This window comes from Anomaloglossus baeobatrachus, chromosome 5, assembly GCF_048569485.1.
Source record: "Anomaloglossus baeobatrachus isolate aAnoBae1 chromosome 5, aAnoBae1.hap1, whole genome shotgun sequence".
NCBI lineage: Eukaryota > Metazoa > Chordata > Amphibia > Anura > Aromobatidae > Anomaloglossus > Anomaloglossus baeobatrachus.
Window position 1 is genome coordinate 394,120,932 of NC_134357.1, and position 288,358 is coordinate 394,409,289.

At 45.6% G+C, this 288,358-nt stretch overlaps 1 long non-coding RNA gene across 1 annotated transcript; it reads left to right on the plus strand.

Moving 5' to 3' along the window:
- Positions 1–34,385: 34,385 nt before the first annotated feature.
- LOC142310191 (uncharacterized) lies at positions 34,386–208,738 on the plus strand. Its single transcript, XR_012754106.1, has 3 exons — positions 34,386–34,546; positions 204,052–204,128; positions 208,490–208,738. It is a non-coding gene; the product is annotated as an uncharacterized LOC142310191 (long non-coding RNA).
- Positions 208,739–288,358: the final 79,620 nt, after the last annotated feature.

The window sequence follows — 288,358 nt, forward strand, 5'->3', positions numbered from 1 at the left end:
AGGTGCTCCCAACAAGATTTTAGACAGTGTAGTGAAAATAATTTTCAGAAGAGTTGTCCAAGAGTCAAGAACCCTACGTGGAGACCTACAGAAAGACCAGGAATCAGTAGGTACAAATGTTTTAAAGTAAACAATAAGTAATCCACTCAACCTCCATGACTTGTAAGCATGCTCACCACACAATACTCCATTTCTGACCAAAAAGCACAACCTTTTCTTGCAGTAACAAAATAAAAAATGTACATATTGCTTCAAGATCCTTTCTTTATCATAATTTCTGTGCTGTTTCTGTCTACATTAAAGGGGTTGTTCGACATAACAAAAATGTTTGAGTTTAAGCTAATCTGTGCTGTATTGTCATATTAATCACCCCTACATTGTTATTTTTTGTTTTCTAACTTTTGTTCCTCTTGAATTATCCCTTTATTCTGTGCAGCTTCTTGTTTACATTCAACTCCAGCAAACATGACCACTTCCTGTGCAAAACCTCCCAGTCACAGCTGGCACCGCCCGGCCCCAGTGTCCAGCCCCACCCCAGTGTCCAGCCGCACCCTCTGCCCGCCCCCTGCACACACAGTCCCTGTCAGTATATTCTGCCCCAGCACTGACCTCTCATCACTACACGGCAGGACACTACACGGCAGATCACTACAGGGCAGGACACTGCAGGGCAGCACATTACAGGACACTACAGGACAGGACACTACAGGGCAGCACATTACAGGACAGGACACTACAGGGCAGCACATTACAGGACACTACAGGACAGGACACTACAGGGCAGCACATTACAGGACAGGACACTACAGGGCAGCACATTACAGGACACTACAGGACAGGACACTACAGGGAAGCACATTACAGGACACTACAGGGCAGATCACTACAGGGCAGCACATTACAGGACACTACAGGACAGGACACTACAGGGCAGCACATTACAGGACAGGACACTACAGGGCAGCACATTACAGGACACTACAGGACAGGACACTACAGGGCAGCACATTACAGGACACTACAGGACAGATCACTACAGGGCAGCACATTACAGGACACTACAGGACAGGACACTACAGGGCAGCACATTACAGGACACTACAGGACAGGACACTACAGGGCAGCACATTACAGGACACTACAGGACAGGACACTACAGGGCAGCACATTACAGGACACTACAGGACAGGACACTACAGGGCAGCACATTACAGGACACTACAGGGCAGATCACTACAGGGCAGCACATTACAGGACACTACAGGACAGGACACTACAGGGCAGCACATTACAGGACAGGACACTACAGGGCAGCACATTACAGGACACTACAGGGCAGCACATTACAGGACACTACAGGACAGATCACTACAGGGCAGCACATTACAGGACACTACAGGACAGGACATTACAGGGCAGCACATTACAGGACACTACAGGACAGGACACTACAGGGCAGCACATTACAGGACACTACAGGGCAGCACATTACAGGACAGGACACTACAGGGCAGCACATTACAGGACACTACAGGACAGGACACTACAGGGCAGCACATTACAGGACACTACAGGACAGGACACTACAGGGCAGCACATTACAGGACACTACAGGACAGATCACTACAGGGCAGCACATTACAGGACACTACAGGACAGGATACTACAGGGCAGCACATTACAGGACACTACAGGACAGGACACTACAGGGCAGCACATTACAGGACACTACAGGACAGGACACTACAGGGCAGCACATTACAGGACACTACAGGGCAGGACACTGCAGGGCAGCACATTACACGGCAGATCACTACAGGACACTACAGGGCAGGACACTACAGGGCAGGACACTACAGGACACTACAGGGCAGCACACTACAGGGCACTACACGGCAGATCACTACAGGACACTACAGGGCAGGACACTACAGGGCAGCACATTACAGGACACTACAGGGCAGCACATTACAGGACACTACAGGGCAGCACAGTACAGGACACTACAGGACAGGATACTACAGGGCAGCACATTACAGGGCAGGACACTGCAGGGCAGCGCACTACAGGACACTACAGGACAGGACACTACAGGGCAGCACACTACACGGCAAATCACTACAGGGCAGGACACTACAGGACACTACAGGGCAGGACACTACAGAGCAGCGCACTACACGGCAGCGCACTGCACTGCACGGCAGCGCACTGCAGGGCAGCGCACTACAGGGCAGCGCACTACAGGGCAGCGCACTACACTACAGCATTGCAAATAACAGCCCCACATCGGGCTCTGCACCCCACACCACATCAGGCTCTGCACCGCATACACACACATCGGGCTGTGCACCGCATACACAAACATACATACACACACATTGGGCTGTGCAACGCAACACACACACACACACACACACCCACATACTCACCCCTCCTCTGTCCCCGCCGCTCCTGCACGTTCGCACGCTGTCTGTGCTCTAGACATATCAGCACAGTGGTGACGTCACCGCTGTGCTGAAGAGAGCTCAGACAGCGTGCAAGATGAGAAGCAGCGCTGCGCTGCTTCTCATCAGCACTTTCAAATGTACCGCCATCGGTGATCTGTGATGCCGGTATATTTCAATGTGTGATCCTGAGCAGGGGACACCATGGCAGCCGCCGCCAGGCCCCGCCGCCAGGTCACAGACCCCCACAGCAGTGCAGGGGGAGGTGCGGGGGAATCTGTGGGAGGGTGCAGGGAAGGGGGCGGGGCTCATCGCACTGTACAGCCCAGCAGGGAGGCGACATGCTGTTTCCACATTTGCATGTCAACATGGCCCTGCCCATGTAGACATGAAATGACCGGAAGCAGCAAAATCGCGGCAGGAGCGGTCACATGACCGCTCTGAGCCGGGGGAGAGGGGCTGACAGCAGAGCAGGTAAGTGGTCTCTATCTACTTACCTGCCCCAATGTAGCCCAATAGGGAAATAATAAAAAAAAAGCAAATTAAGCCGGATAACTCCTTTAAGTCAGGATTGTGGTCCTTTCCTCAAGCACGTATATTTTAGGAGCAGTTGTGCTGTTTTTTCCTTCAGAAAAAGCATCTTCAAGTTCAAGCATGTTTAAAGTGTGCTCAACAACATTTAGAGAAGTCTAAGTAATACTGGGAAAATTTAGTCTGGTCAGATCAGTCCAAAATTGAACTGTTTGGATGTCATAATACACACCATGTTTGGAGGCCAGAAGCCACTGCATACCACACCAAAATCAAAATACCAACAGTGTAGTTTGAAAGTGGGCCAAAATCAGACCTGAACCATGCATATAATATCTATGGTTTGATTTCTTTGTCTGGGTTGATTGACTAGGTTGTTACCAACATCTGAGAAGAAATTCATGTCAATAACACCTTTAGAAACCTTTATGATTTAAGAATGTTTGTGTGGAGAAATGGACCAAAATTCCACCTGAACAATGCATGCGACTAGTTTCTTCATACTAAAGCCTTTGTTGGTGATGACAGCATCAAGTTACCTCCTGTATGAAATATTAAATACATTTCAGTAAGCATCTTCAATACTTTTTCCTGTGTCATTCCTCATTATTGCTCATAGCTTAATTTAGTTTATGGACATTTGTGGTTTCATTTCTTTGCTTTTGTGAATTGCTTTTGTTGTTACCAACATTTAAGGAGAAATTCATGTCAATAGCATCTTTAAAAATATATTTACTTCCAAAATTGGTGACGTTTTTAATACATATTTCACCCACTATATATTAAGAGAACATATTAAGAGAAGTTCTTAGCCTCTACTATGCACTAGAAGGTATTGAGCACTCATCATCTTTTTAGTATGTAGTACAAGCAGAGGGCCTCTTCAACAAGGTCTCTTTTTGCTTCTGAGAAATTGCATATCTACTCCATAACTTTCTTTGCTAAGTACCCCGGTTCAACTCTTATTCAATTGTATGGGAGCTGAGCTGCAGTTCTCAGCAGCGCCCCTTTCAGTGTGAATAGAGTTTTACCATTCCAGTTCCATTTACGGTTTACATGTCTGGTGCTAAAATCTACTGATCGGTTGACCGCAGGGTATTGGCATACCTCCCAACTTTTAAAGAAGGAAAAGAGGGACAAAGTTTGCGGTGCGCGTAGCGGCAAATATTTTAGGCCACGCCCCCTAACCACACCCATTTCACAGTCACGCCCATATCCACTCCCCATCCACACCCATTCAGCATGGACACGCAGGCAGCCGGCGGGCGTCCAGCATGGACACGCAGGCAGCCTGCGGGCCTCCAGCATGGACACGCAGGCAGCCGACGGGCCTCCAGCATGGACACGCAGGCAGCCGGCGGGCCTCCAGCATGGACACGCAGGCAGCCGGCGGGCCTCCAGCATGGACACGCAGGCAGCCGGCGGGCCTCCAGCACGGAGAGGCAGGCAGCCGGCAGGCCCCAAGCACGGAGACGCAGGCAGCCGGCGGGCTTCCAGCACAGAGACGCAGGCAGCCGGCGGACCTCCAGCACGGAGACGCAGGCAGCCACAGTGAGGCGGCTGGTCGCCCGCACAGTGAGGCGGCCGGTCGCCTTCACAGACAGGCGGCCGGCCGCCCGCCTTCACAGACAGGCGGCGGGCCGCCCGCACAGACAGGCGGCGGGGGGCGCCCGCACAGACAGGCGGCGGGAGGCACTCGCACAGACAGGCGGTGGGGGGCGCCCGCACAGACAGGCGGCGGGGGGCGCCCGCACAGACAGGCGGCGAGGGGCGCCCGCACAGAGAGGCGGCGGGGGGCGCCCGCACAGAGAGGCGGCCATCCGCCCGCAGAGATAGGCGGCCGTCCGCCCGCAGAGACAGGCGGCCGTCCCCCCGCACAGAGAGGCGGCCGGCCGCACGCACAGAGAGGCGGTCGGCCGCACGCACAGAGAGGCGGCCGGCCGCACGCACAGAGAGGCGGCCGGCCGCCCGCACAATGAGGCGGCCGGCCGCCCGCACAGTGAGATGGCCGGCTGCCCGCACAGACAGGCGGCGGGCCGCCCGCACAGAGAGGCGGCGGGCCGCCCGCAGAGACAGGCGGCCGTCCGCCCGCAGAGACAGGCGGCCGTCTGCCCGCACAGAGAGGCGGCCGGCCGCACGCACAGAGAGGCGGCCGGCGCCCGCAGAGACAGGCGGCCGTCCGCCCGCAGAGACAGGCGGCCGTCCGCCCGCACAGAGAGGCGGCCGGCCGACCGCACAGAGAGGCTCCGGCCGGGGGGTGGGGGGGAGGGAGGGGAATCAGCGCTGGGGAGATTCAGTTTACGTACCTTAGCAGCAGACAGAGACTAGTTTCGAGCAGCGCGCTCCTCTCTGTTATGCCACGTCACGTGTTAGGATGGTAGGAGGGAAAAGCAGGAAGGCGGGGAGAGAGTGGGTGGGCGGAGCCCGGGAGACGGCTGTCCCGCCCGTGGCAACGGGACCAACAATGCAAAGCGTGATAGTCCCGCTGTATCCGGGACGGTTAGGAGGTATGTGTTGGTCTCCCATCGCTACTGATGACCTATCCACCAGATGGGTCATAAATATCATACGGATGGACCACTCCTCTTAAGCTAAGTTTGCTCTGCACTTAGCTCTGTACTATGCTCTGCTGTTTGCTTCTCTCACCTCAGAGGCCATACACATTAAGCAAACACAGTGCAAACATGGCATGGAGGTATTCTTACAAGGCAGTACTACCGTTGTTAGGAATAAGCAGCATTGTAGAACTGAATGTGGGATGCCCCATCCGTGTGATAATCCTCCGAAGTAAACAAGATGTTATATTTTTACATAATAAATCCCAGCACATAATACTAGATAGACATAACCCTTGTGTGAAGAGAACAAACTTAAATAACACAAAGGGGGCCCTGCACACTTTACATCTTTATACTCCCCATTTGCTTTTAACTATTTGTGTTTTTAATCAGGATAATCTCGCGCACTCAGTTTATATGATAGCGAGTACTTCAGGTTGATGAGATAAAGAGCTGCAGGCCATAAAATGTGCAGTGATTACGGCAGAGCCAGACATATGCCCTGTACCGAAATGTAGTGTGCTGTCTCTTCAGCGGTCTTTCCACATAGTTTCTGCATGCTGTAATTCAAGTCTTACCATTTAGAATGCTTTATCTTTTGAGCTTCTGTCTGCGATTCCACCAAAATGCTTCAATGTACCACATTTTTTTAATTTCTTATCCTGTGACACAAAGAAAACCGTTCTGGGGATAAGCACTTAAAGACTGCTATAGCTACGATAAGCAGAAAAAGCCATACAATGTCTATAGGAAGAAAAGATTTTTGGAACCATTTAAGGCAGGAGTGGGGAACCTCCGGCCCGCGGGCCGCATGCGGCCTGCCATGACCCTTTATGTAGCCCCCGGGCTGATTCCCGGGGGAGGCAGTGCTCATGCTGTCACCGCGGTCTTGGGTCTTGCTGCCGCTGGCCCTTTAAATCCACACATTGCTGTTTGTGCTGCAATGTGTTCTCCCGTCGGCCAGTGCCAACGTGATCAGGACTTACTTTGTGGGCGGGTCCACAGCAGCCTCACAGCTTCCAGCGTTGTGTGTCCGCCCCCTGCCCTCCGGAGATCAGTGCCCGCCTTCTCCTTCTGATGCTGTGTGTCTGGCTCCTGCACTCCGATGATGTGAATGCAATGCTGCTGTGAGTCCAGCGCCGGCCCTCTGCTGCTTTGTGCCTCTCCACCCCAGTTCTGTAAACCCTCTCCCCCAGAGTTGCATGAATCTCTCAGTGCAGTGTGCCCCCCAATGTCCTGTGTGCACCCCTCCCCCAGTCCTGTGTGCAGCCCCCCATGTCCTGTGTGCACCCCCACACAATCCTGTGTGCAGCCCCCCAGTCCTATGCGCAGCCCATCACCCAGTCCTGTGTGCACACCCCAATCTTGTGTGCACCCCTCCCCCAGTCCTGTGTGCAGCCCCCCAATCCTGTGTGCAGCCCCTCAGTCCAGTGTGCAGCCCATCCCAAAAATCCTATGTGATGTGCATGCCCCCAGCCCCATGCCCCCAGTTAATTAATTGTTTCACCCAATATAGCAGGGTCATTTAAACATTGATAATTTTGTGCGGCCCCCGAATGTTGGTAGAAATTTCCAAATTGCCCCCGACAGAAAAAAGGTTCCCCACCCCTGATTTAAGGGGATAAAAGCCGAACCGTAAAATATTTCCTGTTTTAATCTAATATTGTTTCTAGGAAAAGCACATTGTATGAAATTACATGAGATCCACTAGAAAAGGTGTGTGTAAATATCTCCATGCTGTTGCGACTTTCTACATTGACATTTTAGAGTAAAATGGTTAAAGGGAACCTGTCAGGTGTAATATGCACCCAGAGCCATGAGCAGTTCTGGGTACATATTGCTAATCCCTACCTAACTGTCCCTGTATACACTAGCATAGATAAAGAGATCTTTAGAAAAAGTATTTCTAAAGATCGTATATTATATAAAGTATTTCTAAAGATCATATATTTTATGCTAATGAGCTCGGGAACTAGTCCCGAGGGCTTTTGCTCCCTTAGCTAGTCGATCCACATAGCATGCTATCCATGAAAACCTCTGATGCCACTCGTATGAGAAAATCAGTCGTGTGCACAAGCCCTTATTCTATATTTCTCATGTGTTTCACATTTGATCTCTACAAAAAATCTATAATTATTTTCTTTACTTAAGGACAAGCATGTATACAGCTATACCATTACTTTAATATGTTAAAACTGTTTCCTTAAGGCCCTGTGCGCACTAGGCGTTTTTACCCTCGAATTTTGCTGTGGAAATTTCTTGAGAAATGTTTGTAATCTTTCTGCAGACATTTCCCAGCAAAACCTATGGGAAAAAAAATAGCTGTGCGCACGCTGCGGTTTTTTCTCAAGAAAATTCTTTCTAAAGAATTTCTTGAGAAAATTTCTTGAGAAAATGTGCATGTCACTTCTTTTCCGCAGGTAACTGCGATATACGCCCGGTATTTCACTCCATTCACTGTAATGTAATCGCGAAATACCGGGGGTATACCGCAGGTAGCCAATGATGTGCGGTATACCCCCGGTATAGCCGCGATTTACCTGCGGTAATGTTCATCGCTGCCTGCGGTTTTGCAGGAAGTGATGTCATTATGACAGAAGAGGAAGCGGAGCAGAGTAAGCACCTCCAGGTGCCCGTGCAGTCTGTGTCCCGCTCCAGCCCCGCCGCTGCCTGCACTGCTGTGTGTCAGTGTCTGCCCGCAGTATCAGCTGCTTGTCACACTGCAGCGCAGGCAGACACTGACACACAGCAGTGCATGCAGCCGTGGGGATGCCGAGCGCTGCTGTCAGGAGGGACGAAGCGCTAGGATTGGCACGTCTAATGGATGCGCCACTTCTGGGGCGGCTGCGGCCTGATATTTTTAGGCTGGGGAGTGTCCAATAACAGTGGACCTCCCTAGTCTGAGAATACCAGACCACAGCTGTCCGCTTTACCTTGGTTGGTGATCCAATTGGGGGGGACCCCACGTTTTTTGTTTTAAATTATTTATTTAATGTAAAATAACAGCATGGGGTGTCTTCTGTTTTGGATTACCAGCCAAGGTAAAGCTACCAGCTGTGGTTTGCAGGCTGCAGCCGTCTGCTTTACCCTAGCTGGCTACAAAAGATGGGGGGACCTCACGTCGTTTTTTTTTTTTTAATTTATTTATTTATTTTATGGCTAAATACAAGGCTAGGTACCCTTTAGTGCCGCATGAAAGTCACTAAAGGGTGCCATCTTAGAATATGCAGGGGGGTAGGACATTATATATGTCTTTCTCATCTATCTATCTATTCATCTATCCATCTTTCCCTCTATCCATTATCTGTCTGTCTATCGATTATCTATCTATTATCTATATTATTTATTGCAGTTACAGCATAAAAAAACCGCAGGGACCAACCTGCGGAAAACCGCGGTAAAACCGCAGGAAAAACGCATGCGTATTTCCCGCGGTTTTTTACCGCAGGTGTGGTAATCTTCAACTCCCAGACGTTTCTCAAGAAATTTTCTTGAGAAAAATCACTTTTCTAGTGCGCACATAGCCTTAAAGAGTAACTGCTGTGCAATAGTACAAGCAATGACAATTATTTTTGTAATATAGCCTATTAAAGGGGTTGTCTACTTCAAACTACTGCTGCTCTCTTACTACCAGCTGATATCAGTTTTGTCCGAAGGAAGTGAAGGGGAAGCAATCCATTAGCGGCTATTGATTGGCTTCAGGGCTCATGTGATGTAACAATTTCATACATCACGGTCGACATCACTGAATTTCTGGCGATGAAATATATGGATGGTTTGAGTCCATCCAGAGCAGGAGCCATTCAGAGCAACTCACTTTACTGACTCATTGATGATGATTACCGTATTTTTCGCTTTATAAGACGCACCTGATTATAAGACGCACCTAGGTTTTAGAGGAGGAAAATTTAAACAAAAAGAATTGAGCTAAATAGTGTGCTAAAACATTTTAATAAAATTAAAAAAAACGTTATTTTAACAATTTAGACTCAACAGGAGGGTCTGTTATGGGGGGGATCTGTGGATGATGCACTGCTGTGGGGGACCTGTGGATGACGCACTGCTATGGGGGACCTGTGGATGACACTGCTATGGGGGACCTGTTGATGACACTGCTATGGGGGACCTGTGGATGACGCACTGCTATGGGGGACCTGTGGATGACGCACTGCTATGGGGGACCTGTGGATGACGCACTGCTATGGGGGACCTGTGGATGACGCACTATTATGGGGGAAATGTGGATGATGCATTGCTATGGGGGACCTGTGGATGACGCACTGTTATGGGGGACCTGAGGATGATGCACTATTATTGGGGACCTGTGGATGACACTGCTGTGGGGGATCTGTGGATAACGCACTGCTATGGGGGACCTGTGGATGACGCACTGCTATGGGGGACCTGTGGATGACGCACTATTATGGGGGACCTGTGGATGACGCACTATTATGGGGGACCTGTGGATGACGCACTATTATGGGGACCTGTGGATGACGCACTATTATGGGCGACCTGTGGATGACGCACTATTATGGGGGACCTGTGGATGACGCACTATTATGGGGTACCTGTGGATGATGCACTGTTATGTGGGATCCGTGGATGACACGGCTATGGGGGACCTGCATGATGCACTTTTATGGGGATCTGGGACTACCACCCCCCTCATCCTTAGGAATACACCCATGTACTGTATACCATACATGGCTGTATTCTGAAAGATGAGGGGGGTGGTAGTCACATTAACACTTTGGCCACTACATTAGTCCCTCCCTGGAGTGTTTACACTAAAGTACTACAGCCCCCATCATCCTTCAGAATACACCGATTGATACAGTATATTCTGAAGGCTGATGATGGGGGTTGTGTTCCCCTTCAGTGTTTTTTGCTCACCTATTAGGACCCTTCGTTCAACTGATAACATTTGTCAGGCTCAGATCACTGATTGGTGGAGGCAGCTCTGCAGAAGTTGTCTCCACCAATCAGCATCCAGCCCTAGCGAGGAGAGGGAGAATCGTTCTCTCTCTCCTCTTTCTTATGATAGTCTCCGGCTGCTGCGGAGATCTAAAATGGAGCCCGCGCATGCGCAGATCGCGATCTTTGAGAGCCGCGATCTCTATCTGCGCCTGCGTAGCCTCCGACGTGATGGACTTTAGGAAAATGGCTACGGAAGGCAGCCCATGCGCAGATGGAGATTTCGCTTCTCCGAGATCTCCATCTGCGCCTGCGTCACCTCCGCAGCCATTTTCTGGAAGTCGCGTTGGAGGCAGCGCAGGCGCAGATAAAGATTTCGGCTATGGTGACCGCCACCGCAGCCGATTGCCGGGGGATCCATGGCGGCCGCCACCGCAGCCGATTGCTGGGCGATCCATGGCTGCCGCCACCGCAGCCGATTGCCGGGGGATCCATGGCTGCCGCCACCGCAACCGATTGCCGCGGGATCCATGGTGGCCGCCTCCGCAGCCAATTGCCGGGGATCCATGGCGGCCGCACCAGCCTCCTGTGACTCGCTCCACCGCCGCATTACTGCCCGGTAAGTTACAGTCACTTTGTAAGACGCACCCCTATTTTCCCCACAATTTTGGGGGAAAAAAAGTGCGTCTTATAAAGCGAAAAATACGGTACATCCTTTAGATCCATATAACATTTGCTATCATTCACTGTATGCACACAGCTATATTACTTTATATATGCCCATCTGTAGACTTCACATTCCATACAGATGCTTTTTCTGAAAGAAAAAATGTGCCAGTTTCCATCAGATTCTGTATTACTATTATTTCTGTAGTACTAGTAATAGTACTATTACTATAACATATTGTGAATAGCATAGAACACCACTCAATGTGTCTAAAGCTCTATAGTATGCAACCATAGGAACTATGTGGGCTGCCTTAAAGATTTCAAATTACTTTCATAATGAATGAAATAAAAGTCATGCAAGTGCATCTCAATAAATTAAAATGTCATCAAAAAGTGAATTTATTTCAGTAATTCAATACAAAAAGGGAAATACATATGTTATATAGAGTCATTATAAACAGAGTGATCTATTTCAAGTGTTTATTTCTGTTAATATGGATGCTTATGGCTTACAGCCAATGACAACCCAAAAGTCATTACTTCAGAAAATTAGAATAATTACCACAAAACACCCGCAAAGGCCTCCTAAGCGTTTAAAATGGTCCATTAGTCTGGTTCAGTAGGCTACACAATCATGGGGAAGACTGATGACTTGACAGATATCCAGAAAGCAGTCATTGGCACACTCCACAAGGAGGGTAAGCCACAAAAGGTCATTACTAAAGAAACTGGCTGTTCACAGAATGCTGTATCCAAGCATATTAATGGAAAGTTGAATAGAAGGAAAAAGTGTGGTAGAAAAAGGTACACAAGCAACCGGGATAACCACAGCCTTGATAGGATTGTTAAGAAAAAAACATTTTAACATTTGGGGGAGATTTACAAGGAGTGGAATGCTGCTGGAGTCAGTGCTTCAAGAGCCACCACACACAGACGTGTCTAGGACATGGGCTATAACTGTCCCATTCCTTGTGTCAAGCCACTCATGACGAATAGACACTGCCAGAAGTGTCTTACGTGGGCCAAGGAGAAAAAGAACTGGACTGTTGCTCAGTGGTCCAAGGTGTTGTTTTCAGATGAAAGTAAATCTTGCATTTCATTTGGAAATCAAGGTCCCAGCGTCTGAAGGAAGAGTGGAGAGGCACACAATCCAAAGCTGCTTGAAGTCTGGTGTGAAGTTTCCACAATCAGTGATGGTTTGGGGAGCCATGTCATTTGCTGGTGTAGGTCCACTGTGTTTTATCAAGACCAAAGGCAATGCAACCATCTACCAGGAAATTTTAGAGCACTTCATGCTTCTCTCTGCTGACAAGCTTTTTGGAGATGGAAATTTAATTTTCCAGCAGGACTTGGCACCTGTCCACACTACCAAAAGTACCAATACCTGGTTTAATAACCACAGTATCACTGTGCTTGATTGGCCAGCAAACTCACCTGACCTAAACCCCATAGAGAATCTATGGGATATTGTCAAGAGGTAGATGAGAGACACCAGACCCAACAATGCAGATGAGCTGAAAGCTGCTATCAAAGCAACCGGGGCTTCCATAAAACCTCAGCACGGCCACAGGCTGATTGCCTCCATGCCACGCCGCATTGATGCAGTAATTCATGCAAAAGGAGCCTCGACCAAATATTGAGTGCATTTACTGTACATACTTTTCAGTAGGCCAACATTTCTGAGTTAAAAATATTTTTTTCAGTTGGTCTTATATAATATTCTAATTTTCCGAGATAATTAATTTGGGTTTTCATTGGCTGTAAGCCATAACCACTCTGTGTGTATGATTCTATATAATATATGTGTTTTCCTTTGAAAATTACTGAAATAAATTAACTTTTTTAGTCTAATTTATTGGGATGCATGTATAGTGGTATTTGAATATTTGTGAGCCTTTAAGAATTTTCTATATGTTTGCTTAAAGTTGACCTAAAATTACATCAGATCTTCACACAAGTGGAATCAAAGAAAAATAAAGACTCAAAAATATTATGGTGATATAAAAAAAAATGACGGCAAGTCGACCAGGCCCAGATGCAGCAAAACAGGCCGAAATTGTCGTACTACTGTCACAAAGTTTCACTGCAGTATTTCTCCCAAACATAGGGATCCTCATTTAAATGAAAAGGCTCAATTTTAACTTCATACATCTGCAAACATTATTCTTAAAGTCCCCTGGCTTGTCAAGGTAATCTTCAGCTAAGTGTAGATGGACAGCAATGTTTTTTTTTTGCAGAGCAGTAGCTTTCGCCTTGTAATCCTGTCATGTACATAATTGTTATTCAGTGTCCTTTTCTGATCTCATTAACACTAACATTAGCTACTGTGAGAGAAGCCTTTAGTTGTTTATAGGTTACCTTGGGTATCTTTGTACCCTCCCAGACTATGATACGCATTACTCTTGAACTGATGTTGGTCGATCACACCTGTGGACGGTAATGATAAGCTTCAGTTTCCTTCACGTACACACAATCTATCTAATTGTGAATTAATGGAGTTTAAAGTTTTTAAAAATACTTTTGTAACCTTTTCCAGCCTGATGAGTATCAACAACTCTTCATCTGAGATCCTCAGAAATCTCCTTTGCTATGCATGATTAACTTCCAGAAGCGTGTGTTGCGCAGGTCAGACTTTGATGGATCCTGTTTTTAAAGTAAAACAGGTCTTCTCCTTCAAATTATGTGTTAATTTTAAAGGTTCACATACTTTTACCACTCACAGGTATGTGATATTGGATATTTTTTTTCAATAAAAAAAAATACATCTGATATTTTTTGTTTATTTATTTGATTTTGATCCCTTTATCTATTTTTAGGGCTAGTATGAAATTTTGATGTAGTTTTAGGTCAACGTTATGTAGAAATATTGAAAAATTGTGAAAGGTTCACAAACCTTTAAGCACACCTGTATGTATGTATGTATGTATGTATTTTATGTAGCGAGAATATGGCTTCTGGCACCTGAATTATGCTCCTTTTGAATCAGAGATTTTTTTTCCTCGAAAACTGCCATTTTGGCAACCATGAAATGGTCTTCTTGGCAGCATGAAACCTGAGAACAATCTCTGAACAGCTCAGCTCTATTTCTCTGCTGAACTATAGACTTCTGCATCTGTCACTTTGTGTACTTTTCATGTATAGCTTTTTATAATTTTATTTTATATTTTTTGCCTCCTGTCTAATCACTTCCAGCATGCCTGCTTATATTTCTGATATTTGCTAACTTTCTATAACAGTTTAGAGCTTGTATTGACTTGTAGTTCTTTAACTGGAGACATTCTTCTCCAAAGTCTTAACTCCGGTACCAATTTGCCTTTATTCTTTTGAGCTTTTCAGAAATGTAATTCTCTAAAGGTTTCCTACTCTGCAAGTTCAATCTGTCACAAGCACTTGACAGGCCCCATGTTAAGACCATTTGCCCAACTGACTGGAAGAGGGGCTCTCTTACTCCCAGGCTGCTCAAACAAATGTATGGATGTAGTAAGCAAGACTTTTTCTTCCCATTAGGATAAAGCAATCTTCACATCTCCGATGATTTTGTTTTCCAGTCCCTCTAAGTAGAATATTATTTTGTGCTGCTCGCATAACCTTACTTTGTACTAAAGTTTTATAGGAAGATTGTATAATATTAATTACCAGTAGGACACTTGTACATCAAGTTTAGCACATTACATTCCTATATTTGTTAGGTGGCATGGTTTCGGACAGCGGTAACATGATATTAACATTAGGCATGCTGAATATGAATGTCTTTTGCATATTTGAGCTCGTCAAAGAAGCAATAAACCTCAAAATAAGTGCTAAAAGTAGATAGGAGGTAATCTGGTATCCTTAGTTTGCCAGTTTTCAGAAATTTCTGCACACTTTTAAAACGAACATTTCTAGAAATCCTGCAGGTCTCCAACTAATCTGTTGCATTTTCAACTGTGGATCAGCTATGGGCTAGGGTTTAGCCAAGTGGGCAGGGCTTAGCCATTTTTGTGCCACAATGCAGACAGGCTGAAGTGGGGAGGCTCCTGCTGTAGCCAGTTGTCTTAGGGATACTTTACACACTGTGACATCGCTAGCATCGGCTAGCGATGTCAAGTGCGATTGCAACTGCCCCTGTCGCACGGCTGATATGTGGTGATCGCTGCCGTAGTGAACATTATCGCTACGGCAGCGTCACACGCACATACCTGCTCTGCAACGTCGCTGTAACCAGCGAACCACCTCCTTTCTAAGGGGGCGGTTCATTCAGCGTCAGAGCGACGTCACAGCAGCGTCACTGAACCGCCGCCCAATAAAAAGGAGGGGAGGAGATGAGCGGCCAGAACATACCGCCCACCTCCTTCTTTCCTCCTTTTCCGGTGGACGCAGGTAAGGAGATGTTTGTCATTCCAGCGGCGTCACACATAGCGATGTGTGCTGGCGCAGGAACGACAAACAACATCGTACCTGCAGCAGCACCGATATTATGGAAATGAACAACGTGTCAACGAGCAACGATTTGTCACATTTTTGCGCTCAGGCACAAGGCAGTGAGGAGTCGGAAGGGGAAACATGACTGGTCATCTGTGATATATCAACTTTATATATATATATATATATATATATATATATACTATATACAGTCATATGAAAAAGTTTGTCCACCCCTATTAATGACACCAAAAAATTATGTGCAAGCCAAGTAGTAAAAGCATATAATTTTATTACATTAAATATCCAAAATATACAAACAATGGATCAGCCCAGAAGGACGGATGATATAATGGGAGGCATAGGGCACTTGTTATAGAGTACCGAATTATCCAAAAAACAGGTAATGCCTATTAAATTACGAGCAGTCAAATTGGCTACTGCCCCATAGAGTGATTATAATAATTACAAGTATATCTGTATACAAAAGATCTACGAGACTGCAACCAAAAGCAGCATAAATACATTGTATGAAAGGCAATTACCAATGGATCCGGGAGAGTAATAGTGTCACAGCCGCCCACCAACACACTGACGCGCGTTTCGCACCCCCAAGGTGCTTCGTCCAGGAGTGATCGGCAATAGGCATGTTGCCCTCTTTATAGGTATAAGGATCCTCGTAAACTTGAATCCGGTGTGCAGGGTCCTGATGTAATATCCGGAGTCCGCCCCGGTTTCCATAGTAATATATAAACAGACACTTGTTCGCCATGGGCTAATTCCGTAACGTCATTTCCGGATGTGTTTAGTCACATGAATCAAATCACTATAGAGACAGAAGTCACATCCGGAAGGGCGGAAGTACGTCACCCGCGTTTCCAAAGTATCCATAGTAACGCATGTGTACATCAGGTGAGGGTTTTCGAGGTACATACGTAATATCCGGAATACATCCCGGTCTCCATAGTGATATGTAAACGATCATAGATATGTGTCTAACAGAAGACACATACGTAACGTCATTTCCGGATATATTAGTAAATCAATACGAATCACCATAGAGACACAGGGTACATCCGAACAACACCCCAACCTCTATCCTGACAGTTACCGCACTGTACATTACACAGAAGCACAGAGAATAACATTCACCAATGTATCCTAAATTTGGAACCAAATACACATACATAAATACAAACAGATACACACGGTTTCCTATATATGAAAAAATATAATTAAACACCAAAAAGACTCGTTGCATTACATAATGTGCATAGAATGAAAATAAATAAATCACCCTACACAATAATAGATATATAATAATCTCCATCCATACCATCATTATCCTTAATATTTAAAAAATCACACAAATCACATATGAAAAAAACATAATATTAAACAATTCTAAGTTTGATGAAACATGCCAACGGCACCCGTCCGAAAAATTTTTTCTTCGGACGGATATCGGGACATGCTACTAATAATAGTGTAAAACATTCAATATTAGTATCATAAATCCAAATATGTATACTTGTGTAGAAAAATATATATATATTATTTAATTTTTATATAATCAACAAGAAGAAGAAAATATATAAAAAATAAAAATAGAAGAGCAAACACCCAGTGAAAACCAGAATGTGAGAAAAGAGAATGCAAAAATTGTGAACAATGACAAGGACAATACCTAAGAGACAAAAAAAGCACAAGTGATTAATATCAGACCAACATCATAAACACATTGGAATTAGTGTAAACCAATATATAGTGATTAATGAATAAATAAATAACAAGAATAAATATCCGTGTATACTAAATATAACAATGTGAATAATATAAAAATGTATATGAAAATCTACACTCATCTAAAAATACATCCAGATGCCTGCATAAAAATATATAGTAATACGATATTATCCCACAGTACATAACATCAAAAAATATATACCATACTATCTTCTAGGCAATGTATATACACAAAGACATCCAGAGCATAATAATATCTAACCCACCCTACAAAAGTTTAATCGACATCGGTAATACCCTAACAAGTGCCACATGCGACCACTAAGGAATATCATCGTACCAAAGCGTATGAGACATAATATGTACAAAAAAGAGAGGCGCAACCGGATAGCAATACATGCCGAGGACCCTAAAAAAAGAGAGACAACCGAAATCAGACACCACATCCAAAACAAGATAAAATATGATAAAAATACTCCAATAATTTTAAAAAAATTATATATAGAAATATATTTACAGAATTAAAAAGCCAGAAAAACCGCACTGAATATTTAATTAGGAAGAAAAGAAACAAAGCTATTATGGTCATTCAAACCATTAGGTGTGAGAGTGTTCAATTTGTAGATCCACATAGTCTCCCTTTGGGCCAGAAGTCTCTTCCAATTGCCACCCCTCACACCAATCAAAATCCTATCTATGCCCTTGGCTTGAAAAAGGGAGCTGTCACATCCATGTTTTAACTTAAAATGGCGTGGAATGGTTTTTAGTTTATTTATGTCCTCTTCTTGTTTGGCATTATCAATATCGAGCACATGCTCTCGAATGCGACGTCTTAGTTCACGAGACGTCATGCCCACATATGTAAGACCACAGGGGCATGTTGCCTGATAGACAACTGCTCTTGTTGTGCAGTTAATACTGTGTGTGATTTTATATGTTTTTTCATGATTAGAGTCCTCAAAGGTTTGGCTATTGCATATGTTTGGGCATGCTACGCATTTGCCACATGATGTGCAACCCCATTTCGGGCCTTTAACCCCAAAAATGGTGTTTGATGGTTTGTTATCATAGTGGCTCCTTACAAGTGTATCTCGGAGATTTTTTGATTTTCTGTATGTAATTGCTGGGTACTGATGTATATGGCCCGCAAGGGTTTTATCCCACAGTAAAATGGACCAGTGTTTATCCAAGATTTTTTTAAAATCATCACTCCGAGAGCTGAAATCCATTATACATCGTACCTTTGATGAATCATGCTGGTATTCATTCTTTTTCTTGTATTGAAGTAGATCCACCCTTTTCTTTACACTTGCACCTTCATATGCTTTGCAAATAGTTTTCTTGTTGTAGCCCCGGTCTCTAAAACGAGAGCATAGATCTTCAGCCTGTTTTTCGAAAAGAAAATTGCTAGAACAAATTCTTTTTGCTCGCAAGAACTGCCCCTTTGGGATATTTCTAATCAGATGTTTTGGATGCTGAGAGGTGGCATGTAGGACTGCGTTAGCTGATGTACTTTTCCTATAGAGGTCAGTTTGGATATAACCAAATTCATCAGTCTGAATTAAAATATCCAGAAATTCGATCTTTTTTTGGCTATAACTATATGTAAGCCGAATGTTGATGTTGTTTTTGTTGAGTTCTTGTATAAAGGCTTCCAATTCCTCAATTGACCCCTGCCATATCATCAGTACATCATCGATGTACCTACACCAAAAAAATCACTTTTTCACTCAGTATGGTGGCCTCTGTTTGAAAAATTCGTCGTTCCCACAGCCCCAGGAACAAATTAGCATATGAGGGTGCACAAGACGCCCCCATTGCTGTGCCCTGGAGCTGTAGGTAAAACATGCCCTTAAAAAGAAAAAAATTGTGGCTTAATATAAAACCCAGTGCCTTTATGAGAAAATTACAGAGGTGGGTATCTAGTCCACTTGACTTAAGGAAGAATTCTGTGGCTGTAATCCCATCCCTATGTCTAATAGACGTATAGAGTGACTCGACATCACATGTGACGAGCCACATATCATCTTCTATTTGTACCCCATCTAACTTACGGAGGGCGTCGGTGGTATCCCTAATATAAGAGGGGAGATTTTCCACCAGGGGTTTAAGATGGTAATCCACAAATCCACATAACGGTTCACAAAGGCTGTTAATGCCTGCAACAATAGGCCTCCCTGGTGGTGTGATTGGGTCTTTATGAATTTTCGGTAATAGGTATATACTTGCCACAGTTGGTTCCTTGATCCATAAACCATCCTTTTGTTTGTTTGATAAAACGCCATCCTCAATTGCCTCAAAAAGAAGGGAATCCAGCTCCTGTTGATATTTGGATAGAGGGTTGAAAGTTAATTTTTTATAACAAACATCATCTTTGAGTTGTTTAAACATCTCTTTCTCATACTGGCTTGTAGGCCAGATAACAACATTTCCCCCTTTGTCTGAGGGTTTAATGACCACCCCTTTAAGTTGCGAAAGTTCTTTTAAGGCCTGCCGTTCCTCTTGCTTCAAATTATCATTCTTGATAGATCTCGGAATCCTCTCCAAGTCTCTGGTTACTAGCTTAACAAAGAGTTCAATTTCGGGAAACAGGGAGATTGGGGGAAATTTTTTAGATTTGGGAAGTAAATGTTGAGGAAAATTACCTTTACTCCCTGTCTCAGATTCCTCTGCCAGTTCTTCTAAGACTTGTAAAGCTTCCCTTTCTGTAGTAGAGGAGAATGTATCATTTCTATCCTTAACAGAAAAAAACTTTTTAAAAGTCAGTTTTCTTGCAAATAATAGAATATCTTTGTAAGCCAGAAAATGATTAAACTCAGAAGAAGGAGAAAAAGACAGCCCTTTCTGTAACACAGCAATCTGATGAGATGTAAGTAAGATGTCAGACAAATTAATTACCTTCAGGGAATTATTGTTTGATGTGGATTCTCCATGGATAGAATGTTTGCGTTTCTGACCATATTGGAACCGAGTATTGTCTGCTGGTCCTGAATGGAAACGTTCCGTATGTAGTGAAGTAGTGCTCGAGGCGACACTAGAAGTGTCGCTCATAGCAGTATTAATTGTTTCCATCCGATTCTTATGGTTCCATCTAAACATCTTGCCTTGTTCTCTGTCCTGTGTGTCCCGTTGGAACTTTTTAGTCTTAGTTGTGGAGATTTGTTTCTCCCATTCATTTGAGCAGCTTTCCATTTCTTTATTGAAGGATTCTAATTCCTCTGTAGTACATTCATGCTGCAATTTTTTATGAATCTCATCAATTTCAACACTCAGGCCGTCCAAGGTCCTTCCATCAAGTTCAACCAGTAAGTTCATGAATGTTTTAGAGCATGTAGTGCATGCTGTCTCCCACTTCTTACGGAACTCATCATCACTGATTGTAAATGAGGGAAAGACCTGGACTCTGAGTCCACGTGGTACCAAGTCTTGACCAATATAGCTCTCAAGGGACACTTTATTCCACCAAAGCCTAGTGCGGCGATTTAGTAGTTTCTTAAAGTTCCTCTTCAGTGCGGATTTCTGGACTGAATCCTGTTCCTGGGCGTTACCATTGGAAAAAACATTTTTAATTTTTGCAGACCATGTAATTTCTCTGCTACGATAATCCATTTATATATGTGGAATTTCTGTAAAAACAGAAAAATAATCAATAACACCAACCAGACCACAGTATATATATATATATGGAGGCTTTATTGCACCAACCAAAATTATGACACCAAAAAATTATGTGCAAGCCAAGTAGTAAAAGCATATAATTTTATTACATTAAATATCCAAAATATACAAACAATGGATCAGCCCAGAAGGACGGATGATATAATGGGAGGCATAGGGCACTTGTTATAGAGTACCGAATTATCCAAAAAACAGGTAATGCCTATTAAATTACGAGCAGTCAAATTGGCTACTGCCCCATAGAGTGATTATAATAATTACAAGTATATCTGTATACAAAAGATCTACGAGACTGCAACCAAAAGCAGCATAAATACATTGTATGAAAGGCAATTACCAATGGATCCGGGAGAGTAATAGTGTCACAGCCGCCCACCAACACACTGACGCGCGTTTCGCACCCCCAAGGTGCTTCGTCCAGGAGTGATCGGCAATAGGCATGTTGCCCTCTTTATAGGTATAAGGATCCTCGTAAACTTGAATCCGGTGTGCAGGGTCCTGATGTAATATCCGGAGTCCGCCCCGGTTTCCATAGTAATATATAAACAGACACTTGTTCGCCATGGGCTAATTCCGTAACGTCATTTCCGGATGTGTTTAGTCACATGAATCAAATCACTATAGAGACAGAAGTCACATCCGGAAGGGCGGAAGTACGTCACCCGCGTTTCCAAAGTATCCATAGTAACGCATGTGTACATCAGGTGAGGGTTTTCGAGGTACATACGTAATATCCGGAATACATCCCGGTCTCCATAGTGATATGTAAACGATCATAGATATGTGTCTAACAGAAGACACATACGTAACGTCATTTCCGGATATATTAGTAAATCAATACGAATCACCATAGAGACACAGGGTACATCCGAACAACACCCCAACCTCTATCCTGACAGTTACCGCACTGTACATTACACAGAAGCACAGAGAATAACATTCACCAATGTATCCTAAATTTGGAACCAAATACACATACATAAATACAAACAGATACACACGGTTTCCTATATATGAAAAAATATAATTAAACACCAAAAAGACTCGTTGCATTACATAATGTGCATAGAATGAAAATAAATAAATCACCCTACACAATAATAGATATATAATAATCTCCATCCATACCATCATTATCCTTAATATTTAAAAAATCACACAATTCACATATGAAAAAAACATAATATTAAACAATTCTAAGTTTGATGAAACATGCCAACGGCACCCGTCCGAAAAATGTTTTCTTCGGACGGATATCGGGACATGCTACTAATAATAGTGTAAAACATTCAATATTAGTATCATAAATCCAAATATGTATACTTGTGTAGAAAAATATATATATATTATTTAATTTTTATATAATCAACAAGAAGAAGAAAATATATAAAAAATAAAAATAGAAGAGCAAACACCCAGTGAAAACCAGAATGTGAGAAAAGAGAATGCAAAAATTGTGAACAATGACAAGGACAATACCTAAGAGACAAAAAAAGCACAAGTGATTAATATCAGACCAACATCATAAACACATTGGAATTAGTGTAAACCAATATATAGTGATTAATGAATAAATAAATAACAAGAATAAATATCCGTGTATACTAAATATAACAATGTGAATAATATAAAAATGTATATGAAAATCTACACTCATCTAAAAATACATCCAGATGCCTGCATAAAAATATATAGTAATACGATATTATCCCACAGTACATAACATCAAAAAATATATACCATACTATCTTCTAGGCAATGTATATACACAAAGACATCCAGAGCATAATAATATCTAACCCACCCTACAAAAGTTTAATCGACATCGGTAATACCCTAACAAGTGCCACATGCGACCACTAAGGAATATCATCGTACCAAAGCGTATGAGACATAATATGTACAAAAAAGAGAGGCGCAACCGGATAGCAATACATGCCGAGGACCCTAAAAAAAGAGAGACAACCGAAATCAGACACCACATCCAAAACAAGATAAAATATGATAAAAATACTCCAATAATTTTAAAAAAATTATATATAGAAATATATTTACAGAATTAAAAAGCCAGAAAAACCGCACTGAATATTTAATTAGGAAGAAAAGAAACAAAGCTATTATGGTCATTCAAACCATTAGGTGTGAGAGTGTTCAATTTGTAGATCCACATAGTCTCCCTTTGGGCCAGAAGTCTCTTCCAATTGCCACCCCTCACACCAATCAAAATCCTATCTATGCCCTTGGCTTGAAAAAGGGAGCTGTCACATCCATGTTTTAACTTAAAATGGCGTGGAATGGTTTTTAGTTTATTTATGTCCTCTTCTTGTTTGGCATTATCAATATCGAGCACATGCTCTCGAATGCGACGTCTTAGTTCACGAGACGTCATGCCCACATATGTAAGACCACAGGGGCATGTTGCCTGATAGACAACTGCTCTTGTTGTGCAGTTAATACTGTGTGTGATTTTATATGTTTTTTCATGATTAGAGTCCTCAAAGGTTTGGCTATTGCATATGTTTGGGCATGCTACGCATTTGCCACATGATGTGCAACCCCATTTCGGGCCTTTAACCCCAAAAATGGTGTTTGATGGTTTGTTATCATAGTGGCTCCTTACAAGTGTATCTCGGAGATTTTTTGATTTTCTGTATGTAATTGCTGGGTACTGATGTATATGGCCCGCAAGGGTTTTATCCAACAGTAAAATGGACCAGTGTTTATCCAAGATTTTTTTAAAATCATCACTCCGAGAGCTGAAATCCATTATACATCGTACCTTTGATGAATCATGCTGGTATTCATTCTTTTTCTTGTATTGAAGTAGATCCACCCTTTTCTTTACACTTGCACCTTCATATGCTTTGCAAATAGTTTTCTTGTTGTAGCCCCGGTCTCTAAAACGAGAGCATAGATCTTCAGCCTGTTTTTCGAAAAGAAAATTGCTAGAACAAATTCTTTTTGCTCGCAAGAACTGCCCCTTTGTTAACCTTTTTTCTTTATAACAATTTGGGTTTTTGCAACAGCTATTTCGGTTTCATATATCTAATAACTGATGGACTGAGTAATATTTCTGGTTTGAAATGAGGTTTATTGTACTAACAGAAAATGTGCAATCCACATTTAAACAAAATTTGACCGGTGCAAAAGTATGGGCACCTCAACATAAAAGTGACATTAATATTTTGCAGATCCTCCTTTTGCAAAAATAACAGCCTCTAGTCGCTTCCTGTAGCTTTTAATGAGTTCCTGTATCCTGGATGAAGGTATATTTGACCATTCCTGTTTACAAAACAATTCCAGTTCAGTTAAGTTGGATGGTCGTCGAGCATGGACAGCACGCTTCAAATCTTCCCACAGATGTTCAATGATATTCAGGTCTGGGGACTGGGATGGCCATTCCAGAACCTTGTAATTGTTCCTCTGAATGAATGCCTGAGTATATTTGGAGCGGTGTTTTGGATCATTGTCTTGCTGAAATATCCATCCCCTGCGTAACTTCAACTTCGTCACTGATTCTTGCACATTATTGTCAAGAAACTGCTGATACGGAGTTGAATCCATGCGACCCTCAACTTTAACAAAATTCCCGGTGCCGGCATTGGCCACACAGCCCCAAAGCATGATGGAACCTAAACCAAATTTTACTGTGGGTAGCAAGTGCTTTTCTTGGAATGCCGTTTTTTTTGCCTCCATGCATAACGCCTTTTTGTATGACCAAACAACTCAATCTTTGTTTCATCAGTCCACAGGATCTTCTTCCAAAATGTAACTGGCTTGTCCAAATGTGCTTTTGCATACCTCAGGCGACTCTGTTTGTGGCGTGCTTGCAGAAACGTCTTCTTTCGCATCACTCTCCCATACAGCTTCTCCTTGTGCAAAGTGCGCTGTATTGTTGACCGATGCACATTGACACCATCTGCAGCAAGATGATGCTGCAGGTATTTGGAGGTGGTCTGTGGATTGTCCTTGACTGTTCTCACCATTCTTCTTCTCTGCCTTTCTGATATTTTTCTTGGCATGCCACTTCTGGGCTTAACAAGAACTGTACCTGTGTTCTTCCATTTCCTTACTATGTTTCTCACAGTGGAAATGACAGTTTAAATCTCTGAGACAACTTTTTGTATCCTTCCCCTGAACAACTATGTTGAATAATCTTTGTTTTCAGATCATTTGAGAGTTGTTTTGAGGAGCCCATGATGCCACTCTTCATAGGAGATTCAAATAGGAGAACAACTTGCAAGTGGCCACCTTAAATACCTTTTCTCATGATTGGATACACCTGCCTATGAAGTTCAAAGTTCAATGAGGTTACAAAACCAATTTAGTGCTTTAGTAAGTCACTAAAAAGTAGTTAGGAGTGTTCAAATCAAGAAATTGATAAGGGTGCCCATACTTTTGCACCGGTCAAATTTTGTTTGCACATTTTCTGTTAGTACAATAAACCACATTTCAATCCAGAAATATTACTGAGTCCATCAGTTATTAGATATATGAAACAGAAATAGCTGTTGCAAAAACCCAAATTGTTATAAAGAAAAAAGGTTAACATCAATAGGGGTGCCCAAACTTTTTCATATGACTGTATATGTATATATATATATATATATATATATATATATATATATATATATATATATATATATATCCTAGTATTATTTGCAGTTTATTGCAGGATAGGATTAAGATAAATAATAAAATTATGAACTAAAATTATGAGAGAAATTGCTGGGGTTTTTTTTTGTTTCTCTTTTCCGTTTGGTTTAAAGAGGTTGAACATTGCCTGTTGGTTAGAGATAAGCTATTCACAGATACCCAATATATCAGGACTAGTGATGGTCAAACCATAACTATAAGGTTTGGGGTTCGCACTACACAACAAGTCTCTGTGCATGAACTTCTCAGGGAAGTCCGTGTTGTTGTTTGGGTTCGGCTGCCCGGATTAAAATAATTAATAAAATGAAGAAAAATGAGGATTAAAGCAAGACAACTATACTTACCGAGTTTTCACGACCGCATCTGTCACGCTGTTTCTGGGTCCACTGGTTAAATCTTATGAATAGTCACTGCTTCTCCCCATCCACCCTCTGTGACAGTGTCTGTGATTGGTTGCAGTCAGACTTCACCCCCACTCTCTGTGTTGGTGTTTGTGATTGGTTGCCCTCACACTAGCTGGGTCCGCAAATGGAGTGTAAAAATAAAATAATTTGAAAAAACGGTGTGCAGTCCTCCCCGTTTTTGATACCCAGCCAAGATAAAGCAGACAGCTGAGGGCTCGTATTCTCATAGACCCCTAACCAATACTAATCCAGTACTGCCATGGCAGCTGTGATTATTTGACAAATCACAACTGTCATTAACCCCTTATTTTACCCTGATTGTCACTGCACCAAGGCAATCGGGAGGGGCCAGGTAAGCGCCATAATTGGCGCACTTAATGGATGCGCCAATTCTGAGGTGGCTGTGGTATGCTATTTTTAGGCTATGGAAGACCCAATAACTATGAACCTCCCGAGTCTGAGAATACCAGCCCCAAGATGTCTACTTTATCTTGGCTGGGAATCAAAATTGGGGAAGCACCCCATGCCTTTTTTTAAAATTAATTAAATAATTAAAAAAGCCATGTAAGGTCTCCCGTATTTTGATACACAGCCAAGATGAAGCACACAGCTGGGGGCTGCAGGCTCCAGTTGTCTGCTTTATCTGCGTTGGGTATCAAAATACAGAGGATCCTACACTATATTTTCAGTTATTTATATTATTTTTACATTTCACTTCGGGGACACAAACAGCTAGTGTGAGAGAAACCAATCACAGACAACAGCACAGAGGGTGGGGGGCGCAGTTTGACTGCAACCAATCACAGATGCTGTCATAAAGGGTGGGGAACCAGTGAATATTCATAAGATTTAATGAGCGGACCCGGAAGCAGTGTAACAGCCGCAAGCGTGGAAACTCGATAAGTATAATTGTCCTGCTTGCCCCTGTTCCACCTAATCTCTACCCACTCTGTGGAACTGGAAGAAAATGCCGTGAGAATGCCAAAAGTTGCAAACTTTTAGCACAGCCACCAATTGTACCAAAGTTATGCAACTTTTCAAAGCTTTTAATGCCATAATACTGGCATCTGTGATGAATCACGCCCAAAATGTCTAGGATCTGAATTTGGATCTTACTTTTAGGGGAAATCAAGCAGTACATGTTTCACTCCTTGTCATTGCCACCACAGGAGTAAATAAGTATTATACAATTCGCATTGGTAATGGTCTGTTCTGTGCTGGTAATATACTACTATCTTGAATGGAGGGGCTGTAGTAGCTTACTTTTTCCTGACAGGGTATTAAAAACTTTTTTTTGAAGGGGGTGAATGAGACAACTTGGTTTGGAGCCACATCAAAGTATTTTTATTTATTTCCTGTTGTTTACATAGAGCCAACATTTTCTGTACAGTGATTGTCAACACGTATATCAGTCACTGTCCCCAGTGGGGCTCACAATCTAGTTTTAGTTTTTGAGACCCTCTCCATGGTCAATTTTGTTTTAGACTTTTTAGAATGTATTTCACAGAATAAGAAACTCAAAGGAAACACTGGGGAAAAAAACCCAAATACATTGCATTGTGAACAATTTATTATCATATTAATATAGAAATTGTCCTATTAACAATCAGCAGTAATTTATACTCTACTGCCACCTGCAGCGACCATCCGCAGGACATAGGTGTATTTTACAGTAGTCTGTAGTCTGTGAATGGTCTCTCTGATGTGTTGATGGGCATCATCTTTGAGATCTTTAAGTACAGAATATAGACTGCTGTATATGGTGGCGGGCCCGCATAGGGCAGTAGTATAAAATTATATATCCCCACAGACCTATTATTAGAATTATTTGTTCTTTTGATTCCACTAAGATTTTATTTAGGAAACTGCTTACAATAAAACACCCTAATAATATGTATCCAAGTCAACACTATATGATATATTTATAAATGTATGTTACATATGCCTGACATCTCTATAGAGTTAATTTATCACCTGCTGTGTGATCTGAATGCCATTTAGATCTGACAGCTGCATAAATGCCTAGTGCTCCTCCTTTAGCTATTAATGCCTGTTCATTATATATAGATGAACCGCAGCACTGCATTAATTTCCTTTGCGCTGCTCCCCACCGGCAGGTGTTGTTATCCTGGCATGTCTAGACTATCGCAAATATCATGTTTCTAAAATAGTAAGGAACATAGGATCCGAGTTGCTGCATAAATACACAGGAATATAGGAAAACGTCAAGTGGTTTGCATCATAGGCAGACAACACACATATCATATGGCATGGAAAGACCACAGCAATGAAATACATTAGCTTTATTAAACAATATAGTCCAAGTAGATCACATAATTAGTAATGAATCTTATATTAATTGTCTGACTCGGTTAAAGATTAGAGCTGATCAGTGGCTAGGAGTTACTTGCTTTACTTGTCATTTACTTACAGAATTACATTTTTAATATCCAGTTCTAAAGGTTGCAGATTATGTAGATTCAAATATGTACTGTCAGCACTTGCTCACTTTCACTCTGAAGGTCAAAAATTACAAATGAGAAGAAACGATGCACAAATGATGAAATTATATGTTATAACAGCAAACATGTATATGATGTTATAAGGTTTGTCTGGTCTGGAAAGTATCAAACACACTATTAGGACTTTTGGAAACACCGTAAATCCTGCAAGGAAGAGTGTTTTGCTTTTTAGAAAAGGTAGTCAACCGAAACAAGATGGTACACGTACATTATATATAGGGGATATCTGGTCCGATAACAGGATTGTCACTGAAAGAGGAGGTTCTGTGGGAAGGTTCCACTATATTTATAACAAAGTTATGTCTACCTATTAAAATTTTTAAATGGCTCTAACCAGACTATGACCATTGACTGAAGTTTAGGGAAGCCCCACTCATGGACCCCACCATACAGCTTGTCCGCAATGTGGTTGCCCGACCTGGGGGAGAAAATCATTGGGAGGTGGATAAATGGGATCCTCTGTTGCTGACCTCACTACCAAAAAAGCAAAGATCATGCAAATGTCGGCGGACCATCCCGACAAGAGGACAGGGATAACTCCGCATCTGGCCTATTCTGGGGGGTGAACTGTTCTTAAGTAGGCCAGACGTATTGTTTCTTTGTTTTATAAATCAAGAGAAGTTGGCCATTGTTTGGCCTATTGTCTGTTAAATGTGGATTTCCTCAGTCCTTTTGACTACATAATTGGAGGAAAATCATGCAGTCAGATTAAACTAGCTACCAATGATAGAACAGCTATCTCCCACCAATGCTGTAAGACATAATGCCCTGAAATTAAAACTGAGGGGTGTAAAAGGGGCCTTGCTCCTGTCACCATCAACATTCATTCTACAGGACTTCAGCGGTTCTAGCTCGAGGATAACAGAACTGCTTCACTGCTCATTGCTGAGCCCACAAAATTGCTTGGAGAACCCAGGTTGGGGCAATTCGGTCTCCTGGCTACAAATCTTGCTATGCTCGGTCAGCTTTCTAAGCTCCTCTCAGTGGCTACCTGCTAAAAGTGAGGTGCTGCTGGCTGGGATAGTTGGCCGTGGAAGCCCCAAAGTCATAAAGATTCTAATCCATGACAAGTCAGCAGAAAGGTGAGTCTCAGTCGCTTCTACCATCTTGTGTTCCTATTGGGAATGTACGATATGTTTTTGTCTGATGTTGAACCAATAAAGTCTTACCAATGTGTGGTTATTTCACCCTGTGTTGTCTGAGTAGTGTTCTGCCCATGAGGAAGGAGTGAAGGTGTTCAGTGGGATCAGCCCTGGTCCATGCAGTATTCTGAAGACAGCCAGACCAGCAGATGAAAGTATCCACTGATCCGCATATCTCCACACATATCACTGATGGAAATTTTCTGATTTCATAGGGAAGTAAGCATGATATTTCTTTAATTTTCTGCACAACGTCTCTATGCCCCACCACTGCGTCTACGGTCCTCAACATTGCCCATTTCTTGATATCCTAATAGCTGAGAATTACAGGCAGATAATTGTCCATCAAATAATACCATCAGGGAGGTATCTTATTGGCTCCAAATGTATTCTTCATCAAGACAAGGACTCCAAACATATATCCAATGCCATTAAGAACTCTATTCAGCTCATTGGCGGACACAGACAGAAAATGGCCTCTGTGCAAGAACAGTATATAAGCCCTTTTCAGTCCAATAACTCATTAAAATTCACAATTCCACCTGTTTTGGAAGAAGAAATGGGACTCCCAACCTCTGGGTTGCACCAAAGCTATGTCCGCCACTGATTCAACTTACAGAAGAACAAGGATGAAGTGATATGACCACAAAATCTTGTTTATGGAGTACACAGTGTATGTTTTGTTTTAAACACTTTCTGCACCTATCCAGCAACGGGCATATCCTCAACAAAAATGTCTGTTGCCTAATATGCAACACAGTGTGCTAACATTTTTGCACACATTTCATAAAGTAAGCCAACTAACATTTGGTGTAAACTTTAGCTTTACAGTCTAAAGATGTGCCACATTTTCTAAACATTATGACCCAAAATTAGAAATCATTTTTAGACAGTCTAATGTAAGTTTACTGCCTAAGTATTTTAAATTATTGATAATTCTACTTCGGTTTGTTGATATATTCTAATCATAAGTCTACTATACCACATACTTCTATAATACCAATACTTCACGCACACATAGTTATGCAATACTATGTAAGACATTACTTATACAGACACCCACACATACATACGAGTATTAAGCCCTTGTAGCTGAAAACAGTTTTCGCATGTCTGTTTTTTATTCTTTTCAACCCTGTTTTCAAAAACCCATAACTTTTTATTTTCTGTCAATGTAGTCATTTAAGAGCTTGTTGTTTTTTTTAAAATTCTGGGATACATAAATATACAGTCATGACCAAAAGTATTTGCACCCTTGAAATTCTTCCAGAAAATGAAGTATTTCTCCCAGCAAATTATTGTAATTAAAAATGTTTTGGTTTACACATGTTTTATTTCCTTTACATGTATTGGAAGAACATAAATAAAGTAGAGGAAAAAAGGTAAATTGGAAATAATTTCACACAAACCCCAAAAAAAGGGACTGACAAAATTGTTGGCACCTTTCCAAAATTGTGGGCAAACAAATTTGTTTCAAGAATGTGATGCTCACTCAAACTCATCTGTGGCAAGTAACAGGTATGGGTAATATGAAAATCACATCTGAAACCAAATAAAAAGGGGATAAGTTGAGTCATTGTATTTTGCGTATGTGTGTGCTATACGAAGTTTGGAGAATATAAAGAAGAGAAGAGAACGGTCTAATGGCTTGAGAACTAAAATTGTTGAAAAATATCAACAATCTCAAGGTTACAAGTCCATCTAAAGAGATCTTGATGTTCCTTTGTTCATAGTGTGGAACATAATCAAGAAACTTACAACCCATGGCACTTTAGCTAACCTCTGTGGATGTGGACGGCAGAGAAAAATTGATGAAAGGTTGCAATGCGGACAGTTTGGAATGTGGATAACTAGCAAGTTCCAAAGAAATTCAAGCTGTCCGGCAACCCCAAGGTGCATCAGTGTCAGCACAAACTGCCTGTTAGCATTTAAATTAAATGAAACGCTATGGCAGGAGACCCAGGAGTACCAGACTGCTGATAGAGATTTTAAAAAAAGCTAGATTGCAGTTTGCTAAACTGTACTTGAGTAAGCCAAAATTCTTTTGGGAAGCGTCTTATGGACAGATGAGACCAAGATAGAGCTTCTTGGTAAAGCACATCATTCTATTGTTTACCGAAAATGGAATTGTTTACAATTGTTTACAATTAAAGAAATTGTTTACAAAGAAAATAACACTGTACCTTCAGTCAAATATGGTGGAGGTTCAAAGATGTTTTGGGTTGTTCTGTTGCCTCTGGCACTTGGTGCCTTCACTGTCTGCAAAGCATCCTGAAATCTGAAGACTTACAAAGGATTTGGGGTTGCAATGTAGTACCCAGTGTCAGAAAACTGGGTTTGCGTCCTAGATCATGAGTCTTCCAGCAAGACAATGATCACAAACATACTTTAAGAAAAACCCAGAAGTAGTTGGAAACAAAGCGCTGTAGAGTTCTGAAGTGACCAGCAATGATTCCAGATCTAAATCCCATTGAACATCTGTGGAGAGATATTAAAATTGCTGTTGGGAGAAGGCACCCTTCAGTTATGAAAGACCTGGAGCAGTTTGATGGTTGATTACAATTTTTTATTCCAAAGTTTTTCAACCAAATATTAAGTTGAGGTAGCCAATAATTTTGTCCAGCTCATTGTGTGGTTTTGTGTGAAATTATGTCCAATATGTCTTTTTTTTCTGTTTATTTTTTTTTTGTGTTGACATGTGTAATTGCAATAATTTTCTGATAGGCATACTTACATTTCTGAAACAATCTCAAGGGTGCCAACACTTTTAGCAATGACTGTATACACATTATGAAGTGTAATACATTTATGTCTTCAGAAAAAGATGTAATTTCACAATAGTTTTTCATGGCTTTTTCCTTAAAGGTATGAAAAACAAAACTTTATTATGCAAGTAAATACTTTCTGCAGCACACCCAGGAGATGGAACGGGAAGGCAGGACTTTCAGGGACCCTTAATCCTGTGCCCCTCAATAACAGGATTACCATTGGCTTCTGGATTAGCAAAAATCAAATTTTATTGAATTCTTTTTATTTGATAATTCTTAACTATTATTTCATTCTGTATGTCTCTCTATGTCTCTGTTATAGTATTAAACAATTTGACATGGTGTTTTACAGTTCTTTCACAGCTTGAAGCATATCTGACTACTCGATACCGTGTGATTTTGCATTTTATAGTAGGACCCCTTCGTTGCCGATCACTTGTCTACAAGCTGTAGTGGAGTATTGCATTAGTTTATTCATGAGCTATATGTAACAGCTGCAAGATTATAGATCTGCTGAAAGGCAAATTACTGATCTGTTTAACTATTAGCGCGCCATCTTGATCTTCTAATTGGTTGCTTTTCTTCTCCTCCTACCCCAATTATCTGAGGGTGCCAAAAGAGTTAATACTAAACTAGCAGGGAATGGGTAATATGGAACATACAATGTTAATAAAAGAAACAGGCTTTAGAGAAAGTCTTTGCCAGGCCAGAGAAACTTAGAGTATTCACAACACAGCCCTCTCCCTCCTGAATTGTGACCCATAGCATCTGTTTTGACTTTCAATGAAGTGTGTCCTACTCCCCTTCAACTCCTGCCTGCAGCCTGTCTTCCAGAGATGTTCCATTATTTAAGAGTTCGTATACCAGCTGTAATAATGCAATACCTCTGTATAACGTTATTAATATATAATATTGCGTATAAAGTAGTTGGCCAGAATATAAAAAGAAATCTAGAGAGTAAAGCAAGACACATTTCAAAGCATGACAAAACAAGACATAATTTGGTGGACAATGCTGTTTTCATTGAAAATCCACGGGTTGGTGCTTTTTAAAGACATTTCTCAGTTTTAATAGTTTATTTGTCGACTTTCCAAGTTTCTGTTTGTATTGAGCGTTGTTTTGTTTTGGACATAGTTTACAGGGCTTATTTATCAGAACTAGAGCAAAGAGTACTGAATGCGCAAGACACAGTTGTGTAAGACGCAGCTGTCTCCGCAGTCTAAGAGGAACATGACCATACCCTCATCTTCCTCCAGAGTGGTCCTGCAGATCACAGAGTAAAGACAATGCGTCTGCTATCAAGGAAGAGTTACTATCATATGACAGCCACTCCCTCCCATGACAAGGAACATAGGCAGTGCTGTTATTTCTATCCTGCACTTACAAACAGGAAGGTTCCTTATAATTGGAAATAGGTGACCATCAGATCTCAGTTATTGATGCATTAAATCATGCTCCACCTAAGACTCATACACTAAACCACTGGATACCATGAACGTGGACACCAAACTAATAGAAATCAACAAGAGGTGAGGTTGTCCATTGAACAGAAAATTAAGCCACTGTAATAAGGAGAACAGGATATCTACAAAATGGCAATCATCGTCCAGGACACTGAATTCGGAATTGGTATCAAGAAATCTAAAGAGCCAGGCATTGATTGGAGACCAGGACATTAGACAATTGGGAGCTGGTAACTAGAAAGCCGAAAAACTGTGAATCTGAGGCCATGACACTAGAAAACTGGGAACAGGTGACCAGAACACAAGCATTTTTGGTTTGTAGGCCAAGAGACCAGAATACCGGGAACTGATAACTAGGACACAAGTGATTCTGACTCATAGACCAGGATTCCAGAAAACTGAGAGCTGGTAAGCAGGACATATAGAACTTGGACTTGTATACCAGACCACTAGAAAATTGGAAATTGGTAACCAGGATGTCAGAGATCTGTAACTCATAGACCAGGCCACTGGAAAACTGGGAATTGGTAACCAGGATGTCAGAGATCTGGGACTCATAGACCAGAACACTAGAAAACTGGGAATTGGTAACCAGGATGTCAGAAATCTAGGACTCATAGACCAGGACACTAGAAAACTGGAAATTGGTAAGTAGGATTTGAACTACAAATTAGAGATGAGAACAAAATACCTTGTAAATCAGAGACCAAGATTCTAAAGAACTGGAAATTGTAAATTGGGACCAAAAACTGATGTGAATAAGAGAGATTTTGATATAATAGGCAGGACACAAACCATTAGACAAATTATAGAGATGTTTACCTGTCAATATTAGTATCGTGTAGGAATGTGAAAAAAAACAATAGAGGGATAACATAAATAAAGGTAATGATATATTTATAATAAACAAGATAATGTAGGAAAATTAAGAGATAAAGCATGCTGATAATGTTTGATGTGAGTGATCTGCGCTCCTGCCGGCTTATGGGGTCTCATACAGTCTGTTTTTCCACTTTTTGATTTAATCCATGAATACATTATGCGTGGTAAATTTCCAGTGGTATGTATAGATCTGTACTTTCAGATGCCCTGGAGCAATATGCTTAACTGCAAAGTAACCATAGCTAGAATACTGCTAAAAATAGGGATCATTGATCCTTGTGAGAAGTGTATCTGGCATGCCCACAGGCGTTATTTCAAACAAATGATATACCACGTACAGAATATCCATGAAAAGCTCTGTCTGTTCTCAGCAGATGAAAGAAACCGTGTTAGATTGTCAGGATTGTGCACAAACTACAAATATTTGAGAAACATAAGGGTGGAGGAAAGTTATTGTCAATCGAAAAATAATAACTGTTTTAAGGAAAATTTGGTGAAAATAAGCATTTAGAAATGGTGGGATAAGTAATTATTCAACACAACATGTTTCTCTGCTAATGAGAAAATAAACATGAGCAGATCGTTATTTGGTGAATCGAGTTTGAATCAAATTTCCTGAAATGTACAGTTTAACGCAAATTCAAACTTTCTTTGCACCACTAAACACACTGCTGAAGCATCAGAGCAGGTCATTTCTTTTTGTGTGGCTGTGCAGGCTTCCTCATAATGCCCTACAGCTATGACATCTAGCGAGTTATCATACCTTGTACAGTGGTGGTCAATACCTGAGCCATTACAGATCAGCAGTTCCCAGTGGAGCACAGTTTGTATGGCAGAGTCATTTTCTATCTCCACTGGGCAAGTTTCTCTCCTTTGTTGAGTGTAAGCTCTGATGGTCGTCACTTTCCTCTCTCCCCGTTTCCTCTTTGTCCTGTAGAGTGTAAGCTTATATGATCAGTGGGGTCTTATCTCTCTCACTTGTATTCTACAAGAGAGTAGCTCTTGTAGAATACGTAGTAAGCTCTTATAATCAGCTATTGAGATTTGCACAAATTTATTCACTGCAAATCACCGCTTCTAGGAAAATTTGGCAAAACTGTAGAATTTGAAACAGTCCTCATCTCTATGAGAAAATGTTGAGGAGTAAATGCAAAGCACTTTGACAGTATAAAAATAGTATATTGGTGGATTCTCCATCCTCTACCCAGGAGGCTGTATGTACAAGATGTTTTAATGGTAGGTCCCGTCACTGACTCAACTACAACTCTGGCTTTTGGGGAATTCAAGCTGGTCACCATCTTATTTATTTCCCATTATTTATAATCACATGTACTACACCATACATAGATTACTTAGAAGAATCTATAATTAATAAAGTACTCATAGAAATCGTAGAGCTGTACAGTAACTCTACTGAAATTTTCACAGAAAGGTTTTTTTATATATTTTTTTTTAACTACCATGATGAAAAAATGGCATCCCATATCAAGGATGTACGTCACAGCAATATGTACCTGTATTGTCAATCCTTGGCTCCATGGATTTTGTACTTTATTTAGACTGAAAACATATGGATTCCCAGATTAGAACAGATTTATACCATTGACCATTATCCTCATCCATTTCTAGATAGCCGTTTGAGACTTTACAAAAATGTAAATTCACCTTTATTAGTACATTCCCTTAATTTCAGATGAGATAAATGGACCCGTGGATATTCGGTTCAGCTGGACTTTAGATAAAAGTTCAGTTTGGGACCCGGACATGACCTGAACCCCAATGGACGTCACTAATTGGGCAGTTCGGGTTTCCGTCCACATGCAGCCAGCCATAAACAGAACACTCTGGGGGCAGGTGAGCGAGCTTTTCCATTTTTTTTTTTGGGTTCACACTACATTTGATAACGCTGTTGTTCCCCCAGTGCGAGCTGATCAAACCCTGCAAGCGGCTCACACTGGGATGAGCACCGAGAGTACCCCAGCACAGCGATGCTCATGTGAGTGGTCAGCATACAAAAAGAACCCAAACTCCAAACTCGAACTTTGATTTTTCAGTAAAGTTCGTGTTCAGTATGTACACCGAACTTTACTTTTCAGGTTCGCTCATTTCTAATTACAGACTTGTTGCCAGCATAGAGACAAATTATAGAGTTACCAATATTATTTTGAGCATTCTTTCAATTAACTGTTTACTTGATAATATGATGGAAAGTTGATTCCCTTTTCAAAGTGTCATAAGTTGTAAATAGTGAATTACATCATAACAGTTTCCTCTGAATGGCAAGATTTTCTTCTTAATAGAAATGCTGAATCCCAGATGATATTGCTTCATTAATGAGTAAATAAATTAACAAATGATTGTTATATCTTCTTTATAATAGAGAAATAACATCTCGGTGGAAATGTTAACCAACCAACATCCATATCTGAAAGAAATGTTTCCTAATGAAAAATGCTTCCAACTGTAAGAAAAAAAGAATCTGGAGTAAATATAAGCCTTCCAGTTGTTCTTTTCCCTTAAGTTTTTAAACACTGTGCACCAGTTTCTTAATGATATTTGTTTCGTCTCACTCTTATGGAGATATAATCTCATATATTGCGTCCTAGCTTTCATATGGATTATTGATGTATAATAGTTTCTGTAATAGTCATCTAGCAGTCTAAATCTACATTGTCATGCATTCACAAGTCTACTTGTTCCTCTAGCCTAAGGGGTACTTTGCATACTACGACATCGCAAGCTTATGCTTGCGATGTCGAGCGCGATAGTACCCGCCCCCGTCGCAGCAGCGATATCTTGTGATAGCTGCCATAGCGAACATTATTGCTACGGCAGCTTCACACGCAGTTACTTGCCCTGCGACATCGCTCTGGCCGGCGACCCACCTGCTTCCTAAGGGGGCGGGTCGTGCAGTGTCACAGCGACGTCACACGGCAGGCAGCCAATAGAAGCGGAGGGGCGGAGATGAGCGGGACATAAACATCCCGCCCACCTCCTTCCTGTCTCCTTCCTTTCGCATAGCCAGCATCAGCCATGGTGACGCAGTTAAGGTGATGTTCCTTGCTCCTGCGGCTTCTCACACAGCGATGTGTGCTGCCACAGGAACGAGGAACAACATCGTACCGTCGCTGCTGCGCAATTATGAAAATGTCGGACACTACACCAATGATACGATTACGACGCTTTTGCGCTCGTTAATCGTATCAAAAAACGCTTTACACACTACGATATCGACAGCGACGCCGGATGTGCGTCACTTTCGATTTGACCCCACCGACATCGCAGCTGCGATATTGTAGTGTCCAAAGTACCCCTTAAGGCCCCGTCACATACAGAGATAAATCTTTGGCAGATCTGTGGTTGCAGTGATATCATGGACATATTGTTCCATTTGTACACAGCCACAAACCTGGCACTGATTTCCACAATTTCACTGCAACCACAGATCTGCAGCAGATTTATCTCTGTGTGTGACAGGGCCATTAGTTAGAAATCTACCATATTTTTTGGATTATAAAATGCAGTTTTCCTCCCAAAAATTTGGAATGAAAATGAAGGGTGCATCTTATAATCCAAATGTAGTTAACTGGGGGGGGGGGGGGGGTAGAGAATGGTCACAGGAGGCAGGGGCAATGCTGCGGGCTGTTCGCTGTGCTGCGATTGCTGCTTTGTTGCTGCGGGTGCTGCTCTGTGCTGGTGCTCACTGTGGGCGGTGAGGCACGGGCCATCCTAAAGATGTCGGTGTTTGTTTTGCTATATTTTTAACACTAAGGTTCATCTCTTCTGTTAGAGAATGTTCCCCAGTGCAGTTCATATAGGCACAATACAGATTGGAGGTGAAGTTTTGGGTCACATCTTCTTCTTATAGGTCTTCTTCTGTTTGGTTTTCAATAAGGCCACATTTTCCATGGTTGGTCTCTCTGTTTTCGGTCTGAAGGTTGCTTGGCTTCTGACGGAAGTAGATCCATGCCCATGGTGGCGCCAATGATGCAACATTTCCAGATTTTGATCTAAAGGGAATACAAGCTCAAATAATACACAAAACACAATTTTATCCAGTCCATTATCCATATGCTAAAAGATTCACATCTAACTTGACAGCCTAAAAAGCTCACTATTTAACCAACCATATTGGTATATTGTGCTGTATTAATTAGCAGCATGGGTATGTAAATATATGACCAACCAAACAATAGCAAAAATAATTGCCCTTCCAATAGACTGAACACAGGGATTCTCCTGGTTTCTAGTCTCTCCTTTGTGAACATTTGGATGGCTCTGTATTGTTTATGAGCAGGAATGGCTTTTGTAATACTTATCTCTTTACATATCTCTGTACATTCTGTATTGGTGGCAATCTCCTCTGTGGTCTCAATATTACCCTTATCTTTTTCAATCTCCTCTGTGGTCTCAATATTACCCTTATCTTTTTCAATCTCCTCTGTGGTCTCAATATTACCCTTATCTTTTTCAATCTCCTCTGTGGTCTCAATATTACCGGCAATCTCCTCTGTGGTCTCAATATTACCGGCAATCTCCTCTGTGGTCTCAATATTACCCTTATCTTTTTCAATCTCCTCTGTGGTCTCAATATTACCCTTATCTTTTTCAATCTCCTCTGTGGTCTCAATATTACCCTTATCTTTTTCAATCTCCTCTGTGGTCTCAAAATTACCCTTATCTTTTTCAATCTCCTCTGTGGTCTCAATATTACCGGCAATCTCCTCTGTGGTCTCAATATTACCGGCAATCTCCTCTGTGGTCTCAATATTACCGGCAATCTCCTCTGTGGTCTCAATATTACCCTTATTAATTTCAATCTCCTCTGTGGTCTCAATATTACCCTTATCAATTTCCCCCCATCTATCTTCCATTTCAGATGGAGACATCTTGGTGGAAGATGATGACAACCTCTTCTGTTGGGCTTTGATTTCCTGCACCAAACATTTGACTTCAGCGTAAAGATCCAACACCCCCGGTGGTATAGGCTTTGCTGGTGACGATGAGAAAGTGGGCCCTCTTTCTCCCCGTGTCCTGCTTCGCCTGCGCTGTGGAGATTCAGAATCTCTTGCTGCACCCTTTTTATTATGTGAAACCCCTGACTTTTTATTGAGTCCTCTCCTTTGATACAATTTTCTCTTTTGATACAATTTCCACATCTCGTCAGTACTAATCCCATCTATTTTATCCCAGGGAACACCATCCTTTATCAGGGCCATAAACATATCTCTCCTGGTAACACGGGATCTACGATTTGTACTACTTTTGACGTTGTTACACTGTTCTTCAAAATTAAGCTGATCTCTCTGTTTGGGACCCCATTCTCCCAGACCCTCTAACTGTCGGATCGCCTCCAATGTATTGGAGATGGGTTTCCCAGTCTGATTTACCATTAATGCCATCATGACATGTTTATAAGCTGCAGGGGCATTTCTAATGATACAATTTCTAATAGAAACACTTACAACAACTTGCATGTAATTGTCATATGCACTTGCTGAAATAGCATTTTTCATAGCCTCCTCCTTCAATCTCCAAGCACAATCTTTCAATGTAAACCATGGTTTTTCATTAGGCGGCCAGTCCGCCTCAGATGGGTATTTATGCTGCAATGCCATAGCCACAACATCCATCATACTACACACCACATGTGGTCGCTGAACCATCAAGGAACAAAATGCTTCCTTCACTACAGGCTCATGGCTGAGTTGAACAAACTTTGGGCCATCCACAGCATCCAGCTGTACTCCATGAGCCCCTGTCTCCCATAATCTGACTATCCAAGCTATCAAAGGTTCATTTGACCTTTGTGAAAAACGATCAAGAAGCTGACTGCAATCCTCTACCATATTCCTGTTCTGTTTACCTCTAGCTGTTTCTACAACTTGTCTATGGTATATAGGATGAACACTTATTGGGATATGAGGAGGATCACTTTCCTTCTCCCCACTGACATGTTCATCCTCCTGTTCTGGGTCGGTGACGTTTTCAGAATCAGATGAGTTCTGTACGTCACCACTCCACTCATCTGAGTTCCCCTCTGACCCCGCTTTGGCTATGGCCAAAGCTACTTCCTTTCTATTCTCCTTCCCTCTCTTCTTTCTGTATTTATACTGCTCTATACATACAGCAGACTTGTCTGCATCATGCTGATATCCATCACATTGGTCCACTGACAACTTATTCTGACACTGTGCTGTAACCAATGCAGTCTGGACCTCACACAACTGTCTCTCCAATTCCTCAACTTTTGTTACTATACGTATCTTTTCCTCATGCTGTTTTCTATATGCAGACAACAGGATCCATCCACGCCTACCAACAGCACCCAATTCTTTACCTTTCTCCACTTTCACTTTCTGCAAGCATTCAACCACATCTACAGGTTCAGCATTTTTCAAACATTTGTCCCATGATTCACTCAAACCAACACTATGCGACCACTTGGTTGCCAAAATATCATAGGGACTCTGTTCCCAACCTGGAATCTCAATGCATTCACTCACAACCACTTTTTTCTTAAAAAGAGGCATATTTTACGCAATATCACACTAACAAAAATACTCAAAGCCTTCTGCGTATCCTGCCGACTACGCCAAATGTTTTGCTATATTTTTAACACTAAGGTTCAGATACGGCTTTAAAGAAGGCAATTAAGTAATTTTATTATAAAGGTTAATATGAAATACAAACTTAAAGGAAAAGTATGATATTGCGTACACTTTTGTATATTGAACATACAAAGGTTAAGTACAGTTAAATATACTTACAATCACCAAGGAGCTTTGGACACCATCTGCCTGGAACATTAAGAATCAGAAGCATGACATAGACAGAGGACTCCTGGAAATCCCAACACTGACCGGACATCTCGGTACAGGTAACACGAGCTTCTGTCTGTGCTATACTTCAGCTGATCTTAAATAGAGGTTTGTACAATAATTACAAGCCTTAAAGTTAATGTGTTGTAGTCTTATTGATCCATGTCCTTTGATGGCCAGTCATTGGGCATAGATGAACCAGAGATACACCAAACATCAGACAATGGGGTAATAAACCCACAGCATTCAAGTCTCCCAAGAATACACATCAGGTTTTTGAGCTAGGTAAATGGATATATTGTCTATCTGTGTATATAGCAAACACCTAAAACATCAGATTGTTGAACTAAAGTAAATCATAGTTTCAATTTCAATGGATAGCAAACACACAAAACCATCAGATATTTGATTGTAAGTAAATCATAAGGTTTCTGTTACAATGGTATATTGTCTCTGTATATTCAAGACAAACACACAGAAATCCTTAAATATATACAAGATTTTGTAACCATGTACACTTTGTCTGTCTGACTAATCAATATGTTCTAGTTTAACATAATGTATAGACTCAAAAAATAGCCATTTTTATATTTGCAATACAGTGTTGTAGACTACAAATAATGGCGCCCAGAGTCTGCGCATGCGCAGATGGAGCTCTCGGCTCAAGATCTCATCTGAGCACGTGCTGCCTCCAGCCCATTGATTTCCCACTAGTGCTCTTAAGGGAAATGGCGCCCGGAAGTAGCATGTGCGCAGATGAGATCTAGGCTTGTCATTGAGCCGATAACTCAATCTGTGCACACACTGACTTTAGGCACCATTTCTTTGAAGCCCCACCGCCGACAGTTTCTGGATGTTTTCTCTGCCTCACAGTGCCGCTGCCCGCAGCGAGCATCTGGGACACCCGCCGCACCGCCTGCAGCAATGCCCTACTCCACCACCGCCCCTGCCTCCTGTAACCCCATTCCACCATATTGACAAACATAATGGTCTTTTTCAGCCCAATATGTATCCCACAGAGACCAAATACTGTAAAAATGGACAATCATATTGTTAAATAAGGCTGATAGGTACTCCATTCTTCTTACTTCCTCAATCTGAGATGACGGTCACCCAGTGATGGAGGGTGGGACAATCTCCACCTATAAAATATCAAACATCTAGCGGTTGTTATTATATGCAGTAAAAGTTCTTTTATTTTATTGCGCAATTGAAATAATGGAACATAAATAAGTAAAATTTTGGGTCTAAGGATAACTAGAGGTTAGTAACTTTATAAATAAGGGAATTAACAGTCCCCCAGAAGCTATGTATATTGGGACAAATCCAAAATAAGTGTGGCTCGTTTGCTCCTATTTCCCCACATCAACAACTATCAGGAGTAGCCGAGTTAAGTTTGTGCAAGAAAGAGGGGGTATGGTACCTAAACATGAAGAGCTTATATGGGTTTTCTTTGTAAACACAACACAAAGACAATTTGGATGCATTATTCCATATCTGTTGCCGAGACTCTCCCCCAAGAAGTCCACAAACTTACTAATGTTAGCATGCTTCGGTTGATCTTGCTGAAAAGGTTTAGTCAGTATCCGGTAAATGCCTTTAGTAGAGAGACCAGCTCTACACAGTTTTTCAAAGAGACAAGGAAAACAGACCCCAAAGGAAGAAAAATGAGAGTGCATAAAATGCCTAATTTGTAAGTATCTGTAATGTGAGTTGGCTGGTAGGTTGTATATAGTGGATAAGCTATTAAAAGGCAATAATATCCTAGAATGAATATCTACAATATCAACAAAGCAAAAAAGATGTTTATCAAACCATTATATTAAGTATTTTTATTGATTCTGTAGTATAAAACATTACAAACATTTCAATAGTATCCCCTTCCCCCACACTTCTCCGTCATCAAGCCAAAGAAATAAAAACATTGCAAGTGCGTTTGGTACAAGAAAAGACAACATGCCATAGATAGTAATTAAGATTCATACATTAAAAATTACAATCAAGTCAAACGAGATATGAATTTCTCCACCCAGTTCTCCTTAAATACAGTATATATTAAATTTACATCTATAGCTTGAAGTTCTGACTCTATAATGAATATATAGCATTTGAACCACTGTTATTTTACCATGGTCAGCAGTACTTAAGGGGGTTATCCCAAGAACAAAGTACATTTTAGTAAATAGATCTTGGAATAACAATAAGTTCCACAATTGGATGTGTTAAAAAAATATTCCTTTGCTGTGATAATCTTATATATGTGATTTTGTGTAATGTCTGTGTCTGACTGTGCAGGAACATAAGCAAAAGGTATAAGCAAAAGATTATGCAGAATAGACAGCGTGAGATCGCAGCTGATTCTTTCTGTGAGGTAAAACATTTCCTTGTCTGTTTTTAATCATCTTTTACCTCACAGAAACCAGCAGCTGCAGTACGATGCTGTATATACATTTTATTGCTTAGGCCCCTTTCATATTGCGCTTTTAAGTTCAGTGGTCCCGTCGGGGCATCCCTCCGAACCGTCCCTCCCCATCCCGCAAAGCGTGTTTCGTACTACGTTCAGGTGTCCGCCTGCAGAAAACGTGTATGTGCAAAAATGGTGCAAGACAGAGCACACACTAACGGAGTCTGAGCCATTATAGTCAATGGCCCTGTCGGCGCATGCGTCCGAAACATGTTTAGCGGGGTGGGGGAGGGTTGTTTTGGACGGATTCCCAGACGGGACCACTGAACGTAAGTAAAAGCACAATGTGAAAGTAGCCTTACTCCCCTGCCCATGAGATGTGGTATGTTCAGAACATGTGCCTGCAGGGTCAGACACATCCATTACACAGTAAATAGGGGCACATTTATAAGATTTTCTCAGCACAGGAACATTTTTTTACATACAATTGTGCCACTTATTTTTATTCAAGATCTACTGTTAAAATGTATTTTGTTCCTGGGACAACCCCTTCAAGTCCTCAATATACCTCACAAAGGTGAGGGAGTTAAATTAACTGAATAGACTCTATTTATAGTTTCCAGTACCTCTTTTCCAGAAAGCTTCTAATTAATGACAGGGCTATATAAGTGGTTGTGCTTTATACTAAGGAAATTATGGATCTAGCCATGACTTGGCCGGACGTCCTGGCATATAATGAAGAGGGCAGAGAGGTGGTGTGTCCAATAACAGAAAGAACAGGACTTGATGGCGAGGTGACTATGGGTTAATTAAAAAAATAAAGTTCACCTCTCCGGCTGCCCCACTGCTTACTGTCTTGTCCTCTTCTTTTTGCCATTGTGCACTTCATCTCCAAGAATTCCAGCCGCATCCAGGCCCCAGAAGTCAGTGCACTGACATTGCGACCTTATGATGTGCAGTAGCCTTCGAGGCCTATACGTGTTAAAAAATCTTGGGCTAGAGTGAAGAGACCGGATATGTTGCACAACTGACAAAGGACAGTAGAGGACCGGATGGCAAGCTGCGGGGTGTCCAAAGAGGTGAGTATTAGTTAAAAAAGAACCTAATACTCAATTCTCTGGCTGCTCCCGCTACTCACCGTCTGATTATTTCCATCATTTTGTGCTTCATCTCCAAACTCCCAACTGTGTTGAGGCCCTGGAGATCACTGAGCATTTTGAGGTTTTGATGTTGATGACAAGACCTTATGATACATAGTAACTTCCAAGACCTGAACACAGATGGAAGTTTTGGACTATAGTGAAGAGGCCGGGGATGTGGTGCACAATGATGGAAAGAAGATGACTGGATGACGGACAGGAGCAGCCCTGTTACAACTTACATACATATCTAGCGGAACATATCAGGTTCATTACCTGGGCAGGGCCTGTACAAAATCAAACACAGTGTTATTGTTACTCACAGACTAGGGGAGAGTCCGGTGTGAGGCCAAACACACAACTTAACAGGGGAAAACACCCCGACAAACAAGGGGTACACCAGTGACACTTTAACAATGGTGGGCCCTAGCACTAGTGAGAGGAAAGATGGGCATCTCCACTTACCTGCCGCTGTACCCTGCACTCCTAGCCAGACCCTTAACAAGTTCTTCACCTGTCACTGAGTCGGAACCTGAAGACCTGAGATGACCCTACAACAGTGCCTGGCTAAGGAGTGGGCAGGTGGAGGATGCTAGTGTGACGCCCTGGACTAGCCAGGTAGTCACAGATAGTGCCTCACACAACACCAGTCCCACACAAGGTAACACCAGCCAAACCACATAAACCCTAGTCACCTCCCTCAGTGCTTGATGAACACACCAGGGGATGGAGCCAGGTAGTTGGCCACGCCCACCGAGGAGTTCTGAGGGCCTGAGGCAGGAAACACAGTCAGTTCAGTTAGATCAGTTTTGGAAGTCAGTTAAGTCAGTCAGTGGAGGAGGTCAGGCCTGTGGTTCAGGCCTGTGTCAGACTGACAGGTGTGAGGGTCGTAGCCCGCACACTTTGGCTAGGAGGCAGATGATGGACTAGCCTGCAGGAGCCGGGAAGACGGCTCGGTGGAACCGTGGTAGACCGGGACAGGGTAGTGGCCTGCCGGTACCGACCCGGGGAACCGACTGGAAACCGGAGCACACAGGGGGGTACTCAGACCCTGAAACGAGGTCCAGAATCCACTGGACTGAGTTAATTCACTGATTGCGGTCGGGACTATAGGTCCTTTCCCACCCAAGTCCCGACTGAAGACAACAGCCCACCGAGGGCGATAGAAAGCCACCGCACAGGCAGAGATCCCACGGGCCAGCGTCTGCGGGCAAACAGGCTTTCCCGACATACATACAGTCAGGGAGTGGACTCCCGTCGCTGAAGCACAGGCAGTCTACACATACAGTACATGGTGCAGGAGAAAGGCAAAGACCACCGAACCGGTTAGGGGACCAGACGCAGCCGGCTGCGGGCACCGACCACCATCAACTTTGTTTACCAGAGACTTGTGTGTGTCAATAACAGTGAGTACAACAATGCCCTGCACCGCCCAGCTACTTCTCCCCAACGGGTCCCGGGGCCATCATCCCTGCCCACGGAAGGGTTAACATCTTGCTGCATAACCATCTCCCCCGGGTGCTCCGTTACTGCAGCGGTGGTGTCTACACCTTCACCACATCCCGTGGGTGGCATCACGAACTCAAACACGGCTCCGACCGTACACCTACCTACCACCCCCCCTAAGTAGCGCCAGCATCCTTTCAGAGCGAAGTGACCCCGGGTCCGGAGGTGCTCGAGCCACCCACCAACGAGCCCGGATCCGAGCGGCTCGGCTGCAGCCAAGCGCGGGGCTGTACACACCGACTCCTCTGGCGTCACGAACAGGATACTTACCTAATCACTTACCTAGTGAAGTGCACCTTGAAGTTGAAGTCAGCGGTGACCTGCTGAAAATTTTCAGAATCCGGCATCTTTTGGCGCGAAGATTCCCGCCAGAGTCTTCTTCCCCGCAGAAAGGGCGCGAAAAGCCGAAGCCCCGCCCCCTGGGAACGCGGCCGTGCAGCAAAGCGCGCGGTCAGAAAGCGAAACTGCCCAGCAGAAAAAGGGAGTGCCGCAAAAGACCAAGGGGGAAGCGGGAAGAGCTGATGTAACCGCGGCTGATAAGTGCAGGGACGCCAGGACTCTGCAGAAACCTGTTCCTGGACACCAATGCGGCAGGATGTGTTGGAGTATCCAGAACCAAGTCCACTTCATGCTGGCGAAGTGGGCGTCGGAGATGAAAAGCATGGCGGCAGCCGTCCGGGCGCGCGAAGTGGAGATGATCTCGGAGGAGCGGGTAAGCAGTGACCCACGCCCCTATGTTCCCCAGGAACCGGCCGTCCCGGCTGAGGGGCCCGTTGTTACGTCACCGCCGGAGTCTGCTCTAGCGACTTCTGCTCCGATCGCCAGGCGACGCCGTGTTCCTGCCGTGGATGGTGCTGGTGATGGGAGAGAAGTCGATGCCAGCGGCACCAGTGGGTGCAGGCTCCGATCATCCACTGGGCTGGGTTAGCTTGGGATCTGCAGTACCGCTGGCTGACTGTGGGTGGCATGTGTCTTCCAGCTGAAGTTGCCAGCGTTCAGCTACAGCCAATGGGAAGACACCACACCCTTCTTATTTCCCCTCCTGTCACATGATCACTGCCAGATATAGTTCTGATTTTCCTGGCTCCTGTCCCTGTTCCGCAATTCCTGGTTTGACCCTGCCTGACTACTACTCTCATCGGACTGCAGCCTTCCACAGGTAGTGATCTCCAGGGTCCTGTGTAATTCCAAATCCCTGTATAGGGGTTAAAGGGTTTCATGGTTCTGGGGGTCCTACTTGGTGAGTGGCTTCCCTCTAGCCTCCCCTTTACAGCCCATCTGAGTCTGTGGATCCAGGCAGGCGTTACATTATATCTGGCCATCTAACCAGGAGAGAAAAAAAAAATGGATTCTCTCCATGCTGTGCAAAATCAGGTGCACACCCTTTCTGGGCTTGTACATGGACTCACACAGCAAGTGCAGGATCTCAGGTCTGCTCAGGTCCAAGCCCCCGCTGCAGTATCTACCTCAGCATGTCCAGAGTCCTGTCGACTGCAAGGGAGCAGATCACGTGGTAGAGTGCCTAGATCAGAGAGGCAATAGCTTCCAAGGCAGCAGCACCACCTGAGCGGGTATCCTGGAGTCCGCCCAGGTACTTCCTGCAGACCCTATGAGGTTAATGTTACCTGTCTCATTGTCTCACCAGTAGAGTTGAGCGCGGTTCGTGGTTCGTGGTTCTCCAGTTCTAGGCTCGAGTGATTTTGGGGCATGTTCTAGATCGAACTAGAACTCGAGCTTTTTGCAAAAGCTCGATAGTTCTAGAAACGTTCGAGAACGGTTCTAGCAGCCAAAAAACAGCTAAATCTTAGCTTGGTTTCTGCTGTAATAGTGTAAGTCACTCTGTGAATCAAACTATTATCACATTTCAGTGTATAGTGTGCGTGAACAGCGCCTTCAGATCACTGCTGTTTCTATAATGGCGATCGCCATTTTTTTTTTTTTTTTCTTGTCTTCCTTCCCTAAGCGCGCGCGTCTTGTGGGGCTGGCTAGCATGTCAGCCAATCACAGACACACACACACCTAAGTGGACTTTGAGGCAGAGAAGCAACGGCATGTGTGATAGGATCTGCATGTCACATGTCCCTGCATTATAAAACCGGACATTTTCTTCACGATCGCCATTATCTGCCTTCTGCGTCTTTGGTGTCAGACATCACTGTCGCAGTTCCGTCCTTTGTCCTATCGCCGATACAGCTGTATGCGCTGCATACACAGCGTTAGACAGCTTAGGGAGAGCACATTCTAGCAGTCCTTTTAAGGGCTCGTACCGGCAGGGTCAGAGAGCCATAGGTGACAGGTCCTGCAAACAGCAACAGCGTCTGTGTAGCCCAGGTCAGGGATTTCCTCCCTGCATTTCACCATTAGGAGGGAATAGAAAGGCAGGCTTCCATTCCTCTACCCAGAGCACCACAATCCTGCCACTGTACCCTCTTGTCCTCTGCACACTCCAACTCATTCTAAGTAAGCCATTATACTAGCAAACACTCAGTGTACCTAGTGGCATCCTATCTGTGGCTATTGGACTTTGCTATAGTCCCACTAGTGCAAAGACATTTGCAGAGCACATCTGCCTGCATTGCACACTCCAAGTTTTTTAAACTAAGCAATTTTACTAGCAAACACTCAGTGTACCTAGTGGCATCCTATACGTGGCTATTGGACTTTGCTATAGTCCCACTAGTGCAAAGACATTAGCAGAGCACATCTGCCTGCATTGCACACTCCAAGTTTTTTAAACTCAGCCATTATACTAGCAAACACTCTGTACCTAGTGGCATCCTATACGTGGCTATTGGACTTTGCTATAGTCCCACTAGGGCCAAGACATTTGCAGAGCGCATCTGCCTGCGTTGCACACTCCAACAAATTATAACGAAGCCATTATACTAGCAAACACTCAGTGTACCTAGTGGCATCCTATACGTGGCTATTGGACTTTGCTATAGTCCCACTAGTGCCAAGACATTTGCAGAGCACATCTGCCTGCATTGCACACTCCAAGTTTTTTAAACTAAGCAATTTTACTAGCAAACACTCAGTGTACCTAGTGGCATCCTATACGTGGCTATTGGACTTTGCTATAGTCCCACTAGTGCAAAGACATTAGCAGAGCACATCTGCCTGCATTGCACACTCCAAGTTTTTTAAACTCAGCCATTATACTAGCAAACACACAGTGTACCTAGTGGCATCCTATACGTGGCTATTGGACTTTGCTATAGTCCCACTAGTGCCAAGACATTTGCAGAGCGCATCTGCCTGCGTTGCACACTCCAACTAATTATAACGAAGCCATTATACTAGCAAACACTCAGTGTACCTAGTGGCATCCTATACGTGGCTATTGGACTTTGCTATAGTCCCACTAGTGCCAAGACATTTGCAGAGCGCATCTGCCTGCGTTGCACACTACAACAAATTATAACAAAGCCATTATACTAGCAAACACTCAGTGTACCTAGTGGCATCCTATACGTGGCTATTGGACTTTGCTATAGTCCCACTAGTGCCAAGACATTTGCAGAGCGCATCTGCCTGCGTTGCACACTCCAACTAATTATAACGAAGCCATTATACTAGCACACACTCAGTGTACCTAGTGGCATCCTATACGTGGCTATTGGACTTTGCTATAGTCCCACTAGGGCCAAGACATTTGCAGAGCACATCTGCCTGCATTGCACACTCCAAGTTTTTTAAACTAAGCAATTTTACTAGCAAACACTCAGTGTACCTAGTGGCATCCTATACGTGGCTATTGGACTTTGCTATAGTCCCACTAGTGCAAAGACATTAGCAGAGCACATCTGCCTGCATTGCACACTCCAAGTTTTTTAAACTCAGCCATTATACTAGCAAACACACAGTGTACCTAGTGGCATCCTATACGTGGCTATTGGACTTTGCTATAGTCCCACTAGTGCCAAGACATTTGCAGAGCGCATCTGCCTGCGTTGCACACTCCAACTAATTATAACGAAGCCATTATACTAGCAAACACTCAGTGTACCTAGTGGCATCCTATACGTGGCTATTGGACTTTGCTATAGTCCCACTAGTGCCAAGACATTTGCAGAGCGCATCTGCCTGCGTTGCACACTCCAACTAATTATAACGAAGCCATTATACTAGCACACACTCAGTGTACCTAGTGGCATCCTATACGTGGCTATTGGACTTTGCTATAGTCCCACTAGTGCCAAGACATTTGCAGAGCGCATCTGCCTGCGTTGCACACTACAACAAATTATAACGAAGCCATTATACTAGCAAACACTCAGTGTACCTAGTGGCATCCTATACGTGGCTATTGGACTTTGCTATAGTCCCACTAGTGCCAAGACATTTGCAGAGCGCATCTGCCTGCGTTGCACACTCCAACTAATTATAACGAAGCCATTATACTAGCACACACTCAGTGTACCTAGTGGCATCCTATACGTGGCTATTGGACTTTGCTATAGTCCCACTAGGGCCAAGACATTTGCAGAGCACATCTGCCTGCATTGCACACTCCAAGTTTTTTAAACTAAGCAATTTTACTAGCAAACACTCAGTGTACCTAGTGGCATCCTATACGTGGCTATTGGACTTTGCTATAGTCCCACTAGTGCAAAGACGTTAGCAGAGCACATCTGCCTGCATTGCACACTCCAAGTTTTTTAAACTCAGCCATTATACTAGCAAACACTCAGTGTACCTAGTGGCATCCTATACGTGGCTATTGGACTTTGCTATAGTCCCACTAGTGCCAAGACATTTGCAGAGCGCATCTGCCTGCGTTGCACACTCCAACAAATTATAACGAAGCCATTATACTAGCAAACACTCAGTGTACCTAGTGGCATCCTATACGTGGCTATTGGACTTTGCTATAGTCCCACTAGTGCCAAGACATTTGCAGAGCGCATCTGCCTGCGTTGCACACTCCAACTAATTATAACGAAGCCATTATACTAGCACACACTCAGTGTACCTAGTGGCATCCTATACGTGGCTATTGGACTTTGCTATAGTCCCACTAGTGCCAAGACATTTGCAGAGCGCATCTGCCTGCGTTGCACACTACAACAAATTATAACGAAGCCATTATACTAGCAAACACTCAGTGTACCTAGTGGCATCCTATACGTGGCTATTGGACTTTGCTATAGTCCCACTAGTGCCAAGACATTTGCAGAGCGCATCTGCCTGCGTTGCACACTACAACAAATTATAACGAAGCCATTATACTAGCAAACACTCAGTGTACCTAGTGGCATCCTATACGTGGCTATTGGACTTTGCTATAGTCCCACTAGTGCCAAGACATTTGCAGAGCGCATCTGCCTGCGTTGCACACTCCAACTAATTATAACGAAGCCATTATACTAGCAAACACTCAGTGTACCTAGTGGCATCCTATACGTGGCTATTGGACTTTGCTATAGTCCCACTAGTGCCAAGACATTTGCAGAGCGCATCTGCCTGCGTTGCACACTCCAACTAATTATAACGAAGCCATTATACTAGCACACACTCAGTGTACCTAGTGGCATCCTATACGTGGCTATTGGACTTTGCTATAGTCCCACTAGTGCCAAGACATTTGCAGAGCGCATCTGCCTGCGTTGCACACTACAACAAATTATAACGAAGCCATTATACTAGCAAACACTCAGTGTACCTAGTGGCATCCTATACGTGGCTATTGGACTTTGCTATAGTCCCACTAGTGCCAAGACATTTGCAGAGCGCATCTGCCTGCGTTGCACACTCCAACTAATTATAACGAAGCCATTATACTAGCACACACTCAGTGTACCTAGTGGCATCCTATACGTGGCTATTGGACTTTGCTATAGTCCCACTAGGGCCAAGACATTTGCAGAGCACATCTGCCTGCATTGCACACTCCAAGTTTTTTAAACTAAGCAATTTTACTAGCAAACACTCAGTGTACCTAGTGGCATCCTATACGTGGCTATTGGACTTTGCTATAGTCCCACTAGGGCCAAGACATTTGCAGAGCACATCTGCCTGCATTGCACACTCCAAGTTTTTTAAACTAAGCAATTTTACTAGCAAACACTCAGTGTACCTAGTGGCATCCTATACGTGGCTATTGGACTTTGCTATAGTCCCACTAGTGCAAAGACATTAGCAGAGCACATCTGCCTGCATTGCACACTCCAAGTTTTTTAAACTCAGCCATTATACTAGCAAACACTCAGTGTACCTAGTGGCATCCTATACGTGGCTATTGGACTTTGCTATAGTCCCACTAGTGCCAAGACATTTGCAGAGCGCATCTGCCTGCGTTGCACACTCCAACTAATTATAACGAAGCCATTATACTAGCAAACACTCAGTGTACCTAGTGGCATCCTATACGTGGCTATTGGACTTTGCTATAGTCCCACTAGTGCCAAGACATTTGCAGAGCGCATCTGCCTGCGTTGCACACTCCAACTAATTATAACGAAGCCATTATACTAGCACACACTCAGTGTACCTAGTGGCATCCTATACGTGGCTATTGGACTTTGCTATAGTCCCTCTAGTGCCAAGACATATGCAGAGCGCATCTGCCTGCGTTGCACACTCCAACTAATTATAACGAAGCCATTATACTAGCACACACTCAGTGTACCTAGTGGCATCCTATACGTGGCTATTGGACTTTGCTATAGTCCCTCTAGTGCCAAGACATTTGCAGAGCGCATCTGCCTGCGTTGCACACTCCAACTAATTATAACGAAGCCATTATACTAGCAAACACTCAGTGTACCTAGTGGCATCCTATACGTGGCTATTGGACTTTGCTATAGTCCCACTAGTGCAAAGACATTAGCAGAGCACATCTGCCTGCATTGCACACTCCAAGTTTTTTAAACTCAGCCATTATACTAGCAAACACACAGTGTACCTAGTGGCATCCTATACGTGGCTATTGGACTTTGCTATAGTCCCACTAGTGCCAAGACATTTGCAGAGCGCATCTGCCTGCGTTGCACACTCCAACTAATTATAACGAAGCCATTATACTAGCAAACACTCAGTGTACCTAGTGGCATCCTATACGTGGCTATTGGACTTTGCTATAGTCCCACTAGTGCCAAGACATTTGCAGAGCACATCTGCCTGCGTTGCACACTCCAACTAATTATAACGAAGCCATTATACTAGCAAACACTCAGTGTACCTAGTGGCATCCTATACGTGGCTATTGGACTTTGCTATAGTCCCACTAGTGCCAAGACATTTGCAGCACGTCTGCCTGCGTTGCACACTCCAACGAATTATAACTAAGTTACATTGTCAGGGATATTTATTCTTTATTATTCTGCTGTTAATAAAGCTAGACCACCACTGCAATCTTCACCACCTCTCAATTTTTACTACCACATTTTCAGTCCACAATCTTGTCGCAATCAACATGAGTGGCAAAATGACAGATGCTGGTGGAAAGGGGAAGAGGCGTGGTGGAAAAGGCAAAAAATGTTTTGTCAGTGGGGAAGGTGGCAAAGCTCCATTATCATCTGCTGAAGATAGACCATCTACTAGCAAAAGTAAGATGTCTACTACTTATTGTGGACAATCCGATGTGCTCCCTTTTTTACGGACACGAACAAGAGGAACAAAGGTAGATGATGGGCAAAAAAGGAAAATGCTTGAATGGATCTCAAGTGGTCCAACAAGTGCCCTCTCAGCCACTTCAAGTACCGCATCCAAAAAACACCATTCCTCTGAGTTGTCATCCCAATCACACTTGATTTCTCCCAGCTCTGAAGTCTCCATCAGCCCTGCACAGTATGGTGGAACTGAGATGGCTGAGTCTGCAGAGCTGTTCAGTCACACTATAGCCTGGGAATCAGAGGTCTGCTCCCAAGCTACAGTGAGTACAGAACAGGAAATGGTCTGCAGTGATGCCCAGAACCTTTGTGACTCAGATTCAGGCCGTGAGGACCAAGTTTCTGAGCATAATGTTGACCCTTTGTCACAAACTGTAACACCTGTGGTTATAGACAATGAGGAACATACTGATGAAGATGAGACGCAGATACCCGATTGGGATGACAACTTAAATATTCGGTCAGGGCAAGAAGAGGCTCGGTCTGAGGGGGAGGGGAGTGCAAACACAACAATTGATGATGACGTTCTAGATCCCACCTACTGTCAACCCCCAGTCAGGCACTCGAGGAGGTCAACAGAGGCGGTGGAGGAGGATGCAACCGACGACGAAGTTACCTTGCGCCTTCCTGGACAGAGTCGGAGCACTGGTAGCACGTCTACAACTGCATCCTCAGCCACCACTCTGCCTATGAGCATTATTCGGGGTGGATCAACAGGTCGCATGGCCTCTAAGCCTTGCCTAGCCTGGGCCTTTTTTCACATCGAAAAAGATCGCCCAACTCATGTGATATGTAACATTTGTCATGATTCTGTTAGTAGAGGTCAAAACCTCAGCAGTTTGACAACTTCTTCCATGAATCGTCACATGAATAAATATCATAAGTCCCGGTGGGAAGCTCACCGTGCTGCAATGCCGGCTAGCGGAGCGAACCATCCACCGCCCGCCCCTTCCAGTGCATCCGCGCGCTCTTCATCTTCTAGGACTGTGGGGACAGCTGTCACACCTGTTTTTCCACGCAAAACTTCCACCACTGTAACCGCAACAGGCAGTTTGCTTGTAAGGTCGTCAGTTGGTTTGGAAGGGGAAACAAGTGAGTGTGTACAGCTCTCTCAGACATCGATAGCACCAACGTTGGATGAAGGCAACATCATGTCTCCGCCTGCACTTTCCTCACAAACCTGCATTTTTCCAGGGACACCCTACTCAACACCGTCTACACACAGCAGCCAGATCTCTGTCCCTCAGATGTGGTCAAATAAAAGGCCACTTCCTCCGACCCATGACAAAGCTAAGAGGTTGACTCTATCCCTCTGTAAGCTGTTGGCTACCGAAATGCTGCCTTTCCGCCTAGTGGACACACAGGATTTTAGAGACCTTATGTCTGTCGCTGTGCCCCAGTACCAGATGCCTAGTCGCCACTACTTCTCTAAGAAAGGTGTGCCCGCGCTACACCAGCATGTCGCACACAACATCACCGCTTCCTTGAGAAACTCTGTGTGTGAACGGGTGCATTTCACCACCGATACTTGGACCAGTAAGCATGGACAGGGACGTTACATGTCGCTGACTGGGCACTGGGTAACTATGGTGATAGATGGTGAAGGGTCTGCTGCACAAGTCTTGCCGTCCCCACGACTTGTGTGTCAATCCTCTGTCTGTCCAAGTTCCGCCACAGCTTCTGCATCCTCCACCTCATCTGGGTCCTCCACCTCCGCCCCAAGCCTGCCTGGTCAGGCCACCAGCGTTCTCACTGCGCAGAAGGAATCACGCACGCCTCATTACTATGCTGGCAGCCGAGCGCAACGGCATCAGGCGGTCTTTAGCTTGACATGTCTTGGTAATAAGAGTCACACAGCTGAGGAGTTGTGGTCAGCTCTGCGGTCCGAGTTTAATAAATGGTTGTCTCCACTCAACCTGCAGCCTGGTAAGGCCGTGTGCGACAATGCTGCAAACCTGGGTGCGGCCCTTCGCCTGGGCAAGGTGACACACGTACCTTGTATGGCTCACGTGTTGAACCTTGTCGTGCAGCAATTTTTAACACACTATCCCGGCCTAGATGGCCTTCTGAACAGGGCACGAAAACTGTCTGCTCACTTCCGGCGTTCAAGCGCCGCAGCTGAGCGACTTGCATCGCTCCAGAAGTCTTTCGGCCTGCCGGTTCATCGCCTGAAATGCGATGTGGCGACACGCTGGAATTCAACTCTACACATGTTACAGCGACTGTGGCAGCACCGCAGAGCCCTGGTGCAATACGTCATGACGTATAGCCTGGGCCAACGAGATGCAGAGGTGGGGCAGATCACCCTGATGGAGTGGTCTCAGATCAAGGACCTATGCACCCTTCTGCACAGTTTCGACATGGCGACGAATATGTTTAGCTCTGACAATGCCATTATCAGCATGACGATTCCAGTCATTTACATGCTGGAGCACACGCTAAACACTATTCGGAGTCAGGGGGTGGGACAACATGAAGGGGAGGAACTACAGGAGGATTCATATGTGCAAGGGACAACAACATCACCAAGATCCAGACGTTCATCATCACCAACGCAGCAGGCATGGGACCATGGGGAACAGGGATCGACAAGGGCGCATAGTAGCAGGCGAAATGTTGAGCAAGGTGCAGGAGAACATGAAGAAATGGAGGACGAACTGTCCATGGACATGGAAGACTCAGCGGATGAGGGAGACCTTGGTCAAATTTCAGTTGAAAGAGGTTGGGGGGAGATGTCAGAGGAAGAAAGAACGGTTAGCACCTCTATGCCACAAACACAGCGTGGACTTGGTCCGCATGGCTGCGCAAGACACATGAGTGCCTTCTTGTTGCACTACCTCCAACATGACAGTCGTATTGTCAAAATTAGAAGTGATGATGACTACTGGATTGCCACACTATTAGATCCCCGGTACAAGTCCAAATTTTGTGACATAATTCCAGCCATAGAAAGGGACGCACGTATGCAGGAGTATCAGCAGAAGCTGTTACTCGATCTTAGCTCGGCTTTTCCACCAAACAACCGTGCAGGTGCAGGGAGGGAATCTCCCAGTTGTAACTTGACAAACATGGGACGGTCTCGTCATCTTCACCAGTCTACCCGTACCAGTAGGACCGTATCTGGTGCCGGTAACAGCAATTTTATGGAATCTTTTCATAATTTTTTTAGACCCTCTTTTGCAAGGCCACCAGAGACAACAAGTCTGACACATACTCAATGGCTGGAGAGGATGATACAGGAGTATCTCCAAATGAACATCGATGCCATGACTGTGCAACTGGAGCCTTGCTCCTTTTGGGCTTCAAACATAGAAAAATGGCCAGAGCTCTCCAGTTACGCCTTGGAGATTTTGTCGTGTCCAGCTGCCAGCGTTGTCTCTGAACGTGTATTCAGTGCTGCTGGGTGTGTGCTGACAGATAAGCGCACGCGTCTGTCCAGTGACAATGTGGACAGACTGACGTTCATCAAAATGAACAAGTCATGGATCCAGAAGGAATTTACTACCCCTGTGTCATCCTGGGGAGAGTAAATGCTTGTGGATTTGGAATGTGCTTGATGCAAATCAAAACATCCTGTTTGCAACTAGGGCCCAAGTGCTGCCACTGATGGGGTGGGTGTCTGTGTGGCCCAATTTTTGGAAAAAAGGGAGACTCCGCTTGGAGTAACCCTTGCTTGCTGTGTTTTTAAAAGAAGCCAAGATGAACAGAGCTGGGATCAGGAAAGACTTTGCTACCTACCCCGGTGTCATCCTGGGGACGGATAAGAATGGCGTATTTTTGAATGTGCTTGATGCAAATCTAGCTGTGAAGTGTACAACTGGGGCACAACTGCTGCCACTGAAGGGGTGGGTGTGTGTGGGCCCAATTTTTGGAAAAAAGGGAGACTCCGCTTGGAGTAACCCTTGCTTGCTGTGTTTTTAAAAGAAGCCAAGATGAACAGAGCTGGGATCAGGAAAGACTTTGCTACCTACCCCGGTGTCATCCTGGGGACGGATAAGAATGGCGTATTTTTGAATGTGCTTGATGCAAATCTAGCTGTGAAGTGTACAACTGGGGCACAACTGCTGCCACTGAAGGGGTGGGTGTGTGTGGGCCCAATTTTTGGAAAAAAGGGAGACTCCGCTTGGAGTAACCCTTGCTTGCTGTGTTTTTAAAAGAAGCCAAGATGAACAGAGCTGGGATCAGGAAAGACTTTGCTACCTACCCCGGTGTCATCCTGGGGACGGATAAGAATGGCGTATTTTTGAATGTGCTTGATGCAAATCTAGCTGTGAAGTGTACAACTGGGGCACAACTGCTGCCACTGAAGGGGTGGGTGTGTGTGGGCCCAATTTTTGGAAAAAAGGGAGACTCCGCTTGGAGTAACCCTTGCTTGCTGTGTTTTTAAAAGAAGCCAAGATGAACAGAGCTGGGATCAGGAAAGACTTTGCTACCTACCCCGGTGTCATCCTGGGGACGGATAAGAATGGCGTATTTTTGAATGTGCTTGATGCAAATCTAGCTGTGAAGTGTACAACTGGGGCACAACTGCTGCCACTGAAGGGGTGGGTGTGTGTGGGCCCAATTTTTGGAAAAAAGGGAGACTCCGCTTGGAGTAACCCTTGCTTGCTGTGTTTTTAAAAGAAGCCAAGATGAACAGAGCTGGGATCAGGAAAGACTTTGCTACCTACCCCGGTGTCATCCTGGGGACGGATAAGAATGGCGTATTTTTGAATGTGCTTGATGCAAATCAAAACATCCTGTTTGCAACTAGGGCCCAAGTGCTGCCACTGATGGGGTGGGTGTCTGTGTGGCCCAATTTTTGGAAAAAAAGGGAGACTCCGCTTGGAGTAACCCTTGCTTACATTGTTTTTAAAAGAAGCCAAGATGAACAAGTCATGGATCAGCAAAGACTTTATCTACGTACCCCGGTGTCATCCTGGGGGCGGATAAGAATGGCGTATTTTTGAATGTGCTTGATGCAAATCAAAACATCCTGTTTGCAACTAGGGCCCAAGTGCTGCCACTGATGGGGTGGGTGTCTGTGTGGCCCAATTTTTGGAAAAAAGGGAGACTCCGCTTGGAGTAACCCTTGCTTGCTGTGTTTTTAAAAGAAGCCAAGATGAACAGAGCTGGGATCAGGAAAGACTTTGCTACCTACCCCGGTGTCATCCTGGGGACGGATAAGAATGGCGTATTTTTGAATGTGCTTGATGCAAATCTAGCTGTGAAGTGTACAACTGGGGCACAACTGCTGCCACTGAAGGGGTGGGTGTGTGTGGGCCCAATTTTTGGAAAAAAGGGAGACTCCGCTTGGAGTAACCCTTGCTTGCTGTGTTTTTAAAAGAAGCCAAGATGAACAGAGCTGGGATCAGGAAAGACTTTGCTACCTACCCCGGTGTCATCCTGGGGACGGATAAGAATGGCGTATTTTTGAATGTGCTTGATGCAAATCAAAACATCCTGTTTGCAACTAGGGCCCAAGTGCTGCCACTGATGGGGTGGGTGTCTGTGTGGCCCAATTTTTGGAAAAAAAGGGAGACTCCGCTTGGAGTAACCCTTGCTTACATTGTTTTTAAAAGAAGCCAAGATGAACAAGTCATGGATCAGCAAAGACTTTATCTACGTACCCCGGTGTCATCCTGGGGACGGATAAGAATGGCGTATTTTTGAATGTGCTTGATGCAAATCAAAACATCCTGTTTGCAACTAGGGCCCAAGTGCTGCCACTGATGGGGTGGGTGTCTGTGTGGCCCAATTTTTGGAAAAAAGGGAGACTCCGCTTGGAGTAACCCTTGCTTGCTGTGTTTTTAAAAGAAGCCAAGATGAACAGAGCTGGGATCAGGAAAGACTTTGCTACCTACCCCGGTGTCATCCTGGGGACGGATAAGAATGGCGTATTTTTGAATGTGCTTGATGCAAATCTAGCTGTGAAGTGTACAACTGGGGCACAACTGCTGCCACTGAAGGGGTGGGTGTGTGTGGGCCCAATTTTTGGAAAAAAGGGAGACTCCGCTTGGAGTAACCCTTGCTTGCTGTGTTTTTAAAAGAAGCCAAGATGAACAGAGCTGGGATCAGGAAAGACTTTGCTACCTACCCCGGTGTCATCCTGGGGACGGATAAGAATGGCGTATTTTTGAATGTGCTTGATGCAAATCAAAACATCCTGTTTGCAACTAGGGCCCAAGTGCTGCCACTGATGGGGTGGGTGTCTGTGTGGCCCAATTTTTGGAAAAAAAGGGAGACTCCGCTTGGAGTAACCCTTGCTTACATTGTTTTTAAAAGAAGCCAAGATGAACAAGTCATGGATCAGCAAAGACTTTATCTACGTACCCCGGTGTCATCCTGGGGACGGATAAGAATGGCGTATTTTTGAATGTGCTTGATGCAAATCAAAACATCCTGTTTGCAACTAGGGCCCAAGTGCTGCCACTGATGGGGTGGGTGTCTGTGTGGCCCAATTTTTGGAAAAAAGGGAGACTCCGCTTGGAGTAACCCTTGCTTGCTGTGTTTTTAAAAGAAGCCAAGATGAACAGAGCTGGGATCAGGAAAGACTTTGCTACCTACCCCGGTGTCATCCTGGGGACGGATAAGAATGGCGTATTTTTGAATGTGCTTGATGCAAATCTAGCTGTGAAGTGTACAACTGGGGCACAACTGCTGCCACTGAAGGGGTGGGTGTGTGTGGGCCCAATTTTTGGAAAAAAGGGAGACTCCGCTTGGAGTAACCCTTGCTTGCTGTGTTTTTAAAAGAAGCCAAGATGAACAGAGCTGGGATCAGGAAAGACTTTGCTACCTACCCCGGTGTCATCCTGGGGACGGATAAGAATGGCGTATTTTTGAATGTGCTTGATGCAAATCAAAACATCCTGTTTGCAACTAGGGCCCAAGTGCTGCCACTGATGGGGTGGGTGTCTGTGTGGCCCAATTTTTGGAAAAAAAGGGAGACTCCGCTTGGAGTAACCCTTGCTTACATTGTTTTTAAAAGAAGCCAAGATGAACAAGTCATGGATCAGCAAAGACTTTATCTACGTACCCCGGTGTCATCCTGGGGACGGATAAGAATGGCGTATTTTTGAATGTGCTTGATGCAAATCAAAACATCCTGTTTGCAACTAGGGCCCAAGTGCTGCCACTGATGGGGTGGGTGTCTGTGTGGCCCAATTTTTGGAAAAAAGGGAGACTCCGCTTGGAGTAACCCTTGCTTGCTGTGTTTTTAAAAGAAGCCAAGATGAACAGAGCTGGGATCAGGAAAGACTTTGCTACCTACCCCGGTGTCATCCTGGGGACGGATAAGAATGGCGTATTTTTGAATGTGCTTGATGCAAATCTAGCTGTGAAGTGTACAACTGGGGCACAACTGCTGCCACTGAAGGGGTGGGTGTGTGTGGGCCCAATTTTTGAAAAAAAGGGAGACTCCGCTTGGAGTAACCCTTGCTTGCTGTGTTTTTAAAAGAAGCCAAGATGAACAGAGCTGGGATCAGGAAAGACTTTGCTACCTACCCCGGTGTCATCCTGGGGACGGATAAGAATGGCATATTTTTGAATGTGCTTGATGCAAATCAAAACATCCTGTTTGCAACTAGGGCCCAAGTGCTGCCACTGATGGGGTGGGTGTCTGTGTGGCCCAATTTTTGGAAAAAAAGGGAGACTCCGCTTGGAGTAACCCTTGCTTACATTGTTTTTAAAAGAAGCCAAGATGAACAAGTCATGGATCAGCAAAGACTTTGCTACCTACCCCGGTGTCATCCTGGGGACGGATAAGAATGGCGTATTTTTGAATGTGCTTGATGCAAATCAAAACATCCTGTTTGCAACTAGGGCCCAAGTGCTGCCACTGATGGGGTGGGTGTCTGTGTGGCCCAATTTTTGGAAAAAAAGGGAGACTCCGCTTGGAGTAACCCTTGCTTACATTGTTTTTAAAAGAAGCCAAGATGAACAAGTCATGGATCAGCAAAGACTTTATCTACGTACCCCGGTGTCATCCTGGGGACGGATAAGAATGGCGTATTTTTGAATGTGCTTGATGCAAATCAAAACATCCTGTTTGCAACTAGGGCCCAAGTGCTGCCACTGATGGGGTGGGTGTCTGTGTGGCCCAATTTTTGGAAAAAAGGGAGACTCCGCTTGGAGTAACCCTTGCTTGCTGTGTTTTTAAAAGAAGCCAAGATGAACAGAGCTGGGATCAGGAAAGACTTTGCTACCTACCCCGGTGTCATCCTGGGGACGGATAAGAATGGCGTATTTTTGAATGTGCTTGATGCAAATCAAAACATCCTGTTTGCAACTAGGGCCCAAGTGCTGCCACTGATGGGGTGGGTGTCTGTGTGGCCCAATTTTTGGAAAAAAGGGAGACTCCGCTTGGAGTAACCCTTGCTTGCTGTGTTTTTAAAAGAAGCCAAGATGAACAGAGCTGGGATCAGGAAAGACTTTGCTACCTACCCCGGTGTCATCCTGGGGACGGATAAGAATGGCGTATTTTTGAATGTGCTTGATGCAAATGTAGCTGTGAAGTGTACAACTGGGGCACAAGTGCTGCCACTGAAGGGGTGGGTGTGTGTGTGGCCCAATTTTTGGAAAAAAGGGAGACTCCGCTTGGAGTCACCTTGCGGTGTTTTACATGATTTTAGAAGGGCGTGCCATGCCTATATCTGTGTGTCCTCCTCTTTTTCCTTGTCCAGCTGTTTTGTTTTCGCATGAGTATATGTCCTTGTCACTTTCCAATGTGTTTGAGTTGTTTGTCACCTTTAGGACACCTTTGAGGGTGTTTTCTAGGTGTTTTTCTGTGTTTGTGATTGCCTGCCATTGTTTCCTATGCAGTTCGAGTTCGGTTCGTCGAACGTTCGACGAACCGAACTCGAACGGGAGGTCCGTTCGGCGAACCAACCTCGAGCCGAACCGCGACCGGTTCGCTCATCTCTACTCACCAGGGAAAATCTGTATGGCTGCAGGCCTTTGTTGATTGTGGCTCTGCTGCTAATTTTATAGACACTATTGTAGCAAAAGAGCTGGGTTTGACTTTGCTCAGGTTCAATGCACCTATTAGAATATCTACTATAGATAGTACACCTCTCACTCAGGGTGTGGTTACTTTTGTAACTCCAGAGATATCCATGCTTGTTGGTGCTCTGCATGTAGAATCTGTGTCATTTTTTGTTCTTGAGAATCTGATGTCAGCAGTGGTATTGGGCATGCCATGGCTGCGAAAACATAACACGGTCATAGACTGGCATCAGGGTGAGATTGGGCGCTGGAGCCCTGAGTGTCAGGAGACGTGCATATCTTTATCTGTGAACCTGACTAGAGCTGAACCTATCTTCATACCTTATGCATTCAGGGAATTTGCTGATGTGTTTTCTGTATCTGAATCTGAAAAATGACCTCCGCACAGAGATTATGACTGTCCTATAGATTTGGTCCCCAATTCCCGACTCCCCAAGGGTAAAATGTATAATCTTTCTGGTCTGGAGCGTCAGGCCATGAAAGATTATATAGCAGACAGTCTGCAGAGAGGGTTCATCAGACCATCCAGGTCACCAGTCGGCGCTGGATTCTTTTTTGTTGATAAGAAAGATGGTGGCCTCAGACCTTGTATTGACTACCGTGAACTGAATGCTATTACTGTAAAGAATCAGTACCCTCTGCCACTCATCCCCGATCTGTTTAACCAGCTCATAGGAGCCCGGTGGTTCACCAAGCTGGATCTCAGGGGTACATATAACCTCATCCGTATCAGAGAAGGGGATGAGTGGAAAACTGCATTTAATACTCCAGAGGGACACTATGAGTACCTAGTAATGCCTTTTGGATTAAGTAATGCGCCGGCTGTGTTCCAGAACTTTGTTAATGACATTTTCAGAGATATTTGTGGTCAATATGTGGTGGTCTATCTGGATGATATCCTGATTTATTCTCCTGATGCTACGTCACATGTCCAACATGTATGCACTGTACTCCAGAGACTCAGGGAGAATTCCATATTTGCTAAATATGAGAAATGTGTTTTTTTGAGGCAGAGGTTAATTTCCTGGGTTATATATTGTCTGCAGAAGGCTTCCGCATGGATCCCTCTAAGCTTCAACCGATTAAGGAGTGGGTGCAACCCAAGTCTCTAAAAGCCTTGCAGCATTTCCATGGATTCGCTAATTATTATCGCAAATTCATTAGAGATTTTTCCAAAATTGCCAAACCCCTCACCGATTTGACTAAAAAGGGGGCTGATGTGGTTAATTGGAAGCCAGAGACGATCCATGCCTTCCCAAAATTAAAAGGATGTTTCTCCTCAGACCCAATTCTGGTTCAGCCTGACCTTATGCGTCTGTTTATTGTGGAAGTCGATGCATCCGAGGTTGGAGTGGGAGCGGTGATCTCACAAGGTACTCCGTCTCTCACTCAGCTTCGTCCTTGTGCCTACTTTTCCCGCAAGTTTTCTCCCACAGAGAGAAATTATGACATTGGTAATCGTGAGCTGTTGGCAATTAAATGGGCCTTCGAGGAATGGCGCCACTTCCTCCAAGGCGCCAAGCATAAGGTCACAGTCATCACAGACCATAAGAACCTCACTTATCTGGAATCTGCTAAGAGACTCAATCCTAGGCAAGCTAGGTGGGCATTGTTCTTCTCCAGATTTGATTTTGTGGTAACATTCCGGCCCGGTACCAAGAACACCAGAGCTGATGCACTTTCCCGTAGCTTCTGTCCCTCTCAGTCCGAAGACTCTGAACCAGTGCAAATTTTAGCTAAAGGCATTATTATGTCATCGGTTTCCTTAGATTTGATAGAAGAGGTCCATAATACCCAAGACCAAGCTCCTGAAACCACCCCTGTCCATAAACTGTTTGTCGCCCCCTCACTGCGCCTACGGGTACTCCAGGAATCCCACAATTCTGTGCTGGCAGGTCACCCTGGTATCGGCAATACCCTCCAATTAGTAACCAGGAATTTTTGGTGGCCAACCGTAGTGAAAGATTGTAAGGAATATGTACTGGCTTGTGAAACTTGTGCTCGAGCAAAGACACCCCGTACCCGCCCTGCCGGATTTCTCCAGTCCCTACCTACTCCAGTAAGCCCTTGGACACATCTCTCCATGGACATCATCAATGACCTTCCACCCTCAGAAGGGAAGACTTGTATCTAGGTAGTAGTGGATAGATTCAGCAAACAGTGTCATTTTGTTCCTCTATCCGGATTACCCAATTCTGAAACTCTTAGCAAGTTGTTTATTAGGCATATTGTGCGGTTACACGGGGTTCCGGAAAATATTGTTTCTGACCGAGGAACACAGTTCGTCTTGAAATTCTGGAGGGCGTTTTGTAAAAAGATCCATATAGAGCTATCTTTTTCATCTGCCTACCACCCAGAGACCAATGGTCAGACCGAACGTTCCAATCAAACCCTTGAACAATATCTCCGGTGTTATGTGTCTGACCGTCAGTCTGACTGGGTGGAATATCTGCCGCTAGCTGAGTTCGCTATCAATAATCAGTATCAGGAATCCATCAAGACTACCCCCTTTTTCTGCAATTTAGGGTTGCATCCACGTTTTGGTTCTTTTTCTTCCGCTGTGGTGGATACTCCTGAGGCTGACTCAACTGTGGACAAATTAAAGGCTATCTGGTCTGAGGTGAAAGAGAACCTGAAGAAGGCAAAGGTTGGTCAAGCCTGCTCTGCTAATAAGAGACGTTCCAAGGGCCCTAGCCTTGGAGTTGGGGACAAGGTATGGTTATCCACACAGAATATTAAACTCAAGGTCCCTTCTGCTAAGCTGGGTCCGAGATTTATTGGACCTTACGAGATAATCGAGGTAATTAATCCCACAGCTTTCCGCCTGCAACTCCCCCCATCCTTCAAGATATCAAATGTGTTCCATAAGTCCCTCCTCAAGTTATATCGTGTCCCCATTCACCCAGTCAGTGACCCTCCTCCTCCTGTATTGGTGGAAGGTAACTTGGAGTATGAGGTATAGAGAATACTTGAGTCCCATATTGTCAGAGGGGCGGTAATGTATTTTGTGCATTGGAGGGGTTATGGCCCCGAGGAGAGGTCATGGGTCCCTGCGAGCGATGTTCATGCTAGGGGTCTGGTCCGACGGTTTCACCTCCAATTTCCTGGGAAGCCGGGTTTTGAGGGTCCGGAGGCCCCTCGTGGAGGGGGCGGTACTGTTACGTCACCGCCGGAGTCTGCTCCAGCGACTTCTGCTCCGATCGCCAGGCGACGCTGTGTTCCTGCCGTGGATGGTGCTGGTGATGGGAGAGAAGTTGATGCCAGCGGCACCAGTGGTCAGGCTCCGATCATCCACTGGGCTGGGTTAGCTTGGGATCTGCAGTACCGCTGGCTGACTGTGGGTGGCATGTGTATCCCAGCTGAAGTTGCCAGCGTTCAGCTACAGCAAATGGGAAGACACCACACCCTTCTTATTTCCCCTCCTGTCACATGATCACTGCCAGATATAGTTCTGATTTTCCTGGCTCCTGTTACGTCCTATTCTGTTGGTGATTCCTGTGTTGACTTCTGCGTGTTTTTGACTACCCTTCTGCCTACTGTTTTTGTACCTTGCTGCCCGACCCGGATCTGACCTCTGCTACGTTTGCTGACTACGTCACTGCCTGCCGATTCTGTCCCTGTTCCGCAATTCCTGGTTTGACCCTGCCTGACTACTACTCTCATCGGACTGCAGCCTTCCACAGGTAGTGATCTCCAGGGTCCTGTGTAATTCTAAATCCCTGTATAGGGGTTAAAGGGTTTCAGGGTTCTGGGGGTCCTACTTGGTGAGTGGCTTCCCTCTAGCCTCCCCTTTACAGCCCATCTGAGTCTGTGGATCCAGGCAGGCGTTACACCTGTCCTGCTCCCGGCCGCCACGCCGTTTCCCTCGTCGCCTGTGCCCGCAGCCAACGCCCCAACCGACCCGCTGCCCCAGTCCAAGGCAGCGAAGCCCGTACCATCTACGGGGGAGGACCCAGATGCTGGGCCCTCAGGCCTTACCGTCACCATCGCTCCGGCACCGCTGACGACATCCCATCCGGCCCCGGCAGTCCGCCCGGCCGCAACAGAGATGACGTTTGCCTCGGCAGTCCGCTCGGCCGCAACAGGGATGACGACAGCTCCGGCAGTCCGCCCGGCCGCATTGGAGGCGATCCTCGCCCAGAAGTCAACCGCAGCAGCGACGCTGGTCGCTCCCAGGTACCCAGTGCCGGCTGTGGAGCAGCCGGAGTGCCCCTGCAGAGGAGCAGGTCACTAAGCAGTGGGGCCCACGGCAGAATGTGAGTCCGGTCGTAGCCGTCGCTGGTGGCATCCGAGTGAGCCTGGCTCCTGGGCAGGAAGGGGAGCAGCTGCGCCAAGAAATTGCTGTTTAAAGAAGAAGAAAGTTAAAAGGTAGCGGTCCCCGGCTGCCATACTGCCCGTCCCCGTTGGGACTTTGTTAATTTTCCCGTTATTTACCCCGTTATATGTACAAGGCTGAGAACTTGCAGGCCACCCAATAACTTTTGGGCTTGTAAATAATACCGGACCACCCTTTCAGGTCCTGCAGCCCTGGGGAGGCTGGTTGGAGGAAGGGCCTGCGGCAGAGGAGGCCGAGGTCCCAACACCATAACAACCGGTGACTACCCTCCGGGTCAGGGGTCCCCTGGACGTGGGGCCTCTGAGAGACTGCTTGGTATGGAACTTTGTACCTGACCCGTTTGGGCAACACTCGGACCCGAATCCGATTCCTGCACTGGGGAAAAGGGGGGCTGACCTGTTTTTAGAGGCAGCATCAAGGTTCAGGTTTATTTGGGTGGGCAACTGAAAGGACCCGGTCCCGTCCTGTTCCCGGTTAATAAAAATATTTTTACATGTTTGCAACATTTAAGCCAAATGCCTCCCGTCAAGGGAAGAAACAGAAACCTTCATGATTGTAAATATGTTATTATACTTGTAATGTGTTATTTTTATCTTTTTCAGTTCAGAAAAATAAACGGTGGTGGTCGGACAGCCCGCGGACGGTCTGTAGTTAATCAAGGGGGAGTGTGATGCCCTGGACTAGCCAGGTAGTCACAGATAGCGCCCCACACAACACCAGTCCCACACAAGGTAACACCAGCCAAACAACATACACCCTAGTCACCTCCCTCAGTGTTTGATGAACACACCAGGGGGTGGAGCCAGGTGGTTGGCCACGCCCACTGATGAGTTCTGAGGGCCTGAGGCAGGAAACACAGTCAGTTCAGTTAGATCAGTTTTGGAAGTCAGTTAAGTCAGTGAGTGGAGGAGGTCAGGCCTGTGGTTCAGGCCTGTGTCAGACTGACAGGTGTGAGGGTCGTAGCCCGCACACCTTGGCTAGGAGGCAGACGGTGGCCTAGCCTGCAGGAGCCGGGAAGACGGCTCGGTGGAACCATGGTGGCCCGGGACAGGGTAGTGGCCCGCCGGTACCGACCCGGGGAACCGACTGGAAACCGGAGCACACAGGGAGGTACTCAGACCCTAAAACGAGGTCCAGAATCCACTAGACTGAGTTAATTCTCTGATTGCGGTCTGGACTATAGGTCCTTTCCCACCCAAGTCCCGACTGAAGACAGCAGCCCACCGTGGGGTATAGAAAGCCACCGCACAGGCAGAGTGATCCCACGGGCCAGCGTCTGCGGGCAAACGGGCTTTCCCGACATACATACAGCCGGGGAGCGGACTCCCGTCGCTGAAGCACAGGCAGTCTACACATACACTTCACCATGCAGGAGAATTGCAAAGACCACCGAATCGAGTGGGGGACCAGACACAGCCGGCTGCGGGCACCGACCACCATCAACTTTGTTTACCAGAGACTTGTGTGTGTCAATAACAGTGAGTACAACAGTGCCATCCGGCCGCGCACCGCCCAGCTACTTCTCCCCAACGGGTCCCAGGGCCATCATCCCTGCCCACGGAGGGATTAACATATTGCTGCATAACCATCTCCCCCGGGTGCCCCGTAACTGCAGCGGTGGTGTCTACACCTTCACCACATCCCGTGGGTTGCGTCACGAACTCAAACACGGCTCCGGCCGTACACCTACCTACCACACCCCTACGTAGCGCGAGCATCCTTTCAGAGCGAAATGACCCCGGGTCCGGAGGCGCTCGAGCCACCCACCAACGAGCCCAGATCCGAGTGGCTCGGCTGTAGCCGAGCGCGGGGTGGTACACTAGGTTCACCACTGCACTAAAACAGCACGCCGGGAAAGGAAGATAGACAAGAGGAAAACAACAACAGATTGCTGCAGTTAACACTAAGGGATACTCTGCACGTTGCGACATCGGTACTGCGAATCATCGGGGTCAAATCGAAAGTGACGCACATCTGGCGCCAGTAACGACGTCGCAACGTGTAAAGCCTAGATGCGCCGATAATCGATCGCAAAAGCGTCGTAAATCGGTAATCTGTGTAGTGTCGGTCATTTTGATAATGACGCAACAATAGGAGATATGATGTTGTTTGTCGCTCCTGCGGCAGCACACATCGCTGTGTGTGACACCGCAAGAGCGAGGAACATCTCCTTACCTGCCTCCACCGGCTATGCGGAAGGAAGGAGGTGGGCAGGATGTTTACGTCCCGCTCATCTCCACCCCTCCGCTTCTATTGGCCGCCTGCCATGTGACGTCACAGGGCAGGTAAGTGCGTGTGAAGCTGCAGTAGCGATAATGTTCGCTACGGCAGCTATCACAAGATATCGCATGTGCGACGGGGGCGAGTACTATCTCGCTCGGCATCGCTAGCATCGGCTAGCGATGTCACAGCGTGCAAAGTACTCCTAAGACTGCAGTCATCACAGCAACTTCAGCAGCAGTTAACAGCAGCTCCATCTGTCTCAGCAGTCAAATGACAATGAGAATAACCGGCACTCTATGCTGGTAGCAGAGGGCAATAGTAATAATAATAATATTACCCTCTGCTAGGGTATATAAAGGGAGTGGGAGTGGTCCCAAACTGGAAACACTTGGGATGGTAATAGGCCTGCTTGCTGTCAAGGAATACTGCCATTAACAACACAACTGCCAAAGGAAAGGAAAAAGATTTTTATATATGTATATACATATATGAGAAACGGGTTTGTGCCGCGCTAAAGAAACACTGTATCCAAGGAATTTACTTTAGATCTCTTTTTTATAACAAACGCGTTTCAGAGACATATACCGTCTCCTTCTTCAGGGAAAAGAGAAAATGTCATTTTCTCTTTTCCCTGAAGAAGGAGACGGTATATGTCTCTGAAACGCGTTTGTAATAAAAAAGAGATCTAAAGTAAATTCCTTGGATACAGTGTTTCTTTAGCGCGGCACAAACCCGTTTCTCATATATGTATATACATATATAAAAATCTTTATCACGATCATCACGGGGCCGCTGCTTGGAACCACGCTGACACTCACATGCTTTACAAGGGGTTGTGACTGGCACAACCGCATCAGGTGAGTGTTTTACTCGTGATTTTCTAAACGGTTTTTACCGGGTAAGACCCTATTTGCGCCTTTTGTTTCCTTATCTCTAGCAAAGGAAAGGAAAACACATTTAAATTGCAGAGTCTCACAGGGGAAAGTGAGACTCAGACCAAAAACCTGTCACTAAACTCTTATATCAGAGAGACGACTGTGACAGTTATACAGTACAGAAATCTGAGCTGTTAGAAATTTTCAGCTTCTGTATTACTGTATTTTTAGGTACTGTGCCACTGAGATTGAGGAATGACAAATTGCTCCTGTAATTGAGAGAATGCCTTAACTCCATCTACCAATAAAATGTGGGGTAGCCTAATTTCCACTTTGGCCTCGCCTCTCAAACCCCTTTATGTGAAACAAATTAGGGACATTGACATTTTCAAAGTGACTCCACATAGTTTCTGTAAATATTCACCTTACACCACACCTTACATAGTTCACCGTTTTTAAGACTGAAAAAAAGTACATCATGTTGAACTTTTAATTAACCCATTTTAAGGGGAACATTCTTTCTAGTTCCCTGTGTCAACGTCCCACTGGAGAATTCTATTATCCATAACCTTTAGTGAAAAGTATCAAGGCTCACTTTGAACTTGTTTAGTGAATCACCCATTACAATACCGAGATATTGATCCGATATCATCCACCTGATGAAGATATTACATTGATATCGAAACGCGTTGTGGTATGAATAAAAGAATTCAAGCAAGTAACCATCTGTCTCCTTCTTAGCGCTCGCCAGTGCAAATATTCAGCCTATTACAATATCGAGAGACAGAGAGTGCCATAATCTCACTGCTCTTACAGCAAAGAATCGCCAAAGAATCGTGTGATGATACAACCTTCCTGCTCTCTTGTGAAAATTACAGGTCTAGGTATAAATGTATCATCACAAAGTTTTCTGTACTGTTCATTCACATATCTTTGTTCTTTGTAATGTTATCGCTCCTAAGCCGTCTTTATTTACAAACTGAATAACCCCATGTTTGATACCTTGGTATTGCTGTCCCGCGTGCTTCCTATGCCATCTCCTCTGTGTAACCACACCCCCACCAGTGATTAGCAGCTTTCTGTCAATATGCAGCGAACATAGAAAGCTGACAATCAGGGGTCTGGGCGGGGTTATACAGAGCTCAGTATTCAGAGTACTGCTAGATGTGCAGCAGCGAAAACAGTGATCGTATCAAAATGACAGTATGCAGATCAGTATGTGACATATCATTGGAAAATGGTCTCTGCCCCTGCACCATGCTGCTCTAAGGTAACATAGCAAAAACCTGCAGACTGATTCCCTTTCATAACCTTGGTTAATCTTCTCTGCACCCACTCTAGTTCAGCTATGTCATTCTTGTACACTGGAGCCCAAATTCATACACAGTACTCTAAAAGGCAAAACTATGTTATTGTCATGAAATGCATACTATGATTTTATTTGCCTTGGAAGTAGCCTGGCACTGGCCATAAGCTTTTTAATAACCTTTTATGATGTACAGTATGACACAAAAGTGAGTATGCCCCTCACATTTTTGTAAATATTGCGTTATATCTTTTCATGGGACAAAACTAAAGAGATGACACTTTGATACAATTTAAAGTAGTCAGTGTATAACATACAGTACATAACAGTATACATTTTGTGTGCCCTCTAAATAACACAACACAGAGCCAGTAATGTCTAAATCGCTGGCAACAAAAGTGACTACACCCCTAAGTGAAAATGGTCAAATTATGCCCAAAGTGTCAATATCTTATGTGGCTTCCATTATTTTCAAGCATTGCCTTAACTCTCTTGGGCATGGAGTTGACTTGAGTTTCACAGGAATCACTGGCATCCTCTTCCACTCCTTCATGACAACATCACAGAGCTGGTGGATATTAGAGACCTTGCGCTCCTCTACCTTACGTTTGAGGATACTCCTTAGGCTACGTTCACACATCAGTTTTTTTTTCCATCAGGCACAATCCGGAAAAAAACGGATCCAGCGCCAGATCCGTTTTTTTAAACTGAGCATGCGCTAATTTATTGAAAAAAACAGATCCAGTAAAAAAAACAAACGAAACGGATGCAAAAACGAATGCGCCGGATCCGTTTTTTGACGGATCAGGTATACCAGATCCATCAAAAAAAAGGATCAGGCGCATCCGTTTTTCCATATTCTGCGCCGGATCCGTTGCACCAGGCACACGCCGGATTCTGCCTGATGCCAAAAAACTGATGTGTGAACGTAGCCTTAGATGCTTAATAGGATTTAGCTCAACAAGAAAAAATCATATCTATTTTTTAAAGAAAGAAGTATTCGTGTCTATAATGAATCAAAATTAATCTTTATTGAAATAGAACACAATAATCAAAACAATTCCCCACACAATAAAAGAGATACATGCAGAAAGAATTAATATTGTACATATATAGGACAAGCAGCATAATGTATATTACACGTAACCATGTCCTAAAAGAACATATAAAGTGACTAATGCCTGAATCTAAACAGAACTGCGGAAACAAGGTGTTCTACCAAAGCCTATTATAAATATAAAGTGCTGATGTGCATGTCAATTGCACATATCCCTTATGTAGAAAGGACTATATCGATGTAATAACCACTGCTCTAAAAAAGCGCCAAACACCTGTCACTACTGGTGTAGCTAATTAAATTACGTGCTACCACCTGGTAAGTATAAAAGACCAAAATGACAGTGTAAGTGTCACCTGATCATAGACACTATACCCACTCCAATGTATACCGCCAAAACAATTTCCAAAGTGTGCAACCATCCACACCTCCAATGTAATATAACTATGCGGTAACAATAAGGAATATCAATTACCTGGGTGGAAGAGTATTCACGTGCTGCCGTCCTATACCCCGACGTACGTTTCGCAACCCGGCTTCTACACAATATACATTTTCACATCTGTCTCCCCCATATAATGGGAACGATAATGACCTTCTTTATAGCCTTAAGAACCATAATAAATCACTGCTCAGTACAGGGATAATGCACACAGTGATGTCACATTACAGGGAAAACGCACACAGTGATGTCACATTACAGGGATAACGCACACAATGATGTCACAGTACAGGGATAATACACACAGTGATGTCACAGTACAGGGATAATACACAGTGATGTCACAGTACAGGGGTAATACACACAGTGATGTCACAGAACAGGGGTAATACACACAGTGATGTCACAGTACAGGGGTAATGCACACAGTGATGTCACAGTACAGGGCTAATGCACACAGTGATGTCCCAGTACAGGGCTAATGCACACAGTGATGTCCCAGTACAGGGCTAATGCACACAGTGATGTCCCAGTACAGGGCTAATGCACACAGTGATGTCACAGTAAAGGGATAATACACGCAGTGATGTCACAGTACAGGGATATTATACACAGTGATGTCACAGTACAGAGATAATACACACATGGCAGATCAAAGTATTATAGTGTGCCTGTGTGGGACCTCAATACCGGCTAGAGTGGATGACATAGGACGCATCATGCACCCCGGGCTTCAGAAGAAGGAAGACAAAGATGGCCGAAGCACTGGTACCGGAGAACAGAGACACCCATCCGACCGGTCTGCACCGCTCCACCCTTTAGGTGTGTATTAAAGTGTTTTTTTACATTCTACACAGCGGCCTGGGCTCTTGTATACAGGATGTTAGAATGCTGTATATGTTAGGGCCAGGTGGACGGGTAGACCCAGGAGGTGGATCCACTGGGCCGAACTCCTAGATGATGGTAAGGGGTCCGGTAGCTGGAGCACTATAGGCAGCAGAACAGTCCGTGCACAAGAGTATAACGGAGAAGTCCCTGGGACCACGGAGTCACTGATGGTAGTCCTGGTGACGGAGCTCAGGTTCGGAAGCCGAGAAGATGTCAGGCGGGGTCCGGAACCTTTGGAGCGAGATGACGGGTCACCGCAGGGATCCGAGATGGTACGGGCTGTCAGGATGGCAGATAGGCAGCGTTCGGGGTTCGGGATTCGGCAGGACCGGATGGCGAGGCAGGCTCGGCTCTAGAAGAGAGAGAGGTGAGTATCTCACAGGAACACAAGGAGACCTGACTCCTAGCTTGAGAAACACGAAGATCAGGCCCCGCCCACTTGGACATTAAACCCCTTTATACCCTGTACCTGTGTGCATCATTTCCTGTTAATGGACGCTGGCCCTTTAAGAAAGGGTCAATGACCGCGCGCGCGCCCTAATGTTCATGCGCGCGGCCCGAGTGCCAGAAGCCAGAGCAGGAAGCTGAGAATAGGAAGCAGCAAAGCCGGGCTGGGGCTGAGAAGCCGACGGGCGCCGGGAGCGGGGACCAGGACGCCGGGGACGCGCCGGCAATGGATGCTGGAGAGCGGGGAGCGGCGGTGACCGGACCGAGGAACCGGGAAGCGAGGCAGGGGAGCCGGGGAGCGTGACAGGTGAGCCGGGGAGCAGCGCAGGGGACCCGGGGAGCGTGACAGTACCCCCCCCACGCCCCCCTCCCCGCAACCGGGACAGGAAGGCACGGATCAGAGGAGTGCCCACATTCTCCCGGGGCTCCCAGGACCTATCCTCAGGACCATACCCTGCCCAGTCCACCAGGAAGAACTGTCGACCCCGTACGGTTTTCATGGCCACGATATCTCTTACCGCATAGACGTCGTCATCGGCAATAGGAGGAGGAGCCGAACTGGCAGCAGCGGAGAAGGGACCAAGGACAACCGGCTTGAGCAGGGAGACGTGGAATGAGTTGGGTATCCTCATCGTGGCCGGGAGCTGTAGCTTGTAGGAGACCTCATTGATCTTGTTGAGGACTTTAAACGGCCCGATGTAGCGAGGACCCAGCTTGTAGGATGGTATCTTCAATCGGACGTACTTGGAAGCAAGCCAGACTAGATCTCCAGGAGAGAAACATGGAGGGTCCAGACGTCTCTTGTCGGCGTGTCTCTTCATCCGCAGGGAAGCACGCCCAAGGGACGCCTTGACAGAGTCCCAAATGGTTGCAAAGTCACGGGCTACAGTATCAGCAGCAGGGACATCCGAAGAAGGGGATACAGGCAATGGGACGGAGGGCTGAAGTCCGTAAACGACATGGAAGGGAGAGCTGGAGGACGACTCACTGATGTGGTGGTTATGGGAGAATTCAGCCCAAGGAAGAAGCGTGGACCAGTCGTCGTGATGGGCGTTGACGTAGTGACGTAAGAAGGAGGTCAATATTTGATTGACCCTTTCCACTTGGCCATTAGACTGAGGATGGTAGGCAGAAGAAAAGTCCAGAGTCACTCCCAGATGTTTGCAGAGAGCCCTCCAGAAGCGGGAGGTGAACTGAGTTCCTCTGTCGGATACGATGTGTGATGGAAAGCCATGCAAGCGGAAGATGTGATGTATATAGGCGTCCGCGAGTTCCTGAGCAGAGGGCAGTCCTGCCATAGGGACGAAATGAGCCATTTTAGAGAACCGATCCACCACGACCCATATGACTGTGTGTCCGGAGGACAATGGCAAGTCCGTAATAAAGTCCATCGCTATGTGTTGCCACGGAACTGAGGGTATCGGCAGAGGCAGAAGACGGCCATATGGCAGGTGTTTGGGCGTCTTGTTCCTGGCACAAGAGGAGGAGGCAGAGACAAAAGCAGCGACGTCCGTGCGAAGGGATGGCCACCAGTAATGACGTACAATCGCACCCCATGTTCTCTTCTGACCAGCATGACCGGCTGTTTTCGAGGCATGTCCCCAGTGTAACACTTTTTGCCTGTCAGTCTCAGAGACATAGGTCTTCCCGGGCGGTATCTGGGCCAGGGTGACAGGGGCCACCGAAATGATTTTGCTAGGACAGATGATGGGTTGGGTAGTCTCCTCCTCCTGCTCCATGGGCATGAAAGACCTGGACAAGGCATCAGCGCGTACGTTCTTGTCCGCGGGTCGGAAATGGAGCTGGAAATCAAACCTGGCAAAGAACAAGGACCACCTGGCTTGCCGTGGGTTCAGTCGCTGAGCGGACCGCAGGTATTCCAGATTCTTGTGGTCCGTGTAAATAATCACGGGGTACACTGCTCCTTCCAGAAGGTAGCGCCATTCCTCCAGAGCCAGTTTGACTGCCAATAACTCTCGGTCACCGATGGTGTAGTTGCGTTCAGGTGCTGAGAAGCTCTTGGAGAAGAATCCGCAAGTCACCATCTTCCCGGAGGAGGACTTCTGCATGAGCACTGCTCCGGCTCCCGAGGAGGAGGCATCCACCTCCAAGGTGAACTGGCGGTTTAACTCCGGACGGTGGAGCACAGGAGAGGAGGCAAATGCCCGCTTCAGAGAGCCAAACGCGGCGTCGGCCGCAGGTGACCAGTCCTTTGGATTAGCCTCCTTCTTGGTCAAGGCGGAGAGAGGAGCAGTCAGAGCAGAGAAGTGAGGGATGAACTGACGGTAGTAGTTGGCGAACCCCAGGAAGCGTTGGATTGCCTTCAGTCCAGAAGGAGGAGGCCAGTTGAGAATGGAGGAGACCTTCTTTGGATCCATCTGCAGTCCGGTATCGGAGATGATGTAACCCAGAAAGGGGAGAGAAGACTGCTCAAAGACACACTTCTCGTACTTGGCGTACAGACGATTCTCTCTCAGTCTTTGTAGAACCAGCTGCACGTTCTCTCTGTGGATCTGGAGGTCCGGAGAGAAGACAAGGATATCATCCAGATACACCACCACACAGACGTAGAGAAGGTCCCGGAAAACGTCGTTCACCAATTCTTGAAAGACTGCTGGTGCGTTACACAGGCCGAAGGGCATCACGCAGTATTCATAGTGTCCATCGCGAGTATTGAACGCGGTCTTCCACTCGTCCCCAGAGCGGATGCGGACTAGGTTGTAGGCACCCCTTAGATCCAACTTAGTGAACACACGAGCTCCTCTAAGCCAGTCAAACAATTCGGGTATGAGCGGCAGAGGGTACTTGTTTTTCACGGTGATTTGATTCAATCCCCGGTAGTCTATACATGGGCGTAAGTCGCCTTCTTTCTTCTTCACGAAGAAGAAGCCTGCTCCAGCAGGAGAGGAGGATCTCCGAATGAATCCCCTTGCCAGGCTCTCTGTGATGTAAGTAGACATGGCCCTTGTTTCGGCTGGAGACAATGGATATATCCGTCCTCGAGGTGGTGTTGTTCCCGGGAGCAGGTCGATGGCACAATCGTAAGGACGATGTGGCGGAAGAACCTCAGATTCCTTCTTATCAAAGACGTCCGCGAAGGACCAATAGGCCGAGGGCAGTCCCGGTAGGTTCTCTGGAACCGGAGGTCGTCGGATGGGTTGTATGGTCTTCAGACATTTATCATGGCACGAAGAGCCCCATCGGGTGATTTCACCAGTGCCCCAGCTGACTGATGGTTCATGTGTCCGTAACCAGGGAAGTCCCAGCAAGATTTGATGGGACATGTGTGGGAGGACGTAGAGAGCGATGTTCTCGGTGTGCAGGGCACCGATATGCAGTTCGTCCGGCCTGGTGATCCAGGAGATGGTGTCAGAGAGGGGTCTCCCATCCACAGAGGCAATCACCAGGGGCTTGTCGAGTGGAGTAACCGGCACCTGGTACTTGTCCACCGTGGCCTGCTGGATGAAATTGCCTGCGGCCCCAGAATCGAGGTACGCCTCAGCCGTGAACCGCGTCTCTCCCGTTGTCACTTGCACAGTCCACGTAACCGGGTCTGAGAGAGTCCCAGCACCTAGGGTGGCCTCTCCTACCAACCCTAGGCTTTGGAGTTTCCCGGCCTCTCTGGACAGGAGCGTAGCAGGTGTGTGCCCTCTCCGCAGTAAAAGCAGAGGCCCTTGGCGAGCCGCTCGGCTCGACGTTGTTCAGACTGCCGCACTCGGTCGATCTGCATGGGCTCGTGGATGGGGGCCCCAGATGCCGATGACTGAAGTACGGAGGGCTTCTGTGGAGGAGAGGAATGCCGTACCGGACGTCTCTCACGGGACACTTCCTTGGATCGCTCCTGGAAGCGAATGTCCACTTGAGTCGCTAGGGCAATCAGGGCATCCAGGGGGGACGGTACGTCACGACCCGCCAGCTCATCTTTAATGCGCCCCGAGAGTCCTTCCCAGAAGGCGACGGTTAGGGCCTCGTTGTTCCACCCGAGTTCCGAAGCCAAGGTGCGAAACCGGATTGCGTATTGACCCACCGTCAGAGTCCCCTGACGTAACCGGAGAAGAGATGAAGCAGACGCGGAGGCGCGTCCGGGCTCGTCAAAGGTGCCACGGAATGCCTGCAGGAACTCCTGGATGTTCGTGGTCACAGGATCCCCCTTCTCCCACAAGGGGTTCATCCACGCCAGTGCCTCACCCTCTAGATGGGACATGATGAAGGTGACCTTGACTTGGTCGGAGGCAAACAAATGCGGCAGCTGCGTGAAATGGAGGGAGCATTGGTTTAAGAATCCCCTGCAGGTCTTGGGGTCTCCGGCGTACCGGGGTGGTGAGGCCAAACGAAGTCTGGAAGCATCCGAAGAAGTCGCCACGGGAGCTGGAGCCGTGGATTGACTAGTGGAAGCCCGGGATGCTGAAGACGTAACTGCCGCTTGTAGCGTGTTCAGGCGGGCGTCCACAGAAGACATGAATTGCAGCATGCGGGTCTGAGTCTCACGCTGGCGTTGGAGTTCCTCCTGTACTGCTGCTAGTGCTGCAGCGGGATCCATGGCCTGATCTTACTGTTAGGGCCAGGTGGACGGGCAGACCCAGGAGGTGGATCCACTGGGCCGAACTCCTAGATGATGGTAAGGGGTCCGGTAGCTGGAGCACTATAGGCAGCAGAACAGTCCGTGCACAAGAGTATAACGGAGAAGTCCCTGGGACCACGGAGTCACTGATGGTAGTCCTGGTGACGGAGCTCAGGTTCGGAAGCCGAGAAGATGTCAGGCGGGGTCCGGAACCTTTGGAGCGAGATGACGGGTCACCGCAGGGATCCGAGATGGTACGGGCTGTCAGGATGGCAGATAGGCAGCGTTCGGGGTTCGGGATTCGGCAGGACCGGATGGCGAGGCAGGCTCGGCTCTAGAAGAGAGAGAGGTGAGTATCTCACAGGAACACAAGGAGACCTGACTCCTAGCTTGAGAAACACGAAGATCAGGCCCCGCCCACTTGGACATTAAACCCCTTTATACCCTGTACCTGTGTGCATCATTTCCTGTTAATGGACGCTGGCCCTTTAAGAAAGGGTCAATGACCGCGCGCGCGCCCTAATGCGCATGCGCGCGGCCCGAGTGCCAGAAGCCAGAGCAGGAAGCTGAGAGGAGGAAGCAGCAGAGCCGGGCTGGGGCTGAGAAGCCGACGGGCGCCGGGAGCGGGGACCAGGACGCCGGGGATGCGCCGGCAATGGATGCTGGAGAGCGGGGAGCGGCGGTGACCGGACCGAGGAGCCGGGAAGTGAGGCAGGGGAGCCGGGGAGCGTGACAGGTGAGCCGGGGAACAGCGCAGGGGACCCGGGGAGCGTGACAGTATATAAGAGACCTCTGGTGGTGGCTGAAGCTTATAGTCACCAAATCTGATGACCAGTTCCCTTTAAAAGCATGAACAAATCCCAAATGACAACCTCTGCAAAAGTGTGATAACCTACTGTAATGCAATACCCATATACAGTTAGGCGGGCTTTGCACACTACGACATCGCAGGTGCGATGTCGGTGGTGTCAAATTGAAAATGACGTTCTTCCGGCATCGCATGCGACATCGTAGTGTGTAAAGGCTCGATGATACGATTAACGAGCGCAAAAGCGTCGTAATCGTATCATCGGTGCAGCGTCGGCGTAATCCATAGTTATGCTGACGCGACGGTCCGATGTTGTTCCTCGCTCCTGCGGCAGCACACATCGCTGTGTGTGAAGCCGTAGGAGCGAGGAACATCTCCTACCGGCGTCACCGCGGCTTCCGTAGAATATGCGGAAGGAAGGAGGTGGGCGGGTTGTTTACAATCCACTCATCTCCGCCCCTCCGCTCCGATTGGCCGCCTGCCGTGTGACGTCGCAGTGACGCCGCACGACCCGCCCCCTTAATAAGGAGGCGGGTCGCCGGCCAGAGCGACGGTCGCAGGGCAGGTGAGTGCATGTGAAGCTGGCGTAGCAATAATTTTCGCTATGCCAGCTTTCACAAGATATTGTACCGGCGACGGGGGCGGGGACTATCGCGTGCGACATCGCAGCATCGGCTTGCGATGTCGCAACGTGCAAAGCCCGCCTTAGTGCGCTTAACAATTCAATACATGGAATAAGTATGTGCAGTGCCACACAGCTAGCACAGAGACATACAGTACGTATAACTAAATTCAACTTATTCTGTAATAAACCGGATATTGCACTGCAGAAGGATTAGTATAGAAGAGAAGATAGTCAGATAGCCCTGAATAATGCTCTGTGCAACAGCGCATGGAGCGGACCCAATATATCAGATAAGACACTTATGATAACCCACTTTGATAATATGCTGATAAACAATAATCCACAATAACAATACATTGATTAAATATATGTAGTGCTACACAGCCAGTACAGAGTCATATGTATAGCTTCATTACAGGCTACTATAGCTCAATGCTAACATGTCAGGGCTCTGCAACAGAGCATGAAGCAGAGCCAATATACCAGCACTGTGCAACAGAACATGAAGCAGAGCCAATATACCAGCGCTGTGCAACAGAGCATGAAGCAGAGCCAATATACCAGCACTGTGAAACAGAGCATGAAGCAGAGCCAATATACCAGCGCTGTGCAACAGAGAATGAAGTAGAGCCAATATACCAGCACTGTGCAACAGAGCATGAAGCAGAGCCAATATACCAGCACTGTGCAACAGAGAATGAAGCAGAGACAATATACCAGCGCTGTGCAACAGAGCATGAAGCAGAGCCAATATACCAGTGTCGCGGGCGGAGGAGGGGACTCTGCGCTCACCCACTGCTTGGGTCCGGCTGCTGCTGCTGCTCGGTGGTGGCTCGAGCGGTGGGCCGGGTCCCGGGGACTCGAGCGGCGCTCCTCACCCGTGAGTGAAAGGGGATGGTTTGGTTTAGGGATATTGTCCGTGACGCCACCCACGGCTGTGGTGAGATTGGTGACACCACCGCTGCTCTGGACGGGGATCCCGGGAGCGATGACAGGGAACAGCTTGGATGTTGGTTCTCCCCTCCGTGGGTAGGGGGTTTGGTTGTCCCGGGGCCCGGTGAGGGTTAGGGAGGATGTCAGGCGGGTTACGGGGCCTGGTGAGGTGCAGGGTCGCGGGGGCAGCGCTGTGCCGCACGGCACGGTGGTACTCACTCAGCCAATGATGAATGCAAAGTCTCCGGTAAAACAAACGGCTGGATGGACGGGTCCCACAGACTGCTGCGGTAGCTCTCCCGGTAGGTTGGTGGTGACTGCCTTTCCCTGCACCTGTGTTGTGTTTACGGTTCCAATGGCTTCCCACCAGTAACCCGCTCCCCAGCTTGGATGGATGCTGAAGGAGCCCCTTTTGCCCGCAGGCTCTGGCCCTGGGAACTGTAGCCTTGGCGGTGACTGTGTTTCCCTTTACGGTTTGAGCTGTTGCCTTCAATCGGGTCTTGACTGCTGGGAAACCCCGGAGGTTCGCTTCGCTAACGGATTTGACCAGTTTTACGGCGACTCCTAGCCTGGTCGGGGTCCGTAAGCCCTGCCGAATGGTGCTGGCTTCTCTTTGCTCTCCGATCCGGTACCGTCGGGCCACCGCCCGTCCACGGTCCTTACGGTTCGCTCCAATCGGCCTCTCCTGCTTCCTGCTGCTTCCTGCTTCCTTTTCCCGCCTCCAGGACTGTGAACTCCTCAGTGTGCGGGACCAACCGCCTGGCCCACCCCCTGGTGTGGACATCAGCCCCTGGAGGAAGGCAACAAGAATTTTTGTGTTTGGCTTTGGTGTGCCTAGCCGAGGTGTGGGGTGTGCTGGTGTAGTTCTGTGACGACCTGGCTTGTCCAGTGCACCACATTCCCCCTTAGTAAAATGCAGACCGTTCGCGGGCTGCCCGTCCATCACCGGTTTTATTTTTGTTTAACTGCAAAAGAGTAAAAAAACGGTAAAACACATAAAAACAAGCATTTTTCAATCTTCCCACATCGGGAGGCACATACTTAAACGTTACCAAATATTTTTAATAACGGTTACGGCTTCCGCTCTTCTCCCACCCAAACAACCTGGCCCTGATGCTGCCCCTAAGAAGTGGGCAGCACCCCTTGCCCCAGTCCATCACCAGACTGCCCGAGCGGGTAAGATCTCTTTCAGGGGACCCACGTCCATGGGGAACCCCTGAACCCCCGGAGGATCGCCACCGGTTACGGTAGTGGCGAGCCTGGGCCATCCCTTTCCTCCAGGCCCATCCTCCCAAATCAGCCTCTCCGGAGGCGGTAACGGTATAAGCCAAAACACATTTTTATTTACATTCCACTAAGTTTGTGGTTGCCCTGCAAGTTCTCGGGCTTGTCCGTAAGCAGTTCTTTACGCAAGGATTGCAGACAGTTCCTACGGGGACAACAGTTGCCGGCAACGGCCGGTCTAATCACGGTTCAATCAGGTAAACTTCTTCGGTTGATTATTCTTCACTTATCATTCACAAACTTTTAAACTGTACTGGTGGTTCCAACGGGGACAACTTGCAGCGGAGCTCCACTGCCATCACTCTGACTCTTCTGCTGAGGTGGCCTCATCCTCTGCTGCTAACATTTCGAACATGCAGTGACAGGCCTGTTGGGAGAGGGGTACCCGGTATCCGTTTCCACCGGTGCGCGGGGTGTAGTAAACCACCGGCTCTCCCTCATAGCGGAGACGCTCACTAGTCTTCTCGAATTCAGAGGTGGGCTCGGCGCCAGGGCCGAAGTCATTATCTTCTGAAGTGGATGAGAGGAAGGCAGGGCACTACTCAGCAACAACCATAGACTTTTTGTAAAATCCAAGCATGCAGGCTGAATCACAGCTGATCCGGGGTGCACATATGCATAGAGTTCAGATTATATCCAATGTAGCAATGTAGAAAGAGGAAAAAACGGCACTCACCAGATCGTTGCTGTGCAGGTTGCAGCTTTATTTCAAGCGCAGAGGTTACATGTGCGGTGGGGGCTGGTGGGGAGGGAGAGGACGCCGGACACGTCAGACGACGGCCGTTTCGCACTTACACAGTGCTTCAGCTGAGACCAGCTGAAGCACTGTGTAAGTGCGAAACGGCCGTTGTCTGACGTGTCCGGCGTCCTCTCCCTCCCCACCAGCCCCCACCGCACATGTAACCTCTGCGCTTGAAATAAAGCTGCAACCTGCACAGCAACGATCTGGTGAGTGCCGTTTTTTCCTCTTTCTACATTGCTACATTGGTCATTATCTTCTGTCTCTGCGCCAGGCGGGTTGCCGCCAGCTGCCGCAGTCTCCAGGCCTCCGACATCCAGCACCTCAGATTCTACTGTGGTAGCACGGGGTAGCAGGTCAGGTTGGTCAACACTGAGGCGCCCCATGAGTAATGGCAGGGACGATATGAGGGCCGAGACTGGGCCGGGCCCCCCAGCCGCAGTGGCCGGTCCTGGTAGGACATGGGGACGTGGGTCACCCGTCGGCTCCATCACATCTGCTCCCATCCCATACATCGGGGCAGTCGCAACCAGCATTTCCACCTCATTGGTCCACTGCTCCATCATGAGGTATATCTGATTCTGCTGGCGTTGGTTGAATTCAATTACTCTGGCCTTCATCCACGCCACGGTCCCGGGCTCGGGCACAGCGCCTGGTGCTATCCTTGCCGGGGCCTCTGATACATCTTCGTTAAGGGGCCGCGGTCTCGGCGCCTCCCACAGGAGCGGTTCAGGGTGGCCCTGAGCGTCTGCAGCCGGTCGGTCCGCCGGGGCGGATTGGCAGGGTATCGCTACCGGTTGGACGGGTAGCGGGCATAGTGGCGGGGCGGCAGCGGCTAACCCGGGTAGCGGGGGAAGGGGCAGGGTGAGCGAGTGCAGGCCGGGCCCCTCAGCCGCAGTGGCCGATCCCTCAGGAACACAGGGGCATGGGTCTCTTACCCGCTCCTCCAAATCCACCTCCACCTCGCGTCTCCGCATAGCAGCCACCACGCCCGCCATGTCGGTCTCCCACTCCTCCAGGAGGAGCTGCATGCGGGCCTGCAGACGGTCACTCAGCGGGGCGGTCCGGTCCCTCACCCACGCCGCGGTGCCTGGCGCGGGGACTACGGGGTTGCTGGTGGGGCTGTGCATCTCGGCCATGGTGCTTTCCAGGAACCCAGTATCGCTGCAGAGTCCTGGCGTCCCTGCTCCTATAACCGCGGTCTACATGCGGCCAAACGCCATCCGTCCCCCTTAGTCTTTTTCTGGCTCCTCCTCTACGGGGGCAGGGTTTCGGTTTTCGCGCCTCCACTACTCGGGAAGACGCTCGAGCAAGGACTTTTCGCGCCCAAAATGGAGGCTTCTCAAGTTTTTCGGCCAGACACCTCCGGCGGTCACAAGGCGCACCTCTACCAGACGGCAGAGCGGTAAGATCCTGTTTGTGACGCCAAGTTGTCGCGGGCGGAGGAGGGGACGCTGCGCTCACCCACTGCTCGGGTCTGGCTGCTGCTGCTGCTCGGTGGTGGCTCGAGCGGTGGGCCGGATCCCGGGGACTCGAGCAGCGCTCCTCACCCGTGAGTGAAAGGGGGTGGTTTGGTTTAGGGATATTGTCCGTGATGCCACCCACGGCTGTGGTGAGATTGCTGACACCATCGCTGCTCTGGACGGGGATCCCGGGAGCGATGACAGGGAGCAGCTTGGATGTTGGTTCTCCCCTCCGTGGGTAGGGGGTTTGGTTGTCCCGGGGCCCAGTGAGGGTTAGGGAGGATGTCAGGCAAGTTACGGGGCCTGGTGAGGTGCAGGGTCGCGGGGGCAGCGCTGTGCCGCACGGCACGGTGGTACTTACTCAGCCAATGATGAATGCAAAGTCTCCGGTAAAACAAACGGCTGGATGGACGGGTCCCATAGACGGCTGCGGTAGCTCTCCCGGTAGGTTGGTGGTGACTGCCTTTCCCTGCACCTGTGTTGTGTTTACGGTTCCAATGGCTTCCCACTGGTAACCCGCTCCCCAGCTTGGATGAATGCTGAAGGAGCCCCTTTTGCCCGCAGGCTCTGGCCCTGGGAACTGTAGCCTTGGCGGTGACTGTGTTTCCCTTTACGGTTTGAGCTGTTGCCTTCAATTGGGTCTTGACTGCTGGGAAACCCCGGAGGTTCCCTTCGCTAACGGATTTGACCAGTGTTATGGCAACTCCTAGCCTGGTCGGGGTCCGTAAGCCCTGCCGAACAGTGCTGGCTTCTCTTTGCTCTCCGATCCGGTACTGTCGGGCCACCGCCCATCCACGGTCCTTACAGTTCGCTCCAATCGGCCTCTCCTGCAGACGGTCACCACCGTCTGCCAACCTTGCTGTACCGTCCGGGCCACACACCCGGACGCCGTCAGACTGCTCCTCTAGCACTTCACTTCACTAACTCCAAAACTGATCTGCTTCCTTTTCCCGCCTCCAGGACTGTGAACTCCTCAGTGGGCGGGACCAACCGCCTGGCCCACCCCCTGGTGTGGACATCAGCCCCTGGAGGAAGGCAACAAGGATTTTTGTGTTTGGCTTTGGTGTGCCTAGCCGGGTTGTGGGGTGTGCTGGTGTAATTCTGTGATGACCTGGCTTGTCCAGGGCGCCACACCAGCACTGTGCAACAGAGCATGAAGCAGAGCCAATATACCAGCGCTGTGCAACAGAGCATGAAGCAGAGCCAATATACCAGCGCTGTGCAACAGAGCATGAAGCAGAGCCAATATACCAGCACTGTGGAACAGAGCATGAAGCAGAGCCAATATACTAGCCCTGTGCAACAGAACATGAAGCAGAGCCAATATACCAGCACTGTGCAACAGAGAATGAAGCAGAGCCAATATACCAGCACTGTGCAACAGAGCATGAATCAGAGCCAATATACCAGATGTGGCACTCTAGAGGCATATCAGAGTAGGGGGAAGCCGCACGCAGCTATGGCAGCTATATATGGGGCTTCCCCCCTACTCTGATACCCCTCTGCCGTGCCACATCTGGTATATTGGCTCTGCTTCATGGTCTGTTACACAGCGCTGCACCTTGCATTTACTTATGACTTACTGATGGTTTCCCTTTTAGTACAGAGATATTACACACAGGGATGACACAGCACAGGGCAGTTTCTGTAGTGTTACAGGCAGACATCTGCACATTATATTCACCTGCTCCTGTGCAGAGAGAGATGTTAGTGGCTTCTGCCTCCACTTCCTGTGGCTCCTCCTGGCTGTGTTCCATTCCTCTCCTCTACTTTTTACGCCTGGTGCTTCTGCTCTGCTTTTTCTTGTTTGCTTAACTCTCTTTTTGCTCTGCTGCTTCTGCACTGTTTAGCTTTCCATATATGTTCAATCTCCCACGCTATACTGAACAAGTTCCACCCCCTCTCCTGATTGGCTGTTCTCCTCCTGGCAGCTCTCTCAGCTTTCTGACTGGAAGAAGACGCTGCCCGGCCACTCCCCCTCTACAGCAGAGGCTGCGCTGTGTGCAGTGCCTGCATCTCCGTGCTGCGGCCGCCTGGAGGTATTCAAACAGTGCGGGCTCCCAGATGCTTGGTGACCGTCCCAGGGAAGCCCGCCCGTGCTGCGATAAGGAAAGTGAAAGTTTACACACACAGCGGGCAGCCGCTGCGGGCCCTATCAGGTCACAGGCCTCGTAGAAGCCGCATGGCCTGCATCTATGGACGGTACGCCACTGGCTTCGGCCATATTTATGTAGAGCAATAATTATTCTTTTTTTCAGGTCCTCACAGAATTCTTTGCCATGAAGTGCCATGTTGAACATCCAGTGATCAGTATGAGATATTGTGTGAGCGATAACACCAAATTTAACACACCTGCTCCCCATTCACACCTAAGACCTTGTAACATTAATGAGTCACATGACACTGGGGAGGGAAAATAGCTGATTGGGCACAATTTGGCAATTTTCACTTAGGGGTGTTCTCACTTTTGTTGCCAGTGGTTTTGACATTAATTTCTGTGTGTTGAGTTATTTAGAGGGCACACCAAATTTACACTGTTATACAAGCTGTACACTGACTACTTTACATTGTATCAAAGTGTCAGATCTTCAGAGTTGTCCCTTGTAAAAGATATCATAAAATATTTACAAAAATGTGAGGGGTGTAATCACTTTTGTGATATTCTGTATCTTATAAATGTATTACATTAGAGCCTATTAGTGATAGATGCCTAACATCCATCATCCATAGGCTATAATGGCAATAGTTTAAAGCAACGGTGCACATTCTGTGACCCGCCACGCCATTCTGTGAGGCTCCCAACCATCTGGACACAAGAATACTTGTCTGTGTGTGGCTGCTCACATCTAGTTTCTGTGAAAAAGGAATGAAGCATAGGTTAAAGTAGCGTTTGTTGAGTCTTCCATATATCACAACAATGGGGTCTGTCAATCTCTGTTTGGCAGTCAAGAAGGGATGAACTGAGGTGGCCTATGTGATTTATGGGTGCTGTGAAATGTAACACTGTTACTTTAAAGGGTGTGCCAGTTGCTGCTCACTTCCACTTTGGATGATAGACATGTTGATGACATTATGACCTCACATACCCACTGAGCTGTGTGTCAAATCAGCAGGTGTCATGCACTTGTCCTGTTCATTAGAAAAAGACACATACACAATTCTCAATTATGGGGAATGTCTTTTATTCTAATGAACCAGACACATGCAGTATACCTGCCGATTGTACTCATGGCTCAGCAATTATATGGGGTCATAACATCTTTAGTAATGGTTACCTCCAATGAGAAAGAGAGTGGTGTTGGGATGCCCCTCTAACACTAATGATCTTCAATGGAAAAAGTAATTTACATGGATTGGTTACTTCTCTCTTGAGTTCTGATTTGGGAAAAAGGAGATCCCCATTCTCAGAATAGGTGGTCCTGAAAGAAGAATTGTCCTCTATTCTGCATTTAAAAGGGTTTCCCACAAACACATTTCATTTTAATTCATACACCTTGGAATAATAATAATTTCCATATTTGGATGTGTTTAAAAAAAATGTTCCTGTGCTGAGATAATCTTATATATCTGCTCCTGCTATGTACTGTGTAATGGAGGTGTCTGACCGTACAGGGACATGGCCTGATCATAATGTGGTGCCCAGACAAGCCAGGACGTCACAGCAACAACACACCCCACACCCCGGTTAGGCACATTAGTCACACACCAAATCCTTGTTGCCTCCCTCCAGGGGCTGATGTCCACACCAGGTGGGGTGGAGCCAGGCGGTTGGCCCCACCCACTGAGGAGTTCACAGTCCTGGAGGCAGGAAAAGGGAAGTCAGAACGGTGAGGGAAAGTGAAAAGAGAGGAGTGAAGTGGTAGTGGAGCAGACTGACCGTGTCCGGGTACGTGGCCCGGGCACCTAAGAGCAAGATTGGCAGACGGTGGTGACCGTCTGCAGGCGAGGCCGATTGACGCACAACCGTAAGGACTGGGGACGGGTGGTGGCCCGCCGGTACCGGACCGGGGAGCGAAGAGAAGCCAGCACCATTCGGCAGGGCCTACGGACCCCGACCAGGCTTGGAGACGCCGTTAAACCGGTCAAATCCGTCAGCGACGGGAACCTCCGGGGTTTCCCAGCAGCAAAGACCCAACTGAAGGCAACCGCTCAACCGTGAAGGGAAATACAGCTACCGCCACAGCTAGAGTTCCCAGGGCCAGAGCCTGCGAGCAAAAAGGGGCTCCTCTGGCGAATACACCACTGGGGAGCGGGCTACCGGTGGGAAGCCATCGGAGCCAACAACACAACACAGGTGCAGGGAGAGACAGTCACCGCCAACCTACCGGGAGTGACCATCGCAGCCGGCTGCGGGACCCGTCCATCCAGCCGTTTGTTTTACCAGAGACTTCATCTACATCATTGGCTGAGTGAGTACCATCGTGCCGTCTGGCACCGCGCTGCCGTCCCGCGACCCTGCACCTCACCAAACCCCGCCATCCACCTTCCAGTCACCATCATCGGGCCCCGGGACCACCAAATCCCCCTACCCACGGAGGGGAGAGATAAACATCTCGGCTGCTCCCTGTCATCGCTCCCGGGATACCCGTCCAGAGCAGTGGTGGTGTCCCAACCTCACCACAACCGTGGGTGGCGTCACGGACAACATCCCCAAACTAAACCATCCCCTTTTCACTCACGGGCGAGGATATTTCTATCAAGTGTAAATGCAAAAAGTCAGCACTCAACTAGATGAGCGGTAAAGTTGATTTATTAATACAATCCAAAAATGGCACATCATATTCACAGCAATGGATGTTGCTCTTACAATTGTGCTATCTACACCTTTCCATTTTGGTACATCCCTTTCGTCCTTGCAGTCGACCCTATTGTGATGAAGATTCAGAAGAAGACCGAATTGTCACCTTTTTTGGATTGTAATTAGAGTAGAGATGAAAGGAGCGGACTCATGGATGTTCAGGTTCTACAGGTTCAGACAGACTTTGACTTCTGTTCTGGACTTGGCCCGCACCTCATCAGAAGTCAGTGATTGGTCAGCTCGTCTTTCCGCCACATGCAGCCAGCCGTAAACAGATAATTTCCAGGGTAGGGCGTTTATTTTTCTGTGCACACTACATCTGATAACGCTGATTTTACCCCCAGTGCGCGCCATTCAAACACTGTAAGTAGCTCACACTGGGCTGAGCATCGAGCGTACCCAAACACAGAAATGCTCTCTTGAGTGGTTTGCAGACATAAAGCTCCTGAACTCCGAGCTTGAACACTGATTTTTTTGTAAAGTCTGTGTTTGGTATGAACACCGAACTTTAAAGTTTGGGTTCGCTCATCTCTAATTGTAATAAAGCAACTTTACCACTCATCTACTGTAGTTGAGTGCGGAGTTTTCGAATTAACACTTATAGACAGATTGGAACCCCACTCAGGCATCCTTAATGTGCCCGAAGTGCCGTACACTACTGATTACTATATATTTCTCGCCACAAGTCCTTCAGTAATTGTTTTCTCTTACAGCAGAGTGTCACATGTGCCCATTAAACAGCACCTTGAACTCCGCAGAATTATGACATTTAGCTTTAGCTGAATGATTGGAAATATCTGACTTTTAAAGCAGATAATCCCATTAAGGGATCTAAGAACTTGACAATGATGGTAGGAAATAAAATCCTATTATATTATACCAGCGGCAAGTTTTGTCTGAAAGAAGTAAAAGGTTCATTTTTCCTTCTTTTTTTCTCAAGGGATCCTTCTAACTTTTACAAGGCTGTAGAGCGCAGTGGGATGGGCCGTGAACTTTACAATCTGATCATACGTGTCACAGAGGTTCTATCACTATTTCATTAGGACATTTTGTCCTGTCTGTCCCGTCCTACTCTGAGGAGCAGACAGACATAACAAGGCTTAATAGGTTTTGAGGAGAGAGAACATATTATATTGCTTTGGGGCTGCTGTCCTTTGATATGTAAAATGTAATTCTTTCCACCTTATGGGTCTGTGTGCCTCCATTCAGAATTAACTTTTTTTAAAATAAAAAATAGGTTAATTCAAAACACACCCTAATGGGTTAATAAGGACTAGATTTTCTTTGATGTTCTATCTATGCGGATATCCTGCTTGTCACTGCAGCCACAGGTACAGAATGACTGATGAACCTTGATGAGTAAAGCCTGCTTTACACTTTACGATCCAGCATACGATATCGTATGCGATTGTAACCGCCCCCATCGTATGTGCGGCACGTTCAATTTGTTGAATGTGCCGCACATATGAGTAAGCCCCCGTCACACGTACTTACCCATCCATACGACCTCGATGTGGGCGGCGAACGTCCACTTCCTGGAGTGGGAGGGATGTTCAGCGTCACAGCGACGTCACACGGCAGCCGGCCAATAGAAGCGGAGGGGCAGAGCTGAGCGGGACGTAAACATCCCGCCCACCTACTTCCTTCCGCATTACCGGTCGGGAGCCGCAGGACGCAGGTAAGATCTGTTCATCGTTCTTGGAGTACCACACACTGCGATGTGTGCTACCCCTGGTACGATGAACAATCTGACGTTCAATTTATGAGGAATGAACGACGTGCGTGCGATGAACGTTTTACCGTTCAATCGCAATCGCACGTAGCTGTTACACACTGCAATGTACCTTACGATGCCGGATGTGCGTCACTTACGACGTGACCCCGCCGACACATTGTAAGATACATTGCAGCATGTAAAGCGGGCTTATCACATTTAGCTTAAAAAATAAAAATATGTTGTGAAAAAAGAATTATAATTCATATGTTCTAGTTCTAAAAACAGAGCTACAGATCGTTTGTTGCCATATACATGGCCACACGTTTATATTCCCACCGCCATGATCATAAAATGCCAGAGGAAAACTTAGCCAATAGGTACGTCTGGGCTCACTCACATAATAATAATAATAATAAAAAAAAAAATCTTTATTTCTATAGCGCCAACATATGCTGCAGCGCTTTACAATTCAGGAGGTTCATATACAAACAAGTAACAATTATGGAAAATACAATAATTAGACCAAAAAAGACAACCCTGCTTGTGAGAGCTTACAATCTACAATGAGGTGGGGGGAGACACAAGGTACAAGTGCTTATTTACAATGACAATTCAGCCATCTAAAAGAAATGGGGGATAGATGAAGGTTGCCTTTACCAGTCAGTCAAAACTTTGGGATTCTTTTGGGTGCGATGGAGTTTGATGGAGAGTTATGTTCTGAGAAGTTGTGGAGGGACTATGTGAATTTAAATGTGATAGGCCACCCTAAAAAGATGTGTTTTTAGGGAGTGTCTGGAACTAAGTTTTGATTTGTCCTAGCTTCTTAAGGTAGAGAATTCCAGAGGATTGGTGCAGCTCGGGAGAAGCCTTGGTACCGGGAGTGGGAGGTTCGGATTAGTGTGGATGTTAGTCGAACGTCATTTTCAGAGCATAGAGAACGGGTAGGGTTATAGACAGAGATGACGGTGGAGATGTAGGGGGGTGCCGCATTGTGGACAGCTTTGTGGGTGAGAACAACTAATTTGAATTGGATCCTGTGATATGTGGGCAGCCAGTGCAATGACATAATGGCACAGAGCAGAAGCATCCGAGTAACGGTTAGCCAGATAGGTGACCTGGCTGCTGCATTATTAATGATGGACTGTAAGGGAGAGAAAATCTAGTTAGGGGGAGATCAATTAATAGAGAGTTACAGTTGTCAAGGCAGGAGTGGATAAGGGCCACGGTGAGGGTTTTTGTAGTTTCCATGGTGAGAAAGGGGCAGATTCTAGAGATGTTCTTGAGGTGCAAGGACAGGAGCGGGCAAGAGATTGTAAATAGGAGGTGACGGAGAGATCTGTGTCGAGCATAACCCCCAGACAGCGAGCCTGCTGCCTAGGAGTTATCATGGTGCTGCACACAGAGGGAGATGTCAGGTTTAGGAAGTTTACAAGAGAGAGGGAATAGAAGTAGTTCAGTTTTGGAAAGGTTAACTTTCAGATAGAGAGCAGACATGATGTTGCAAACTGCAGACAGACAGTCACTGGTGTTCTGTAGTTCAGCGGAGGTCAGGTCAGGGGATGAGGTGTATAGTTGTGTCATCAGCATAAAAATGGTACTGAAAGCCAAATCTACTGATGATGTGTATAATTGGAGCAGTGTAAAGGGAGAAAAGAAGAGGCCCAAGAACTGAACCTTGAGGATCCCCAACAGTGAGAGGAAGAGGAGAAGATGTGGAGCCAACAAATGATACACTGAATGAGCAGCCAGAAAGATAGGAAGAGAACCAGGAGAGAGCAGTGTCCCTTTGGCTGATTGAATGGAGCATAGTGATAAGGAGATGGTGGTCAACAATGTTGAATCCTACAGAGAGGTAAAGTGTCACGCTTGTACAAAGGCTAATTAAGACGCAGTACAACGTAACCCCCACTAGGTGGCAGCAAAGTAGTGAAGGAGAGACAAAGAAACACTAACGGAAAGGCAGCTGAAGTATAGCAAAGTAACTTTAGCAATGTTAACAGGCGAATCACCAGGGGGCAAAAGAGTAGTCAAACAGTCAGGGTCTAGCCAGGAAAGTCGAGTCACTGCAAAGGGAGAATTAATATCAAAGTCAGAAAGCAGAACCGAGTGAGAAGCCGGGAGATCAGGTATGCAGAGGGAAACACAAACAACAGACAGGAGAGGGAAATCAGGGACCAGAACAGGCAGACAAATGGGGGAGGGTCAAAGTCAGGACACAGTAGCAGGGAGGCAGAACAGATAAGAAACACTCACCAGAGCCAGTATACAAGCTGCAAGGTAGAAATATCACTGGCACTGAGTCATAGGTAAAGAGGCAATATATAGCATCCTAGGATCCAGAACGAGGCAAGGGAAGTTAACCCCATGACATGACCAGGCCAGACTTGGGTGTAACCAGCAGCAGGAAAAAGCCGGCCTGGATCATGACATCAAGAAGAATAAGCGGAGAGTAGTCACCATTACGTTTTGCTGTCAGAAGGTCATTGGTCACTTTGACAGGGGCAGTTTCTGTTGAGTGTAGAAGAGAAGAGAGTGAGTGAAGAAGTAGTGGATGAGGTGGGAATAGGCCAGGCACTCCAAGAGTTTGGAAATAAAGGGGAGATTGGAGACTAGTCTATAGTCGTTTGTGCATGATGGGTCGAGGGAGGTTTTTTTAAAATAATGGAGTAATGATAGAGTGTTTGAGGGAGGAGGGAAAGATACCTGAAGAGAAAGAGATTGGGATGGGATCATACATGGGATCATAACATTGTACAGGATTGGTCTTAGATCCAGATCAGAAATCATTGCATGTTGAGTTTTTTGATCCTGGAATGAGCACCAGACCAGTGCACAACTTGTCATTAGTTATATCCTGCACATATATAAAATAATGAGCCTTTTATAACTGATGTATATGGAAAGTTAGCAGCCATTTTTGAAGAATACAACAGGTAAAATAAGTACTGAACACGTCACCAATTTTCTAAGTAAATATATTTTTAAAGGTGCTATTGACATGAATTTCTCACCAGATGTCGGTAACAACCCATGCAATGCACACAGGCAAAGAACTCAAACCATAGATGTCCATAAATTAAGTTATGCCTAATAATGAGAAATTACACAGGAAAAAAGTATTGAACACACTTACTGAAATTTAATTAATATTTCATGTAAAAGCTTTGTTGGCGATTAAAGCTCCTGTATGTAAAAACTAATCGCATGCATTGTTTTGTTGTGATTTTGGCCCATTCTTGCACACAAACACTCTTCAAACCCTGAAGGTTCTATGAACTCTGGGCTTTAGTTCCTTCCATACATTTTCTATTGTATTCAGGTCAGGTGATTGGCTGGGCCTTTCCAACAGCTTTATTTTCTTTCCCTGAAAACAATTGAGAGCTTCCTTGGCTTTGTGTTTGGGATCATTGTGTTGCTGAAATGTCCACTCTCATTTCATCTTCATCATCCTGGTAGATGGCAGTACATTTTTTTTATCAAGAATGTCTCGCTAAATTTGTCCATTCATCCTTCCTTCACTTATATGAAGTTTGCCAGTGCTGTATGCTGAAAGACAGCCCAACGCTATGACATTCCCACCTCCAAACTGTACTGTTGGTTTAGTGTTTTGGGGGTGATAAGCAGTGCCTTTTGGCCTCCAAACATGGTGTGTATTATGGCATCCAAAGAGTTCAATTGTAGTCTATTATGACCAGACTATATTCTCCTAGTATTTCACAGGCTTGTCTAAATGTTGTTAAGCAAATTATAAATTTGCTTTTGCAATGGAGTCTTGCATGGTGAGAGTGCATTCAGACCATGGAGGTTAAATGCATTACTTATTATTTTCTTTGAAACAATTGTACCTGTTGATGCCAGTGTTTTCTGTCGCTCTCCACAGATGGCCTTTGACTATTGGACAACTCTTCTGATAATTTTTTTCACTCCTTTGTCTGAAATCTTGTGGGGAGCACCTGGTAGTAGCCATTTTATGGTAGAATTATGTTCTTTTTATTTCTGGATATGGCCCCAACAGTGCTCAGTGGAACCTTCAGTAGTTTAGAAATTCTTCTGTAACCAATTCCATCATGGCTTTTTGCACATCTCCTTCTTCATGTGTTCAATACTTTTTTCCTGTGTCATTTCTCATTATTATAAATAATAAGCTCCCTTACCGTTTGGGCCCACACAGGTTGCACCAGCCACATACTCTTTAAATGCCCATGATAAGATACATTTTGAAGCTAAGGGGAAAAATGGTAATACAAGAGACACACCATATTCTAGTAATTTAAGGTACTCCAAAAATGTCTGTGTTTAATCCATGAATGTCTAAAATAGTGTAGTGTTGTTGATCCACTTTTGAATAGTTTTCCATCAAATGGGGGTTCAATATCTATAATTTAGTGGTGTGCTGTGGATAACCAGGATAAATATAATTTAATTTAGTATAACCTTTTGTAAGTGACCACTTGTATTCTGGACTAACAGTGGTCTTAACTGGGATTGCAGCACAATAATGGGGGTAACTGCCCTGTATCAAGCTTGCACTAGGATCGTGCCTACAAACTGCCATTGAACACGTGAGCACTGTGTAAGTAGATTATATGATTTTATTAATATAAGACCTGAAAGTATAATTTTACATGGATTTGTTGTCTCTATTTTTATTAGAGATAAGCAAAATGCATTCCTAATCAGGTCCAGGAGTATTACTGAATCCCCAGCTCTTCTACTGATTACTAGGCCCAGCGCAACACCATAACAGGCTCTTCGGATTCCATCTCGTAGAAAGCGGCACACAGAGGTTCGGTCCAGAGTACTGTTGTGGCTGCTGGCTCAGGGTCCTGCAAATTGATTAACTTATCTCTAATTTTTATTAGTTTTGTCGATTTAGTATAGAAAGGGAGCTGTAATCCATGCATTTGGCCCCTGTATACATTATACTAATGTCTGTTGAACCTGCCGATATTGACGGGTTTGGACAATGGTCTTATATGTATGAGGGTGCCAACCGACTGATGGTTGACAGAGATGTTTATTGCACGTGTCCGATTTTAGATTGTCAATTACATTATTCTTCCAGAGATAATCTGCCAGCCAATGTATCAGCCAGTGCCTTTTTCATAGAAAACACAGAACTCCTGTGTACGAGAGTTGGCTGAGATGGCAGTTGCCCAACTACTGCCTAATGTATATGGCCCGCTTTACTCCTGCAGACCCTGAATCAAAACTGGCCTATAAATTCCCACCTCTGTCTTTATTGTTATCCCTTGTCTGTACTGCCTGATTTGTGCTCTAGAGAAGAAGCAGGGCCAATAAAGTTCTTTTTCTAAAGAACTTAGCTAGTTTGAATGTATTCAAAATGGCAACTCGAGTTAAAGACAGATATATTTCTAAATTTTGTAATACTTGAAAGTCTAGCATATTATCCTACGGGCATATTTACAGGGGTCAGATTTGCCTATGGCAAATTTCATACATATTTACAAGGGGAGCTGCATCAAAAATTAGAGTCTGGGACTTGGATTTCTGCCAAGGATATTCAGTTTGATGTGCGGCGAATCCACACAAGGAATGAATGCGTCTCGTCTGAATGCAGACATTCTTTACAGAATCTGTAAAATTAAGTATTATGCTAACAATTTCATTTTATTACCATGATGCAGAATGAAATCAGCACAGATGTTTTTCGGCTCAGGTAAGTGGGGTTGTGGAAACCGCATTTAGTTGCGCTGGAGGCTGAATTAATACCGATTTTGTTGCAGAATATACGTAAAAATCCTCGTCTAATCCAGAATGTGTACACAGAGCTGTGAGGTGGAGAAGTGTCTCCCAGTCCTTACAATATACGGTACATAATGCCTTCTTGCAGGGGCGGACATATCATTGGTGCAATCTATGCAGTCGCACAGGGGCCCAAGAGGTCAGGGGCCCGCTACCACCTCCAGAGCAGATGCAAGCGTACATTATAATGGCCATTGGCCTGCCAAGGGCCCATATATTGTTCCTGCACAGGGTCCTTTTCAGTATTTGTCTGCCAGTGACTTAATGAATGTGCTTTCAGTTACTCTGGGTCAATTCTGAGCATCATTTGTTTTCACAGCACACAAGATCTACAGATCTTACTACAGATGTATTAAAAGACTAAACAAAATTCTGTTTTAGAAATATACATTTTAGTAAATGTTTTACTTGTTAGCTATACAGTAAGATCAATCAGAGGAGTGTCTGGTTGCCTTTAAATTGTGGAAACCAAAGGAATTCTATTAATCCACAAAAAAATACTTAAGGCCACTTTACACACAGAGATAAATCTGCGGCATATCTGTGGTTGCAGTGAAATTGTGGACAATCAGTGGCAGGTTTGTGGCTGTGTACAAATGGAACAATATGTCCATGATTTCACTGCAACCACAGACCTGCCAAACATTTATCTCTGTGTGTAAAGTGGCCTTAAAAGGCCAGGAACTAGAATGATCTACCTGGAAATGTTCTATGAAGGCTCTTTTTGCAACTTTTCATACCAAGCAAAAATGTAACCAAAAGCCACCTAATATGTCATTAAATGGACTCACAGAGGAAAGTTCATGTACATTCAGTTGTATCTCACTGCTCATCTTCCTGATCTTCCACACTCTAACCCCTATCTAAATAAATGAAGCAGTGGTCTTTGTTAGACCAATGTTAAATCTGGATATACTATCACGGGTAACAGACAGTCATGTGGTTTCTGGCAATAGAAGGTCACAGCGTTTGGCTACGTAAAATGCTCCCTGGCTTTCTATCAATCCTGCTGTTAGTATTCATTGTGTTAGGTAGCTTTTCTGCTGGATTCATCTCTCACTCTTTAGGAGTCAGCAGGAGCTCGCCTTCCAACCAGCTGATGATTATCAGTATTCTCTTGGTGCTTAAATACTCCCATCTTCCCAGGACTGATGGTATTATTCAGTTCATTCAAGCTATGGCTGCAAGCAGGTGGCTTGCTCACGTCTATAGTATTGTTGCTGAAATCTTGCTGAACTTCTGCCTGAGTCATCTGTGCATAAATAGTTCATGCATTTTCCCCCTGTGTGTCCTCCTTGTGTCTTCCTTTAGCATTTAGGTCATCCCACTCATTCCCTATTTAGAGGCAAGCACTAGGGATACCTAGGGTCAGGCATTTATCTAAGCACATAGGTGCGGAACCTATCTAGGGTGGTGAGGGACCCCAAGAACCAGCAGTAGGTTTGGTCAGGGGTCACCACCTCCCCCTTCCCTTGATGCAGGGGTCCCCCTTATTTAAATATTTTTTTTAAAAAAAGCACCATGCGATTCCTTTTATTTTGATTCACAGCTAAGTTAAGCGCGCAGCTGGGGACTGCAGCCTCTGGCCATATGCTTTATCTGTGCTGGGTATCATAATAAGAGGGGACACCAATTTTTTTTATTTAGATTTACACCACGACAGTGACTGCAGACAGTGTCTGTCATTGGTTGCAGTCAAACATGCTGTTACACAGGCTGGGGATGCTTCTGACTGCAACCAGAGATCTCCGAACTGCTGGTAAGCGGGGGAAGCAGTGAATATGGATGAGCTATAATGAGCGGCCCCGGAAGTAGAATGTGCAGCCTGGAAGCAGTTACAGCCGCGACGGAGACTGGTAAGTATAATGCACCTTCTCCAATCCCCCCTATCCCTTCTGTCACCATTTTTAAGCACCGGATTCTAGTGAGGAAAAAACATATATGGAGACCAGCGTCCGGCCAGATATCCGGGATCAATTCAGGACCAGAACTGGGTTTTTTTTACATCCGGTTAGACCTGCCGATCCGGATATCTGCAAATCCGCCCATCACTACTGGCTACATTGTATCAAAAGTGTTTGTACTTTCCCTTCAGCGGCTTTACCATTTTTTGGCGCCGCTCCCGTCCCGTGGCACCATTTTGTGCCCTTAGCTTCTCATCACAAGCGCCTAAAGTAACTCTTAAGGGTGCTTTACACGCTGCGACATCGCTAACGATATATATTGTCGGGGTCACGTCGTTAGTGACGCACATCCGGCGCCGTTAGTGACATCGCAGTGTGTGACACCAATGAGCAACGATCAACGAGCGCAAAAGCGTGAAAAATCGTTGCTCATTGACACGTCGTTCATTTCCTTAATATCGTTGCTGCTGCAGGTACAATGTTGTTCGTCGTTCCTGCAGCAGCGCACATCGCTTTGTGTGACACCGCAGGAACGACGAACATCTCCTTACCTGCGTCCACCGGCAATGAGGAAGGAAGGAGGTGGGCAGGATGTTACGTCCCGCTCATCTCCGCCCCTCCTCTGCTATTGGACGGCTGCCATGTGACATCGCTGTGACGCCGCACGAACCACCCCCTTAGAAAGGAGGCGGTTCGCCGGCCAGAGCGACGTCGCAGGGAAGGTAAGTCCGTGTGATGGGTGTTAGCGATGTTGTGCACCACGGGCAGTGATTTGCCCGTGTCGCACAACCGACGGGGGCGGGTACGCTCGCTAGCAATATCGGTACCGATATTGCAGCGTGTAAAGCGGTCTTTTGAGCCGGAACGAGGCTCCCATAGATTTGCATTGATTTGTGACCTCCTGCATGCTCCATGAAACACTGGAATTGCCGGCAGGTCACAAATCGCCGGAGAATGACCATTGCAATGCTGGAAAAAGATGAAGTTGGTAGCAGGTGAGTATAAAACAGGGGCAGGTGACTTACATTTAAAGCACCACTTCAGGGATGAAATTCAAAAAAACAAAAACAAAACGTTGGAGTGGTGCTTGAAATCTGTGCATGTGTACTGGGATATCCTTACTCCTCTCATCTTTCCAAATGGTATTATCATTCATTGAACACCTTCCTACCATCATTGCTCTATTGCTTGCTATTGGAAGCAGAAATTCATCCACAATAGAGAAACAAATCAGAACCCATACTGTGCAGAAATTACTGTGCCTGTTATCAAGTGGTGATTGACTCTACTCAAATATCAGCATATCTCTTCTAACTGACACAAAATCAATTAGGGATCCTTATTAGAAAAATAAAAATAGCTTTTTTTTTCTTGTGTTTTTTCATTCTGTTCACTTTCTAGTTCACTTTAACTTTGTAAGAGCCATGTTTCTGTCCTATAACTAAACTTCCAGTCTGTGAATGGATTTACTTTGATCTGAGATGTGCCAAAACACCTTTTGCTGGTGTGGATGTTTATGCTGGTTATCTTGTAACATCTTGGTATCACAGTTTCACTGCACACATGGCACAAGCTGCTGTTGATAGTAGATAAGGTAGGATCACATCACATCCCTTTTGGCATATGATTCTTGGAGCTCTCAGTGCCTTGGCTGACAATTTTTGGTAATAACATACTGTTCATGTAACTTGCTTTAAAAATGTTATTTTATGAAGACAACCCCTGTGTATATGTGTCACGCTCCCGGTTCCCGTGCGGTGCCCCCCGGTTCCCGTGCGGTTCTCCCCGGTACCCGTGCGGTGCCCTCCGGTCCCCGTGCAGCGTCCTCCGGTCCCCGTGCGGCGCTCCTCGCTTCCCGACGGCCCTCCCCGCTCACCACTCCGGTCCCCGCTCCTCCTTTCCATGGCTACCCTGCTCCCTCTCCCTCGCCGGCGTCCTCCATGCGTCCTCGTTCCAGGCGCCTCTCTGCATCGCAGGACACTCTGCCCAGCACTCCTGCTTCTTCAGCGACGCTGCCTTCCCTGGTCTCTGGCACTCGGGCCTCGCGCATGCGCATTAGGGCGCGCGCCCGGTCATTGACCTTCTCTTAAAGGGCCAGCGTCCTAAAACAGGATATTGGCTTACAGGTACAGGGTATAAGAGGATTCTTCTTCAAAGTGGGCGGGGCCTGTTCTACGTGTTTAGCAAGCTAGGAGTTCAGGTCCCCTTTTGCCTTGTCCGATATTAACCCTCGTTTGTCTGGCAGAGCCTGTCCTGTGACGCCAACCGGTTCTATCCTCGTCTGCTGCGGAACTCTTGTCGGTGACTCCACCATCTTCTTCAGTCTGGACCCAGCTCCGATCCCCAGCTCCACGTGGTGACCTCCGTTCTCTTGTCCAGCTGGATCCGGTTCCCGCCTGTCATCTTCATCCGACACCTGGACCGGAGCCTTGTTATCGGGACTACCACCTGGAGCCCTGTGACCTCAGGGACGTCTTCCTTCCTCTTTCCCGGGATGGACTGTTACTGTACAGCGAGGGCTTCGGCTACCATGCATTAAGGCCCTCTGGCGGGGTGACCGGACAGTCCCTGTATAGGGGTTAGCTCCGGGTTGCTTCGCTGGAGGAGTCCGGTGCACGGCCCAGAGGTTCCACCACCAGGATCTTACAGCATGCCTATTTAGACAAAAAGGATAACATACCGAGGAGGTCACCCACTCAACCGGAAACTTTGGTGAGCCACTTTGTACGAAGAATGACATAAGTTTGCCTGTTCTGACATGAGTTCTGTTTGTGACTGACATCACCAGTCATCACAGTGATAAACAGGGAGAGGCTGCTGCTCAAAGTCTATGGAGCCTCGTTCTGATGCTCCATAGCATTTGATTTACGTAATCAAGGAACTTCGTGGGAACTGGTGGACTACATCGGACTTGGGAACTTTGATGTCTAATAAATTGGTGAATTAGGGACAATGACTTGTTTTTATTTCTCTCGTTTTATGTTTTCAAATTTTCATTTCCTTGGACTACGGCAGACCTGCATGAGTTTGTTTTTTTTGTTTTTTTTTTTTTATAAAATAGTGAGCGGCAAAGTGTGGGGGAGTGTTATTTAAATAAACTTTTTTCTCTGTGTATTTTTTTCTTTTTACTTACCAGGTTAGTAGTGGGCATGTTTGATAGATGCCTCTGCATTACTAACACCAGGGCTTTCATGCCAGCTGACATTGCACAGCTGCCATCAATCCCAACTACCATTATCCCGTTTGCCAACACCGCAGGGCAATCAGGAAGAGTCGAGGGGAAGCACCAGAATTAGCGTATCTAATGTGGGCAGCTCCGGGATGAGATTAGGCTGGGAAAGGCCCAATAACCATGAACTTTCCCAGTCTGATAATATCAACCCCCAGCTGTCTGCTTTACCTTCGCTCGTTATCAAAAATGGGGGGGACCCTGCGTCATTTTTTTCTTTTAATTATTTATTTATTTGGTTATAGCTGTAATATCTATATAGATATCTATTTGTTAGCTATCTATCATCTATATATCTATTGCACATCTAACACATAAAAAACATTACATTTCTTGAATGTATTTAATTCTGGTACATGTCACACAAATGTCATCCCTGTGCTATATGTGTTTTTCCCGGACCCATAGACTTCTATTGACCCTTTTCATCCATGCTGTCGGAAAAAAAACAGACTTCTCCATACGGATCAAATAGGCACGCGTTTGATTCAAACGGACACACAGTTTGTGTGAAAACACGATGTGTAAAGATCAACAGAGATTTTAATGAGTATGTGTGTGAACATGTCTCCAGTACATGGAAAAAGGCACATCACATATACAGGAGATACTGTGAAGGGGCCTAAGGTGGATTGCCTCTATTATCATGGTGCTATGCAGCGGCCTACAGAGGCTCTATGTATAAAGCCCTGTATTGTGCTTGACCACTGTAACGCTACATTTACACTCCTTTTGTTTTCGCCATTTTGTTCTTTCTTTTTTTTTTCATTTAGCTTGGCAGTTCTAGGATGATTGTAAAAGAAATAAAGAAGAAATCAGCCATAAGAGGTATAGACAACTAAAAGTTACTATGGATTCCAGAGAAGACAATCAATAATTTAGGTGACATGAATCAAATTCTCTGGATATCATAGCTGTAGCTTCTCGCTGCCAAGCCAGTCTTCTGTTTATACATGTGTGTTACAATACACCAGGAGGAAATCTGTCGCTGAGGCAATATTTAGAATGCATCTCGCAGCAAGAATTTATTTTATTACATTTTTTTAGATTTGCAGAAATGAAACAGAAAAAAAAACAATATTATTGGAACCTCTAAACCTTAATATGGAGCTAAATGTATAACAAAATATTGACTCCTTTATCAGCTTTAAGATGTGTGATATGTGAGACCTGTTTTGTTTCATTTCATGTGTATACAGATAATGTGATATGAACATCACATGAATGGAAATGAATGATGCGTCTATATTATGGATCTGTTTTTTGTAGGCACCATCTACTTATAGAATCTAATCATAATATTTATTCATACAGTGGGGAAAAAAAGTATTTAGTCAGCCACCAATTGTGCAAGTTCTCCCCCACTTAAAAAGATGAGGTCGGCCTGTAATTGACATCATAGGTAGACCACAACTATGAGAGACAAAATGAGAAAACAAATCCAGAAAATCACCTTGTCTGATGTTGCAAGATTTTTTTTGCAAATTGTGGTGTAAAATAAGTATTTGGTCAATAACAAAAGTTCATCTCAATATTTTGTTATATATCCTTTGTTGGCAATGACAGAGGTCAAACGTTTTATGTAAGTCTTCATAAGGTTGGCACACACTGTTGGTGGTATGTTGGCCCATTCCTCCATGCAGATCTCCTCTAGAGCAGTGATGTTTTTGGCCTGCCGCTGGGCAACACGGACTTTCAACTCCCTCCAAAGGTTTTCTATGGGGTTGAGATCTGGAGACTGACTAAGCCACTCCAGGACCTTCATATGCTTCTCACAAAGAAACTCCTTTGATGCTCTGGCGGTGTTCTTTGGGTCATTATCATGTTGAAAGACCCAGCCATGTTTCATCTTCAATGCCCTTGCTGATGGAAGGAGGTCTGCACTCAAAATCTCATGATACATGACTCCATTCATTCTTTTATGTACATGAATGAGTCGTCATGGTCACTTTGCCGAGAAACATCTCCAAAGCATGATGTTGCCACCCCCATGCTTCACAGTAGGTATGGTGTTCTTTGGATACAACTCAGCATTCTGTCTCCTCCAAACACTACAAGTTGTGTTTCTACTAAACAGTTCTACTTTGGTTTCATCAGATCATATGACATTTTCCCAATACTTTTCTGGATAATCCAAATGCTCTCTAGCAAGCTTCAGATGGACCTGGACATGTACTGGCTTAAGCACGGGAACATGTCCGGCACTGCAGGATCTGAGTCCCTGGCAGCGTAGTGTGTTACTGATGGTAGCCTTTGTTACGATGGTCCTAGCTATATGTAGGTCATTCACTAGGTTCTCCTCTGTGGTTCTGGGGTTTTTGCTCACCATTCCTGTGACAATTTTGACCCCACGGGGTGAGCTCTTGTGTGGAGCCTCAGATCTAGGGAGATTATCACTGGTTTTGTGTGTCTTCCATTTTCTTATTATTGCTCCCACAGTTGATTTCAACACACCAAGCTGCTTGCCTATAGCAGATTCAGTCTTCCCAGCCTGGTTAAATGCTACAATTTTGATTCAGGTGTCCTTCACCATAGTGGAGTTTGAAGTGGGACTGTTTGAGGTTGTGGACAGGTGTCTTTTATACTGATAACAAGTTAAAATAGGTGCCATTACTACAAGTAATGAGTAGTGGATAGAGGAGCCTCTTAAAGAAAAAGTTACAGGTCTGTGAGAGCCATAAATCTTGCATGTTTTTAGATGACTAAATACTTATTTTCCACCATAATTTGCAAAACAAAAGTTGCCAAATTAGATCAGGTGATTTTCTAGATTTCTTTTCTCATTTTGTCTCTCATAGTTGTGGTCTACCTATGACGTCAGTTACAGGCCTCTCTCTTTTTAAGTGGGAGAACTTGCACAATTGGCGGCTGACTAAATATTTTTTTCCCCATTGTATTTATAGCGCCATTAATTTCACAGCGCTTTACATACATTATATGAAGAAATTAGAGCCATTATACAGATTTATTGTTTGCATTCCATACAAGCCTATTTTTGAATTTATATGAGTACCATAAAGAAAAGATCACCAATGTGCTAGACGTCAGCGGACTACTATAGGGGCCCATTTGTATTAAACGTAGTATTGTGTAATGAACTGCAGTAAGAAAAAATGGCTTAATTGACAACTTGGTCTCTTCAGAATAAAGTAAAGCGGGCTTTACACGCTGGGATCTCGCTAGCGAGATCGCAAGCGATCGTACCCGCCCCAGTGCGACACGGGCAAATCGCTGCCCGTCGCGCACAACCTCGCTTACCCCGTCACACGAACTTACCTGTCCTGCAACGTCGCTGTAGCCGGCGATCCGCCTCCTTTCTAAGGGGGCGGGTCGTGCGGCGTCACAGCGATGTCACACGGCAGCCGTCCAATAGAAGCGGAGGGGCGGAGATGAGCGGGACGTAAACATTCCGCCCACCTCCTTCCTTCCGTATTGCCGGCAGCCGCAGGTAAGGAGATGTTCCTCGGTCCTGCAGTGTCACACATAGCGATGTGTGCTGCCGCAGGAACGAGGAACAACATCGCTAATTAGAAGAGAACGATTTTTTGTTTTAGGACGACCTCTCCGTGGCAAACGATTTTGGCCGCTTTTGCGATCGTTTTAGGTCGCACATAAGTGTCACACACTGCGATATCGTTATGACGCCAGATGTGCGTCACAAACAACGCGACCCCGATGATAAATCATTAACGATATCGTAGCATGTAAAGCCTGCTTAACTTTCGCAAGAGAAAAGTTGTAAAGTGTCTGCGTGAATAAGAAATTGCTAGTGTTCGTGTAAATCGATTAGCTGGACTTGGTTTTACCGCCTCTTACCTGATGGCATTCCAGCAACTCTATTGATTAACTGGAGTGGTGCAACATCATCATTGCAGCAAGACACATATGTGACATTGCACCAATTTGGCTATCCAAAAGAAGTGCAGTGAATGCCGTTAGGCAGGGACGTAACGATCGCTGTCGCTGAGATCGCGACTGTGACCGGGCTCGGTGCCTGCCCAGCAGTGAAGCAGCCAGCTCCTCTCTAAGGCGGGCTTTACACGTTGCGACATCGCTACCAATATATCGTCGGGGTCACGTCGTTAGTGATGCACATCCGGCGCCGGTAGCGTCATTGCAATGTGTAAATCCTAGGTGCGACGATGAACGAGCTCAAAAGCGTAAAAAATCGCTGATCTGTGTCACGTCGTTCATTTCCATAATGTCGTTACTGCTGCAGATACGATGTTGTTTGTCGTTCCTGCAGCACCACACATCGCTGTGTGTGAAACCGCAGGAACAACAAACATCTCCTTACCTGCGTCCACCGGCAATGTGGAAGAAAGAAGGTGGGCGGGATGTTATGTCCCGCTCATCTCCGCCCCTCCACTTCTATTGGCCGGACACTTAGTGATGTTGCGGTGACGTCGCTGTGATGCCGAACGCACCTCCCCCTTGAAGGAGGGATTGTTTGGCGGTCACAGCGACGTCGCCGACCAGGTATGTGTGTGGGAAGCTGCCGTAGCGATAATGTTCGCTACGACAGCAAGCACCAGATATCGCATGTACGAAGGGGGCGGGTGCTATCGCGCTCGATATCGCTAGCAATTGCTAGCAATGTTGCAGTGTGTAAAGCCCGCCTAAGGCCTAAGCCACACGGCGAGAAAAACAGTGCGAGTGGAGTGCGATAAAACATCGCATTCCCCTCGGACCAATTCTAGCCTGTGTGTCAGCACACATGAGCGATTATTTTCTCAGCCCTAATCGGACTGAGAAAACAATTGCAGCATGCTGCGATTGTAAGCCGAGACTCAAGTGAATGGGGCGAGAGAAAAATCGCACTGCACTCGCGGTACATTGGTGTACCGCTAGTGCAGTGCGAGAATGGCAATAGCCGGCTATGCAGGAGAGAGGGAGAGAAATCCTTCCCTCCCCTCCTGAGTGCCGGCCCGCCCCCCGCAGCTGAGGTCTGCTCGCACGAACGGACCTCAGTTGCAAGGACACACGCATGACACTCGGCTCTGCTGTACTGCCAGCACGAGCCGAGTGTCATGCAAGTGGATCGCAGTAGTCCCTGTGTGGCCCCAGCCTAAGAGAGAGGAGTTGTGCTATTCAGTGGAAGATCACGCAACCGCTATGGGCCCGTGAGTCAGGTGGGCTTGATGCTAGTGGCAGTACCAGGCCCCCTTGGCCTGCAGGCCCCCCTCACCATTCATTGCACAAAGCATAAAGTAATGCTGTGCTCCATCCTTCATAATTCTCCCCCTGTGCCTGTGCTCGACGTCTCAATGCAGCAGAGCGTGGTGATGTCACTACTGCGCACTGCTGACTGAGCTGAGACAGAGCGGCGGGACACTGACCACAGCAACGGGAGAATGAGAAGAGGTGAGGACTTGTTTATTTATTTATTATTTTTTTTTTAATCAGTGACTACACAGTGGCCAGAGGCCTATGGGGATGCAGTAAATGGTATGTGAGCTACATAATATAATATGAAGACACCTTATACATGGACTATGGGGGTGCATTAAACGTTATGTCGGTTGCATAATATGATAAGAAGGACACCTTATGCATGAACTATGGGGGTACATTATAATACATGGAGGCCTATGGATTGCATTAATTAGTTTGGGGGCTGCATAATATAATATGATGGGCTATGGGGCTGGATTATAAAACATGGAAGACTATGGGGGTGCATTATAATACATGCAAGACTATGGGGCTGCATTATAATATATAGAGGCCTATGTGTGTACATTAAACAATATGTGGGCTGCATAATACAATATGAAGGACTATGGGGTACATTATAATATATGGAGAACGATGGGGTGCAGTATAATATATGGAGGACTATGGAGTGAATTATAATACATAGATGACAATGGGAGGTGCATTATAATAATTGGAGGGCTATCTTATACATGGAGGACTATGGGGTGCATTATAATATATGGAGGACTGTGGGGTGCAATATAATATATGGAAGACTATGGGGTGCATTATAATATATGGAGAACTTTGGGTCCAGTATAATATATGGAGGACTATGGGGTACTGTATAATTAATATATGGAGGACTATGAGGTGAAGTGTAATATATGGAGGACTATGGGATGCATTATAATATATGGAAGACTATGGGGTTCAGTATAATATATGGAGGACTATGGGGTGATCAAAAATAAGCTCAGCACCAAATGAGACAAATAGAGTTCATGAATGCTGCAAAAAGTGAATAATTGTATTCTGAATCGGCACCACAGAGAATAGCCTAAAGGCTACTTTACACACTGCGATATTGGTCCCGATATCGCTAGTGTGGGTACCCGCCCCCATCTGTTGCGCGACACGGGCAAATCGCTGCCCGTGTCGCACAACAGCCGTCACACATACTTACCTGTCCGGCGACGTCGCTGTGACGGGCGAACCGCCTCCTTTCTAAGGGGGCGGTCCGTGCGGCGTTACAGCGACGTCACTGAAGCGTCACTGAACCGCCGCCCAATAGCAGCGGAGGGGCGGAGCTGAGCGGGACGTAACATCCCGCCCACCTCCTTCCTTCCGCATAGCGGCCGGGAGGCAGGTAAGGAGAGCTTCCTCGTTCCTGCGGTGTCACACGCAGCGATGTGTGCTGCCGCAGGAATGAGGAACAACTTCGTTACTGCTGCAGTAACGATTTTTAAGAATGGACCCCCATGTCGCCGATTAGCGATTTTGCACGTTTTTGCAACGATGCAAAATCGCTTATCGGTGTCACACGCAACGGCATCGCTAATGCGGCCGGATGTGCGTCACAAATTCCGTGACCCCAACGACTCCGCATTAGCGATGTCGCAGCGTGTAAAGCCCGCTTAAGTCGACTTTTCGACCTGTTCAAGGTTTTTGTCAAGAATATCTGTGCGCAGGTCAAAAAAATCGACTTAGGATATTCTCTGTGGTGCCGATTCGGAATAAAATAATTCACTTTTTCAAGCTCTCATGAACTCTATTTGTCTCATTTGGTGCTGAGGCGATTTTTTATGACATTGAGGACTTAAGGGTGCTTTACACGCTGCGACATCACTAACGATATATTGTCGGGGTCACGTCATTAGTGACGCACATCCGGCGCCGTTAGTGACATCGCAGCATGAAAAATCGTTACTCGTTGACACGTCGTTCATTTCCTTAATATCGTTGCTGCTGCAGGTACGATGTCGTTCGTCGTTCCTGCGGCAGCACACATCACTATGTGTGACACCGCAGGAACGATGAACATCTCCTTACTTGCGTCCACCGGCAATGAGGAAGGAAGGAATGGGCGGCATGTTCCGGCCACTCATCTCCGCTCCTCCTCTGCTATTGGACGGCTGCCGTGTGACGTCGCTGTGACGCCGCACGAACCGCCCCTTTAGAAAGGAGGCGGTTCGCCGGCGACAGCGACATCACAGGGAAGGTAAGTCCGTGTGATGGGTGTTAGCGATGTTGTGCGCCACAGGCAACGATTTGCCCGTGACACACAACCGACGGGGCGGGTACGCTCGCTAGCGATATCGGTAACAATATCGCATGTAAAGTACCCTTTAGTCCTTTCCTCGAGCACAATAGCTACAGTGTGCTGGCTTTTCTTTGTATGGGACTATGGAGTGAATTATATTACATGGAGAACTATGGGTGCCGTATAATACATGGAGGACTATGAGAGGTACAGTCATATGAAAAAGTTTGGGCACCCCTATTAATGTTAACCTTTTTTCTTTATAACAAATTGGGTTTTTTCAACAGCTATTTCTGTTTCATATATCTAATAACTGATGGACTGAGTAATATTTCTGGATTGAAATAAGGTTTATTGTACTAACAGAAAATGTGCAATTCGCATTTAAACAAAATTTGACCGGTGCAAAAGTATGGGCACCCTTATCAATTTCTTGATTTGAACACTCCTAACTACTTTTTACTGACTGACTAAAGCACTAAATTGGTTTTGTAACCTCATTGAGCTTAGAACTTCATTGGTAGGTGTATCCAATCATGAGAAAAGGTATTTAAGGTGGCCACTTGCAAGTTGTTCTCCTATTTGAAACTCCTATGAAGAGTGGCATCAGGGCTCCTCAAAACAACTCTCAAATGATCTGAAAACAAAGATTATTCAACAAAGTTGTTCAGGGGAAGGATACAAAACGTTGTCTCAGAGATTTAAACTGTCAGTTGCCACTGTCAGGAACAAAGTAAGGAAATGGCAAACAACTCAATCTTTGTTTCATCAGTCCACAGGACCTTCTTCCAAAATGTAACTGGCTTGTCCAAATGTGATTTGCATACCTCAGGCGACCTGTTTGTGGCGTGCTTGCAGAAACGGTTTCTTTCGCATCACTCTCCCATACAGCTTCTCCTTGTGCAACGTGCACTGTATTGTTGACCGATGCACATTGACACCATCTGCAGCAAGATGAAGCTGCAGGTCTTTGGAGGTGGTCTATGGATTGTCCTTGACTGTTCTCACCATTCTTCTTCTCTGCCTTTCTGATATTTTTCTTGGCCTGCCACTTCTGGGCTTAACAAGAACTGTACCTGTGTTCTTCATACAAAAAAGCATTATGCATGGAGGCAAAAAAACACGGCATTCTAAGACAAGCACTTGCTACCCACTTAAAATTTGGTGGAGGTTCCATCATGCTTTGGGGCTGTGTGGCCAATGCCGGCACCGGAAATCTTGTTAAAGTTGAGGGTCGCATGGATTCAACTCAGTATCAGCAGATTCTTGACAATAATGTGCAAGAATCAGTGCCGAAGTTGAAGTTACGCAGGGGATGGGTATTTCAGCAAGACAATGATCCAAAACACTGCTCCAAATCTACTCATGATTTGAAGCGTGCTGTCCATGCTCGGTAACCATCAAACTTAACTGAACTGGAATTGTTTTGTAAACAGGAATGGTCAAATATACCTTCATCCAGGATCCAGGAACTCATTAAAAGCTACAGGAAGCGACTAGAGGCTGTTAATTTTTACAAAAGGAGGATCTACAAAATATTAATGCCACTTTTATGTTGAGGTACCCATACTTTTGCACCGGTCAAATTTTGTTTAACTGTAGATTGCACATTTTCTGTTAGTACAATAAACCTCATTTCAATCCAGAAATATTACTCAGTCCATCAGTTATTAGATATATGAAACAGAAATAGCTGTTGCAAAAATTTGTTATAAAGAAAAAAGGTTAACATTAATAGGGGTGCCCAAACTTTTTCATATGACTGTACATTATAATAATTAGAGGTCTACCTTATACATGGAGGACTATGGGGTGCATTATAATATATGGAGGACTATGGGGTGCATTATAATATATGGAGGACTATGGGGTGCATTATAATATATGGAGAACTATGGGGTGCAGTATAATATATGGAGGACTATGAGGTGCAGTATAATATATGGAGTACTATGGGGTAAATTATAATACATGGCGGACTAGGGAAGGTGCATTATAATAATTGGAGGACTATCTTATACATGGAAGACTATATGGGTTCATTATAATATATTAAGCATTACGTTGGACCCATTATACTATATGAAAGGCTATGTGGGGGCCATTATAGTATTTGGAGAGCTATATACGAGGGGGGACAAAGATAAAAGCATGGGATGGGAAAGTTTTGTGCTGTGGGAAAGAGGCTCTTTCTCTCAGCTTCCAGCTTTCCCATGCTCTGCTATACATGGTAAAGTTCATGGTAAAAATGGGTGCTGAGGGAAAGAGCTAGATGTCAGCGACACTATCCTATACCCTGAGTGTCAGCATAATTATCCCGTACCCCAAGTGTCGGCATCATTCCGTACCGCAAGCGCCGATGTACGTTGGGGGGGCCCAGGTCCAAACTTTGCACCAGAGCCCGTCAAACTCTAGTTACGCCACTGCCGTTAGGCAAGTGGAGTTTTTCGGGACTTCCGTTCTAAGACCATAGATTAATGACATGGTCAATGGACTTGCTGATTCAGCAAACCGATTCACACCAACTCTATAATTTACATTTTTAATTTGATAGAGTGTAGTACATTGTAGGATCCTTTTATCTCAAATTCGAAAAATGTTTTGAAACAGCAAAATGTAAAGAAAACAAGAACAAAATAATTTGGAAATCTGTTAACATATTTTATTCCGAGCTAACATAGAACAAATGATGGCAACAACACATCTTAAAAAAAGTTGGGACCAGGCCATGTCGACCATTGTGTAGCATCCACTCTTCTTTTTACCATGATCTGGGATGTGACGACACTGATTAATTCTTGTTTTTAACCTCTTCCCAATCGGGTGATTTTTCATTTGTGCTCTTTCATTATTTTCTCCCCTTCTTCCAAGAGTCGTAACTTTTTTATGTCAGCATAGCTGTATGAGGACGAATAAGTTGTACTTTTGACTGACACCATTTACTTTATCACTTGCTGCAATAGAAAGCAAGAAAAAAAAATTCCCTAGTCATTCTGTCACTGCAGATTGATGATTTGAGACAGTGCGCTATACATACACTGTCATGATTCCTCTGTATTACCAGGGTAGTGACTGCAAGTATGCAATTTAATTGTGGTCACAGGCCGACTAAAGTCTCAGTCGCCTGTGTCAGTAGCGCACAGAGACACAGTGAGAGAAGTGGATGAGAATCTAGTCAGCATTTGACCACTACTACCTCATCATTACTCTGGATTTAGCTTTTTAAAGCCTTCTAACCTCTACTCCCTTTATGAAGCAGCCAGAGGTAAACACAATAAAGATGGGCTCGCGGCTCATGGACCACTGCTGTGTACTTGCCAGCCAGCACCTGTTGAGGAGAGATGGTTTATTTCCAATGTCTGATCCTTTTGTTCTCCCTGGACATTAGTTGGAGAAGAGAGTGAACATGTAGAAAACAGTTATCTAATATAATGTATTAAAATCTACATCAAAAACTGCTTCAAAAGATATTGAAGACATGACGTGGTCCGTTGGCAGCTCAATGCACTTATCTGCATTATGGACGGATGCAGGAGCTATCTGACATTAAAAATAGCACAGGCTCATCTGCAAAGCAGACAAGACTACTGCATGCTGCGATTTATTTTCCACTAGCACATTGACTATCATTGGTCAGCGTGCTGTTCAAATACCATCTGTTGCACATGGCACACTGAACAAAAATGTTTGAGCATCTATCAATTTTATATTGAGCTTTTACATCAAATGGTAAACATTTATATTTAAGAATAATCTTGGTTTTTTTTCATAAAGATTCTGTTAATGACAAAAAAGTGACTTCTCACTGATTGTCGTATCGCAGCTCATTTTTTCACTGGCCAATAATTGTGAATTTTTACTCGATGGTAGAATACAGTGGGGAAAAAATTATTTAGTCAGTCACCTATTGTGCAAGTTCTCCCACTTGAAAAGAGAGAGGCCTGTAATTGACATCACAGGTAGACCACATCTATGAGAGACAAATTGAGAAAACAAATCCCAAAAATCCGGGATTTGCCGATTTGGCAACATTTTTTTTGCAAATTATGGTGGAAAATAAGTATTTAGCCATCTAAAAACATGCAAGATTTCTGGCCCTCACAGACCTGTAACTTTTTCTTTAAGAGACTCCACTGTCCTCCACTCATTACCTGTAGTAATGGCACCTGTTTGAACTTGTCATCAGTATAAAATACACCTGTCCACAACCTCAAACAATCACACTCCAAACATAACAATGGTGAAGACCAAAGAGCTGTCAAAGGACACCAGAAACAAAATTATAGCCCTGCACCAGGCTAGGAAGACTGAATCTGCAATAGGCAAGCAGCTTGGTGTGATGAAATCAACTGTAGGAGCAATAACAAGAAAATAGAAGACATACAAGACCACTGATAATCTCCCTCGATCTGAGGCTCCACGCAAGATCTCATCCCATGGGGTCAAAATGATCACAAGAACGGTGAGCAAAAATGCCAGAACCACACGGGAGGACCTAGTGAATGACCTGCAAAGAGCTGGAACCACCGTAACAAAGGCTACCATCAGTAAGACACTGTGCCACGAGGAACTCAAATCCTGCAGTGCCAGACGTGTTCCCCTGCTTAAGCCAGTACATGTCTGGGCCCGTCTGAAGTTTTCTAGTGAGCATTTGGATTATCCAAAAAAGTATTGGAAGAATGTCATATGGTCTGATCAAACCAAAGTAGAACTGTTTGGTAGAAACACAACTCGTCATGCTTGGAGGAGATAGAATGCTGAGTTGCATCCAAAGAACACCATGGGGGTAGCAATATCATGCTTTGGTTCTGTTTCTCTGCAAAGGGACGACTGATCCGTGTACATGAAAGAATGAATGGGGCCATGTATCGTGAGATTTTGAGAGCAAACCTCTTCCATCAGCAAAGGCATTGTAGATGAAACGTGGCTGGGTGTTTCAGCATGATAATGATCTTAAGCACACCGCCAGGGCAACAAAGGAGTGACTTCATAAAAAGCATATGAAGGTCCTGTAGTGGCCTAGCCAGTCTGCAGATCTCAACCCCATTGAATACCTTTGGAGGGAGTTGAAAGTTCGTGTTGCCCAGCAACAGGCCCAAAACATCACTGCTCTAGAGGAGATCTGCATGGAGGAATGGTCCAACATATAACCAACAGTGTGTGCCAAGCTTATGAAGACCTACAGAAAATGTATGACCTCTGTCATTGCCAACAAAGGATATATAGCAAAATATTGAGATGAACTTTTGTTATTGACCAAATACCTATTTTCCACCATAATTTGCAAAACAAAATCTTGCCAATTCAGACAAGGTGATTTTCTAGATTTGTTTTCTCATTTTGTCTCTCATAGTTGTGGTCTACCTATGATGTCAATTACAGGCCTCTCTTATCTTTTCAAGTGGGAGAACTTGCACCATTGGTGGCTGACTAAATTCTTTCTTTCCCCACTGTATGTACACATCCTAATATGCACTTAAGCATTTATATTTTTCAAACATATTGTTCCCTTTAACACCTCTATACACATTAGACCAGAGGTCTCAAATACGCGGCCACTGAGGCTGCTTGTTGCGGCCCGAGTGCCCGCAGACCCCGTGACGATCCCTTTACTATGCAGTGGGCCGGCGCTGACAGGGCTTCACTACAGTTGATGCATTTGCAGCATAGCACACGTACAGGAGCTCTCTGCACTATACTAGTGTCAAGCAGGTAACATCGCTGTATGACATCACCTGCTTGCCTGTGATTGGTAGAATGCAGAGAGCTCCTAAGTGCGTGCTGCGTTGTTAATGAATCAAGTGTGGTAAAGCTGCGCCGGTGCCGGCCCCCTGCGCTGGCCGCATTCATCACGGGGTCTACGGGTCTGCAGGCCACAACAAGCAGTTAAGAGAAAACAGAGAGAACGAAGGAAAGGTGAGAAGAATCTTTTTTTTTTTTTATGGTGTATGTCAAGAACAGCATAATAGGGAACTAGGATGAGGACTGAGGACATTACTGCTTGGGCACAATACTACAAGGATGGGCGCAATGCTGCAAGGATGGGCGCAATGCTACAAGGATGGGCACAATGCTACAAGGATGGGCACAATGCTACAGGGATGGGCACAATGCTGCAGGATGGGCTCAATGCAACAAGGATGGGCACAATGCTACTAGGATGGGCACAATGCTACAAAGATGGGCACAATGCTACAGGATGGGCACAATGCTGCAGGATGGACACAATGCTACAGGGATAGGCACAAAGATACATGGATGGGCACAATACTACAAGGATGGGGGCAATACTACAGGGATGGGCACAATGTTACAGGGCTGGGCACAATGGTACAGGATGGGCACAATGCTACAGGGATAGGCACAATGCTACAGGGATGGGCACAATACTACAAGGATGGGCACAATGCTACAGGGATGGGCACAATACTACAAGGATGGGCGCAATGGTACAGGGATGGGCACAATGCTACAGGATGTGCACAATGCTACAGGATGGGCACAGTGCTACAGGATGGGCACAATTCTGCAGGATGGACACAGTGCTACATATATGGGCACAATGCTACAGGGATGGACACAATGCTGCAGGATGGGCACAATACTACAAGAATGGGCACAATGCTACAAGGATGGGCACAATGCTAAAGGGATAGGCACAATGCTACAGGGATGGGTACAATGGTACAATCATGGGCACAATGCTGCAGGATGGGCACAATGCTACAAGAATGGGCACAATGCTACTGGGCACAAGGATGGGCACATTACTACTGGGCACAAAGATGGGCACATTACTACTGGGCACAATAAAGAGATAAAAATGTTTTTACCATTAAAAATGTTTTTTTTTACATATAAACGTAACAAAAAAGGGCAAGTTTGTTATAATAAACAAGCAAAAAATGTTCACAAAAAGCGATCAAAAGGTGTATAGAAGAAAATACATGGAATCTCTAAAATGTCACTTAACCCTGCAAAGAATGCGGCCCCCAAATAATTTTTTTATCTATGTGCAGCCCATACTCCCAACCGAGTTTGAGACCCCTGCATTAGACTAATGTCAGCTGAACCAGCTGATATCGACACATTCAACCGATGGTGTGATGTGTATGGAGGTGCTGGCTAACGATTAGTTTGGGTAGATGTCGATCGCGCATGTCCAATGAAGGACTACAAATCGCATTTTTCTTTTGAAGATAGGCTGCCGTCTGACATGATAAACCAGGGGCTTTCTCAGAAAGAACATGGCTGAACAAGCGCTCGTGAGTATGGGAGAGTTTGCTGAGTTGGCTGTTGGCTGGCATATAGTCCATAGTATCATTGTGCCGACAGCTATCTAATGTGTATGTCCAGCCTTAGAATGAGTTATAGAGAGTGGTTGAAGGGGAGATAAGAATGGATATCACTATGGACATATTGGGGCACTTTGCTGATAAATAGGCCCTAGACATTAGATACATTATGATGAATTCTGGTGATTTCAGCATGATTAGTCTATAGCCTAACATTTATAGCAGGGGTGGACAACCTTTTGGGAACTAGAGCCACATTGTCAGATCAAACCAACCCCATGAGCCAAAATATTACCAAAGTATTACTGTACATTTACTGCATATTGAAAGTATGTGCCATAAATATCTAATAGGTGCTGATTGTAATTATAGGGTTCCTACTAGTGAAGGGCAAACCCGGGATCATCGGTCCAACCGGATTTTTGAAAAAAAAAAAAACAGTTCACGCCCGAAATTAATCCCAGGTATCTGGACGGACACAGATCCTCATATCCCCATATAAATCTATGAGGACCCTAATCAGGCACTTTAAAATGGTGGTAGAAAAGATGGGATAAGAGCAGGTACATTATACTTACCAGTCTCCCTCGCAGCTGTAACACTACTTCTGGGGCCACTCATTAACCTCATGCATATGCACTGCCTTCCCCGCCCACCGGTAGTCCTGGAGTCTCTGATTGGTTGCAGTCAGACCGTGCCCGCAACCTGTGTGACAGCGTGTCTGCCTGTTTGCAATTACAGATGTTGTGTGTGTCTTAGCGTGGTTTAAAAATAAACAAATAAAAAAAATTGGAGTAGAGTCCCCCATATTATGTTACCCAGCACACATAAAGCATACGGCTACAGGCTGCAACTCCCAGCTGTCTGCTTATGTTGGCTGTGTATCAAAATAAGAGGGACCCCATGCGGCTTTTTTTTAAAATTATTTAAATAAATAATTTTTTAAAATGGTGTGCAGTCCCCCACAATTTTGATACCAGCCATGATAAAGCTGACATCTGGGGGCTGGTATTCTCAGGCTGGAGAAGCCCATGGCTATTACCCCCAAGCCTAAAAATTGCAGCCTGCAGCCACCCAGAATTGTTGCATCTATTAGATGCGACAATTCCATAACATTACCCGGCTCATCCAATTACCCTGGTGCAGTGGCAATCGGGGTAATAAAGAGTTAATGACAGCTCACAGCTGCCACTAAGCCCTAGATTAGTAATGGGAGGCATCTATGAGACCCCCATTACTAAACTGTAAGTGAAAAGAAATAAACACAAACACCAAAAAAATCCTTTATTTGAAATAAAATACAAAAAAACACCCTCTTTCACTCCTTTATTAAAGCAAACACACAGTTCCGACATAATCCACATAAGGTCCCATGACAATTCTGGTGGGTGGGGGAATGAGCTTAATGAGCGGCCCTGGAAGTAGCGTTACAGCCGCGGGAGACTGGTAAGTAAAGTATGCCTGCTCTATCCCTATTTTCTTTCTTTTTTCTTTTCTTTTTTTTTTATTACCAAGGTGGCTGGATCCGGATAACTACCTGGAGTTCCCTGATAACTCCAGGCCCGGGATCAGTCCATAAGTACTAGGTAACCAGCACGGATCCGGACTTTTACAATCCAGGTCCACCAATCACAAGTTCCTACCTATCAGGAAGGTGAGGTATCCTTCTCATGGGTTTGTAGTCCTGAAAGTAAGAGATCATGCAATCAACTTTCTTCATTGGAGTATATGCACTCAAGCATGTGTGACGCCCTGGACAAACCAGGTAGTCACAGATAGAGCCCCGCACAACACCAGTCCCCTCACTAGGTAACACCAGCCAACCACATAAAACCCTAGTCACCTCACTCTGGATGTGTGCTGGATGGACACACCAGGGGGTGGAACCAGGCAGTTGGCCACGCCCACCGAGGAGTTCAGAGAGCCTGAGGCAGGAAAACAGTTCAGTTCTTAAACAGTTCATAGAGAGTTGGTTCTGAGAGTGGAGTGGAGGAGGTCAGGCCTGTGTGACAGGCCTGTGACAGACTGACAGGTGCCAGGGTTGGAGCCAGGGCACCTTTGGCTAGGAGGCATACGGAGGCCTCTGCCTGCAGGAGCCGGGAAGACGGCTCGGTGGAACCGTGATGGACCGGGACAGGTCGTGGCCCGCCGGTACCGACCCGGGGAACCGATTCGGAAACAAGAGGGGGTACTCAGACCCAGAAACGAGGTCTAGAAACTACTGGACTGAGTTAATTAACTGATTGCGGTCTGGACTTTAGGTCCTTTCCCACCCAAAGTCCCTCATAGAAGACAACAGCCCAACGAGGGGGATAGAAAGCCACCACCAAGGCTCAGAGATCCCACGGGCCAGCATCTGCGGGCAAACGGGCTCTTCCGACATCCACAGTCCGGGGAGCGGACTCCTGACGCTGCAAGCGCAGGTAGTCCAACAATTCAAATAGGTGCAGGAGAAAGGCAGAGGCCACCAACCGGGTGGGGAAACCCGACTGCAGCCGGCTGCGAGCACCGACCACCATCATCTTGGTTTACCAGAGACTCGAGTGTTTCATTCTAATAGTGAGTACACCAGTGCCCTCCAGCCGCCCATCTCCCTGCACCGCCAAAACATTCCCAACGGGTCCCGGGGCCACCATCTCTGCCCACGGAGGGGTTAACAACTTGCTGCATACCATCTCCTCCGGGTGCCCCGTAACTGCAGCGGTGGTTTCCACCTTCACCACATCCCGTGGGTGGCGTCACAAACTTAAAACACGGCTCCGGCCGTACACCTACGTCCCCACACCGCCAACCCCTTTTTGGTCGGAGTGACCGCAGGACCCCCGGATCCGGAGACCCTCGAGCCACCCACTGAAGGTCCGGACCCGAGCGGCTCGGTTGCAGCCGAGCACGGGGCGGCACACATGGCCACTTCTTCACCTCATCTACTCCTTTCTCTGCTAGAGGAGTCAGCACTCACCCATTCTGCCAAAATATGGCTAGGACAGAAATGACCACACAGCCATTCATGCCATTCATAAAAACCTATCCCTACAGTGTTATGCATCTATGGTCTTCTCCATGACAGGCAAAATACATGTGACCAGACACAATGGTTGAGGGCCACATAGTAGGCTATTGCAAGATGCATGTGTGGCTTCAGGCGCCACAGGCTATTACACCACTTTTCAGGGGTAATATCTATCCCGGGTCAGGAGGGGGTTAACCTGCCGGTGCATTTACAGTACACACACAAACAACAGCAAGGTGCTTACTCACAGGGGGTTGGACTAGGGCAGACAGGGTAGCCAGCCATCACGAAACATGGGACTTCCCCAGTCGCTAGGATAACTACTGGGGCCGGGCACCACATGGGGTAGAAGTAGGAGCAACCAACATACTTAGAAGAGAACCTTCCTGGGCACAGATTGGGATAACACCTAGCACTGACAACTAGAGTTAGTGTTTTTCTCTCTTCGTGGGCCTGTGGCTTGGAGCAGGAGGCTCGGCCCAGATTCCGGATAGCTACAGAGGGACATTTCACTAACATACTTTCATGGGCACCAGCGGTGACTGCCAACAGATCCGGGGTCAGTTGGAGCCCATCGTGGCAGAGAGGATGGTACTCTGGGGCAGCGCCTGAACAACTTCTGAGTAAAAAGACTTGGAACTGCAGCCCCTGTCTCTGCCTCTCCTTTACCATCGCCCAGCGTTGCGGGGCCAACGGGGCCTACCACCACCCCCGCCAGCCTCCCCGGGGTAATCCCGCTCCGCTTGTGGGGAGCGACAAAATCCCGGCTGCATTTAACATCTGCCCCGGTGAGAGACCCTGCAGCGGCGGCCCCATCCCTGGCCGCGTACCACAGGTGGTGTCACGATCATCTAAAAAGACTTTCCTAACCGTCACTACCACTCCCATCCTCCATCCTGCCTCCCTATCACCCTCCAACCCTCCATTCTGTACGCCTCGGGACAACGGAACCGGGCCAGTCCACCCCATGATGACGAAGAGGATATGCACCATCGGCCTGGCAATGGGTAGGTTAAAACACCTGCCCTGTGGGGTGCTACACATGTGGCCCTCGGGCTGCAAGTTGTGCACCCCTTATTGGAAGGGACAGCTCAATTCAATTAGTGTTACAGAAACAAGAAAGACGTATGTTCAAGCATTCCCAAACTTTTGTTCTCGTAGAGATAAGCCCCTTACAGGGTGTCTGGCAGTCAGCTATCTGTGCTCAGTATTCTTGGTTATTGAAAAGGGGTATAAAGGTCTTGTCCCTTTGCACGAAATCTTCATCACTGAGAGCAGTTCAGTTTAAAAAAAAACCAAAGTGTGCTGCACCTACCATCCTTGGGTCCATCGCTGTGTCTCTGCCGCTTCTCCTGGTGTCTGGCACTACCTGCTGCGTAGACATCATGTTGCCTGCTCGGCAGCCAGTAAGTGAGTTCAGCGTCTTTGAGCAGCACATTCCGTCTACACTGGCAGAGCCACTGAGCTCACTGATTGATGGGTTGTGCACGTGATGTCAGAGCCACAGCCAATGCTAAACTACAAGACCATTAGCAGACACTCACTGGTGGACACAGGGACGATTTTATACCAATGCAACCGGGGACAAAGATATCCTAAGAGCTGACAATCTCTTAGGCTCTGTGCGCACTAGACCTTTTTACCCGCAGATTTACCCGCGGATTTGCCGCGGAAATTTCTTGAGAAATGTCTGCAATCTTTGTGCAGACATTTCCCAGCAATTTCTATGAAAAAAAAAAATAGCTGTGCGCACTTGTGCGGATTTTTCTCAAGAAATTTCCTTGAGAAGAATTTCTCGAGAAAATTTCTTGAGAAAATGAACATGTCCATTATTTCCGCAGGTACCCTGCGGATTTCGGCAGTACAGCCTGCAAAAATCCGCAGGGAACCACCCGCGGGAAAATCGCGGCAATTTCGCGGCTATTCCGCGGCTAATCCGCGGCAAATCCGCATGCGGATTTGGTGCGGATTTTTTCCGGAGGTCCGGAAATCTTTCACTCTCAGAAGTTTCTCAAGAAATTTTCTTGAGAAACTTCACATTTCTAGTGCGCACATAGCCTTAAATTGATTGTGACAGGGGCTTTTACGCACTGTTGCTGAAAACTGATGCAGTCCTGGGCTGTTGCAGTCATTTCACTGTTCCCCTTCACAGTCACTTGATTTCACACTCAAAAACCTAAAAATCTTGTGGTCATTATGATCTAGAGCAGTGGAAAAAAACTGCAGCATTTCAGAGTTGTGTCGGCTGGTTGCTGCTGCTGCTACTTGTGAATACCTCTATAAATTCGAGAAAAGAGCAGCAAACAAGCCGGAGCTTTTGTGCTGACAGACTTGGGTCTTCCATGTATTACATATAGTATTGTGATAATTTCACATGTATAATGCCTCTTGTATTATGTCAAAATTGCTTTTTTGTAATACATTATATATTCCCAACATGCGGAATAAAAAGAATTGTGCCTTTGGTTGTTAGAACTGAAAAACAGCAATGTTCCCATCAATAATACATTTAGGTTCAAATCTTCAAACTCTGGCTCTGTCCAAGGAAATTAGAGACAGTCAGGAAATACAATAGGGGCCTCTGACCTTCGGATGCCCTTAGGTATGAAACTCAAGGTTACACCGGTTATAAATGTGGCTGTGGATGAAGGCCTTGTGGAATAAGGTTCACAGATAGGAAGCAGAGACTGCGCAGGGCCAATAATTGAAAACACGTATCGGGAAGAAAGAGAAATAAAATCTTAAAGCAATTCCTAGGAACATACATGACGACAGAGTAGAGGAGAATACACGCTCAGCCGTTATCACAAGGGGAAGAAATGTAAGTGGAAAACCATAGCCGTGGGCTAGGAGCAGGATTTCAATAAGGCAAGATTTAAGGAGTGAGAGAAGAAGAGGTCATGTACAGAGGGGACTTTGTCAGGGAGCACATGTGAAGATAGCACAGAATGCCTGGTGACAGGGAACAGATGTCTGTATATGATCCACATAGCGGACCCTTATTGTGGTAACATTCAGGCGTCCTGTTCCAAATGTTGTGTGGTGTAAATGGTTAAATGCATTTTCCTATATAGACATTGGATTTTGGATAGCATGTTTTACTTGACTTTCTTGATTCATCCAGGCTTTGGTATCTAATCCTACATCTGTGCAGCTTCCGTATCAACGCTGCATAAAAATTATAGATCATTGGCCTCTAAGAAATGCTTTGCTGCCATCTTTCTTTGTGTTAACCCTTAGAGAGATTGTCTTGCTGTAGATAAGACCTGGGATCGATTTAGCCTATTGTATCCTATGTGCTTGTTTCTAGCATGAACGCCAGGTGCTGTCATAACACCCCTTAAATTATATCCAGCTTCTGCTGCCCGTATGGTAGATGTTGGCAGACAACCAGAGTACGCCGTACAATCTGCTTTCTGTGATGCGCTCACTAGAGAGCTGGGTACATTATAGCAGAATCTAGTTCAATTGATATGTTAAACAGGGTTAATAAAGCAATGTATATGCGGCTCTGCGGTTAGCGCGTCTGCAGAACCGGAATGCTGGATTGATATCATAATGTCTTTCTCTCTGGATATATTCATGGATGTGTTCTTGGGCCACATTCAAACACATAATTCACACCGATAATAAACAATATACCGTGAAGGTGAATGTGAATTCTGTTTTCTTGCTGACTTCATCTGATGCAATGATATACACAAGCCTGACCGTAGGGTAACCCTGCTGTTGTGGCACACAACAGGGCTAGAAGGGATGAAGCACCTTTTAGCTTTGGAGGCACTGACAATGCAGGACTGGATTTCAAACACCATGTACCTTTTGACGAAAGTTAAGGTACCAATAAGCAGTAATTCTTGAGAAGTGATCATATGGTGGAGATTATACCTCTTAGATTGTAAATCCAGGAGTATAATAAGAAGTAGTAGTTTGGTTTAAAGTTTTACTGATATTTCAAGTTAGGATGAGAGTATATCAAACCATAATAAGGTAGTAATACAATGGAGTGAATGAAATAAAATGAAGTAGGGATGTGTCTGGGATGTTGTCTTGAGAGAACGCAAGTGAGAGGAGCTCCCGGCCAAGTTAAGCCAAATGATAGCTTTCATATTAGAAATATCGGCCAGAATAACATACTAAATTGGTCCTCAAAGAGCTAAGACCCCGGCGTCAACAAGCACTCCAAGCACAATCTTGGCCCGTGTCAGAGATGGTTTCTGCTTCTCTAGCAGTAAAGGGCCCTGTTGCTGGTGTGGAGGCAGGAGAAGCCTCGTTTATTTTGGGAGCGGAGGTGGAGAATCCGGCTGAAGACTTGGACCCCGGCACCGAAAATGACCCTTCGCAGCCTTTATGTGAGAGGGAACTCTGCCCACTCTAGGCCTTCGTGTCGGCACAGAGATCAAATGGTGATAGTGCACATCCACCTTCAATTGATTTGAATGGGAGGTGGATGTGCAGTACCCAGCTACGATGAAGGAGCAGTTCAGGGAACTTAGTATTTCCGGCTCCCTGCTGCCTCCGCCAGCGCCAAGAACATCTGATCGGCAGTGGTGCGGGGTGTTGGACCCCGACCGATCAGACATTGATGACCTACTCTAAGGCGGGCTTTGCACACTACGACATCGCAGGTGCGATGTCGGTGGGGTCAAATTGAAAATGATGTACTTCCGGCATCGCATGCGACATCGTAGTGTGTAAAGGTTCGATGATACGATTAACGAGCGCAAAAGCGTCGTAATCGTATCATCGGTGCAGCGTCGGCGTAATCCATAATTACGCTGATGTGACGGTCTGATGTTGTTACTCGCTACTGCGGCAGCACACATTGCTGTGTGTGAAGTCGCAGGAGCGAGGAACATCTACCGGCGTCACCGCGGCTTCCGTAGGATATGCGGAAGGAAGGAGGTGGGCGGGATGTTTACATCCCGCTCATCTCCGCCCCTCCGCTTCTATTGGCCGCCTGCCGTGTGACGTCGCTGTGACGCCGCACGACCCGCCCCCTTAATAAGGAGGCGGGTCGCCGGACAGAGCGACATCCCAGGACAGGTGAGTCCATGTGAAGCTGCCGTAGCGATAATGTTCGCTACGGCAGCTATCACAAGGATATCGCAGCTGCGACGGGGGGAGGACTATCGCGCTCGGCATCGCAGCATCGGCTTGCGATGTCGCAGCGTGCAAAGTACCCCTAAGGGCGGCTTTGCACGTTGCAACATCGCACGTGCGATGTCGGTGGGGTCAAATCGAAAGTGACGCACATCCGGCGTCACTTTCGACATTGTAGTGTGTAAATTCTAGATGATACGATTAACGAGCGCAAAAGCGTCGTTATCGTATCATCGGTGTATTCTCCGACATTTCCATAATCCCGGTGCTGCGACAGGTACGATGATGTTCCTCGTTCCTGCGGCAGCACACATCGCTGGGTGTGAAGCCGCAGGAGTGAGGAACATCGCCTTACCTGCCGCCGGCGGCTATGCGGAAGGAAGGAGGTGGCGGGATGTTTACATCCTGCTCATCTCCGCCCCTCCGCTTCTATTGGCCGCCTGCCGTGTGACGTCGCTCTGACGTTGTACGATCCGCCACCTTAGGAAGGAGGCGGGACGCCGGTCAGAGCGACGTCGCACGCCAGGTGAGTGCATGTGAAGCTGCCGTAGCGATAATGTTCGCTACGGCAGCTATCACAAGATATCGCTGCTGCGACGGGGGCGGGGACTATCGCGTGCGACATCGCAGCATCAGCTTGCGATGTCGCAACGTGCAAAGCCCGCCTAAGAACTGGTCATCAATTTTAAGAATCTGGAAAGCAGGTTGGCTACCTCTCCATTTGTGGGCATCTTGAGGAAGGTGATTGCAACTGGAGGTAAGCTGAAAGACATGGCTATGTGTAAGGGTCAGCTCAGAACACACGGTGAGTAATACAGAGCGAGTGGGATGCGATAAATAATCGTACCAATATTACCCTATGGGGCAGCTCCCATGAGCGATTTTTTTTTCTCATCCCTAATCGGATCGAGAAAACAATCGCAGCATGCTGAGGATGGAATGTGATCCTGTTTCACTTGCACCCTTTCAAGTCTATGGGGGCGAGAGAAACATCGCATTGCAGTCGCGTTACACCAGTGTAACGCGAGTGCTGTGCGATCTCTCATCAGCTGACAACAGAGGAGATAGGAAGATAAATCCCTCCCTCTCCTCCACATTGTCAGCCCTCCCCTCCACAGCTGTGGTCTGATCACACGATCGGACCACACTCGCATGACACTTTGCTCCCGCTGTGCTGTGAATGAGAGCCGAGCGTCATGCAAGGACTCACACTAATCCCCATGTGGCCTCAGCCTAAGGTGTAAAAACTGCTTCTTTACACAAAACAAAAATTCTATGAAAAGGACAATAAAGCTCATTCCCTACTTTTGTAAAAAGCTGTACAATCTATATGATTCTCTGCCGTTGAACCTGAATTGTACTTCTTTGCTTATCAATACCTGTCCATTCTTAAACTACCAGTTCTCCCTCCAGAAGTGGTTAATTCTCCAATGAGGAGATTTCTGATACTTTTAAAGACCTCCATCTTGGTAAGTCCCTGGGACCTGACGATTTTACACACTTGTATTATAAAACATTCTCAAGAGGATTTAATCCCTGACATGTCAAAGTTATTTAATTTCTTTCTGATGGCTTCTCCCATACCTTATAATATGTTCCACTCTTACTTAATACTTGCCCCTGTAGATACATGAAAAGGTTTGACCGGGCCTCTCAGAACTCATCAATGATCCCTATTATTTATCAACCTTTATTACTAGTGATGAGTGAAGATAATAGCAGGGACTAAAACTTAAGTTTTAATAATCCAGATAAAATTATCAATATTACAAAAGTGCAGTAAAATTGCCAAATGGCTATAAATTGAAGTGGTCTCACCCAGATGTTCTCCAGGGACAAAAGGACACACCGATCCAGGGTTGATCAGAAGCGGAAAAGACCAGGGTAAAGCATTGGGAGATGGTAAGATATAAACCCTGTCGTGCCCCGTGCCAATGCTTCCGCCCTGACAAGGGCAGCGCCCAAATGAGCTGTCTGCCCCACAACCAAATAAAGAAGCGTTCTCCCAACGCGTTTCCCTCTAAGTGAAAAGAGTTCTTCAGGGGAGATTAAAGAACCACCTGAACAACCTGCAATGGCAGGGTTCAAGAGACTGATCAACCTGCAGTGGCAGGGATCAAAGGTACAGGCTATGTGTCCGAATGCAGGGTAGTGCATGGACATTAATGCCTAAAACCGCTATATACCCATTTGTTAATGATTATTACCTTCAGCCGTGCAGGGAAACCAGCCTGCACGATACTCCGTTCGTACTCACATTGCCGGCGTCTGAGGTCACTTCCGGTCATGTGACTAGCAGACTTCCGCGCTCCAGTCTGGAACGCATGAATAACCATTGGATGGGGGAGACATCAATCGATGAGGTCACATCCGGTTTTGCGAACCTCACTATTATAATCACCCAAGCTTCCCCATCCTATCGCTTTGTACAGGGGGCGTGTCGCTACCGTACAGGACAGACTCCCTGTACAATGTTCCAAAAGACTCTACTATTACTGTTAAACCCTCAGACAAAGGGGGGAATACAGTCTTGTTGAACACAAATGATTATCGGGACATCTGCTTAAATATATTGAAAGATACTAGCACCTATTGTAAGGTCTCTGGCAATCCTCTTATTGTTGCCAAAAAAACATTGAAGGATATACTTAATAATGCTGAATCTGATGGCCTGATAAGCAAGGAAGAACTAGCCTTTTTGATACCTGAATTTCCATTGATGTCTACCTTTTATATACTTCCCAAAGTACATAAGGGGGTAAACCCCCTTAGGGGGAGACCTATTGTCTCTGGGGTAGGTAATGTCACACAGAATGTTGGGATTTACATAGATAAAATCCTTAACCCATTCGTTACCTCACTACCCTCTTATGTACGGGACAGTTTAGATTTCATCAGTAGAATAGAGGATGTAGTGGTGGGACCCAATACATTTCTTGCCAGTATTGACGTGGAGACTTTATATTCTTCCATCCCACATCATTGGGGACTTGAGGCTGTGAAATTCTTCCTTGCTACTAGGGGGAAACATTTTGATGCCCACAGCAATCTGGTTCTATCCTTGTTGGACTTTGTCCTGCAAAATAATTTCTTTTTGTTTGATGGCTCCACCTACCACCAGTTCAGGGGCACGGCAATGGGGAGCCCTTGTGCTCCCTGCTACGCCAACTTGTTCCTGGGCTGGTGGGAGGACACCACTGTTTTTAATAATAATAATAATAATAATTTTATTCATTTATATAGCGCTATTAATTCCATAGCACTTTACATACATTGGCAACACTGTCCCCATTGGGGCTCACAATCTAGAGTCCCTATCTGTATGTCTTTGGAATGTGGGAGGAAACCGGAGTACCCGGAGGAAACCCACGCAAACACGGGGAGAACATACAAACTCCTTGCAGATGGTGCCCTTGGTGGGATTTGAACCCAGGACCCCAGTGCTGCAAGACTGCAGTGCTAGCTACTGAGCCACCGTGCCGCCCGTGTTTTTCAAGAGTCTATGATATCTTTCACTGACATGATTGACCTTTGGGTCCGGTTCATAGACGATGTTTTCCTCCTGTGGAAGGGGTCCCGTGAATTGTTCATTGAATTCGTGGGGAGGCTAAATTTGAACCCCTTAGGATTGGCTTTTACTTATGTCATCGATCCCATTAGCCTGCCTTTTCTGGATCTAATGGTGACGATTGGTACGGAGAGGCAGGCTAAGGACAACAATCTACAGGAAGCCTACTGCCACAAACTCGCTCCTCAGGTGGGAGAGTCACCATCCTCCTTCTCTCAAGCGGGGTATCCCTAAGGGACAATACCTCCGCTTGAGAAGGAATTGTTCTGATCAGAGCGAGTTTGTGGCGAGGGCTGCTGATTTGAGGTCTCGTTTTTTGCATAAGGGTTATCCAGATCGTATCCTTAAAGAGGCCTTCAAATACTCATTAAACCAGGACTGGAATAAGTTACTGACTCCGAAGCGGAAGTGTGATGATGAAACGGGTGTAGTCAGACTCATTACGACCTATACCAAGGGTGTCTCTGCTATCAGACAGATTTTGGATCGACATTGGGGGATCCTTGGTATGGATGTGGATATCGCTAATTACATCAAACCACAGCCAAGTATCACCTTTCGAAAAAATCGGTCATTGGGTGATCGATTGACTCATAGCCACTTTGTGCCGCCCAGTGAGGGAACCACGTGGATCCCCAACAGACCACATGGTTGCTTTAAATGTGGCTCATGTGTTGCCTGTAAAAATATTCAAACAGGCAAAAGGTACACTAGTACATCTACAGGTGAATCTCTGGATATTAGAGAGTTCATGAACTGTAAAACAAAGGGTGTTGTGTATCTGGCTACCTGTCATTGCGGTGTACAATATGTCGGTAAGACGACACGTGAGCTCCGGAGACGGGTAGGCGAGCACATGGGGGATATTAGAAACGATCGCGATACCCCCATTGCACGGCACATGAATGTACGCCACAGTCAGAACAAGGAGGCCATTTTTTTCATGGGCATTCTGAGAGTTAAACAATCCCCCAGAGGTGGTAATCTCGATCGTGTCCTATTACAAAAAGAGGTAAGGATGATTTTTCGCCTCAAGACATGCCACCCGGATGGCCTTAATGACCAGATCAATTATGGGTGCTTCATATAGCCTTTGTGTCTACAGTAGCCAACTGTTGTGTTTTTTCCTTGTCCAAATGGTAGTCTAGACCATTGACCAAGCTCTTTATTTAGCCCTCTTACCTGGCATCCACTTCATTATAGGGTTAATTGAGGTCCAGGTTGGGAGTGTTACTGGACCCTTGGTGTCTCTGGAATCGTTAGATTCAAGATGGTCCGATTTGGGAAAGATATTGATTTCTCCCTTTCTGGGTCTTTCCCCCCCTCCCCTTTTTTGCAGTATGAGTTGTGGATCACTGATCACAGTTTTGCTTTTCTTCATATACAAATGTGTTGATACCCTTCAACTTACCTTCTAGCCGTCATAGATATTGCCGTTTTTGCCGGTATCCCATATTTTAGATTGTTTGCCTGATGAGCAGACAATCTAATTCCCTATAATAATCGATAAGCTCATGAATAACCCTTGGTGCTCTATTAGCTGTTCATTAGTGCCTTGTATATATTTCAGTTATTACTCATTAATGAAATCAGAGGTTATTGTTTGGTTTTTCTACTAGCACTATTTTTGCGATATGTGGGTGGTATGAACTGTATATCAACAACGTACGTCACATGACCTGTGACGACACACCCCTATTGCAAGATGATTGGATGGGATATCTTATGTGACATACAACGGTGAGGTCTGCCAAACCAGATATGACCTCGTCTATTGACGTCTCCCATACCCAATTACTTTCTATGCGTTCCACATTGGAGCGCGGAAGTCTGTTAGTCACGTGACCATGAGTGATGTCAGATACCGGCAATTTGAGCATGAACGGAACATTGTACAGGGAGTCTGCCCTGTACGGTAGCGACACGCCCCCTGTACAAAGCGATAGGATGGGGAAGCTTGGGTGATTATAATAGTGAGGTTCGCAAAACCGGATGTGACCTCATCGATTGATGTCTCCCCCATCCAATGGTTATTCATGCGTTCCAGACTGGAGCGCGGAAGTCTGCTAGTCACATGACCGGAAGTGACCTCAGACGCCGGCAATGTGAGTACGAACGGAGTATCGTGCAGGCTGGTTTCCCTGCACGGCTGAAGGTAATAATCATTAACAAATAGGTATATAGCGGTTTCAGGCATTAATGTCCATGCACTACCCTGCATTCGGACACATAGCCGGTACCTTTGATCCCTGCCACTGCAGGTTGATCAGTCTCTTGAACCCTGCCATTGCAGGTTGTTCAGGTGGTTCTTTAATCTCCCCTGAAGAACTCTTTTCACTTAGAGGGAAACGCGTTGGGAGAACGCTTCTTTATTTGGTTGTGGGGCAGACAGCTCATTTGGGCGCTGCCCTTGTCAGGGCGGAAGCATTGGCACGGGGCACGACAGGGTTTATATCTTACCATCTCCCAATGCTTTACACTGGTCTTTTCCGCTTCTGATCAACCCTGGATCGGTGTGTCCTTTTGTCCCTGGAGAACATCTGGGTGAGACCACTTCAATTTATAGCCATTTGGCAATTTTACTGCACTTTTGTAATATTGATAATTTTATCTGGATTATTAAAAGTTAAGTTTTAGTCCCTGCTATTATCTTGTGTAAATTGGACTATTGGGCAATATCTACCTGCTTAGCAGGTTTTTGCTGTTATAGTGATGAGTGAATACTAAATATTTAGGTTCTGGTTATCTGTACCGAATACCTAGTACTATTCCAGTATTTGTCATGAATAACGAACCTAATGCAAGTACATTTTTCTTGAAGCTTTCACCGGATTCTCTGGATCTCCATTGACTTTAATTGGGTTCATTGTTCATGACAAATGCTGGAATAGTACTATGTATTCAGTACAAATAACCTAAACCCGAATATTCAGTGTTCGCTCATCACTATTTATATTACCTAATAGTTTAGAATATCTGATGGTTCACCCATGGATCTTGGCTGGTCTGGTTAGATTTGTTGACTTGGTTGATAGAGACTCGCTGCAAATTAATTCTATGGAATATGTCAAATCTAAATACTTCCTATCCTGAATTTTTACACTTGTTACAGGTTAAACACTTAGCCTTATCTGTTTTTGGTTCCATGAGTGTCTCATGTCCAACTGAGTTTAAAAAGTAGTGTCGGAAGGGTCCCTCCACTAAAGGGTTTATATCTGACATTTATAAGATAATAATTTACCAATGGTTCTTACAACAAAGCACTTCTGTATGTTCAACTGGAAGACTTTTGGGAGAAAACGGTCTCTTCAAACCTACCAGACTATATGGAATAAAACGGCTTAAACCTTAATATGCACTTTATACAAGGAGAATCAGTATAAGATTCTGATGTTCTGGTATCACACGCTTGAACTTTAATTTAATCCTCAATTTCCGATGTCTGCTGGCATTGTAGCTCCCAGTCGGGTACTCTGACCCACTTCTTCTGGTCCTGTTCCAGAATACTTGGGTTCTGGGACTCCCTTGATCCAGAGAGTGTTGATTGTCAAAAGTTCAGTTTGATCCCCTAATCTATCTCCTCAACATTACCCCTAAAGGGATGGATAAAACCTCTTCCAAATTGCTCCTTCATTTGATAACTGCTGCCAGATATCTTGTTTCATAGGGTTTGTGATATTCGCCGGATAGAATAAATGACGGGTATAGTATTATTTCTGGGCTCAACACACTATATAACTTTTATATATTCTTTACTACCCCTCTCTTCCCTTGTCTGTCTATATTCAGTGTTTATTATAAGGTTTAGGTTTTGTCTTAAGTTGATTAGGATGTAAAAAAAAAAAAGATATTATTCATTGAGCTGTCTGTAGCTGTACTATTCGAGACTGTCCGGAGATTGTTAATGTTTTCCCAATCTCGGTGGTAAATTATTGAGCTTTGGGATTTTAGGACTAGAATAATTGTACACCTTTGAGTATTTGATACCTGTCTCACGAACTGTATCTTAATATTTTTTATCATATATTGTTTCTCATTCTTATATAAATCTTAATAAAAATTACAGTTACAATAAAATAAAATAAATGAAGAATCCACAAATTAGTGGTTCAGTTTAGAGCAATACTTTATCCACAGGACAGTTGTTTTTTTAGGTCAGGTTTCACATGGTGATTTTCTTTCTTTTAAATCCTTTGGAAAACCTTATATCCTTTGAAACCTCCTTTCTTTCAAATTGGGAGCGTTTGTTGGGATAGCGTGGCCTTGGTTCAAAATGGCTGAATCCCTTTTCATGGCTCCAAAATATTAGGGCTTTGAATGCTACCTTATGAAACTGAAGGAATGTTCCTGCAGCTTTAATCTAATAAATGAGCCATTCCCGTGTACCTACTACAGTCCAGGGTGCAGTCTGGCTTAGGACCTCCTGGTCGCTGATGCCTTGTACAAGGAGTAGGTGCTGAAGTTATTGTGTATTATATTGTACAAAAAGAACATCGCTTTTGTGCTTGAAATATGGGCCTTGTTCCCTGAATGTAAATGTAGTCCTTTTATCCAAGTGGCCGTGTTTCTTAGCACTTCTTTATGGCAGTCTTCTTGAGGACCACGTCCAGTTTCAAGTTGGATAAAAGACTAGATATATTATATGCAGAAGGCCATAGCTCTGGAGCGAAGAGGCGCAGGAACAAAAGAAGAATTACATTTTATTCAGAAGGACAGCAGCATTTTCACCAGGCAAAAAAAAATATTAATATTTATGGCAAATGACACATCCTCTTTAATTAATACCTTTATGGAGTTTAGCTGTTATTCTGGTCATATGTTTAATGAATATATTTTAATCGTCCACCAACTGGGATAATTAAGCTTTTAATTTATGGGGAATGTTTTTTGTTTTTTTTTATAAGGTTTTTTCTTTTTTCATTATAGTTCTAACATTTTATTCAACTTTTTGTACACCCTTCCCCGGTCTCTCTAGAGGACATGACCATGCGATTTTCTGATTGCATTAATATATTGTAAAACTTCTGCAGGGTAATTTATTATGCCTGTCGTGTTACAATGGTAATAGCTTATTAAGGCCTAATTAACATTTATAGGTGGCAGACTTGGAAGGCTTTGTTAGGTTTCTGGATGCCATACTAACCCATTACTTTCCCAAAATGGCATTTTAGGGTGGAGGATGAGGTAAAGATAGCACTTTCTGTCTGTCAACTACTCTGCAGCATCTGAGGCTATAGATGCCTAGGCTCAAAGCTAGCCTAAGCCATTGCAGTGTGTCATTTGTTAATACAATCACTGTGTTTGTAAATGTACAGCATTTCACTTTAAAGTGTAGCTATCATTTTAATTTTTATTTCATAAATAAATAGTATACATGAAAATAAGAAACTGTGTAATATATCTTATCAGATTAAGTTGCTTCTTTCTCTGCCAATTGATGAGTCATTATCAAAATTCTCAATTCTGAGGTAAAATCTGTATTCTGTGAAGACTTTACCATTACTGAGATAGGAGATGGAAATTGTTAATATGATGACGGTCGGAGGGAGGAGCTAGAGGCAGAGCTCCGCCCCCTCCTTCCTCTTGTATCTACATAGAATCTCATCAGTAAGAAATGCCATCTCTTATCTCAGTAATGGTAAAGTCTTCACTGAGTATAGATTTTACCTCATGGAAGTCCATGTCTGAGTTCAAAGTGTGGATGCTGTTCGGATGCTGAATAAAGTTTGTTGAAAGGCTGCAGCACAGCCAATCAACAACCTTTCAGCATAGAGAACATACCTCAATACTGCTTTTATAAAATAAAGAAATGACGTGGGGTCCCCCCTAGTTTTGTTAATCAGCCAAGGCAAAGCAGACAACTGCAGGCTGTAGCCTTCAGCTGTCTGCTTTAGCTTGACTGGTTATCAAAAATAGAGGGAATCGCACACTGGTTTTTTTTTTAAATATTTATAAATAATTTTAAGAAAATTATGTGGGTCCCTCTATTTTTGATAACCAGTCAAGATAAAGCAGAAAGCTGGGGGCTGGTATTATCAGGCTGGGAAGCCTCATGGTTATTTGATCCTTCCCAGCCTAAAAATAGCAGCCTACATCCTCCCCAGCAGTGCCACATTCATTAGATGTGCCATTTCTGAATCTTTGCCCAGCTCTTCCCGATTACCCTGTTTTAGTGGCAATCTGGGTATTATTATTAGGGTTAATATCAGCTGTGAATTGACAGCTGGCATCAAGTCCAGGGGTTAGTAATGAAGAGGTGTCTATCAGACAACCCCATTACTATCCCGGTAACTGTAAAGTAAAACAAAAACACACACAGGATGAAATTGTTAATTTCAATATACTCCTCAATGCATCCTCGTTCACCAATTTAAAAAAAATCATTTTGCAACCAAAACGTTCGGGTCCTTATTGAATTTGTCAGATTTGGGGTTCGGGTGTAGTCTGGATACCGAAACAAACTTTTAACTAACGTTTGACCTAACCTGGTGAACAACAACATCCACTGGTCCACTCATCCCTCTTTGTTTGTTTTATAATACTTTATGAAATAGGGAAACTAGAACTGGCATCAGGAAGTTCACATCCTCATTAGTATCATCGGTCCCTCTGTATATCGTCCAGTGACCCCAGGTGGATATGGGAGCTTTTCTTCATATTATTACCCCTCTTACTAATCAGTGAATATATCTGCTTCCGTTATGTCACATTTTAGAGGCATGAATTTGAGCTGTTATACTTGTAATCAGGACATCTGTCAACAAATATTTCGAGACATCTGGATCACTGAGATTTTTTATCTATTTAGTTCTGGTTAATATGATGTGGAAGATGTATGCATAGGAATGTAAGCATTAGTGACATGTATGAACTCTACACATCTTGCACATTTAATTTCGGTTCTGTTTGGGTCAGACTTTTACTGACAAAACATGATTTATTTATTTTTTTGGAAAATGGTATTCTATAATGCAAATTTTAATGAAGCTGCCCATGAGTGTAAAATGCTTGGTGGCATTTTCAAGAGTCAGGTGTATTCTTCAGCAAATATAAGCTTATTAGATCATTATATGTTTTATTTTATAATTTAGCTGTTAGGTATTTTCCAAACACATGTCCTTGCAGCTAAAAAAGCACGTGTTTTGTTTTGTTTTTTATTTCACCACTGGAGTGATGTGTTAAATCTAAGTCCCCTGTGTTATACTTATCTGACACTGTCTTCATCCGTTTCCAGTGTTGCTCCAGTTGGTCTCCGTCGATTTCTGATCTGCGGGCAGCTCCAGTGTTTCAAAGAGCGCACTGGAGGTCACAGATTGTTACAACTCTATGGCAGCCTCATTCTGGCCTTTTTCTGGCTATCATAGACTTGCATTGAGCACTTGTGATGTAAAGGATGAAAACACTAGAGAGTAAAATTACATATGGGGGTATGGGACTAAGATTTAATGCACCTTTCCAGTGCTGAAAAAAACCTACTGAAGTGGTGCTTAAGGCCGCTTTACACGCTACGACATCGCTAAAGCAATGTCATTGGGGTCATGGATTTTGTGACGCACATCCAACCGCGTTAGCAATGCCGTTGCGTGTGACACCTATTAGCGATTTTGAATCGTTGCAAAAACGTTCAAAATCGCTAATCGGTGACATCCCCCCCTAATCTCGATTATCGTTGCTGCTACAGTTACGATGTAGTTCGTCGTTCCTGCGGCAGCACACATCGCTATGTGTGACACCGCAGGAACGAGGAAGTTCACCTTATCTGTGGCCGCCGGCAATGCAGAAGGAAGGAGGTGGGCGGGATGTTACGTCCCGCTCATTTCCGCCCCTCCGCTTTGATTGGGCGGCCGCTTAGTGACGTTGCTGTGACGCCGAACGAACCGCCCCCTTAGAAAGGAGGCGGTTCGCCGGTCACAGCGACGTCGCTATGCAGGTAAATAGTGTGACGGGGCCTGAGCGATTTGCCCGTGTCGCACAACCGATGGGGGTGGGTACGAACGCTAGCGATATCGGTACCGATATCGCAGCGTGTAAAGCGTCCTTTAGAGTGGTTGCTTATAAGTATTATATTCCTACTTATAGCCAGTCTGTTATACGATAATAAATAGTATAATAAAAGGTGTCTACTATACTTGCTATTACATTTTTGATCCAGGCATTTACTGCTGGCTTTGTTTAGGCTGCATTTAGACTAGGCCAGTATATTGTAGTGACGTAATGACTTGGAGATGCCTTGTTCATTTGATACTGAGAGCCACTATGGCCATTGAGATCTTATGCATAATCATACTGTCAGGAACGGACAGGGTTGGAGCAAAATTCTACTAATAAGTATACAAGACATTTTCTTACATATTTCTTACAGGCTTATACTATTAAGACATATTCACATCAATCAGTTTGACAGTTTTTTTCCTGTCTTTTCTTTCGTAAGGATCCACTCTTGACATTGGCATATGAAGAACCCCTAACTTCCCTGTGTGAATCTGGGGTTCTGTAATTTGTAAATGACATGTACCTAGTCCTTAGTGACTTTTCTAGATTGCATGGACTGCCTCTGTGAATGGTCGGGTGGCACGTTACAGTTACCACAAGAGAAGATAATTTAAATGCATAGTTGCTATCTTTACAGAGTGGTTCACAGGGAGATTTAACATGTTCAAAATTATATATATATATATATATATATATATATATATATATATATATATATATATATATATATATATATACAGTGCCTACAAGTAGTATTCAACCCCCTGCAGATTTAGCAGGTTTGATAAGATGCAAATAAGTTAAAGCCTGCAAACTTCAAACAAGAGCAGGATTTATTAACAGATGAATAAATCTTACAAACCAACAAGTTATGTTGCTCAGTTAAATTTTAATAAATTTTCAACATAAAAGTGTGGGTCAATTATTATTCAACCCTTAGGTTTAATATTTTGTGGAATAACCCTTGTTTGCAATTACAGCTAATAATCATCTTTTATAAGACCTGATCAGGCCGGCACAGGTCTCTGGAGTTATCTTGGCCCACTCCTCCATGCAGATCTTCTCCAAGTTATCTAGGTTCTTTGGGTGTCTCATGTGGACTTTAATCTTGAGCTCCTTCCACAAGTTTTCAATTGGGTTAAGGTCAGGAGACTGACTAGGCCACTGCAACACCTTGATTTTTTCCCTCTTGAACCAGGCCTTGGTTTTCTTTGCTGTGTGCTTTGGGTCGTTGTCTTGTTGGAAGATGAAATGACGACCCATCTTAAGATCCTTGATGGAGGAGCGGAGGTTCTTGGCCAAAATCTCCAGGTAGGCCGTGCTATCCATCTTCCCATGGATGCGGACCAGATGGCCAGGCCCCTTGGCTGAGAAACAGCCCCACAGCATGATGCTGCCACCACCATGCTTGACTGTAGGGATGGTATTCTTGGGGTCGTATGCAGTGCCATCCAATCTCCAAACGTCACGTGTGTGGTTGACACCAAAGATCTCGATCTTGGTCTCATCAGACCAGAGAACCTTGAACCAGTCTGTCTCAGAGTCCTCCAAGTGATCATGAGCAAACTGTAGACGAGCCTTGACATGACGCTTTGAAAGTAAAGGTACCTTACGGGCTCGTCTGGAACGGAGACCATTGCGGTGGAGTACGTTACTTATGGTATTGACTGAAACCAATGTCCCCACTGCCATGAGATCTTCCCGGAGCTCCTTCCTTGTTGTCCTTGGGTTAGCCTTGACTCTTCGGACAAGCCTGGCCTCGGCACAGGTGGAAACTTTCAAAGGCTGTCCAGGCCGTGGAAGGCTAACAGTAGTTCCATAAGCCTTCCACTTCCGGATGATGCTCCCAACAGTGGAGACAGGTAGGCCCAACTCCTTGGAAAGGGTTTTGTACCCCTTGCCAGCCTTGTGACCCTCCACGATCTTGTCTCTGAGGGCCTTGGAATGCTCCTTTGTCTTTCCCATGTTGACCAAGTATGAGTGCTGTTCACAAGTTTGGGGAGGGTCTTAATTAGTCAGAAAAGGCTGGAAAAAGAGATAATTAATCCAAACATGTGAAGCTCATTGTTCTTTGTGCCTGAAATACTTCTTAATACTTTAGGGGAACCAAACAGAATTCTTGTGGTTTGAGGGGTTGAATAATAAATGACCCTCTGAATAAACTTTTCACAATTTAAAAAAAAAAAATAAAAAAAGAAATAACATTCTTTTTTGCTGCAGTGCATTTCACACTTCCAGGCTGATCTACAGTCCAAATGTCACAATGCCAAGTTAATTCCGAATGTGTAAACCTGCTAAATCTGCAGGGGGTTGAATACTACTTGTAGGCACTGTATATATATATATATGTATATATATATATATATATATAAATATATATATATATATATCACCCAGATGTTTCTTTCCTAGCGCCCCAATAAGTGCTGTCCATAGTGTCCGTAACAGTGCCAATCAAAAAGTGCTCCCTTAAATAAGAATGCCATTAAGTCAATAGTTTCTTAGAACTAGACTAATGGGTGTTTTATTGTATTGGATAGCGCTTTACAACAGGAGATTGTACTTTCCTTTGTCTTATAAGAAAAAAAAAGCATTAAGTCAACTCTTGTATTGGTTCGTACTTTGTAATTCCTGCGGAGATGTAATTCTCCATCTGCTTACATAGTCCATTTAGTCTATGAAATGAACCTTATCTCCATTCCCCATGGAAGAACACTATGAATATGAATATTTTTGATCATTTGGCTACTCTTATCAGGTAAGCCGTATTAATTTGTCCAATCGTGTATGTTTCTTTTACAATACATGAAAAACAAAGCGATTTTCATCAATGTTTTGGATCAAATTTTGATCATTTTATCATTGTATGAGTTTTTGCCATCAGTTTTTCATTAGTTTTTATCTTATGTAGAAAAAAACTCCTGACTTCTTCTATAAGTTACTGAAAAATGGACAGCACTAGGATGTAACTAGGATGGCATCTGTGCGCTGCCCAAGGTTTCAATGGACCCATAGATTTTAAGGGGGTGTATGATCTATCACAAGGATAAAAAGTGGTACACTAAAAATACCGCCATGAACAACCCTCCAAGAGATAATGTGTACGTGTTCTGTTTGAAACAAATTGAGGTTTAGACTATGTGCGCACGTTGCGTAGTGTACATGTAGAAAATTCTGGCAGTGCATGTGAGTTTCAAAATGCATACAAAACGCTGTGTTTTGGATGCATTTTGAATGCAGAATGGTGCATTTTGACAGTGCATTCCCACTCGGCTCGATCGCCATTAAGCTGAGTGGGAACGCACTGTCTGTCTAGCTGGCTGCTAGACAGAGCCGTGCGATCAAAATGAACTCAGATGAACTTCCCCCGACTTCATTGTCGTCGCACGGCTCTGTTTGTGTGCTGCGGCCTGATTTGTGGTCACCAGTGAAGGACTCATCGGTGACCGCAAATCCCCTGAGTGACTGTAGTGAGCCGTGTGATCAGCGGTGCCGTCACTCAGGTTACCCGCGGCCAGCTGGAGTCCTCCGCCTGATCACCGCAAATCACCTGAGTGAGGGCACCGCTGATCGCGGGGCTCACTTCAGTCACTCGGGCGACTTGCTGTCACAGTTGGAGGACTTCAGCTATGGCTGCCCGCAGGTCACCTGAGTGACTGAAGTGAGCTGCGTGATCAGCGGTGCCGTCACTCAGGTTACCCGCGGCCACAGCTGTAGTCCTCCATCTGAGACAGTTGGAGTGTCAAGTGGTGGCCTTGGGTAACCTGAGTGACGTCATCGCTGACAGCGCGACTCACTTCAGTTGCTGCGTGGAGCTGACAGAGAGCGGTCGTGCTCTACGGCCGTTCCTGTCAGCTTCATGTAGAGCTGGATGTATCGTGGGACCTGGAGGGGTGTTTGGGGATTTTAATAAAGTGGTGAAAGAGGGTGATTTTTTTTGTCTTTTATTCCAAATAAAAGATTTTTTGGGTGTATGTGTTTATTTTCTTTAACTTACAGGTTAATCATGGGGGGTATCTCATAGACGCCTGCCATGATTAACCTAGGACTTACTGCCGGCTATGGGCTACCATTAACTCATTATTACCCCAATTGCCACCGCACCAGGGCAATTCGGGATGAGCCGGGTTAGAGTCCCGGGACTGTCGCATGTAATGGATGCGGCAATTCCAGGCGGCTGCTGGCTGATCTTTTTAGACTGGGGAGCTCCCCATACCATGAGGTTCCCCATCCTGAGAATACCAGCATTCAGCCGTGTGGCTTTACCTTGGCTGGTATCAAAATTGGGGGGGACCGCACGGCGGTTTTTTAAAATTATTTATTTATTTATTTTACTACACGATATAGACCCGTCCACCGGCAGCTGTGATTGGTTGCAGTGAGACAGCTGTCACTCAGCTTGGGGGCTCGTCTGAATGCAACTAATCATAGGCGCCTGTGGGCGGGGGAAGCATTGAATACGAGATGGAATAATAAGCGGCCGGCATTTTCAAAAGCAGGAGAAGCTGCCAGAGCAGTGTGACAGCTGTGCAGCGCTGCGCTGGTGATCAGTGAGTATGAAAGAGAGAGGGAGAGACCGACTGACCAACAGAGAGAGAGACCGACCGACCAACTGACAGAGAGAGAGAGTCTGTCATCGACAGAGAGAGAGAGACCGACATCGATTTCAATGGGTGGAAAATGTATCCAAAAAGTACAAAATAAATGACATGTTGCTTTTTTGAACGCAGCAATTCGGCCACAAATTTCAGCATGCAAATCGCTGCGTTCTAAAACGCAACGTGCACAATAAATTTGCACAATTTACTGTATATAGACTTTGCTGGGGACGCAAAACGCATGCGTTTACGCTGCAGTGCAAAGCGCTGCGTAAACGCATGGAAATGCGCAAAGTGCGCACATACAGTGCTGGCCAAAAGTATTGGCACCCCTGCAATTCTGTCAGATAATACTCCGTTTCTTCTTGAAAATGATTGCAATCACAAATTCTTTGGTATTATTATCTTCATTTATTTTGCTTTCAATGAAAAAACTCAAAGAGAATGAAACAAAAATCAAATCATTGATCATTTCACACACAACTCCAAAAATGGGCCAGACAAAAGTATTGGTACCCTTAGCCTAATACTTGGTTGCACAACCTTTAGCCAAAATAACTGCAAACAACCGCTTCCGGTAACCATCAATGAGTTTCTTACAATGCTCTGCTGGAATTTTAGACCATTCTTCTTTGGTAAACTGCTCCAGGTCCCTGAGATTTGAAGGGTGCCTTCTCCAAACTGCCATTTTGAGATCGCTCCATAGGTGTTCTATGGGATTCAGGTCTGGACTCATTGCTGGTCACTTTAGTAGTCTCCAGTGCTTTCTATCAAACCATTTTCAAGTGCTTTTTGAAGTGTGTTTTGGGTCATTGTCCTGCTTGAAGACCCATGACCTCTGAGTAAGACCCAGCTTTCTCACACTGGGCCCTACATTATGCTGCAAAATTTGTTAGTAGTCTTCAGACTTCATAATGCCATGCACACGGTCAAGCAGTCCAGTGCCAGAGGCAGCAAAGCAACCCCAAAACATCAGGGAACCTCCGCCATGTTTGACTGTAGTGACCATGTTCTTTTCTTTGAACGCCTCTTTTTTTTTCCTGTAAACTCTATGTTGATGGCTTTTCCCAAAAAGCTCTACTTTTGTCTCATCTGACCAGAGAACATTCTTCCAAAATGTTTTAGGCTTTCTCAGGTAAGTTTTGGCAAACTCCAGCCTGGCTTTTTTATGTCTCGGGGTAAGAAGTGGGGGCTTCCTGGGTATACTACCATACAGTCCCTTTTCATCCAGACACCGACGGATAGTACGGGTTGACACTGTTGTACCCGCGGACTGCAGGGCAGCTTGAACTTGTTTGGATGTTAAGGCCACTTTACACGCTGCGATATCGTGACCGATATTGCTAGCGTGGGTACCCGCCCCCATCGGTTGTGCATGACCCCAACGTCGCCCAGACCCGTCACACTACTTACCTGCCCTGCGACGTCGCTGTGACCGGCGAAACACCTCCTTTCTGAGGGGGCGGTTCGTTCAGTATCACAGTGACGTCACAGCTGCGTCACTGAACCGCCGCCCAATAGAAGCGGAGGGGCGGAGATGAGCGGGATGAACATTCCCGCCCACCTCCTTCCTTCCGCATTGCGGGCGGGAGGCAGGTAAGGAGATGTTCCTCGTTCCTGCGGTGTCACACATAGTGATGTGTGCTGCTGCAGGAACGAGGAACAACTTCATTACTGCTGCAGCAACGATATTTGAGAATGGACCCCCAAGCAACGAAGCCAAATCGCTCAAAGGTGTCACACGCAATGGCATCGCTAAAGCGTCCGGATGTGCGTCACAAATTCTGTGACCCCAACGAGATCGCTTGAGCGATGTTGCAGCGTGTAAAGCGGCCTTTAGTCGAGGTTCTTTATCCACCACCCGCGCAATCTTGCATTGAAATCTCTTGTCAATTTTTCTTTTCCTTCCACATCTAGGGAGGTTAGCCACAGTGCCATGGGTTTTAAACTTCTTGATGACACAGCGCACCATAGACACAGGAACTTTCAGGTCTTTTGAGATGGACTTGTAGCCTTGAGATTGCGCATGCTTCCTCACAATTTGGATTCTCAAGTCCTCAGACAGTTCTTGGGTCTTCTTTCTTTTCTCCATGCTCAATGTGGTACACACAAGGACACAGGACAAAGGTTGAGTCAACTTCAATCCATGTCATCTGGCTGCAAGTGTGATTTAGTTATTGCCAACACCTGTTAGGTGCCACAGGTAAGTTACAGGTGCTGTTAATTACACAAATTAGAGAGATGATCACACGATTTTTCAAACAGTGCCAATACTTTTGTCCACCACCTTTTTTATGTTTGGTGTGGAATTATATCCAATTTGGCTTTATGACAATTTTTTTTTTTTTTCATTGAAGACAAATTAAATGAAGATAATAATACCAAAGAATTTGTGATTGCAATCATTTTCAAGAAGAAACTGAGTATTATCTGACAGAATTGCAGGGGTGTCAATACTTTTGGCCAGCACAGTAGCGTTAGCGTCCGTATGTCCTTTTTTGACATCCATATGTCATTTATTTTTATACTTCAATAATTATTTGAAAATGATGCATCGCCGAATTAAGCTTCTTATTTTAATACTTGCAATGGATTCAATGCAAACTGAAGCAATGTGGATATTTTTTGGTGTGTTAACCCTTTCCTGACATTAGATGTGCCAATACATCCTACTTTCCACTGCATTCTCGCAAATGAACATACCAGTATGTCCTGACAATCGTGCAGGCACAGGAGCAGCATGGGGGATCGTCATCAACTAAGTGATAGCCAAGCTACGACTGTCACTGTCATGGCCGGTGCCCACACCGTCCCTGGCTGTCTAACCCTCTAAATGCCGTAATCAAATAGGAATTGCAGCATTTAAAAATTTGAGAAAGTTAGTCGACTCCCTAGATGAATTCAATGATTGCTATTTTTAATTTTATGAGATTCACTGCGTTTGACTCCATGGGTGTTTTCTAGAAACAAAATCGTCACTACACCCGATGTATTCCCAAAGGGGTGTACTTTCCAAAATGTGGTCAATTTAGGGAATTTCTACTGTTCTGGCACTGAGGGCCCCTGCAAATGAAGTCCTCAAGCTATTCTAGGAAAATCTGCATTCTAACACTCAAATGGCGCTAATTCCTTCCCGAAGCTTGCCAATCAGTTTTTTACAGTCACATGTGCGGTATTGCCAAGTTCAGGAGAAATTGTGTAACATGTTATGGGACCTTTTTTTTTTACCTATTCCCTTTGTGAAAATTGGAAATCTGGGGTTGAAACAACTTTTTAGTGGTAAGAATTATATTAGTTTCTGTTCGCCTAATAGTACAAGATTTTGTGATGTACCTGTGCTGTCAGTATGCTCACTATACCCTAGATGATTTAATTGTGGGGTGTACTTAGTAAAATGGGGTCACTTTTGGGGGCTCTGCTTTTCTTGCATTTCAGGAGCTCTACCAATTTAATATGGCACTCACAAACCATTCCAGTAAATTCTGAACTCCAATATGGTGCTCCTTCTTTTCTGAGCTTTGCACTGTGCCTCAAACATAGTTTTCGACCACGTATGTGGTATTGGCGAACTCAGGAGATATTCTGTAAAAAAAAAAATGTATGTTTTTTTTGGTGTTACCTTTTTTGAAAATTAAAACATTGGGGTCAAAGTAACATTTTAGTGGAAAAAAATGTTTGTTTGTTTTTTTTTATTTTCACAGCCCAATGTTATACAATTCCGGGAATCACATAAGGTGGAAAATTGCTCACTACACTGTAAGATGAATTCCTTGAGACGTGTAGTTTCCGAATAGTTGCACTTGTGAGGGTTTTTTGCTGTTTTGGCATTTCAGGTGATTTTCAAGTGCCGTACACAATCTATTCCAGACAACATGTTGCTCATTCCCTTACGAACTCTGCCATGTGCCCAAGCAGTGGTTTTCCATTACACATGAGGTTTTACTTAAAATAAATTGGACAACAAATTGTATGATGCATTTTCTCCTGTTACCTGTTGTAAAAATAAAAAATATTTTTGTGAGAAATTTTGAATTTATTTTTTATTTTCAAGGCCCAACGTTATAAATTCCTTGAGGGGGTCTAATTTCCTAATGGTGCTCACCACTCATCTAGATAAATTCCCTCTTGTGGTCAGTGCTGGCGGTGCAGTTGATTTGTGGAATGAAAGCCACACACCTGTGGAGGAATGGCAATCAGGTCTCTCAGATTGGGCTATATAGCTGAGTAGTTTTCTCCTGTTACTTGCCGGTGCTCAATAGATATACTATGTGTTAAGGACATCTGAAACCAGCCCTGCTCTCTACCAAAACTCCTCTGAGATAAGTTGGTCTTGTACCTCTGCTTATTGTTTACACTTTCTTGTTGTTTTTTCTGCTTTGATACTAATGCTTGATTCCTACTTTGCCTGTGTGCAGTTCCTGGTGGAATTGGATCATTCCCTGCTGGGAGTGTCTGTATACCCAGCTCCATGATTCTGCAATGTATTGTGTTTTGTCATGCTTGGTATTAATTCAGTCCCTCATCTATGTTAGTGTTTTTGGATGCCAGTAACATCAGAGTGCTGATATAGTGGGGGAGAGGCCGTTTGGTCTCAGGGTTTTTCTATATCAGACATGCTGGTATTTATTAGGGTTTTTACGGCTGTAGACAGTACTCCTTCCTATCCTTTCCTATAAAGATAGTTTAAGCCTCACCTTTGCTGAACCTTTTTTTCTAGCTTTGTATTGTGTTTTTCCTATATCACTGTAGTCTTTACATGTGGGGGGCTATCTATATCTTTGGGGATTGCTCCGAGGCATATTAGCTTTTCTTATATTTCTAACTGTAAGAATATTTAGTTCTCCGGCTGTGGCAAGACGACTAGGTCATCGTAGGCTTGTCCCATGGCTACTTCTAGTTGTGTGTCAGGCTTAGGTCTCTAGTCCATTAAGGTTCCAGCCACTCTAGTTACTTTTTGGGTTTACGCATTTTTTGATCCTCCTCAGTCCCTGAATCATAGCACCTTCCATTCCGAAGACGTGCCATGTGCCCAAACAGTACTTTTCTCCCACATATAGTGTATCTGTGTACTCAGGAGAAATTGCACATCAAATTCTTTGATGCATGTTCTTCTGTTGCCCTTATGAAAATAAAAAAAATTGAAGCAAAAACACTAAAACAACATTTGTGCAGGGAAAAATGTGATTTTTTTTTTTTGTATTATTTTCACTGCTTAATGTTATAAAATTCTGTGGAGTACCTGCGGGTTCAATGTGCTTACCACACGTCTCGATAAATTCCTTGAGGGGTGTAGTTTCCAAAATAGGGTCACATGTGGGGGATTGCCACTGTTTAGGCAAATCAGGGACTCTTTAAACGTGATATGGCATTCGTTAATAATCCCAGACAATTTTTTGTTCCCAAAGTCAAACTTTGATTCTTCCCTTCCGAGCCCTGCCATGCGCCCAAACAGTAGTTTTCCACCTCATATGGGGTATTGGTGTACTCAGGAAAATGCACAACAAATCGTATGGTACATTTTCTCCTGTTACACTTGTGAACATTCAAAATTTCGAGCTAAAGCATTTTTGGTGGAAAAATATGATTATTTTTTGGAGGGGCTCAGAATCACAAGGATCCGTTGAAATGTTCTATAGTTGTTACTGCATAAAATTACACTGGTCGTAGTTGTAAAATTTGGCCTCGTCAGTAAGGTGAAAACAGGGTTTGGCAGTAAGGGGTTACTTTTTTTGCTCACCCTTTGAAATCTATGGGTAAGTTTCATCCCAAAAAAAACAGATTAGACTACTGAGTGCTTCGATTTTATTTTCCACACAGACTTTCATTCCATGTGGAAAACGCTCATTGATTAACATTTGTCCTTGTGAGCTCCATTTTGCACACAAACCTAAAATATGTTTGCATGACTGTTCCCTTAATGTGAGAATCTTCGCTCATGTTAGAACACAGATGCTTCTATATCAGGAGTTGTCTGGGCTTGGGACAAAAGTCTGCAGTCACTCTAATCAAATCGTGACATCAGGTGCACACGCTGCCACCATTCCCTAGTATTCCCGATTCGCGCAGTCAGACACATGACCGCATGTATGTGATTTACATACAAGTTGGGTAAATGTAACAATTAGATTTATTTGGCTTAGCTCAGTTCTCTTTTATTGAGAAAAGTTGAACAAATCTCGTTAACAAATGTACAATAGAGCAGAAGACTAAAATAGAACTTTTAATATATCAATCATTAAAATATCGTTTGGACATAAAGTGCAGTGCAAAAGTATAAATAATAAATCAGCAAACATCTCACCCACTACTTCTCCACAAGTGGACCAGTCACAATTCATCAAATGGAAAAATCCAAGGTCGGAAGATAACTGGCAAAGATTGAGGGAATACCTAATAAGCTAGACCCTATTTGTGCTCCATGTAATACTTCCGCCCTACCAAGGGCAGCACCCAAGTATAAAGGTTGACCCCCAACTAAATATAGGCCCTCCCAACGCATTTCCTTCTCAGTCCAGAGAATTCATCAGTGGAGATGTGGATGAATTCTCTGGACTGAGAAGGAAATGCGTCGGGCGGGCCTATATTTAGTTGGGGGTCAACCTTTATTGGGTGCTGCCCTTGTTATGGTGGAAGTATTACATGGGGTATGACAGGGGTTTAGCTTATTAGGTATTTCCTCAATCTTTGTCAGCTATCTTCCGACCCTGGATCTTTCCATTTGATGAATTGTGACTGGTGAGAGCTATGCTGATTTATTATTACACTTTTGCACTAATTTTGAGCACTGCACTTTATGTCCAATGGATATTTTAATGATTGATATATTAAAAGTTATATTTTAGTCTTTTGCTCTATTGTACAACATATTTAGAACCATTTGGCAATTGTTTTGGTCCCTGCTAATTGGTTGGGTTTTGCTGCTATTTATCTCATTGACACATGACCACAATTATGCAAATCTCATACACGCACTTACTTGACCGCCAACTGACCCAGAATACCAGGGAATCGTGACAGTGTGCACACCACACAGAGTGGCTACAAACTTTTGCCCCAACTCTGGACAACCTCTTTCAGTGTAGTGGGGACATTTTTTTGAGCATGATAGCCCTTGTATCTGTTAAAATCATGACTTCCCCTTGTTCTCAATTTGATAAGATATTTCTATTTCTTCTGTTGGGAGAGTTTCACAATGTAGGTTAGCTGAATACATTGCATAGCCATCATATTAGCGATCCTATAGATTTATTAGAAGGATGTCCTTGACATGGAAGAATAAAGGGCTTCACCACTGAAGTTACCAGGCTTTTGTTGTTGTAGGACAGTTGCCTACACTTTCTTTGGCTGCGGTGGATAGACCCTTTGACATTCACCTTATACACACTCATTACTTGCATTAGAAAGGCTAATCCTCTTGCTTTCTAATGATCTCTGAAGTGGTCCCAGGCCTTGTTCATGTGTCAGCCTGCCTGCTCCTATGGACTGGTGTAATGTGACTTTGTGATCCCATTAATGTGAAGGGCAATGTTAGTAAGAGGATGGCCCTGACATAATTGGGTGATCCTATTAAGGTGTGTTGGGCAGTTGATGTCTATAGGAGAGTGATTCTTGACCTATAAGAACATGATCTCATTAAAGTATTTTGTTGTCTGCTGGCTCATGTGTGTAAGTAGGTGATCCTATTGATGTCTTTGGTGGCAGCTGCAGACGTGGGTGACTTATAGACATCTAGCTGCTGTGCAGGAACAGACCTTGCCTTGTATAATTAGACAAAGAAAACGCCAGTGAGTCGAAGACAGCAGAATTTATTCTATAGTCTGTCGATTAAGAAACTAATTTCAGCGTGAGATCGTTGAATTGAAGTCTATTAGGTTTTCAGAGTCCAGACTTTCTGGCTTGATCCAAAATAGTTCATATTGACTTGACTATTTATAGTGATACTGTACACATTCATTCCCTTGCTGTATATCCTGAATCTCTGTTCCATAAATCCACCAGTTATTGGAAATCAGGAGATGAAGGATTATTGTGTTTTGGGGGTATTAACTAACATACACAAGTGACGGCAGTACAGTTATTGGTCACTACTTGGGACCACTTTTTATTTGTACTAGTGTTTATATGTGGACACATTTAATAGCAGAATGCTTTTGTATATTGGTTAGCTGAATAGGTTTTTTTTAGCCTGGGATTTCCCTACACTCTTCCATTGTTAAAGCACCACTCCAGCATTTGTTTTTTATCCCACCACTGGAGTGATGCTTTAAATCTTGATGCTTGTCCCCTGTGAAATGTAAAGTGCTGAGGAATATGTTGGAACTATATAGATAAAAATTATTCTTATTACTCCTCTTCTTCTTCTTCTTATTATTATTATTATTATTAATACTACTACTACTGTTATTATTATTAAATCTAAGTCCCTTCCTCCTGTCTTACATTCACCTGCCACCATCCTTTTCTGTTATTGCCGTTGTTCCGCCAGGTTTCCAGCGATTTGTGACCTGCCGGAAGCTCCAGTGTTTTATGGAGCACACCAGAGGTTGTGGCTCAATACAAGTCTATGAGATCCTCGTTCTGGCTCTTGTAGACTTGTATTGAGTGCTTATGATGCAACTTATGACTTCCGGACATTCAGAAGTTACAGGCATAAGATGGTGCTGCAGGACCAGAGGATTAAAACCCCAGAAGTTGATTATAAGTCCATGGGCAAGGGACTTAAGGTCCCGTCACACGCAGCGATATCGCTAGCAAGCGTACCCACCCCCGTTGTTTGTACATCACGGGCAAATCGCTGCCTGTGGCACACAATATCGTTAGGAGCCGTCACACGGACTTACCTGCCTAGCGACGTCGCTGTGGCCGGCGAACCGCCTCCTTTCTAAGGGGGGCGGTTCGTGCGGCGTCACAGCGGCGTCACTAAGCCACCGCCCAATAGAAGCGGAGGGGCAGAGATGAGAGGCCGTAACATCCCGTCCATCTCCTTCCTTCCGCATTGCCGGCGGCCGTAGGTAAGCTGTAGTTCGTCATTCCCGCGGTGTCACACATAGCGATGTGTGCTGCCTCGGAAACGACGAACAACCTGTGACCTCAACAATGATTTTTTTGAATATGTACGATGTGTCAACGATGGACGATTTGGTGAGTATTTTCCATCGTTAACGGTCGCTCGTTGGTGTCACACGCAACGACGTCACTAACGATGCCGGATGTGTGTCACGGAATCCGTGACCCCGGCGATATATCGTTAGATACATCGCTGCGTGTAACAGGGCCTTTAGATTTAAAATACCACTTCTATGCTAAGAAAAAAATGCTGGCGTGGAGCTTTAGTTATAATATCTGCTGAGAAAATGAGTGCACACTGGTGGCGTAATGCTCCTAAACTCAGTTGGTAGCAATAATCAAGTATACCTTGAAAGAAAATAATCACAAACTCCCATTTTAACCATTTCATGACCATCATATGGAGATAAACGTTGGCACTTACTGGGCTATGTGCAGTGCCATCGTTTTTCTATGGTCAGAAGGAGATTGGGACCCCCTGAGACCCACAATTGCCAGGGTTCCAGTGCAGAATAGTAGTTCTAACCAGAGACATCATCGGGACCTGATTGGATCTGGTCCTGATGATATTAACCCTTTGTGATCTTCTACATGCTGTGATCATTAGCGATCGCGGCATATAGAAGTTTGTGAGAAGGAATGCACACCTTCTCACTCACCTCTGGCACCCCTGTGATATGATCACGGGGAAGCCGAGGGTTGTCATGGCAGCCATATACGGTGGCCTGTCAGACCTAGCCAGGAGTAGGGTCTGACATGCAATCTAACACCAGAGAATTCCTGGCCAGTCTCTTATAAGGTCAGGACAGACACACCTTGCTGCAGGTAAGTGAATTTACAACATAGAAACAGATATAATATGCAGAATTGCCTTGGTATTTGTACATTATTCCTAACTAGCAGCACACAGCAAGAAGAGGAAAGTACATCAGGTGGCTAGCCCAAAAAGAAAAGTAAGAAGTAAAAGCATCTACACACATTCATACAGAAGCTGTCAGATTAGGAAAAGTCATGTACAAGTACCAGGGTTACAAACATAAAAAGAAACACTTTCTACCTCCTCACATTCCTCCCACCTTAAGAGGAAGCTTGTCCTTCCTCGGGCTGTTTTCACTTCAGTACCATACCTGGATAAATGGTCGGCATTCTGGTGCTCCTTCCCTGATCGATATTTTATTTGAAACTTAAATGGCTGTAATGCTAAATACCATCTTGTAATTCTGGCATTTTTATCTTTCATAGTGTGAATCCAAGTAAGAGGATGATGATCTGTTATTAAAGTGAACTCCCGTCCCAATAAATAATACCGCAACGCTTCTAAAGCCCACTTAATGGCTAACCCTTCCTTCTCTATAGTGGCATATTTTTGTTCACGAGGAAACAATTTTCTACTTAAATAAAGGATAGGGTGTTCTTCACCATTAATCTCTTGGCTAAGGACTGCACCAAGTCCAACCTCTGATGCATCCGTTTGTACAATGAATGGGTTGTCAAAGTTTGGACTTTGCAAAACCGGCTCTCTACACAAGATTTCTTTTACTTGCCTAAAAGCGAGATCACATTCTTTTGTCCATACCACTTCCTCTTTCATGTTATTTTTAGTTAGGTCGGTTAGGGAAGCAACTTCCTCAGCGAATTCAGGGATAAAACGCCTGTAGTACCCAACAAGACCTAAGAAGGATCTGACTTCTTTCTTCGTGGTTGGGATCCCTGCAGATTGGATGGCTTGTACTTTGGTAATTTCTGGTCTTATTATACCATTACCCACAATAAATCTGAGGTACTTTGTTTCCTGAAATCCCAAAGCACATTTACGTGGATTAATGGTGAACCCAGCCTTCCCAATTTGCTCTACCACCTTTCCTAAGTGGTACAAATGGTCTCTCCATGATCTACTAAAGATAACCACATCATCTAAATAGGCAGCACTATACCCTGTATGATCTTTTAAGAGTAGGTCCATGGCTCTCTGAAAAGCAGCTGGAGCACCATGAAGACCAAATGGCATAGTCTTAAACTGATACAAACCACTAGGCATCGCAAAAGCAGTTTTTTCTTTTGACTTTTCTTCAAGGGGAATTTGCCAATAACCCTTACATAAATCTAGGGTAGAGATATAAACAGCTCCTCCCAATCTATCAATTAGATCGTCAATGCGAGGCATAGGGTAGCTGTCAAACTGGGATATAGCATTAATTTTACGAAAATCTATACAAAATCTTATTGTCCCATCTTTTTTCCCAACCATTACTACAGGTGAAGACCAAGGGCTTTGACGGTTCAATGACACCTAGTCTCAGCATTTCCTTGACTTCATTTTCTGCTATGCTTTTTAGTTTTTCTGGTATTCCTTAAGGTTTCTGTCTAACTGGAGCATGATTCCCTGTATTTATTTCATGACAAATGACAGATACACGCCCTGGCTGACTACCGAAAACATGTGAACTTGATCTAATAAGGTTTCTCAAGTCGAAATGTTGCTCTTCAGATAACTTTGGATTAAAGATTACATCTGACCACTTTGCAGAATTATTTAAGAAAGGATACATGTCCTCAGACATATCTTGTGAAGACTCTGGAAGAACAGTACAAGCAATGTTACGTTCTGCACTGCCCTTTGGTTCTGGTTCAAGCCATCGTTTCAATAAATTAACATGATAGACCTTAAGGCCCCGTCACACTAAGCAACATCGCTAGCAACATCGCTGCTAACGAACAACTTTTGTGACGTTGCTAGCGATGTTGCTGTGTGTGACATCCAGCAACAACCTGGCCCCTGCTGTGAGGTCGTTGGTTGTTGCTGAATGTCCTGGGCCATTTTTTAGTTGTTGCTGTCCTGCTGTGAAGCACAGATCGCTGTGTGTGACAGCGAGACAGCAACAACTAAATGTGCAGGCAGCAGGAGCCGGCTTCTGCAGAGGCTGGTAACCAATGTAAACATCGGGTAACCAAGAAGCCCTGTCCTTGGTTACCCGATATTTACCTTCGATACCAGCCTCCGCCGCTCTCACTGCCTGTGCTGCCGGCTCCTGCTCTGTGCACATGTAGCTAGCTGCAGGACACATCGGGTTAATTAACCTGATGTGTGCTGTAAGTAGGAGAGCAGGGAGCCAGCGCTAAGCATTGTGCGCTGCTCCCTGCTCTGTGCACATGTAGCTAGCTGCAGGACACATCGGGTTAATTAACCCCATGTGTGCTGTAAGTAGGAGAGCAGGGAGCCAGCGCTAAGCATTGTGCGCTGCTCCCTGCTCTGTGCACATTTAGCTGCAGCATACATCGGGTAATTAACCCGATGTGTGCTGTAACTAGGAGAGCAAGGAGCCAGCGCTCAGTGTGCGCTGCTCCCTGCTCTCTGCACGTGTAGCTCCGTGCAGTGGTAACCAAGGTAAATATCGGGTTGGTTACCGATATTTACCTTAGTTACCAAGCGCAGCATCTTCCACGCGGCGCTGGGGGCTGGTCACTGGTTGCTGGTGAGCTCACCAGCAACTCGTGTAGCCACGCTCCAGCGATCCCTGCCAGGTCAGGTTGCTGGTGGGATCGCTGGAGCGTCGGAGTGTGACAGCTCACCAGCAACCTCCTAGCAACTTACCAGCGATCCCTATCGTTGTTGGGATCGCTGGTAAGTTACTTAGTGTGACGGTACCTTTACTACTTGTTTTTTTATCTGGCATTTCAATTTCAAAGTCTACAGGTCCAGTTTGTCTAACAACCTTATAAGGAACCCTGCCACTTCGCCATCAATTTATTTTCGCTGCTAGGAAGTAAGAGGAGGACCTTATCCCCTACTTGAATGGATTTATTTCTGGCATGCTGATCATACCATTTCTTTTGATAGCATTTGGCTTTATGAACATTATCATGAGCTACCTTAGTCAGTTGCATTAGTTTATCTCTCATTTGTAACACATGTTCAACCACATTTTTCTGATGACCAGTTGTACCTTCCCATACTTCTCTGATAATATCCAAGAGTCCTCTGGGACACCTCCCATATAACAATTCAAATGGGCTAAACCCTGTTGATTCTTGTGGGATTTCACGGTAGGCAAATAACAAAAATGACAGCCATTTGTCCCACTGTTTTGGATCATTGTGTGCAAATTTCCTAAGCATATTCTTCAAGGTCTGATTATACCTTTCAGTCAACCCATCTGTTTGGGGATGATAAGGAGTCGTTTTGAGGGGCTGTATACCAAGAAGTTGATAAACCTCTGACATAAAAGAAGAGGTAAAGTTAGTACCTTGATCAGTCAGGATATGCTTAGGTAATCCCACCCTGCTAAACACTTTCAGAATTTCCTCTGCAACCCTTTTAGCAGTAACTGTTCGCATGGGAATGGCTTCCGGGTACTTTGTGCCATAGTCCACAATGGTAAGTATAAAACGATTACCTTTAGAGCTACTCTGTAATGGACCAATAACATCCATACCAACAGTATGAAATGGTTCATCGATTACTGGCAATGGTATAAGTTCCGCCTGAGGAGGGACAGAAGCAGTGTACTGGCATACTGCACAACTACGACAATATCTGGTTACTTCGTCATAAACTCCAGGCCAATAGAACCGATACAGAACTCTAGCTAAAGTTTTTTTGTAACCCAAATGACCTGCAATAGGGACGTCATGTGCTTATTTCAAGATTTCTGATCTAAACCTTTTTGGCACAACCAACTGTCGTACTTGTTCCCCAGTTTTTGGAGGAGTACATACTCTATACAAGATATCATTATCAATTGTGAAAAATGGTACAGCCGGCTGTCTGCTATGTTTCCCCACCAATGCACAATTTCTTGACCCTTGCTCATATAATGCATGCACATCAATGTCCTGTTTCTGCTCAAATGCAATGTCAGTGTCCCACAGTCCAACACGCTTATACTTGCCATCCTGATGCTTAGATGGTGATGGTTGCATAACGTCCTCATGAAACGGAAAGATTTCTTCCAAGGTTTCAGATTCCTCTTGAGTCTTTGCTTGCGCTCTAGTAGTAACAGCAGAGAAATGGGATTCTCCCATAATCAAGTCCTTGAAACCTGGAGAAGTTCTGCCAATGATCACCGGTACTTGCAGCTCAGGAACAACAACCGCTAAGGGTATGTGCGCACGTTGCTTTTTACCTGCTTTTTTGCTGCTTTTTCTTCTGCGCTGTTTAATGCCAAAATGGATGTGTTCTTCTATTCAAGCAAAGTCTATGGGAATTTGGGTTTCTTGTTCACACTATGTTGTTCAAAATGCTGCCTTTTTGTGGCAGAACTTTGGTCAAAAACTCAGCTTTGCAGTGCAAAACCCAAATGGCAAAAACAATTGACATGTTGCTTCTTTGAAAAGCTGAGTTTTTGACCAAAGTTCTGCTACAAAAAGGCAGCATTTTGAACAACATAGTGTGAACAAGAAACCCAAATTCCCATAGACTTTGCTTGAATAGAAGAACACATCCATTTTGGCATTAAACAGCGCAGAAGAAAAAGCAGCAAAAAAGCAGGTAAAAAGCAACGTGCGCACATACCCTGACATGGTAAAACAATTATTGTCCACTTGCAATGCAATCTTTGAAGAGGAATACCTTTTTGTATCCCCATGAACACAAGTAATAGGTATTCTAGGAGACTTTATCTCATGGGTTACCAAGGTTCCCTTAACCAGGCTGTTTACTTCCTGAATCCAGCAAAGCATCCACAGAATGTCGATTAACTAGCACTGGCCGGATAAAGTCACTGGAAGAATAAAATGATGTTGATCTCTGTGTTCTTCTTTGGACAAAATATTGGACTATATATTTGCAGTATGGCCGCTCTTATGACAGATATAACACATTTTGTCACTTCTGGCTGATTCCAATGGTGTCCTAGTGTCTGGGCTCCTCCCACCAAACAGTAATTTGGACGGTCTGAATGTTCTGTTGATATCTTTTTTTGCAAAAAGAAAGTCCTCTGCTAATGAAATAGCTTTGTCAGCACTTTTGGATCTATGTTTATTAACCCATGCATTAACATCAGCTGGAAGAATGTATAGAAACTGTTCAAGTATAATCTCTTCACCAACATCTTTAATGGATTTAGTGTCTGGCTTCATCCATTTCATATATAAGTCTTGCAGGCGGGTAAAGACCTCTCTTGGATTATCGGTGTAGCAATATTTGAGATCCCTGAACCTCTGTCTGTTTCCTCATCGATGTTATGACACATTAGAATCATTTCTTTCACCAAATCATAGTTCTTGGCATCCTGTGTATTCATGTGGCTATATGCAAGCTGGGCTTGTCCAGTAAGATATGGTGCTAGTCTCACCACCCATTGCTCCTTAGGCCACTGACAGGTGCTTGCGATTCTCTCAAACGTGGTTAAATATGCTTCAACATCATCTTGTGGAGTAATTTTTGTCATATGAGGGTCTTTCCAAGGCGACTCCATTGCCAGTGGAGCACGAGAAGGGGGAGATGCTCGCTGTTCCTGTTTTAGCGTCTGGAACAATTCCCTCCATCGTTCATCCTGACGTCGCAATTCCTCATGATGTCTCCTGGTTTCCTCTTCTTGTCTTCTGTCAGCTTGGACTTGCTGCAGAGCCAGCCATTTCATCAGCTCAGCAATGCTCTCAGGTAAAGTCCTTTCAAGTGGTTCAGCAGCACTGGAGTATTCTGCCTCATCCTCTCTTTGTGCTGTGTCCTTCACTTTAGGTCTGGCACCTAGACCTTCCATAGCCTTGGTTTTCTTTACCTCAGTTCGCTTTTCAGCTGGAGATCCTTTTGCTTTCACACGCCAGGAACGTGTCTTGTACATAACACCTTAGATTTGCACTGAGTACTTGGAGCATTACTCAAAAGAAATCCCACTTCTGACAGCATATGTGAAGCATGGGATGTTAAGAGTAGAGTTGAGCGCGGTTCGTGGTTCGTGGTTCTCCAGTTCTAGGCTCGAGTGATTTTTGGGCTGTTCGAGATCGAACTAGAACTCGAGCTTTTTGCTAAAAGCTCGATAGTTCTAGATACGTTCGAGAACGGTTCTAGCAGCAAAAAGCAGGGCTTTTTACAGCTACAGTGAGCAGGAGCCATCGCTGGCAGCCTGCCACAAGCTGGTAACCAAGATAAACATCGGGTATCCAAGCAAAGCGCTTTGGTTAGTAACCCGATGTTTATCTTAGTTACGTGCAGGAAGCCCACACTTTCCCGCTCAGCTCGCTCCACCCCCTCCTGCCCGCGGCATGTACACATACATACACATACACAAACACACACACACACACACACACATCCACCCCCCCCGCCTCCCCCGCTCGGCTTACCTGCGGTGATGAAGTCCCGCCATCCCGACCTCAGCGCTGTCACTGTCCTCCATGGCCGCCGCTTGTCACATCACCTATCGCTTCCGACCCGAGACTGACTCTGGCGGTGACGTCACGGGCCTCTCGCGATACTTGATGTGAAGGCGCCGGTCATTGACCTCAGTGACAGGGGCTGTCAGTGTGCTGGAGATCAGCGCAGGTAATGTACCTCACTGACAGCAGCACTTGTCACCCCCCTGCAGTGACCTGGGCTGACCCATTGATGTTAGCTCAGGTCACTGCTTTGCTCTCCCAGCCAATGGGGAACATCCTGCTCTTCATTGACTGGGACAGTGTGCATCGTCATGGCAACCCCTTGGATTACACCAGACCTGGATTTGTTTTTCAATCTAATAAATTGGTTAAAGAGGGAATGTTTTGGGGAGTGTTTTTTCAAATAAAAATGTGTTTGTCGTGTATTTTTTTTTTATTACTGACTGGGTTGGTGATGTCGGGTATCTGATAGACGCCTGACCTCACCAACCCCAGGGCTTGATGCCAGGTGACATTACACATCTGGTATTAACCCCAAATATTACCCCGTTTGCCACCGCACCAGGGCGCGGGATGAGCTGGGGCGAAGCACCAGGATTGGCGCATCTAATGGATGCGCCACTTCTGGGGCGGCTGCGGCCTGCTATTTTTAGGCTGGGGAGATTCCAATAGCCATGGACCTCCCTAGTCTGAGAATATCAGGCCCCAGCTGTCTGCTTTACCTTGGCTGGTGATCCAATTTTGGGGGACCCCTACGTGGTTTTTTTTTTAATTATTTATTTAATTTAAAATAACAGCGTGGGGTGCCCTCAGTTTTGGATTACCAGCCAAGGTGAGGTTGCCAGCTGTGGTCTGTAGGCTGCAGCCGTCTGCTTTACCCTAGCTGGCTACAAAACTAGGGGGAACCCTATGTCATTTTTTTTTCATTTTTTTGGCTAAATACAAAGCTAAGCACCCCTTAGTGCCACATGAAAGGTACCAAAGGGTGTTCCACTTTTTCTCCATTTTTTTCTCCACTTTCTCTCCACTTTTTCTCCACTTTTTCTCCATTTTTTTCTCCACTTATTCTCCACTTTTTCTCCTCTTATTCTCCACTTTTTCTCCACTTTTTCTCCACTTTTTCTCCTCTTATTCTCCACTTTTTCTCCACTTTTTCTCCATTTTTTTCTCCACTTTCTCCACTTTTTCTCCACTTTTTTCTCCACTTTTTCTCCTCTTATGCTCCACTTTTTCTCCTCTTAATCTCCACTTTTTCTCCACTTTTTCTCCACTTTTTCTCCACTTTTTTCTCCACTTTTTCTCCTCTTATGCTCCACTTTTTCTCCACTTTTTCTCCACTTTTTCTCCACTTTTTCTCCACTTTTTCTCCTCTTAATCTCCACTTTTTCTCCTCTTATGCTCCACTTTTTCTCCACTTTTTCTCCACTTTTTCTCCACTTTTTCTCCACTTTTTTCTCCACTTTTTCTCCTCTTATGCTCCACTTTTTCTCCACTTTTTCTCCACTTTTTCTCCACGTTTTCTCCACGTTTTCTCCACGTTTTCTCCACTTTTTTCTCCACTTTTTCTCCTCTTATGCTCCACTTTTTCTCCACTTTTTCTCCACTTTTTCTCCTCTTAATCTCCACTTTTTCTCCACTTTTTCTCCACTTTTTCTCCACTTTTTCTCCACTTTTTTCTCCACTTTTTCTCCACTTTTTCTCCTCTTATGCTCCACTTTTTCTCCACTTTTTCTCCACTTTTTCTCCTCTTATGCTCCACTTTTTCTCCACTTTTTCTCCACTTTTTCTCCTCTTATGCTCCACTTTTTCTCCACTTTTTCTCCACTTTTTTCTCCACTTTTTCTCCTCTTATGCTCCACTTTTTCTCCACTTTTTCTCCACTTTTTCTCCTCTTATGCTCCACTTTTTCTCCACTTTTTCTCCATTTTTTTCTCCACTTATTCTCCACTTTTTCTCCTCTTATTCTCCACTTTTTCTCCACTTTTTCTCCACTTTTTCTCCTCTTATTCTCCACTTTTTCTCCACTTTTTTCTCCACTTTTTCTCCTCTTATGCTCCACTTTTTCTCCTCTTAATCTCCACTTTTTCTCCACTTTTTCTCCACTTTTTCTCCTCTTATGCTCCACTTTTTCTCCACTTTTTCTCCACTTTTTCTCCACTTTTTCTCCTCTTAATCTCCACTTTTTCTCCTCTTATGCTCCACTTTTTCTCCACTTTTTCTCCACGTTTTCTCCACTTTTTTCTCCACTTTTTCTCCTCTTATGCTCCACTTTTTCTCCACTTTTTCTCCACTTTTTCTCCTCTTAATCTCCACTTTTTCTCCACTTTTTCTCCACTTTTTCTCCACTTTTTCTCCACTTTTTCTCCACTTTTTTCTCCACTTTTTCTCCACTTTTTCTCCTCTTATGCTCCACTTTTTCTCCACTTTTTCTCCACTTTTTCTCCACTTTTTCTCCACGTTTTCTCCACTTTTTTCTCCACTTTTTCTCCTCTTATGCTCCACTTTTTCTCCACTTTTTCTCCACTTTTTCTCCTCTTAATCTCCACTTTTTCTCCACTTTTTCTCCACTTTTTCTCCACTTTTTTCTCCACTTTTTCTCCACTTTTTCTCCTCTTATGCTCCACTTTTTCTCCACTTTTTCTCCACTTTTTCTCCACTTTTTCTCCTCTTATGCTCCACTTTTTCTCCACTTTTTCTCCACTTTTTCTCCTCTTATGCTCCACTTTTTCTCCACTTTTTCTCCACTTTTTTCTCCACTTTTTCTCCTCTTATGCTCCACTTTTTCTCTACTTTTTCTCCACTTTTTCTCCACTTTTTCTCCTCTTATGCTCCACTTTTTCTCCACTTTTTCTCCACTTTTTCTCCATTTTTTTCTCCACTTATTCTCCACTTTTTCTCCTCTTATTCTCCACTTTTTCTCCAGTTTTTCTCCACTTTTTATCCTCTTATTCTCCACTTTTTCTCCACTTTTTCTCCATTTTTTTCTCCACTTTCTCCACTTTTTCTCCACTTTTTTCTCCACTTTTTCTCCTCTTATGCTCCACTTTTTCTCCTCTTAATCTCCACTTTTTCTCCACTTTTTCTCCACTTTTTCTCCACTTTTTTCTCCACTTTTTCTCCTCTTATGCTCCACTTTTTCTCCACTTTTTCTCCACTTTTTCTCCACTTTTTCTCCTCTTAATCTCCACTTTTTCTCCTCTTATGCTCCACTTTTTCTCCACTTTTTCTCCACTTTTTCTCCACTTTTTCTCCACTTTTTCTCCTCTTATGCTCCACTTTTTCTCCACTTTTTCTCCTCTTAATCTCCACTTTTTCTCCTCTTATGCTCCACTTTTTCTCCACTTTTTCTCCACTTTTTCTCCTCTTATGCTCCACTTTTTCTCCGCTTTTTCTCCTCTTATGCTCCACTTTTTCTCCACTTTTTCTCCACTTTTTCTCCACTTATGCTCCACTTTTTCTCCACTTTTTCTCCACTTTTTTCTCCACTTTTTCTCCTCTTAATCTCCACTTTTTCTCCACTTTTTCTCCACTTTTTCTCCACTTTTTCTCCACTTTTTTCTCCACTTTTTCTCCACTTTTTCTCCTCTTATGTTCCACTTATTCTCCACTTTTTCTCCACTTTTTCTCTACTTTTTCTATGGTCGGTCTACCCATTAGCTCTGCCATGCATAGTGTAGCTCTACACCTACTGCACATGTTACTTTATGATTGACATCTCTTTCGTACCAGAGCTGTCTAAGTCTACTCTGACCCCATATTTGTCATTACTATATTGTCCTTGTACTGTATTATGACATTTGTATCATGTGTTTCATTTCTTGCTGTGTTGCAATTTTTTTGCTGCATCCCAATTGTACCTCTACATTGTTCGAGTTTATGTTATTGTTCTCTCACTCTTATGTGATACTGATTATTGTCATTTTTCATGATTACATGCAGATAAGTCCAATCTGACGAAGGCTCAGGCCGAAACGTCATTTGTAACTTGTTTTGGACAAAAACATATATGCTTATGAAAAAAAATTTTTCTTAATACGGACCAATAAAGAGTGATTTTGCATTACTATCCGTTGTGACTTACTGACTTAGTCTGGGAGATATAGAGTGCCGAGGTTACTCACTAATTTTATCTATTATTACCTCTGAGCACCTATATACCAGTGAGCAGAGCTTCCTCTACAGTAGTTCTCCTGATTAGGCATGCCCTTACCTCATGAGCAGGGCATTGCAGCTTTGGTAGCAACCATTACGACATGGACTCTGCTGCTGTGGACCCGGGGAGAGTGAGTGCAGATTCATTGCACCCACACTCCTCACATGAAGGGTCCGCACTCCTAGAAAATGGGGGATACGTTCCCTGAGTGTCTCCCCCCCATATTCTAGACGGTCCAGAGTCGTCGTGGGACCCCTTTATTTTTTTTCTTACAATAAATTGGTGAAAGAGGAAATGTTTTGGGGACTGTTTTTTCAAATAAATTTCTTTTGTCGATTTTTTGTTTTTGTTAGTACTGACAGTTTATGATGTTGGGTATCTAATAGACGCCATGACATCACAAACTGCTGGGCTTGATCTCAGGTGACTTTACAGCTAGTATCAACCCGATTTATTTCAAATCTGTTTTATTGATGAAACTGTTGTCAACATACAAACATATCATTTGTGCAATTACAATACATAAACATCATTTTCTCAATGCCGGGATAATATCCAGAAATTGTTACATTACTAAATTTCTTGGAATTCTTCAAATTATCTTTGTGCTATTACCATACAACCACTTGTAAATTATAGGTCAGAATTTTACTTCTTTTGACTTCCCGTATCCTAATATACTCATTCTCCTTGTGTGTCTATTGTCTTATGAATTATTGATAAATCTTTTCATATAAAAAATGAAACTAGAAAAATGCAGATTAATGTTCAGAAAAGAAAGAAAGAAGAGGAAAGATATAAGCATAAAGAAGAGGAAATTAGAGAAAAGGGGGGAGGGGGGGGGGGAAAGCAAGAAAAGAAAAGAAAAAAGGGGGGGAAGGAATGAGACTCCCCACCGTTTCTCAGCTCAAAAAGCTCGCCAAACTCTCCACAAACTCTGGGGACTCCATGAACATAATCCATGGTCTCCAAACTGTAGTAAATTTTTCTGTGTTCCCATTTAGTTCTGCTGTCAGCTCCTCCATTCTCTGGAGGTTTGTCATCTCCTCCAACCAATCCAGCACCGTAGGGCATCTAGTCTGTTTCCAAAATCGTGGGATAATCATACGGGCAGCCGCCAGGCAAAATCGCAACATGTCCCTTTTTTGTGTTTTAATAGCTCCTGGGAGCATAGAAAGAAGGGCAACCTGGGGGGATTTTTCTATTTCACCTCCGCTCATCTTTTTGTACAGGTAGAACACTGAGTCCCAAAAGGGTTGCAGCTTAGTACAGCTCCACCATATGTGTAGCATTGTACCTGTGTCTGTGCCACACCTCCAGCACACATCAGACACAGAGGGAAATATAGCATGTAATTTAGTCGGGTAATGGTACCACCTTGTGAGAATTTTATAACTTTTCTCTTGAGCGGCGCACGCCAAGGAAAGCTTGTGGGTCCACAGGTACGCTCTGCTCCAATCGTCCTCTGCAATATCCTCTCCCAGTTCCTCTCCCCACCTACAGACAAAGTGAGGTTTATCCACCCTATTTCTCTGGTTCAGCATTTTATAGATGAGTGAGATGCCATGTCCAGGTGATGACCCCTGTAAAAATATTTTCTCAAAAGGAGTAGGGGGTGTCCTCATCCTTCTCTCCCTGTCCTGGTACGAGAGGAAAGATTTCAACTGCATATATTCCATCCAGGAAATCTCTCTCCCTGTGGCCTGCATGGAAGTATAAGTTGGTAGGGTGTGTCCCTGGAGCACGTGACAAAAACGGGTATCATCCGCCCGAGTAAATCCCCCGAATCTATGGGAGTGGAGTCCTGGGGGGAACTTCTTATTACCGAATACGGGGGTAAGTGGGCCCTGCTCCTGAGAGAGAGATCCCTTTTTTATCTCTCCATCCCACATCCCCATCGCTGTCCGCGTGAACTCCATTCCTTTCGCTATCTGGATCCTACTTTCTTTCTCTAACCATGGAAGTAAATGTAAGGGAGTTCCCAGTACATCCTGTTCAATCACCACCCATTGTTTCGAATTACCATGAAAAATCAACCCGATTTATTACCCCGTTTGCCACTGCACCAGGGCACGGGATGAGCTGGGGTGAAGCGCCAGGATTGGCGCATCTAGTGGATGCGCCACGTCTGGGGTGCCTGCGGCCTGCTATTTTTAGGCTGTGAAGGCCCAATAACTATGGACCTTCCCACCCTGAGAATACCAGACCACAGCTGTCCGCTTTACCTTGGCTGGTGATCCAATTTGGGGGGTCCCCTACTTTTATTGTGTAATTATTAATATTTATAAAATAATTATAAAAAAGAGCCTGAGGGGACCTCCACATTGGATCCCCAACCACGGTAAAGCTGCCAGCTGTGGTTTTCAGGCTACAGCCGTCTGCTTTACCCTAGCTGGCTATCAAAAATGGGGGGACCCAACGTAATTTTTTTTTTTAACTATTTTTTAAATAGAAAAAATTAATGGGCTTCCCTGTATTTTGATTGCCAACCAAGGTAACGGCAGGCAGATGGGGGTGGCAACCCATAGCTGTCTGCTTTATCTGCGCTGAGAATCAAAAATACCGCGGAGCGCTACGTCATTTTTTTAAAGATTTATTTTTACAGCACTGTGATGTCCAGCAATCAAAATACAGGGAAGCCCATTTTATTTTTAGTTATTTAAATAAATAATTAAAAAAAATATATGTTAGCTCCCACTGCATTTTTTGTATTGCTAGCTAAGGGTAATCCAAGCAGCTACTGGCTGCTAACCCCCACTGCTTGGTGTTACCTTCACTGGCAATGGAAAATCCAGGGAAGCATTTTTTTTTTTTTTTGCCAAAAAGCTACAAAAAAAGGACGTGAGCTTCGCCATATTTTTGTATGCTAGCCAGGTATAGCAGGCAGGTGCTGGAAGAGTTGGATACAGCGCCAGAAGATGGCGCTTCTATGAAAATGCCATTTTCTGAGGTGGCTGCAGACTGCAATTCGCAGCAGTGGGGCCCAGAAAGCTCAGGCCAACCGGTGGTGCGGATTCCAATCCCAGCTGCCTAGTTGTACCTGGCTGGACACAAAAATGGGGCAAAGCCTACGTCATTTGTTTTCTAATTATTTCATGAAATTCATGAAATAATAAAAAAAGGGCTTCCCTTTATTTTTGGTTCCCAGCCGGGTACAAATAGGCAACTGGGGGTTGGGGGCAGCCGTACCTGCCTGCTGTACCTGGCTAGCATACAAAAATATGGCGAAGCCACATAATTTTTTCAGGGGGCAAAAAACTTCTGCATACAGTCCTGGATGGAGTATGCTGAGCCTTGTAGTTCTGCAGCTGCTGTCTGTCTGTATGGAGAAGAGCAGACAGCAGCTGCAGAACTACAAGGCTCAGCATACTCCATCCAGGACTGTATGCAGAAGTTTTTTGCCCACCAAAAAAATGACGTGGGCTTCGCCATATTTTTGTATGCTAGCCAGGTACAGCTGGCAGCCACGGGCTGCCTCCAACCCCCAGTTGCCTATTTGTACCCGGCTGGGAACCAAAAATATAGGGAAGCCCGTTTTTTTTAATTATTTCACTTATTTCATGAAATAATTAAAAAACAAATGACGTGGGCTTCGCCCTATTTTTGTGTCCAGCCGGGTACAACTAGGCAGCTGGGGATTGGAATCCGCAGCACAGGTTAGCCCGAGGTTTGTGGGCGCCTCTGCTGCGGATTTCAGTCCGCAGCCGTCCCAGAAAATGGCGCTCTCATAGAAGCGCCATCATCTGGCGCTGTATCCAACTCTTCCAACAGCCCTGGAGCCGGGTGGCTTGTTGGGTAATCATGAGTTAATACTGGCTTTGTTTTACCAGCCAGTATTAAGCCAGAGATTCTTAATGTCAGGCACGTTTGACCCGGCCATTAAGAATCTCCAATAAAGGGTTAAAAAAAGACACCACACAGAGAAAAAATACTTTAATAGAAATAAATACACAGACACATTAGAGACTCCATCTTTATTACCCCTGTCAGCCCTCCACGATCCTGCTCTTCTGTCTTCTTTCTTTCTAGTGTAGTAGTAGTGACGATTGTAGTGAGGGGCATCACTTGGGGCTGGGGAACCTCCATCCTAACTACAATGCTCACTACAATCGGGAAGCAGCGTGCAGCCTTCACTCCGTGAGTGATCACTGCTGGCTGCTAGCGGTAACGCTGACAGACGCGTTACCATAGCAACGGTGCTCCCGGAGCCGCGGTTAGCGGTGACGTCACCGCTAACTGCGTTGCTATGGCAACGGTGATCTCCGTTAATGACCGGCTGTGTCAGCCGGTCCCTAACGGAACGGGGAGTCGACCGTGTGCTAGAGCATGTCGCCGGTACACGGCGATACACATATGTGCACCGTGTACCGGAGAGATGCACTCGCAGGTCCTACATGACGTGTCATAGTCATGTGACCAGTCTGTAGCCAATGAGATAATAGCCACGTGACTGGTCACATGGCTATTTTGACGTCACGATAGGTCCTGCTTCTCTGCTGGCAGTGCAGGTCACCGGGAGGATTCAGCGATCATCGGATGGAATAGCGGCAGGAGACAGAGTGCAGAAGGGATCGCGAGGACCGGTAAGTGTTATGGCAATGTTTATTAACTGTTTGTGTACATTTATAATGCATTTTTATGTGTTTGTGATTGCCTCCCATTATAGCCTATACGTTCGAGTTCGGTTCGTCGAACGTTCGACGAACCGAACTCGAACGGGACCCCCGTTCGGCGAACCGGCCTCGAGCCGAACCGGGACCGGTTCGCTCATCTCTAGTTAAGAGTCCGTTAGATGCAAATATTTTTTCCAAAGGAGTTTATTTTAACACAAGAGTCTGGCTTCCTAACAAAAGAGGAATATCACCAGGCAAAAATAAATCCATATGCAGTTCACATTGGTCTGGTACATAGGCTGTTGCAGCTCCACAAAACAGAAACCATTATCCACACAGATTGCTGTTAATTGCAACCTTTTATACACATGGAAAACTCCCACAATCCCTTGCACCAGTCCCTATATAACACCAGAGAATTCCTGGCCAGTCTCTTATAAGGTCAGGACAGACACACCTTGCTGCAGGAAAGTGAATTTACAACATAGAAACAGATATAATATGCAGAATTGCCTTGGTATTTGTACATTATTCCTAAGGCTACTTTCACACATCCGGTTTGAGCTGTGCGGCTCAATCCGGCTGTGAAGCCTATGCAACGGATGCGGTGAAAACACCGCATCCTTTGCATAAGTTTTTTACATTCGGCCGGTCCGGTTTTTGCCGCTTGCGGCATGCTACTGAGCATGCGCAGTGGCAAAAACCGCATGCGGCGGCCGGATGCGGTTTTTGCCGCATCCGGCATCCATAGGGATGCATTGGGAAAAGCGCCGCAGCGGCCGGATGCGGCGCGATGCGTTTTTTTTTGCCGGAGCAAAAAACGTTGCAGGGAACGTTCTATCCGCCGCCGCATCGGCTAAATCTGCCGCATGCGGCAAAAACCGGACCGAACACAAGCCCCTGCGGCACAATACGGCACTAATGTAAGTCTATGCAAAAAAACCGCAACCGGCGTTACAAAAGCCGGTTGCGGTTTTTCTGCAGAACGCCGTATTGTGCCGCAGAGCAAAAATCCGGATGTGTGAAAGTAGCCTAACTAGCAGCACACAGCAAGAAGAGGAAAGTACATCAGGTGGCCAGCCCAAAAAGAAAAGTAAGAAGTAAAAGCATCTACACACATTCACACAGAAGCTGTCAGATTAGGAAAAGTCATGTACAAGTACCAGGGTTACAAACATAAAAAGAAACACTTTCTACCTCCTCACACAAAGTTGTGTACTATTGATTTATGAAATAAAAATTAAAATTACACTTTAAAAAGTGGTGGCCCTACATTATATTGGTAAAACCTAGTAAAAGATTCCCCTTAGTTAAAAGCTGCAAAATCTGTATTCAGCGAAGACAGAGATAGGAGATGGTAGTTGGTGCTTTATTTAAATCCTAAGAAGAGTGAGGAGGTAGGTGGGAGCTCTGCAATGACAAAATCTGTTTCACCGAAGACAGTTTTTACCTGTGAATTGAGAATTTTCAGAATAAATCATCAGTTCAGAGGGAGAAAAAAAAACACATTTCTCTGATAAATTACAAAGTTTCTTACTTTTACAATGATTACTCTTTAAATCATTTATTATGTGCAACTTTTTATAGAAAATCTGCCAGACCAAGATGTATTTCAGTAGACCTCCTTATGCCCCTGAAGTTACTATTTTGGCCTGTATGACCTGCCATACATTGTATCTTTTCTTCTGGAGTGTTTAAATGGGAGACTTTCTATAATAAGATAAATTACAAAGTTTCTTATATTTGCTTCTACTACAAATATAAGTGAGGTCTGTTAGAACAACATTAACCACTTAAAGCAGGGGTCTCAAACTCGGCTGGGTGTATGGGCCGCACAGAGGAAAAAAATAATTTGGGGGACCGCATTCTTTGCAGGACAAAGTGACATTTTTATTGGTACCATATATATATTTTTTTTACACACCTTTGGATCACTGGTTTTGAACATTTTTCACTTGTTTATTATTACAAACGTGCATAATCTTTGTTTAAATAAATATATATATATATATATATATATATATATATATATATAAAAACAAAAAACAACATTTTTGATGGTAAAAAAAATGTCGTGCCTTATTTTGATTTTTTTTAAAACATTTTATCCCTTACTGGTAACTAATAGTGTTACAATTAGCACCATATAGTAATTTTGGACAACATCTTTTAGTAATGTTCCCCATCTTGATGTAATTTGCCCATCCTTGTCCCCTTGTAGTATTGTGCCCCATCCTACTCCCTATCCTACAGTAATGTGCCCATCCTTGTCCCCATCTTGTACTAATGTGCCCATCCTTGTCCACATCCTGTAGTAATGTGCCTCATCCTTGTCCCCATCCTATAGTAATGTTCCCCATTTTTGTCCCCATCTTGTAGTAATGTGCCTCATCCTTGTCCCCATCTCATAGTAATGTCCCCATCCTATAGTAATGTGCCAGTCCTTGTCCCCATCCTATAGTAATGTCCTCAGCCTTATCCCCATACTATAGTAATGTCCCCATCCTATAGTAATGTCCCCATCCTATATTAATGTCCCCAGCCTTGTCCCTGTCCTGTAGTAATGTATCTATCATTGTCCCTATCCTATAGTAATGTCCCCATCCTATAGTAATGTCCCTATCCTATAGTAATGTGTCCATCCTTGTCCCCATCCTATAGTAATGTCCCTATCCAATAGTACTGTCCCCATCCTTGTTCCCATCCCATAGTAATGTGCCCACCTTGTCCCTATCCTATAGTAATGTCTCCATCCTATAGTAATGTCCACATCCTATAGTAATGTCCCCAGCCTTGTCCCTATCCCATAGTAATGTGCCCATCCTTGTCCCCATCCTATAGTAATGTCTACAGCCTTATCCCCATCCTATAGTAATGTCCCCATCCTATAGTAATGTCCCCAGCCTTGTCCCCATTCTGTAGTAATGTATCCATCCTTGTCCCCATCCTATAGTAATGTCCCCATCCTATAGTAATGTCCCCATCCTATAGTAATGTCCCCATCCTATAGTAATGTCCCCAGCCTTGTCCCCATCCCAGAGTAATGTGCCCACCTTGTCCCTATCCTATAGTAATGTCCCCAGCCTTGTCCCCATTCTATAGTAATGTGCGCACCTTGTCCCCATCCTATAGTAATGTGCCCATCCTGTAGTAATGTGTCCCATCCCCATGCAGGTCTTCTTATAGTAATGTGCCCTTTCCTGGTCCTCTGCTTGTAGCTATGTCCCATACTGGTCCCTTAATGTGCCGTTCTTCACATACACACACACACACAAGGAAAAACCCAAAACATTCTTCTCACCTGTGCCCCAGTTCCCTTGGCTGCCTTATCTCTGTTTCTTGCTGTCTGCAGGCCCGTGCCCCTATTGACTATCGCGACCGGTGCAGGGGCAGCAGCCACTGTTAGTACTTTGTCAGATGATTGTTTTGCCGGCGCTGTGCGCACAGAGTCAAGCTCTCTGTGCACAACGTTTCCAATGCAGCCGTAGCCATGCACCAATCAGAGGTAAGCAGCTGAGGTCAAGCAGTTTCCATTGGAGGAATAGTTGTGCACAGAGGGAACATCTGACATAAAGCGCAGACAGTGGCTGCGGCCCCTGCACCGCCCGCGATAGTCGATAGTCAACGGGGGCACGAGCCTGGGGCTGCACGAAACAGCCTGAGGGGCCGCATGCGGCTAGCAGGCCTCGTGTTTCAGACCTCTGACTTAAAGGAAACCTGTCAAATGCCAGACCAGTTTCAAACGCTATTACCTTCAGATTAGCCCCATATATGCAGGTTAATAGCATTTTTACATGTGACTGATCCCTTTTAAAGCTGCACTTACTATAAAAAAAACTTTTTTGCTGGGTCTAGAGCCTCATGTAGATGTGTTGTTTTTTTTTATAACAATCTTTATTTGATGTGAAACGATACATATCAAACAAAATATTACATTGCATAGGTGTCTGTAAATGTTACAATATGACACATAATTTTTCTTTTGTAGTGTCACAACAATATCCAATATGTGAACATTGCACTATCAATAAACGTTAACATAATAAGCTGCCATGTTTAGTCACTTAGCCTATGTGATGATCTATATCTTCAGTTTCCCTAATGTCCCTGCAATAGCTTCCAAACAATACCAGGATGTATGTTCGAAAATTTTGATGAATTGAGTAATTTCAGCTTGTGTAAAACTCTGCTCAATAAATGTCCTCCTCTTTTTAAAGAAACCTTTGGTAGACTTTTCTTTGTTTCCCCCGAATCTAGTTTGTCATGCATCATTAGTGTTTTTAGGGTCTCTACTATCGCTGTACTTCTTGGTGTCTGACATACCAGCCAGTTTCTGAGTAAACATTGCTTGATTACCAGAAGCACTACATGGATTATTTTGGGAATTTGGGCTCGCATTTCATCTGAATCTGAGTGCGTCTCTGTACAATGAAATAAGCAAGCTTGAGGGGTGACCAGTATGGCTACCTTCCAGATTCTAAATATGTACGCCATCGCTTCCTCCAAAACCCTCAGAACCTTTGGGCTTTCCCATATACAGTGAAACATTTTTGCCCTGTGAAGTCCAACTTTAGGGCAATGATCCAAGAAATGCGCTGGTAAGTTACTGTATGATATCTTGATGATATATTGAAGACATATATTGCGTTATGTATGATCTTATACTGCATTTCCCTCTACTGTTTGTTTACCATTGTTCTCTTAACGAGTTCCCATCTCTTCAGAATGTTATCAGAAATATCCGGGTCGTTAAGGATCATTTCACAAAATGTAAAAATTTGTTCCTTCCCAGAGTTCTGCTCTTGTTCTCTCAAATGATGATATATAGTCGATAGGGATTCATGTCCATTTCCCTTACCTATCAATATATTAAACTTTCCTTTCTTTTCAGGTTTCCCTACCTCCCTTATTACTGAGGTGTAGTAGCTCGTTATCTGTACTTACTCCGGGTAATGATGGTTTTCCAAAAATCTCCCCTCTTCTGTTTTCAGTGAATCACCCAATTTCCATATCCCTTTTTGTTTCTAACCAAGGAATAATTTGTTTTGGGACCCTTGTTTAAAGTTGGGGTCTTCCCACAACGGTATAAATTTTGACAGACAATAAGGCAGTCTATACAGCCTCCTTAATGCTCTTCAGGCCCCCAGATGTGATTTTTAATATATGCAATAAAATGGTACTATTATCTGTTTTGGATTCTAATATAATCAGTGTTTGGTCAGTGTGTCACTTTTGACCATCAGTGTTTCATCAGTGATTTTCACGTGTGGATAAATAAATACAAGGGTTCCTCAATAAATTAGAATATCATCAAAAAGTTAACTTATTTCAGTAATTCAATACAAAAAGGGAAACACATATATTATATAGAGTCATTATACACAGAGTGATTTATTTCAAGTGTTTATTTCTGTTAATGTGGATGATTATGGCTTAAAGATAATGTTGAGCGAGTTTCGAAATACTCGAATTCGCGATACTTGTAACGAGTACTGTCTAATACTCGTGTATGCATTCCGAATAATGTGTGCAATGCAAGTCAATGGGGAATACTTGCAATGTAACGAGTAACCCGAATGCCGTACTATTCGCTACTCGCACGAATTGTGCGGCATTCGGATTACTCGTTACATTGTGAGTATTCCCTATTGACTTGCATTGTACACACTATTCGGAATGCATGCGCGAGTATTAGACAGTACTCGTTACGAGTATCCTAGTATTTCGAAACTTGCTCATCATTGCATACAGCCAATGAAAACCCAAAAGTCATTATCTCAGAAAAGTTGAATATTTTATAAGACGAACTGAATTTTTTTTTACCTCAGAAATGTTGGCGTACTGAAAAGCATGTACAGTAACTGCACTCAGTACTTGGCCGGGGCTCCTTTTGCATGAATTACTGCATCAACGCGGCGTGGCATGGAGGCGATCAGCCTGTAGCAGTGCTGAGGTGTTATAGAAGCCCAGGTTGCTTTGATAGCAGCCTTCAGCTCGTCTGCACTGTTGGGTCTGGTGTCTGTCGTCATCTTCTTGACAATACCCTATAGATTCTTTATGGGGTTTAGGTTAAGCAAGTTTGCTGGCCAATCAAGCACAGTGATACTGTGTTTATTAAACCAGGTATTGGTAATTTTGGCAGTGTGGACAGGTGCCAAGTCCTGCTGGTAAATTAAATTTCCATCTCCAAAAAGCTTGTTGGCAGAGGGAAGCATGAAGTGCTCTAAAATATCCTGATAGACAGCTGCGCTGACTTTGGTCTTGATAAAACACAGTGGAGCTACACTAGCAGATGACATGGCTTCCCAAACCATCACTGATTGTGGAAACATCACACTAGAGCTCAAGCAGCTTGGATTGTGGCCTCTTCACTCTTCCTCCAGACTCTGGGACCTTGATTTCCAAATGAAATGCAAAAATTACTTTAATCTGAAAACAACACCTTGGACCACTGAGCAACAGTCCAGTTCTTTTTCTCCTTGGCCCAGGTAAGACACTTCTGGCATTGTTTATTGGTCATGAGTGGCTTGACACAAGGAATGTGACACTTGTAGCCCATGTCCTGGATACATCTGTGTGTGGTGGCTCTTATAGCACTGACTCCAGCAGCAGTCCACTCCTTGTGAATCTCCCTCAAATTCTTGAATGGCCGTTTCTTAACAATCCTTTCAAGGCTGCGGTTATCCTGTTTGCTTGAGCACCTTATTCTACCATACTTTTTCCTTCCACTCAAGTTTCCTTTACTATGCTTGTATACAGCACGCTGTGAACAGCCAGCTTGTTTAGCAATGACCTTTTGTGGCTTACCCTCCTTGTGGAGTGTATCAGTGACTGCCTTCTGGGCATCTGTCAAGTCAGCAGTCTTCCCCATGATTGTGCAGCCTACTGAACCAGACAAAAGAACCATTTTAAACATTTAGAAAGTCTTTGCAGGTGTTTTGTGTTAAGTATTCTAATTTTCTGAGATACTGACATTTGGGTTTTCATTGGCTGAAAGCCATAATCATCAATGTTAACAGAAATAAACACTTGAAATAGATCACTCTGTAATGACTCTATATAATGTGTTTTCTTTTTGTATTGAATTACGGAAATAAATTAGCTTTTGATGATATTCTAATTTTTTTAGATGCTATTGTACATACATACAGACTGCTCACTGATGTAATCCATCAGTGATTTTCACAGACGTATAGACTTGTATTGGCCTTTGTCATACATGATATCTTTAAAAAACACACGTCTCTATTATGATTTTTGCATGGAAACTCAGTGGTAGAAAAATACATAGACATGTGAACAGCCCCATAGACTATAATGGGTACATGATCTATCAGGGAAACGCGCAGTTAGAACACATACGTCAAACACGGACGTTTGAATGAGGCTTTATATTTTGAAGACAATTAGAGCTCTATCCCCACGAATAATCAAGCACGTACCACTATCTTACACTGAGAATACTTAATCAAAGATGTGTCTTTTCTACATATTTTTCCTGTGAAGTTTCTTTATTACTGTATTAGACAGGTAATGGCATTGTATATTTGGCAATCAGTATTATACTCTAGCATCACTTTTGACCATTATCATTATAGTGGATTTTATTCTTTCTTTCTTTATTCCATTCAAACTTAATAAAAACCCAACTGATAAAAAAACAAGCATTTGCCGGATTGCTATGTAACTATTGGTTAAGGAACCACTTATGGCCCTTGTATCCTCTACTAATTTTGGCAGCTGCAGATTGTCTACCTACAGTTCTAGGAAAGTTTTTCCATAGTAGAAGATGGTATCAAAGTCAAGACCGAATCAGTGTTATTAGGAAATTACTTTCCTAACAATTGCTCATTTAGCTGTTCTGATAACGTATTAGTGGCCCAAATATATTACTTAGTAGTAATGGACATGACCCATGGCCAGTGACAATTTTCCTCCGTTTTTTTGGATTTCTGACAACATATTTCCCTTGAGCAAGTGGATCGGGGGGGGGGGGGGGGGGGGCAATTCAATTTCCAAGGCACCACATGAGATACTGTGACTGTTGTGGAGGGTCAAACCAAACAGCCAAACTTATTGTTATTATTACTGCTTATTATTGTTTTATATGAACTTTTATCACTTAATATTGATCGGAATTACATCTTCTACTTGATGCTCCTGTTAATACATTTTATGGCAGGGCTTATTGTGGCATTTTCTTATCAATAGCCGTGAATCAAGATCATATAATCTGCTTTTTATAAAGTGTAGAAATCATTCTGCTCCTGGTATACAGCCATTGTAATTTGATAATCAGCTTCCAACACAAAATGATGTCCCCACAAAGCCCCTCACACAGTAGAATGTCAACACAAAGCCAACCACATTCATGCAGAATGATGTCACCTACACAGCCCCTGACACAATGATGTCCCCACACAGCTCCCTTTACACAGTATTATGTCACCCACACAGCCCCCTGAACATTATTATATCCCCCACACAGCCCCCTTGGAGAATGATGACCTTACACAGCCCCCTTGGAGAATGATGACCTTACACAGCCCCCTTGGAGAATGATGTTCCCTACACAGCCCACAGTGGGGGACATAATGGTATGCCCCAAGGGGCATATGTGGGGATATAATTCTGCAACCTATGGGGCATGTGTGGGGACTGAATGCTGGACACATGCTCTCTTTTTTTTGACAGTCAGCATCATTACAAGAAGATGCATGCAATCAGCCCTGCCAAACCTCCCTGACCAGACAAGCAACCTCAGCCTGAAATCTGGCTGAGTGTGCACTTACCCCCTGAATCATCTTCCTATCCATTTCTTAGCCCCAAGGTTTATTCACTATTTTCCACCAGCATTAACCCCCTTCCTCCCTGACCATCTTATCCTACACCTCTTCTATATCCCCCTTCTCATGACCCATGTATTAGCTCCCCCCTAGACTAAACCCTAACCTCCCCAAGGTGATATTAACACCTTTCACATGAAAGGGTTATTTATCCTTAACCCTTGTTGCCATATATATATCTCCCTGGTGTCTCTGCACTGCTATTAACCCATTAATCCCTATCTTGGGAAAGTTATTACTATCTGAAGTGGGCTGCTAGTGTGTGTGTGTGTGTGTGTGTGTGTGTGTGTGTGTGTGTGTGTGTGTGTGTGTATTAGGTAATGTGGGTGTAAATATTGTTAGGTAATTGTGGGTTTTATTGCGTGCTATTATATTCTACTACTGGATTTCAAATTAGTGTTGAAGTTAGTAGCGTAAAATAAACTGTAGACTTTTGGTGTGTATAATAAATATTATTTATGATTAGTACACAGTTTTATCTCACTTTAGTTGCAGTTCTTACTTGTACAAGTTCGTATAGTATAAAGAATAGGAAACGTTATGGTGTCATTTAATAATTTAATATTAATTATTATTAGTCAAAACAGACATTAATAATTAATATTGGAGCCTCCTTTTACAATTTTTCCCACTAAGGGGCATGTGTAGAGACATATTTATGCACCTAAGGGGCATGTGTGGTGACATAATATTTTGTGAGTGTAGCGCCTGGTCCCACCAGACTCCGTGGGGGGCGCGCTCCCTCACATTTGCCCGGTCCCAGCATGGCTCCTACTTGCACTCCCGGTCTTAGCCCCAGGCAGCGACGGCCTTCCTCTTACCGGTCCCATGGCTCTGCAGGCGCTGCCCCTGCTCCGGGTCCTGCTGTACGTCCTGCTCCCAGGCATGCTGCAGCCTCTTCCTGTCTCCTGTCCTTACACAGAACTGCAGTAAGTGACTCTAGGCTGCGCGCGAGGCCACGCCCCCTTTCTTAAAGCGGTATGCCCCGTTTTCTGGAAGTGACTTCAGAGGTCACCTGTTACCTAATGGGTATTTAGGTCCACCTCCCCCAGCAGCAGGCGCCCGAGCAACGCTTCCATTAGAGCCTTGCCAGTGTCCAGACCCGCTTGTGCTGTTATCTGTTTTCTGTTCTTTGATACCTGGTTCTAATCACTTGTCTCACCGTAGTGCCGTGGACATTATCTGTGCCGTACCTGCTGTGGACGTCACTGCTCATACCGACAGTGGACGTCACCGTGCCCTACCTGCCGTGGACATTATCTGTGCCGTACCTGCTGTGGACATCACCTGCTGTGAACATCTCCGGTGCAGTTTCCGTGTTCTGCCGGCTGTGGATGTCACAACCTTGCTACACCTGGCTCTACAGAGACTCCTACTACCGGTTCCTGGCTGCTGTGCATTTAGGCCTTCTGGGGAGGTGCCGCACAGTCCCTGTATAGGGGTTCGCTGCTGGTCGCCTTCTCAGGGGAGTCCGGTGCACGGTCCAGTGGGTCCACCACCGGACGCTCGCCACTCCTCGGTGAGCGTAACAGTGAGGAACATCATACTATGTGGGGACATCCAGTGTCGGGGTCTCTGTGGGAATATCTAAAGATCACTTTACACGTTGCGATTTATTGTGCGATCGCACCCGCCCCCATCGTTTGTGCATCATGGGCAATTTGTTGCCCGTGTCGCACAAAGTCGATAACTCCTGTCACACGTACTTACCTTCCAAACGACCTCGCTGTGGGCGGCGAACATCCTCTTCCTGAAGGGGGAGGGACGTTCGGCGTCACTGTGACGTCACACAGCGGCCGCCCAATAAAAGCGGAGGGCGGAGATGAGCGTGACGTAACATCCCGTCCACCTCCTTCCTTCCGCATTGCCGGCGGGACGCAGGTAAGCTGCAGTTCATCATTCCCGGGGTGTCACATGGAGCAATGTGTGCTGCCTCGGGAACAATGAACAACCTGCGTACAAAAGGACGTTCGATTTTTTGAAAATGAGCGACGTGTCAACAAGCAACGATAAGGTGAGTATTTTTGCTCTATCACAGTCGCTCGTAGCTGTCACACGCTATAATATGTCAAACGATGCCGGATGTGCGTCACAAATGACGTGACCCCGACGACATATCGTTAGATATATTGTAGTGTGTAACGGGCCCTTTACTCTGTGAGAAGCTGTCTGGGGACCTCATATTGCATGAGGGGTTGTGTGAGGACAAAATACTATGAGGGGGATTTTTTGTGAAATTATACTATGTGGGGAGCAATGTGGGGACATCATTCTACGTAGGGGGCATATAGCGCAGGGGTTCTGTGTGGGGGCATTATAATGCCTTGTGGGGCTTTTTCTGAGGATCGTACATGTGTGTACATTATACAATGTTGAGGGCATTATGAAGACATCATATTGTGTGAAGAGACATTATACTGTGTGATAGGGTATATGGGGACATCATACTGTGTGAGGGAACATCATACTGTGTGAGAGGGTTTGTGGGGATATCATACTGTGTGAGGGGACATCATACTGTGAGAGAGGGTTTGTGGGGACATCATACTGTATGAGGGGACATCATACTGTGAGAGGGCTTTTAGGGACATCATACTGTGTGAGGGGACATCATACTGTGTGAGGGGACATCATACTGTGTGAGGGGACATCATACTGTGTTAGGGGACATCATACTGTGTGAGAGGGTTTGTGGAGACATCATACTGTGTGAGGGGACATCATACTGTGTGAGAGGGTTTGTGGGGACATCATATTGTGTGTGGGAACATCATACTGTGTGAGGGGACATCATACTGTGTGAGGGGACATCATACTGTGTGAGGGGACATCATACTGTGTGAGGGGACATCAAACTGTGTGAGAGGGTTTGTGGGGACATCCTACTGTGTGAGGGGACATCATACTGTGTGATAGGGTTTTTGGGGACATCATACTGTGTGATAGGGTTTGTGGGGACATCATACTGTGTGAGGGGACATCATACTGTGTGAGGGGACATCATACTGTATGAGATGGTTTGTGGGGACATCATACTGTGTGAGGGGACATCATACTGTGTGAGGGGACATCATACTGTGTGATAGAGTTTGTGGGGACATCATACTGTGTGAGGGGACGTCATACTGTGTGAGGGGACATCATACTGTGTGAGAGGGTTTGTGGGGACATCATATTGTGTGAGGGAACATCATACTGTGTGAGGGGACATCATACTGTGTGAGGGGACATCAAACTGTGTGAGAGGGTTTGTGGGGACATCATACTGTGTGAGGGGACATCAAACTGTGTGAGAGGGTTTGTGGGGACATCCTACTGTGTGAGGGGACATCATACTCTGTGATAGGGTTTTTGGGGACATCATACTGTGTGATAGGGTTTGTGGGGACATCATACTGTGTGAGGGGACATCATACTGTGTGAGGGGACATCATACTGTATGAGATGGTTTGTGGGGACATCATACTGTGTGAGGGGACATCATACTGTGTGAGGGGACATCATACTGTGTGATAGAGTTTGTGGGGACATCATACTGTGTGAGGGGACGTCATACTGTGTGAGGGGACATCATACTGTGTGAGAGGGTTTGTGGGGACATCATATTGTGTGAGGGAACATCATACTGTGTGAGGGGACATCATACTGTGTGAGGGGACATCAAACTGTGTGAGAGGGTTTGTGGGGACATCATAATGTGTGAGGGGACATCATACTGTGTGATAGGGTTTGTGGGGACATCATACTGTGTGATAGGGTTTGTGGGGACATCATACTGTGTGAGGGGACATCATACTGTGTGAGGGGACATCATACTGTATGAGATGGTTTGTGGGGACATCATACTGTGTGAGGGGACATGTGATAGAGTTTGTGGGGACATTATACTGTGTGATAGAGTTTGTGGGGACATCATACTGTGTGATAGGGTTTGTGGGGACAGCATACTGTGTGAGGGGACATTATACTGTGTGATTGGGTTTGTGGGGACATCATAATGTGTGAGGGGACATCATACTGTGTGAGAGGGTTTGGGGGACATCATTCTGTATGTGAGGACTGTTGGGGCATCAAATTTTATAAAAAGCAGTAAATTATGTTTTTATTTGCTACTACAGTGAAGAATACATTTTAAATAAGCCATATTGTAATGTATTAACAATAGCAGTGAGTCATCATACTTAATTCTGTGCATTAACCACTTAATGACCCTCAATATGCCTTTGTACGGTGGCCATTAAGGGGCATTAATCCTCAGCACCTCTATTACACGGTGCTAAGATGAAAGTGTGAAGCGGCCGCCAACTGGGAAAAATCCTGTAGGTGACAGCTTTATATGACAACTAACACCCTGTAGCATTGTCCCCGACTACTTTTGAAACCGACCAGAGCTGATCAATCCCATAAATGTCAACCACGACAGCGGCATCTAAATGGTTAAAAGGGGGTTAAAAGACTCCCTTTAACTTTAACACCTGCAATCATAATCGCAGGTACCGATGGTTACCATGGTACCCCGAGATCTAACAGGCAAAGTCAGTGAAATACTGAAAGGTCTCAGGCACTGCAGTACAAGAGTACTTCGATGTATGAGATCAGAGACCAAAGTAAAAAATATTCTAGTCCCATAGTGAGGCTAAGTGGCTAAGTAAAAAAAAATTAAATAAAACCTGTCAAAAAGGAAAAAAAACATAAATAAAAAGTGTATACAAATCATAATAACCCGTTTCACCACTAATATAGCAGCTATTGTGTTAAAACAAAATTAACCAAAAAAACATACACATAATTGGTATTGCCACGTCCGAAAGGACCCAATCTATAAAGCAGTTATGTTATTTATTCCATATGGCAAACACCTTAAAATATAATGGCAAAAATGTAGTTATTTCATCATACTGATACACGAAATAATAATAAAAAACAATCAAACAGTTATATGTAAAAATAAATAGTGTAAATAAAAAGGCCAAATCATCCCGCAAACAACAAGCTCTAATATGGCTCAATCGACAAAAAAAAATAAAATGTTACAGCTCTCAGAGTATAGTTTTAGTGTATAAAAGTAGCAAATGCATAAAAAACACAATATAATGGTATGTGCCCACGATCAGGACTCACTGCGTCCTGGACACGGCGGGTCCTAACCTGCGGGGCCCCGAAACTCCTCCGCAAGTGAACGCAGGAGACCGCAGCTGCTCGTGTCCATGATCAGGGTTTAGTGTGCTGTGGTCTCTTTCTTATGATCGCCCTACGGAGGACGCTTGCGACTCCACAGCAAACAATTGATATGCTGCGGCTCGGAAAGTCGCTACGCAGGTTAGTGTTTGTTGTGGAAAAAACAAGCATAGTGGGCACCGTATATTAGAAATCCCATCCACTATGCTTGTACTGTACAACACAGCACTTTGGACGCAGCTGAAGCATGCTACATCCAAAATACTATTAAGAAAAAGGAGAACAAAAGAGTTTATCTTAGCAATAGACATTATTTTTATTTTTTTACAAGATTTTTTTTTCCTCTTATTTATCATATGTGAATTAGGACATACACAATAAAACAGATGACACACATATTCAAAAGGTATGAGAAGTGAAAAAAAGATTAAAACCTAGGAATACCAGAGAGCAAACTAAGGTGCATTAAGGTCATAATCACATGGTAGTCAACCATTAAGCGGGCTTTACACGCTACGAGACCGCTACAGCGATCTCGTTGGGGGTCACAGATTTTGTGACGCACATCCGGCCGCTGTAGCGATCTCGTTGTGTGTGACTCCAAGGAGCGATTTTGGATCGTTGCAAAAACGTCCAAAATCGCTTCTCGTTGACATGGGGGGGTCTATTCTCAAATATCGCTGCTGTCGCGTGGGCGAAGTTGTTCCTCGTTCCTGCGGCAGCACACATCGCTGTGTGTGACACCGAAGGAGCGAGGAACCTCATCTTACCTGCGCCCGCCCACAATGAGGAAGGAAGGAGGTGAGCGGGATGTTCGTTCCGCTCATCTCCGCCCCTCCACTTTGATTGGCCGGCTGCTTAGTGACGTCGCGGTGATGTCGCTGTGATGCCGAACGTCCCTCCCCCTTGAGGGAGGGATTGTTCGGCAGTCACAGCGCCGACGCCGACCAGGTAAGTGCGTGTGACGCTGCCATAGCGATAATGTTCGCTGCGGCAGCGATCACCAAATATCAGCATAACGATAGCGGCGGGTGCCATCACGCTCGCCATCGATAGCATCGGCTAGCGATGTCGCAGTGTGTAAAGCCCGCTTTAGTGTTGATATTTCAAGGGCCAAGATGTAATCAATAAAGTGCTACGTGCAACCAGTAGCAGCAATAGGGAAAACATTAAGGCGCTAGTCATCCTAAATAAGGTGCTACAGTGTGACATAGCAAATTCATAATAAACCAAAGCATATTTTACGTATCAAAGTGAGTCTCAGTTCAGATTGATGTAAACATTTCTCGCGATAATCAATTGAAATACTATGTCCCAAGAATGACAAAAGTATTTTAGGAGTGATACCTTATAGGCTAACCAAAATAATTATATTAGCAAGCTTTCAGAGCATCAAGGCTCCTTCTTCAGGCAAATTACAAGTGAATTACTGAGACAAAATCACAACATTTAAATGAATGTTACAACAGGACATGGGAAAAATGATGCCTCCTAAAGATAAGCTAAGGAAATCAAATTAATGTTTTTGTTAGAAATGCAGATGAGTTGGAAGTGGTCTGTTCGGATCACTTCTGAGGTTCTTCTGGTGGAGGTGTGAAGTGTGTCCATGTACCACAATATTACCTTGTATTGCACTCTCGAAAATAAGAAATAAATAAAGTGCTATGTGCAGAACAGTAGCAGCAATGAAAAGGTAAACACGACCGAGAAATGCAAAAAGAATGGCATAGATTTCCCTAATTAAAGTGCTGGAGTGTGATGTAGCAGCTCTATAAAGATAAATACAGTGGAACCAAATAAAGGTTGCTCATCCAAGTAATTCTAATGAATCGTTTGTTCCAAATGCTGGTAGGTCCTAGTAACATAAGTGTCCCCGCACATGGTTTCTTTAGGTTCTCTCTTCCCTCCCTGAAGAAACCATGTGCAGAGTACACTTAATCCCCGCAGGTGAAACATACGTTGGTGGGTACAGGGGGAACCTCGTCTACTAGGATCTACCAGCATTTGGAACAAACGATTCATGAACTCGAGTCACTTTGTGACCTCACCGGGTTTCCCTGCACCTAGGAGGGAATTCCGGTGACGTAGGTGCCCTTTTCTGTAAGGTGATCCGCAGTTCAGAAAACCTGGGTTGTCATGGTGATGACACAGGGTTACTATGGCAGCAATCGGGCAACTGTAATCACTTTCTAGGGACCTGATCGCTAGGGAGAGGTAAGAGATCCCTCTCCCTGCTTGCTGACTGCTGCAATCACACTGATCGCAGCATTCAGGGGGTTAAATTGCCGGGAGTCGTGCGGGCACCACTCTGTGCAGAGAGGTCCCAACTGTAACATTAGTCTGAGACCTGGCAGCGAGTGCGGGGGTACAGCGCCTGAACCTCCACAATTGCCATGACGAAAAAAGCAAAAAAAGGCATGAAATAAAGCAAATTTTTTCTAGTAGCTTTTTTCCTGCTAAGACATGCTTTTTTTGTGCTGAAAAAAAGCACCATGAGCACATAGCCTAAATTTGGTATTACTGTAACTGTTGAAGAGGAAAAGTTTTTTGACTCCAGCACCAACAGGACATTTTTTATTTATTTATTTTTTTAAATAGATCCTTAATTTCTCACATATTAAAAAAATTACAAGTCCAATACAGGTTAGCTTACGCATTTCGGACGTAGGGTTTGTCCTTACTCATAGGCATATTTTGATGTTAAAAAATTGTCCAGATATAGTTTCTGCCTTTGGAGATCAGAAAACAGACAGGAGGTAACCCAGTCACATTGAATTAGCCTTAGGTGAGTTCCTTCCATCACAGACCTAATTTTTCAGTGTCTTATTCAAATGCAAATGTTTTAGCTCATGACATGTGATTACACAAAACAAAAGAAATATATTATAAATATAAAACGTCAATATATCAACAAATATGTCTAAGTATAGGAATCCAAAAACAGCATAAATAGTCTTATTCTCTCGCAATGTATAGAATCAAACAAAGTTAATGGCGTATAGAGAATATTATATGATAAAAAAAATAATGCTATTATTCATAATCCCTTATATACCAATTGTCTTAATGTTAATATAATGGAAATCATTTCTGTAGTTTAGACCATAAGGAATACGAGTATTTAACTTTAGAATCCATTTGGCTTCTGTTTCAAGTAATTTTTTAAAACAATCCCCACCTGTCACAGGTTTGTCTACTTTCTCATTACCTATAATGGTCTAAACTACAAAAATGATTTGCATTATATTATTTAACATTAAGACAATTGGTATATATAGGATTCTGAATAATAGCAATTTTTTTTTTTTGGATCACATAATATTCTCTATACGCTATTAACTTTATTTGATTCTATACATTGCGAGAAAATAACGCTATTTATGCTATTTTTTGCTTACTATACTTAGACATATTTGTTGATATATTGATGTTTTATATTTATAATACAGTGGAACCTCGCTTAACGAGTAACCCACTTAACGAGAATTTCGCTTAACAAGCAAAGCTTTCTGTAAATTTGTAACCCAGTTTACGAGAAAGCTTTGCTGTGCGAGCAAAATCCTCACTTCACACACTTCCGGTTCCGTCCATCCATTCTGACCCGCACTTGCAGTCCACACAAACACACACAAACACGCACAAACACACATGCACGCACACACATACATTATTATGCTCACCTTAACTTCCATTCCACCGCCGGTCTCATGGTTCTTGTAGTTCCAGGGTACATCGCGACGTGCTCGCGGCGAACTACAAGTACCATGAGGCCGGCGGTGGAACGGAAGGTAAGGTGAGCATATAATATGTGTACCTTCTGTTTCATCGCCGGCCTCCTGGGTCCTGTAGTTCGCCGCTGCGCTCCACTCCAGGCTGTGCATCGGCATCCATAGCGACGAAGCATGAACTTCCTGTCACCGCTACTCAAAGGCAGCGCGCTGGCCAATCAGAGGCAAGCGGCTCTGTCTTTGACGTCAGCGCTCTGGCAGGAAGTTCCTCCCTCGTCGTTATGGTAACCCGATACACGGCCCGCACCGGAGAACAGCAAGTCCCAGGAGACCGGCCATGGAACGGAAGGTAAGGTGAGCATATAATATGTGCGTGTGTGTGCGGGCTTGTGTGGGTTTGTGTGAGTTTGTGTGTGTTTGTGTGCGTTTGTGCATGTGTGGAATGGCACAATAGGGGACCAGGATGGGACATTTAACTAGTTGTGGAACGAATTGTCTGCATTGCAATGATTTCCTATGGGAAATCTTGTTCTGCTGAACAAGTAACTTGGTTAACAAGCACAGTCCCAGAACGGATTGTTCTCGTTAAGCGAGGTTCCACTGTATATATCTTTTGTTTTGTGCAATCACATGTCATGAACTAAAACAAATCGCAACGCTTGCAATATGACACGAGAACCAATGGTGAAAGAAACAGGCACACTCACCTCTGTATAAAATAGTGATACTGTTCGGTAATGGGATTGCGAGTGTGCATGGATATTGGGCTTGATCATTAAAGTACACGGCCAGAACCCCACCCCCGGGTGTGGGTGGAGGCCGGCATGACTTTGGCAGGGGGGAGGTGACCAGTGGGGATGGGGTGGTGATATAGGGACCGTCGGGGTACATAAGGTTTATCTGGGTGGGGGATCTCTTGGCCCGCAGTTTCCCCTGGGGATTGTCTGGCCCACCCTCCCTTATTGAATGTTTTGCAGGGTCATGGTGGCTGTAGCGGTTGGGGTGGGTCCTCGAAGTTGGTGTAAATTGGATTGGGGTCCAGGGAGATGTGGATCTCATTAATTTCTTGGTTTGGTGGGTGGTTTGGTGATTTGGGTGGAATGCCGGCTATGGATTGTCGGGTCCCGCGTGTGGTGGTTTAACCTTTCCTCCTCCCCTTTTACATTGGTGCTCCCAAGTTGGTTGTTGCAGCTGGGAGTAAGTTGGTTCAGAGGGAAGGTAATGTTTGGGTATTGTTAATCACCAGATTTATGGACTTCAAGGACCACACCCCTATTAATGTTCATTTTGTTATTTATGTTTTAAATAAAGGCTGCTGTGGCCATTTCATCCAGCTTCATGTCTATGGTTATTTCGTAGTGGGTAAGTTACTAGGGTGGGGGAAGAGAGGTGAAGTAGGGGTCACCGAAACTCCACTATGCCAAAGTCAAGTGAAAACTGGCTCTGTCACTAAGGGGTTAAGTGATAAAAAATTATACAAAACAATAATAATAGAGTAGAAGTAAGTTTGGCCCTCCACAATAGACATGGTCTCTGATGTGGCCCGTTAGGAATATTAATTGCCGCGCCTGTGTTAATCAGATTGGATTATGGGGTGTCTGTAGCTCTGACTTGCTGTGATACTATACAGCTATTCGAGAAGCTCGATTTATGGTTTCTTAATACCCACTACTGCAGGAAGTGGAAAGGAAGCGTCTGTCATTACTGACAGGAAATTGGATAAGTTTAACTTTTTCTTCCATCTTTTAAAGTCATCAAAGACAACTACGAAAAAAACACACATTCTAGCACCTGTTTTATACGTGGTGTAAATGGATGTCCACTACAGGCAAATCTAGAGTACATGCTATAAATGTCTGATTGCTGCCGGCTGTACGGCTGTCATGCCACTGATTTTAAAATTGGGGGTGCATATTCTTGACTGGGACGTGGATAGTCAATCTCTGTTATTGGAGAAATGTAATCTGACACTTTTGGTTCTGGAGCAATAGCGAATTTGCATATGAGTTAATTTATTATTTCTTATTCTACGGAAAAAAGTACAATTGGTAAAATTTCGACCACAGGTTCCCCACATTACAAGACTAGATAAGAGTAACGGGTATTGCTCACTATATGGTGATGCGCCCACGGGCCTGGGGGTTGACTCGTCACCGGGCCAGTGTAAGGGGGGTTTGGGATGTCACAGCGGCCTGGCCCAGTTCCGTGACTCCGGCGGTGTCAATAAAGATGGAGGGGTTATTTACAGGGGAGAATAGAGTTTGTCTTTGTAACGCCACCTGTGGTTTGCGGCTAACATAGGAGCCGCCACTGCGGGAGGTATCCTCTGGGGCAAATGGTAGCGCAGCTCGGTTGGTGCAGCTCTCCACAGCCAGAGCTCAGGCCCCAGGGAGGTTGGGAGTAGTAGTCTTCTGCTGCTGTGCAGCTACGGCGAGGGTAGGGCGCGGGAAGGATGGGATGACAGAGGGGTTGCAATCAAGTTCTTTACTCACTGTAGTATCACTCCTCTGGAGTGTCGGACTCTGCTGTCATGGGCTCCAGCCGATCCCGGATAGCTCGGAAGTTAGAACCGGTGCTGCTTTGAGTCCTTCCTACTTGCACTGTGATGTGAGTCCCTGCGGCTTGAAGCTACGATGGGACCCGAGTCCTTGTATTGGCTCTATTCCTGTCCCATATGGCAGGCAGCATGAGACCTTTACTAGTGCCGCTCTTTTAGTAACGGCTCCTGGCTCTAGTATGCTGCTATACCCTGGGCACTTTGTGTGGGCCAGAAGACTTGAAATATTCTGCCCAACGGATTCTGCTGGCGGGACTAGCAGTACCCACTCAGCCTAGGGTTCCACACCCTGTTCTGTGCGCTCGGTCCTGAGGGAGCTATGGCGCAGCTCTCCCCTCAGCGACCGTCTTCTCTCCACTCCTCACTTGTTCCCCGTCACTGACTGTGTCTGTGTGTGTATCACCTTACCCCCCATTGTCTAGCTCCACCCCCTAGGTTGCTGAACTAGTGGGCAGGAGGTCCCATACATTGTGGTGGCCATCCCTGTACCCTACCCTAGCCCAGTCCCAGTGGGAGGGTGACTAACTGTGTGTTGTGTGGATTGTGGTGTTTACTGGCAATGACCTCTTCCGCACCCGGGATGAATACTGCACCTCAGTCGAGGTGCAGTACCCTGTGGTGACTGAAGCCTCAGGGGCGCTACAGTAGTACTGGGGCCTGTTTGTTGTTCTGATCCATGAGGGTCCCTAGATTCAGAAAACTCTTACAGTATGCTTTAAAAGAGTACTCTGGGGAGATAAGACAGTTTTTTAGTGCACATGCCTTCATAAACTATAAAGCTAACATCCATAGTGCTGTGTGTAATCATGAAAGTACAGTCGTACCCCGCAATATTGTGTTTCACTTACTGCGGCTTCACTGTATAGCGGATACTTTTTGTTTTATAAGACGCACTAGATTATAAGACACACCCTAAATTTAGAGAAAAAAAAGTTAAAAGAAAAATATGGAGTCCGTTTTATAATCCGGTGGTGTCTTACCAGGGGGTGTCAACAGTGGTGGAACGGGGTCACAGGAGGCAGGGGCGGTGGAGAAGCATGGCTATGCTGCGGGCGGTGCAGCAGGTGTCCCAGATGCTCACTGCGGGTGCTGGTAGGAACATCCAGACACTGTCAGCAGTTCGGGCTTTAAAAATATGGCATCCGTAGGTGGCGCGTGCGCAGATCGAGCTATCGGCTCAACGACGAACCAAGATCCCATGTGCGCGTGTGTCGCGGGGAGGGGGGTGACTACCCAAGGCGCTCTGATCCAGGGTCATGGCTGGGGCTCAAGTGGCAGCCGGATCCGGGGCTCGTGCAGCGGCCCGTCGCCCACAACAATAAAAAGGGGGGTATTTACAGGAGAATAGTTTGTCAGTGATGCCACCCGTGGGTTGCTGTGATGATTGGTGACACCGCCACTGCCTTGGCCTTGGTATGGGGGTGCCCGGGGCTGATGGAGTGGGGCAGCAAGGTGGAATCACCTCCACGGGTAGGGGAGGTGTAGTCCCGGGGCCCTGAGGATAATGAGAGAGCAGGGAGCAGTGTTTAGGAAGGAACCGGATGGTACCGGTGTACTCACTATGGTAATAAAACACACAAAGTCTGTATTGTAAACCAAGGCCGGATGCCGGGAGCCACTGGAGGGGTGTGCTTGGTCCCGCACACGGGCTGACAGGGCAGGGGTCCTTCCTCCTGCACTTGTAGTTTCTTGTGTGTTGACTTAATCCGCATAAAACAGGAGAAGTCCACTCCCTGTGTTTCTGTGTGTTGGGAGCACTTGCCCGCAAAAACTGACCCTTGGGATCTCTGGCGGACACCCTATCCCCCGCGTTGGGCTTCCGTTTCGCTCTCTGGACTACTCGTAGGATAAGATCTGGAACCTTGTCCCCTGCTGGCTAATTGGTAAGGTGCTTGAAGCGGTCCTCGCCCTGGGGTCCAGGTCCCCCGACTATGCACGGCCTCCGGAACGGATCCCCGCTGTCAGCACCGGCGGGCTAGAACCCTGCCCCGGTCCACTTTAGGTCTCCCGCGACCGGATCTCCGTTGCCTGTGGCCCTGCTCTGCCGTCTGCCACCTAGTCAGCTCAGGTAGTCCGGTAGTCCAGGGGCTTCAACCCCTGACTACCCTGTCACTCCACACTCCTCTCACTTCCTCTGTCCAGACTGATCTGCTGTGTTCCCTCCCCTGACACCTCAGGACCCCTAGGTGGGCGTCTCCATCCACCTGGCCCCGCCCACTGGTGTGCCCCTATTGTCCCAGTGGGGGTGACTAGGCTTTTGTGGCTGGTGTTACCTATGTGTGGTGTTGTGTTGGTATGCCAAGGAGGATGGAGGCCTGCACCTGGAAGATTTGTACAGTCTCTGTGACAACCTAGTTTTGCCAGGGCGTCACACATGCACCACCTCTGGGTGCCATTTTCCTTAAGTCTGCTGCCAGGAAATCAATGGGCCGGAGGCAAAACATGCACAGTTGAGATCTTAAGCCGAGAAATTAATCTGCGCACACGTCGACTCTGGGTGCCATTATTTGAACCCCGCACCGCCAACATTTTCAGTATGACCCCTGCCTTAACTTCTGCAGTGTACAGTCCATAGACCGCAGTATTGCCCCTGCCTCCTGTCACTATTCTTCTCCACCCCCCGGTTTGCTAGATTCTGCTTATGAGACGCAACTCTCATTTTCCTCCCAAATTTTACGGGAGGAAAAGTGCATCTTATAATCCAAAAAATATGGGTAAATAATAAAGTAAATATAACTCCGCTACTTTGCAGATATTCACCTATCGCGGGGGTCTCTAGAACGTAACTCCTGCTAGGTGAGGGATCATTGGTACATGCTATTGAATCTGATGCTGGATCTGCTCCACATCTCTTCAGTGATGTTATGTCACAGTTCAGGGGACCTCACTTGCTCCTGGTTTCTAGTAAGAGCCAGCCCCCTGATAATAGCTCCTCCAATTCAATCCAAGACCAGGAGTGTGGCCAGCCCCTGCCAAGCTACTACAGTCATTCTATCTGAGCTCTGCATGCCCTACTGTTCCCCTTATCTCGGAATCCATGCCTGCTTATTTCACAGCTTCTTTATGACAGTCATAGCTTCATCCATGCTTCTGGACATGTCATTAATAAGCTGCAAATTATTAATGCCAGCAGAGTTGTGCAACAACTACAAGGCCATTAATAATTAGCAACTAATTGACCATCCGCACTGGCCATGCAGCGACAGCTAGGCTGGTCTATACATTTAAAGCCAATCACAAGCCCGCTAAACTGACTACGCACAAGCACTTGTACTGCCCAGGTTTTTACTGAGCACATTGAGTAACAATCCACAGAAAAACTAATCTTACCAAACGATTCTTCTAACCACAAATAAGATTGGCATAAGCTTCAGGATCATTTTTTGACCAATCTTTTCTGCAAATTCAGTTAATCATTCCTGAGATGCCTTGCTGCACAGCCTTTCTTGGGTTGTTCCACTCCATTTTGATAGGGTTAAGATCAGCAGTCTGACTTGACCGCTCCAACACAAAATCTTATTTTAGTCATTCTTTATTTCATTTACTTGTGTGCTTTGGGTACATTGTGTGCATCTACTTGTCTTATGTGCATTGTCTTGTAGCATCACTTAGCATCACTTCAGCTTGAGGATATTGATGCTGCCTGTACATTCTACTGTCAAATATTTTCTCACATCTTTAAATCGATTGTTCCCTCAATGACTACAAAGCGTCCAGGTCCCAGACATGCCTCACAGTTCTTATGAGGTTTTAGTCTTGGTATTCATTTTGTTTTCAGCCTCTTGAGATAGGCTGTGAGTTGACAAAAAACTGATTGAGTCTCTAGGGTGGGCTATAGTGGACCACCATCAAGGTGACTAGAAAGATCTAGACAGGGAGGCATGTCTCTGCCTCCTTCCCCTTGTTATATTTTGTTTGATTCAAAGGTCTCTACCTTTGTGTGTAATAAAGGACAAATACACATCATTGCGTCAAATGTTGGGGTGCCCAGATAGAATACCACTTAAGGTATATGCAAAAAATAAATAAGGCATTCCCACAATAAGAATATATACAAAAAATAAATCTGTCACTCCCACAGTAAGGAAAGTGAAATAACTAGATTTATTGGTAACTCCAATCCATAAAATGTAGTGTTTCGGTCTTTGACAAAGACCTTCATCAGACCGATTTCCAAAGTGCAGTAGAGTCAGATGCAGCGCCATGCCGCTGAAAGGGATAAGAGCCCTGGTGAAAGGCGCTATTCCCCAGGGCTCTAATCCCTTTCACCTGTATGGCGCTGCGTCTGCCTCTACTGCACTCTGGGAAATCCGACTGATGAAGGTTTTAGTCAAAGACCAAAACATTACATTTTATAGATTGGAGTTACCAATAAATCTAGTTATTTCACTTTTCTTACTGTGGGAGTGCCAGATTTATTTTTTGTATATACCTTTGTGTGTATGCAGAGATACCTATTAATCACGTTGAGCAGGGTGGGTAAAAGTCAGCATGGACATGCCTCCGTGACTAGTCTTCTTATTTACCTCACCCCTAGCCCCCATTTTCAACTATGTATTTTCTGAACAGCTGCATGGTATCAAAGTAAAACATAGGTGTTTGTAACAAGGAAGTTGGTCTTTGTTTCATGCTACCTGTGAATAGTTTCATAGTTTGATCATTTTAAGGTTGAAAGTAGACTTAAGTCCATCAAGTTCAACCTATAGCCTAACATGTTGATCCAGAGAAAGGCAAAAATCCGATGGGGCAGTAAACTCCATATTAGGGGAATAATTCCTTCCCAACTCCACATACGGCAGTCAGGTTAGTTCCCTGAATCAACACCTAATCACAAAATCTAGTGCACATAACAGTAATGTTATATTTTTCAAGAAAGGCATCCAGGCCTCTCTTGAATTTTAGTAGTGAATCAACCACTACATCATGTGGCAGAGAGTACCATGATTTCATAGCTCTTACAGTAAAGAATCTGCATCTGTGATTGTGATTTAAACCTTCTTTCCTTTAGATGTATAGGAGGTACCCTTGTCCTAGTTGCAGTCCTAGATGTAAAAAGATCATTAGAAAAGTCTCTATACTGTCCCCTCATATATTTGTACATTGTAATAAGATTATCCCTAAGCAGCGGCGTAGCGGCCGCGGTCTCAGAGGTCGCCACTGCGACCGGGCCCCGGGGTGCAGGGGGCCGCTAGCCCCAGTCCCTGATCCAGATAGATCTGTCAGAGACTGACACACGCTGGTCAGTTGCCGGCATGCCAGCGTTGTAGGAGGAGGCCTTGCCGGGGGAGCGCAGGGTAGGTGAGTACCATGGCCACCATTCGCACAGGGCCCCTTCCAGCAAAAGCAGATGGGGTGCTGCAGTGAGCAGCAGTTCACTCTCACTTGCTGCTCCTGTGGTGCACAGACTCCAGCACGGGGCGCCCTCCCCTCCACTGTGTCCTGTCTGCTCCCGTCTTAACGACACAGAGAGGGGGGAGGGGCACCTGCACTGCGGTGGCCGGAGAATGAGAGGTGGAAGGGGCGCCTGCACTGCTGCGGCCGGAGAAGCTGCTTCTAACAACCCTCTAAACTCCAGGAGGCCAAGAAGGAGGTGAGTATAATGTGAATCATGTGTTATGTGCTGTCTGTATGTGTTATGCAATATGTAGCTGTCTGTCTGTGTATGCTGTCTGTCTGTGTATGCTGTCTGTCTGTGTATACTGTCTGTCTGTGTATACTGTCTGTCTGTCTATGTATACTGTCTGTCTGTGTATACTGTCTGTCCATCCTATCTGTCTGTCTGTACATCCATCCTGTCTGTCTGTACATCCATCCTGTCTGTCTGTACATCCATCCTGTCTGTCTGTACATCCATCCTGTCTGTCTGTACATCCATCCTGTCTGTCTATCCTATCTATCCATCTTATATATCTGTCTGTACATCTATCTATCTATACATCTGTAGCGCCCCACGGGGCAGGCGCATTTAACCTACTCGTTGCTGGGCCGTCGACTGTCATTGTCATGGGCGGCTTAGCCCGGCTACGTTGCCCCGAGGCGCACAGAAGATGGCTGGGGAAGGATGATGGGATAGTAGTGAGGTGAATGTCGTGATGCCACCTGTGCTATGCGGCCAGGGAATCGGCCACCGCTGCTGTCGCTGTCCTCCGGGGCGGATGGTGGTAGCAGCTATGGATGGTATCGCTCCCACAGGTGGAGTGGGCCCAGGGAAGGATGATAAGGAGAGGAGTAATGGCGGCGTGGAGTGGCAGTACCAGTAATAAAGAGTCAGAGTCTATGTGTCACGCTGGTCTCACTCCAGGGAGACTCGTCCGTATCAAACAGATGTTTTTTCCTTTTAGCACCTGAGGGGTTAATGCTTCTCTAGCAAGTCTGCTTGGCTGCATTCCCTCAGGTGCTGCAAATTACTAATTAGTCTGGGCCTTTAAGAAGTCCCAGAATCCTCCACACAGGGCTGGTTATTCAGATTCACTGGAGACAGCCTGTGTAGAAGGACGTGGTACTTTTCTTTCCCTCTGCTATTCTCCTGCAGATAAGGAGTCGTGTCTGCAGGGGTGTTGTTACCAATTGCAACTCCTGTTGTTATTTTTCTTTTGTTGTCATTATGTTGGTGCTGTCCCCTGGAGGTGTCTCAAGTAGTTGGTCTTTAGACCAGGGTCCTTGTAGGAGATAGGATCAGGTTGGAGGGTCATGCCTCGCTACCATTAAGCGTACCCGTGGCTTGAGGGCAACGCAGGGATAATAGCCTCCTTATCCCTGGGTAGCGCCCCACACGCGGTGACACTATGGCTGCAGTTCCAGGTTGTTTACTCACTTTTAGTGCTGTGCCGCTCACTCGGGTAATACCGGTCACTTGCTATGATGGGCTTCGTCGAATCTGAACCCGTTAGAGATCAGTCCGGTTGGGGTGTTCGGAGGGTTTCCTCCTTGTAACGCCTGTCTGTGGATCCCCTAGCTTGAAGCTAAGAGGGGACCCTGGGTTTCACGAGTAGTACTCTTGTCCCTATGTGCAGGTGCCGCGGTTCCGATATGGGGTCCGGCTTGATGTGAGACCCCATATCCTCTCTGGCACTGTCCTCTAGGGTGCTTTGTGGTAAGGGAAGCTTGAAACTTTCCCCGTCTAGGCAGATTCTGGAAAACCAACGTGGAGTATGATCTTCCCTAGGGTCCTGCCACCCTGTGTGGTGTCAATTCTGTGGGGAGCAGGTTCACTCTCCCCACGGCAATCGTGAACTTCTCCTCCTTCCACCGGAACACCTGTAAGATGCAACTGCTCCCTTGCTCTCCTGCTGGAGAAACCCTAAAGGCCCCGTCACACTAAGCAACATCGCTAGCAACATCGCTGCTAACGAACAACTTTTGTGACGTTGCTAGCGATGTTGCTGTGTGTGACATCCAGCAACAACCTGGCCCCTGCTGTGAGGTCGTTGGTTGTTGCTGAATGTCCTGGGCCATTTTTTAGTTGTTGCTGTCCCGCTGTGAAGCACAGATCGCTGTGTGTGACAGCGAGACAGCAACAACTAAATGTGCAGGCAGCAGGAGCCGGCTTCTGCGGAGGCTGGTAACCAATGTAAACATCGGGTAACCAAGAAGCCCTGTCCTTGGTTACCCGATATTTACCTTTGTTACCAGCCTCCGCCGCTCTCACTGTCAGTGCCGGCTCCTGCTGTGTGCACATGTAGCTGCAGGACACATCGGGTTAATTAACCCGATGTGTGCTGTAACTAGGAGAGCAGGGAGCCAGCGCTAAGCATTGTGCGCTGCTCCCTGCTCTGTGCACATGTAGCTACATGACACATCGGGTTAATTAACCCGATGTGTGCTGTAACTAGGAGAGCAGGGAGCCAGCGCTAAGCATTCTGCGCTGCTCCCTGCTCTGTGCACATTTAGCTGCAGCACACATTGGGTAATTAACCCCATGTGTGCTGTAACTAGGAGAGCAGGGAGCCAGCGCTCAGTGTGCGCTGCTCCCTGCTCTCTGCACGTGTAGCTGCGTGAGCTGGTAACCAAGGTAAATATCGGGTTAGTTTCCCGATATTTACCTTAGTTACCAAGCGCAGCATCTTCCACGCGGCGCTGGGGGCTGGTCACTGGTTGCTGGTGAGCTCACCAGCAACTCGTGTAGCCACGCTCCAGCGATCCCTGCCAGGTCAGGTTGCTGGTGGGATCGCTGGAGCGTCGCAGTGTGACATCTCACCAGCAACCTCCTAGCAACTTACCAGCGATCCCTATCGTTGTTGGGATCGCTGGTAAGTTGCTTAGTGTGACTGGACCTTAACTCTTGTTTTTGGCTCCTAACTTCCCCTGCTGGCTCCTCCTTTTCCCTCCCAGGTCCTAAGCTAGTGGGACTGGGGATCCTGTTGGAGGTCATCCTGTAAATGCCACTCTGTCGGCGACCCCTTTATTACCCAACTGTAGCCCAGTGCCCAGTGGGAACAGGGCAACATGGTGTGTATTTCAATGTGTAATGTAGTGAAACCGGGACAGACCTCCTCAGGATCCGAGTTTAGCATTACACCCAAAGTTGGGTACAATGCTCTGTGGAGACTGAAGCCTCATGGGTGCCACACATCCATCCTATCTATACAAAATTCCATATGCCTCATTATGAAAGTGAAGACAGTACAATCGTTTATTTTATTTTTTTACTGTGTGCAGCGCGGTGGGAGGCTATATACCAGGATGACACATCAGATTGCATACACTCACACATCAGATCACACTTACACATTAGATTGCATACACTCACACATCAGATCACACACACCACATATCGCTCATACAATCGCGCCAGCACACACTCACCACAGTGATACCACTTGCTGCCATCCAGCAGGTCCTAGAAGCTCCAGTGCACAGGTTCACATGATGCGTTCAACCTGCAGGTCCTGGAAGCTCCACTGCACATTGCACAGTGTCAGAGGTCCATAAGCCGCCCAGAATCAATCAATATCACTGGATGTGGTCAGTGTGTGTGTGATCTGATGTGTGTGTTCCACTGCAGGTCCTTGATGTGTTCCACTGCTCCCGGTCGGTGTCTGGTGAGTATGATCACTGGGTCTTCTTTCTTCTCTCTTTTGGGGGTGTCCTCTTTCCATAATGAAGTGTCCTGCAGTATCTTTAACTTTTTTAGCTGCATGGACACTTCATTATTAAACTGCAACTAGGGCTTATTTTCGGGGCATGTCTTATATTTAGGCCTTGCTGAAAACTCCTGCTAGGTCTTATTTTCGGGGGAGGTCTTATTTTCAGGGAAACTCTGTAATAACACCACTGTGCCCCTTACATGGTAAAATGCCTCCTTTGTGCCCTCTAAAAAAAAATATTAATGGTAGAAAATATTAATGCCCTGATCAAGTGCACTAAAAAGTGTCCACATTTTGCTCCTAGAAAGTAGTAATAATGCTCAATGTGCTCCTTTGATGGTTACAATACCCTGAGTGCCCCTATAACAGTAATGGTTCTTAAGTGCCTTCTTAACATTTAATAACTAGTGATGAGCGAGTATGCTTGTTACTACTCGGTACTCGCACGAGTATCACTGTACTCGGGCTACTCGGCGGGGACCGAGTAATCTCGCGATACTCGTGCTGTACTCGTGGTCTTCAACCCAGCATGTTGGCGCTCTTTTGAGAGCCAGCCCTCATGCAGGGATTGGCTGGCAGACCACTGCAATGCCACAGCCCTGTTAGGTGTGGAATTGCAGTGATTGGCCGGCCTGCACAGCGTGACCGAGCCTTTATACCGGCGGGCGCGCTGTGCTCTGCACACAGCCATCCAGACAGTCAGTGCAGGGAGAGTGTTGCTGCTTCAGGGAAAGGTTTGCGGCCCTTTATAGTTATTTCCGTAGCAGGGCTGCAAACAGTGTGACCAGAAGTCCTTCTCAGGACTATTGTAGTTGTATACAGGCAGGCAGGGTATAGCCAGGTCAGAGTACAGGAGCAGAGTCCTTCTCAGGACTATTGTTGCTGTATACAGGCAGGGCAGGCAGGGTATAGCCAGGTCGGAATACAGGCTAGTGACCAGAAGAGTCCTTCTCAGGACTATTGTAGCTGTATACAGGCAGGCAGGCAGGGTATATAGCCATTCCTAGTGGTGACCGTATACCAGCCTTCATCACCATATCTGGGGCTGGTGTACACAGTCTAAAACAGTCCTGATAGTGTCAGACTTCTCAGTAATTGTCGCTCCTAAAAACCTGTTAGGTTCTTAGTGCGTCCGTGCTTGCATTTAAAAACCGCACGTGTGTGCCTGTCGGTGGCAGCGTACAGGTGCACTTGTGCGCGTTTTGCACAAACTAGTATATAACGCACAAGTCTAGTGAATAATACACGTCAGTCAGCAGTGTCTGATAGTGTCAAACTTCTCAGTAATTGTCGCTCCTAAAAACCTGTTAGGTTCTTAGTGCGTCCGTGCTTGCATTTAAAAACCGCACGTGTGTGCCTGTCGGTGGCAGCGTACAGGTGCACTTGTGTGCGTTTTGCACAAACTGGGATATAACGCACAAGTGTAGTGAATAATACACGTCAGTCAGCAGTGTCTGATAGTGTCAAACTTCTCAGTAATTGTCGCTCCTAAAAACCTGTTAGGTTCTTAGTGCGTCCGTGCTTGCATTTAAAAACCGCACGTGTGTGCCTGTCGGTGGCAGCGTATAGTTGCACTTGTGTGCGTTTTGCACAAACTGGGATATAACGCACAAGTCTAGTGAATATAATACACGTCAGTCAGCAGTGTCTGATAGTGTAAAACTTCTCAGTAATTGTCGCTCCTAAAAACCTGTTAGGTTCTTAGTGCGTCCGTGCTTGCATTTAAAAACCGCACGTGTGTGCCTGTCGGTGGCAGCGTACAGGTGCACTTGTGTGCGTTTTGCACAAACTGGGATATAACGCACAAGTGTAGTGAATAATACACGTCAGTCAGCAGTGTCTGATAGTGTCAAACTTCTCAGTAATTGTCGCTCCTAAAAACCTGTTAGGTTCTTAGTGCGTCCGTGCTTGCATTTAAAAACCGCACGTGTGTGCCTGTCGGTGGCAGCGTACAGTTGCACTTGTGTGCGTTTTGCACAAACTGGGATATAACGCACAAGTGTAGTGAATAATACACGTCAGTCAGCAGTGTCTGATAGTGTCAAACTTCTCAGGAATTGTCGCTCCTAAAAACCTGTTAGGTTCTTAGTGCGTCCGTGCTTGCATTTAAAAACCGCACGTGTGTGCCTGTCGGTGGCAGCGTACAGTTGCACTTGTGTGCGTTTTGCACAAACTGGGATATAACGCACAAGTCTAGTGAATATAATACACGTCAGTCAGCAGTGTCTGATAGTGTAAAACTTCTCAGTAATTGTCGCTCCTAAAAACCTGTTAGGTTCTTAGTGCATCCGTGCTTGCATTTAAAAACCGCACGTGTGTGCCTGTCGGTGGCAGCGTACAGGTACACGTTTTGCACAAACTAGTATATAACGCACAAGTCTAGTGAATAATACACGTCAGTCAGCAGTGTCTGATAGTGTAAAACTTCTCAGTAATTGTCGCTCCTAAAAACCTGTTAGGTTCTTAGTGCGTCCATGCTTGCATTTAAAAACCGCACGTGTGTGCCTGTCGGTGGCAGCGTACAGGTGCACTTGTGTGCGTTTTGCACAAACTTGGATATAACGCATAAGTCTAGTGAATATAATACACGTCAGTCAGCAGTGTCTGATAGTGTCAAACTTCTCAGTAATTGTCGCTCCTAAAAACCTGTTAGGTTCTTAGTGCGTCCGTGCTTGCATTTAAAAACCGCACGTGTGTGCCTGTCGGTGGCAGCGTACAGGTGCACTTGTGTGCATTTTGCATAAACTTGGATATAACGCACAAGTCTAGTGAATACACGTCAGCACAGCATTGCAAAATGCGCAAGGGCGTTGGCAACGAACAAGGAAGTGGACGTGATGGTAGTGCAGGCAGAGGCCGAGGTCGTGGGCAAGCTCTAATTTCGCCACAACAAAGGGCCACATCTACTCGCTCGCACGTCCTGTCCCAAATTCTTGGGGACCGCAGCAGTACACCGCTCTTGAACCAAGACCAGTGTCAACAGGTTGTTAGTTGGATAGCGGATAATGCTTCCAGTCAGATTGGCACCACCACAAACACTCTGTCTTCCACACGGTCAAGTGTCAGTAGCCGTGATACTGCATCGCACATTTCAGAACCTGATCCTCCTTCCTACCACAAGGCTGAGTACACGTCCACGGACATTACTGATCCCACACTTGGACACTCGGAAGAGCTGTTCACGTTTCCATTCGCACATTCTGGCCTCTCGCCAGCTCCTGTTGAAGTGGGTCATGAGGAGATCGTATGTACTGATGCCCAAATATTTGAGCAGCCATGTTCTCACGAAGTTGGCAATGTGTCTCAACAAGGGGTGGACGATGATGAGACACAATTGTCAGGAAGTCAGGAGGAGGAGCAGGGTGTGGAAGAGGAAGACGACGTGGTGGATGATCCAGTAACTGACCCAACCTGGCAGGAGGATATGCAGAGTGAGGACAGCAGTGCACAGGGGGAGGGAGGCGTAGCATCCCAACAGGCAGTAAGAAGCAGGGTGGTGGCCCCAGGCAGAAGTCAGGCAACCGTTCCCCGGAACAACAACACGACACAAGGTGCCTGTACAATTGTTAGGTCTTCCCGAGTCTGGCAGTTTTTTAAGTTGGCTCCAGATGATTCTAAAAAGGCCATTTGCAACACCTGCCGTGCCAGCATCAGCAGGGGTACCAAAACTAGCAGCCTGACCACCACCAGCATGATCAGGCACATGTCAGCCAAGCACCCGACTTTGTGGGAGGTAGAACAGAGTCGAGGAGCAGTGCTTGCTGATGTCACTGCTACGTCTTCGCTTGTTGTGCATGCGAGCCAATCCCCTGTCCATGCTGCCTGCGAACAAGCCTCCTCCGGCCCTGCACCTGCAGTTGCCTACGCAGAAATAACACCATCATCAAGCACGTCCTTGTCCCAGCGTAGCGTTCAGTTATCCATTCAGCAAACCTTTGAACGCAGGCGCAAATACACTGCCAACGCCCCACATGCCACAGTTCTAAATGCTAACATTTCGCGACTGCTTGCGCTGGAAATGTTGCCTTTTAGGCTGGTGGAGACAGAAGCATTCCGCGACCTGATGGCGGCAGCTGTCCCACGTTACTCGGTCCCCAGCCGCCACTATTTCTCCCGGTGTGCCGTCCCCGCATTGCATAACCACATGTCACAAAACATCACACGTGCCCTGAACAACGCTGTTTCAGCCAAAGTCCACCTAACCACAGACACGTGGACAAGTGCTTGTGGGCAAGGCCGCTACATCTCGTTGACGGCACACTGGGTTAATATTGTGGAAGCTGGGACCCAGTCTGAGCGAGGGACGGAACACGTCCTTCCCACACCAAGGTTTGCAGGCCCTACCTCAGTCAGGGTTTCACCCACACTCTACAGCTCCGGAATGTCATGCTCCTCAGCCTCATCCTCCTCCTGAGCATCCTCATCCACTTTACCCTCCACACCAGTCCCAAGCTGGAAGCACTGCAGCACTGCCTCGGCGAAGCGGCAACAGGCTGTGCTGAAGCTAATCTGCATAGGTGACAAACCCCACAATGCAGAAGAGGTGTGGACAGCTCTGAAACAGCAGGCAGATCACTGGCTCACACCTCTGAACCTAAAGCCAGGAAAGGTCGTGTGTGACAATGGCCGGAACCTGGTAGCGGCTTTGAGGCGAGGCCAGCTGACACATGTTCCATGCGTGGCCCATGTGCTCAACCTCGTGGTTCAGCGGTTTCTAAAGTCTGATCTGCTGGTAAAAGTTCACCGCCTGTCTGCACATTTTCGAAAGTCACCTACTGCTTCAGCCGGCCTTGCCGGCTTTCAGCGCCGTTTGCATCTTCCGGCTCACAGACTGGTGTGTGATGTCCCCACGCGTTGGAATTCAACTCTGCACATGTTGGTCAGGATATGTGAGCAGAAGAGGGCAGTTGTTGAGTACCTGCATCACCTAAGCCGTCGGGAAATGGGTCAAACTCCACACATAACACCTGAGGAGTGGAGATGGATGTCCGACCTATGTACCATCCTCCAAAACTTTGAGGACTCCACCAAGATGGTGAGTGGTGATGACGCCATTATTAGCGTCACCATACCGCTTCTCTGCCTTCTAAACGGTCTCTGCTCAAAAACAAACATGATGCATTGCAGGCGGAGCGCGATGAGTTGGAGCAAGAAACAGTAGTGGGTGTGGGTGATAACACACAGCCGAGCCTCGTCTCATCACAACGTGCAGTGGAGGACTATGACGAGGAGGAGGATGAAGACATGGAGCAACTCTCCGGCCAAATTGAGGATATGACATGCACACCAGTCATATCCTCGGTTCAGCGTGGCTGGCCAGAGGACAGGGTAGATGAGGAGGAGGAGGAGGAGGAGGACAGCATGTTCAGTCATCGTGTTGGTCAGGATACTGAAGTACTCGCTGTTAAGAGTCTGGCGCACATGGCTGACTTTATGGTAAGCTGCCTGTCTCGTGACACTCGCGTTAAGAACATCTTGGCCGACAATCATTACTGGTTGGTAACACTGTTAGACCCACGCTACAAGGAGAACTTTATGTCTCTTATTCCCGAGGCGGAGAGGTCAGCCAAAATGCAGCAGTTCCGGAAGGCCATAGTCACGGAAGTAGGCAAAGCATTCCCCTCACAAAACGCTAGCGGCATAGGTCAGGAATCAGTGGATAACCAAGGCGTACAGCCGAGAGGGGCACAAGTCCAATCCGCCAGAGGTAGGGGAACAGTCTTTAAGATGTGGGACAGTTTTCTCAGCCCCTCACGTACCACAGCCCCTGAGGTGCGGGGTAGTGCCACAAGAAATCCTAAGTTTGCCCAGATGCTCAAGGAGTACCTTGCAGATCGAACAACTGTACTCCGACATTCCTCTGTGCCTTACAATTATTGGGTATCCAAGCTGGACACGTGGCATGAATTGGCTCTCTACGCCTTGGAAGTCCTGGCCTGCCCTGCCGCTAGCGTTTTGTCAGAGCGTGTTTTTAGTGCCGCAGGTGGAATCATTACAGATAAACGCACCCGCCTGTCAACTGAAAATGCTGACAGGCTGACTCTGATCAAGATGAACAAGGGTTGGATTGGGCCAGACTTCACCACACCACCAGCATATGAGAGCGGAATTTAAAGTTTGTAACTGGAATTTGCCATGTACCTCCACTCACCCATGGGTACACACTTCTGGACTTTGGATAATCGCTGGACTGCTCCTCCTTCTCCTCATGCGCCACCATGATGACCGTTACAATAGTTAGGCCGTTGTTGTTTCAGGTATATCCCCAGTGGTAAATTTTTTCGCCCATTCTTTCAGAATGGACATTACAACGACAGGAGACCCGCTCCTTTGCAATGGGAACAATGTTTTGAGGCCCTCATGCACATCTCTATCCAGGGACAATGTGGAGCCTCCCAATTTTTGGCTGCCCTGCCAAAGGGCTATACTACAATAGACCCACTTCCTTACAATGGGCACTTCTGGTTTACAGGCCATCATGCACGTCTCTATCCAGGGACAATGTGGAGCCTCCCAATTTCTGGCTGCCCTGCCTAAGGGCTATACTACAATAGACCCACTTCCTTACAATGGGCACTTCAGGTTTACAGGCCCTCATGCACGTCTGTATGCAGGGGCATTGGTGAACCTCACAATTTTGGACTGCCCTGGCAAAGGAAAATACTACAAAGACTCACTTCCTCAAAATGGGCACATTAGACTCAAGAGGCCTTCATGTACGTCTCTTCTCAGGGACATCGGAGTGCCACACAATGTTTTCACGTAAAATCTTTCATGTAATCTCCAAAAGTAACATACACCAGCTCTATCTCACTATTGGGTATGTGCCGTTAACATTTCCGCCATGAAAATTCATTTTGGTGTCATATTTGAAGGTTTTCTGGTGAGTCCGTAAAAATGGCGTAAAACGCGGACAAAATTGTTCACAGCTGTGACTTTTGAGTGATAAATGCTTCAAGGGGTCTTCCCCATGCTGTTGCCATGTCATTTGAGCACTCTTCTGAGACTTTTGTGACATTTTTAGGGTTTCTACATGCTGCCGGGGGGTCATTTCATAAAAATACTCGGGTCTCCCATAGGATAACATTGGGCTCGGTGCTCGGGCCGAGTACACGAGTATCTTGGGATGCTCGGCCCGAGCCTCGAGCACCCGAGCTTTTTAGTACTCACTCATCACTATTAATAACGTCTCCTAAGTCACCCCATATACACCCCCCTATACACAGTATGGTGCAACTACACCTCCCCTAGACAGTATGATGGGTCCACAGCTCCCCCAAAAACAATAGTACACACACTTTATAATGGCCACCACAGTAGCCGACACACTGATTGTCCCAACAGTAGTCCCCACATTGTATAATGGCTTCTACAGTAGTCTCCACACTGTATGAGAACCCCCAAAGTAGTCCCACAGTATATGACAGCCCCCCCACATTAGCTCCCATCCTGTATAAATGCCCCCTACACTGTATAAGTGCCCATTACACTGTATGACTGGGAAGGGGGATCTGCATTTCCTGTGGGTAAACTCACCCCAAACCATGTCTCCCCGAATATAAGCCTTCCCTTGAAAATAAGACCTAGTGCTTTTTTCGGGGCAAAAAAAAGTATAAGACAGTGTCTTATTTTCGGGGAAACACGGTATGTGGGGCAGTAAGAGAAGCACGTTTTTTGTGCCACACAGGTGGTGCAGTAATAAGGGCACATACAACAGCAGCGACTCAGTATTTGGGTATCAGGAGGATGAGGAGTTTGTGCAGGTTGGAAATAGATGGGACGAGGTCGAAAATGTGAGAAGTCAAATGTGTCTTTTTTTGTAATCTCTGCAGATGAGTTGTTCCTGGAAGAAGTTGTCAGTCTGGACCAGATGGGAAAAGTGAAAACTCCATCCAAAAGAACATCAGCTGTAAGTCGCCATCTATAACTGCACTGTGATCTTTTGTATATCCTGCAGCATTGATATCTACCACTGTATAGTCACCATACAGTGGTAATATCAATGTCATCTGCTGAGGTTCCACTATACCCGCGATTAGGTTGCGCTGCTGTAGTAATCATGGTTACCTGGTTAGGGGCCCACTCTGATGTTTCACCCCCCCCTGAGCTGAACCTTTAGCTACCTCTATATTCTAATCATGAATCATGGTATCTGTTAAAGAGGTCCACTTGGAATCTTTCCCCCAGGGCCCACAAAAACCTGGAGCCAGCCCTGCATCTGGCATTTGTCAGAGTTGCTAGATGGCCAGTCCGGCCCTGACTACAGCTCCTGTCATTGTGCCCCTTTGCTACTGCGCCAGACATTATGCCCTTTCTTCTCTGATACTGTTCCTGGCATTGTGCTCCTTGTTCCCCTGCTGCTCCGCCTGGCATTGTGAGCCTTGACCCTCTGCTACTGTGCCTCGCATTGTACCCCTTTGCTACTACGCATTGCATTGTGTCCCTCGCACCTCAGCTACTGCGCCTGGCGATGTGCCAGTCTTTCTCTACTTGCGCCTGGCAGGGTACCCCTCTGCTACTTGCGTATGGTAGGGTGTCCCCTGCCCCTGCGCTATTTGCGCCAGGCAGCATTCCCCTCACCCCTGTGCTCTGGTTTGGCAACTGGCAGCACGTCTCTGCTACTGTGCTGGGCAGCGTGGCCCTTGCCTCTCTGGGCCTGCACCTGACAACGTGCCCATCTGCTACTGCACCAGGCAGCATGCCTCTCTGCTGTCGCACCTAACAGCACACCACTCTGCTGCAGTGCCTGGCAGTATGCCCCTCACCTCTTTGCTATCGTACCTGGCAATGTGTCCCTCTGCTACTGTGCCTGGCTGTGAGCCTCTCTGCTGTCGCACCTGGCAGTGCGCCACTCTACTGCAGTGCCTGACAGCGCCCCCACCGCCCCTTTGCTCCATGCGCCTGGTTGCATGCCCCTTACCCCTCTCTCTTGTAGTGTGCCCATCTGCTGTGGTGCTTCTCGAACCCTTTCTGTTACTTGAGCTTGGCAATGGTCCCTTTTCCCTCTGCTGCTTGAGCCTGGCAGTGCAGCCCACACACCTCTGCCACTGCGACGTACCACAGGTCCAGGGCTGCATCTACAGAGTAGCTGCTGGCTGGAGTAGCAAGCTTGAGGCTAGAGTGGCTGAATCAACCCTAAATGAAAAAGCTGTCTACTGCGACTTTCTTGTTAGTATAAACACGATCAAAGACCGGAGGGAAAAATTCGATAGGTGCATTATATAACCCAAGAATATATTTCAAAGTAATTCCCCAAATATTGGATTAATTATCCGGAAAAACTCCATCTATACAATGCAAAAAATGTGTATGAACCACACACAAAGGAGTACTATTTCCATAAAATATAACAATCTTTATTGAAAAAAAGGACATACATATATAAATTTTAAAATATCATTATTCATCAATAAACAAGATGTTTAGAGGTATAAGGAGGACTTCTTACCAGCAATCACCCCCCACATAAGTGTGTGTGTGGATCCCAATCAATAAATGCAAACCTGCATAATCAATACTGGCAGCAATGACAGAAAGTCTGCTTCAATGGAAAGTGTATCATCCCTAATGGGCCAGATTAAGTCAAAAAACTGCTGCACATATATGTAGAAAAATGAAGCCTAAAGACTATCCCAGGGTAATCGCCCAACTCTATATGGCTATCAAAGTAGAGTTTATGAATGTATCAAGGCTTACCCATATACAGGACAGAAAAAAGGCAGGAGATCCAAACTGTGGGGGGAAGACAAGCAGCTCCCAGTCCTGAACGCGTATCGCTCTCGCTTCCTCAGCAGGCTGGAGGCGGGGGTGGAAGTGCGTTCATTCCCTGATCACAACGTTAAATACACCTGATCCATTCATTAGTCGGCCGGTGATGTGCGTACGTCATGTCGGCGCACGCGCAATGCACAGCCCCCGGTTGTTGTGGCAACATGATGCAGCTCTCCAGCCACAGTGCGCATGCCCGGGGAGAAATCTCCCGATGACGTCAATGCGCATGCGCATCGGGCATAAGGAGGCCGCAGAATGTGTACACCCGGGGGAGGCTGTCATAAAGCGCGCGCACGTACGGCGCACATCACCGTATAGTACAAAAGGGGATTTAAGCATATATACTTTCTTGTTAGGACTTGTTTGAGACTGTCGGCTCCAAAAGGCATCCTCAGACAGACCTGATACTAGCCCTATCCTACAGGTTCCAAAGAAATCTGGCCTTCACTTTTACACCCCTGTAGAGAGATAGAGACTTACCACAGGCAATGGATTGTATCTACAGAGTAGTTACTGCCCGGAGGAGCGAGCTTAAGGCCAGTGGTTGATTCAACAATAAGTTAAACATAGCAAACAAAAAGGCAACAGTATTTATCTGCCCAGGTCACAAACTGATGCACTAAAAGGATACAGCAGCCCTCCTTGATAAAGATGAAGGCAGCACAGGGGCAAAATACTGATGAGACAACAACTCACAACCTACCAATTCATGGAGGGGGTGATTGCTCAGTATTAAAATTGCACAGGCATTATGCTTGTATACGGGGCGCGTAATTTAGTGCACAGTGCGGCGCCTGCCTTACAGCCTATTAGTCAAGCCTCTACTATTAGATCAAACGGACTACCCAGCACTCTATCATTGCACTCCACTGGGACAGACACCCTACCCAGCCCTCTATCATTGAACTCCACCGGGAAAGACACCCTAGTTTACAAGACCAACATAGATGGGATTGGCTGTAATCGAGAATCATGTACATAAAAATATAAATAAATGAGGTATTGGTTAATATTTTGGCCAAAATACGCAAGCTCACAACCCAACGTCAAGGGTCTTCATTGTTTTGTGAGTCCCTATACTAAAATTATAAGCAAAGCCACAAAAAAAAAATCCAATAAGTTCAATATATCAAAAATGGGCAACAGTATTTACCTGCCCAGGTCACAGAATGTAATGCAGTAACCGGATGGAGCAGCCCTCCTTCATAAATATGGAGGTTACAAAGGTGCAAAACACTGAGACAACCACTCACAACCTGCTAAATCATTGAGGGGGCGATTGCTCAGTATTAACATTGCACACACAGAAAAGGCCTGAATAGGGGGCTTGTGACACACATGAAGTGCCCAGTGCCTGGCTTACAGCCTATTGGTGATGCCTATAGTATTAGATTAGGCGGGCTGCCCAGCACTCTATCAGTGCACCCCACAATCACAGACACCCAAGTTTACAAGGCCAATATAGATGGTCTTGGCTGCATCCTGCATAAAAAGAAATATAATGTGCAAAAATATATAATAAATTTGTGGCATGGGTCAATATATTGGCCAAAATATACAAGCTCGCAACCCACGTCAAGGGTCCTCATTATCTTGCGAGTCCCTACCTAAAATTAAATGTAAAGCCACAGAAAAAGGAATTAAAATTCCTAGAAAGTTCAATATAGCAAGAAAATAACCCTAAATCTTTCTGTGGCTTTGCTTTTAATTCACCCTTAAAGAGGTTTCCCCACGAATAAAGTTAACTTAATTGAACAGGATCACAGCTGATTCTTTTTGTGAGGTAAAACATTTCACTACTTGGTTTTCAAAAATCTTTTTCCTCAAGAGAATAATTTGTGATCCTGTGCTGTAATGTCTGCATACTTTTTTATAAGTCCTCCCCTGCCTAGGATTATGATCAGACCATGTCCCTGTACAGTCAAACACAGCCATTACACAGTACATAGCAGGGGCACATATATAAGATCATGTCACCACAGGAACATTGTTTTTAATTACATCCAATTCTGGAAATTATTATTCCAAGATCTATTGATTAAAACTTGTTAAAATTAAGTTTTCTCATGGGGAAAACCCCTTTAACTAACTAAAGCTCCCCCCCCTACATTTTGGGATCTGTCTAAGGATATCAGCTCAAAAAGGCTTCCTGGGATAGACTTGGAGAAAAACACTCCATTAATGCTGGTCCCAAAGAAACCCCGGCCTACAACCTTGAGCCTCAATACAAAGACAGTTTCATAGCTTTAAGGTTGAAAGACCTAAGTCCATCAACTTCATTCTAAAAGCTAGTGTGGTGATCCAGATGAAGGCAAAAACCCCATGAGACAGATGCTAATTGCCCCATATTGGGGGAAAAATTCCTTCCCGACTCCACATATGGCAATCAGACTAGTTCCCTGGATCAACGTCCCATAACAAAATCTAGTAACAATAACCTGCAATATTCTATTATTCACAAAAGGCACATATGCCATCCATGAACTTTTTTTCTTTCAGCCGGGGTGTCAGTGTTCCGGGATTTCCAGTTTGCTTCTGAAGGATCTTGCCCTTTGACATGGAGTTTTCTGTTCTGTTGCCTTACTTCCCGTTCATCTGTTTAAAAGCCCGCCTCTAAGCTTAGTCTAGTTGCTTGAGGATACTGCTTCCTGTCTACTCCTGCTCCGCTGCTCTCATTTCCTGGCTGTTATTTTGGATCCTGGTGAATCACCCGACACCGGCCCTGGACTCCATCTGGTCTCATCAAGCTGTACCCTCGCTGGTCCCGGACTCCATCTGCCGTCTCTGGTCGGTGCTTGTGTTCAGTCCCTTCCGGTCCAAATCCACCCTAGGACCCGCGTTCCACATCACGTACGGACATTTTTGGACGATAACCTGTTGCCCTTTCGTGTCCCAGCTGCTGCGCATTTAGGCCTTCTGTGGTGATCGCCAGACAGCCCCTGTATAGTGGTTCGCTCCTGGTGGCCTCCCTGGGGGAGTCCGGTGTGCGGTCCCGGGAATTCCCCCTTGCTCCAAACTTGGCAGGTATATACTGTGTTTATGTTCTCTTCTGTGTACATATTGTTGGTTGCATATTATAAAACTTCTTTGCACCAAGAACCCGTCTCTGGTTGTCATTGCCCTAACGCGATCGAAATCCTCAGTTCATACAATAGTATTACATGGGGTAGTAATGGAGGGGTCAGACACCTCTCCATTACTAACCCCCGGGGTTGATGCCAGCTCACACAGGTCTCATCAGCCCCAAAAGTATTAATCCGATTGCCACCACACAAGTGCAATCAGGAAAAGCTGTGAAAAGCGCCAGAATTGGTGCATCTACCACATGTGCCACTTCTGAAGTGGCTGGGGATTGCTATTTTTAGGCTGGGAAGGGCCAAATAACCATGGGCCTTCCCAGCCTGATAATACCAACCCCTGCTGTCTGCTTTGCCTTGGCTAGTTATAAACATAGAGGGGAGCCCTCTCCATTTTTTTTTTTTTAATTTTGTTCACAGCAGCATACAGGCATCTTCCTCATGCCATAAAGTTTGTTCATTGGTGAATCAAACTCAGACACAGACTTTTTTTTTAATAGTCTGTGTTTGAGTTCGAGCCCTGAACACCAGTGTCTGGTACGATCCCCGAACTTTACAGTTCGGGTAGGCTCATCTCCAATCATAACACAATATATTATAACTGACATGCAGACACTTAGCCAATATAATAAAACTTGTGAAATATTTTAATCCGGTACCTTGTAATTTAGTATAAGATATAACATATGTTGATAATAGCACTCAAGGGTAATTTAGTTCTGTACTTAAGACAATGTCTCCAACAACAGACAAGGAGAATGTACAAGACAAGATTATAAAAGTTCTCTCGCACTCCTAGACCTGAAGTGCTGAGATAGTCCAACGACACCGCCTCTTTATATCCAGAGACGTTCCCGTTCTTAAAATCAGGTATTCAGAGCACCACCGGCGCGGACTCTACTAACTCCACGGGGATCGTGACAAGGTCCCACTCGACCGCCACAGGTCAGACCCTGCGTCCACTTTTGAAACGTGGAGGTTTCAGTCACTCAGTGTTATTAATAGAAATTCACATATAATAATACCTATATAGGTATATAAGACAACAAGAAATATTATCTAAAGGGGATCAGGGGGCATGTACCTGGGGTATATTGTATAATACCCTATCAAATGACTGTTGACCACACCTGCTTGGAATCCCTTATACACAATCAGGATTTTATATGTAATCCATATACATTCACTCAAGTTTCCATTCAAGGAGACTCATTGTAACATAAAACAGATATTTTATGGCGTTTTAGTTTTAAAATTTTAAAAGACGAACAAATGGAAATGATATAATTACCAGGAGACAAAATCCAATAAAGTAGAGAAGGCAAAATCGAACAAGGTACCGGAATAAAATATATAAAAATTCATCTTCTTTTGGGTTCCTTAATTATTATTGTGTTTTCTTGGTTTACATAGGTGACATCACCCATTATAAGTCTGCAGGTTATATTATATATACACCTGTTGTACTGTAATAACAAGGGTACGTGTCCCCGATCAGGACCCGCTGCGTCCTGGACTCAGCGGGTCCTGACCTGCGGGGGCAGAGAGCCTCCTCTGTAGGAGACCGCAGCGGCCCGTGCCCACAATCAGGGTTCAGGGCACTGCGGTCTCTCGCTTATGTTCTCCCTACGGAGGACACTTGTGACTCCGCAGCAAACAATTGACATGCTGCGGCTTAGGAAAGCCACACTGCAGTACTATTTTTACTGCGAGACGTAGAGTGAGCACGGGATTTCCAGAAATCTCATCCACTGTGCTTGTACTGTACAACGCAGCGTTTTGAATGCAACTGACGTATGCTGCATCCAAAACGCTGCTAACCCTGATCGTTGATGCAGCCTAAGGGCTACTTTGCACACTGCGACATCGCAAGACTATGCTGCGATGTCGAGCGCGATAGTCCCCGCCCCCGTCGCAGTAGCGATATCTTGTGATTGCTGGCGTAGCGAACATTATAGCTATGCCAGCTTCACATGCACTCACCTGTCCTGCGACGTTGCTCTGGCCGGTAACCCGCCCCCTTAGGAAGGAGCGACACAGCGACGTCACACGGCAGGCGGCCAATAGCAGCGGAGGGGCGGAGATGAGCAGAATGTAAACATCCCACCCACCTCTGTCCTTCAACATTGCAGCCGGGACGCAGGTAGATGTTCCTCGCTCCTGCGGCTTCACACACAGCGATGTGTGCTGCCGCTGGAATGAGGAACAACATCATACCTGTCGCTGCACCGGCATTATGGAAATGTCGGACCCTGCACCGATGGTACGATAATGACGCTTTTGCGCTTGTTAATCGAATCAAAAAGGATTTGCACACTCTGATATCGACTGCGACACCGGATGTGCGTCACTTTCGATTTGACCCCACCGACATCACACCTGCGATGTCGTAGTGTGCAAAGCCGGCCTAAGAGTTCACTCCTCAAGCAGCTTGCACCAGAAATTTTACAAGGGGAACTATTTACTTTAAAAGGGATTTCCCGTCGTGGACAATCATTTTAATATATTTAATATAATAAAATATAATTTTTGTCTTAAAGGGGATGTCCAGGCTTGAAGTTAATGACAGACTTTTGAATCCTAAGAGGAACTGTGCTGTGCACTGAGGATTCGCCTGTGCTGGTAAAGGGCAGTCGTGACCACTAGTATGTGACTTACATACATGCGTTCAGGTGCAGACATCTAGAGCAACTGCAGACTATTACCTCAAGCCTGGAAAACCCCTTTAACAAACCTGAATTAAAATTCTGAAAAAATATTTACACATACATTTTTCACAAGACTTATAACCAGAAAGCTCATAAAAAAAATCGCTAATTGTTTTGCATATTTTACACTGAACCCTGTACATGAGTCTCCCAAGGAGCTGAAGATACAGGGAGAAGTCCCAAGAGACCCTGACTCCAGCGATGTGTCACTTACTGAGCGGTTTGCTGTCATTTTGATAAAATCAATGTTTTCTCTGCTGCAGATCTAGCAGTTATACAGAGCTCATGAATATGCTGGACTACCTGGCAGCACGCCAAATAGTCCTGTAATGATAATCTCCTGCTAATTACAGTGATTTTATCAAAACTACACTAAGCAGCCCAGTAAGTGAAACATCTCTGGAATCAGGATCTCTACCCATTCGTTATTCAGATCTGGGGGCAATAACCTCCTGACAGATTCTCTTTAAAAGATGAGTCAAATTAATTAAGAGGAAATTAATTTGGTGCATCTTACTCAAACAGGCGCTGCATGAAGGTTGGTATAGAAAAACACCAGCCTTGATTAAACGCCACCAAAGGGTTACATGACATTAGCAGATACAGAGCAGGGGAGTGGTATACATCACCAGGTTCACATCATGGTCCTGGGTCGTCCTCCATCGATTTTTTTCATTCTGATGAAAATGTAGCATTCTAATCCTGTTTCTCTCCAAAAAGGCAATAAGGGTGCAGGGCTCCACGGTGTATAATCCAAAGGCTCGTCCTTGTCTTTTGTCCTATATAAGAAAGTAATATTGTTGCAGGGCTCCAGGTTTATATTCCAAGAGCTCCACTTACTTCTTTCTGGCTGCCATAGTTCGGCTCTATCGTCCTGCCTCTATAGAAAAAAATGGCAAATGGCTGTAAAGCTCCCAGGAACGGTTTGTTTAGAGCCTTTGATCATTGTGACATCACAAAGTGATGACATAGGGGATCAGGAGAAAACTGTGGAAGAAACAAGCGCAGAAATAGGGTCTTATCTGATAGATAAGGGGATACACTAGTAGAGACAGGTACTCACCTGTTTCAGTTGTGACAGGCACAACTCCTATGCAAGCATATAGGTAGATCATGTAGCAGTGGTCAGCAGCAGCCCCGAAGCAAGAATAGCAGATAACAGGATGGCTGGGAGAAAACCGGGTTAAATGCTGCGCTAGAAAACCACGATTCCGATGGATAAAATAAATCCTTTCCTTTATTGGCACAAGTCAACGCGTTTCGAAGGCATATCCGCCTTCTTCATCAGGACAAGACAGTACAAGAAAAGAACAGCATAACATGTGCTGCAGCACAGTGTGAGATATAAAGCCTTGAACAGAATGAGTGAACACGTCATCAGGATTGACGTCAAAGAACCAGTGACTCATTGCCACGTGGAGCTTTTCAGAAAAAAGAGAAAATGGAGAAAGGAAAAAAAGAGGGGAGAAAGAAAAAAAGGAGACAAGGAAAAGAAAAAAAGGGTTTATGGTTGTGATTAGAGATAGGGTGTAACCAGTTGCACATGCTGAAGTGTTAGATGTATAAAAGTTCGATATAATCAGGATGAATAAAATAGTGGCACTGGAGGATTGACGTGAGCTATCGTGAAGAATGAAGAAAAGTATATATATGTGTATAAAATAAAAAGAATTTTTTGGAAAAACTTTTTTTTGGTGTGAATATATATAAATATAAATAAATATGAAAATAACATAATATGATATAAAAAAATATATATAAAAATATAATGATATGATATGATAAAAATGATATGATGTGATAAAAAATGATAAAAAAGATGTATAACTATTTAATTATACATATATGAATATACCTATGTGGAAAAAATTTTTTTTTTTTCATATTTCCTTCTTTGCATATATATAACAAGTGTAAATAAAAAGTGTATCTATAAAAAACGTGTATGGAGTGTAAAGAGTATTGATGCGAATGGACTAAGAAATGAAAAAATTCATATAAACTGGTAAATTAAATGTGTATAGAAAAAATTTTATAATCGTGTTCTCATCAATTACTTATAAAGAATAATGAACAAAAAAATTCTTTTTGTTTCATTGGAAGTGTAAGACAGTGTATTTGGAGAAGCAGACCCGCTGAAATAGTGGATGTGTGATACAGGGGTGAGGAGAGTTCAAGCCACACCGTGAGAAAAAATATATACTGGGAATGCGTAAGCAGGCACCGCTCAATGTGGTGGCATAGTCGTCCAGGATAGGGACGACTATGTCAAGGAAGCGCTAAGGATATTATCTGACCGCACCTACTACCATACAGTGGAATGGGTTGATTATGAACATGCTGTATCGGCATATAAAAACCTGATACAGAAGGCCATTGATAATAAATTATTTAATACATCTGAAAAAAAGTTCCTGCAGACTGAACATCATAATATAGCATTTTTTTATCATTTGCCTAAACTACACAAAAATCCTGATAATCCCCCAGGACGGCCCATAATATCAGGTATCAATTCATTAACAGCCAACTTAGCGGCATATGTTGACCAACTATTGCAACCGCAAGTCTTAAAGCTCAGCAGTCACATCAGGGACTCCTCACATCTTATAAGCATTATTAAGGATATCCCTTGGAAACGCTCTTATCTTTTTGTTACTATAGATGTAGCTTCTTTGTATTCCAATATTGATCATGATTTGGGTCTTTTCAGTTGTGCGCATTTTTTACAGAATGATGATAGAATCCCAGATGTGCAAAAAGATTTCCTCATTGAAGCCATGGGCTTCATATTGAGAAACAATTACTTTATTTTCTCTGAACACCTATACCACCAGAGAATTGGTACAGCGATGGGGTCAAAGGCAGCTTGCTCCTACGCAAACCTGTTTATGGGGCTCTTTGAATACCTCCATATACAAAATGGATATCATACCAAGGGCATAGTGGTCTACAAAAGATTCATTGATGACCTATTCCTTATATGGGACAATGAACTCAGTGACATTAATTCCTTTTTGGGCTCTTTGAAAAACAACCTATGGGGCTTGGAGTTTGCACCTGTCCTTCATGAGAATGCGATCAATTTTTTAGACCTGACTATCTATCATCATGATGGTAAAATATGCACTAAGACCTTTTTTAAGCAAGTTGATGCCAATAGTTACATCGACTTTGGCAGTGAGCATTACAGCAAATGGCTACGAAACATACCCCTAAACCAATACAAAAGGATTAGGAGGAACTGTACCTTGGAGTCAGATTTTAAAGCTCAGGTTGACACTCTTAAAAATCGTTTCCTGGAAAAGAAATATCCCAACCATCTACTAAGAAAAGCTTACAATACCACCATATTGCTGGAGCAGGAGGATCTTCTCGTTCCGAGGAAATCCCTCTCACCAGGCAAAATATCGGCTAGCTGTGTCCAACCAGATAACTCACTAGCCTTTAACTTCATCACCACCTTTAGTAGTGACAACTTTGATATCAAAAAAATTTTTTGCAGACATTGGAATATATTGTTGAATGACCCTATCCTTGGAAAGGTTTTACCTGCCCGGCCTGGAATCACTTTCAGGAGAGCCCCTACCATCAGGAACATCATAGCACCTAGCAGATTAAAAAAGACACAGAGTACCAAAACCAACACTTTTCCGTTGGGATCTTTTAAATGCAACACTAGGAATTGCCTATGTTGTAAGAGTATCCACCATAACAGGACATCCTTCTGTTCTTTCAGAGGAACTGAGGAATTTCCCATTAAGGACCATTTAACTTGCCAGTCTAATTTTGTTATCTATTTGATAGACTGTATCTGTGGTAAGCAATATGTTGGGAGGACTTGTCAACCTCTGCATTGCAGGTTAAACTCTCACAGGCATAATGTCAAAATAGGCTTCATGCTGCATGGTTTGTCAAGACATTGTGCCTTATTTCATGATAAAACAATGTCTTTTAAAATTACCCCTATTGAACAAATTCCATCAGATGCGTTAAATAGAATGGAATTGTTGAGCAAAAAGGAAACATACTGGATACATAAGCTTGGTACTCTAAAACCCCATGGCCTAAATGAGCTCATGGATCTTTTTTACTAATTATTAATTATTAATCTTTACAGTAAAAATATTTTTATATTATTTTTATATTTTTTATTATTATTATTGTTCAAAAATTTTTTATTAATATCTTGTCCATAAATATACATTTTTTTAAAAAAATTTTTTTATAAATAGCTAAATCTTTTGATACTTGCCATTGTTTTTAAGTATTAGCATGCAGTCCATTTTTATAGGCCAATATTCTATTTAATTTCGTTTTTTATATATGTATTTTTTATATATGTATATTTCATCAGCAGACTATCCTTTCAGTTTTATATTTCATTTAATTAGCTTGCATATAAACTGCACCATGATCATAGCTCCTAATCTTTATGTCCCAAACAGATGTTTTTAATATGTGTGTGTACATGGACATATGCATGTTGACTTGTTGGTATGTCCTTTCATTTGCAAAATCCTCCTTTTTAATGTACAATTTTTCCTCCTTTTTTCTCCGTGCTATTCTCTGTTTGGTTTATACAGACTTCTAATTGTGTAACGCGATCATAAGACATATATATACACATGTATTTCTCTCTCTTTATTATTTTGTCGAGAGCACACTTAATCGGCTCTTATTTCCTGCTCGCATCTTGCTTCCTTTCCTTGTTTTCATTAACATGAAACTATCTGCACTAATGTATCTGTTATATACAGTTGTTTCAAATTGTTCTTTCTGATCTTTCAGATTTTTTTATCCGTATGTCTCTTCCACGCATGCGCTTTTTACTTTTTCCCACGCTCTGTCCTAGTATCACCTCTGACAGTGGGTTCAAATAAGAATGAGCGGTGCCTGTTCACGCATGCTCAGTACATTTTTTTCCCACGATCTAGCTTGAACTCTTTTCACCCCTGCCTCACATACCTACTATTGTAGCACATTGAGCGGTGCCTGCTTACGCATTCCCAGTATATATTTTTTCTCACGGTGTGGCTTGAACTCTCCTCACCCCTGTATCACACATCCACTATTTCAGCGGGTCTGCTTCTCCAAATACACTGTCTTACACTTCCAATGAAACAAAAAGAATTTTTTTGTTCATTATTCTTTATAAGTAATTGATGAGAACACGATTATAAAATTTTTTCTATTCACATTTAATTTACCAGTTTATATGAATTTTTTCATTTCTTAGTCCATTCGCATCAATACTCTTTACACTCCATACACGTTTTTTATAGATACACTTTTTATTTACACTTGTTATATATATGCAAAGAAGGAAATATGAAAAAAAAAAAAAAATTTTCCACATAGGTATATTCATATATGTATAATTAAATAGTTATACATCCTTTTTATCATTTTTTATCACATCATATCATTTTTATCATATCATATTATATTTTTATATATATTTTTTTTATATCATATTATGTTATTTTCATATTTATTTATATTTATATATATTCACACCAAAAAAAAGTTTTTCCAAAAAATTCTTTTTATTTTATACACATATATATACTTTTCTTCATTCTTCACGATAGCTCACGTCAATCCTCCAGTGCCACTATTTTATTCATCCTGATTATATCGAACTTTTATACATCTAACACTTCAGCATGTGCAACTGGTTACACCCTATCTCTAATCACAACCATAAACCCTTTTTTTCTTTTCCTTGTCTCCTTTTTTTCTTTCTCCCCTCTTTTTTTCCTTTCTCCATTTTCTCTTTTTTCTGAAAAGCTCCACGTGGCAATGAGTCACTGGTTCTTTGACGTCAATCCTGATGACGTGTTCACTCATTCTGTTCAAGGCTTTATATCTCACACTGTGCTGCAGCACATGTTATGCTGTTCTTTTCTTGTACTGTCTTGTCCTGATGAAGAAGGCGGATATGCCTTCGAAACGCGTTGACTTGTGCCAATAAAGGAAAGGATTTATTTTATCCATCGGAATCGTGGTTTTCTAGCGCAGCATTTAACCCGGTTTTCTCCCAGCCATCCTGTTAAAGTGATGACATAGGCAAGCGGGCGGGGCACCTTTATGTAGTCATTGTGTGGGGTCATTATGACATAGGCAAGCGGGCGGGGCACCTTTATGTAGTCATTGTGTGGGGTCATTATGACATAGGCAAGCGGGCGGGGCACCTTTATGTAGTCATTGGGTGGGGTCATTATGACATAGGCAAGCAGGTGGGGCACCTTTAGTCATCGGGTGGGGTCAGATGCAATTTGCATATTCTATGAAGTTGGATGGAGTTTGCATATTTCATGATGCCATAAACCTCTGATGTCACTACAATGAGAACAGACATGAACATTCCATTTGCCGCCCGGCTGTCATCATCATCTGAACCATTAATGAATGCGGCGCACAGATGTCAGTGTTCAGTTTTCTTATCTAGTTACAAAGCAGAGGACTTAGTGCTATAAAAGCAAATGTGCGATCAATGATTCCCATGAAGTCACAGCCCTAGAGCCGGAGGATCAGCCACTAAGTATTCTGTGAAAGTTGAGTGACAGATGTTAAAGTAAAGAAAAACTCTGAATTTTTAGAAATCCGGGAGAGACCCTGGAGATGTAATGGGGGCCGCGTCTTGTGTTATACAGCCTTGTACGAAAAACATAAAATATATAAATGGTACGCTCCAATAAACTATATTATGGGTGTAGTGTCTCACAACAAGTCTCCTTTTGGTGATTTTGGTTCTGCGGTCATGCTTTGCACAGTACATCTCCTTTCTTATCCCATTATGTACAGCCACTTACTACAGTACATCACTTCTCTCAGCCCCATCCTGCAGTACATGGCTCCTCTCATCTATATACAGCCCCCTGCTCTTGTACATGGCTCCTCTCATCTATATACAGCCCCCTCCTCTAGTACATGGCTCCTCTCATCTATATACAGCCCCCTCCTCTAGTACATGGCTCCTCTCATCTATATACAGCCTCCTCCTCTAGTACATGGCTCCCCTGCCTAATCCTCCCCTTGTGCAGGACAGCGCCGCTATCTGTCCCTCTTCAGAGCAGTTGAGCCTGGCGCTGTGATATAGGAGGCTCCGCCACCTCCTGCGACATCATCATCGTTGTAGCCACGACCGAGCTCCTGCGCTGTTAGTTCACTTTGCAGTAGTAAAGATGGCGGAGCATATGGACATGACAGCGGGAAAAGTGAAGAAAATTTTCTCTATGATCTGCTTATAAATACAGAGTGGCCTCTGGACCCAATGAGCAGGTGAGTAGCTGATACCAGAGAGTTGTGATCAGTCAGCAGCTGTTCCCAGTGCAGACAACACATTGGTGGACCGGACAGGCATACCTCCCAACCGTCTCGGATTCTGTGGGACTGCCACGATTTTTCAGGTCTATCCCGCGGCTGACAGCTGATGTCCTGGCTCCTCCCCTCGGTGCAATGAATAAATTAAATTGAATTTTCATTGGCTCTGAATTATCAGGGCAGCTGGGACTCGAACCCGTGAACTGTGATGTGAGCGTATTGTTCCATAGGCAGCAGCTCTACCACTGAGCCACTACCTGCATTGGAAAGCAAAGATGGATGGATAGATGATAGAGGGATGGATGATAGAGGAATGGATGGATGGATGACAGAGGGATGGATGATAGAGGGATGGATGATAGAGGGATGGATGGATGACAGAGGGATGGATGACAGAGAGATGGATGATAGAGGGATGGATGATAGAGGGATGGATGATAGAGGGATGGATGATAGAGGGATGGATGACAGAGAGATGGATGATAGAGGGATGGATGACAGAGGGATGGATGATAGAGGGATGGATGATAGAGGGATGGATGGATGACAGAGGGATGGATGACAGAGAGATGGATGATAGAGGGATGGATGATAGAGGGATGGATGATAGAGGGATGGATGATAGAGGGATGGATGATAGAGGGATGGATGATAGAGGGATGGATGACCGAGGGATGGATGATAGAGGGATGGATGGATGATAGAGAGATGGATGATAGAGGGATGGATGATAGAGGGATGGATGGATGACAGAGGGATGGATGACAGAGGGATGGATGGATGATAGAGGGATGGATGATAGAGGGATGGATGGATGATAGAGGGATGGATGATAGAGGGATATATCGATACATGATAGATAGATAGACAGATGGATAGAGGGATAGATAGATAGATAAATACTGCATCTCTTTGTAGGTGGAGTCAGATTCATTTCTTCCCATAAAACTACTATAAAGAAATGAGGAAAAAAAATTCAAATACAATTTCTTTTTCTTTTATGTTCTCCACCTTGGATTCAAGCCGGCAATTTTCAAACATGTCCAGCAGCCTCCTAGACTTTCTACCTGATCTAAAGGCCCCGTCACACTAAGCAACATCGCTAGCAACATCGCTGCTAACGAACAACTTTTGTGACGTTGCTAGCGATGTTGCTGTGTGTGACATCCAGCAACAACCTGGCCCCTGCTGTGAGGTCGTTGGTTGTTGCTGAATGTCCTGGGCCATTTTTTAGTTGTTGCTGTCCCGCTGTGAAGCACACATCGCTGTGTGTGACAGCAAGACAGCAACAACTAAATGTGCAGGCAGCAGGAGCCGGCTTCTGCGGAGGCTGGTAACCAATGTAAACATCGGGTAACCAAGAAGCCCTGTCCTTGGTTACCCGATATTTACCTTTGTTACCAGCCTCCTCCACTCTCACTGTCAGTGCCGGCTCCTGCTCTGTGCACATGTAGCTGCAGTACACATCGGGTTAATTAACCCGATGTGTGCTGTAACTAGGAGAGCAAGGAGCCAACGCTAAGCATTGTGCGCTGCTCCCTGCTCTGTGCACATTTAGCTGCAGCACACATCGGGTTAATTAACCCGATGTGTGCTGTAACTAGGAGAGCAAGGAGCCAGCGCTCAGTGTGCGCTGCTCCCTGCACGTGTAGCTCCGTGCGGTGGTAACCAAGGTAAATATCGGGTTGGTTACCCGATATTTACCTTAGTTACCAAGCGCAGCATCTTCCACGCTGCGCTGGGGGCTTGTCACTGGTTGCTGGTGAGCTCACCAGCAACTTGTGTAGCGACGCTCCAGCGATCCCTGCCAGGTCAGGTTGCTGGTGGGATCGCTGGAGCGTCGCAGTGTGACATCTCACCAGCAACCTCCTAGCAACTTACCAGCGATCCCTATCGTTATTGGGATCGCTGGTAAGTTGCTTAGTGTGACTGGACCTTAAGCTGTTGAGCCACTGGGATTGATGAGGTCAGAGGTACGATTTTACATAAATGAACCTACAATGAAGCCCTGATTACACAGTAGATTACACAGGATACAGGGCTCCATTGTACAGAGCAGTGTCTCTGTTTTGTCTTCTAGAGGGAGAGGAAAAGAGGGGTTTTTTTTTCTTCTAATAAAATTACTAAAAATAATAAAAAAAAATAGAATAATGTAATTTTATTACACTTTTTATAAAATAATAAACATCACAAATCAGCAAATAACATGGACATATTTGGTGTCCCTGTAATTGTAACGACCCGAACAACACAGCGATCAGATTAATTATGGGGATTGGTAAATGGCGGAAAAAAATGGCGTAATTTATTATTTATCTTTATTAAAACCCATAAAAAATGTAATAAAAATGTATTGTTGAGGCCGTGTTCACACGTAGAGTAAATGCTGCATTTTTTCTGCAGGTGTCCATACTACGAGTGCAATAACATTCTTCTCTGATTATTGCGTGTTTGCGGTATTATTTATGCATTGTCCCTTTATTTGATACATGTTTGGGGCAGATGTGAATTCTTAAAATTATAAAGAAGAAAAACACCAAACCCGCAGAGTTTAGCGGCGTCTTTAGACACAGAGGCCGGAGATTACATGACATCTCATCCACTTTACTTGGACATTTAGTCCGTATTCACATGTAGTGTAAATGCTGCATTTTTTTTTCTCCTGTTTTGTTGCACATTTATTCTGCTGTATTTAATTGTCCAAGCAAAGTGGATGTGATTGCATGAGAAGACGCCGCTGAATTCTGCAGTTTTGTGGGGGATTTTCTCTGGAGGTTTCTATGTGGAGCTAAAAAAAATGCAGGAAAAAGCTTCTCTGTACAATAAAAACACAACGCAGATTCACATCTGAACCAAAAACGCATTAAATAAAGGAGAAAAGGCAGAAAAAATGCAGCAAAAATGGAAAAATCAGAGAAGATTGTTAGTGTAGTATAGCACAGACAGCGGCAGAAACAAAAAGAAACAGAATTTATGCAACGTGTGAACACGGCCTTATAGGCACAAATAAGCAACATGTCATACAATAACACATAGAAATATAAGAAAATTCTGGCTGCAATGACTATTAACGAACAGTCCGGGGCATCTGCTGAATGACCCATACTGCCAAATGGGTGTGGCTAGAGGTGGTGCTAGGGGCGTGGTCAAAAATTGCAGCGGCGTGCTGCACGCGCTGCATACTTTGTCTATCTTTCCTTTCTTCAAAAGTTGAGAGGTATGGGACAGGACATGTATCGATGAAATCACAGCAGTCTGGAAATTGTAGTTCCAAAGTTTTATAAGTCAACCTGTGCCCATAGGAAACATAGAAGTGCACACTTGGTATAGTGACTGCCTGCTACTGTGCCTTTCATTGTGCCCATCGCCCTCTGCAACTGCATATGGCCTTGTGCCCCTTTGCTTCTTGCGCCGCCTGACAGCATATTCCACTGCTACTTACGCATAGCAGGCCGCCCCTCTGCTAATGCGCCTGACAGCACATTCCAGTGCTACTTACGCGTAGCAGGCCGCCCCTCTGCTAATGCGCCTGACAATGTGTCCCTCATCCCTCTGCTACTTACACCTAGCAGCGCGCCCCTCAGCAACTGTTGCCTGGCAATGTGTCTTTTGCCCCTCTGCAACAATGCCTGGCATTGTGCCCCTCACCCCTCTGCAACTGCACCTGGCATTATTCCACTTGTCACTCTGCTACTGTGCCTGGCACTGGGACCGTTTCCCCTCTTGATATTTGCGCTTGGCAGTACGCCTCTTTGCTACTGCAATAGGCAAAGTCCCCCTTGCCCATCTGCTACTGCGCCTGGCGGCTTGCCTCCCATCCCTCTGCTGCGGTGCCTGGTAGCGCACCCCTCTGCTTTGGCACCTGGCGGCACATCCATCTGCTGGGGTGCCAGGCAGCGTGCCACTCTGCAGTGGCGCCTAGCAGTGTCCCCCCCCCAGCTGCAGCGCTCCCCCTGCTGCGGTGCCTGTCGCTCCTCACCCCTCTTTTACTATGCCTAGCAATGTGACCCTCTGCTGCAGCACCTGGAAACACGCCCCTCCGCTGTGGTGCATACTAGGTAAAAATATATATGCAAAAAGAAAACGGGTATATGCCGCGCTTAAGAACCACTGAGGCAGAACTGATATAAAAATTTCTTTTTTATTACAGCATTCCAACGCGTTTCAGAGACAAGGACCGTCTCCTTCTTCAGGGAAAAAGGAGACGGTCCTGAAGAAGGAGACGGTCCTTGTCTCTGAAACGCGTTGGAATGCTGTAATAAAAAAGAAATTTTTGTATCAGTTCTGCCTCAGTGGTTCTTAAGCGCGGCATATACCCGTTTTCTTTTTGCATATATATTTTTACCACGTTTTCACGGGGCCGCTGCTTAAACCATGCGGACACTCACATGCACTTTAAGGAGTTGTGACTGGCAGGTGAGTGTACCTACTTCTTTCTTATTACCCCATGGTTTACCGGGTAAGACCCTATTGCGCCTTTTGTTTCCCCACCTCTAGTGGTGCATACTAGAGCACTCCTCGCCCTCTGTTACTTTTGCTTGGCAGCACGCTCCTTGCCTCTCTGTTACTGTGCCTGCAGCATATCCCTCGCCCCTCTGTTACTAAGCCTAGCAAAATGCCCCCTCTGTTACTTCGCCTGGCAGCTTGCTCCTCATCCCTCTGCTACTGTGCCTGGTAACATGCACCTCTGCTACTGCACCTAGCAGCTTGCCCTTCTGATACTGCGCCTGGCACTCTCTGGCAGCACACCACTCTGCTGCAGTGCCTGGCAGCGCGCCCCTCTGCTACTGCGCCCAAATCCTTCTATGGCTTATTTTCAGGGTAGGTCTTATTTTCAGGGAAACAGAGTGGCTGTTGCCCGAATGACAGGTGCCAGTTATCTCTCCAGACTGTCCCACACACAGGATAACTTGCTCAATGGAACTGTCCTGTGTTTTATATGAGAAAGCTGCTTCCGAATAACTTTGGTGTTGGCTTATCTCATTGAGAACAAAAGAAACGGGAGTCCAAGATCAGACATACCAGATCCTTAATGCCTGCCATGACTAATCTAGGACTTAGTGGCTGCTATGGGCTGCCAGTAACTCTTTATTACCCCGATCGCCACCGCACCAGGGCAATCGAGACGAGCTGGGTAAAGTCCCTGGATTGTCACTTCTAATGGATGCGGCAATTCTGGACGGCTGCTGGCTGATATTTTTAGGCTGGGGGGCTCCCAGTAACGTGGGTCTCCCCAGCCTGAGAATACCAACCCCCCGATCTGAGGCTTTATCTTGGCTGGGTATCAAATTATGGGGAACTGCATACCTTTTTTTAAAATGATTTATTTTATTGTACAATATAGACCCACCCACCGGCGTCTGTGATTGGTTGTAGTCAGACAGCTAACACTCAAATCGTGTTTTGTTCATAGGCTACCTACCATGAATTATTTTTTGGATTTTATGTCTTGACTAGCTGTAGTACCCTGCGTTGCTCAGTAACTGTCTCTCTGTTTCTCTCCCTCTCTATCTGTCTGTATCTCTCTCTACTTCTCTAGGTCTGTCTGTCTCTCTCTAGCTCCCTGTCTGTCCCTTTCCCTGTCTGTCCCTTTCCCTGTCTGTCTCTTTCCCTGTCTGTCTCTTTCCCTGTCTGTCCCTTTCCCTGTCTGTCCCTTTCCCTGTCTGTCCCTTTCCCTGTCTGTCCCTTTCCCTGTCTGTCCCTTTCCCAGTTTGTCTCTTTCCCTGTCTGTCTCTGTGTGTCTGTCTCTTTGTCTGCCTGGTTGTCTGTCTTTCTCTGTCTGTCTGTCTATACCTGTATCTTTCCATGTCTGTCTCTTTCCCTCTCTGGCTCTTTCCCGGTTTGTCTTTGTCTGTCTCTCTGTCTATGTCTCTCTCTTTTCCTGTCTGTCTCTTTCCCTGTCTGTCTGTGTCTTTTTGTCTTTCTCTGTCTCTTTCCTTATTTGTCTCTGTCTCTTGTTCCCTGTCTGTCTCATTCCCTGTCTGTCTCAATCCCTGTCTGTCTCATTCCCTGTCCTTCTCGTTCCCTGTCTGTCTTTTTCCTTGTTTGTCTGTCTCTGTCCCTTTCTGCCTCATTCCTTTTCTGTCTCTTTCCCTGTCTGTCTCCCTGTCTGTTTCTCTCCCTGTCTGTCTGCCTCACTCCCTGTCTGTCTCTGTCTGTCTGTCTGTCTCTTTCCTTATCTGTTTCTGTCTGTCTCTTTCTGTCTGCCTCTCTATCTGTCTCTCCACCGATATCATATTACCTCACACATAAGCTTCTTATACTAAAGCTGGTGTCACACACAACGACAACGACGTCGCTGCTACGTCACCATATTCTGTGACGTAGCAGCGACCATAGATGATCGTTAGTAAGCTGTCAAACATGTTATATAAAGCAGCGACGGAGCAGCGATCATAGCGACGTCGACGGTCGTTGTGTGGTTTCAGACGTAGCGTAGTGTAGCGATCGTCGCTGCTGCGGTGTCAAACACAAGGATTATCAGCTTATCAGCATGGTGCAGCGGGATAGCAGCGATCAAAAAATGACCTGGAACATTCAGGAGCGAGCAACGATTTCGCAGCAGGGGTCTGATCGTTATGTGTCACACACAGCGACGTCGCTGTTGAGGTCGCTGCTACGTCACAGAATATGGTGACGTAGCAGCGACGTCGTTGTCGTTATGTGTGACACCAGCTTAAGAATGTCCTTTGTTTCCTATAGCACCCAATCACAGCTCCTATTAATGACCTGTAGCTTCCAGCGCTATTGACTTTAATGGAACCATTTTTTGGGGGGAGTAACTGTAAAGCGCGAGGTTAAATCTTCCCCTCAAAATATAGTCTGACATTCCCTGAGTTACATGAGGCGGCTGTGCGAAATTTTGTGATTGTAGATGCGACGGTGTGGATTTCTTTAGCGAACATAACACACACATACACACATACCTACATACGCTCAGCTTCAGGGGCGTAACGACTGTGGTCGCAGAGGTCGCCATTGCGACTGGGCCCGGCAGGTTAGGGGCCCATCCTGCAGAGCAACACAGTGACCGCAGGGAAAACAGCCACGTACTGGGTTGGTAGACCCAAAAAGATGGGGGATCACAGGTACATAATGGCTATGTACTAAGTGGTCTCTTAAGTTTTTAGAACGTCGTGCCGTCATCAGGGGATGGTCAGGAAGGAGATCCTTCAAGGTAGGGTCAGACTTCAATATGGGCCAGTATTTATTCAGTATAGACCGCATATTGTGCCATTCGTGGTTGTACGCAAAGATGAATCGAGCCTCTCCGGCCCCCGTGTCCACTCGACCGGATGGCTGCAAGAGCTCTCGTCGCTCAATATTCTTTGCCCGATTGTAACCCTTTTTGAGAACATGGTGGCATGCACCCTAGCAACTAGTATAGATGTTAAATCAGTAGCTCGGGCCTGGAAGTTCTCAGGTGTTGAACATATCCGCTTCATTCTGAGAAATTGCCTAACCGGGATGGCCTGGATAGTACTGGAAAGGTGTGAAGTAGAAGCATGAAGAAGGGAGTTGACCGAGGTGGGCTTCCTAAAAATGTCCGTTTGTAGTTGCCAACCACGGTCAACCCCAATCATAATGTCCAAAAAATCAATTTGCTGTAAATCATATTTAAAAGTAAGTTTGAGATTGAGTGAGTTCCGGTTTAAAACACCCATGAACTCAGAGAGCTGCTCCACTGTACCCTGCCACAAAATAAAACATCATCGATGTATCTTAACCAGCACTGCGCATGGGCAGCAGCTGGCACGCCCCCGTCGCCAAAAATGCTCCTCTCCCAGTAGCCGAGAAACAAATTAGCATACGAAGGCGCGCAGGCTGCGCCCATCGCAGTGCCCCATATCTGTAAATAAAACAGATTCCTAAAAATAAAAAAGTTATGTGTGAGGATAAAGTGGAGCAGCTCTACAATCAACTCACATAAATGGAAATCATGGTTGGTATTGCTCAGAAAGAAGTGGACTGCTTCCATGCCGTCATCATGGTTGATACTAGTGTAGAGGGATTCTATGTCAACCGTGACGAAGATTGTATCAGAATCCACAAAAATCCCGTCGACCCTATTCAGGACGTCCGTCGTATCCTTCACGTAGGATGACAGCGTCTCCACCAAGGGTTTAAGACAGTAATCGACAAAACGACAGATAGGGTAGCATAAACCATCTATGCTGGATACGTTAGAACGCCCTGGTGGGTTTTCGGGATTTTTGTGGATTTTGGGCAAAAGATAAATCGTGGTAATTTTAGGGAATACAACGAAGAGGCCGTCAAAAACCTTCTTCGTTATAATGCCTTCCTCAAAAGCTCCTTGCAAAATCCGGTAAAGTGAATCAGAAAAGAGGGTCAGAGGGCTCGAGTCAAGTCTACGATACGTGTTCTTGTCTCTAAGTTGGCGATGAGCCTCCCTTTCATATAAATTGTTTGGCCATATCACTATGTTTCCTCCCTTGTCTGCTGGCTTAATCTGTACATCATTATGAGATTGTAAATCCCTGAGTACTGTTCTTTGTTGTGAATTGAGATTGTCATATCTGCATCTAGTAGATAAGATCTTAAATTCTTCAGACACTAGCCTGGTAAAATTCTCAATCGATGAGCACAGCGACAAGGGAGGAAATTTCGTGGACCTGGGTAGAATTGAAGGAGGTAACCCACCTTGTTGGTCTGCCAATTGTTCAATTGTACATAGAGGCCTGGTGGGCTGGCTGCATTATGCACGGTGGCCTAGGGGGCTACATTATACATGGAGGTCTATGTGGATTCATTATACAACATGAAGGACACCTTATACATGGACTATAGGGGTGCATTATACATGGAAGAGTATGGGGCTGCATAATACAATATGAAGGTTTATGGGGCTGCATTATAATACATATAGGACTATATTATAATATATGGAGGACTATGGGGGCTACCTTATACATGGACTATGGGGGTGCATTATAAAACATGGAGGACTATGGGGGTGTATTATAATATATGGAGAACTATGGGGTGAATTTTAATACATTGAGAACTATTGGAAATGCATTATAATACATGGAGGACTATGGGGGTGAATTCTAATATATGAAGGGTTATGTGGTACCCGTTATACTATATGGAAGACTATGTGGGGCCATTATTGTATTTGGAGAACTATATACGAGGGGGACAAAGATACAAGCATGGGATGAGAAAGTTTTGTGCTGAGGGAAAAATTCTCTTTCCCTCAGCACCCAGCTTTCCCATGTATTGCTATACATCATCTCTCAGCACCCAGCTTTCCCATGCTATGATATGGTAAATCTGGGTGCTGAGGGAAAGATGTATAGCAGAGCATGGGGAAGCTGGGTGTCGAGGATAAGATGGATATCAGAACATAGGAAAGCTGGGTGCTGATAGAGGTATTTCCAGTCAGGGGAAACTAGGCTGCTGAAGGTAAGAGCCAAGTGTCAGTGTCATTATCCCGCACCCCAAGTGTCGGTTTATGTGGCTTGGGGGGGCCCAGTTCCAAACTTTGCACCGGGGCCCAGCAAACTCTAGTTATGCCACTGTCCCTAAGCCTTTGTTTTTCCAAACTGAATAACCCCAAGTTTAAAAACCTGTCTTGGTATTGCAGTCTACCCATTGCTTTAATAACCTTGGTTGTTCTTCTCTATACCCGCTGTAATTCAGTCATGTCCTTACTATACACCGGAGACTAAAATTGTACACACTATTCTTAGTGTGGGCGCATTAATAACTTGTATAGCAGTAAAATTATATTCTTCTCATGAGCAGCTATGCCTCTTTTCATGCAACCCAATATTTATTAACCTGGTAGCAGCTGCCTGATACTGGTCACTAAAGTTGAGTTTGCCATCCACACATACACCCAAGTCTTTTTAATTGACAGTTTTACAATTAAGTACATAATTATAAAATTAATTTCCTCTGCCCAAGTGCTTAACCTTACATTTAATCAAATTAAACATCAATTACCATTTCTCAGCCCAAGCCTGCAGCTTACATAAACCCTTCTATAACATTAAATTATCCTCCTTTGTATTAATTACCCTGCAGAGTTTAGTATCATCTACAAATATTGAAATTCTACTCTGAATGCCCCCTACAAGGTAATTACTTAATACGTTTAAAAGAAGAGGGCCCAATACTGACCCACATGGTACCACACTGTTAACTGTGACTCAGTTTGTGTGTTTTATTAATAAACACCCTTTGTTTCTTATCACTGAGTCAATTCTTAACCTAGTTACACAAATTTATCTATCACCCATGACAGCACCACGAGGGAGGGGATCCGCCTCTCAAGGACAGGAAACCTACAGGATAAAAAGGGGCAGCACCTCTTGTCACATCAGTTGGTTTCCTGTCCTTGAACGGGGAACCTCCAGGATGCGGCAATTCAAGAGAGCTCTTAGGGGGTGAAGCACTCCAGCATCCCAGCCCTGGCCGGTCAATACTGGCAGCGGCATGGGTCCTGCCACGGCCGGTTGAGGTGCTGAGGGAAGAACCACGGCAGACCCACGGGGGCCATGCATGTGAGCGTCATTATATTCCATCTTCAGAACCCCCCACGGGAGGAGGGTTGACAGCAAAGTGATCCTACCAGATAGCAGAGATTAGGACACACCACAACAACCCACAGGGTTTTTTTCTGTGGGTACCAATACCGCCCACGCGACAGCAACATGCAGCAACCACCATCTTACCCAGTAAGTCCGGTGGGCATGGGGTAAGGGGGGCGCTCCAGCGTGGCTGTCAGGGTTGATGTATGCATAGCTGTGGCGTGTAGCACGGCGCCATCTTGTGACTGGCCGGCTACTGCAGGCGTAATCATCTGCACATGCTCTAGAAAGGTGACGCACTTCTGACATAATTTCCCGGAAGTGGCGCCAGGACTATGGGTACCCGGAGGGTGGTTCACACCACAGGAACCATGGAGCGGACAGGTATGCCCCGGCTTAGCCCTCCAGCAGAATAGATGAGGAGCAGCAGCAGCCACCGTTGTTACCACCACAGCCATAGGCTGTCATTCAGAAGAGGCAGCAGAAAATCAGGCCTCAGCGTGGTCGGAGAGCAGTGTTCTGGATGAGGTGAGATACGCTCGGGAAGGAGGGACACCCGCTCTAGCCAACAGAGTCTGAAATCCAATAGATTGGACTGCAGGAAAGCCTTCAAAGGGAATTTGTCTGATGACATCACTCCTTCCAACCTGGTACTGCCTCTTTTTGCATCTGAGTGGTAAGTGATTTTTGTGAAAGTTCACTTTGTATAGAGGTCCTTTTATCTGTTTCCTTCAAGTTCAGGACAGACCCAAAAATGCCCCTCTATAAACCAGAGACAGGGAATGTGCTCTCTGTAAACAGGAGTATGTCTAGTACCTGTTCTAAAAAGCTTGGCCAGTGCATTCAACAGACTCAGATTAAACTTGAAGTTTGCCTCGGATCTGAGGTCCATAATTAGGGCTGATGTCAGGGACTCACTAGGATCCCTATCAAAATAGTCATGGACTTACGAAATGCAGACCTGCCTCTCCTGCCTATGAGGAATCAGACAGGTCCAAGTGAGAAGGTAAATCTTCAGAATCCGTTTCCCTTTCCATGTCACAGCAATTTAGGGGGTCATCAATGCTTCCTGATGGAGAACTCGGGGAAGCTGGTAGAAACGCTCAGTCCAATATGGACATTCCTGAAGAAAAATTCCCCCCTCCCAAAAAAAATGAAAATCAGGATTGTAATCTGGTCTGGTGTGATTTCATAAGTGAGATTTTTTAAGTGGGCAATCAGAAATATTCCAGAAATGTTCCAGAAGTGTCCAGAAGGTGAGCGTTACCTCTTTAACTGTGTCTGTCGCTTGCATTTTTTCCCCCTCATTTTCTCTTATTCCCATTTGTAAACCTTATTCTCACCGTGTTCACCTATGCCCTCACAGTCTTTGCTCCACTCCTCCTCACTCTCCTTCGCTATCCCCAAACCCCAGCACTCTCCAAACAAATATTTATCTCCCCAACCCACTTACCTCCCCAACTGGCCTCATCTGCTGACCTGCTCCTAAATCTCAGATCTCTCCTTATACTACGCAGACCATGCCGTCCACTCTCCTTCTCCCACCTGCTCTCCCTCTCTCTACTTCTCCTCACTGCTGGTGACATATCTCCCAATCCTGGACCCCCACAGATGGGACACTCCTCTTTATCACCCCCTTATTGCTCCCCACCTACTAGTAACTACCGCAACCTCTCCAATATAAAATCCATTCCCCTCTCACCCACTCCGCCGTTCCTTCTCTCTGGAGCGCTCTGGAATGCCCGTTCTGTCTGTAATAAACTGCACATCATTCACGATCTCTTTACCTCTAGCAATCTCTTTTTTCTGGGCCTCACCGAAACATGGCTGACACCCTCCAACACTGCCTCCCCTCCTGCACTGTGCTATGGTGGCTCCCACTTCACCCACACTCCTCGCCCTGGCAATAGACAGGGTGGAGGAGTGGGCCTCCTCCTTTCTAACAACTGCAGCTTCAACCCAATCCCACCTCTACCCTCCCTTGTCCTGCCTTCCATTGAAGTGCACTCTGTCCTCATCTATTCTCCCTCCAACCTCCAAGTGGCCGTCATATACAGACCCCGGGCCCAACCACTGCCTTTATCGACCAGTTCTCTGCCTGGCTTCTACACATTCTCTCTGCTGACATTCCCACTATCATCATGGGTGACTTCAACATCCCCACTGACACCCGCCAGTCAGCTGCTTCCAAACTCCTCTCCCTCGCTTCATCTTTTGGTCTAACTCAGTGGTCCGCCTCTGCCACCCATAAAGATGGACACACATTAGACCTTATCTTCACCTGTTTCTGCTCTCTATCTAACCTCACAACCTCCCCTCTCCCCTTATCTGACCACCATCTACTGACCTTTTCAGCTCTGTCCTCCTCACCTGCCCCCCTGTCCAGCACCTAGCACACCCCCGCAGAAACCTTGCAAACATCAACATACACACCCTTTCTGACTCTATCCTATCCCTGTCCTCGATATCTTCACTCCAAGAGACACAAACAGTGCCACCACTTTCTACAACACCACTCTCACATCAGCTATTGATTCAGTTGCTCCTCTTGTGCACGGCAGAGTGAGACGAATCAATAGACAGCCCTGGCACAACAGCCTCACTAAAAAGCTTCAGCAAGTGTCTAGGGCTGCAGAGCAGCGCTGGAAGAAAATGCACTCCCAGGAAGACTTCACCACATTCAAAAATGCAATTCACACAATTCGTTTGGCCCTTACCTCTGCTAAACAGGATAACTTCAGAGCTCTCATATCATCTTTAACACACAACCTCAAAAAGCTATTTAATACTTTTACCTCCCTCCTTCGCCCACCACTGCCCCCTCCAACCTCCCTCATCTCCACAGAAGAATTAGCCACACATTTCAAAGAAAAGATCGACCAAACCAGACAAGTCTTTTCTGCTCAACCACCACAACCCCTTCATATAACAGACCACTGACCCGCCACCATAAACTTCCTCCCCACCATCACCGTAGGAGAGCTTGCACATCTTCTCTCAAAAGCGCACCTCACCAACTGCGCACTTGACCCCATCCCATCCCACCTCCTCCCCAACCTCACCACTATCCTTATTCCTGCCTTAACCCATCTCTTTAACCTATCTTTAACAACTGGTACCTTCCCTTCTGCCTTTAAACATGCAACAGTCACACCCATCCTAAAGAAACCTTCCCTCGACCCAACCTCTACTACCAGCTATTGCCCCATATCACTACTCCCATTTGCCTCAAAACTCCTGGAACAGCACGTCCATGCTGAACTTTCCTCCCACCTCTCCTCTAACTCTCACTTTGACAACCTACAGTCCGGCTTCCGTCCACATTATTCCACTGAAACTGCCCTGACTAAAATCACAAATTACTTACTGCCAAAGCTAACAACCACGTCTCTATACTCCTACTTCTAGACCTAGCCTCAGCCTTTGACATTGTCGACCACTCCCTGCTACTACAGATCCTCTCTTCCCTTGGTGTCAGAGACCTCGCCCTCTCTTGGATCTCTTGACACCTCTCTAACCGCACTTTTAGTGTCTCCCACTCCTACACAACCTCTTCATCCCGCCATCTCTCCGTTGGCGTCCCTCAAGGCTTTGTCCTGGGACCCTTACTCTTTTCCATTTATACATTTGGCCTGGGACAACTCATAAAGTCCCAGTACCACCTATATGCTGATGCCACTCAGATCTACCTCTCTGGTCCAGATGTCACTTCTCTGTTGTCCAGAATCCCAGAGTGACTATCGGCTATATCTTCCTTCTTCTCCTCTCACTTCCTAAAGCTCAATGTGGCCAAAACTGAACTGATCATCTTTCCTCCATCTCACCTACACTCTCTACCTGACCTATTACAATAAATTACATCACGCTCTCCCCAGCACCCAAAGTTCGGTGGCACGGAGTGACTTTTGACTCTGCCTTGTCCTTCAGAGCACACATCCAATCCCTCACCACCTCCTGCTGTCTTCAACGCAAAAAAATTTCCAGAATCCGTCCTTTCCTCAATTCGCAATCTACAAAAATGCTAGTGCATGCTTCCATAATCTCCCGCCTCGACTACTGCAACATCCTCCTCTGTGGTCTCCCTGCTTACACGCTCGCCCCTCTCCAGTCCATCCTTAATTCTGCTGCCCGAATGATCCACCTCTCTCCTCAATACCACCTTGCTTCTCCTCTCTGCAAATCCCTCCATTGGCTCCCAATCTTCCATCGTATCTGTCACGCTTCCCGGTCCCCTGGTCCCGTCCCCCGGTCCCTGTGGCCCGCTCCCCGCTCCCCGGCGGCGTCCCCTGCTTACCACTCCGGTCCCGGCCTCCTCTTCCCCGTCTGCGGCCTTCATGCGTCCAGCTCCCCGCTCCCGGCGCTCCTCTGCGACGTGGGACTCCCAGCCGGGCGCTCCTGCTTCCTCCTCACCGCTTCCTGGACTGGCTTCTGGCACATGGGCCTCGCGCATGCACATTAGGGCGCGCGCGCAGTCATTGACCCTTTCTTAAAGGGCCAGCACCCAGAAACAGGATATTGCATAGACAGGTACAGGGTATATAAGGTTTCTCTTTCCTGGTGGGCGGGGCCTGTTCTACGTGTTTAGCAAGCTAGTGTTCAGGTCCCCTTGCTTTGCTCTGTGCTTTGCCTAGTATTAACCCTGTCCTGTCTCGTAGAGCCCATCCTGTCACGCCAGTCGCCACGAACCAAGTCCATCCCTGGAACCTGACGGTGACTTCGGCGGATGTCCCACCACCTCTACAGCTCCGCCAGTCTCCAGTCTCTGGCTCCGTTTCGGTGACCCATTCCATCGCTCAGCAGGTTCCGGATCCCGCCTGACCCTACAACCCGGCCTCGGACCCTGAGCCTCGTCACCCGGACTACCGTCCAGAACTCCGTGGGTTCAGCATCATCCACCTATCCTGCTTCTCTACGGACTGTCCAGCTACCTATAGTGCTCCGGCTGCCGTGCATCAGGACCCTCTGGCGGGGTGACCAGCTTGGCTGCCTTCTCAGGGGAATCGGTGTACGGTCCAGTACTTCCACCACCCGGACGTAACAGTATCCAATGTAAACTACTAACACTGACCTACAAAGCCATCCATAATCTGTCTCCTCCATATATCTCTGAACTAAGCTCTCGCTACACTTCAAAACGTAATCTCCGGTCCTCCCAAGATCTCCTTTTCTCCTCCTCTCTCATTCGCTCCTCATGCAACTGACTCCAAGACTTCTCTCAAGCATCCCCAGTCTTCTGGAACTCACTGCCTCAACACGTCAGACTAGCTACTACACTTGCAAACTTCAAACGGAACTTGAAAACTCATCTGTTCAGAAATGCCTATAACCTTCAATGACCCCACTGCCCCACCACCATGCGTAAGCTGCTGTCCCACCACCGTGCGTGAGCTGCCGCCCTACCACCATGCGTGAGCTGCCGCCCTACCACCGTGCGTGAGCTGCCGCCCTACCACCATGCGTGAGCTGCCGCCCCACCACCGTGCGTGATCTGCCGCCCCACCACCGTGCGTGATCTGCCACCCCACCACCGTGCGTGAGCTTCCGCCCCACCACCGTGCGTGAGCTTCCGCCCCACCACCGTGCGTGAGCTGCCGCCCCACCACCGTGCATGAGCTGCCGCCCCACCACTGTGCGTGAGCTGCCACCCCACCACCGTGCGGAGCTGCCGCACAACCTACACCCCACCTACTGTCTCCTCCCCAAAATCCTTTAGAATGTAAGCCTGCAAGGGCAGGGCCCTCTTCCCTCTGTACTAGTCTGTCTACTGTAATTTGTATATGTATTCTGTAACCCCCTTCTCATGTACAGAACCATGGAATCAATGGTGCTCTATAAATAAATAATAATAATACGTTTTAGTGGCCTGGAGCAGAGGAAACGACGCACCTTCCCAGTAACTGATAAGGTGCAGTCCCTCACTGCAAGGGGATGGAAGACGCAGGGCAAAAGAGGTTCCGTAAAAGTAAAATACCCCTTTGAGGAAGCAACCTGTTCCTTCTGGGACAGGGACCCAAAGCTGGATGTCGCTATTGCTAAGGCATCAAGCAAAGGTTCTCTGCCCTTGAGGATAGGGGGACTTTAATGGACCATTTTAAAGAAAAAGAAAAAAAAGAGCCTGGACATCATGTGTCCTGGCTAGGCGCCAGGATTGACAGCAAAGCGCAAAGCTGAGCAGCAGCTCTCTCAGCATAACCTGAATGGGAGACCACCAATGGTCCAGACTTCGCTTCTGGTTCAGAAACAACCTGACAACAAGTTTGCATCTCTGAATGGTCAAAAATGTCTAGAAACCTTCAGCTAGGGCTCTAAGACCAGCCATTACGGCTACCTGCACAACAAGGCCCCAGGTGGTATAGATTGACCAACTTAGGGATCAGGTTAAAGTAGGAGAGATTATTGTATCATCATCTCCTTTTATTACATCGGGCAACGGCGTTCTGTATTACAGATGCATCTGCAGACTCAAATATGCTGTTAGCTAAATCAGCAGCCTTATCTAGCGCAGCAAGAAGGGCCCTCTGGCTGAAGTGCTGGCTGGGGGATATCCAAACAAGATCAGGACTTTGCACTATCCAATGGCAAGAGGAATATCTGTTCGGCTTAATCCTGGATGATATTTTAGGAAAAGCAGGCAATAAGAAAGAAGGGGTTCTGAACACATAATTTTCAGCCTTTGAGAAGACCTTTCGGAAAATAAGTTTTGGCTGAAGGAACTTAGAGATCAGAGTTGTTGGTCTGATCAAAGGAAACCAGGGAAAGGATTTATTTTTAAGAGACCGTTTAAAGATAAGCAGTGGGTCACCCCAGTGACTCGACCCCCTCGGTTCGGGGAAGGAAAGTTTTCGCTTTCTTCCGTCCTCGGAGAGGATATCCTCAGTAGAGTTGAGCGCGGTTCGTGGTTCGTGGTTCTCCAGTTCGCGGCTCGAGTGATTTTTGGGCTGTTCGAGATCGAACTAGAACTCGAGCTTTTTGCTAAAAGCTCGATAGTTCTAGATACGTTCGAGAACGGTTCTAGCAGCAAAAAGCAGGGCTTTTTACAGCTACAGTGAGCAGGAGCCATCGCTGGCAGCCTGCCACAAGCTGGTAACCAAGATAAACATCGGGTATCCAAGCAAAGCGCTTTGGTTAGTAACCCGATGTTTATCTTAGTTACGTGCAGGAAGCCCACACTTTCCCGCTCAGCTCGCTCCACCCCCTCCTGCCCGCGGCATGTACACATACATACACATACACAAACACACACACACACACATCCACCCCCCCCCCCCGCCCGCCCGCCCGCCCGCCCGCCCGCTCGCTCGCTCGCTCGCTCGGCTTACCTGCGGTGATGAAGTCCCGCCATCCCGACCTCAGCGCTGTCACTGTCCTCCATGGCCGCCGCTTGTCACATCACCTATCGCTTCCGACCCGAGACTGACACTGGCGGTGACGTCACGGACCTCTCGCGATACTTGATGTGAAGGCGCCGGTCATTGACCTCAGTGACAGGGGCTGTCAGTGTGCTGGAGATCAGCGCAGGTAATGTACCTCACTGACAGCAGCACTTGTCATCCCCTGCAGTGACCTGGGCTGACCCATTGATGTTAGCTCAGGTCACTGCACTGCTCTCCCAGCCAATGGGGAACATCCTGCTCTTCATTGACTGGGACAGTGTGCATCGTCATGGCAACCCCTTGGATTTCACCAGACCTGGATTTGTTTTTCAATCTAATAAATTGGTTAAAGAGGGAATGTTTTGGGGAGTGTTTTTTCAAATAAAAATGTGTTTGTCGTGTATTTTTTTTTATTACTGACTGGGTTGGTGATGTCGGGTATCTGATAGACGCCTGACCTCACCAACCCCAATGCTTGATGCCAGGTGACATTACACATCTGGTATTAACCCCAAATATTACCCCGTTTGCCACCGCACCAGGGCGCGGGATGAGCTGGGGCGAAGCACCAGGATTGGCGCATCTAATGGATGCGCCACTTCTGGGGCGGCTGCGGCCTGCTATTTTTAGGCTGGGGAGATTCCAATAACCATGGACCTCCCTAGTCTGAGAATATCAGGCCCCAGCTGTCTGCTTTACCTTGGCTGGTGATCCAATTTTGGGGGACCCCTACGTGTTTTTTTTTTTTAATTATTTATTTAATTTAAAATAACAGCGTGGGGTGCCCTCAGTTTTGGATTACCAGCCAAGGTGAGGTTGCCAGCTGTGGTCTGCAGGCTGCAGCCGTCTGCTTTACCCTAGCTGGCTACAAAACTAGGGGGAACCCTATGTCATTTTTTTTTCATTTTTTTGGCTAAATACAAAGCTAAGCACCCCTTAGTGCCACATGAAAGGTACCAAAGGGTGTTCCACTTTTTCTCCATTTTTTTCTCCACTTTCTCTCCACTTTTTCTCCACTTTTTCTCCATTTTTTTCTCCACTTATTCTCCACTTTTTCTCCTCTTATTCTCCACTTTTTCTCCACTTTTTCTCCACTTTTTCTCCTCTTATTCTCCACTTTTTCTCCACTTTTTCTCCACTTTTTCTCCACTTTTTCTCCTCTTATGCTCCACTTTTTCTCCACTTTTTCTCCACTTTTTCTCCTCTTATGCTCCACTTTTTCTCCACTTTTTCTCCACTTTTTCTCCTCTTATGCTCCACTTTTTCTCCACTTTTTCTCCACTTTTTTCTCCACTTTTTCTCCTCTTATGCTCCACTTTTTCTCCACTTTTTCTCCACTTTTTCTCCACTTTTTCTCCTCTTATGCTCCACTTTTTCTCCACTTTTTCTCCATTTTTTTCTCCACTTATTCTCCACTTATTCTCCTCTTATTCTCCACTTTTTCTCCACTTTTTCTCCATTTTTTTCTCCACTTTCTCCACTTTTTCTCCACTTTTTTCTCCACTTTTTCTCCTCTTATGCTCCACTTTTTCTCCTCTTAATCTCCACTTTTTCTCCACTTTTTCTCCACTTTTTTCTCCACTTTTTCTCCTCTTATGCTCCACTTTTTCTCCACTTTTTCTCCACTTTTTCTCCACTTTTTCTCCACTTTTTCTCCTCTTAATCTCCACTTTTTCTCCTCTTATGCTCCACTTTTTCTCCACTTTTTCTCCACTTTTTCTCCACTTTTTCTCCACTTTTTCTCCTCTTAATCTCCACTTTTTCTCCTCTTATGCTCCACTTTTTCTCCACTTTTTCTCCACTTTTTCTCCACTTTTTCTCCTCTTATGCTCCACTTTTTCTCCACTTTTTCTCCACTTTTTCTCCTCTTATTCTCCACTTTTTCTCCACTTTTTCTCCACTTTTTCTCCACTTTTTCTCCATTTTTTTCTCCACTTTCTCCACTTTTTCTCCACTTTTTTCTCCACTTTTTCTCCTCTTATGCTCCACTTTTTCTCCACTTTTTCTCCACTTTTTCTCCTCTTAATCTCCACTTTTTCTCCACTTTTTCTCCACTTTTTCTCCTCTTAATCTCCACTTTTTCTCCACTTTTTCTCCACTTTTTCTCCACTTTTTTCTCCTCTTATGCTCCACTTTTTCTCCACTTTTTTCTCCACTTTTTCTCCACTTTTTCTCCTCTTATGCTCCACTTTTTCTCCACTTTTTCTCCACTTTTTCTCCTCTTATGCTCCACTTTTTCTCCACTTTTTCTCCACTTTTTTCTCCACTTTTTCTCCTCTTATGCTCCACTTTTTCTCCACTTTTTCTCCACTTTTTCTCCTCTTATGCTCCACTTTTTCTCCACTTTTTCTCCACTTTTTCTCCACTTTTTCTCCATTTTTTTTCTCCACTTATTCTCCACTTTTTCTCCTCTTATTCTCCACTTTTTCTCCACTTTTTCTCCACTTTTTCTCCTCTTATTCTCCACTTTTTCTCCACTTTTTCTCCACTTTTTCTCCATTTTTTTCTCCACTTTCTCCACTTTTTCTCCACTTTTTTCTCCACTTTTTCTCCTCTTATGCTCCACTTTTTCTCCTCTTAATCTCCACTTTTTCTCCACTTTTTCTCCACTTTTTCTCCACTTTTTTCTCCACTTTTTCTCCTCTTATGCTCCACTTTTTCTCCACTTTTTCTCCACTTTTTCTCCACTTTTTCTCCTCTTAATCTCCACTTTTTCTCCTCTTATGCTCCACTTTTTCTCCACTTTTTCTCCACTTTTTCTCCACTTTTTCTCCACTTTTTCTCCTCTTATGCTCCACTTTTTCTCCACTTTTTCTCCTCTTAATCTCCACTTTTTCTCCTCTTATGCTCCACTTTTTCTCCACTTTTTCTCCTCTTATGCTCCACTTTTTCTCCACTTTTTCTCCTCTTATGCTCCACTTTTTCTCCACTTTTTCTCCACTTTTTTCTCCACTTTTTCTCCTCTTATGCTCCACTTTTTCTCCACTTTTTCTCCACTTTTTCTCCACTTATGCTCCACTTTTTCTCCACTTTTTCTCCACTTTTTTCTCCACTTTTTCTCCTCTTAATCTCCACTTTTTCTCCACTTTTTCTCCACTTTTTCTCCACTTTTTCTCCACTTTTTTCTCCACTTTTTCTCCACTTTTTCTCCTCTTATGTTCCACTTATTCTCCACTTTTTCTCCACTTTTTCTCTACTTTTTCTATGGTCGGTCTACCCATTAGCTCTGCCATGCATAGTGTAGCTCTACACCTACTGCACATGTTACTTTATGATTGACATCTCTTTCGTACCAGAGCTGTCTAAGTCTACTCTGACCCCATATTTGTCATTACTATATTGTCCTTGTACTGTATTATGACATTTGTATCATGTGTTTCATTTCTTGCTGTGTTGCAATTTTTTTGCTGCATCCCAATTGTACCTCTACATTGTTCGAGTTTATGTTATTGTTCTCTCACTCTTATGTGATACTGATTATTGTCATTTTTCATGATTACATGCAGATAAGTCCAATCTGACGAAGGCTCAGGCCGAAACGTCATTTGTAACTTGTTTTGGACAAAAACATATATGCTTATGAAAAAAAAATTTTCTTAATACGGACCAATAAAGAGTGATTTTGCATTACTATCCGTTGTGACTTACTGACTTAGTCTGGGAGATATAGAGTGCCGAGGTTACTCACTAATTTTATCTATTATTACCTCTGAGCACCTATATACCAGTGAGCAGAGCTTCCTCTACAGTAGTTCTCCTGATTAGGCATGCCCTTACCTCATGAGCAGGGCATTGCAGCTTTGGTAGCAACCATTACGACATGGACTCTGCTGCTGTGGACCCGGGGAGAGTGAGTGCAGATTCATTGCACCCACACTCCTCACATGAAGGGTCCGCACTCCTAGAAAATGGGGGATACGTTCCCTGAGTGTCTCCCCCCCATATTCTAGACGGTCCAGAGTCGTCGTGGGACCCCTTTATTTTTTTTCTTACAATAAATTGGTGAAAGAGGAAATGTTTTGGGGACTGTTTTTTCAAATAAATTTCTTTTGTCGATTTTTTGTTTTTGTTAGTACTGACAGTTTATGATGTTGGGTATCTAATAGACGCCATGACATCACAAACTGCTGGGCTTGATCTCAGGTGACTTTACAGCTAGTATCAACCCGATTTATTACCCCGTTTGCCACTGCACCAGGGCACGGGATGAGCTGGGGTGAAGCGCCAGGATTGGCGCATCTAGTGGATGCGCCACGTCTGGGGTGCCTGCGGCCTGCTATTTTTAGGCTGTGAAGGCCCAATAACTATGGACCTTCCCACCCTGAGAATACCAGACCACAGCTGTCCGCTTTACCTTGGCTGGTGATCCAATTTGGGGGGTCCCCTACTTTTATTGTGTAATTATTAATATTTATAAAATAATTATAAAAAAGAGCCTGAGGGGACCTCCACATTGGATCCCCAACCACGGTAAAGCTGCCAGCTGTGGTTTTCAGGCTACAGCCGTCTGCTTTACCCTAGCTGGCTATCAAAAATGGGGGGACCCAACGTAATTTTTTTTTTTTTTTAACTATTTTTTAAATAGAAAAAATTAATGGGCTTCCCTGTATTTTGATTGCCAACCAAGGTAACGGCAGGCAGATGGGGGTGGCAACCCATAGCTGTCTGCTTTATCTGCGCTGAGAATCAAAAATACCGCGGAGCGCTACGTCATTTTTTTAAAGATTTATTTTTACAGCACTGTGATGTCCAGCAATCAAAATACAGGGAAGCCCATTTTATTTTTAGTTATTTAAATAAATAATTAAAAAAAATATATGTTAGCTCCCACTGCATTTTTTGTATTGCTAGCTAAGGGTAATCCAAGCAGCTACTGGCTGCTAACCCCCACTGCTTGGTGTTACCTTCACTGGCAATGGAAAATCCAGGGAAGCATTTTTTTTTTTTTTGCCAAAAAGCTACAAAAAAAGGACGTGAGCTTCGCCATATTTTTGTATGCTAGCCAGGTATAGCAGGCAGGTGCTGGAAGAGTTGGATACAGCGCCAGAAGATGGCGCTTCTATGAAAATGCCATTTTCTGAGGTGGCTGCAGACTGCAATTCGCAGCAGTGGGGCCCAGAAAGCTCAGGCCAACCGGTGGTGCGGATTCCAATCCCAGCTGCCTAGTTGTACCTGGCTGGACACAAAAATGGGGCAAAGCCTACGTCATTTGTTTTCTAATTATTTCATGAAATTCATGAAATAATAAAAAAAGGGCTTCCCTTTATTTTTGGTTCCCAGCCGGGTACAAATAGGCAACTGGGGGTTGGGGGCAGCCGTACCTGCCTGCTGTACCTGGCTAGCATACAAAAATATGGCGAAGCCACATAATTTTTTCAGGGGGCAAAAAACTTCTGCATACAGTCCTGGATGGAGTATGCTGAGCCTTGTAGTTCTGCAGCTGCTGTCTGTCTGTATGGAGAAGAGCAGACAGCAGCTGCAGAACTACAAGGCTCAGCATACTCCATCCAGGACTGCATGCAGAAGTTTTTTGCCCACCAAAAAAATGACGTGGGCTTCGCCATATTTTTGTATGCTAGCCAGGTACAGCTGGCAGCCACGGGCTGCCTCCAACCCCCAGTTGCCTATTTGTACCCGGCTGGGAACCAAAAATATAGGGAAGCACGTTTTTTTTTAATTATTTCACTTATTTCATGAAATAATTAAAAAACAAATGACGTGGGCTTCGCCCTATTTTTGTGTCCAGCCGGGTACAACTAGGCAGCTGGGGATTGGAATCCGCAGCACAGGTTAGCCCGAGGTTTGTGGGCGCCTCTGCTGCGGATTTCAGTCCGCAGCCGTCCCAGAAAATGGCGCTCTCATAGAAGCGCCATCATCTGGCGCTGTATCCAACTCTTCCAACAGCCCTGGAGCCGGGTGGCTTGTTGGGTAATCATGAGTTAATACTGGCTTTGTTTAACCAGCCAGTATTAAGCCAGCGATTCTTAATGTCAGGCACGTTTGACCCGGCCATTAAGAATCTCCAATAAAGGGTTAAAAAAAGACACCACACAGAGAAAAAATACTTTAATAGAAATAAATACACAGACACATTAGAGACTCCATCTTTATTACCCCCTGTCAGCCCTCCACGATCCTGCTCTTCTGTCTTCTTTCTTTCTAGTGTAGTAGTAGTGACGATTGTAGTGAGGGGCATCACTTGGGGCTGGGGAACCTCCATCCTAACTACAATGCTCACTACAATCGGGAAGCAGCGTGCAGCCTTCACTCCGTGAGTGATCACTGCTGGCTGCTAGCGGTAACAGCGGTAACGCTGACAGACGCGTTACCATAGCAACGGTGCTCCCGGAGCCGCGGTTAGCGGTGACGTCACCGCTAACTGCGTTGCTATGGCAACGGTGATCTCCGTTAATGACCGGCTGTGTCAGCCGGTCCCTAACGGAACGGGGAGTCGACCGTGTGCTAGAGCATGTCGCCGGTACACGGCGATACACATATGTGCACCGTGTACCGGAGAGATGCACTCGCAGGTCCTACATGACGTGTCATAGTCATGTGACCAGTCTGTAGCCAATGAGATAATAGCCACGTGACTGGTCACATGGCTATTTTGACGTCACGATAGGTCCTGCTTCTCTGCTGGCAGTGCAGGTCACCGGGAGGATTCAGCGATCATCGGATGGAATAGCGGCAGGAGACAGAGTGCAGAAGGGATCGCGAGGACCGGTAAGTGTTATGGCAATGTTTATTAACTGTTTGTGTACATTTATAATGCATTTTTATGTGTTTGTGATTGCCTCCCATTATAGCCTATACGTTCGAGTTCGGTTCGTCGAACGTTCGACGAACCGAACTCGAACAGGACCCCCGTTCGGCGAACCGGCCTCGAGCCGAACCGGGACCGGTTCGCTCATCTCTAATCCTCAGACTCATGGACCTGAACCCTTTTGCAATCTAGCCTCAGATTCCATTCCAAAGGTTCGCACAATAATAAACCTGAAAACCCTCAATACTTAGAAAGTTTCAAATGGAGTCAGTGAGATCCACGGTGAAATATTTATTTCCAGGTTGTCACATGGCAGTAGTAGATCTGAAGGATGTGTATTTTCATGTCCCAATAAGCATCAAGTTTCAGAAATTCCCCAGGGTAGCCCTGTATATGGAAGGGAAGATCAGATATTTCCTGTATACAGCTCTTGCGCTGGTCTTCACAAGAAAATCGGAAGTGACAGCTCATCTAAAGGCCCCGTCACACTAAACAACATCGCTAGCAACATCGCTGCTAACGAACAACTTTTGTGACGTTGCTAGCGATGTTGCTGTGTGTGACATCCAGCAACAACCCGGCCCCTGCTGTGAGGTCGTTGGTTGTTGCTGAATGTCCTGGGCCATTTTTTAGTTGTTGCTGTCCCGCTGTGCAGCACAGATCGCTGTTTGTGACAGCGAGACAGCAACAACTAAATGTGCAGGCAGCAGGAGCCGGCTTCTGCGGAGGCTGGTAACCACAGTAAACATCGGGTAACCAAGAAGCCCTGTCCTTGGTTACCCAATATTTACCTTTGTTACCAGCCTCCGCTGCTCTCACGGTCAGTGCCGGCTCCTGCTCTGTGCACATGTAGCTGCAGGACACATCGGGTTAATTAACCCGATGTGTGCTGTAGCTAGGAGAGCAGGGAGCCAGCGCTAAGCATTGTGCGCTGCTCCCTGCTCTGTGCACATTTAGCTGTAACTAGGAGAGCAGGGAGCCAGCGCTCAGTGTGCGCTGCTCCCTGTTCTCTGCACGTGTAGCTCCGTGCGCTGGTAACCAAGGTAAATATCGGGTTGGTTACCCGATATTTACCTTAGTTACCAAGCGCAGCATCTTCCACGCGGCGCTGGGGGCTGGTCACTGGTTGCTGGTGAGCTCACCAGCAACTCATGTAGCGACGCTCCAGCGATCCCTGCCAGGTCAGGTTGCTGGTGGGATCGCTGGAGCGTCGCAGTGTGACATCTCACCAGCAACCTCCTAGCAACTTACCAGCGATCCCTATCGTTGTTGGGATCGCTGGTAAGTTGCTTAGTGTGACTGGACCTTAAGGAGAAGAAAGGGCTCCAAGATCCCGTATCTAGATGACTTGCTGGTTATCGGCAGATCTGTCTGACATTCTGCCGAACTTCTGTAGGAGGGTTTTTAGATTCAAGAGCTCAAGACTGTCAACTTCCAGAATCCAAACTAAAGAATCTCCAGGTGCAAGTGGCACAGGCAATAAAAATCCCGGGATAACACCTTAGAGAGACAATGTCACTCCTGGCCTCCCTTACATCCATCATCTACACAGTTCTTTGGGCCCAGGCATATACCAGAGTCTTTTAGTGCAACCTCCTGAAGAATCAGGCAATTCTCGGAGGTCATCCGGACGAGTACTTTACTTTCCAGCCCAACGCAGTGGATTCCCTGCATTAGTGGCTAAATCCAGAGGACTTACGAAGAGGCATGCATTGAATGACCCGAGTATTAAAGGTGCTTGTGTGGCGCCCCTGAGGCTCAGTCGCCACAGGGTATTGTATCTGACTTAAAGTGTAATGCTTGGACTTGGGTGATGAAGGAGTTAACCACTGGTGTTTGTTTCACTACACAAAACATCTAGCTATGAGTCACCACTTACACAGCAAGCTGGACAGTCTTGGGAATTCCAGGTTACCCGGGCAACAGCCACTAAGAGTCATCCCAAGGGTAGGGGCACTGAGTGAGCATGAGAAACACAAACAGTATTGACTGGAGAACAGTCTGAGACAGCGAAGAGAGAACAGATTCCCTGGGGGGAGTGCTACAGCCAGCTCCCCTCAGGTAAACCACCCGGGATGTATGCTTATGAGCCATCTTGGGGAAGGAGGAGAGAGTGCCAGAACATCATGGGACTTGTAGTACCATGGCTACTATAGAGAGTGCTTCACAGAACTTCCATAGCTATGACCGGACAGACTGGAAGAGGGCGAGAGACAGAGGCGAACAGTGGAGATGTGTGAGACAGAGGAGACATGGCAGCTGGGAGCTTAGTGTCAGCGCAGTCGGTGTGCAGAACCCTCGGTTGAGGTCACCTTCACGGACTCTAACAAATGTGCAGGGAATAGGGATTTCATGTCCCATCGACCACCACCCACTTTGTTTATTACACAGTGACATATAGGATCCGGGGTCGGGTTTATAGCCAGGCCCCACGGATAGGTCACCTGCATATGAAACGGGACACTTAACACGGACAGCGGAGTCCCCAAATTTCTTCAGGCCTCTGGGAGCCGCAAGTCAGCGCAAGGAGAAAGGTCTCACACATTTCCACAGACACCGATGATTGCCTCTGATACACCCAGGACCGGCTGGAGTCCATCCATGGCGGCGGAAAGCGGCACCTCCGGGGACCTTTAAGAACTGTGAGTAAATGGAACTTTGAACCGCAGTCCTGATGTTTTCCTTGTCATTGCCGGCGCCACCGCGCCGCGCTTCGGCGCCATCAGCCGTCCCCATCGCCCTCATCCTCTCTGGGGCTCGCTCCACCTGTGGGGAGCTGGACTATCTGGGCTGCGTTAACATCAGCCCTGGAGGAGAGAAACAACTCGCAGCGGCGGCCAATTCCTGGCCACGCACCACGGATGGCGCTGCAAAGCATCCCCCATTCCCATCCAACACCACTCCTTTGAGAGGAAAAGTTGCAAGAAGCATCCGCGGCGGAGGAGGCTAGGACCCTCGTCACCGTTGCAACCGGTGACATGCTACCCAGGGACCCTTCACCCTCCCTCCATCCCCCTTTACACTAGATACCCTTTCGATTGTCTTTTACATGTAGCTGACGGGGCCACAGAGCCGAGTCAGGCCAGTCACAGTAACCTCACAAAACCACTGGCCCGGTGACAAGTAACCCTTGAGGCCATGTGGGGCGCTACACTTGCCACCTAAGCAAGTCGGCAAGTTTGGGGGACCCATTTTCAAGGCAGTGAGTGTGGTCTGGAAGAGAGACTCATATTTCCTTAAACACCAGGGAATTGCTTTCAGCAGAACCAGCAGTGGGTCAGTTCCTGCTCTCCCTAACTGGTCATCACGCAAAAGTCCTTTTTGACAATCAAGCAACAGTAGTATATCTCTATCACCAGGAGGGGGTTCTCTGTCCTAATCACTGATGGAAATAGTGGGCAGAGTTAGATCTAGCAGAGCATTATTCATAATCCATATCAGCAGTTCATATACAAGGGAAAGAGAACTGTACGGTGGACCTTCTCAGTTGCAGCAAATTGAGGCATGGAGAATGGGCCTTAAATCAGTTCATTTTCAATCAAATACCAGATTTTGGGGTGTCCAGGATATTAGATCTTTTTTGCAACCTGCAAAAACAGGAACGTTCACTGATTATGTTATCTAAATCCAAGGGATCTACTTACACGGTGGATGCCCTGCTGATCAAATGGAATTTTAGCCTTGATTACGCTTTTCCTCCCATAGCCCTCATTCCAGCAGTTCTGAAGACAATACGGGAGGACAGGGCAGAAGTGATCCTGATAGCACAGTTCTGGCCGAATAGACTGTGGTTCTCTTGGCTAAACAAAATGTCGATCTCCAGGCTATGGGTTCTGCAGGAACAACCAAGTCTTCTTATTCAGGGTCATTCAGGGTCCAGCTCCTCACCCCCTGACAGGCAGGCGGCATCTAACAGGGTGGTTTTTGAAAGGTCACTTCTAAGTAACGGAGAGTTCTCTCCTTGTCGATTCACTACTCTTATGCAGTGCAAGAAGCAAATTACGACTAAAATCTACAGCAGAACTGGGATGAACTTCTTGTCATCTACAGGGACAAATCCAAATGTCCCAGCGCCAATTGCGTTGATCTTGGAGTTCCTCCAGAAGGGGTCTGGACAGAGTCTGTCGGTTAACCCACTAAAGGTTCAGGTGTCGGCCCTAGCCGCCCTGTATAATTTTGACCTAGTGGAAGATCACTGGATTCCCGATTGACTAGGGCATACTCTAGAGATAGACCTAAGTGCGGTCTGTCCTTTCCACCATCGGATCTTATTCTCATCCTCTCAGCCTTGACGAAGCCCTGTTTGAACCTTTAGAGTCCATATCTCTTAAGAGACTATTCTCGGAAGCAATTTTTTTCTAAAAGTCTTAACATTAGCATGTAAGGGTTAGTGAAATCCAAGCCCTATCTTTAGTTCCTTCCTTTACTCAGGTTCTTGAGAATAGAGTGGTCCTGGGACCTGACCCAGCTTTCTTTCTGAAGGTAGTTTCAAACTTTCATAGGTCTCAAGAATTTGTTTTTCCATACTGTATGGTAATCTGAAAGATCAAGGGACGAAGGGTGGAATTGCCTGGATATTAGATGTGACCTTATAGCATATCTCTGTCACTAGTACCTGGAGAAGGGACTGGTCCCTGTTTGTTCTGTTCAGGGTAATAGGAAAGGGCTCTAAGCCTCCAGATCTACCTTGGCTAGGTGGATCATAGAAGCTATTTCTATCGCCTACTCAGCCATTGGTAGAGAGATGCCTGCAGGCCTGAAAGCTCACTTCGCAAGAGCAACGGCATCTTTCTGGGCTGAAGGTTTGGAAGTCAATATCAAGCAGATCTGTTTGGTGACCACAAGGTCTTCACCTTCCACTTTCTATAAACACTATAGATTGGATTTATCATTACTGGCCTCACCTTGAAGAAGGGTTCTGCAAGCTGTGGTCCCTCCCTAGGTTCTCCTGTCTTTGTAATTCTCTTGTGGTGCAGTCATGGGTGATGGAAAAATATGTAGTTACTTACCGGTAATGTGTTTTTTCTGAACCCATGACAGCACCCTTGCGTTCCCTCCCTGCACGTGGATGTGTTAGTAGTACTTTGGTTTTTCACTTCCCTTCACATGGCTATCTGTTGGTGGTGGTTTGGTGTTATAACAAAGCTCTTTTCATGCTCTGTAACCAACTGATGTGGAGAGAGGTGCCGCCCCTTTTTATCCTGTAGGTTTCCTGTCCTTGAATGGCGACTCCCCTCTATTGTGGTGCTGTCATGGGTTCAGAAAATACACATTACTGGTAAGTAATTACATATTTACCCCTGTCCCCATTATTCTCATTTTATGTACCAACGTGTAGTATGGTACATAAAATGCCTTTGAGAAGTCTATATAGACAACATCCACGGCATCAAGCCTAAAACCCTGAATGAAATCCTACTACTAATACTGTGGTTATTATTATCCTAATGCAGTTATTATTATTCATAAACAACCATAACACACAGCAAATAAGATAACTTTGCTGGATTTTGTAGTAAATCACTAGTCAGACACTTCCTAAGCATCTAGGACTGCTGGATATATCGGCAAATGATGCGTGCAGAGCTCAGTAAGGTGGCATTTTGCAGCTGACATTGTGATTTTGTCCACTCCAATTGTTTTCAATTATTATTATCATTATTATTATTATCTTGAGTAATCTAATATTTCTACTCTGTTAAAATTAAAATAATGATTTCAGGAAGAGATATGTTACATTTCATGGTTTCATGGTATAATTTATATATACTTTATATATATATATATATATATATATATATATATATTTCTTGGTGTATATTTTTCTTTGCTATGTCTGGGAATAGTAATGTTCTATATATTATCTCTTTATTTTATTTTATATTATTCCTTGTAACATCATAGTTTTCACTGTGTGTTAAAGAAGTGTTTTCGCACATGTGTATCAATTGGTTTTTAATTGTGGTTTCTTGATTGTGATTGGGTCTCATGTTTGTTAATTCATGCTATGAGTAAGGGCACACCACCAGAAAAACGCGTCAGTTGTCATGTCTGATTTTCTCGTATTTATAATATAAATATACTGCTGCTATGTTAATAATATTTTGCTTATTATTACTAGCATTTTTCTGTATACTTACTTGCCAGTATTTGTCGTATATAATATTAATGGCTGATATAGCCTAGTAGAATTATCTAGATAATGTTCCTATTTCCTCTAAAATATTGGTTGACATACCAGTCATGTTGCACTGCCTGGTCCTGCCTCTTGTAACACTTCTTCTGATGCAATATTTTGATTGCCTCTTGTTGCATCCCCCCAAAAAAATGTAACCAAAAGCGATCAAAATATATCTACCCCAAAACAGTAGAAATAAAAACTAGAGTTCACCTGGAAAAAAAAAAAACCTAGAACACACACATCAGTCAATGAAAAAAGCTATTAAAAAAATACATTTTTGTAATTATTTTATGGTAGTTTTATAGCAACAAAAAAAATCAGACTTTTTCTTCACTTTTAGAATGCAGGGATATAGAGATACACAGCTATGTACAGATGTATCTCTATGTACATGTATAATCTGCTTCTGGATTCCATGCCTGCAATACAGGTGAAGATTACCAAATCCTCCTATATGTCCTAGCCTGGGCAGTGGCACATTGGTAGAGCTGCTTCCTATGGACATAGAAGCTCCCGGGTTTGAGTCCCAGAGAGGCCAGATGAGAGGAGAATTGTTCATTTAATTTATGCATTGCAGAGAGTTGCTGGGCACGCCCCCATAGGAGGAGGAGCTACAGCCCAGTGAGGGAGAGGTAAGAGGAAGACGAGACAATAGGACTAAGCACTCAAATCGGGACAGTCCCGCTAAATACCGGTCAGATGGCTGTTATGCGATAAGCTAGAGGCAGGATGATACTGTCAGCGGAGGTGCTAGATGTGACAGTGTGGTGGGAGTGCTTCATGCAACAATACTGAATAGGATATTGTGGAAACTCTTGATTTTGGTATACTGCCTCAGTATGATTTCTGTGAAAAACTTTGATTGACATTATACCAGTAATGGGTCTCAGGACGTCACTATTGTGAGGAGGGGGTGGGAATTGGATGTGGCTCGCAACCCCCTTTCAGAGCTGAATGTGGCTCTCGAGGTCAGAAACATTGGGGCCACTGGTGTAGAGTACTATACTTTGACAATCTTTTCTCATGCTGACTAGAGGGTCTCTTGCTGTTATTTGTGGTATTGCACCTGGCATTACTTTCTGTACAGCCTTGAATAGCTATACTATTTCTTCCTGTGTGCCAGACATTATTTAGCATCCGGAGGAAGAAGACACTTATATCCAGACTGTAGTGTGTGGACACATACATTACAATAGTGTAACAAATACCATGTGGAAAACTATACAACTCTTCAATTGTCCCTATAGCTACAATATAGGTTTTACATGGCTAAATTTATGGCAGTCATTGAAAAATACTACTCCAAAAAATTATTAAAATCTAATTATATAGTTTTGCAAACTCTACTTGTTCTAAGACTGGTGTGTGTCATCTTACTTTCTCTTAGTGCTGCAATGTAAAACATACACATTATTTACATAGAATGCATAATACCTTGCAACAATTGAAAATAGGTGCATTGCGTTCCTTCCTAGATTGGCAGCCCAAACTGCTTCCTACAGGCACCTCTTTAAGTGCTGAGTTTGAGAAGTAGCAGATCATTGGCAGCAGAATCAGTATACTGTAAGTGGAAGTCTAAGGGTACCTTCACACTTTAGCGATGCAGCAGCGATCCGACCAGCGATCTGACCTGGTCAGGATCGCTGCTGCATCGCTACATGGTCGCTGGTGAGCTGTCAAACAGGCAGATCTCACCAGCGACCAGTGACCAGCCCTCAGCCAGCAGCGACGTGCAAGCGACGCTGCGCTTGCACGGAGCCGGCGTCTGGAAGCTGCGGACACTGGTAACTAAGGTAAACATCGGGTATGGTTACCCGATGTTTACATTGGTTACCAGCGCACACCGCTTAGCTTAGCGCTGGCTCCTTGCTCTCCTAGCTACAGTACACATCGGGTTAATTTACCCGATGTGTAATGCAGCTACATGTGCAGAGAGCAGGGAGCCGTGCACACTGCTTAGCGCTGGCTCCTTGCTCTCCTAGCTACAGTACACATCGGGTTAATTAACCCGATGTGTAATGCAGCTACATGTGCAGAGAGCAGGGCGCCGCGCACACTGCTTAGCGCTGGCTCCTTGCTCTCCTAGCTACAGTACACATTGGGTTAATTAACCCGATGTGTACAGCAGCTACATGTGCAGAGAGCCGGAGCCGGCAGCACAGGCAGCGTGAGAGCTGCGGAGGCTGGTAACTAAGGTAAATATCGGGTAACCACCTTGGTTACCCGATGTTTATCTTGGTTACAGCTTACCGCAGCTGCCAGACGCCGGCTCCTGCTCCCTGCTCGCTTCATTTCGTCGCTCTCTCGCTGTCACACACAGCGATCTCTGTGTCACAGTGGGAGAGCGCCTTTGAAGAAAACGAACCAGGGCTGTGTGTAACGAGCAGCGATCTCGCAGCAGGGGCCACATCGCTGCTCAGTGTCACACACAGCGAGATCGCTAATGAGGTCATTGCTGCATCACAAAAAGCGTGACTCAGCAGCGATCTCTGCAGCGAGCTCGCTGTGTGTGAAGCACTCCTAACAGCGACTGGGGCAATCACTACTGTGTTTAAGTGGTTGCAGGGTGTCAATCATACAGTATATCATTTTGGCCCAGGATACAAAGCTGCAGACTCTCACCACTATCTTTGTACTCCCATTGCTGAACTTTACAGGAGATTGTATTATTTTATACCGCAATACTCTTAGCTCATGTTTCCTCCTTCAGGATTTGATGATGATATAGTCATGGATACCATGCTTAAATCTACATGAAAGCCCTAAGATTCTACATCTAATGTAATAGCACAGTCTTGTATCTGGTATTATACATGTGTGTAATCACTGGCAGACAGGTAACAAAGTTAAGTATATAGTACTTCTCTTGGACCAGTGTTGGGCACTTGTCCATCAGACTAAAATTTGTCAGCCAGCCCTGATCTGCTTTATTACTACTCTCCTATTAACACTGCTCTCAAGCAGTGTGGAGCTTGGTGTATGAGACCTATGAGGAGGAATTTGATAGTTGATGTTATCCTGTAGTTCACCGGAAGCCAGAGACTGACCACTTCTCTACATGCAATGAGAAGTCTGGTGGACAGAATGTGTAAAAATTACAAAAATGCCTATAATTTAAGGGTTTAACCCTTTCCCTGTCAGCAACTTATCTCATAGCCCTTGTAGGGAAACACAATTAAGTCCATCCTCATGCTTACATATGAATTAATGATTTTAGAGAAGCAATTATTGCTGCCCATCAATCTGGGAAGGGTTATAAAGAGAAATATGTTTTCTGATGCTTCTGAACTTGTCCTGTCCACGTGTCCTGGGTCTGCCTTGGCTCCGTGCCCACGAGCCTGCACTGGACTCGATATCTGGAGAGGTGCTCCATTGGGGCAGAATTGCCATAAGAGATGTCTGATCTCTGAAGCCTCAGTGATACCACCCTGGAAGCCAATGCCGTCTACCTTTCAGGGTCCAAGAATAGGTCTGTCAAGCAGAAGCCATCTGCCCTACCCCTATCACCGCCCATTCCTACAGTTTCCAAAAACATCTTGCTGGAGAAGAAACTTCCTCCAGGCCTGTTGAAGAGTGAGCATAAGGGGGGAGGGTATTGTAGCACCATCGTCCCTGCACTACCCTGCCTCTCTTTATCAGGGATATTGACTTAGTCACCGCCATGGCAGGGCTGCATCCTGACTCGCACTCCCACGTCCATCCACATGTGCTCCTACTTCCTCCTCCTTCTGGGGCCTGTGCACGCAGCACAGGTCCCCCAGTAGTGCGCTTAAAGCGCACACACACCAGTCCTCTTAAAGGGCCGGTGTGCCATTTCCCAGAAGTGCCCTTAAGCCTATGGCTAAGAGGCATTAGGTACTTATTAAGGCATCCTCCCATTAGAGTAGGTGTCAGTGTAACGTCCTTAATCAGTCATCTGTCTGCTATCTAGTTTTCAGGTCCCAGGCTCCTGTCCCGTTACCTATTCCTGAGTCCGCCTTCCCATACCTATCTGTCTCTACCATGCCCACCATACCTATCCATACCCGCCTTCCTGTCTGCCTTAACCATCCCGCCTGTTTCCGCCTACACATGTGTCTGTACCTGAGTCCGTCTCCTGTTCTTGAGATCAGCTGCCACAGTCCCAGTCACTGCTGTGGGAATGGCACCTGGCGTCTGCTTCTCGACAGGTGCTTAGTTATGCTTTCCCACTGAAGGGTATGCCTGGGTTCCCCCTGTGGTCCAGTGTGTCCAATCTTGCTGGCTGCCTCAACACCAAAGAGCGTTACAGTGGGTAAAGTTTGCCAAGTTGCATCTAAACAAAACACAAGACTTCTGGTATCATTTCCTTTGCAGCCACATGACCTTGGCACTTTACAGTCATGGTGTCAACCATGAATTCCTTTGTACGAGGGGCGATCCAAAAGTAATGATAATTGGTTATTTCTATTGCACTCAGAAATTAAAATAAAATGTTTTCTTCTCTCTTAGGTACCCACTAGTCCAGGAAAAAAAAAATCACTTAAATAGGCCACGATTCCTGGGAGCTACATTCATTTGAATATGAACTGCCGAGGAGTAAACATCAAAATGGAAAAAAACGAGCTCAGAGCTCTCATCAAATACCTCTGCTTGAAAAAAATGACTACCAAAGACATACACAGCGACTTGGTCGAAACATTGGGGGACTCTTCTCCTCCATATTCCACAGTTGCACGCTGGGCCAAGGAATTTAAGCTGGGAAGAACATCGACGGAAGGTGAACATCGTGAAGGACGCCCATCCACGTCCCTCAATGAAGAAAACGTGAAAAAAGTTGAAGAAGTTGTATTGGCAGATCGAAGAGTGACTATCAGGCATGTAGCTGAGGTCACAGGGATCTCATATGGCAGTATTCAAAGAATCCTTGCAAAAAATTGCATATGAGAAAGGTCTCCGCGCGTTGGGTGCCAAAAATGTTAACCGACGAGCAAAAGAAGAAACGAGTTGACATTTCAATAGCAAATCTCGAAAAGTTCCAAGCAGACAAGGAGACTTTTTTGTCACGTTTTTTGACCATGGACGAGACCCGGATCCACCACTTTGATCACGAAACTAAACAACAATCGATGACATGGAAACGAGCCGACGAACCGACGCCGAAGAAATTCAAAGTGTCAAGCTCAGCAAGGAAGGTTATGGAGTCCGTTTTTTGGGACGCTGAAGTAATTATTATGGTGGACTATTTGGAGAAGGGAGCCACTATTACGGGCTCCTACTACGCAGAACAAATAAGAAGATTGCGGGAGGCTATCAAGGAGAAAAGGCGCGGCAAACTGCGGGCTGGAGTGCTGTTTCACCAAGATAACGCGCCGGCTCACAAAGCTGCAGTTGCCATGGCAACCATTCAAGAAGCGGGCTTTGAACTGGTGGAACACCCCCCCTATTCGCTAGATCTAGCCCCCAGTGACTTCTTTCTCTTTCCTCGCCTCAAGGAACACCTCCGGGGCAAGAAATTTGACGACAATAGCGATGTGATAACCGCTGTTGGGGATAGTATCATAGTATCATAGTTTTTAAGGTTGAAGGGAGACTCTAAGTCCATCTAGTTCAACCCGTAGGCTAACATGTTGATCCAGAGGAAGGCAAAAAAAACCCAATGTGGCAAACAAGTTCCAATGGGGAAAAAATTTCCTTCCTGACTCCATATCCGGCAATCAGACTAGTTCCCTGGATCAATACCCAGTCATAAAATCTAATATACATAACTGGTAATATTAAATTTTTCAAGAAAGGCATCCAGGCTCTGCTTAAATGTTAGTAGTGAATCACTCATTACAACATCATGCGGCAGAGAGTTCCATAGTCTCACTGCTCGTACAGTAAAGAATCCTCGTCTGTGATTATGATTAAACCTTCTTTCCTCAAGACGTAGCGGATGCCCCCGTGTTCCAGTCGCAGGCCTAGGTGTAAAAATATCTTTGGAAAGGTCTCTGTACTGTCCCCTCATATATTTATACATTGTGATTAGATCCCCCCTAAGCCTTCGTTTTTCCAAACTAAATAACCCCAAGTTTAATAACCTGTCTTGGTATTGCAGCCCACCCATTCCTCTAATAATCTTGGTGGCTCTTCTCTGCACCCTCTCCAGTTCAGCTATGTCCTTCTTATATATCGGTGACCAGGGTCAAGATCAAGAATTTTTTTCGACGGGAATTCTAAGTTTAGAAAAGAGATGGACTAAATGTATAGATTTGTTAGGAGACTATGTAGAAAAATAATGGGGTTTTTTTTTAATATATTCATTGTGTTTATTATTGATTATCATTACTTGTGGATCGCCCCTCGTATATCATAGTATTCTAGAGTGAAATATAAGGCCATCTATTTAAAAGCCAAAACTTGGCCAAAACTGGATCATGGAAAAGGTCACTGATTCCAAACATACCAGTAAAGATTTAAAAGCAAAGAAAAATGGTTTAGCAATGGCCCAATCAAACACAAGACTTCAACTTAATTGAAATGCTGTGTTGGGACCTTAAGAGAACTGTGCATAAATGAATGCCCACAAACCAAAATGAACTTTAGCAAACTTGTACAGAATCCAAAATGATGTGAGGGTTTGAAAGTCAGGTAAAAATATGATTAGTTCAAGATATTGCTGCAAAAAGGTGATTATTCAAGCTAATGATTTATGATTTATTCAAGCTAATGATGCATTTTGACCTAGTTTTTGTAAAATAAGTTTATAAACAAATACTCAACATTGAGATTCCAACATCAAGAAGGAAAAGTTGGGTAATTATGAAAATCAGTAATGTTAATTATATGCAATTGATGAAAAAATGGTAACTTCAAAATATCTCGATTTATTAAGAATTTAGTATGAGCGTCACATCCACAAGAATACATGTATTTTATATTTTATATATATATAATAATGTATTTTATATATATTATATTACATTCTGGGCGGCTGCTGACTGATATTGTTACTCTGGGGGGCTCCCCATAACGTGGCGCTCCTCATCCTGAGAATACCAGCCTTCAGCCGTATGGCTTTATCTGGCTGGTATTAAATTTGGGGGGAACCGCACGCCGTTTTTTTTAATTATTTATTTATTTCTATACTCCATAGTTACACGCCCACCGGCTGCTGTGATTGGGTGCAGTGAGACACCTGTCACTCAGCGTGGGGGCGTGTCTCACTGCAACCAATCATAGGTGCCTGTGGGCGGGGAAAGTAGGGAATACGAAATTGTTTAATGAGCGGCCGGCTTTTTCAAAATAGTAAAAGCCGCCGCAGCAGTGTGAATGCCGTGCAGCGCCGCGCCGGGGATCGGTGAGTATGAGAGAGGAGGGGAAAATGACCGACAGACTGTGAGAGAGGGACAGACAGACAGAGAGACCGAGAGGGAGAGACCGACTGACAGAGAATAGTGATTGACAGATATTGTGACACATCACTCGTTTCCAGTGTTTTAAGTCCCCTTTACACACTGAAACTTTCTAGCGATCATGCTGCACAGCGGGAAACAAAGGACCAAAGAATGGTCCTGAACGATTTGTAGCGATCAGCAACTTCACAGCAGGGGCAGGTCGCTGATGTGTTTCACACACTGCAATGTCGCTGGGGAGGTCGCTATTACGTCACAAAACCGGTGACGTTACAGCGATGTCGTTTGCGATGTTGCAGTGTGTAAAGCCACCTTAAGTCAGTAAACAATGACTACACAGACCAACATAAACTGTTTGCATGACATTGATTTAATTCCACCACTGTCAAGGGCTAACATGGTGCAGAACAAGATGACAATGGGGGCTAGAATGATGGTCTGTCCTCTTGAGTGATGAGTTCAGCTTTTGTTTCAGATGCAATGATAGCCTGAGATTGGAGAAATGCAACACCATGAGCAGACCTTCATGGAGGAACACTACAGTGTACCAGGAGTAATTTTTTTTCAATATTACAATACCAGGTTGCATGTGCAAGTGTGAGCAGCATCCCTTGACTTTTCTTCCATCAATCACATCTGGAACATCATTGGGTGGCAATGGTAAAAGCAGCTAAGGGGTATAATATGTTTAGATATGTCTGTTACTTTTGGTTTACCTAATTTTTTCTTTGCACCTTCCCCTTGATTCGTAAAGAGATACGTGATACCCTTGATGGCTGTTTAGGAAGCAAAGGTCTGGGTGTTCATCTTAGACATCTAGTTAGGGTTGTTTCAGTCAGTGCATGGCCTTTTAGGGACTTCACAGCTGAGACCTCTAGTCTGTAGAAGAACCGAGCGGGTCAGGTGCAGTATTTTTGAGCTTAACCTTAATTTACTTTATTTTCCACTAGTGCACTTTAGTGCCCATGCCATTATCACCAGCTCATCCCATTTTTCATGTGTGCTGAGACATCACTATGTACACTGTGAACACCTTGGCCGCGCAATTGCAATCCCTAACTTTGGAGGTGGCTGGGATTAAACAATAACAACATGCAGTCGCCATCGCTGCAGAGGTTTCCTCCCATCCAAAGGTTGTCTACAAACCTAAGGTAAAATTGCCAGACTGTTTCAAAGGGGACCAAAGTACCGTAAGTTTTTCATTGTTTCCTCTTCGCGTAAACTGTATTTTCACATCTGTACAGTGTCTTCTGGAGGGGAGGTTGAACGTGTAGGCATTATTATATCTTTGCTTCGTGGAAATCCTCATGTTTGGGTGTTTTCTTTGCCAGACAATTCTCCAATGATTACCTCTGTTGATGCTTTCTTTTATGCATGGAGTCTCATTTATGACTACCCCTATAAGGGTGTAGTTTCTGTGTCAGGTTGATTCAGTGTAATCATAAAGTGGAGGATTATTGCCCCCAGTTCAGACTGGCAGTGGAAACCTCCTGGAATTATCCAGCTTTCCATAGTCAGTTTTGTCTGGGACTTTCTAGTAAGATAAGAGACATGATGGTTTATGGTTCCTTCCCATGTTCACTGGAGGAGGCAATGTCACTGGCTATTCATTTAGACAGACTTCTTTGGATTAGGAAACATTTTATGGTGCATCATTGACTCTTTTCTCTCATTCTGTAGACACAGATGTGTAATGCACACTGGCCGAGCACGGGATTAGTGGATCGCTGGCCTGGAGGAACGAACTAGAACAGCTTCACTATTTCACTAGAGGTAGCCAACAGAGAACAGCCCCATGGGATCAGCAGGCTGGTGCCACAGATATGGACACAGACAGTCTCTGATAGCAGAAACAGCAACAGCAGACGTGTTGTGGATTTGGACGGGATGGATGCAGTAGCAGAGACCGGTATGGATAATTGTAGCAGAAGCGGCTGGTAACGTAGGAACGGCCGGCATGTATACTTGAAGGAGCAGCAGATATCATGGAAGTGGCTGCCATAGATAGTTACAGTAGCAGCAGCGGACTTGTCATGCACTGAAACACAGGAATCAGCAACAGTACACAGCACAGTAACAGCAGTGAAAGCACAGAAAGGGACCTGAGCACAAGCAACGTATAGAACTCATTGCCCAGACTCCTTTCTTAAGGGGAAGGTGCCTTACACACCTGATGCCTCTCAGCCATATCTGTGCATACACCCTACAGGCACTCCCGGATGGCCTGTGCAGCGTGCGCAGGCCCCAGGAGTCATCAGTAGAAACCAGGGACAGAGCAGTCACTGCTGGGCAGCCAGGACAGTGAGCATGGGGCAGGACAGCGCAGGGACACAGGAACGGGCATTACAATACGTAAATTAGGGCCTGCCAAGAGTCGAAGGAGGGAACTGAACTGTGAAACTCTGCTCATTTTTGGCTCACTGGTTAGCACTGCAGTCTTGCAGCGCTGGGGGCCTGGGTTCAAATCCCACCAAGTACAACATTTGTAAGGAGTACTCCCCGTGTTTTTGTGGGTTTCCTCCGGGTTCTCTGGTTTCCTCCCACATTCCAAAAACATACAGATAGGGAATTTAGATTGGAAACACTGTCCCCATTGAGGCTCACAATGTATGTAAAGCGCTGTGGAATTAATAGCGCTATATAAATGAATAAATATTCTTATTCTTATTATTATTGACATTTGATTAAGGTCTGGAGAGATGCTGAAAAAGTCTTATGGTAACTTGTGACCGGACCAAGAGAACTGCGAACTGCAGACATAGGAGGGCTTCTATCTTTAGCATAGGAGAATTTGGTTGGTTATCCTCAAAAAATCTACACCTCAAAGTACCATGTAAGAAATTTGCTCCCAACTTTGTTGGTTTGTATAAGGTAATTAAAATCCTTAATCCTGTGACTGTCAAACTCCAACTCCCGGTGACATGGAAGATAAATAATTCCTTCCATTCATCTCTCCTTAAAAGGTTTGAGGGCATGCCTGATTCTTGGGGCATAATTGAGGTGCATTTAGAGGAGGATCAGGAGTATGAGGTGGAGAGTACTGGATGCCAGTCGCGTCAGATGCCGGTTGCATTATCTTCCTAAATGGAGGCGTTATGGTACGTAGGATAACTCCTGGATTAATGTAGGAAGATCTGCATAATGATCATTTGGCAAAAGAGTTTTATCAGCCAAGTTGGCGGATGGGTATTTCGGAGGGCCCAGTGGCCCCTCAGAGAAGGGGGGGGCTGTCATGCCTCAAATTTGATCCAGCGTTCTGCTGTGCTCCAGTCCATTTCCCTCTCCTCTGAACCACAGTCAGGCTAAGTCACTGTCCTAGTTTTGAACACTTTGTGTTCATTGCCTTTCTGCCAACAAGTGTTTCCAATGCTGTAATTTAGTCTACCCTATCACCCAGCGGGTGAAACTATTTTGACACTTCCATGGGAATGCATTTCCCACTAGTGATGTGTCTGAAGTGGATCCTGCTTGGAATACAGCCTGTCTGCCAAGTGTTTTCCTGGCAGACTATTACTTTGATTTAACTTATTTTTTACTCTGCACCTTCCCCCGGATTCTTAGGCCGATTTTCAGACGTCCGTGTTTAATCAGGTACAAGCCACACGCATGGGTATTGTCATACGTGTGTCACATCTGTGTTTGCATAAATGTGACATCAGTGTGACACGTACTGGAGAAAAAAATCTCTTTTAAATAAAAAAAAAAATCTATATTCACCTTCATTCAGCGCTATTTTCTTCGGCTCTGCTCTCTCCTGCTTCTGACCCCCGCTAATTATGCTCATTGAATATTCATTGCACCTGGAAGCAGGAGCATCGCCGGGAACAGCATCACGGGTGACAGGTGAGTGTCCAGCAAGCAGCATGTGTGCAGTGATGTCCAGGAGGTCATCTGAGTTCCCAAGGAACTCTGATGCCCTCCTGATGACACCCCTGTGACACCCGCACTACAGCGGTGTCACGACGGTGACTTCACGAGTTCATCAGAATCCAATGGGAACTCTGATGACCTCCTGTACGTCACTGCACACATACTGCTTGCTGGATACTCACCTGTCTCCAGCGATGCTGTCCCCGATACTGTTCCCGTCACTGTCCCCGGCAATGCTCCTGCTTCCAGGTCCGAGGAGCAGTGAATATTCAATGAGCATAATTATCGGGGGCCAGAAGCAGGAGACAGCAGAGCCGAAGACAGCAGCGCTGGATGCAGGTGAATATAGAAAATCTTTTTATATCAAAGACACGCGTTTTCTCCGGTACGTATCACACTGATGTCACATGGATCACATCATTGTGAGATCGGTATGACACCCGTGATGCCGGAGAATAAACGGACATGTCTCCGTGAGTACGTGCAGGGCCACACGTTCCGTGTGAAAACACGGACATGTGTTTGACTCCAGAGAATAACATGGATACGTGTGGCATTCGTGTTAAAAATGAATGTCACACATACCTGAAACACGGACATCTGAAACCGGCCTAACCGTACATTATACTGTCAATGACCGCTTAGGAAGCAAATGTCCAAGTGGTCATTGTACACATCCAGATATGGTTATTTCAGTAGTTTTGAGTAAAACCTTAGTTTAGTTTTTTTTTCCATGTGTGCATAACAATGTAATTGTCAATACACTGGTTGCCTATCTGCTACAGCGTCCAATATAAACTTATAACTAGAGATGGACGATCCCGCAGATGTTCAGGTTTGGCAGGTCTGGCCGTACTGAAAGAAAAAAAAGTCATATTTGGTACCGGACTTGAACCCAAACTTAAGTCTGGATCCCACACCCCATATAAACCTATGGAAACCCAAACTTGTATTCTGTAAAATGGGGGTATTAAGGGCTAGGGGGCTGCAAAAGGAAGCAAAATGGGGATTAAAGCAGGACAGTTAAACTTTCCGAGTCTCAGCGCAGCTGTCACACTACTTCTGGCTCCGCTATTTAAATCTCATGCATAGTCACTGCTTCCCCCACTCACCCTCTGTGACAGCGTCTGTGATTGGTTGACCTCACACTAGCTGTCTGGGTCCCCAGAGTGGAGGGTAAAAATAAATAAATAATTGGAAAAAATGGCTTAGGATATCCCATATTTTGATACCAGTGCACTCAAAGCAGAAAGCTGAAGGCTGCAGCCCACAGCTGTGTGCGTTATCTTGACTTTGTATCAAAATACAAGAGACCTCACGTGGCTTCTTTTTTAAAATAATTTTACAAAATAATTTTATACAAAAAGGCGTAAGGGTCCCCCCCCATTTGTATACCCAGCCAAGATACAGCAGACAGCTGGGGTCTGATATTCTCAGGCCGATGAGGCCCATGGTTATTGGGCCGCCCAGTCTAAATTATCAGCCTGCAACCACCCCCAGAATTAGAGGCGCCAATCTTGGTGCCTACCTCACTCCTCCCCATTGCCCTGATGCGGTGGCAATCAAGGTAATATAAAGGGTTATTTACAGCTGTGATTTGTCATAAAATTAAAGCTAACACCAAACCCTTGATTAGTAATGGGTAGGGGTTAATGAGACCCCCCAGTAGTAATCATAAAAAATAAACACAGAATTAAGAGAAAAATCCTTTATTTAAACTAAATAAATAAAAAACACCCCTTCAAGCGTGACATCCACAGACATGATCGTCCCACGACGATCCCGCCTCTGCTACATCTACGGTCGCAGTGCACAGTCACATTAGAAACTGTGACTGAGCACTGCAGCATCGGGGAGACACTGATGGAGCCACAGCCGTGAGCGGTTATGTCAGTGAATTCACCTGAGGTCACAGCTGGCAACTCCCATGGTACCTCAGCTGTGATCTCAAGAGGACTCAATCAACTCATCTCAGGTGAACTCTATGAGCTCACCTGAGGTGAACTCAAGTCTGGATTATCGGTTTAGGCTACGTGCGCACATTTAGTATTTTATTGTAGAAAATCTGCATCTCGTGGCAGAAAAACGCACCAAAAACGTGATGTGGTTTTGATGCATTTTTCTGCTAGGAGATACAGATTTGGTGCAGAAATATGTTGCAGAAATCTGCACCAAATTTGCATCTCTTGATAGGAAAAAAATACTCACCAAAACCTCATTGTGTTTTTTGGTGCAGAAATGTTTGCAAAACATTTCTGCACAAAATCTCCTGTCAGAAAATCGCGTCAAAACCACATCGCATGTTTTAGTGAGTTTTTCTGCCAGGAGATGCAGATTTGGTACAGATTTCTGCAACAAATTTCTGCACCAAATCTGCATGACCAGGAAGAAAACTGCATCGAAACTGCATCATCACGTGTTTGGTGCGTTTTTGTATAGAAGATGCAGATTTTCTGCAACCAAATACTCAACGTGCACACATCGCTGTGGCTCCATCAGTGTGTTCAGTGACCGCAGTCCATCAGTGTGTTCTGTGGCTGCAGTTATCGGTCACATTTTCTAGACTGCTGAGACCCTGAACCCCCCAACCAACACGTCCCATGTCCAATTAAACACACCGACACCAATGTAACCAAAATATAAAACTTTATTGGAGAGCTTTATCAAAAAACACTCATACTCTCATCTTTTTTGTGGAGGTAGGTCGGTCACAGCAAAGATAACCATAACTATTAGCAACTTCCAAAACGAAGCGTTGTGCCAGGCCGGACTCCCGGCGCACTTCAGCTTAACAAACATACCAGTTTTGGATAAATACCGCTGTGACTTGTAAAATTCACAAACATTAGGGAGGGAGGGTGGGACAGCTTGATCCGGTTCTCACGCAGTGAGGAGAGGCCGGAATCAGGAAGAGAGGGACTTTATATATGGGAAAGAACTATGGAACTCTGGGAACGATCCCATTGGGCCAAATCTATAAGGGGAGAGGCAAAATCTATAAGGGGAGGGTGTGTTAAATCGGACATGGGAAGAATGCTTAACCCTGTACTGCCTGGGCACAGCAGTCAGGGTGCATCCAGTTAATTACTGACATGCCCTATAGACTGCTGAGACCCTGAACCCCCCAACCAACACGTCCCATGTCCAATTAAACACACCGACACCAATGTAACCAAAATATAAAACTTTATTGGAGAGCTTTATCAAAAAACACTCATACTCTCATCTTTTTTGTGGAGGTAGGTCGGTCACAGCAAAGATAACCATAACTATTAGCAACTTCCAAAACGAAGCGTTGTGCCAGGCCGGACTCCCGGCGCACTTCAGCTTAACAAACATACCAGTTTTGGATAAATACCGCCACGGAGGAGCAAAGACTTTAGACTGCGCTCCGACCCCCACCCATCAAACACAGCGCTTGCTCTATGCCGTCTTGTAAGCCAGACAAGAATATGTCTAAGCCAATTTCGTTCAAATGAACGCCATCCGTAATCATGAGGGGTGAATTGTCCCCTTCTAATTGCCGATGTCGAACCACAATTCCTGCTTTAAAACGCACTACCTCAGGGAGAACCTGAGGCCAGATCAGACCTCTAATTCCTCTCCAGTTGACCTCAAAGCCACGGAATCCAAGGGCCCGTCCGCCAGGTCGATTCTCAGCTCGCTGTCCAGCCCAGAAAATATAGGAATGGCCGAGCAGCCAAATCACCGGTTTAGCAGCGCCTAAAAGTAAAAAACCGTTAGCGTGGGAACAGCAACTGGCATTTAACTGACAACCTGCAAAGGAAATTATCAATGAAGCAGTAGTTCCGGTCTGATATAGCGCGCAAAACAAGCCGAACGCCAGCGGCCAATCCGCTGAATAACTTCGTTGGGCAATCCTGCCCGGGCTGCCTCCGTTGCAGCCCCCATCCTAAAAGAATGAGTGCCAAACTCCAATGGAGAAAAACCCAAGGACCTGAGGCATTTCCGAAAAACTGACAGGAACTGGAATCTCGTCATAGGGGAACCATCTTCATGAACTAGGAAGGAAAATTCCCCATGGCGGACCGCCATATAATTATGAACTAATCTAACGGGGCACACCGGTCCGGATATGGAAAATAAGGGAATCCAGCAGCCTTTTCCGGATTGGTCAGTCTTGGATTTACGTATGCGAATACGTAAACCCACATTAGTCAAAATAACATCGTCATGCCAGAGGCCACCATGGGTGCCTTTAGAAGAAGACACCAACTCACCGATGCGTAATGCACCAAAAAAGGCCAACGCGAAAGAGGCGGAGAAGAGGGCAGACTCGAAAGGAGAAGGGCAGACGGCAGGTATGCCGTCAATGATGCGAGACAGGAGGCTAAAGGAAACTGGCCTCCTGCTCTCTTTGCTAGGTCGCCCTCTGCTCCATCCCTTGACTGCCTGCCGCACTATAAAAAATTTGGTAACATCCGACCATCCCCGTAGCTTAAAATGAAAGGCGAGGCCGGACAACCGGTTCCTAGCAACCGCGCTGGACAAACCATTGTTATACATATTCATCAGGTATTGGCAAGTTGCTTCCAACCTGGAACTTTCAGATGTCGCGATCGGGTGGCCCGCAGCAAAAACTAACCATTCGGCCCATGCCTTACCGTAAGAACGCCATGTCACCGGGGCCACGGAGGATGTCACCAATGGCATCAACTGCAGTTCAGCAGGTCCCACATGCTGGATGGGCACGAGATTCCCTCTGCTTGAGCTTGAGGGTAAAGGTGTCGGAATTTCTGAAAGTCAAAACAGGACAAGGAATCAGCTATCATGTTGCACGTATCCGGAACATAGCGAGCTTTTAACCAAATGTTGAGCTCCAAACATTTAAAAACCAAAAATCTCAGCAGCTTGATAACCGGCAGGGAAGACGAAGTCAGGTGATTAATCGCGTGGGCCACACTCGAGTTATCCGAGTAAAATAAAATTCGCCTATTTTGAATAGCAGGGCCCCACATAGCCACAGCTGCCACAATGGGGAACAACTCAAGAAGCGTTATATCGGAAATGAAACCGTTGGTATGCCAGGAGGAAGGCCAACGCTCCGCGCACCATTGGTCTTTAAAGATAACGCCAAAACCCAACGACCCAGATGTTTCAGAAAACAGTGGTAGCTCTGTATTGGACACGAAACTATCTTGAAAACAAGTGCGACCGTTGTACCTGGAAAGAAATTCTTCCCACACGGCCAAATCCTCACGCAAGCGGGAGGTAATCCGGATACGATGATGGGGGAGCCGAACACCTGTTGTAGCCAGTGAGAGCCTGCGGGAAAAAATTCTGCCCATTGGCATAACCCGACAGGCAAATACTAAGAGGCCCAGCAACGATTGCATCTGACGTAGTGTCACACTCCGTACAGCGCCGAACCCCTTTATCATGGACAGCAGCCTCGAAACCTTGTCATCTGGGAGCCGGAAGACCATTACGTTCGAATCGATCTCGGTACCTAGAAAAGATAGGACTGGAGAAGGACCGATAGTTTTGTCCTCAGACAACGGAACGCCAAATCTGGCCATGAGTGTGCAGAACGTATCCAATAAGACTTGACAACGGGAGGAGCCTTGAGGGCCCACAAACAGGAAGTCGTCAAGATAATGAATGACAGATTGGGAACGGGATTCAACCTTAACCGCCCACTCTAAAAACGAACTGAATAATTCAAAATAGGAACATGAGATTGAGCATCCCATAGGAAGGCAGGTGTCAAAGTAGTAATAGCCATCTACGAAGCAACCGAGTAAATGGTAACAATCCGGGTGGACCGGCAGGAGGCGGAAAGCCGACTCAATATCTGACTTGGCCATGAGCGCGCCCTGACCCGCCTTCCTGACTAACTCGACGGCTCTGTCGAAAGATACATAAGTCACCGACGCCTCACACTCGAGTATACCATCATTAACGGAAGAACCTCTAGGGTGAGATAGGTGGTGTATCAAACGGAATTTTCCAGGCTCTTTTTTTGGTATGACTCCGAGGGGGGACACCCGCAAGTTGGAAAATGGTGGTGAACGGAAAGGGCCTTCGATTCTGCCTTTAGTTAACTCAGTGTTAAGCTTGTCTAGCAGGACGTCATGGAATTCATAAGCGGACTTAAGATTCTGAGCAAAAAGAGGGAGTCTGGTAAAGTTGAAGGGGATGAAGAACCCGAAACTGAATCCAAAGCGCAACTGCGCGGCAGCCTCTTTATTGGGGTAACGGTCGAGCCACGGCCCCATCGCGGCTACGCTCACTGGGGTCTTTTTGGTCGGACGGAGTTGACGACGATTTAGCTGGCAATTTTGGAGAAGGTCTGGAGCACTTGACTGCGGCATGTGTGCCTCCGCAATTGGAGCATTCATGTTTATATCTGCAGAGACCGAAGAATCGACAGTGACCCTCATTGAACAACCAGCACGTGCCGGGTCTACGCACGGCCACTGAACTGGAACCGGCGGAGTTGCCAGAGGCCGCAGACGGAAAGGGGGTTTTTGGCGTCATCATGAAACGCAACCATGAGTCCGTAGCTTTTACTCCCCAACCTAAATGGGGTTGGAGTGCTAAACGGCGCCGAAAGTCTTCATCATAGCGCCACCAGGCCGAGCCGCCATGCGCTTTGAAAGAGTTATAAATTGAATCGGCATATATAAAGAGCTCAGAACAACGTTCGGGGTGCTTTTGACCCATAACGCAACCCATGACAAAAAAGGCTTGCAGCCAATTGTTAATTGTTTTTGCGACTCTGGGTTTCCTCTCAAAAGGCCGCTCAGCGGACCGCCGCTCTTTATCAATCGTAAATTGTTCAGTGGATACCAGAGACCAAATGTCAATGTAGTCATTGGCCCATATTTTATTAGTAGTCTCGGCATCAAGGTGCGAACCCAAGGGGGAAATACCACAAAAAAACGTGTCCCTATGTATATCCGCACGGGGAGGGGGGTTGGGTCTCTTTTCCGGTTGCTGACCAAGTAATAACGGGTTAACTAATATCTTATTACCCGGGGTATTAATATGTGCTAGCAGTGTTTGTAATGACATAGCCGTTTTATCAGGCCCTGCCCCAGCCCCCGAATAATTGTACTCACCGACAGCAGGAGGGTCTGTAGGATTAAGCGGTATCTGTGGAGCAGCTGAAACGTGTGCCTGGTCTATATATGTCTCGGCGTCCCTCTGGCGGCTGGTTCTGTGTCGAGAGGGCCTACCAGACACTCCAGACTCATCAGACGACTCCGCCGTGGTTGAAGGCGAACGCCATCTTGAGGACCGCGAACGATGACGTCGGCGAGAGGACCTGGACCGGCGCGTAGCATAGCCGGTATGTCGATCCTGATCCCTATCGTAGCGACGACGCCTATAAGGGCTTCGAGAATGCGAAGAGGCTGAGGAGGCAGCAGAGCGGTTACCGCGCCCACGGCGTCGCCGACCGTGGGCCGTGCTTCCAGCACCCGCTGCGTAATCCACCCAGGGGGCAGATTGAGTAGGAGGGGGCTGGGGTACGTTCTGCACTGTGGGAGGCAAGGCCATCATTGCTTGTGCTGCAGTCGGCAAAACCATCGCCGCAGGCGCTGCAGGAGGCAAAGCCATCACCGCAGGCGCTGCAGGAGGCAAAGCCATCGCCGCAGGCGCTGCAGGAGGCAAAGCCATCGCCGCAGGCGCTGCAGGGGGCCAAGGCATCACCGCAGGTGCTGCAGGAGGAGGCAAAGCCATCACTGCAGATGCTGCAGGAGGCCAAGCCATCACTGCAGTCATAGCAGGATGACCAGTCATCCCCCCTTGATTGTTGATGATTTGTGGCATTGTTTGGGGTGCTACATTTGTGGCTTCTGCCACAGATCCCACCCTGCATACTTCTGATGCATTGCAGGGTGTGAGGGAATGATAAGTAACTGCCATCGGGGGCATAGATTGTGCAGCACACTCCTCTGCTGAGGAGGAGGAGGAGCTGCTGCGACTATTATGGCCTCCCCTAGCAGAGGGAATCGGCCGTACAGGAGGTGGAGGAGGTGCAGAGCTCTGCAGCGTGTTGGGGACAGCAGACGGAGGCAGAGCAGGGAGCGATGATGTTAAAGATGGCAGCGCCGCTTTGCCTGCAGGACAGGTAAGGCTTGCGGCCGCTGCATGCGTTGGAGCTGGGCGGGTGGGCGGGGCTTCGCATGAGGGACGTGAACGCGCGCGTCCTGAGCGCGGGGCGCGCACACGCCCCCCGCGCCTGCGCAGAGACGATCCTGCAGAGGGGCTCAGACGCTCCGGAGGGCGGATTGCACGGGCAGGCCGCCTGCCGACCGGTTGATGTGTCTGTGCCTCAGGAGGGGGGGAGCGCTGCTCACCAAGAATTGCAGCAAGCCATGCGTCCCCTTCCCTCCTGATCCTGTCCCTGACAGCGTCACCTAGCATGTCAGTCATCTCTCACCAGCTTGATCCGGTTCTCACGCAGTGAGGAGAGGCCGGAATCAGGAAGAGAGGGACTTTATATATGGGAAAGAACTATGGAACTCTGGGAACGATCCCATTGGGCCAAATCTATAAGGGGAGAGGCAAAATCTATAAGGGGAGGGTGTGTTAAATCGGACATGGGAAGAATGCTTAACCCTGTACTGCCTGGGCACAGCAGTCAGGGTGCATCCAGTTAATTACTGACATGCCCTATAATATGAACGTGCACTGTGACCTCAGATGTAGCAGAGCCGGGATCATCATGGGACGTCACTGTCTGCGGATTACGTCAGACCTGCAGGGATGTTTTGGGGTTAATAAATATATTAATAAAGGATTTTTCTCTGTGTTTTCTGTTTATTTATTTTTACTTACACTGTTAATAATGACGGTTTAATGGTTCTGAATCGCGGTGCTCTGCTCTCCTGCAGAGTTGATGCTCTGTTTTGTATTGTGCTCCTGTGGACGAGTTGTTCCTGGCCTAAGGTCCTGCACTGGTGTTGGGAGGAGCCTGTTTTCAGGAAAGCCACCAGTTGTAGTTCCTGCTCTGCAGTGAGTGATCTGGCTCCCATGAGTGCTTCATTCTGATCTTGTCTTGAAACCCTGTACCTTTGTGACCCTTCTCTGTCCATGCCCCTGACTCTGACATTTTCCCCTGGCTTCTGACTCCCGACTCGTATCTTGACCTCGGCTCTGCTTTCTCCCTGTATACCTTACGTGACTTCCTGGCTTCTGACCCCTGGCTCGTACACTGACTTTGGTTCCGTTTTCTCACTATATATCTTATGTGACTTCCTGGCCTCTGACCTCCAGCTTGTACTCTGACCTTGGCTCTGCTTTCTCCGTGTTTACCTTACGTTACTTTCTGGCTTTTGACCTTCGGCTCATACCCTGACCTCAGCTACACTTTCTTCCCTGTGTATCATATGTGACTTCCTGGCTCTGACCTTCGGCTTGTTTGACTACCACTCCACTAGTTGCATCTAGTGACAGCTAGTGGTTGATCATCACAGATGGGGTCTCATAGATCCCCTACCCATTATTAACCTCAGGCTTGAAGACAGCTGTGATTTTTTTGACAAAGCACAACTGTCATTAACCCCTTATATTACCTCAATTGCCTCCACTCTAGGGCAATCAGGATGAGCAGGATAAAGAGCCAGGATTGGTGCATCTAATGGATGTGCCAATTCTGGGGTGCGTGCGGGCTGCTATTTTTAGGATAGGGTTGGTCCCAATAACCATGAGCCTCCCTAGTCTGAGACTACCAGCCCCCCAGCTGTCTGCTTTATCTTGGCTGGGTATCCAAATTGGGGGCAAACGTACGCCATTTTGTAAAATTATTTATTTAAGTAATTTTAAAAAGCCACATGGGGTCCCTCATATTTTGATATACAGCCAAGATAGTGCACACAGCTGTGGGGGTTTCCATCCATCTGCTTTATCTGCACTGGGTATGAAAATACAGGGGACCACATACTATTTTTTCCAATTATTTATTTTTCCACTCCATTTTGGGATTCTGGCAGCCTGACTGCAACCAATCACAGATGCTGTCATCAGAGAGGGTGGGTAGGGAAAGCAGTGAATATTCATAAGATTTAATGAGCGTATCCAGAAGCAGTGTGCCGCAAGGAGACTTGGTAAGTATAATTGTTCTGCTTTAATCCCTGTTTTGCCTCCTTTTTTTTTTTTTATCCTAGCGACTTAACCCAAACAGTAACACAGATTTCCCTGAGAAGTTCCTATTTAGCGTCCGTGCACGGACACTAGATGTCCGATCCAGACCCCGAACTTAATAGTTCGGGTTCGCCCATCACTACTTATAACTCTCACCCACAAAGCCCCCCACAGTTCTACACCACCCTATATCTCCTACATCATGTTTAGGGCACTTTACACGCTGCGATATCAGTACCGATATCGCTAGCGTGCGTACCCGCCCCCGTTGGTTGTGCGTCACGGGCAAATCGCTGCCCGTGTCGCACAACGTCGCTTACACCCGTCACACGGACTTACCTGCCTAGCGACATTGCTGTTGCTTGCGACCCGCCTCCATTCTAAGGGGGTGGTTCGTTCGGCGTCACAGCGACGTCACTATGCGATGCCCAATAGAAGCGGAGGGGCGGAGATGAGCGAAACTAACATCCCGCCCATCTCCTTCCTTCCTCATTACCGGCGGCCGCAGGTGCAATGTTGTTCCTCAATCCTGCGGTGTCACACATAGCGATGTGTGCTGCCGCAGGAACGACAAATGACAAACAACTACTGACCAGACAACGGTAAATGGTAAGTGAACGACCTCTCACAGACAAACGATTTTTGTCTCTTTTGTGATCGTTTAAGGTCGCTCATAGGTCTCACATGCTGCGATGTCGCTAACGACGCCGGATGTGCATCACAAACACCGTGACCCCGACGATATATCGTTAGCGATGTTGCAGCGTGTAAATGGCCCTTTAGTCTATAACCCTACCTGTGCCCTCCACTCTATTGATGACATAAGAGTAACATCCTCAATAATCCAAGCATCCCACTCCCATCTCCAAGAATTCTCATGAGCTGTGCCAATTTTATGGAATGCACTACCCAGGACAATTCATTACGAATACTCAGTTTTATGAGTGCCCTAAAAATACATTGTTTTAGACTGGCCTATCACCTCACTTGTCTAACTATTTCTGTTGTGCCTTACAACATTTTCTTTGAAATCTGGTCCCTCATAACATCTGTTTACACACCCTCTATGCTCTTAATAGCACTCTGTATCTGTACTTTGTACACGTACTGGCTGGTGACCAGCTCATGCAGCATTATTTAAATACCTTATTTATTTTATTGATTGCCAGACCATACAATACCAGCATTTTTTACTATTTACCCTTTGTGCCTCCCCTAATTCCTCATAGATTGTAAGCTTGCGAACCAGGGCCCTCAATCCTCTTGATATCTGTTGAATTGTGTTAATCTGTATTGTCTGTATATTTCCCCTCTGAATTTAGAGTACTGCGGAATATGTTGTTGCTATAAAAATAAAATTATTATATTATATTATAGATACTTCATGGGGCCAAAATTGTCCCATTAGCTTTACCTATGCATTAAGACATTATTAGATACTAGAAGGTGGCCCAATTCTAACGCATCGGGTATTCTAGAATTTACGTATTGTGTAGTTAATGTATGATTGTTATATATATATATTGTGTGTAGTTACCAAGTGTTTGTGTAGGGCGCTGTAAATGTTCTGGGTGTTGTCTGGGTGGGGGGTGTGTGAGAGCGGTGTTGTATGTGTGTTGCGTTGTTTGGGGAGCGCTGTGTGTCTGCAGCGTTCTGTGTGTGTTGTTCTGTGTGTGATGCGTGGTTTGTGTGGGTGTGGAGTGCGTGTGTGTGTTTTGGGGGGAGGTATGTTTTGTGCAGTGTGTGTGTTGCGCGGTATGTGCGTATATTTATGTATGCCGCGGTGTTTGTGTGTTGGGTGTTGTGTGTGTGCGGCGTTGTCTGTGTGTGTGTGGGTGTCTGTGTAGGGCGGTGTTTGTGGTTCCCAGTGTGTGTGTGGTGTGTTGTGCGGTGCGCGTGTGGCGGTGTGTGTGTGTTTTGGGGGGAGGTGTGCACCCCCATCGTGCTCCATCCCCCATGCTGCGCACCCCCCATCGTGCTCCTTCCCGCATGCTGCGCATCCCCATCGTGCTCCATCCCCCATGCTGCGCACCCCCCATCGTACTCCATCCCCGATGCTGCGCACCCCCATCGTGCTCCATCCCCCATGCTGCGCACCCCCCATTGTGCTCCATCCCCCATGCTGCGCACCCCCCCATCGTGCTCCATCCCCCATGCTGCGCACCCCCTATTGTACTCCATCCCCCATGCTGCGCACCCCCCATCATGCTCCATCCCCCATGTTGCGCACCCCCCATCGTGCTCCATCCGACATGCTGCGCACCCCCCATCGTGCTCCATCCGACATGCTATGCACCCCCCATCGTGCTCCATCCCCCATGCTGCGCACCCCCCATCGTGCTCCATCCCCCATGCTGCACACCCCCCATCGTGCTCCATCCTCCATGCTGCACACCCCCCATTGTGCTCCATCCTCCATGCTGCGCACCCCTCATCGTGCTCCATCCCCCATGCTGCGCACCCCTCATCGTGTTCCATCCCCCATGCTGCGCACCTCCCATCGTGTTCCATCCCCCATGCTTCGCACCCCCCATCGTGCTCCATCCCCCATGCTGCGCACCCCCTATCGTACTCCAACCCCCATGCTGCGCACCCCCCATCGTGCTCCATCCTACATGCTGCACACCCCTCATCGTGCTCCATCCTCCATGCTGCACACACCCCATCGTGCTCCATCCCCCATGCTGGGGCCGCCGGGGGCGGGTCCAAGCGTGGCAACGTGTGCCAGGGGTGGGGCTGAGCGGGCGAGGCGTCAGCGTATGCCGGCTCCCTGCACATGTGTACCGGGAGCCGGTGTACGCTGGTAACCATGATACACATCGGGTAACTAAGGGAAGCGCTTCCTATAGTTACGCAATGTGTATCATGGTTACCAGCGTAGACCGGCTCGGTCACGATCCCAGCGGGGCCAAGCGTGCCAACGTGTGGCGGGGCTGAGCATGCGAGGCATCAGCGTATGCCGGCTCCCTGCACATGTGTACCGGGAACCGGTGTACACTGGAGCGGGGCTGAGCGGGCGAGGCGTCACCGTATGTCGGCTCCCTGCACATGTGTACCGGGAGCCGGTGTACGCTGGAGCGGGGCTGAGCGGGCGAGGTGTCAGCATATGCCGGCTCCCTGCACATGTGTACTGGGAGCGGGTGTACGCTGGAGCGGGTGATGCGTGCGGAGGGCCGGGGCGAGCGGCTAATCCATGCGGGGGGCGGGGCCAGACCAAGGCGAGCGGCCAATCCGTGGGGGGGGGGCCAGGCCGAGCCCAGCAGCCAATCCGACAGTTGTCACTCTAACGACACTGTCACGGTGACACAATTTTGGAGCAAGACAGACAGACAGACAGACAGACAGAATAAGGCAATTATATATATAGATTGGCCTCACTGTACAGTGGTAGCTGAAGTTTGGTTTACTGAAAAGACCTTTTAGCATTGCAGAGAAATGCCATCTTGCATGTACTGCAGTCATGTGCAGGAATGAGGTTTGTGTTACTAATTCACTTGAATCAATTGACCTTAAAAAATTCTTGTCAGTTGATAGGATTGGCTCGTGGGATTTCTATTGCTCGGACTTGCTTTGATTCTTAAGAGGATTGTTAGAAATGATACTAATAAGAAAAGCTCAAATTCTTGTTTTTTTTTTTACCGTCTATTAAATACCCACTGCGTGCTACAGGAAGTAGAAAGGAAGTGACCGTCATTACTGACGGGAATTTGGATTAACCTAACCTTTTCTTCCATCTTTTAAAATAATTAAGACAACTATAAGAAAGACAAGTAGAGAAAAACAAAGCACCCTCCGCCTTTACATATCTCACATATCTACATGAAAAACAACCCCGCAGTAGTAGCCTCCACCACCAAACTTTACAGTTGGCACAGTGCAGTCACATAATGTATTACTGGCATTCTCTCAACACAGACCTATCCATCCATCCATCCTGTTACCAGATACAGAAGTGTTATTCGTCTCTCCACAGAACATGTTTCCAGAGCCCAGGGGCTGCATGGTTTATACTTCTTTAGCTGACACTTTTGCCAATGTGATTGCTGATGTAAGACGCATCCAGTTTCTCAGCCATAAAAACCCATGCCATAAAGCTTGTAGTACAGTTTTTATGCTGATGTTAACGGTCACTTTGTGACTGAGCTATTGTTTCCTAAAAGCGTCCACTTTTCAGTAATACCCCTATCAGTTGATCGTGGAATATTTAGGAGGGAAGAAATATCGTGAACTGCCTGGTTACACCGGTGACGTCCTATTACAGGACCGTGCTGGTGTCAGTGAGTTCTTTAGAACAACCCATTTTTTCATAAATGTCTGCGTGAGTACATGAGGAATAACACTATCTCAGGCTATTATATGACTTGCAGACTGCATTTTCACCAGTTTTGCCCTCTGCATATACTATCGCTTAATTTAAAATGGACTCTGAGCTAGTGGGAGGAAATTAGCTGCTATGATGTTTTCCCAAAGTACAGCACACAGAAAGGGATTCTTGTTCTTCAATCCTCAGTTAGCACATATAGACAAGCAGCAGTAAGATGTTGGAAATTATACACTTGTATACATGTTAGCTCTGAGGTGAGGTAAAAGACTTGTTAGAAGGCTCATCATTATCTTTCTGTCTTCCTCTGCTTATTTTATCAGTATGCACTTCAGTCTTCCTCTGCTACTCTCCATAGAGTATAATAGGAAGAGTAAACTGTTATCTTATGTCAGTCTGGACAGGCGCAAACGCATTTAAGCTGGGTCGTTTTTTTTCTCCAGTTGATGAATAGTTCAGCGAGGGAGGTATAAGTGTCTCATAAGTGGGAAAGTAGGCATATTTAGACTAATAAGATATATTTAAAAGTTTCTTCTACTAACCTGAACTATTGATTTGTTCAAGTTTTTTTGACTGTACAGTTCTAACTAAAGGTCAGGCCGTTGCCTTGTTTATTCCAAAACATAAATCCTCTTTCTTCATCTGATCTACTTGTTAGAGTTGAGCGATGTTCGAGGTTCGCCAATATCATGTTTGAGTGATTTTGGGGGGTGTTCGAGAGGCTCGACAAACTCGAGCTTTTTGCTAAAAGCTCGACAGTTTGAGGTACGTTCGAGAACGGGTCGAGCACCAAAAAGCCAAGCTAGTTACTAGCTGGCTTTTCACAGTAATAGTGTGAATCATGCTATTATCAAAATTCAGCTTATAGTGCGCGGGGGGGGGCGGGGTTTAGATCAGTGCTGTTGCTGAGTGCTGATAGAATGCCGATTGTCATTTTTTTTTTCCCTAACCGCGCGTACAGTGGGGCGGGCCAGGCTGTCAGCAAATCAGAGACACACACTGCACAGTGGATTTTTGCTAGACAAGCAAGGGCTTGTGTCATAGGCTGTGCATGTCACATGTCTTTGCTCTATAAGATCCGGCCATTTTCCCCATCGCCGCCATTATCTGTCTGCTGCGTGTGGGTGACAGTCACTGCTCCCACTGCTACTGCTGCTGTGTGCGCTATAGAGATACAGTGCAATCTATACAGCCCTTTAGGGATTAGGGACTACTGGTTATTTCAACCCTTTTCAGGGCTGATTTACAGGCGTTCATAGCCATAGCTGCTAGGCAGGTCCGTGCAAACGCTGTGCTGGGCTTTGCTGTCCTGCTACCTACAGCACCCGTGCATTCTACCCACCTGGCCATTTTTTGCCAAGCTATTTTATTTCCCAAAGAGCTGACACTTTTGTGGCATCCTAAACGTGTCTGGAATACTAAGTTAGTGTTCCTTTGCTGTCCACTGACCCACAGCACCCCTGCATTCTACCCACCTGGCCATTTTTTTGCCACACTATTTTATTACCCCAAAGAGCTGACACTTTTTGTGCCATCCTAAAAGTGTCTGGAATACTAAGTTAGTGTTCCTTTGCTGTCCACTGACCCACAGCACCCGGGCATTGTACCCACCTGTTCATTTTTGCCACGCTATTTTATTTGCCCAAAGAGCTGACACTTTTTGTGCCATCCTAAAAGTGTCTGGAATACTAAGTTAGTGTTCCGTTTCTGTCCACTGACCCAAAGAACCTGTGCATGCTACACACCTGTCCATTTTTGCTACGCAATTCTAATTGCAAACTGTGCTGCCACTGTTAGGGGCATACTAAAATTGACCGGGATACTCAGTGTTGGTTTGTCAGCTGTCAATAAAGCTAGACTACCTCTGCATTGTACACACCTGTCAATTTTTAGCAACGAAATTCTAATTGCAAACTGTGCTGCCACTGTTAGGGGCATACTAAAATTGACTGGGATTGTCAGTGTTGGTTCTTCAGCTGTCTATAAAGCTAGACCACCTCTGCATTGTACACACCTGACCATTTTTGCTACGCAATTCTAATTGCAAACTGTGCTGCCACTGTTAGGGGCATACTAAAATTGACCGGGATACTTTGTGTTGGTTCTTCAGCTGTCAAGAAAGCTAGACCACCTCTGCAATCTACACCACCTCTCCATTTTTTCTACCACATTTTAAGTGTCCAATCTTGTTGCTAACACAATGAGTGGCAAAAGGACAGATGCTGGTGGAAAGGGGAACAGTCGTGTTGGAAAAGGAAAAAAAGTTTGTGTCCGTGGGATAGGTGGGAAAGCTACATTAACATCTGCTGAAGAAAGGCCATCTTTCCAGCAAAAGTAAGATGTCTACTACTTTCCATGGCCAATCTGATGTGCTCCCTTTTTTACGGAACCGAACAACTGTAAAAAAGGTAGATGATGCACCAAAAAAGAACATGCTTGAATGGATCGCAAGTGCTCCAACAAGTGGCCTCTCCTCCACCTCAACTTCAACATCCAAAAAACAACAGTCCTCTGAGTTGTCACCCCAATCGCACTTGTTTTCTCCGAGCTCTCAAGTCTCCACCCGCTATGCAGAGTATGGTGTAACAGAGATGGCTGAGTCTTTAGAGCTGTTCAGTCACACTATACCCTGGGAATCGGAGGTCTGCTACCAAGCTACAGTGAGTACAGACCAGGAAATGGTCTGCAGTGATGGCCAGAAGCTTTGTGAGTCTGATTCAGGGCCTGATGACCAAGTTTCTGAGCATAATGTACACCCTCATTCCCAAACTGTAATACCTGTTGGTGGAGACAATGAGGAACATACTGATGACGATGAGACGCAGATACCTGTTTGGGATGACAACTTAACTATTCAGTCAGGGCAGGAAGAGGTTAGGTCTGAGGGTGAGGGGAGTGCAAACACAACGCTTGATGATGAAGTTCTAGATCCCACTTACTGTCAACCCACATTCACGCACTCGAGGAGGTCAGCAGACGCGGTGGAGGAGGATGCGACTGATGACGAAGTTACCTTGCGCCTTCCTGGACAGAGTCAGAGTACTGGAAGCATGTCAACAACTGCATCCTCAGCCACAACTCTGCCTCTGAGCACAAGTCGGGGTGGCTCTGCAGGTCGCATGGGCTCTAAGCCTTGCCTAGCCTGGTCCTTTTTTGACCTCGCAAAGGATCTCCCAAATCATGTGATATGTAAGATTTGTCACCAATCTGTAAGTACAGGCCAAAAGCTCACTAGTTTGACAACTTCTTCCATGAATCGTCACATAAATAACGAGCATAAGTCCCAGTGGGAAGCTTACTGTGCTACAATGCGGCCTAGCGGAGCGGGCCAACCACCGTCTGCCCCTTCAAGCGCACTCCTCTTCCTCTATGACTGTGGGGACAGCTGTCACACATGTTTTTCCACGCAGACCTTCCACCTCTTTAACCGCAACAGGCAGTTTGCTTGGCAGGTCGTCAGTTGTCTTGGAAGGGGAAACAAGTGCTGGTGTAGAGCTCTCTCAGACATCAAGAGCACCAACTTTGGATGAAGGCAACATCATGTCTCCGCCTGCACTTTCCTCACAGTCCTGCAGTTTTCCAGGGAGACCCTACTCAACACCGTCTCCACACAGCAGCCAGATCTCGGTCCCTCAGATGTGGACAAATAAAAGGCCATTTCCTCCAAGCCATGACAAAGCTAAGAGGTTGACTTTCACCCTCTGTAAGCTCTTGGCTACCGAAATGCTGCCTTTCCGCCTGGTGGACACAGAGTATTTTCAAGACCTTATGTCAGTCGCAGTGCCCCAGTACCAGATGGCAAGTCGACACTACTTCTCCAAGAAAGGTGTGCCTGCGCTACACCAGCATGTCGCACACAACATCACCGCTTCCTTGAGAAACTCTGTGTGTGACAGGGTGCATTTCACCACCAATACTTGGACCAGTAAGCATGGACAGGGGCATTACATGTCGCTGACTGGGCACTGGGTAACTATGGTGAGAGATGGAGAAGGGTCTGCTGAACAAGTCTTGTCGTCCCCACGACTTGTGCGTCAATCCTCTTTATGTAGAAGTTCCTCCACTGCTTCTGCCTCTTCAACCTCGTCTGGGTCCTCCACCTCCGCCCCAAGCCTGCCTGGTCAGGCCACCCGCGTTGTAACTGCGCACAAGGAATCCCGCACACCTCCTTACTATGCTGGCAGCAGAGCTCAACGGCATCAGGCGGTCTTTACGTTGAAATGTCTGGGAAATAAGAGTCACACAGCTGAGGAGTTGTGGTCAGCTCTGCGGTCCGAGTTTCGTAAATGGTTGTCTCCACTCAACCTGCACCCTGGGAAGGCCGTGTGCAACAATGCTGCATACCTGGGTGCGGCCCTTCGCCTGGGCAAGGTGACACACGTGCCTTGTATGGCTCACGTGTTGAACCTTGTTGTCCAGCAATTTTTAACCCACTATCTCGGCCTAGATGGGCTTCTGCACAGGGCACGGTCACTCTCTGCTCACTTCTGCCGTTCAACCATCGCAGCTGACCGACTTGCATCGCTCCAGAAGTCTTTCGGCCTGCCGGTTCACCGCCTGAAATGTGATGTGGCGATACGCTGGAATTCGACTCTCCACATGTTGCAGCGACTGTGCCAGCACCACCGAGCCCTGGTGCAATACGTTATGACGTATAGCCTGAGCCAACGAGATGCAGAGGTGGGGCAGATCACACTGCTGGAGTGGTTTCAGATCAAGGACCTATGCACCCTTCTGCACAGTTTTGACATGGCGATGAATATGTTTAGCGCTGACAATGCCATTATCAGCATGACAATTCCAGTCATTTACATGCTGGAGCACACGCTAAACACTATTCGGAGTCAGGGGGTGGGACAAGAGGAAGGGGAGGAAGTACAGGAGGATTCATATGCGCAAGAAATACCAACATCTACAAGGTCCAGACATTCAGCATCACCATGGCGGCAGGCATGGGACGGTGGGGGAGAGGGATTAACAAGGGCGCATGGTAGCAGCCAAAATGTTGAGGAAGGTGCAGGAGACCAGGAAGAAATGGAGGACGAACTCTCGATGGCCATGGAAGACTCAGCAGATGAGGGAGACCTTGGTCAAATTTCGGTTGAACGAGGTTGGGGGGAGATGTCAGAGGAAGAAAGCACTGTTATCACCTCGCCACCACAAACACAGCGAGGACTTGGTTCGCATGGATGCACAACCTTCTTGCTGCACTACCTACAACATGACCCTCGGATTGTCCGAATTAGAAGTGATGATGACTACTGGGTTGCCACACTATTAGATCCCCGGTACAAATTTGGCGAAATAATTCCAGCCATAGAAAGGGACGCACGTATGCAGGAGTATGAGCAGAAGCTGTTACTCAATCTTAGCTCGGCTTTTCCACCAAAAACCAGTGGTGCACAGAGTGAGTCTCCCACTTGTAACTTGGCAAGCATGGGACTGTCTCATCATTATCAGTCAAACCGTACCTGCAACACCGTATCTGGTGCTGGTAACAACAATTTTATGGAATCGTTTCATAATTTTTTTAGACCATCCAATGCAAGGCCACAAGAGACAAGAAGTCTGACACATAGTCAATGGCTGGAGAGGATGATACAGGAATATCTCCAAATGAACATCGATGCCATGACTTTGCAACTGGAGCCTTGCTTATTTTGGGCTTCAAATCTTGAAAAATGGCCTGAGCTCGCCAATTACGCCTTGGAGTTCTTGTCGTGTCTCGCAGCCAGCGTTGTCTCTGAACGTGTCTTCAGTGCTGCTGGGTGTGTGCTGACAGATAAGCGCCTGTGTCTGTCCAGTGACAATGTGGACAGACTAACGTTCATCAAGATGAACAAGTCATGGATCAGCAAGTACTTTACTAACCTTGTGTCATCCTGGGGAGAGTAAAGGCTGGCGTATTTTTGACTGTGCTTGATGCAAATCTACCTGTCAAGTTTACAACTGGGGCACAAGTGATGCCACTGAAGTTGTGGTGTGTATGGCCCAGTTTTTGGAAAAAAGGGAGACTCTGCTTGGAGTACCCTTGCTGTGTTTTTAACAATGAGCCAAGATGAACAAGTCATGGTTCAGCAAGGACTTTGCTACCTACCCCGGTGTCATCCTGGGGACAGTTAAGGCTGGCGTATTTTTGAATGTGCTTGATGCAAATCAACCTGTCCAGTTTGCAACTGGGGCACAAGTGAGGCCACTGAAGTTGTGGTGTGTGTGGCCCAATTTTTGGAAAAAAAGGGAGACTCTGCTTGGAGTACCCTTCATGTGTTTTTAACAATGAGCCAAGATGAACAAGTCATGGTTCAGCAAGGACTTTGCTACCTACCCCGGTGTCATCCCGGGGACAGTTAAGGCTGGCGTATTTTTGAATGTGCTTGATGCAAATCAACCTGTCCAGTTTGCAACTGGGGCACAAGTGAGGCCACTGAAGTTGTGGTGTGTGTGGCCCAATTTTTGGAAAAAAAGGGAGACTCTGCTTGGAGTACCCTTCATGTGTTTTTAACAATGAGCCAAGATGAACAAGTCATGGTTCAGCAAGGACTTTGCTACCTACCCCGGTGTCATCCCGGGGACAGTTAAGGCTGGCGTATTTTTGAATGTGCTTGATGCAAATCAACCTGTCCAGTTTGCAACTGGGGCACAAGTGAGGCCACTGAAGTTGTGGTGTGTGTGGCCCAATTTTTGGAAAAAAAGGGAGACTCTGCTTGGAGTACCCTTCATGTGTTTTTAACAATGAGCCAAGATGAACAAGTCATGGTTCAGCAAGGACTTTGCTACCTACCCCGGTGTCATCCCGGGGACAGTTAAGGCTGGCGTATTTTTGAATGTGCTTGATGCAAATCAACCTGTCCAGTTTGCAACTGGGGCACAAGTGAGGCCACTGAAGTTGTGGTGTGTGTGGCCCAATTTTTGGAAAAAAAGGGAGACTCTGCTTGGAGTACCCTTCATGTGTTTTTAACAATGAGCCAAGATGAACAAGTCATGGTTCAGCAAGGACTTTGCTACCTACCCCGGTGTCATCCCGGGGACAGTTAAGGCTGGCGTATTTTTGAATGTGCTTGATGCAAATCAACCTGTCCAGTTTGCAACTGGGGCACAAGTGAGGCCACTGAAGTTGTGGTGTGTGTGGCCCAATTTTTGGAAAAAAAGGGAGACTCTGCTTGGAGTACCCTTCATGTGTTTTTAACAATGAGCCAAGATGAACAAGTCATGGTTCAGCAAGGACTTTGCTACCTACCCCGGTGTCATCCCGGGGACAGTTAAGGCTGGCGTATTTTTGAATGTGCTTGATGCAAATCAACCTGTCCAGTTTGCAACTGGGGCACAAGTGAGGCCACTGAAGTTGTGGTGTGTGTGGCCCAATTTTTGGAAAAAAAGGGAGACTCTGCTTGGAGTACCCTTGATGTGTTTTACATGATTTTGGAAGGGCATGTCATGCCTATATCTGTGTCTCCTCCTCTTTTTCCTCGTTCAGCAGCTTTGTTTTCGCATGAGTATATGTCCTTGTCACTTTTCCATGTGTTTGTGGTGTCTTGGGAGTTGTTTGTCACCTTTTGGACACCTTTGAAGGTGGTCTCTATGTGTTTTTATGTGTTTGTGTTTGCCTCCCATTGTTTTCAAGGGGGTTCGAGAGGTTAATCGAACGGTTCGTCAAACCGAACTCGAATGCGGCCTCCGTTCGACGAACGAACTAGAGCCTTTAGGGGGTGGCTCATCTCTAGTACTTGCTTGCTTTGGGTCCTTATCTTGTTGTATCACCCAGCAGCTCAACAGCTTCAAGACTTGGACACCGCGCTTATAGCTTCTTGTAAAATGCTTTTCTACACCTTTTGTGTTTATTGATCCCTCAGTAATATATACAGTGGGTACAGAAAGTATTCAGACAACCTTTAAATTTTTCACTCTTTGTTGCAACCATTTGGTGAATTTAAAAAAGTTATTTTTTTTTCCTCATTAATTTACACTCTGCACCCCATCAGGACAGAAAAAAAACAGAAATGTAGAAATATTTGCAAATTTAATAAACAAGAAAAACTGAAATATCACATGGTCACAAGTATTCAGACCCTTTGCTCAGTATTGAGTAGAAGCACCCTTTTGAGCTAGTACAGCCATGAGTCTTCATGGGAATGATGCAACAAGTTTTTCACACCTGGATTTGGGGATCTTCTGCTATTCTTCCTTGCAGATCCTCTCCAGTACCGTCAGGTTGGATGGTGAACGTTGGTGGACAGCCATTTTCAGGTCTCTCCAGAGATGCTCAATTTGATTTAAATCAGAGCTCTGGCTTGGCTAGTCAAGAATGGTCACAGAGTTGTTCTGAAGCCACTCCTTTGTTATTTTAGCTTTGTGCTTAGGGTCATTATCTTGTTGGAAGGTGAACCTTCGGTCAACTCTGATGTCCAGAACACTCTGGAAGAGGTTTTCTTCCAGGATATCTCTGTCCTTTGCGCATCCATCTTTCCAGAGAATCTTATTTCTCATAGTCTGGGAGTCCTTCATGTGTTTTTTGGCAAACTCTATGCAATCTTTCATATGTCTTGCACTGAGCTAAGGCTTTGGCTGGGCCACTCTACCATAAAGGCCCGACTGGTGGAGGGCTGCATTGATAGTTGACTTTATGGAACTTTCTCCCTTCTCCCTACTGCATCTCTGGAGCTCAGCCACAGTGATCTTGGGGTTCTTCTTACCGCTCTCACAAAGGCTCTTCTCCTGCGATTGCTCAGTTTAGCAGGACAACCAGGTCTAGAAAGAGTTCTGGTGGTCCCAAACCTCTTCCATTTAAGGATTATGGAGGCCACTGTGCTCTTAGGAACCTTGACTACTGGGGAAATTCTTTTGTAACCTTGGCCAGATCTGTGCCTTGCCATAATTCTGTCTCTGAGCTCATTAGGCAGTTCCTTTGACTTCATGATTCTTATTTGGTCTGACATGCACTGTGAGCTGTGAGGTCTTATAAGGACAGGTGTGTGCCTTTCCAAATCAAGTCCTATCAGTTTAATTAAACACAGCTGGACTTCAATTAAGGAGTAGAACGATCTCAAGGAGCATCACAAGGAAATGGTCAGTATGTGACTTATATATGAGTGTCTGAGCAAAGGGTCTGAATACTTATGACAATATGATATTTCAGTTTTTCTTGTTTAATAAATTTGCAAAAATGTCTACGTTTTTGTTTTTTTTTCTATCAAGATGGGGTGCAGAGTGTACATTAATGAGAAAAAAATGAACTTTTTTGAGTTTTACAAATGGCTGCAATGAAACAAAGAGTGAAAGAGTAAGTAGAGTAAGCACAAACCATGATGCTCCTTCCAACATGCTTAACATGTAAGTTGATATTTTAGAGGTAGTGTTCTGTGTTCTTTTGGCTTTCCTTTTTTTTTTATTTGTAGCTGCTTGCCACAGTCTGTGAGTAGACAAGAAGATGGATGAATGTTTTCAGCAGCCTCAGCCCCCTGATGAAGCCAGTCATGGCGAAACATGTTGGGGAGACTATTAGCTGTTAGGTAGTTTTTAACAGGCAGTGTACGTGTTAGCCAGCCATATTACGTTTAGGAACTTATCCAGAGCAGTGCGGTCCGCGGCCGCACTCATCTAATACGGAATTGGCCTCCCACTTGCCAATTTTAATCCTTGTCCATTTATATAATTTAATAAAGTTTATTTGATTAAGTTTTTAGCTAGGGTACCTCTTGTTGCCCTTTGGGCAAATAGTGTTTGTCTCTCTTTACCTTATCCCTCTTGGTATTTCCAGTATTAAATTAGAAAGTCTTGATGGACAGTAGTGTGAGCAGCCTCTTCTTACCTCAGCATACCTGATATTTGCAGTATTAGCTAAGAAATACAAGGTGGACACCAAAGTGAGTAGTGTCGTTTTACCTGAGCACCCCTGATATCTCCAGTATCAGGAGCATATTCTACATATGAAGGGGGGTGGCGCTTCCTACGAGTAATTATAAAAAAGATCCACAGCAAGACACTGAGGTTTCAGTTTCCTCAGTAAGGCATATACTAAATACTGAAGCACTCCATGCTCAAACTACAAGACATAAACCTCTACTAACCAAAGCACAAGTAAAGTTAGCTCCGGTATGCTCAAACCAACATAAATAAGTTATATTTCTTGAGTTCTGTTCTGTGAAGCATTTAAATAAAACTGGAAATGTTGGGGTCTATGAATCAGCAGTACATCTCTAAGAAGAATGAAGCATATACTGAAAAGCACCCTCCACCCTTAGTAAACCATGGTGATGGCTCAGTGATGCCTACAGTAAAGCAAGGCAGTGGCTCGGTGATGCTCTGGGTCTTGTTGCTTCATCTGGCTCTGGAAACCACATCATAAGGAGAGCAAGAAGGATTCAATCAAGTGTGACGCCCTGGACTAGTCAGGTCGTCCCAGGTAGTCCCATGCACACACACCCCCTCCCTGAAAAGGTGACAGCAGCCAACCAAGAAACCCTTGTCACCACCCTCCAGGTTTGATGTCCACACCAGGGGGGCGGAGCCAGGCGGTTGGCTTCGCCCACCGAGGAGTTCACAGGCCTGGAGGTGGGAAAGACACAAGTTCTAGTTCTAGTGCACAAGTAGATGAGTCTTGACAGTGAAGGAGAGAGGTCGAGTTCAAGGGCAGACCTGTGACCAGGCATGCCAATAGTCTACTTAGGTGGCTGGGTCGGAGCCCAGCCACCTCTGGCAAGGAGGCAGACGGTGGTGGCCGCTTGCAGGAGCTGGGATTACAGCCGGTGGAACCGTAGGGACCGGGGTCGGGCGGTGGCCCGCCGGTACCGAATCGGGGAACCGATTGGAAACCGGAGCACCAGGAGGGATACTCAGACCCAGTACAAAGCCCCGAACCGACAGGGCCGAGTCAAATATCAACTGATTGAGTACTGGACTTAAGGACCTATCCCACACAAGACCCATTAGAAGACAACAGCCCAACCATACAGGGTAAAGCCACCGCCAAGGCATAGAGACCCAAAGGGCCAGCATCTGCGGGCAATCAGGGCTCTTCCGACAACCAGCAAGCTGGGGAGCGGACTACCGTTGCCTAGGCATAGGAGTCAAACATTCACATAAAAAAGGTGCAGGAGAAAGGCGGAAACCACCAACCCGTTCAGGGAGAAGCTGCAGCCGGCTGCGGGCCCCGTTCATCATCCCATTTGGTTTACCAGCGACTCCAGTGTATTGTGTCATAGTGAGGACACCAGTGCCTTCGGGCCACGCACCACGCAGCACCACACCAGCATACGCCCGCACCCGCTCCCACGCCTCCGCACCTCCCTCGGGCCCCCGGGACCATCACTCCCCTACCCACGAAGGGGTCAACACCAAGCTGCGCAACACCGTCCCCAGGAGGCCTAGTTAACGGCAGCGGTGGTGTCCATCTATTCACCACAACCCGTGGGTGGCGTCACAAACTTACATTCCTTCCAAACCACCGCGGCCCCGGCCGTGGAACTTCCCCCACTGAAGTCCCTGCGTGTAGCGCCAACCCCTTTGCAGAGCGACGTGACCCCTGGGTCCGTGAGGAGGTCGAGCCACCACGCACGGATCCAAGCGGCTCGGCGGTCGCAGCCGAGCCCGCGGGGCGGTACACATAGACTCTTCTGGCGTCTGCGAATAGGATAGAACCATCCACTTACCTGTGGAAGTGCGCCTGGAAATTATCGTTAGCGGCATCCCGCTGAAAAATTGCAGAGTCCGCCATCTTGGGTGCAAAAAGTTCCAACCCGAGCCGTCTTCCCCGAGCAGAAAGGGCGCAAAAAGCATAACCCCGCCCCCCGAGAGCAGAGCGGTGCAGAAAGCAAGTGAAGTGCCCGGAAAAGACCAAGGGTGGGCGGGTGAAGATCCAGCCTCATGTGACTGAGGAGATAAAAGGCAGGGACTCCAGGACTCTGACACCCGTCTGGTTCCTGGACAAACAAGTTGCAACATGTCCACCCCATCTGAAAGGCCCGAATTCCTGGAGCCCGCGCCTGGAACAGCGGCGTGGGTGGAAGCCCGGACAGCCATGATGTGCTGCCGACTCCAGGCCCAGGTACGCTACCTTATGGAGCAATGGGCGGCCGAGATGGAGGGGAGAGCCGCCGCCATGCGGGCATGTAAAGTGGCGTCAGTGTTGGAGGAAAGGGTACGCGACCCACGCCCCTATGTCCGAGAGGGACCGGCCGCTGTGGCTGAGGGACCCTGCTGCTCCTGCCCTCCATACTGCCTCCCCCACTGCCCGTAGCGGTCACCGCTACCTCTCCGCCCGGATCCCCACCCCCGTCACCGGTGGCGGAGCCCGTCCCAGATGCCCAGGAGGAGCCGCCTGTGGCCGCAGCATGCGGACAGCAACCCGATCGGCCCGCACTACCTCCGCTCCCGTGGAAGACTAAGGCGGGCTTTGCACACTACGACATCGCAGGTGCGATATCGGTGGGGTCAAAAGTGACGCACATCCGGCATCGCAGTCGATATTGTGGTGTGTAAATCCTTTTTGATACGATTAATGAGCGCAAAAGCATCGTTATCGTATCATCGGTGTATGGTCCGACATTTCCATTATTTGGCAGCAGCGACAGGTACGATGTTGCTCCTCGTTCCTGCGGCAGCACACATCGCTGTGTGAGAAGCCACAGGAGCGAGGAACATCTCCTACCTGCGTCACCGCGTCTCACGCCGGCTATGCGGAAGGAAGGAGGGGGGCGAGATGTTTACGTCCCGCTCATCTT